General features: G+C 41.9%; 2 protein-coding genes and 1 long non-coding RNA gene across 8 annotated transcripts; 2 read left to right on the forward strand and 1 right to left on the reverse strand.

The window, feature by feature from the left end:
• The first annotated feature begins 41,901 nt into the window (after nt 1-41,901).
• On the forward strand, nt 41,902-175,668 carry masp1 (MBL associated serine protease 1). Of its 3 annotated transcripts, XM_043702533.2 has the most exons (16): nt 41,902-41,991; nt 51,732-51,957; nt 64,012-64,186; nt 70,328-70,459; nt 73,097-73,293; nt 80,588-80,735; nt 115,213-115,331; nt 124,352-124,430; nt 124,878-125,015; nt 125,798-125,872; nt 153,950-154,087; nt 160,940-161,053; nt 165,863-166,057; nt 170,683-170,750; nt 174,139-174,238; nt 175,252-175,668. In XM_043702533.2, the coding sequence occupies exons 1-16, from the start codon at nt 41,972-41,974 to the stop codon at nt 175,443-175,445; spliced, it is 2,118 nt and encodes a 705-aa protein (XP_043558468.2). In that variant the 5' UTR covers nt 41,902-41,971; the 3' UTR covers nt 175,446-175,668. The 3 variants fall into 3 exon arrangements, with proteins under 3 accessions (XP_043558468.2, XP_087849562.1, XP_043558467.2); XM_087993436.1 differs by lacking the exon at nt 165,863-166,057; XM_043702532.2 differs by lacking the exons at nt 153,950-154,087; nt 160,940-161,053; nt 165,863-166,057; ... (1 more) ...; nt 174,139-174,238; nt 175,252-175,668 and adding an exon at nt 131,612-148,119.
• Nucleotides 155,089-189,855, reverse strand: LOC148148289 (uncharacterized). 2 transcript variants are annotated; one of them, XR_015759156.1, is made up of 3 exons: nt 189,813-189,855; nt 169,293-169,480; nt 155,089-156,982 (listed from the first exon to the last, which is right to left on the reverse strand). It is a non-coding gene; the product is annotated as an uncharacterized LOC148148289 (long non-coding RNA). The 2 variants fall into 2 exon arrangements; XR_015759157.1 differs by lacking the exons at nt 155,089-156,982; nt 169,293-169,480 and adding exons at nt 177,196-177,523; nt 184,605-184,722 and having other exon boundaries at nt 189,813-189,854.
• A 45-nt stretch (nt 189,856-189,900) lies between these two features.
• LOC148148290 (myoneurin-like) lies at nt 189,901-243,289 on the forward strand. 3 transcript variants are annotated; one of them, XM_087993438.1, is made up of 8 exons: nt 189,901-189,960; nt 191,878-192,223; nt 197,518-198,386; nt 205,028-205,187; nt 218,198-218,376; nt 219,238-219,321; nt 225,552-225,638; nt 238,626-243,289. In XM_087993438.1, exons 2-8 carry the CDS (start codon nt 191,913-191,915, stop codon nt 238,865-238,867), a joined length of 1,932 nt encoding a protein of 643 aa, XP_087849564.1. In that variant the 5' UTR covers nt 189,901-189,960; nt 191,878-191,912; the 3' UTR covers nt 238,868-243,289. The 3 variants fall into 3 exon arrangements, with proteins under 3 accessions (XP_087849564.1, XP_087849565.1, XP_087849563.1); XM_087993439.1 differs by having other exon boundaries at nt 189,920-189,960; nt 191,924-192,223; XM_087993437.1 differs by lacking the exon at nt 189,901-189,960 and adding an exon at nt 190,371-190,506 and having other exon boundaries at nt 191,924-192,223.
• Nucleotides 243,290-243,793: the final 504 nt, after the last annotated feature.

A 243,793-nucleotide genomic window follows, 5' to 3' on the forward strand; every position in this document is an offset into this window, starting at 1 on the left:
CTCCATCTGCACTGTCCCCATGGTACACTCCCAGCACATGGTCAGATGCAGACATCTTTATTGTCACTCATGGAATGTTAGCACCCCATGGAATGGGGTGGCATGGTGGCTCAATGGTTAGCACTGCTGTCTCACAGTGCCAGAGATCCGGGTTCAATTCCTGCCTTGGGCGACTGGAGTTTGCATATTACCCCCCTAGAGTCTCTGTGGGTTTCCTCTGGGTGCTCTGGTTTCCTCCCAAAGTCCAAAGATGTGCAGGTAAGATGAATTGGCTATGTTAAATTACCCATAGTGTTAGGTGCATTAGGCAGGGGTAAATATAGGGTAGGGGAATGGGTCTGGGAGGGTTGCTGTGGACTTGTTGGGCTGAAGGACCTGTTTCCATGGGAATCTAATCTCTGGCTGGGCCAACATCTATTGCTCTTGATTTGCTGGTGATGAGCTGCCATCTTGAACTGCTGCTGTTATCATTTTAGAGACACCTACAATATGGTTCAAGAAGAAATTCCAGGATTTTTGATTTAGTGACACAGAAGAAACAGCGATATATTACCAAGTCAGGACGTTTTATGGCTTGGAGGAGAACTTGCACATCCCATGACGAATGCTTGCAGAGATGTCCTGAAGCTGAGATTACTAACCAACTTTCTTTGTAATGTCCTTGACATTAACACTGTAATTGACGGAGTGTGGCATCAAGGAACTCTAGCAAAACTGAAGTCAATGGGAATCAGGGGTTAAAAAATCTCCACTGGTTGAAGCCATACTTGGCACAAAGGAAAATGGTTGTGGTTGTTTGAGGTCAGTCATTCTTGCTTCAAATGTGCAATTCAGTTCTTTTGTCCGCGTTTGAACTAAGATTGTAATGAGGTCGTGAGCTGAATGGCCCTAAAACCCAAACTGAGCATCAGTGAGCAGGTAATTCCTTAGCAAGAGCTGTTTCATCATTTTACTAATGATGAGGCTTTTCATGTACAGGACATTCCTGGGCAATTTTCCACATTATCGGGTAGATGCCAACATTGTAGCTGCACTGGAACAGCTTAGCTAAGGGTGTGGCAAGTTCTTTAGCATAAGTCTTCATACCATTACAGTCAATAATTTAGTTTGAATTACCTGCCAAAATTTTATGAGTCATTGTGTCTATTACCACCTGGATCCTTTCACATATTCCATTGCAAAAGGAGTTTTCTTCTCCTGCATTCATACTTACGATGCTCATTTTGCATTCAGATCTCTGAAATCATAATCAGCAAACTCCCCCATTTTCAGTGATAATTTTTCTGGTGGTCCAGGTCTGGTTCGATCCATTTTTCCATTATATCCTCCACATTATTGTCAACTGTAAAAAATTTAGTTGCAAAATCTACGAAATGTAAAAGTAATTTTTTTCTTTTATCTCCATCTTTAAATCCATACTTTCTACCTTATTGAAATTCCTCATCAATGGCAGATTTACTAAAGGCTATGATGATGCCCTTTGATATTTCTTACAACTCTTATATGAATCACATTTCACTTCAAAAAGCTGAAAAGCCTATTGCATTCCTCATCCACTATGCATACATCTTTTATTAAAATCTTTAACTTGTGGTTTGAAAACTGTGGGAGAAATGAATTCCAGATGGAGGGGCACTGGCCTTGTACTTGGGAAGGTGAGATCAGCAAAGCCAATTCCCTGAAAAGGATACTTATATTCATAAAATATTAGAGTTACTAGTACTAAGATCTGGAACATCCATCAGCTGCCTCTGTCATATTCCTCCTTTCCACAAGCCCATCACTTGTTTTGTACATGGATCCCCTTTACTCTAGCACTGAACTCACTTCCTGCACTCATCTCTTGCCTATCTTGCTTTCTGTCCTCTCTCTGAGTTCATCTTATCTAAGAGTCCCAGTTCTTGCTCCCTCAATTCTATTCCAATTAAATACTGACCAATTCCCACTCTTATGTCCCATGTTTACCAACATTTTTGATAGTTTTCTCAGGAGGATTGCACCTGTCTCCACTAAATCTGTCATCACCTCATCTCTCCTCAAAGATCCAGCCCTTTGCTACTATTGTCTCATCATAATCTTCTCTTTCCTCTTCTTCAATGTGTTGTCACTTCCTAAATCCATTCAAAACTTTCCTTGAACTGTATTTTTGAATCCCTGCATCAGTTTTTTTTTAATCTGTATTCCAGAAATGGAATAGCTCTTAAGAAAGTTGCAAATGCAACCACTGTAATTGTGATGGAAGGAAACATTTTCTTTTTACTTCTTACCCTTCTTGCCCTTGACCTTGTCTGCAGTCTTTGACACGGTGTCTACTCTCGCCCAACATCTCTCCATCTCACTTCCCTCCATTAAGTCCCTCCTTAAAACTCATTTCTTCCACCTTTTAGTCATTTGCCTTAGCACTGTCTTATTTTATTTGGTAATGCTGCTCCTGTGAAACACCTTGAGGCGTTTTAATATATTAAAAGTGTTTTATAAATTCCAGATTGTTGATATTGTGGTGAAACTCTGGGCTTTACGTTGTTAATTGTTACACAATATCTAGAGTTGAATTCTTTCCCTTGTTGTTCACACAATGTCAGTGCTGACTGGCATATTCATGTCTCTCTAGAAAGTACAGACATTTATTACAAATGTTTATGTTTAACAAAAAAGGCCACCACAGCACCCTATTGAAATGGCTGGAATGTTGATTATTCAAAAGTTCAACAGAACAGCAAGATTCCTTCCAGAGTTGAGATGGTCTGTGTAATGTCAGATTCCAGAATTGCTTGACAAGTCTGATTAAAGTTAAGACTGGAGATGTTTTAAAACTCTCGAGTGAATGTTGTAGCTAACCAGGTACAGGGTGAAACAAGGAATGTTAAATCGCAACCATTGTCATTGTTTATTTGCTACAAAAAGTTCTCATCCATGACTGTGTTAGCTCCAGAAAGGACAATTTTAATACTCTTCATCCACCTCCTCTTTAGCCTCTATAAACTAGAGGCCATCTGAAACACTGTGGCCTGGAATTAAACTCCCACAAAGTCCCAATCCCTGCAAAGTCTGTGCTTTATGTCATCTGATTAACAATGTCTCAATTTCAACATTCTCATCTTTGTTTTCAAATCACTCCATAGCCTTACCCCTCCCTATTACTTTAATCCCATTAAGTCCCACAATCCTCCAAAATCTCAGTGCTCATCTAATTCTAGTGCAGTTTTAACTCTTGATTTTAATGACTCCATGATTGATAGCAGTCTTTTTTAGTTGCCTGGGCTCGAAGCTCTGGACTAACCTCCCTTGCTCTCTCTCTCTTTCTCCTGCTCTAAGCCACCACTTTCTCCAACCCAGGAGCATGGCTCAACATGAGCTCATTACCCCCTCCTACTCACTGCTAGTGATATCAGAGACCAGACCAGAGACCAGACACCCACTTTAGTGATGCCACCCCAGAGTTTCTCCTGAAGATTCTCTGCATGAGAAAGGAAGTTCTTACCTTTAGGAATCACAAAAATAATTCATCCAACAGACAAAGGCAGCCTGAGAAAAGGTGACTGTGGAGGTCAGTGCCTGGAGGTGTCACAAGACAACTGGCTCCAGTGGTATAAGAAGATGAATGATCTGTGAGTACGTATCAGTGTCTACTCAATGCTTCAGAGCCTATGAGTTAGCAAGTAACATGACAGGTGTCTGATTCAAATGTATTAGATTCTAACAGGGCTGGACAGATTAGATGTTTTCTAATGTCTCAAACCAAGGGACACAATCTCAGGATATGGGATAGATGATTTATGACTGAGATGAGAAAATGTTGCTTTTTATACGGAGGATAAGCCACTGAGTATATTCAAGAAAGAGATAGATAATTTGTTTTAGATTTTAAAGGCATCAAGAGGTATGAGGAGAAAGTGGGACTTGTGGCATTGAAATAATGGATCAATCATGATTATATGGAATGTCAGACCAGGCTCGAAAAGCAGAATAGCTCACTCCTGCTCCTACTTCTTCTGTGTTTCTCTGTTCCCACTGCACAGGACTGACACATATAAGGCTGGGTGTTAGACATCGCCATCAGATATCACGTACAATTAATATCTGTCATTTCATTGCAGCTGCAATGAGGTACCGCTGGCACGACAAGTGATACTACCACACATGTCTCTTACACATCTGCCAGCGTTCACCCATGAAAGATAAAAGGAACTGCAGCACTCAACTGCTCACTCTCCATCAGCTCACAAACCTTTCACCTCAACTAGCAAACAATACTAGGATGAACCCCTGGTTCAATGAAGAGTGCAGGAGGGCATGCCAGGAGCAGCATCAAGCATACCTAAAAATGAGGTGTCAACCTGGTGAAGCTACCCAACAGGACTACTTGCATTCCAAATGGCATAAACAGCAAGTGATAGACAGAGCTAAGTGATCAGCTCTGCAGTCTTTCCACATCCAGTCATGAATGGTGAAGGATAATTAAACAACTTACTAGAGGACAAAGCTCCACAAATATCCCCATCCTCAATAAAGGAGGAGCCCAGCACATCATTGCAAAAGATAAGGCTGAAGCATTCGCAACAATCTTCAGTCAGTAGTGCCAAGTGGATGATCCAAATGGGGCTCCTCCAATGTCCAGTCATCTACCAGTCTCCAGCCAATTCAATTCACTCCATCTGATATCAAGAAACAGCTGGAGGCACTGGATGCTGTAAAGACAATGGGTCCTGATAACATTCCGGTAATAGTACAGAAGACATGTGCTCCGGAACTTGTTGCTCCCCTAGCCAAGTTCTTCCAGTATAGTTACAACACTGGCATCTCTCCAGCAATGCAGAAAATTGCCCAGGAATGTCCTGTTCACAAAAAGCAGGACATATCCAACTCAGCCAATTACCACCCAATCAATCTACTTTCCATCATCAGTAAAGTGATGGAAGGGTCATCAACAGTGCTATTAAGCAGCATTTGCTCAGCAACAACCTGCTCAGTGATGCCCAGTTTGGGTTTCACCAGGATCACTCAGCTCCTGATCTCATTACATCCTTGGTTCAAACATGGGAAAAAGAGCTGAATTCCAGAGGCGAGGTGAGAATGAAAGCCCTTGATTTCAAGGTCACATTTGACCAAGTATGATATCAAGGAGCCCTGGCAAAACTGGAAACAATGGGTATCAGGGGGCAAACACTCCGCTGGTTAGAGTCAAACCTGGCACAAAGGAAGATGGTTGTGGTTGTTGAGAGTCAGTCATCTCAGCTCCAGGACATCTCTGCAGGAGTCCCTCAGGATAGTGTTCTAGGCCCAAACATCTTCAGCTGCTTTATCAACGACCTTCCCTCTGTCATAAGGTCAGAAATGGAGATGTTCGCTGATGATTGCACAGTGTCAGCACCATTCGCGACTCCTCAGACACTGAAGCAATCTGTGCTCAAATGCAACAAGATCTGGACAACATCCAGGCTTGGGCCAACAAGTGGCAAGTAACATTTTTGCTACACAAATACCAAACAATGACCCTCACCAATAAGAGACACTCTAACCACCGCCCCTTGACATTCAACAGTATTACCATTACTGAATTCCCCCACTGTCAACATCCTTGAGGTTACTATTAACCAAAAACTCAACTGGATTCATCACATAAACACAGTGGTTACAAGAGCAGGTCAGAGACTAGGCATACTGTGGCAAATAACTCACCTCCTGACACCCCAAAGTCTATCCACTATCTACAAGGCCCAAGTCAGGAGTATGGTGGAATACGCTCCAACAACACTAAAGGAGCTTGACACCATATAGAACGTAGCAACCCACTTGATTGGCACATCTACAAACATTCAATCCCTCCATCACTGATACGCAGTAGCAGCAGTGTGTACTATCTACAAGATGCACTGCAGGAATTCACCAAAGATCCTTAGACAGCGCCTTTCAAACCCATGACCACGTCCATCCAGAAGGACAAGGGCAGCAGATACTTGGGAACACCACCACCTGCAAGTTCCCCTCCAAGCCACTCACCATCCTGACTTGGAAATATATTCCCATTCCTTCACAGTCGTTGGGTCAAAATCCTGGAATTCCCTCCCTACCAGCATTGTGGGTCAATGCACAGCAAGTGGACTGCAGCAATTCAAGAAAGCAGCTCACCACCGCCTTCTCAAGAGGAAATAGGGATGGGCTATCAATGCTGGCCAGCCAGTGATGCCCAAGTCCCACAAATGAATAAAAAAACAACTTTAGCTCTTTGATTAGAATTCAATCAGAACTTCATCCACCCCCTTATCGCTTTCTTCTTACAAAGAACTCACAAAAAATTACAGCAGATGGTATTGATATTTCTACCTATATCCAGATGTGCAACCAGCAGAAATGTGCACAGATGGGGTTGGGAAGAGTGGGTGCAGGCAGAAGGTGGTTTGACAGGGATGTTGAGGCTGGGGTGTGGGTGGGGGGGTGGAATGTTGACATGGCAAGCTGGGTATGCCTGTGATAATAGTAAGATCTAACATTAGGGCAAGAATGTGCAGCACAACCACTGTGCCAAATAGGACAGACTTTAAACAGATCTGGCAACTCAAGACTTAGTATCCACAATGTGCTGTGGGCCATCAATAGCGGCAGAATCATACTCCAACACAACCTGCAACCTCATGGCCCAACATATCTCTACTCAGCTATTATCATCAACCCAGGGAATCACCTCTGGTTCAATGGAAAGTGCAGGAGGGTGTGAAATGAAATATCAACCTGGTGAAGCTACCAAACAGGACTACCTGCATGCCAAAAAGCAAAAGCAGTGATCTGACTGCAGGAGGGCACTGATATAGGTCATAGGTTCACTAATCATGCAAACGAGTTCTGGCACTAGACATCTTGCACATATCTACTGGTCACTGCAACGCCTATGGGTACCCTCTCTCAGGACTTGACAGTGCTGAAGATCCTGGATCCTTCTTTTCAGGTGCTGCTTACTCATTGCCACTACCACCCCTAAGCATCGTGTCTCTGGTTCTGTTGATGTTGCTCGTTCTTTCTTCTCTTCCCCCTCCTTCTTCTTTTAATCACAGGAATGCACACACTGCTGTGACATAATTTGATTGAATATCTGGCATGGAAGCAAAGATCTGTGAAGGAATGTCAGAAATGAGGTCTATATTTTTGTTTGAGATCTCAACATGATCAATCTATCCTTTGGACAAGGGGCCTGATGTTGATGTGGTGGGTGAAGGCCTACCTGTCATCCATCACGAGGGGTATTGATCTGTGACTGATTTTCCCATTCCTGATGCAGCCATGTAGTCTGGATTTTAATATTGCTTTCCATGTGGCATGTGGCAATGAGTACTGTCTGACTCCAGTTGCCCTGAATTATCCCTGGTCTACAGCTTTGGAATCCACACCCTGCATAACAGTATAAACCCCATGTCTATACCTCACCTTTTCTCACCCCCACAGCATCAACACTGCTGCTAGTGATTCTTAAATGCTTTTCTTGACAAAGGTTACTGACTGACAGGACATGGTTGCGATGTTGCAGTTTCAAGCAAGAAGATCTCTAGTTAGCAGTGAGAGCTTCCCTTAAGTGCTGAGTCCATAACCGAGTACATGTACTTTTCAGTTTTGTTTTGATTCACTCAGTTGGGTGGCATGGTAGCTCAGTGGTAAGCACTGCTGCCTCACAGTGCCAGGGACTTGGGTTTGATTCCAGCCTTGGGTGGCTGCGTGGAGTTTTCACTTTCTCCCTGTGTCTGTGTGGGTTTGCTCCGGGTGCTCCCACAATCTAAAGATGTGCAGGTTAGGTGAATTGGCTGTGCTGAATTGCCCATAGTGTTCAGGGATGTATAGGTTAGGTATATTAGTCAGGGGTAAATGGAGGAGAATAGGTCTGGGTGGATTACTTTTCAGAGGGTCAATGTGGACTTGTTGGGCTGAAGGGCCTGTTTCCACACTGTAGGGGTTCTAAGGGTATGTCTCCATTCTGCAAGATGTGCAAATAGATCTTGGGCCCCTCCCACTTGCATTGCGCATACTCTTAAAAGTCTTCTTTTCAAATCTGATTGAGAGAAAGTTATCTTTTCCTTCAAGTTATTCATCCTCTGCCATTCCCCTCAAGCATACCCCCTCCTGTAAATAGTCTTCTCCTCTCCTGTGGTTTTCTGGTGAACCTTCTTCAATTCCCTGTTTTGACTAACAGCCCTTTCATTATCTTCCTCAATATTCCTACTCATCTCCAGATTCCACTTCCATCCCGATCCCCTTGTCCAGTCTCGCCGTTACACTCTCCCTTACTAAATTTACCCATTAATTCTTTTCGTCAGTACACCTAATTACCCCACTGTGTTTCCTATTCTGCTCTTCCTTGCCTCCTTGCCACATGACTGTAAATCACACATCTGTATCCCAGTTTGCCCACTAAATTCCCCAAAATCCTTCCTATACCCAAGTAACCATGCCATTTGAGATCCATTCTTTTCCAGCCAGTCCTACCTTATCAGTTTCCCTATCCCAGTCGGGTTTGATGATATCCGTCAATGTATCTACCTTATTTGGGTCCAATTGTATTGGGTACACGATTGTATATATCAAAAAGTATTGGATACAATCATCTTTCACCCTTTTCACAATAAACATTGTGTCAGCTTTTAAAATAGATATATGGTTTGTCAGTTGACTAAGGGATGATAGCTTGTTTGGGGTTATCAATGGGCAAGGCATAGCAGGGCTCTATTTAAAGCAATTTCATTCACTATGGCTTGGAGAAAGTAACTTGCCTGTTTAAAATATACAACTAAAACAAGCAAGGCCACATTTAACTGAGCTTTCTCCTGAGCTGATTGACATGGACAGTCTTCACCCCAGGCATTGTGAACATTTGTACAAAGAAACTGTTTGGTCATGAAGGAGCCGAATTACTGAAGCAGTTCAAACTTGGCAGAGATTGCGGGAAGAAGTCTACCTGTCAGGCACACATCTCAGATATATAGTTGAGTATGAGAACACGTGTTGCCCATTAATCAGATTACCCCCATGAATGTAATCCCAACGGGCTAGTGAGTTAATGAGAATTTGTCACAAAGTAATGAATGCAAGAAAATGTGGCTGACCATCAAGTTGGGAAATCTGACTCTTGGAAGATTGTGAGAACATAATAATAAGGCTTTCTCCTGCTGTTGTGAAATTGATTTTCTGCTTCCCATGCAATTAAGTTCCTTTCACCCGACACTTGGCAGACCCAGAAGATTCCATCTAATATCTCCTCCTATGGTTCAATAGCAAAGGTTATTTGGTTTTCAGGGACATATAACTTCATTAAATGTGTTAATAAATTAGTTACATCATACAACTACTGACATATATAATACTTGCCATCAGTCTTTAAATAAATCAGCTCAATATACAGTGAATCATTTGGTCAGCTTTTTAAAATGAATACGTGGTTTTGTAGTTAACTGTGGGATGCTACTTGCTTTGAGTTATTAATGGACAAGATAGTGTGCTACTCTCTTTAAATCCATCTATTTCTTGCACTGTAACTAAGTAGAAAGTAATTTGTGTGTTTGAAATATTTAATGTTGTTGCCTAACTCTTGAGCTACAGTGGACGGTGATTTGAGAAGTTAATGGCATGTGGTGGCACTGAAGGGATGTTAGAGACTGAAAGCTCAGTGAATCCATAAATGGAACAGAGGCTGAGAATATTCAACAATTCAGCTTTCTCCAGACAGTAAGCAAAAGGACAGCTCATCCTGAATCACAGTCTAGGAAGCTACTGGCTTTGATCTGCAATTTGTGTTCACTGGAAGAGCACAGCAATTCAGGCAGCATCCAAGGACAGGCAAAAATCGACGTTTCGGGCAAAAGCCCTTCAATGCTTTATTCCTGATGAAGGGCTTTTGCCCGAAACGTCGATTTTGCCTGTCCTCGGATGCTGCCTGAATTGCTGTGCTCTTCCAGCGCCACTAATCCAGAATCTTGTTTCCAGCATCTGCAGTCATTGCTTTTACCCCCTTACCAATTTGTGTTCACTGTCAAAGCCCAACCTTCTGGACCCCTAAAGGAAGAGAAAGAAATAGAAATGCCCATTTCTACCACTTCAAAACAGCCTATCACATCCCCCAGCCAATGAAGTCTTTTTGAATGTACATTTGCTGCAGTGTAGCAGCCTCTTGTAGTTGAATTGCCTCACGTGACAACCAGACCTTGATCTCTTAGGGTTCCAGCAAATCTTAGCAATTCTGAATTACAGTAAAGTGCCTGATATCTAGTCAATCACAGAGTTCTTCCTTTTATTCATGTCCTGGGTCTCCATTGTTTAAAAGTTGTTTCCATTCAACATCTTCCAGTTGAAAGAATGAAACAATACCAGAACAGGGCTATTCGATCCTCTGCCCCAATGCGACAAATCATTTCTGATGAACGTCAGCAACCTGAACTATAACCCAGTCTCTCTCTCTCTCTCCACAGATGCTACCAGAATTGTAAGAAAGTTTGTAACATTTTCTCTCTAATCCACAGTACTCCTTATTCATTTACTTACAACCTCTTCAACATCTAACTCCCATCCTTACCAGCATCTGTAACCCTGGACTCACTGACCTACTTTGGAAGTCAGTAAGCAACATTGCAATATTAACAGCCTGGTTCTCGTTTTCAAATCCCTTCATGACCCTATTCAGCTGACCTAATGGTGACTGTGTAACGAGTGTTGATTGTCAATTAAACCCATCTGGTTCACTAAGGTTCTTTAGGGAAGCAAAATTCAATTGATACCTGGTCTGGTCCACATGTGACTCTACACCCACAATAATGTGGTTGACTTTTAACTGCTTTGAGCAATTAGGGATGGGAAATATATGTTTGCCCAGCCAACGATGGCCGCATCCCATGAATGAATAAAAATACTCTTTATCTCTAATCTCCTTCAGCCTTAAACCTTTCAGGATAACTAAACACTATGAATTTCAGTAATATTTGAATTAATTGCTCCACAACCACTGGTCAAGCCTTCTGTGACCTTGACCCCAAGGTCTGCAATCCCTCCCTGCAAATACACACACCTGGATCAGTCTACTTTTTATAAGATGTGCCACAAAACTTACATTTGCAGCCAAACTTTTAGTGGCCTCTTATTTCCCTTGATTTTGCTTGATACCACATCGGTGAAATGTTTTAACCACTTTACTGCAATAAATTCAATGGCGGTTACAGAAATGCCAGTTGCAGATGCTAATGTTCAATATATTCAGATAGAAACAGTTGTTTGCTGGGACAGCACTCGACTATTGCCAAAATGGGAGACATGTGCCGAATATTTTCATCTTGTACTGATCAAGACAACTGTAACAATACTAAATTTCAAGCTATCACAACAATTTATATTATAGCAGAAAAGAGAGCTGGTTGGTTGGCAAGTCAGTTCTTACTGGATGAAGCATTGCCAGTAAGCAACAAGGATCCATCAGGTCTCCAACTTTCTAGGAAATTCAAAAATAAAACACAAGGTTTGAACATCTATCTTTTGTTTGCAGAATCACTCCCGGTGCATGCATGCCTATTACTACTAGCAATTGTAAAAGAGCCATTTTATGGAGTATGTAAATTGCTTGTTCAGGATTGTTGAGTAAGTGCTGCCAATCACAGAATAACAGATTACATAGAAAATAGGAGCAGGTGCATCATTTCTCCCTCCAACTCTATTTTGATTTAGTCCCTACCCTCCCCTTCACTGTTTTGATCACACAGCACTGTCCCTTGCTGTGAAGGGCAGTGTTTGTCACTGGCCCCCCGGGTGTTTTCCTATCTTCCTGGTGGTGAAGAAAAAAAAAATAGGAGCAGGTGCATCATTTCTCCCTCCAACTCTATTTTGATTTAGTCCCTACCCTCCCCTTCACTGTTTTGATCACACAGCACTGCCCTTTGATGTGAAGGGCAGTGTTTGTCACTGGCCACTCGGGTGTTTTCCTATCTTCCTGGTGGTGGAAATTGAATAAAGATTCGTGCACTTTGTGTCTTTCACTGTGTCTCACACCTGCGAAAAAAAAAGAAAAAAAAGAAGAAAAAAAAGGAAAAAATATAAACAGGAGTGGGAATTGAATAAAGATTTGTGCACTTTGTGTCTTTCACTGTGTCTCATACGTATACACACACCATGGGTGCTGGGGATAAAATAAGCACTACTGCACTTAGGTGGTAGTGTGGGGGTTAAATTATTAAAAAAAATAAAAATAAAAAAAAAAAACAGGAGTGTCACTGCCCTTTAAAAAGAGAAAAAAAAAAACAGGGGTTGGTGTCACTGGCCACCCGGGTGAAAAAAAAAGAAAAAAAATATAAACAGTAGAAAAAAAAATAAACAGGAGATATTTCTCCAAAAATAAATAGGAGCAGGTGCATCATTTCTCCCTCCAACTCTATTTTGATTTAGTCCCTACCCTCCCCTTCACTGTTTTGATCACACAGCATTGCCCTTTGATGTGAAGGGCAGTGTTTGTCACTGGCCACCCGGGTGTTTTCCTATCTTCCTGGTGGTGGAATTTGAATAAAGATTCGTGCACTTTGTGTCTTTCACTGTGTCTCACACCTGCACACACACACACCATGGGTGCTGGGAAAAAAAAACAGGGACCCAAACTGGCCAAAAAGAAAAAAAAAGCGAAATAAAAATTAAAAAAAAATAGGAGCAGGAGTAGACCATTCAGACTATCAAAGCTACTCTACCATTGAATTTGCTGATCCTTCACCACTGCATCATATTCCTGCTCTGTCACATATTCCTTGACACCTTTAGGTTCTAGAAATCTATCCATCTCTTTCTTAAATATATGCAGTGACAGGTAGAGCCACAGCCACAGGTAGTGAATTCCACAGGTTTACCATCCTCTGAGTGAAGACATTTCTTCTCATCTCAGTCCAAAATGGCCTACCGCAGATCCTGAGACCATGCCTCTTGATCTGAACTGCAACCCCTCCACCCAGGCCAAAGGAAACATCATCCCTGCAATCAGACTGTCAATGCCTTTCAGAATTTTATATATTTCAAAGTGATCCCCTCTCATTATTGTAAACTCCACTGGGTACCAACACGGACCTTATTACGGAGTGAAGGCTATTGATGAAGCAACTGAAGGTGGTTGGGCGGTGGACACTACCATGAAGAACACCTTCAGAAATATCCTGGAGTTGAGTTGACTGACCTGCAACAACCATAAACATCTTCCTTTCTACCAGGTGTGACTGCAACCAGCAGAGAGTTCTCCCCTGATTCCCACTGACTATAGTTTTCTGAAACACCTTGATATTTCATTGATAAATGCTATCCTGATGTTATGGGCAGTCATTCCTACCTCACGTCTGGAGTTCAGTTTTTCTATCCATGTTCGGACCAAAACTGTAATTAAATCAAGAGCTGAGTGGCCCTAATGGAATCCAAATTGAGCATCAGTGAGAAAGTTATTGCTGAGCAGCAGCTTGGTAACATTTTCAATAACTCCTTTGATCACATTGCTGATGAAATTAAGCAGGACAACCTCTGATTTGTAGGCTGTTGAATAGCCGGCCTGAGAGATCATTGGAGGCATAACCATCTATAAAACTTTTAAGAGAGACTTGGACAAATACTGAAAAGAAGACATTTTTTGGCATGACGGTGATAGAGGGAGAGTGGACCTAATTTGTCAGCACTTCGAATAAGGCAATAGGGATATATTATTCTATGAGATTCTCTAAATTATGGCGGGAACAAGTTAGCTGAGGGATGGGCTAAAAGGCCAATCAATTGATTTCTCTGCGACTTTCTGAAAGTTGTGCATTTATAAATTTGTGCGTCAGTCTCAAGGATGATTTATCCTCAGGCACAGTGTATTTGATGTCACATTACAACAAGATGGCCGCATGTCAGTGGTTGCAGAATAAATGAGAGAGAAGCAATTAATCTTCCAGAATCTGTGAAAAGAAAAACAGATATTGCACACTGGAGGCATTTTATTGCTGCAATCATAGCTACAAATAAATCATGTGAACAGCTTCAATAATACCACGGAGCTATTGAAAATATTGCAACTCCTGATTCATAGCATTAATATCAATTTCAAACACCCAATGCTATAGTTATGTATTACTGAACTATATCACAGTCAGACCTTCTCAAGGTGCTCAATTATCATTGAATCATATTCAAGTGTGGTCATCATAATAATGTTACTGAAAAGGACAGCAATGAGTACACAGCATGATCTCAAAAGCAACGAGATCACGATCCATTTAAACTTGGCTGGCTACCTTCCGTTACGAGATCTGGAATAACTCTCCCATTAAGATATACATGAGTTCACCAAAACCAGACAGAGCAGGCAGACATGCTCCTTTTTTCACATCCTGCTTGAAGTAAAGATAATAGAATAAACAGTATTGCACCTTTGAACAAGTTAAAGGAGGAAGTGGTGTCTTAACGTACTCTACTTCTTCAAACAAAAATAGGTGGGAAATTTACAGCATCCCAGGAGCCGATTATTGTTGACTGTCACTGAGGTACAATCCCTGAAAGTGCTGACTCTCACTGAGATACAATTCCTGAAGGTGCAGACTCTCACTGGGAGACAGTTCCTGAGGGTGCTGACTCTCACTGGGGGACAGTTCCTGAGGTGCTGACTCTCACTAGGGAACAGTTCCTGAAGATGCTGACTCTCACTGGGGGACAGTTTCTGAAGGTGCTGACTCTCACAGGGAGATAGTACTTGAAGGTGCAGACTGTCACTGGTGGACAGTTCCTGAAGGTGCAGACTCTCACTGGGGGACAGTTCCTGAAGGTGCTGACTCTCACGAGGGGACAGTTCCTGAAGGTGCTGACTCTCACAGGGAGACAATTCCTGAAGATGCTGACACGCACTGGATTACAGTTCCTGAGGTGCTGACTCTCACTAGGGGGACAGTTGCTGAAGGTGCTGACTCTCACTGGGATATAGTTCCTGAGGTGCTGACTCTCACTAGGGGGACAGTTGCTGAAGGTGCTGACTCTCACTGGGATATAGTTCCTGAAGGTGCTGACTCTCACTGGGATATAGTTCCTGAAGGTGCTGACTCTCACTGCGGACATGTTTGCCTATTTAAAGTAGTAAGAAAGGTTTCTCCTTAAATCAAAGTCACTTTATTTATTTTGTATTTTACCTCTTCATTTACATCTGTTGTCAGCAGAACGGTTTTTATTTGTATGCTAGATATTAGCTACACTATAATTAGAATTGCTCTTTGTAGTTGCACTGCTTGTACCAGTCTAAACATCATTTATTGCTCACTGCCAAGTGGCACCACCACCTTCAGTCCACACCCTTTCAGTAGTTAAACTACATTTTCCCACAATCATTATTTAAATTCCCTTTCCAGACTATTAATTATAATTTTCTTCGTATCAAAGATAAGCCCTTCTTGAAGTCTGAATTATTTCTGTGTGTTTGTAACACAAAGAGCATAACAGGTGTAGAGGTTCAACAGTCCATTTAGCAACTATGTTAGCGAGTAAGTACTGGCTTCAGACCTTATGTTCTGATCAAATTAGTCTTTAGATTGTCCTGACTTACACAAAGAATTAAATTGATGAAATATTTTATGAGTATTTGCATTTTACAACCTTGCCTTTATTTCTTACTTTCTCAAAGCAAAAGACCTCAACATCACTGACTGCCCAAAGCTTGACCACCATCTATAAGGCACAAGTCAGCTGTGTGATGGAATACACTCCACTCACCTGGAAGAGTGCAGCTCCAATAACAATCAATAAGTTTAACACCATTCAGAACAAAACAGCCTATTTGACTGGCACCACGTCTACAAACATCAACTCCCTACTCCACTGATGCTCAGTAGCAGGAGTGTGCACAATCTACAAGATGCACTGCACGTATTTACCTAGGCTCCTTAGACAGCAGCATTTATTGCCTTCTGGAAGGATAAAGGCAGCAGACATATGGAAACACCACCACTCGTAACTTCTTCTCCAAGCCACTCACCATCCTGAATTGGAAATATATTGCCATTACTTCACTGATGCTGGGTGAAAATCCTCAAACTCCCGACTCCATTGTGGGAGTACACACATCCCAGGACTGCAGCAGATCAAGAGGCAGCTCACCACCACCTTCTCCACGGTAGTTATGGATAGGTAATAATTGCTGGTCCAGCCAGCAATATCCACTTCCCATGAATGAATACAAACATAACAACAAATAAAAGATTTCAAAAACTGGGATCATGATAGCCCACAATAAAGAGCTACATGTTTTTGAAATGAGAGATTATGAAATACTTGATTGAGAGCTTCCAGGAAACAGAGTTTAATGATAAGTGGGTCATTTCTGTTTGGGATGATGTAATAGATGTAGTATCACAGGGACTATATCTCATTGTTAATGAAGGATATTACCTGCAGTGGGAGGTGGACAGAGACAGTTCTCTAGAGTGGTGCCTGGGATAGGAAGATTGTCCAATGATGAATAACCCAGTAAAATGATCTAATTTTACTGATATTAAGACTAGATTGAAGTTTTCGCGCTCTGCTTTGCTATTCAGGAATAAAATTCAGGGCCACTTCCTGAAGCTAAATGTGACCCTGAATATGTCTAAAGTGAGAAATGAGAAAAATCTCTGTCCAAGGCTGAGTAGCTGTGGTAAATTGTTCCATCTTCAGAGCTCATTCAGCCATTTGCCAGCTCAAGGTGGGACAATGAAACTGAATAATAGTTCGGCTAAAAAGCTAGCATCACTTAATGGGTCTGACAGCCTCAACAGAGGGAGAAAAATAGTTATCATTTCAGGCAATGATATTTTGTTAGAATCAGAAAAAGTTGGAAATATTGCAGAGACTGGGAAAGACAGGAAAGAACAATGGAGCAATCTGTGAAAGGACTGGGGATGGGAGATTAAATAACAGAAGTGATGATGCTGTGAGGATTGAGGAGACAGCAATAGATAAAAAAAAGGACTAAATGAAATGAATGTAAACAGATGCAGGAGTACAGTGCACATCCTAGTGAACCCAATCATGACTGATTTTTTACAACAACTCAACTTCCCCATCAACTCTATTTAATTCTCCTAGAGTCCAGAAACGATAGCAATCTTAGCCTTGAACAACTCAGCTTTCACAACACTCTCAGCCAAGGAATTTCAGAGATTCTTAACCCTCTGAATAGGAAGGCTTTCCCCTATGTCAGCTAATAGCTCATCCTGAGACAGTAGAGTCACAGGGTTAGATTTCCATTTGGTCTAACTCAGAGATGTTTCAAAATTGTGGGAGAAATTCATATTTGGTGTCTCACCTTTAACTCCAATAGATCCTATTATTCCTGGCAGTGGAATGCTGCAAGGTGTGAATCACACAGGCATGAAATCTGAAATTACTATTTAAAATTTGTGCCAGTTTCACACAGACTTGATTCTGGCTGTTCAAGGGGCTTAAATCCACAATGTGGGAGACATGCATTTATGGAGTACATGAAAGTGCTGGTGAAGAGTTACAAAGTTCTATTTAAAGTGATGGCCTAGTGGTATTATTGCTGGACTATTAAGCCAGAGACCCAGGTAATATGCTGGGGACCCAGGATTGAATTTTGTCACAGCAGGTGGTAAAATAAAAATAAAATATGGAATTAAGAGTTTAAGAATGACCATGAATTCATTGTTGATTGTTGGAAAAACCTATCTGGTTCACTACTGTCCTTTGGGAAGGAAAGTGCTGGGCAACATGTGACTCCAGACCCACAGCAGCGTTGTTGATTCTTAGGTGCCCTCTGATCAACTAGGGATGGGGAATATTTGCTGCCTAGTCAATGACGTCCTCATCACATGAAGAAAGAAGCAGCAAGACCTGGACAATATGCAGGTTTGGGCTGACAAGTGGCAAATAAGATACATGCCACACAAGTGCCAGGCAATGACTATCTCCCACAAAAGATATTCTAACCATTTCCCTTTGACATTCAACAGCACTACTATCACTGAATCCCCACTATCAAAATCTTAAGGCTTACCATTAACCAGAACCGGAACTAGACCAGCCATATAAATACTATAGCTACAAGAGCAGCTCAGAGGCTGGGAATAATGCAGCTAGTAACTTATCTCCTGACTCTCTAGAGCCTGTCTATCATTTAAAAGGCACAAATCATGAGTGTGATGGAATACTCTCCACTTGTCGGGATGAGTGCAGCTCCAACAACATCCAAGAAGCTGGACATTATCCAGGAAAAGGCATACCTCTTGATTGGTACCACATCCACAAACTGTAGACAGCAGCAGCAGTATGTACCATCTACAAGATGCACTGCAGAAATTCATCAAAGCTTTTTAGATAGCACCTTCCAAATCCATGACCATTGCCATCAAGATGGACAAGGGCAGCAAATAGATGGGAGCAACACCACCTGCAAGTTCCACTCTTAGTCACTCACTATCTTGACTTGAAAATATATCAGCATTCCTTCAGAATCGCTGGGTCAAAACCCTGGAACACTCTCCCTCACAGCATAGCGGTTCTACCTACAAAAAAATAATTTGCAGCAGTTCAAGAGTTCAGCACACCACTACTAGAAACTAGGGAAGAGCAATAAATGCTAGTCCAGCAAGTTTCACCTATATCTCAGTGAATAAAAAAAGTATCATCTTAAGATGTTTAAATCTCCAGTCCATTACACATGAAAAAACAAGCCTGAAACTGAGACAATGTTAAAGAATCCTCTGATAGATTGTATTGATTTACAGACCCCATGAAAGAAACTATTACTTTCCATTCCTCCAGTTTTGATAAACTTATTTGATGATATTTCTCAATGTCTACTATTATTGCTAAAGTAATTCTGAATGCTTGGCTATCAAAGCAAAAATTTGAAAATAGCATACAATCAGGGAAAATCTGAGGTTTTGCACTTTGGCAGGAAGAAGAAAGGAGCTAAATATTTTATTAATGAAAGCTGTAGCAAAGAGGGATTTGGTGGCCTTTGTGCATAAATCACAAAATGTTGGCATTTATTTCAAAGTGAATGGAATATAAAAATTGGGATGTCTTTTTAAAGCTAAACAAGGTACTTGTCAGACCAAACCTAGAATACCATGAACTGTTTGGCCTCATTATCTAAGGAAACATACATTATCATGATAGGCGGTTCAGAGCAGGTTAACTAGATAGCTTCTGGACATTGAAGGATTTTATTATGAGCAGAGATTGAGTATGTTGGTTTGTACTCATTGGATCTTAGAAGAATGAGAGTAGACCTTATTGAAACATACACCTGTACCAGAATAGCTATTTGATGGGGTTTTTCGAGATGGGTTATTTCCCCTTGAGGAAGATTCTAAGATATAATCTCAGAGTTAGAAGCTGCCCATTTAAGAAGGAGATGAGGAGGAATGTCTTCTCTCAGAGGGTAGTGAACCTGTGGAATTCTTCACTGCAGGGAGATGTTAAGGCTGTTACAAACATTCAAGACTGGGGTAGACAGATTTTTAATCAGTAAATAAATCAATGTTTTTCTTCAGTATTAAGAATGTTAGAGTGAGAGCTTTATCAGACTGTTATAAGTATTTTTCTCATCTCTACATGGGTCCTGATGTCTGCTCATTGTAGATGTTGCATGAGAAGCTGTGGAATTGCTATGGGTTAATGAGGTTGCATGAGGTATGGATGGGTGGGTGAGTTCACATGTGGGGCATGGGTGAGGTGATGTGAGGGATGAAGGCTATGGAGTTTGCACATTCTCCCCATGATTGCATGGGTTTCCCCCAGGTATTCTGCTTTCCTTCCACAGTGCAAAGATGTGCTTGCTAGTAGATTAGCCATGGAAACTGCAAGGTTGTGGGGATAGGGTTAGGAGGGTCGGGTGGGGTGTTCTTTGAGGGTTGGTTGTGGACTCGATGGGATGATTGGCTTACTTATGCACTGTAGGAATTCTATGATGATCCCTGGTTCTAGATTTGGCCAACAAACTAGAGTTGTAGAGAGGTACAGCATGAAACAGACTCTTTAGCCCAACTTGACCATGGCAACCAGCTATTTCAAGTCTAATCCTATTTGCCAGCAATTAGCCCATATCCCTCTATACTCTTCCTATTCATATGGTCATCCAGATGCCTTTTAAATGTTGTAATTGTACCAGCCTCCACCACTTCTGCTGGCAGCTCATTCCATTACACGCACCACCTTCTGTATGGAAAAGTTTCCCGTTACATCCCTTTTAAAGTTTTCCCCTCTCACCATAAACCTATGTCCTCTAATTTTGTACTCCACCACAAAGACCTTGTCTTTGGGCAAAGACCTTGTCTATTTGTCCTATCCCTGCCCCTCATGGTTTTACAAAACCTCTATAAGGTCACCCCTCAGTCTCCGACACTCCAGGAAAAACAGCCCCAGTCTATTCAGCCTCTCCCTAAACTCAAACCCTCCAACCCTGTGGCAACATTCTTGTGAATCTTCTCTGAATTCTTTCAAGTTGCTCAACATTCTTCCTGTAGAGGGGAGATCAGAATGGCATGCAGAAATCCAAAAGTGGTCAAACCAATGTCCTGTGCAGCCACAACATGACCTCCCAACTCCTATACTCACTGCACTGACTAATAACGGCAAGCATACCAAATACTTTCTTCATTATCCTATCTACCTGCAACTCCACTTTCAAGCAACAATGAACCTACACTCTAAAGTCTCTTTATTTGGCAATACTCCCCAGCACTTTATCATTAAGTGTATAAGTTCTGTCCTGATTTGCCTTTCCAAAATGCAGCACCTCACATTCATTTAAATTAAACAGTACTCTGAGGTGACTTTCCTACACCTCCAATTTTGGTGTTATCTGCAAACTTACCAACAGTACCTCCTATACTCACAAACAAATCAAGATGAAACAATTAGATAAATTTGCACTTATTTGGCTAAGTAATTTTGGAATATTTTCCATTTCAATACCACATGGTTTTTCAAACCAGTTCTTACCAAACTCACCTCATTGACTCCCTAACTTCCAGTATGGTGCCCCTCCTGTCAGATTCTAGCAGGCAGCTCCGGGAACAAACAACTACTGCCAAGACATCCCAAAATTGACAAGGATACCTGGCACTGCTGCCATTTTAAAAGGACATTGTGCACCCAGAAAAATATTGTTGGTCCAAAACGGCTCTCCTGAAGAAGAGTGATACCCGAAAAGTCGACTTCTCCATTTCCTGATGTTGCCTGACTTGCTGTGTTCTCCCAGCCTCCTGCTTGGATTCCAGCATCTGCAGATTTTTTTGTCTCCACCATTCCCTTGGCATTTGCTCAGGTCATGGCAGCAAAGGGAAATTTGGTGCCCTGTATTGCAAGCACGAACCTGGAGATCCTGCTGATTGGGGTGATGCAGAGATAGGATATCCTATTTCTCTAGGACTGGCAGTGGAGATCATGACTCCAGACCACACCAGCCTGATCTGAGATCACCACTTAGCTCAGTGCAATCTCAACTCTCTGGAAGAAGGCACCGTCTTATAGAAAATAAGGAAGGGTGGAGGTATTATAATATTTGTTAAGGGGGAGCATTGTACTGATGGAGAAAGAAGATGTCTCAAAGGATTCAAGTACAGAATCAATTTGGGGCTGAAAATGTGTTGCTGGAAAAGGATTCCTGAAGAAGGCTCATGCCCGAAACGTCGATTCGCCTGCTCCTTGGATGCTGCCTGACCTGCTGCGCTTTTCCAGCAACACATTTTCAGCTCTGATCTCCAGCATCTGCAGTCCTCACTTTCTCTCAGAATCAATTTGGCCAGAGCTAAAGAACGGAAAGGTTACAATTAAATGCCTTAGTGTAGTCTAGAGAAGACCAACTTGCGGGAATTACCTGGAGGAAAAAGGTCTCCAGGAAAAGTACAGAGAAACATCAACAGCATAGAATACTTATGATAGGAAACTTAAATTCTTAAGTATAAATTGGTGAAGTGGAGGTATAGGGCAGTGAAGAGCATGCAGTGAAGAGCATGTGTTCAGGAAAGCATTCAGGAAAATCTCCTACGGCTAGTCTGTCCAACAAGAAATGATGCACCGTTGGACCTGGTTCTCTTGGTAATGAGGTGGGTCCACTAAAACAAGTTTCAAAGGACGAACATCAAGGAGACAGTGATAATTGTATCATAAGGTTCAGGATGATGGTGGAGAATGCCAACTATTAGTCCAGAGTAAAAAAAATGATTTGATGGAAAGCAGATTACAATGGTGCAAGAATGCAGCTGGACAAGATTGATTTGAAAGAGACATTGTTGGGAAACAGAACAATGAGCTTCCTTTAAAGAGCAAATGTTTTGAGTACAGTTAAGGTATATTCCCTCAAATAGGAAAGGTAGGACAAACAAATCCAGAGCTCTCTGGCAAAGAGGATAGGAATTAAAACAAAGAATATAAAGTATGTTAATGGCAAGTTTCAGGTGGATTATATAAGTCGGAATCAAGAGGCATATAGAAGGCAGCACAGTGGCTTAGTGGTTAGCAACTGCTGCCTCATAGTGCCAGGGACCTGGGTTCAGTTCCTGCCTCAGGTGACTGTTTATGTGGAGTTTGCATAGTCTCTGTGTCTGCATGGGTTTTCTCCAGGTGCTCTGGTTTCCAAAGATGTGCATACTAGGTGGATTAGCCGTGGGAAATGTAGGGATGGGGTGGATCTGGGTAGGATGCTCTCTAGAGGGTTGATATGGGCTAAATGGTCTGTGTCAACAGTGTAGGGATTCTTTTACGTCTGTAGACATATAAATAGCAAAAGTGTGATAAAAGGAGTAGGGACAATTAGAGACCAGAACTGGGATTTACACATGAACACACATGGTATGGGCTAAGGTGTTAAATTAATAATTTGCATCTGTCTTTACCAAAGAGGACAATACTGTCCAGGCCATAGTGACTAAAGAGGAAACTCTGTAACTGGAAGGGTTCAAAACTGATAAGGAAGAAATATTGGATAGACTATTGGTATTTGAAGTTGAGAGGGCACTAGCGTCAGATGAGATGCATTCAAAGATTTTGAAGGAAGTGAGAGTAGAAATTGCAGGTGGCACTGGCCACAATCTTTCAGTCTTCCCAGACTCAGAGAGCTGTCAGAAGACTGAAAAATTGCAGACATTACAGCTTTGTTCAAGAAGGTTACAAAGATAAGCCCAGCAATTACAGGTCAGTTTAACTCCAGTGGTCGGGAGGTTTCTAGAGAGAATTATTAGGGATAAAATTAGTACTCACAAGCAAAGAGGTAGGTTCATTAAGAAGAGTCAGCACAGATTTCTAAAGGGGAAATCATATTTACCTAATTGGCTGGTGTTTTTTGAGGACGTAATAGAAAGGTTTGATGAGGATAATACTGTTGGTCTGGTGTATATGATTTATTACAAGGCTTTTGATACAGTACCACACTTGTCTTGTGAGGAGCATTACAAGCCATGGAATAAAAAGATCAGTAGCAATATGGATTCAAAGTTTGTTGAGTGAAAGGACACAGAGTAATGATAAATGGGTACATATTGGTTTATTCTGGCTTTATCCTAAAATACTTTATACATAGTCTACTACAATTTAAGTATATCCAGAATGCCCCATGTACCTTGGAACACCCTGAATATATCATAATGTATGCCAGCTTATCCCAATGGTATATACTCAGTCTATATGGATTATGAGTATATCCCAGTAAACCCCAGATATATCTGTCACATGGTTGTTTAATTTGAGGGTTCTGGATTGCTCAGAATTTATGATATTCTGTCTTCAGGATAATATGGTTATTGTTTAAATTGTAAAGCTGTGTGAAATGATCTTGAAACACCTTGTCATTGAAATGCATCTTGAGAAACCCCATCATCATCAGCTCTCTTCTGCTTATCTGAGGTCATCAGAATATCCATTGGGAATGCGGAGAGAACTGGACTGCGTGATCATGGGTTAATCTCATTCAGCTGCGCCTCACGATAACAAACTTTAAAGCTGCCAATAACAGACACTTCAATTAATTAGGAATTAGCCAAATCAATTATCCTGGTGCTACCTCCTTCAGTTTGCTCTGACTGATTTCACTCAGAACTCTGAACGTGCATTCTATCCCAGTGAGGAAGAAACTTAACTTGTTTCTACTCATAATCCCCACTGCCCCCACAACTCAAAGCAGTGGGGAAGAAGGAAGAGGGAGAGCGATGGAGGGAGACAGAAGTGAAAAGAGAGGGATGGCAGTGGGAGAACAAGAGGCAATTATAGTGGAGAGGCATAATGTATGATGGGAACAGAGGATGAGTGAGAAGGAGAAGATAGAGTGTGAGGGTCAGGATGTTGGTGAGTGGAAAAGGCAAAAGGAAAGATTAGATGAGATGGCAAGGATGACTGAGATAGAGAATGGAAGTCCAGGAGTCTGAACTGGAGCTGAAGGGATTGGTGGTCAGTGTAGTAGGGCAGAACTAGGGACAGTGTAGGGTCCAAAGGGATACCTCAAGCTTGAGGGTAAAATTACATCAAGAAATGGAGCAAACCCAAATCTCATTCTCTATAGTGCAATGTGTTACAAGATGATTTATTTTAAATGTTCAAGACATTAAGGAGGAAAGAGAGGGTTAAATAAAGAATCAATATGACCACTGGTTGGGACAAGGGGCCATGGTCTAAAATTTGGAGCCAGATCTTTCAGGATTTAAATGTGGGAGCACTTCCACTTGCAAATGATGGTAGGAGTTTGGACTCTTCTTCAGAAAACGAGAGTTGGTGCTCGATCAATTGTTCTTTTAAAATCTGAGATTGATATATTTCCATTTCCAAACATATTAATGGACACGGGGCAAAGGTATGTGCATAGAGTTAGCTCACAGTTTGGCCATGACCTCAATGAATGGCAGAACAGACCTGAGGGGTTGGATGGTGTCCTCCAGATGTTATCTAATGATGGAATTGGGTTGGGTATATTCCCAGTGGTGTAATGACTGGATAAAAGAAGAATGGAGACTGGGTGAAAAGCAAGTGACAGACACGAACTTAGGTTGAGAGTGGCATGTGAGAATGGAAACTGAGGGAGATAGGAACAAATGAATCAGAAGCAGGAGTTGATCATTTGCCACCCTAGACCTGTGCCACCATTCAATAAGATCATGATTGATCAGATTGTGCTTTTGATTCCTAATTCCATCCATCCCTTATAACCACTGACTTTCATATTGACCAAGAATCTATCTATCTACCTCTGCTGTAAAAGTATTCTAAGATCCTACTTCCGCCACTCTCTTGGGAAAAGAGAAAAAAGAATGACTACTCTTCTTCATATTAAATGGTGACCCTTATTTTTAAACAGTGTTCCCTGATTATAGTCTCTCCTATGAAGGGAAACATCCTCTCAGTATCCACCCTGTCAAGTCCCCTCAGCATTTTAAATGATTCAATAAGATCACCTCTCATTCTTCTAAACCCCAGTAGATACAGACACAACTTGTCCAACCTTTCCTCTGACCTATCTTTGCTGTCAGACAAATCTAAGAAGAACATTGAGAATCACACCAAGAACTCTTGATCACATTTATCAATGCATTTGAATCAGTAAAGTGTGAGGCTCTGAAATATTGCTGCAAAAAGTGCTAAAGAATCTTTGTCACAATCCTTGTTTGCTTCATGATGATAGAACTGCAACTTACATCTATACCTTTCCTCTGTTCTGAAAATGATCCTTGATCTGAAACTTTAACTCAGCTTCTGTCTCTACAGAGATGTAGAACACAAGAACTAGGAGTAGGAGGGAACATTCACCCCTCAATCCTGCTCCATCATTCTATTAATTCATGTCTGATTATGACCTCCACTTTAACTGTTCCACCATAACCATGGTTGACCAATGTTTTATCTAACCAGGCCTTGGATACATTTAATGACTTAGACTTCACTGCTCTCTGACAAACAAAATTCCAAAAACTATGGACGTTATAAGGTATGAAACTCTCAACATCTCTGTATTAAATGGGAGACACCTTATTTAGGGAGAAAGTGAGGTCTGCAGATGCTGGAGATCAGAGCTGAAAATGTGTTGCTGGAAAAGCGCAGCAGGTCAGGCAGCATCCAGGGAACAGGAGAGCTGAAAATGTGTTGCTGGAAAAGCGCAGCAGGTCAGGCAGCTGAAAATGTGTTGCTGGAAAAGCGCAGCAGGTCAGGCAAGCTGAAAATGTGTTGCTGGAAAAGTGCAGCAGGTCAGGCAAGCTGAAAATGTGTTGCTGGAAAAGCGCAGCAGGTCAGGCAGCTGAAAATGTGTTGCTGGAAAAGCGCAGCTGAAAATGTGTTGCTGGATGCTGCCTGACCTGCTGCGCTTTTCCAGCAACACATTTTCAGCTTCTCCTGTTCCCTGGATGCTGCCTGACCTGCTGCGCTTTTCCAGCAACACATTTTCAACACCTTATTTAGGCCAAGTATTCCCTTTTTCTTGGTTCATTCAAGAAAGAAACCCTCTGTCAGCTTCTACTGTCAAGTCCTCCCAGAATTTTATATGTTTCAATAAAGTTACTTCTCACTCTTCTGAATTCCAGTGAGTATGGACCCAATTTTTCAAGCTGTCCTCATAAGGCAAACCTTTCATCCTGCATATTTTAATTTCTCTCTCTTTACTGGTTTTAACATTTCCTGATCTATCACTAATCTTTGTGGAATTAGACAAATGAAAAAAGGCACAGACAGAGAGTGAGTGTGAGACAGACAGATAGAGACATACAGAGAGAGACAAAGACAGAAGAAACTGACATTAGGTAAAGGCAAACAGACAAAGACACAGAGACAGACAAAGAGAGAGAGAAAGATCCAAATAGACAGAGAGACACAGCATAACAAAGATACCAAGACAGATAGAAATAACAAGAGGCAGAGAGCAAAAGAGATGAAATCCTATAATCCTTTCCACTGAAAACTTAACACAATTGAGACTGATGCTGCTCTGGTTACAGGAAGAAGGGGGGCATTGATAATCTTATCCTCTGTCACCTGCTCTGACTGAGGTACAATGTATTTCACTTTGTTATGATTGGCTGAAATTTGAAACACTAACAGATTAAAAAAAGAGGTGGATCTTTGCCAGTCTTTAATGTTAACAGACTGAAAACAAAACTAACAACAGAGGCATAGCATCTCTTCAGGTGCAGGTTCTGACATATTTACAAAATATCAGCTCATTAAATTTCATTTCCAGGAAATCAAAAACACAAAAATGAGCTCATTAGATGTCAAATCATAGCAGTTGGTGATAAATAACATTTCGGCTGTTGGTGGCCATTTGATCAAACATGTATGGGGATCACTGCTCCTGCCCTTTGTGCTGTCGATCACACATCACTGCACTAGTTCCTCAACAATATGTGGAATGGGTGTGTGTGAGAAACAGACAGAGGTCATATGGTGTCAGGGAAACAAATCTGTTCCTTATCTCAAGAATTTCGGGTAAGGCTGGATTTGACTGATCATTGGTATTTGTCCCTAAGTTTGATGTGAAAGAGTAGAGAGGATGAGGTACCCTGATATCTCTCTGTTCCTCCATAGGTGCTGCCTTCTCTCTATTTAAAGAATCATGAGATTCCTCCCCTTTTGACTGGAAACCCTCACATTGAACCTCATCTATCAGAGTTAGAAAAAACCTTCCTATTATAAACAACAGCTGAAGTAAGTGTTTTGTTCCTAGCATTCTAAAGAAAGAGAGTAACTTCATTTGTTAAGAAGCAAACATCTTTTGAAACTTGCACTGTCATCAATTGCAACAAATGCTTTTCCTTTCAAGATTTGGAGATGCCAGTGTTGGACTGGGGTGGACGAAGTTAAAAATCACACAACACCAGATTGTAGTCCAGCGGGTTTATTTGGAAGCACTAGCTTTCTGAGCGCTGCTCCTTCCTCAGGTGATCCTTCCTCTACCACTTCCCCAGGCAACTTGTTCCGAACATGCACCACCGTCTGCATGAGAAAGTTACCTTTCAGGTCTTTTTAAAATCTTTTCCGTCTTACCTTATAAACACCTATAAAGGTGTCAATCTTCAGGTGACATCTCCCAGCTACACTCTCCCACAGTTCAACACATCACAGCCCTATTACTCATACCAACCATTCATTTACTCCACCTCATGCCCATTCCAACAATATCAGCCTCATGCTCTGCTGGCATGCCCTTCACATACCTACAGTTAGTCAGCTGTGACAGGTGTCACACTGAGGAACATTGCAATGCTACTTCTCAAATTCTGCCTTTTCTCTTGCAGGAGAAGGTGTCACATGTTCACAAAGAAGAGAGTAGAGTCAACGATAACAGAGACTCTTCCAGCTCCTGAACTCCAGTGACAAAGTGCATCATTGGGCCATAATATGTCTAAGATGATGTTTTTCTTCTATCCTATCTCTCTTTCACTCCCAGCTTACCCTCATCCTCTCAGCCAGTGTGACGAGCAATGGTATCACCATGGACTTCATGCTGTCTTTCCCACTCACCTTTCCTGATGAAGGGCTTTTGCCTGAAACGTCGATTTTGCTGCTCCTCGGATGCTGCCTGAACTGCTGTGCTCTTCTAGCACCACTAATCCAAAATCTGGTTTCCAGCATCTGCAGTCATTGTTTTTACCTAGTTTCCTCATATCAATCCTTCCCTTTAAGATTTCTGGCTTTCAAAATACCCAAGGCATGCTGTCCATCCAGACAGAGTGCCACAGAAGCTGCAATCATTGATCATGAGGTCCCATCATTGGATCTGACATGCACCAGCCCCAATACCAGCATGTAATACCTTGTGGTGAGTCACCTGACACAAATAGGCGAAAGCCAGGATGAGCGAAGAAGGCAGTTTGTGCATCGGTTCAGTGAAGGGCAAGGTCAGAGATCGTTCTATCGCAGAAGACTCAGTTGAGGGTCTCAGTGGGGTTGACTGGTTCATACAGAAATCGCATTGGCTGACAATCCCAACGGCCTCCTGTCTTGCAACGAAGCACTGAGGAATCTGATTCCAAGTTGGCAGAGGATATTGTTCAGAGCTGGTACTCTTTGTTCCATCTCATGGTCCTGCTGGAAGCCCAGAGTAACTGTCACTGCTACCTTCTCCAGCTTTGTTCCAAATCCAAACTGAGATGCCATTTCTCAATGTCTGCCTTTCAAACACGTGTGTTATCTTAAAGATTTATTTCTGCTCACCTTTCGAAATCTTTTCTAGAGAAATGAGTTACAGCCTTTCCTGACAGGTGGGACCTCTTGGTTCCAGTAACACCTCATAATTCTTCTAAGCATTTTGTCCAGTGCTTCTGTAAAATGGAGACGGAACAGTTCAAGGTACAATTGCATTGCAATGCTTCAGAATATATCAAATGAGTTTCCTCATAGAAGATCAAAAAATAGATAATATAGTTGGCATGGAGCTATAGGGCCCTCTGCAGGAGGCTTCATAAACTCTTGATGGTAAATAAAAATTCAACAACCTGAGAGCTTCTGTGATCTGCCTGTTTTCACTGCTGTCCAAGGAGACTTTGCTGGTAACATTCAATTATTAACTGTGCATCTAATGGCCACTCTTCAGCTAATTCAGACAAACAATGCAATATCAAGGAACGGCTGAAGGCCTGGATACTGCAAAGATTATGGGCCCTAATAACATTTCAGCAACAGTACTGATAACTTGTGCTCCAGAACTAGCCATGCCCTGAGCCAAATTGTGCTAGTAGTACAGCACCAAAATCTACCTCAAAATGTGGAAAATTGCCAAGGTATATCCTGCACACAAATAATAGGACAAATCTAATTTGTTCATTGCCACCCAATTATTCTATTGTCAATCATCAGCAAAGTGACGGATGCTAGTTTTTAACAGTGTTAATTTGTATTTACATAACACTGACCAGCTTGTCAATTACTAACTTGCCTTCTGCAATGAAACTGAAGCTAAGATGATTGACCTCCAACAATCACATCATCATCTTTAATGCAAGGAATGTCTCCAGCCAATGGAACATTTTCACACTGTGTATAACATGGTTCCAAAACTGACCACTGCAGAACTGTGCTAGTCATCAGCTGCCACCCTGAAAAAGAGCCTATTAACCTTACCCTCTGCCTTCTGCCAGTTAGCAAATCCTCTATCCATGCCATTACATTGCCCCTAACACTATGGACTCTTGTCTAATCTTGCAGTCATCTGTGCAACACATTGTAAAAGACCTTCTGGAAAACCAAATAGATTGCATCCACTTTGTCTAACTTGCTTATTACTTCCTCAAAGTATTTTAACTTGTCAGGCATGAGCTCCCCCTGATGAAGCTGTGCTGACTCAGCCTTATTTTGCTATGCACTTCCAAGTACTGTATCTTTATTAATGGACACTAAAATCTTATCAACGGTTGAGAGCAAGCTAACCAACCTGTAGTTTCCTGTCTTCTGTCTCTCTCCCCTCTTGTGGGGGTGCTCCATTGGCTATTTTCCAACCCTCTGAGACCCTCTCTGACTCCAAACATTCCTTAAAGATCACCAGCAATGCATCTGCATTCTCCTCGGGTATCTCCTTCAGAACTCGGGAGTGTAGTCCATCTGGTCCAGGTGATTTATCCACCTTTAGACCTTTCAGCTTCACCAACACCATCTAGAGTGATGGCCACTATACTCACCTCTGCCCTCTGACTCTCTTCAAAATCTGGTATGTTGCTGTTGTCATCTACTGTGAAAACTTATGCAAACTGATTCAATTCATCGAGTATTTCTTTGTTCCCAATTACTACCTCTCCTCTATCCAATGGTCCAGTGTTTACTCCTACCTCTCTAACCTTTTAGCCATCTAAAAAGACTTCTTGCAATCTTAAAGTCATACAGCACCGAAACAGACCCTTCGGTCCAACCAGTCCATGCCAAACATAATTCCAAACTAAATTAGTCCCACCTACCTGGCCCATATACCTTTCCTACTTACGTACTGATCCAAATGTCTTTTAAATGTTGTAATTGTACCCATATTCACCATTTCCTTAGGAAGTTTATTCCACATGCTTTTATACTGTGAGCTAGCTTACTCTCATATTTCACCTTCTCCCCCATTATTGCTTTTTTAGTTATCCTGTGCTGATTTTTAAAGGCTTCCCAATCCTCTCGCTTCGCAGTAATCTTCACCACATTATATGCTCTTTTTCAGCCATAGTTGCCTCACCGTCCCTTTAGTGTGTTTTTTTTCTCCTGAATTAACCCGATAATCCCTGCCATTGCTGCTCCACTGTCTTCCTTGCTAGGGTCTCCTTCCAATCAACTGTGGTCAGCTCCTCCCTCATGTCTTTGTAGTTACCTTTACTCAAATGTAATACCATTACATCTGACTCCAGCTTCTCCCTCTCAAATTGCAGGGTGAATTCTATCATATTATGGTCATTTCCCCTAGTGGTTCCTTCATCTAAAGCTCCCTGATCAAGTCTGCTTTATTACATATAATCAAATCCAGCCTTGCCTGTTCTTTAGTGGACTGTACCACAAGCTGCTCCAAAAAAACTATCTTGTAGACATTCCACAAATTCCTTTTCTTGAGATCTGCTACCAACTTGATTTTCCCAGTGCACCGATATAGTGAAGTCCACATGATTATTGTAATAGTGCCTTTCTTACATGCCTTTTTTAATGTTGATTTATTTTCTTCCCCACATCCTGATTACTGCGAGGAGGCCTTTACATAACTTCCACCAGAGGACTTTTTCCTTTGCAGTTAGAGTCATAGAGTCATAAAGATATTCAGCATGGAAACAGACCCTTTGGTCCAATTCGTCCATGCCGATCAAATATCCTAACCTAATCTTGTCCCACTTGTCAGCAGCCTTCCAAACCCTTCAGATTCATATACCCATCCAGATGTTATTTAAATGTTGCAATTGCATTAGCTTCCATCACTTCCTCTGGCTGCTCATTCTATACACGTACCACCCTCTGTGTGAAAAAGTTGCCCTTTAGGTCTCTTTCATATCTTTCCCCTCTCACCCTAAACCTATGCCCTCTAGTTCTGGACTCCCCCACCCTAGGGAAAAGACTTTGTCTATTTATCCTATCCACGCCCCTCATGATTTTATAAACCTCTAGAAGGTCACCCCTCTGATGCTCCAGGGAAAACAGCCCCAGCCTTTTCAGGTTCTCCCTTTCCTCAACTCTATCACACAGATTTTACACCTTCTGACTTTATATCACTTCTTGCTAGCAGTTTAATTTAATTTCTTATCAATAAAGCAACCCCAACCCCTCTGCCCATCTGGTTGTCTTTTCAATAGGTCATGTACTCTTGAATATTTAGTTCCCAGCCCTGATCCCTTGTAGCCAGGTCTCTGTGATACTCACAATATCATACCCCCAATTTCAACCTGCACTATAACTCATTTATGTTACTTCATATATTGCATGCATTTAGTACAATACCATCAGTCCTGCATTGACTCCCCCCTTCTGATAGTTGCCCCCTTATCTACTGCATATGAAGTTACATTCTTGATTCTTTTCAAACTCTCTGTCCCATTACTTGTTCTCAAAAGTTTGATAACTTATGCTCAGCCCTCCCCAACTTTAACTTTTTCCATAATTTTCCATGCAACTGACACCCCTCCCATTCCCCTCCCCACCCCCACTCTTCACATTATCCCTTCTCTTACTACTTAGCCTTATCCACAACCTAGTTATGTGAGTCGCCCGAGACTGAAATTAAACCCGGGTCCCTGGTGCTGTGAGGCAGCAATGCTAACCACCCAGCCACTGTGCCACCTCGGTATACCCAATTACTCTTCAATGGTGTCACTCTTCTGTACGAAGTTCCTGATCCTGGGCTTCAATTTATCCTGTCAAAAAAAACTTTACAAACTATGAGCCAAATAAAACAAGCAAAAAGCACCTCTTCCCCGGCACCATCTTCCCACGTTGCCTCCAAATTTCCCGAACTATATATTCACTTGGTCTGTGTCTCACTCTGAATAGGATCTCTCCTGCCTGACTGTGTAAAGCGTACTTCACCCCAAGAAGCATTAGTGTGCAGAACTATAGGGACAATACTTTGTGAACCAATATTAAAAGGGAGTTTTGACTCACTGCAAATTTCCCAAACCAATCTATCATTTGCTGATAATCAAGAATCAACTGACGGGGTGGTAATTGAATGGATGAATTTTTTTTCTGCTATTTGTAGACGGGACATACCTGGGCAATTTTCCATATTGACATGTAAATGCCAGTATTGTAGCTGTAGTGGAACAGCTTAGCTAGGGCACAACAAATCTGGAGCACACATTTTCAGTACAATTGCAGAAATGTAATATTCTAGGCAATATCTAGAGCCTTCAGCAATTTTTTGAAAGCATTCGAAGTGAATCAAATTGGCTTAAGCCTGGTAACTGTGATGTTGAAATGGGTCAGCCTTATCTTTTGCATTGATGTACTGGGCTCCAAATTATTGAGGATTGGGATATTCGTGGAGCCTCCTTGTGCAGGAAGTTGTTTGATAGTCCACCACCGTTTACAACTGGATGCAAAAGCACTGCAGAGCATAGGTGTGATCCATTATTGTGACATTGCTTATATCTATCTATTGCAGATTTATGCATGCTTATACTGTTTGGCATAACGTAGTCCTATATGTAGATTTATCAGGTTGGTACCTCAATTTTAGGTGTGACTGGTGCTGTTCCTGACATGTCCTCCTGCTCTCTCCATTTGAACCAGTGCTGATCCACTGATATGTTGTAATGGTAGAGTGAGAAAATACAAAGCCATGAGCTTACACAGTACAACTGAATACAACTGCTCCTCCTGATGATTCACAGCTCCTCATAAATACTCAATGTTTGAGTTGCTGATTCGTTTTGAATCTATCACATTTAAAACAGTGGTGCAGCCACAGAATGTGATCATCCTGAAAGACAAATCTGTCGTAATAAAATCTGCGCAGTGCTCACCTTTGTTAATACCATCATGCATAAGATGCATGCAGACTGCTGAAAGCAGGGTTAAATAAGATTTTACTTCTTGTTGGTGATGGAGTGCACTTCAGTTCCTGGATGAGTGCAACTGCAAAAACATTCAAGAAGCTTAACACCGTCCAGGACAAAGCAACCTCTTGATTGGGATCCCATCTCATCCACCACCTTAAACATTCTTTGCCTTCACCCATGACACTCTGAGGCAGCAGAGTGTACCATTTACAAAATGCATTGCAGAAATTCACCAAGGCTTTTTCAACAGCATCTTCAAACCCATAACCACTGTCAAGAATGACAAGGGTTACCAAATAAATGAGAACACCACTGCCTGCAAGTTCCTCTCCAAGCTGCACACCCTCTAGACTTGGGAATGTGTACAATTGCTGCCCAGTATCACTGCTATGAAAACCTGGTTATTTCTCTACTAACTGATGGGATATGGCATCTCTCTCACCTTCTTTGTGATATCATGACACATCATTGTGACATCACAATTGATGCAAATTACAGGTTATTTCCCATTTGCTCCAACTGCCCAAAGCAGTGAATTGCATACCTTGTTCCTTATCTTGAAATGATTGATGGGCTTTGGTTCCAAAACTACCCAGCACTAACGCTGTTCTTCAAAAAATGATTTCTACAATCAGATCCCCCAATTATGAGGTAAGAGAATATTTCTCTGGGAGTGATGTTAATGGGAGATTTTGGGACGGGATGTTAGTGAAACAGGAAGTGAATGGGATATGGAATGGGCACAATGGGGGGGGAGGGAAGAGGGGTGGTAGATGAGAATCTAACTCAAAGAGCTTGGTGTAATGAGGACACTTTGATTTCCTGGCTAAAATATTGAGGATAATGGATCTTCTATAGCATTTTAACAACAGGAATGTTATTCATTGCTTTAAGAAGAGACATCTCTCATTCAGGGAGAACATCCCGCATTAGTGAGCTTCCCAACCACATCGTTAACCAATAATACAAGTCGCAACAGCACTGGCCAGGAGCAGAAGCCACAATTCGGATTAAAGGTTATCCACTAACGCCTGACAGTAGGTGTAGTGTAACTACCTGCCTGACCAGGATTGGGTTTCTGATTAATTGCTCATATTTTGGAATTTGGAGCATTGAAATGAGAAATTTCCTTTGGCACTGCATATTTTCCAACAGTTCAAACACTTATGGCAAAACTTTTATACTCTATGCATTGTTTGGATGCGAGCATAAGAGGTACAGTTAGTAAGTTTGCAGATGACACCAAAATTGGAGGTGTAGTGGACAGCGAAGAGGGTTACCTCAGATCACAACAGGATCTTGACCAGATAGGCCAATGGCTGAGAAGTGGCAGATGGTATTTAATTTAGATAAATGCGAGGTGCTGCATTTTGGGAAAGCAAACCTTAGCAGGACTTATACACTTAACGGTAAAGTCCTAGGGAGTGTTGCTGAACAAAGAGACCTTGGAGTGCAGGTTCATAGCTCCTTGAAAGTGGAGTCACAGGTAGATAGGATGGTGAAGAAGGCGTTTGGTATGCTTTCCTTTATCGGTCAGATTACTGAGTACAGGAGTTGGGAGGTCATGTTGCGGCTGTACAGGACATTGGTTAGGTCACTGTTGGAATATTGCATGCAGTTCTGGTGAAACTTGAAAGGGTTCAGAAAAGATTTATAAGGATGTTGCCAGGGTTGGAGGATTTGAGCTATAAGGAGAGGCTGAACAGGCTTGGGCTGTTTTCCCTGGAGCATCGGAGGCTGAGGGGTGACCTTATAGACGTTTACAAAATTATGAGGGGCATGGATAGGGAAAATAGGCAAAGTCTTTTCCCTGGGGTCGGGGAGTCTAGAACTAGAGGGCATAGGTTTAGGATGAGAGGGGAAAAATATAAAAGAGACCTAAAGGGGCAACTTTTTCACATAGTGGGTGGTACGTGTATGGAATGAGCTGCCAGAGGAAGTGGTGGAGGCTGGTACAATTGCAACATTTAAGGGGCGTTTGAATGGGTATATGAATAGGAAGGGTTTGGAGGGATATGGGCCGGGTGCTGGCAGGTGGGACTAGATTGGGTTGGGATATCTAGTCAGCATGGACGGTTGGACCGAAGGGTCTGTTTCCATGCTGTACATCTCTATGACTCTATGACTCTATTGAAAGTTTATGCCAAATTCCACATTCTCTCTCCTCACTAGGTTGATTCCGGGGTTGATTTATGAGGAGAGACTGAATAAGTTGGGATTAGATTCATTGGAATTCAGAAGAATGAGGGGGGAATCTTATAGAAACATAAAAAGTTATGAAAGGAATCAATAAAATAGAAATAGATAGGATGTTTCCACTGGTAGGTGAGACTAGGACAAGAGGGCATAGCCTCAAGATTAGAGGAAGCAGGTTTAGAACTGAGCTGAGAAGGAACTTCTTCACCCAGAGGGTTGTTAATCTATGGGATTCCTTGCCCAGGGAAGTAGTTGGCACAACTTTAGTAATTACTTTTAAAGCTAATGTAGATACCTTTTTGAAAAATAAATAAATTAAGGGATATGGTGAAAATGCGGGTGAGTGGAGCTGAGTCCACCGAAAGATTAGCCACATGTGGCTAATTGAGTGGCGGAACAGGCTCGAAGGGCCAGACAGTCTACTCCTGCTCCTAATTCTTATGTTCTTATGTTCTCCTCCTAGCACCTCACTGTCTCTCACTCCACACACATTTGCATTTTGCTCTTCCTTCTTTTGCCAGCTGAATCTCGCTTTCTCCCTCCCTTAGGACTCCTCTCTATACTTGGCTTTATTTAATTTTATACACACATACATGATACATTAACAGAACAGTTACATCACAGAATGAGACTATTTGGCCCATCATGTCTGCACTAACTTTCTGCAAGAGTAGCTCCATTTACCTGTCTTTTTTCCCCAAAACCTTCCATACTCCTTCTCTTCAGGTAATAATTCAATTCCTTTTGTAAATCCATGACTGAACCTGCCTCCCCCATATTCTTCTCCAGTGCATTCTACATTCAAACTACTCACTGTGCAAAATTACCTTCAATCTGTATTCTTTGGATCTTTATCCTTCCACTAATGGGAACAGTTTTTCCCTGTTTCCTCTATCCAGGCATCTCCTGACTTTGAAGATCTCGATCAGATGTTTTCTCAGCCTTCTCTACTCTAAGAACAGCCCCAGTTTCTCCTGAATGTCATCATCCTTAGTATGAATACCAAATCTCTGCAATCTCTCTTCTACTTTCATATCCTTCCTAATGTATGGGGCCTTGAATTGGAAACAATATGCCAGTTGAAGAATGACAGCTTTTTATTCAGGTTTATCACAATTTCTTCGTTTTTGTATGTTATGAAAGGAATACATGCAGCTGTATGTTGCAAATTAACTATTTGTAATTCATGCATGATGACACCAGATCCCTCTGTATCACAAATCTGTGCAATCACTCACCTTGTAGATAAAATGCTTTTTAACTATTCTGTCAAAATGGCCAATTTCATATTTTCCTACATTATACTGTATTTTCCATGTCTTTGTCCAATCACTTAACCCATCCATATGTATTTTTGTAGCCTCCTTATGTCCTTTTAACAAATTACTTTTCTAGCTATCTTTGCATCATCAGCAAATGTAGATCATATCTTTTGTTATCCAATGACGCCTGGCTCAATCTCTCATGTTGGAGCCCTCCAAACTGCCTTCAAAAGGGATCACTGTAACTTTTCAGCTGTGATCAAATGGCCAAAAGAATGGCATTTTCTTTTATGGATGTGTGTTTTAAAAATTTTTTCACAATTTCAAATACCTCTTTGTTTACCTTCTAAAGAGTGTATGGAATTTTAAGTATTCATCTTAGCATCTACATTTCAAAGATCTGTATTTTCTTCCACAGGTCTTTATGCATTGTCCAGGTTTCTGAGGTGGATAAGTATGTGGACAGATATAGCATCTTATAAATTATTTCCTTCATCTTCACAAAATTACTTCTGACAATTTTTATCCTTCTTCTAAGATCTGCATTACATCTGCCACTAATTGTTATGATAATGATTTTGAACACAAACAGTTCAGCAAATTTCTTAATCTCTCTAGAGGTGAATTGGGTTCCATTATGACTCTTTCAGAAGTCTCTTGCTCAGCAATCAAAACTCATACAGCTATAATAATTGAAATGATTTCTTGGCTTGAACACAACTGTCAGAATGCTCTGATACTGCTTCTTTATAGGTTGCAAAACCATGTCTTTTTATTTTTCTGGAGTTTGGTTCTGGACAAAAAAGAACTGGTTTAAAAGCCAATGATTATTGCAGGATTACTGGATTGCTTCTAAAAGCAATATACCTGACACTGTTTGTATGTGTTCTTTGTACAGCTATTTGTTCAAGTACCGAGGGCAGTCCATTTGCTGATGTGCTGAAGCCAAGGGTACAAGTGTACAAATGAACTTCAGCTGGCAACAAATATGTGATTGTTTTGTGGCCAGTTGATAAGTTACTGATGGTCAGAAGCCTCTGACATACTGGTTAAAATGCTACAGCTTACAGCAACAGATGAGAGAAAGTTATATTGGCTTTCGTCAGGTTTGAGGGTTTTTATTCAGGGAGAAGGACTGATTTTTCTCTCTCAGAGATCCAATTGCTTCTCCCCGTTCATACTCACAAGCTGTTCAGCTACCTGGGAGTCAATTACATCATTGTTGACAGGCAGAAGGCCTTCGTTATTGACAACTGGCTACCATTCCACAGACCAATCATTCACTTGTTGCTTGCTGAATTCCCCTTTTTACATAGCCTTTGGCTCCAGTTGACTTATAGTAACCTTTCCTTCTACTTGATCCAACAATTATATAAACACTATTCTCAAGAATATCAGGTATCCCACTTTTAAAAATTTGTAGCAATCCTTTTCACCAATCCTTGACTTTCAAAACAGTTATTTTTTCCATTTCAGTTTGTATTCAAAAATACAGAAAAATAGACAAATACAGCCATTACAGCTGTCAAAGGGGCCTTGGTAAATTTCTGCAGTACATCTTGATAATGGTACACACGCTGCTGTTACTGAGCGTCGGTGGTAAAGAAAGTGAATGTTTGTGGATATGGTGCCAATTAGTCAGATTGCTTTGTCCTGGATTGGGATGAACATCTGCACTTCTGACCTTATGATAAAGAGATGATCATTAACAAGCTATAGGACACTACTATAAGAAACTCCTGTAGAGATGTCTTACAGTTGAGATGACTGTCATCCAACAAGCACAACCGTCTTCCTTTGGGCCAGGTAATATCCAAGCAGTGCAGAGTTTACCCCGATTCCCACCGACTCCAGTTTTGCGAGGGTTCCTTGATGCCACACTCCAACAAATTTCTCTGTTCAGTTTCATTTGCTTTTTGTATCTTCATAGCAATTATTACAACTGATTGGCTTGTGAGGTCATTATAGGCCAGTTAAAAGTCAATCACATTGCTGTGGATCCACAATCACATGTAGGCCATACCAGGTGAGAATGGCAGATTTCCCTTCCTGATGGGTTTCCTCCTCTAAATGGGTTTTTTCTGACAATCAACTATAGTTTCAAGGTCATCATTAGACATTTAAATCCAGAACATAATGATCATAGGGTCCTTGGGTTTATAAACAGAGGCATAGAGTATAAAAGCAAGGAGGTGATGCTATAGCTCAACAAATTATTGTTCAGACCGCATTTGGTGTGTTGTGTTCACTTCTGGGCACTTCATTTAAGGAAGAATGTTAAAGTCCTCGAGAGAGCGCAAAGAAGATTTTAGAATAACAGGAATGAGTGGTTTTGAATACAAGGAACGGTTAGAGAAATTGGGCTTACTCTACTTGGAGCAGAAAAGATTAAGAGGTGACCTCATTGAGATGTTTAAAATTATGAAGAATTTTGACAGGGTAAAGATGGATATTCTGTTTATACTAGTTGATATCTCAATAACTCAGGATCACAATTTCAAGATTGTCAGCAAGAGAGTTAGGAGTGAGATGTTGAGAAGCTTCTTTATTCAGAGAGTTGTTAGGATTGGGAATGTGTTGGCTGGGAGAATGGTGCAGACAAATCCTTTAGGAGGTTTCAAAAGATAACTGAATATATATTTGAAAGTAATTAATTTGGAGGGTTGCGGTGATAAGCTGGAGAATGGGACTAGCTAGGTAGCTCTTTAAGAACCAGTACTGACATGATGGGTCAAATGGCCTCCTTCTGTATTGTAAAATTTTTTGATTCTGTATTTAGTGAATTTAATTTTCACCAACTGCTATGGTGGTATTTGAACTCAAGTTCCCAGGGCATTACCTGCGTCTCTGGATTAATAACCAAGCTATCACTAGGTGAAGTCATAACTTGTTGAATATTGCTTCTCAAAGACAAAAAGTCTCTGTCTGTTCCTGGAGGAAAATATAGATTTTGTTCCAAAGAGTAGTCATACTAGACATGAAGTATTCACCAAGGCATATGATTGCAACTCTCATTATTGCATGCATCATCATGTCAACTTAAAGATTCACACCTACCTCACCCTTGCAAAATACTGAGCCTTCTTGCCCTCTGCACTTCCTACTCAGTCACTGGGAATACACCTCAACTGTTCCTACACCATCAATAATGGTTCTTGTCTCCACTTCCGTCATACTCAGTCCCTCCCATTGCCTCATTGAAAGGTTAAATTGACTGAAACTCGCAGATTGATGCTTCCACATCACCCTGACTCACCTACCTGTAATTCTTGGACTGGTTACTCTTTACTCATTTGATTGACCTTGAACAACCCTTCTGACTGGAATTGGAATTGACTGACAGTGGTGATGCCCCTGACTGATCATAGTCCCCCTTGACTTCATTAAAGATTGCTCCTCTTGACTTTCGCACATCTTCATTGAATCTATGCTCTTGGTCCAACCAGGAAAGAGGTATTGCTGGATCTGGTGCCGGGAAATGAGGTGGTTTATATGGACCATGTATTTATGTGGGATTACAACATGACTGGTACCTGCCCACTTTTCACTCATGAAGCACATGCAGTGTGTTTGCTACATATGATAGGATGCTTTTGTTCTTTTTTCCCCCCAACATTTCCAGCTCCATAATCCTCTAAGGATCTCTGCGCTCCTCTAACTCTGAGCTCTTGAACATCCCTGACTTCAGTTGACATGCCTTACCTCCATCTTCCTGGCACTAACTTGTGGAAGTATCTTCCTAAACCTCTTCAACTCATTTTGCTCCTTTCAAACCTTTCTATAAATCTAACTCTTTGACAGAACCCTGTCTTAATAACATGTTATGTGACATGTAACTGTGTCTGCTTCAAAACACTTAAAAGGTTTAATTCATTTATGGGGTGTGGGTGTCGTGAGTGGGGTAAGATGGGGCAGTAGGTGATGAAGGTCCAGTGAGGGAGCAGAGGATGTAGACAGGGGAGGGGTGAGGGTCTAGTGAGGAGGGTATTGGGGTGAGTGTGTAGTGAGGGGAGTGAGGGATAAGCATGTAAAGTGAGGGGATGGGGGGGTATGTTGAGAGAGTGAGTGTGTGTAAAGTGAGGAGGGTGAGGGTGTAGTGAGGGCATTGAGGATGTAAAGTGAGGAGTGTGAGGGTATAGTGAAGGTGGTGAGTGTGTAGTAGGGGTGAGTGTGTAGAGGGAATGAGCGTGAGGAGCAGGGGAGTGTGTGTAGTGAGAGATGAGTGTGTAAAGTGAGGGTAGAGTGTGTAGAGAGGTTGAGTGTGTAATGAAGGGTTGAGTGTGTAAAGTAAGGAGAGTGAATTGAGCGTGTGTGTTTCAAGTGAGAGGTTAGTGTGTAGATGGTAGTGAGTGTGTAAAGTGTAAAAGTGAGGGCTGTCTGGACCTGGCCCGGTGACTGCGAGAACGCAGTGCTCTCGTTGCTGGGATGCGCCAGCAGCTGGAGTTTGAGTCGAAGGGGTGGGGATGGGGAGTGGGGGGAGCTGTAGCTCCATCGGAGATTTGGACTTTCTGTTCTCTTTGTGACTGCGGGACCCAGAGCCGGGAACGCGACGTGAATGAGAGCGGCTCCAGGAGCTGGGAAATGCAAACAGGCGGCATGGGGTGAGTAAGGGGGCCAGGCTGCGGGCTGCCTGGCCCGGCCAGGGTCACTCTCTTTGTGCCGGGTGGGGTGGCGGGGAGGGATCGAGAGCGCTCCCTTTGTGTGGCCGCAGCCCGGCTTTACAACTCCCCAAGTGGAAAGTTCAGTCCCGGACTCTCCCCGCCGTCAGGCCGCTGCTTTGACTTTTCCAGCTCCCAGTGTTAAACATACTGAAATCAAAGTGAAACTGTACCAACTCCTGACATTGTTCCAGCCACTGCCCGCAATGGGGCCATTCAGCCAATCGAGTCTGTTCTCGACAGAGATCAATATCAGATTCCTGCTCACATTCACCCAACAACATCTTTCAATCTCAATGTTGACATCTTGCATAAGGAATGCTAGCTTCGCCTGAGAGATTAACGGGCATCTACTGAGAATCGTTAAGTAACAGAGCAGAATATAAAAGTTGGCAGGCTGTGAGCAGGGAACCTGCATGTTCCAACTGCTGACAAATCTGTAGCAATGATGTGGCTGGGGGAGTGGGGGTTGGGTCGTTTTTCCAAATAATATTCCCAAATTTGCTGCAAACACAAGAGTGTGTGACTCTGAAGGTACTTGTAGGACAGGCTTCCATGAAATTTAGTCAGGCTGAGTAAGTGGGCAGGAGCATGGCAGAGGGAATATATTGTGGATACGTCTGGAGTTAGGAAACAAGCACAGAATATTTCTGAAATGATGAAGCAATTTAAAAAAAGTGTTGCTGTCCAAAAGATCCAAGATAGGAAGGTGCTCTTTTTGTACATGTCACCGAATTTTAGCACACAGGTGTGGCAAGTAGTTTGGAAGGTAAACAGCATGTTAACCTTGGTTACACAAGGATTTCACTACATCAGCAAAGACGTCTTACAGCAACTACACATAAAACTGGCTAAACCATTCCTGAAGATTGAGTGCAGTTGTGGTCCCATTCCGTGATCCTGTAGTTCTGAGGAAGGGTCAATTGACGTGAAACATCAATTCTGATTTCTCTGCACAGATGCTGCCAGACCTGCTGAGCTTTTTCAGCAATTTCCGTTTTAGTCCCTAATCCTACAGAGCTGGGCTCCCCAAAGTAGAGGTTATGAACCCCAAGTGGGGTCCTGGGCTGTACTTTTGGGGTTCATGATCTGAGGAAGCATTGGCAGCTGTGGAGCCCTCCAGCTGAGCCATAAGAGTTGCATTCTGTCTTAAACAGACCCCTGCTGACTCAATTCTCATGAGAGGTTGTGACAATTTAAAAGGCTCAAAAATGGAGTCACATTGGGAAACACGGTCAAAGAATACAATTCATCTGTGGAATTCCCTGCCCAGTGATACAGTTGAGACTATCACGTCGAATGTTTTTAAGGCAAAAATATATAGATCTTTGAACAGTAAAGGAATTCAGAGTTATAGTGAACAGGCGGGTTGGTGGAGCTGAGTCAACGAAGAGATCAGCCATGATTTTATTGAATGGTGGAGCAGGCTCAAGGGGCCAGATGGCCTACTCCTGCTCCTGTTTTGTGTGATCTTATGTTCACCAGATTCCTGGCGTTGTGGGACTGTCCTACAAGGAGACCTTTCTGGAGTTTCAAACAATAAAAGGCAATCTCATAGAAACTTGCAAAATTCTTAAAGGGATAGACAGGGTAAATGCGGAAAGAATCATTTCCCCAGGCTGTTGATTATAAGCTAGGGACATAGAATCAGGGATAGGCCCTTTTGGACTGAGATGAGGAAGAATTTCTTTACTGAGAATGTTGACTCTTTGGAATTCTCAATCTCACATTTTTTTAAAAATGTGGAAACAGGCCCTTCAGCCCAACAAGTCCACACTGACCCATTCCCCTACATTTACCCCTGACTAATGCACCTAACCTACACATTTCTGAACACTTTGGGCAATTTAGCAAGGCCAATTCACCTAACCTGCACATTTTTGGATTGTGGCGGGAAACCCACGCAGACATGGCAAGAACGTGCAAACTCCACACAGACAGTCACCTCAGGCTGGAAGCAAACCCAGTCCCTGGTGCTGTGAGGCAGCAATGCTAACCACTGAGCCACCATGCCACCTGTGGAAGCTCAGTCATTAAGAATGTTTCAACAAAACTTGATAGGTTTCTAGCTTTTAATAACGACAAGCGATATGGGGATCGTGTGGGGAAATGCCATTGAAATAGATGATGAGCTATGATTAGAATGGTGGAACAGGCTCAAGGGGCTGAGTGGCCTGTTCCTGTTCCCTACTTATTCTGTTCCATGAATGAACAACAAAATAATTCACTGCCTGGTCTCAGCAGCAACTTGAGAAAGTGGGTCTTGTTTGGATGTATTGGGTGCCTGGCTTCAAAGTAGCTTACACTCTCCCTCACTCATGCACTCACTCACACTATTGTCACACTCACAATCATTCACGCACTCACACACAAAAGCTTTTATGATGCCCTGTTTGAATCAGAAATTAATTCAGTGAGGTTGAAACTGTAATACTGCTCTGAGGGAATACCATGCATATGATGTGGCAGGGCAGTTGCTGAGACCATATTTTGCCTCATGGAGGATTTTAAATCAAGGGGCACCGTTTCAAAATAAATGATTTCCCATTTAAGATGGAGGTTATAAGAAATTTCTTTTCTCAGATGATTGTTCATTTTTAGAATTCAAATTCACAGTGAGCAGTGGAGGCTGAATTACTAAATATATTCAAATCTGATTTTGACAGAATTTTGATTGACCTGGGATTCAAGAGTAATGACAGGAATGTGGAAATTAGGCCATAACTTGATCAACCATGACCTGAGTGAATGTTGCAGCAAGTTGGAGAGGCTGAATGATCTACTCCTCCTATTTCTTCTAATCAAGTGATCATTGCAGAGACTGGCTGCAAACTGGTCATAAAATTGTGTTAAATATTCCATAAAATTATAAGGTATTTAAAAAAGGTCAAGAAAAATTACGTGAACAACATTTATTCAATTTGATTGCAGATATTATTACAAGGAAAAAAGTAGGTTGTTGCCAGGGAAGGCATTCACCAGAGAGTGGATTGTTGCAAGTAAAGCAGAAACCATATTTTTGGCATGTAATGGGAATTGTCAATAGACTTCTTGATAGCAGCAATGAAATTACAGATTGGACTAATTCGTGGACTAGAGCAGTTTGTAACTAAAGCATAGTTATTTTAAGAAGTTTTAATTTCCATATAGATTAAGACACACTGCTCCACAATCAGAAAGTTGGTGAATTTCTTCAGTGTATTGATGCTAGATCTCTGTAGCGACATCTTTTAGAATCTGTAAGAGTACAGGCTATTCTAGATTTAATGAGTACTGAACCAAAGCTAATAATCCTCTGTAAGAGGTCTTTTAACTGACAGTAAGCATAATATGAATAAATTCTGTGTTGGATATGAAAAGGAGAGGTACTCAGTAACTGTGATTACTAATAACATTAATGTTAATTTTAGCGGGATGGGACAGAAACTGAAATAGCAAATTGGTTAAAGCTGTTATCAGGTAAAACTACAGATAAACAATGAAAGGTGTTCAAAATATTAAATTTAATACAGGACCATCCAGCAGTCTCTATGAATGAAAATAGCTTTAGTCAATTGCAAAGTTGAAATGTAAAATACAACTAATAGGATTGGGGATTGGTAGAGAAACAAAGACAAAGACAAAAAAGGCAAACAAATCCCAATAACAGCTTCAGAAAAGCTATTCTAACAGGGGGAGTTAAGAGAAATGTTGTGAAAGTAGAGGACAATGTAGTCAGAGCAATGGACACAATTCTCTGTAGCTAAGACTGGAGGTGCAGACAGCTGTGTTCCCTGTTATACACCAAATGATAACTGTATTTGAATAAAATTGATGTCCATACTTTTATGTGAGAGCTTTATTTTAGTTAGCACACTCCACAAAATTCGCATTCCACTGATTACAAGCTATGTTTATATAACCAATTCAAGCCCAGTTAACGTTTAATTAATATACTGCATCCATCAACGGTTCCCTCATTCCATTACGTTTCAGGCATTCCTTCAACTACATTAGATAAACATTGCCAAGAGCTGAGGTTCAGGACTCCTCTGTGGGCAGAAGTATAACTTGCAGTGGGAGGAGGAATGTCCAGTTGCTAAGGTCCATGTAGGTATCAATGCCAATGACAGAACAAAGAAAGAGGTTCATAGAGTATGAGCAACTAGGGTCTAAATTAAGATGCATAACCTCAAAAAGGTAATAATCTCTGGATTATTACCTAAAGCACAGCAAATGAGCATATAGTAAATAAAGGTTTCTATCATGGGGCACTGGGAAACATCATGGTTTCTGGGACCTGGACTGTGCTGGAACCAGAGTTCCACTGAGTCATTAATAGTGAGGACTTTAAACTAAATAGTGAAGGCTTAATGAGTGGGCAAGCACATGGCAGATAATGTATGAAATATTATCCACTTTGTTATGAAAATCGGATATCCAAAATATTTTTTGAATGAGAGGTTGGAAAATATTGATGTGCAAAAGAACCTAGAAATCACTGTTCACAAAAGAATAGGAAATGATATCACCAACCCAAGGAAACCTAAACACCTAAACAGCAAGTGGTCATAACACCAGTGCTTCACTGGAGGCTCACTGACGATGTTACCTACTATGTTGACAAAATGTCTGAAAACGAACCATCCAGCTCAGCAAGCAAATCTATATCCAGAACCTCAACCTGAACTACACATCTTAAAACCATAAGACCATAAGACATAGGAGCGGAAGTAAGGCCATTCGGCCCATCGAGTCCACTCCGCCATTCAATCATGGCTGATGGGCATTTCAACTCCACTTACCTGCATTCTCCCCATAGCCCTTAATTCCTTGTGACATCAAGAATTTATCAATTGCTCCCTTGAAGACATTTAGCGTCCCAGTCTTCACTGCACTCTGTGGCAATGAATTCCACAGGCCCACCACTCTCTGGCTGAAGAAATGTCTCCGCATTTCTGTTCTGAATTTACCCCCTCTAATTCTAAGGCTGTGTCCACGGGTCCTAGTTTCCTCGCCTAACGGAAACAATTTCCTAGCGTCCACCCTCTCCAAGCCATGTATTATCTTGTAAGTTTCTATTAGATCTCCCCTTAATCTTATAAACTCCATGAATACAATCCCAGGATCCTCAGCCGTTCCTCATCTTCAAAACTCGTGAAATATATTCTGTCAGAAGGTTATGAGTCTTATGAGTCTTTGGAACCCCCTTCCTGAAAAGGTGGTGGAAACAGAATTTTTTTTTAAGAGCATCCCTACAGTGTGGAAACAGGCACTTTGGCCCAACAGGTCCACACCGATCCTCCGAAGTGTATCCCACCCAAAATCATTTCACTATCCTATTACTCTACATTTACCCCTGAATAATGCACCTAACCTACACATCCCTGAATACTATGGGCAATTTAGCATGGCCAATTCACCTGACCTGCACATTTTTGTATAGTGGGAGGAAACCCACACAGATACAGGGAGAATGTGCAAACTCCACACAGTCAGTCCCCAAGACTGGAATCAAACCTGGGTTCCTAGCACTGTGAGGTAGCAGTGCTAACCACTGAGGCACCGTGCCGTTCATTCTTGTATATTTTTCAAGAAAAGTTAGATAGATTTTTGTTCTGCACAAGTGGGTGAAAGGTTAACAGAGGCAGGCAGGAATGTAAACTTTTAGTTATATTCATCTTATTTAATGGCAGATCAGGCTTGAGGGGCTGAATAGCCCATTTCTGATCTTGATTTAAATGCATATGTGTGGTATACAAATATAGTAGATATAACCTTGTGTATTCATATATTTAGTTTCCAGTACACATATGTGCCACACTGCAAACTCAAATTACAACTCAAACTTGGTTGTCTATTTAATTCATTGCACATCCTTGATTATTCAGAAAATGCTATCCAATTACAGAATCAAATCTAATGTCAGATAATGTTTTGAGAGTTTTTCAAGTGCATGCTGGTTGGATTGATGCAAACAGCCAAAGAATATTCCATTCGGTACGAGCTACTAGTCTTTGGGACATAAGGAGAAAGTGAGGACTGCAGATGCTGGGGATCAGAGTTTAAAAATGTGTTGCTGGAAAAGCGCAGCAGGTCAGGCAGCATCAAAGGAGAAGGAGAATGGATGTTTCGGGCATAAGCCCTTCTTCAGGAATGAGGAGGGTGGGCTAAGCAGGCTAAGATAAAAGGTAGGGAGGAGGGACTTGGGGGAGGGGCGTTGGGAATGCGATAGGTGGAAGGAGGTTAAGGTGAGGGTGATAGGCCGGAGAGGGGGTGGGGCCGGAGAGGTCAGGAAGAAGATTGCAGGTCAAGAAGGCGGTGCTGAGTCTGAGGGTTGGGACTGAGAAAAGGTGGGGTGAGGGGAAATGAGGAAACTGGAGAAATCTGCATTCATCCCTTGTGGTTGGAGGGTTCCTAGGCAGAAGATGAGTCGCTCTTCCTCCAGGCATCGTGTTGCCATGGTCTGGCGATGGAGGAGGCCAAGAACCTGTATATCCTTGGCGGAGTGGGAGGGGGAGTTGAAGTGTTCAGCCACGGGGCGGTTGGGTTGGTTGGTGCGGGTGTCCCAGAGGTGTTCTCTGAAACGTTCCGCAAGTAGACGGCCTGTCTCCCCAATATATAGGAGGCCACATCGGGTACAGCAGATGCAGTAAATGATGTGTGGAGGTGCAGGTGAATTTCTGATGGATGTTGAAAGATCCCTTGGGGCCTTGGAGGGAAGTGAGGGGGGGAGGTGTGGGTGCAAGTTTTGCATTTTTTGCGGTTGCAGGGAAAGGTGCCGGGAGTGGAGGTTGGGTTGGTGGGGGGGTGTGGATCTGACAAGGGAATCGTGGAGGGAGTGGTCTTTCCGGAACACTGATAGGGGTGGGGAGGGAAATATATCCTTGGTGGTGGGATCTGTTTGGAGGTGACGGAAATGGCGATTGGAGGGGTGGGGTTCAAGGGCGGAGGAGCGGGAAGTGGAGGAGATGCGGTGGAGAGCATCGTCAACCATGTCTGAGGGGAAATTGCGGTCTCCACCGCATCTCCTCCACTTCCCGCTCCTCCGCCCTTGAACCCCACCCCTCCAATCGCCACCAGGACAGAACCCCACTGGTCCTCACCTACCACCCCATCAACCTCCAGATACATCGGATCATCCTTCGTCATTTCCGCCACCTCCAAACGGACCCCACCACCAAGGATACACTTCCCTCCCCTCCCCTATCAGCGTTCCGGAAAGACCACTCCCTCCACGACTCCCTTGTCAGATCCATACCCCCCACCAACCCAACCTCCACTCCTGGCACCTTCCCTGCAACCGCAAAAAATGCAAAACTTGCGCCCACATCTCCCCCCTCACTTCCCTCCAAGGCCCCAAGGGATCCTTCAACATCCATCAGAAATTCACCTGCACCTCCACACACATCATTTACTGCATCTGCTGCACCCGACATGGCCTCCTATACATTGGGGAGACAGGTCGTCTACTTGCGGAATGTTTCAGAGAACACCTCTGGGACACCCGCACCAACCAACCCAACCGCCCCGTGGCTGAACACTTCAACTCCCCCTCCCACTCCGCCAAGGATATACAGGTTCTTGGCCTCCTCCATCGCCAGACCATGGCAACACGACGCCTGGAGGAAGAGTGACTCATCTTCCGCCTCGGAACCCTCCAACCACAAGGGATGAATGCAGATTTCTCCAGCTTCCTCATATCCCCTCCCCCCACCTTTTCTCAGTCCCAACCCTCAGACTCAGCACTGCCTTCTTGACCTGCAATCTTCTTTCTGATCTCTCTGCCCCCCACCCCCTCTCCGGCCTATCACCCTCACCTTAACCTCCTTCCACCTATCGCATTCCCAACACCCCTCCCCCAAGTCCCTCCTCCCTACCTTTTATCTTAGCCTGCTTGGCACACCCTCCTCATTCCTGAAGGGCTTATGCCCGAAATGTAGATTCTCTTTCTCCTTTGATGCTACCTGACCTGCTGCGCTCTTCCAGAAACACATTTTTAAGTTTGGGACATAAGGCTTCCATATCTGGCAACACAACAGCACTGAAATTTATATACCATCTTACTCATTGGTGTGATAACAGAACATCTTTTTGGTATGATGGCAGCATTCTGTTAACGGCAAACATCACTCACATTGCTACTACTTAGTCCCACAATTGAACAAGCATTAATGTGAGGTGAGATTGGTAATAGGGTGACTAACCTATGCCAAGATCTACTCTGCACTTGGTCTGGACAGTGCAAATTTCTTTAATTTTTTGATTTGATCTGTTGATGCTGTTATATTGCGCTAATAGATGACTACACTATAAACTCACTTAAGCAAAAATTTTTTGGCAACACAATTAGTGACCTCACTAAATATGTAGTAAATCTCTCTGACCCCATACTATCTGAAAGCAATGAGTTTATCCTTGTATGTGATTTCAGTTTGGTGTGCCTTGACCCCACATCAAACAGGAAGAAATATTTGCTGAGCTAGGATCTCTTAGTTCCCAGCAATTCCAACACAAACCAATGTCCACTGAAAACATAAATCCCTGAAGGCACACCTAGCTGATTGAGTGTACACATATAATGAGGTTCCCAAGTGACTGGTCTGATTTTCATGTGCAATCTTGATGTTTGGCAGCATTATGAGGCCTCAAAGTCAACACTGATGTACAAATCAGTCATCCAGACAATGACTGGAATAGTCATCCTTAACCGTGTGCCTACATCTGCAAAATGCATGCCATCTTTAAATACTGCATCCATTGGACCTGGTGCTCAGAATGACCAGACAGCCTTTCTCAAAAGCAAGTTATCAAAACACTTGCTGAACTGTGAAGAGCAATGAGTTACCTGGTGATGTTGTTATGGTAGGGTGCATCCTCACATTCACTGCGTCTGTAAACGTACAGGCTGTCCAACCCTCACAAATGTGATTTACAATTCTGCCCTATCTTATCTATGAAGCATTTCTTCACCTAAAAGTTGGGAGAATTCTTAAATTCTCAAAATCCCACCCCACTGACTTAAAAAATTCAGTTTGACATCGCTGAGTTTCTCTGCCAAGTTTATTAATGGATATGGAGCCAGGTGGAACTAGGTACAGACCATCCATGATCGTATTGAATGATAGAACACATGTGAGGGGCTGAATGGCCTCCTCTAGTTCTCCGAATAGACTCACATCATATAGATGTGAGTCTATGTGGGCGGCACGGTGGCACAGTGGTTAGCACTGCTGCCTCGCAGCGCCAGAGACCCGGGTTCAATTCCCGCCTCAGGCGAATGACTGTGGAGTTTGCACGTTCTCCCAGTGTCTGCGTGGGCTTCCTCCGGGTGCTCCGGTTTCCTCCCACAGTCCAAAGATGTGCAGGGTCAGGTGAATTGGCCATACTAAATTGCCCATAGTGTTAGGTAAGGGGTAAATGTAGGGGTATGGGTGGGTTTCGCTTCGGCGGGTCGGTGTGGACTTATTGGGCCGAAGGGCCTGTTTCCACACTGTAATGTAATCTAATCTAATCAAAAAAAAAGATAGGCTATCAGTCTTCATTTGTTCCTTGTTGATCTGATTTATTTTATAGCACTGTGCAAATGAAGAAGTGTTTGACTCTGGTTAATTCCCGTCCCTCCACTCCCTTGGTTCCTGCCCGCCATTTTCAGTGATTTTAACATCTTGCCTCTAATCAATTCTCATTTTTTCCTTTGGCAGATGCTTCTGGTTGTTTGTGCTGTGCCTCTTCTCCACAGCTGGAGCAAACTTCACTGAACTGACCGGGATGTTTGGGCAGATTCAGTCTCCCAATTACCCAGAAGGTTACCCGAGTGATTTAGACTCAACCTGGAATATCACAGTTCCTACGGGATTCCGAATCAAACTCTATTTCATGCATTTTGATCTGGAGCCTTCCTATCTTTGTGAATACGATTATGTGAAGGTGAGATGGAAACTCACTATTACCAGCCCAGTTGATATTCTGTATATTCCTGATCTCTTTGTCGATAGTTCAGTTAACAATGCAGGGTATATAAATGCCTTTGGACACAGGAAAACTTTAAGCTATCAAATGTTGATTCATAGAAACAATGCAAAGTTCAGAAACAAAAAAAATCATTCTGTCACTTTAACACAAACATGATCACTTAGTTCTTGACACAAACATATGTCCAATGGACAATCCAAAATACTTTTGAAAAGGAAGTGAAGAATAACCAAATAAGGTTAAGGATCAGATTGAAGAGGATATGGGGAACATTGTAATTAGTGGAGTGCTACAGCAATCATCGCTGGGGCCACAATTATTCACGGTCTGTATTAATGCCTTGGCTGATGGAAATGAATATATTATTGCAAAATTTGTAAATGACATAACAGTAGGTGGGAAAGCAAGTGGTGAGGATTACAAAGAGTTTGCAGAGAAATATCGGCAGGTTAACTGAGTGGGCAAAAATGTGGCAGATGAAATACAATGTGGGAAGATGTGAGCTTATGCACATTGGCAGGAAGAATAATAGAGCTGAATATTACTTAAATGGAGAAAAAAAACGACTACAGAAAGCTGTATATAGCTGCAGCACAGAGATATGGGGTCCACTTGCATAAATCACACGAAGCTAACATATCAGTTGAGTAGGTAATAGGGAAGGTATTTGGAATGTTGACCTTTATTTCAAAGGATTGGAGTAAAAAATATAGGGAAGTCTTGCTAAAAGTATACACGAGGAGAAAGTGAGGACTGCGGATGCTGGAGATCAGAGCTGAAAATGTGTTGCTGGAAAAGCACAGCAGGTCAGGCAGCATCCAAGGAACAGGAGAATCGACATTTCGGGCATGAGCCCTTCTTCAGGAATGAGGAAAGTGTGTCCAGCAGGCTAAGATAAAAGGTAGGAGGAGGGACTTGGGGGAGGGGCGTTGGAAATGTGATAGGTGGAAGGAGGTCAAGATGAGAGTGATAGGCCGGAGTGGGGGTGGGGGCAGAGAGGTCAGGAAGAAGATTGCAGGTTAGGAAGGCGGTGCTGAGTTCGAGGGATTTGACTGAGACAAGGTGGGGGGAGTGGAAATGAGGAAACTGGAGAAATCTGAGTTCATCCCTTGAGGTTGGAGGGTTCCTAGGCGGATGATGAGGCGCTCTTCCTCCAGCCGTCGTGTTGCTATGGTCTGGCGATGGAGGAGTCCAAGGACCTCCCCCTCCACCAAGGACATGCAGGTCCTTGGACTCCTCCATTGTCAGACCATAGCAACACGACGGCTGGAGGAAGAGTGCCTCATCTTCCGCCTAGGAACCCTCCAATGCCCCTCCCCCAAGTCCCTCCTCCCTACCTTTTATCTTAGCCTGCTGGACACACTTTCCTCATTCCTGAAGGAGGGCTTATGTCGATTCTCTTGTTCCTTGGATGCTGCCTGACCTGCTGTGCTTTTCCAGCAACACATTTTCAGCTGAGGTTAGAACACATCTAGGAATACTGTGGGCAGCTTTGGTCCCCCTACCCAAGAAAAGACATTGACATTACAGGCAATCCCGATAAGGTTCACTAAATTGATCCCAGCTTTGGATGGAGGAACTCAATTTACTAATGGCCTGCTTCTGTTCCTATGTCTTATGGCCTTATAGTCTTAATTATTTCTGATCTATACCCAAACTGATTCTACATATTGATATTCAGAACCCAAATCATTTGACCACAGTGCTTTATCTGCTCCTTGTTAACAGAGCTACTCTACCTCCTTTTCCTTTTCTTCTGTTCATCCAAAGTATCAAACAGACTTCAATATTTTCAGTCTTGGGCATCTTTCAACCATGTCTCTGATATTGCCAACAACATTACACTCATTTACTTTGTTTGTGCTGTCAATATTTCCTTCTTCCCAAGAATGTTGCATGCATTCAGATAAAGAGCCATTAAGTTCAATGTTTTTAATATTTTTGTCAACTTTGACCATATTTGCTGGTGCACACTGTTTGTTTGTGCTCAGTCCCTTCCTATCACACCCTAACAATCATTACCCTAGTGGTTACCCTGCACTATTGCCTTGACTATTCTCGATACTTGGCGAAAGTGAAGACTGCAGATGCTGGAGATCAGAGTCAAAATTAGAGTAGTGCTGGAAAAGCACAGCAGGTCAGGCAGCATCAGAGGAGCAGGAAAATCGATGTTTCGGGCAAAAGCCCTCCATCAGGAATGAGGAGATATTCTTGATCTTTTCCAGATGACCCTCCCCACCCCATTTAGTTTAAAGCCCTCCCTGCAACATTAGTTATATGTCTTGCAGAACTCTAGTCCTACTATAGTTCAAGTGGACCATCCTAGCAGTTTAGTTCCCACTTTCCTTGGCACTGGTGCCAGTGCCCCCAAGAATCCAACCCATTTCTCCCAAAATGTCTTTGAGTCATTTATTCAACTGTTTGATCTTGTTCCCCTTATGCCAAATTACTCCTGGTTCAGACATAATTTAAAGTTTACTCCCTTTGTGGTTCCATTGTTTAACTTAGCCCCTACTTATAACCCCTCAGCAGAACCACTTTCTTAGTTCTACCTGTGTTGTTGGTACCTACATGAAGTATGATAATTGGATCCTTCTCTTTCCACACTAATTCCTCACTCCAAGGTGTGATCAATAGAACTGGCAATGGACAGTCACCACGGACTTTGGGATTAGAGGAATGAAAGATATTGTTATTGGAACATATTAAACTCTTGAGAGGGCTTGATAGAGCATGTGCTGTGAAGATGTTTCCCTCTTGTGGGGGAGTTCAGAACTACTGGTTGCAGTTTCAGAGTACGGAGGCTTCCCATTTAAAACAGAGAGGAGGAGAAATCTCTTCTGTCAGGGCTGAATTGGTTGGGCCATGTGCAGGTGGGAATATTGGCAGCTGGATCCTTCTTTTATGGCACCATGTCATTGACAGTGAGTCATCCACCTGTACCGAGCCCACCACTGTGTGCCCACCTTCAAGCCCACCCCCAACAATTCCATTCCCAGTAAGACTATCCACAGCAAGCTCCTCCATTTGTCCACCTCAAGATTGGTCACATCCTGTGAGGTCACTCTCAAGAACCCTCCCCAAGAAGCCCATCTCTTATCGTCTCATTCCCAGTAATCGTGCCCCCAGCAAGCTCACTCCCAGTGAGTCTAACCTCCCAAGTAGTACTCCGATTAAGCTCATCGCCAAAGACCCACTCCAGCAAGCCCACTTCCCATTCCCATCCCAAGTAAGCCCATCTCCCAACATTCCCATCATCAGCGCACCCACCTCCCAGAATTTCCATTCCACGCATGTTCTATTCCCAGCATTCCCATTCTGAGCAAGTCCACTTCCCACTGTTCCCATTCTGAATGAGCCCACTCCCAGCATTCCCATCCCAAGTGAGCCCACTTCCCAGTGTTCCTATCCTAAGTGAACCCAGTGATATTTGCCTGAATATATCCTTTGGAGGGCAAGGAGGGCATGCCAAGCACAGCACCAAAAAATGAGGCTTCAAACTGTGAAGTCAACAAACAGTACTATTTGCACATTCTCCACGTGTCTGTGTGGGTTTCCTCTGGCTACTACATTTCCTCCCACAGGACAAAGATGTGCAGGTTAGATGGATTGTCTATGCTACATTGCCCAGGGATGTGCAGACTAGGTGCATTAGCCATGGAAATGCAGGCTTACAGTGGTAGGGTCGTGGGGTAGGTCTGGGTGCAGTGCTTTTTGGAGGGTTGGTCTGGACTCTGGTCTAAATGCCCTGATTCCACACTGTAGGCATTCAATGATCTCCATCACGACAGAAACTAACCTACAGCCATGGCATTTAATGGCATTACTGTCACTTAATCCCCCACCATTAACATCCTGGAGTTTCCTTGACCAGAACTAAACTGGACATGCTATATAACACAGAAGCTATAAGAGCAAGTCAGTGGCTAGGAATCCTGCAGCGAATAACTCACCTTCTGACTCTCATAGCCTAGCCAATATCCTGTATGAAGCAATCCACTTGAAGCCACATCAACAAACATCCAGTCTCTCTACCACTGATGCTCATAAGGTGCACTGCAGAAATCCTCAAGGGTCCTTGGTATCTTCCAAACCCACAGCCTGTTCCATCTATAAGGACAAGTCAATTCCATCTTGACTTGGAATTCCTTCAGAATTGCTGGATCAAAATCCTGGAATTCCATCTCTCATTAGGGGTTTATTCAAGTCAGCCAGTTCAACAAGACTCTGCCTCACAGGCCATTTCAGTGTGACCCTGACTCCTTGGCCAATTCTGCAACACTCTCTGAATTGTCCAGAATGGAGGTTTTTATTGCTTCCTCTCCTCCCTGAGTTGCCTACGATATCAGCTGCAGCAACCAATCCTGGTGCAACACAAAGCTGCTGGTTTTGATTGGTCAGCAGCTCAAAGAGGCATAATTTACTCTCGGAAATTAATGGAAGCCTGGTTTCTTACTAATTAAAGGACTGTTGACTAAACATTTTTATTCTCTCGTGTGACATGAACATTGCTGGCTGGCTAACATTTATTGCTCATATCTAGTTGTCCTTGAGAAGATGGTGTTGAGCTGCCTGTCTAAAATGCTGCAGTCGGTGTACTGTGCCTAGGTCAATGCCTAGTAGTCAGTCTAGTTTCATTTGTTGTTACTTCATCATGGTTGAGCAGCTTGCTAGACTATTTTAGAGGGCATTTGAGAGTTATTCAAATTGCTGGGGTCTAGATGGTTTCATGATCATTAGATTCTTAATTCCAGAAATTTAAAAAAAAATGGAATTCAAATTCTACCATGACAGGATTCAAACCTGGGTTTCTGGGATGGAAGCTAAATTTCTGGATTAATAGGGTGGCATGGTGGCTCAGTGGTTAGCACTGCTGCCTCACAGCACCAGGGTCCCAGGTTCAATTCCAGCCTCAGCCAACTGGCTGTGTGGAGTTTGCACATTCTCCCTGTGTCTGCATGGGTTTCCTCCCACAGTCCAAAGATGTGCAGATCAGGAAAATTGGCCATGTTAAATTGCCCATAGTGTTAGGTGCGTTAGTAAGAGGGAAATGGGTTAGGGTGGGTTACTCTTCGGAGGGTCAGTGTGGACTGGTTGGGCTGAAGGGCCTGTTTCCACTGTAGGGAATCTAATCTAATAGTCCAATAGGCCATGGTGTCCTCTAACCTCATTCACACCCTCTCCCAGAGAATCCCATTTTTCTTACAATCTGGTCACCAAAACACTCCAGCTTTGACCTAATTAATATCTTCTACAGATCCACCACAAAATCCCTGCTCTTGAGTTTAATGTCTCCAACTAATAAAGGCAAATATCCCATAAGTTCTTAATCAATATATCCACCCATAATTTTGGCACCAATATCTGTGGACATGCACACTAAGATCCCTCTAATCCTCTGTATTTCTTTGCGTCATTGTGTGTTTCCTTGCCTTGTAAGTCTACCTAAAATGCATCACTCTCCTTTTTTAAGATTAAATTCCATTTGCTTTGTTCTGCCCGTCTATATCACCCTATTACCTAAAGCTTTCCTCTTCGCTATTTATCACATCAGTTTTTGTAACACCTGCAAACTTATTGATCAAACCTCCTACATTCATGTCGCAATTATTAATGTACACTACAAAGAATAAGGGGCCAGCAATGAGCCTTGCAGTATGTCAGCTTCCAGTCATATACATAATCTCTGTTGTTGATGCATCTGTTTCCTGCAACCAAAGCCAATTTTGGATCCAATCTACCAAATTGACCAGGATTCCAAGGCTTGTCCCATGCAAGACTTTGTCAAAAAGACAAAGTCTTGCTGCAGTACTGTCATCCACACATCTTGTCATTTCCCTTAATTACTCAATCATAATTAAAGACTTGATCTTTCTCTGACAAAGCTGACTATTCTAGAGTAGTCCTTACTTTGGAGATTAATTCCGTCTCTCGGAATGGAGCTGGGGATAGCAATCAGATCAGCCATGATCGTATTGAATGAGGGAGCAGGCTCAAGGGGCTGAATGCCTCCTCCTATTTCTAATTTTTATAATGTAGTATTCAAACACTGCCACAGCAGATACAGCATGTAACCTGTACTACTGATTTATACATCATGTGATTTCCAGCCATTCTTTGATTGCTCTTCTGAAAACGCATGATCAGGATATATTTACTGGAAAGTTCAAAATGCAAATAAATAATTAGCGACGACCAGGGGTTTGATAACAGTAAATGTTACCATCTCCAGATGCTAGTGTTGTTGCTGCCAATGTGTGTAACTGATCCTGTTCCCAAACTTGGACCAATCAGTGACAAGGCTCACATTGTAAAGCAGCTGGAATGGTGGCTGAAACTCATTGGCTGATCTGCCAGCAGCTGTTCCCAATCATGACTTGACCAAATATTTGGAGCCTGAGGGATCCCAGAACAAAACAATTTTAACAAACAGAATCAAGGCCTCATGAGCAAACAATCTGCTCCATTTCTTTGAATTGTTTGATAAAACACTTCTCCTCACCCAGACAGGGGGTGCTGCACTGTTAGAAGTTCAATACTTAAAGAGTATGACACTGTCAAAGGATCAGTACTGAGGGGACACTGTACTGTCAGAGGGTCAGTACAAAGGGAGCACTGGACTGTTGGAGGTTCAATACAAAGCCAGTACTGCATTGTTAGAGGATCAGCACAGAGGGAGAGCAACACTATTGAAGGGTCAGTAGTGAGGGATCACTGTTGACTTTGAGAGTCAGTACTGCGGGACTGTTGCATTGTCAGAGGATCAGTGCTGAAGGAGTGCTACACTGTTGGGAGGTCAATATAGATGAAGTGCTGCACTGTCAGACAATATTTATGAGGGAGTGTTGCACCGTCAGAGGATCAGTACTTAGAGAGCACTACTGTTGGTAGGTGAGTACTGAGGGAGCAGTGGTAGTCGAACACTCTATAGTCTGGGGTAGGCATTTTTGTGATCGTAAGTGAGACTCCAGGATGGTGTGTTGCCTTCCTGATGCCAGGATCAAGAATGTTTCTAAAGGGCACAGGACATTCTGAAAGGAGGGTGTCGAAGAGTGTGCGACTGCAAAAGCACAGCCAGTCAGGCAGCATCCGAGGAGCAGGAGAATCGATGTTTCGAGCATAAGCCCTTCATCATTCTTGATGAAGGGCTTATGCCTGAAATGTTAATTCTCTAGCTCCTCAGATGCTGCCTGACCTGCTGTGCTTTCCTAGCAACACATCCTCGACTCTGATCTCCAGCATCTGCAGTTCTCACTATCTGAAAGGAGCGGGTGAATAGCCAGAAATCGTGGTCCATATTGGAATTACCAACATAAACAGGAAGGACAATGAGGCCCTGCAAAAGGAATTTAGGGAGTTAAACAGCAAAATAAAAAGCAGAATCTCCAAGGATGTAATCTCAGGATTACTTCCCATGCCATTTGCCAGTGAGGCCAGATACGGGGAGATAATATAGCTGAATACATTGCCAAAGAGCTGGTGTGGGAGGGAGAGAATCAGATATCTGGATCATTGGGATCTCTTCCAGATCTGGTAAGACTTGTAGAAAAAAGACAGGTTGCATATAATATTGTACGGAGGTTTGCTAGTGCCACTTGAGAGGATTTAAATAATGGTGGGCGGGGGGGTGGTGGTGATGGGAACCAGAGCAGTAGGTGGAGGAAAGGTGGAGGTTAATAGGATGAACAAGCAGGGCTGGTTTAATGAACAAGGCAGAACTTTAAAAAGTGTATTGAATAAGCCAGGAGGGAGAAATAATAAAACGATGCTGAAGGATAGGATAGAGTGTACAGCCAAAATTAGAGTTTGCCATACAAATGCATGGCATGTAAGGAATAAATTAAATGAACTGTAGGCACAGATTCAAATTGAAAGTGATGATATAGTAGGTATTTCAGAATCATGGCTGCGGAATGGTCAGGGCTGAGTTTACAGGAGAGATAGAGAAAACGGCAGAGGTGATGGAGAGCATTACTGATTAGAAACAGAATCATTCCTATGATGAATGAGTGGAAACATCCAGTGGAGACCTTATGTAGTTATACAAAACCCTAATTAGACACCACTTAAAATACTGAGAGCACATCTCAGGAAGGTTGTTTTGGCCTTGATGGGAGTTCAACACAGGTTTGCAAAGATGATACCTGGACCCCAGAGGTCAAGTCACATGGAGTAATTAGACAAATTAGGCCTTTATTCTCTAGAATTTAAAAAGTTCGGGGTGATCCAATTGAGGTCTTCAGCACATTAACAGGAAAAGACAGGGTGGATACATATGATTTTTCATCTATTAATTACCACCAGTAAATCACTTGTGTTTCTGATTATTAAATTTTTACATGCACAACCAAACCACATCTCTCTATATTTTTAATATCCAGCAGTACATGTACACAACTGAACAGGCATTTTTATTGCCCATCACCAAATTACCATGGTTTTTTTTTCAAATATTAACCATCACCAATAAATCATCCATGGTTCCAATTGAATAATTTATGTTCAAAGCCTGTTAAAGGCAATGTATATCATCAAAAGGGAGGGAGAAATAGGGAGAACGGAAAGGGGGTTAAGCAAAGAGGAGAGAATTCCCTTTTTGAAAGCCATGATTAAATCTGTCTCCACAATACTCTCTGGAAGTGCAATCCAGAACCTAACCGCTATCTGTTCAGATTATTTCTTATCAACCCTGTTCAGAAATTTAATTACATGCGTGCACAAATCAGAAATTGCTGCAAAACCTCAGCAGGTCTGGCGGCATTTGTGGAGAGAAAGCAGAGTTAACATTTCAGATCCAGTGACCCTTCTTCAATCAACTCAATCAACCCGAAACATTAACTCTGTTTTCTCTCCACAGATGCTGCTAGACCTGCTGAGTCTTTCCAGAGGGAGGGACATCACCACTGCACCAGACAAGCCCCAGTCCAACATTCATTAATTCCTCTATGCAAATTCAACAATCTCACTTCCAGCACTAATAGGTTCAATTTATCTAAAGATTTCAGTTTCCATGCATGGCTCAACAGACAAATAGAGTCTAGGGATTCAGCAACTGCAATAAATATTTTCTAATCAGAGATGTTATGATACATGCTTGAAACAGGTGAGACTGGAACTCAGGCCTTGTGACTCATTGATAGGAAACCTGTCACTATACTATCAGCATCCACTTCATCTCTTTCCACATACTTGGCCAAAACCCCAGATTGAATCAGTGACCTTTACATCTTCTTTAAATCAACTGATCCACTTCAACTCCCATCTCTCTCTAAGGGGAGCATACTGAGTGAATTCACCTGCCTTTATTTCTCCCCCTCCCCCACCCAACCCCTCAGAATTTGTTTTCCTCAGAATATAATGCAATTACCACTTGAATAACTCCACTTCTGAGTCCCACTCGGGCAATGTTAAAGCCATGCAGCTGCTCAGAGGGTCCAGGATTTTCAACATACCATTGGCGTACAGACCAATTGACATCTGGTTCCAGAAGTCACTGCTGTGATGGAACCTTGGAGATCCATGTAGCAAAAGGAAGAATTAGAGGCAACATGGCCATTGCATAGTACATTGTAGATGCTCACCAGTTACTACATAAAAATAATTTCCTTTTGTCATTTTTGCTTCTTCCACCCAGATGCTCTTTCTAATCCCATCTTCCTGCACATGGCTCATAGCCCTGTAGCTTACAGCATGCAAGATGCAAATCCAGGTACTTCTTAAAACAGTTTAGGGTCTCTGCAGGCATCACCAACTTCAGCAATGTATTCCAGACTACCCAGCATTCTCTGCATAAAAAGGCTTTCCTCACATCACCTCTAGTTCTTCTGCCACTGAGCTTGAATCTATGACCTTTTGGTTTTGAACTCCTCTAAGAGAAGAAGGTTCCTCCTGTCTACTCTATTACTATGCCTCACAATTTTGCATACCTCCACTATGTCACCCCTCAGCCTTCTCTGTTCCAAGGAAAACAACCCCAACTTCTTCAATTTCTCTTTGTAGCTGCAGTTCTCCAGTCCTGGCAACATTCTAGTAAATCTTCTCTGCACTCTCTCCAGAGCAGTTATATCCTCCAGTAATGTGGTGACCAGAAACGCACACGATACTCCAGTTGTGGCCTCACTAGTGTCTAAAACAATTTCATTATTAGATCCTACTTTTATATGCTATACTGAGCAGTGTGGTGCCAATAGCGTATGTTCAGTTCCCATCATCAGTTTGAGGTTACCATGTAGGACTCTCCTTCTCAACCTCTTCCCTTGCCTGAGGTCTGGTGACCTTCAGGTTAAATCACCACCAGTCACTTCTTTCTAATAAGAGAGCAGCCCCTATGGTCTGGCAAGACTATGGTGACGCAACACAAACATGTTCTATACCTCTGCCAATGAAGAAGAGCATTCCATAGCTTCTTTACAATCTTATTTAACTGTACTGCTACCGTTAGGGACTTACGCATTTGCATGCCAAGATCTCTCACTTCATCTACCCTTCTCAATATATTCCCATTTATTGTGTATTTGCTTTTATTGTTTGATCTCCCAAAATGCATTACCTCACACTTACCAGTGTTGAACTCCATCTGCCACTTTCCTCACCACTCCATCAACCCATCTATATGATTTTGGAGCTTACAGCTATTCTCTACACTATCCACTATGTGGCCAATTTTTGTGCCATCTACAAATTTCCCAGTTATGCCCCTATGTTCCATTCCAAATCATTAATGGATAAAACAAACACCAGGGGTGCAAACACCTAGCCCTGCACAATATCACTTGAAACAGCTTTCCATTTGCAAGGGCAGTAATCGACCATTACACCTTGTTTCTTGTTATTAAGGCAACTTTGGATCCAATTTGACACATTATCCTGTATCTGATGGGCTTTTACGTTTTTGACCAGTCTGCCAAGTGGGACCTCGTCAACTCCCTTGCTACAATCCATGGAGACAACATCCACTGCACTACCCTCATCGATCCTCTTTCTCACTTCCTCAAAGCATTCAAATTTCTAAGGCATGACTTTCCGTTAACAAAGCTATGCTGACTATCCCTGACTGTCCATGCCTAAGTTTCAGTTTACCTGATCTGTCAGGATTGATGTTAACAATTTCTTCCACCAACAAAGTAAGATTAACTGGCCTGTAATAGTTTGGCATTTCTTTTGTGCCCTTTTTACACAGCAAAACCATTTTTTGCATTCTACATTAATTAATTAAAGTTAAATACCACCAACAGCCATGGTGAGTTTGAACCCGTTCCCAGATCATTAGTCTGAATTGCAGGATTACTGACATTACCATTACACCACAATCTCTGCACATGATCTAATTCTGGCTCCATAGCAAGGACAACATGGTATCAGCATTGAACTGAGGCACTGAATGATGATCATGAGATTCTCCCCCTCTATAATCAAAGAGTCCTGAGGTACATCTGATGTCCCCAATGACACTGCTTCAGCACAGGGCTGAGCTGAATTACAGTTGTGCCGTTTGTGACAAACATGGAAAGTTTTCTGATCTCGTGAGATCATGGATCAGCTCAGGAATAAACAGCTAAAATTGAACAAACTGATGAAAAAGGGCCGGAATGTAAATTGCTCTGAAAGTCATCCTGAAGATGTGGTGAAAATCAAACTCAAATTGCCTCAGATTTCTTGAAGTAATCTTTTTCCCAAGGTGCTAAGTTTCTAACAAGACACTGAGTGAGTGTGTGAGTGTGTGAGTGTGTATGTGTTACTGTTTCACAATCACTGATTCATTGTGCTCAGGAAGCCTGTTATATTTTGATGCTTGACACAACGTTTGCCATGGAAACAGGCAGTGCTGAGTCAGAATCTGAGGAGCGAAGCATTTGCACTGAGAGTCATCAAAGAGATTATGTCGTGAAAATTGAAGAGTTGCAGGAGGGTTTGGATTAACAAGATGGCTGTGGAGAATGGAACCTAAGAATGAAAAGTGGGATCTTCCATTCCTCGTCTGTGGTGCTAAAATCTCTCTTTTGATTCTAGGTCATGTCTGATGATTTGCAGGAAACATTTTGTGGCAGAGAGAGTACTGACACTGAACGAATCCCTGGCCAAGAGTTTGTCTTAACAAACAGCAACACCATGACTGTTACGTTCAAGACAGATTTTTCCAACGAGGAGCGATTTACTGGCTTTGAAGCTCATTATTCCGCCGTCGGTGAGTTGATTTTTAGTCAGTTCATCAGATTATGATCCCAAAGCATGAGTATCAAACAGTAGGTGGAATCTTGTGACTTCTCTGTGGCTAGATTAGTGGCAGAGGACATTTAGTCAGGACAGTCACAAGTGGGGATTCTGTCACCTTGCAGTCTTTACTCCCATCAGTTTGGGAATGGGAAGGCACCTGGACAGCAGCACATATTCACCAGGTGAATGCTGGCACTGTGGTTAGCACTGCTGCTTCATTACATCAGTGACCTGGGTTCAATTCCACTCTCTGGTGACTGCTCATGTGGAGTTTGCACATTCTCCTTTTGTTGTGTAGATTTCTCCTGGGTGCTTTGGTTTCCTCCCCAGTCCAATGATGTGCAGGTTAGGTGGATCAACCATCCTAAAATTTCTGTAATGTCAGGAACAGGACTTACATGTATTTGGAAAGGCAAGGACTGGTTAGGGATAATCAACACGGCTTTGTGTGTGGGAAATCATGTCTCACGAACTTGAATGAGTTTTTTGAAGATGTAATGAAGAGGATTGATGAGGGCAGAGCTGTGGACATGATCTATATGGATTTCAGTAATGCTTTCAACAAGGTTCCTCATGGTAAACTGGTTAGCAAGGTTAGATCTCATGGAATACAGGGAGAACTAGCCATTTGGATACAGAACTGGCTAGAAGATAGAAGACAGAGGGTGGTGGTGGAGGGTTGTTTTTCAGACTGGATGCCTGTGACCAGTGGTGTGCCACAAGGATTGGCGCTGGGTCCACTGCTTTTCATCATTTATAAAAATGATTTGGATGTGAATGTAAGAGGTTTGGTTAGTAAGTTTGCAGATGACACCAAAATTGGAGGTGTAGTGGACAGCGAAGAAGGTTACCTCAGAGTACAACAGGATCTTGATCAGATGGGCCAATGGATTGAGGCGTGGCAGGTGGAGTTTAATTTAGATAAATGTGATTTGCTGCATTTTGGAAAGGGAAATCAGGGCAGGATGTATACCTTAATGGGGAGTGTTGCTGAACCAAGAGACCTTGGAGTGCATGTTCATAGTTCCTTGAAAGTGGAATCACAGGTAGTTAGGATAGTGAAGAAAGCATTTGGTATGTTTTCCTTTATTGGTCAGGGCATTGAGTATCGGAGGTGGGAGATCATTTTGCGGCTGTACAGGACACTAGTCAGACCACTTTTGGAATATTGTGTGCAATTCTGGTCTCCCTCCTGTAGGAAGGATGTTGGGCAACCTGAAAGGGTTCAGAAAAGACTTCCAAGGATTGTTGCCAGGGTTGGAGGACTTGAGCTATAGGGAGAGGCTGAATATGCTGAGGCTGGTTTCCCTGGAGCATCCCTGGAATGGTGGTGGCAAGAGTTAAAGTGTAAAAGAAACAATCCTGGTGAAAGCAGTTAAATAGAGCACTTCTCTGACAGGAACTCACAGGGTGGGAATTCACCCCCCCAAACACAAAGTATCAGCAGCTCTCTGCCGCACGCTGCTCAGTTCCTATGCTGATTGGTCTGAAATGCATCTGGCATAGGAAGATTTGAGAGTCAGTGGTATCACCTCAACTAGTCCCCTGACCAGTAGACCAGAAATAAAGAAATATTTACAGGTCAGAAGGACATAATTCAGCCTATTTTGTCCAATCTGACTGAGAAAGAGCACTCATGTCTATCCCTTCTCATCAGGGGAAGCAATTACCTTGTGGTATGATCACTTGACTGTTAATTGAGAGACCCAGTTAATGGTCTGGAGATGCAGGTTCAAATCCACCATGATGGATGGTGGACTTTGAATTCAAATATTTTTTAAAAAGTCTGGAAGTAAGAGTCTAATTGATGACTATGAGACCATCGTTGATTGTTGAAAAAATCCACCTGGTTCACTCATGTCCTTTGGGGAAGGAAACTTCACCTGGTCTGACCTACAGGTGACTCCTGACCCATAGTAATGTGGTTAACTCTTAACTCCTATCTGTGCAATTAGGGATGGTCAATAAATGATGCCCACATCGTATGAATTAATTAAAAATGAACTCTTCCCACTCCTGATCTGTTTCCCTGTCAGTGCCAGCATTTTAGAGGCATGCCCACATATTTATGCAATGGATTAAGGGGTTTCAGTCTGGAACACCCAATAAGGCAGTGAACCCCAGATCCCCACTGACCTCTAGTGAAAATAAGGTAGCACAGTGGTTAGCACTGCTCCCTCACAGTGTCAGAGACCCGCGTTCAAATCCCACCTTGGGCAACTGTCTGTAAGGAGTTTGCGCATCTTCTCCGTGTGGGTGTGCTCCGGTTTCCTCCCACAGTCTAAAGATGTGCAGGTTAGGTGAATTGGCCATGCTAAATTGCCTGTAGTGTTAGGTGTAGGGGAATGGGTCTTGGAGGGTTGCTCTTCAGAGGGTCGGTGTGGACTTGTTGGGCCGAAGGGCCTGTTTCTACACTGTAAGTAATCTTAACTTCTGTTTAATCCTTCTGCCAAAGGATTGTCACTGGTGATTGACCTCTCTGCTCAGGCAAATCCTTCCTCAGCACTGTACCTCAGCTCTCATTATGTTATACATTAGTTACATTTCTCCTCAGGTACTACTGTTATAAAGGAAACAGACCCAATCAATCCTATCCTTCTTCCTGGCTAAAACTCTCCAGTCCTAGTGACACCCCATGATGTGATCATGTTCTTCCTGCAATGTGGTGACCAGACTGTGTAAACTTCTGAAACTTAAGTCAGCTTGCTCTTATACTTTAGCTCTTGGCCACTAAAATCTTCCATATTCATTGTGAGCATTGTAAATACCTGTCTGTTACTTTCGGGGTCTAGTGGTATTGTATAGCATGTATCACACATACAATATACCATATAGATTGTAGATTGTACATGGTGTCAATTCCCTTGCCTTATTTGCTCTTCCTAAGTGCATCACCTCACACTCTTTGGTATGAATTCCACCTAGATTCATAGAGTCATAGGGATGTACAGCATGGAAACAGACCTTTGGGTCCAACCCGTCCACGCTGAACAGATATCCAAAATTAATCTAGTTTTATTTGCCGTTCTATCTCTGTGAACCTTACCTATTCATATACCCATTCAGATGCTTTTTAAATGTTGTAATTGTACCAGCCTCCACCACTTCCTCTGGCAGCTCATTCCATACATGCCCCACTGTTTGTGTGAAAGAGTTGTCCGTTAAGTCCCTTTTAAACTTTCCCCTTTCACCCTAAACCTATGCCCTCTAGTTCTAGACTCCACCATATTTACTCTATCCATGTCCCTTATAATTTTATAAACCTTTATAAAGTCACCCCTCAGCCTCCAATGCTCCAGGGTAAACAGCCCCGATCGCGCAAATCCTCCAACCCTGGCAACATCCTTGTTAATCTTTTCTGAACCATTTCAAATTTCACAACATCCTTCCTATAGCAGGGATACAAGAACTGTACACAATATTCCAAAAGTGGCTTTGCCAATGTTCTGTCCAGCCGCAACATGACCTCCCAACACCTTTACTCAATGCATTGACCAATAAATGCACGCATACCAAATACTTTCTTCATTATCCTGTCTTTTTGTGACCCCACTTTCAAGGAGCTATGAACCTGCACTTCAAGGTCTCTTTGTTCAGCAATACTCCCCAGGACCTTACATTAAGTGTCTAAGTCCTGCCCTGATTTGCCTTTCGAAAATGCAGCACCTCACACCTATCTAAATTAAACTTCATTTTCAAAGTTTGTGTGAAGATTTGTAGCTCGGGTGCTCGTTGTTGTGGTTCTGTTCGCCGAGCTGGGAATTTGTGTTGCAGACGTTTCGTCCCCTGTCTAGGTGACATCCTCAGTGCTTGGGAGCCTCCTGTGAAGCACTTCTGTGATGTTTCCTCCGGCATTTATAGTGATTTGTATCTGTCGCTTCCAGTTGTCAGTTCCAGCTGTCCGCTGCAGTGGCCGGTATTTTGGGTCCAGGTCGATGTGCTTACTGATTGAATCTGTGGATGAGTGCCATGCCTCTAGGAATTCCCTGGCTGTTCTCTGTTTGGCTTGTCCTATAATAGATTCAATCAATAAGCACATCGACCTGGACCCAATATACCGGCCACTGCAGCAGACAGCTGGAACTGACAACCGGAAGTGGCAGACACAAATCACTATAAATGCCGGAGGAAACATCACAGAAGTGCTTCACAGGAGGCTCCCAAGTATTGAGAATGTCACCTAGACAGGGGACAAAACGTCTGCAACACAAATTCCCAGCTTGGCGAACAGAACCACAATAAACTTCATTTACCATTCCTCGGCCTATTGGCCCACATCTGATTAAGAACCCATTGTACTCTCAGGTAACGTTCTTCGCTGTCCATTACACCTCTAATTTTGGTGTCATCTGCAAATTTACTAACTATATCTCTTACATTCACATTCAAATAATTTATGTAAATGATGAAAAGGTCACGTTTCTAACCAGCTGACCAGTCCATTGATGTCTTCCTCCATCTATAGCTACCCCTTTCATTATCAACCAAATGGTCAATCTTTGTGCCATTTGTAATCCTGTTAGTCATTCCCCATATTAAAGTCTAAATTGGTAATGTGTATCATGAACAGCAAAGGGCCCTGCACAACCCCACTAGAAATAGCCTACCAGTTACCAAAACACTCACCAAGCAGAACCCTTTTCTTCCTGTCAGTCTGTGAATATTGGATGTAATTTGTGGGGTGAAAGAATACAGTGTAACACAGATGATAAGGATCAGTCACCAAGACATGGAAGGATATTAACCAGGGGAGGCAGTGCAGCAAGGAACCCTGGGATTGATTAATTCCCAGTAATACAGGCTGGATTATCAGGTGAATATAGGAACTTTCATCAAAAATAATTTTCATTTGTTACTACTTTGGCGCCTAGAAATTTTCAGAACGTCTCTCTCTAAACTCCAGATGTGGTATAACAGAGTGATTGAACACTAGGGATAGGATTGTCACTGAATAACATTGGGGTATACTACAAGTGGGGGTAGGACTGTCACTGTATAACACTGGGATATAGTACAATTGTGGATATGGTTGTCACCATCAAACACCTGAGTTATAGTAATTGGTCTGTCACTGTTTAACACTGAAGACAGTGCTTGCTGGAATGGCTCTGTCATTGTGCCAAGTGTGGGTCCCATGGCAACACCATCAATTTGGGCATACATGCTGTCATTGAAAGTGACCTCAACTGTGCAAGTTACTGAATTCATAAATACAGTGAATACTGATTCACACAATGATGGTGAGTCTAGATCACCATGATTTGTGTTGGAGTGCACTGAGCAAAGCCAAACAGTTAATTGTCAATCAGCATCAATGAGTGCATTCTCAATGGCTATGCTAGTATCAATCACAGTGCACTTGCCAACCAGTCAATATTCTTCTCTCACACTAGGCAAATATTCTTACTCTCTGAATTTTTACAAATTCTAGCAAATTTATCCCGAAGAATGCAAGATGAAAAGCTCCACCAACTGTGTATTTCTTTCAACAAAAGATAAAACTTTTATAGAGAGGGATAAAGAGTGAGTGATAAAGAGAGAGAGAGGGATAAAGAGGAAGAGAGCGAGACAGAATGTGAGGGACAGGGAGAACCTGGTGAATGATTAAGCCCATGGTCATGGGGTTGAGAGGACAAGGACACTGTGAAGAACATGAAATATGCCAAGGATGAGGAATAGTATTTGAATGTATACTTGCTATGCCAAGGAATACAAGTCTATTGACCAAGTGCTAGAATAGTTAGGTGGGTGTTTTTAATCGGTGTGGACTCAATGAGGCAAAGGATCATTTTCTGTGCTGTAGACCTCTGTGACTCTGTGAATCACTCAGCACAGATTGATATAAAAGAAAAAAAGTGAAATGTTTACCTCAAATGTTGATGCTGACAACAGACATAATATATTGGAAAAAAAGAGTTGGAGAAGGTGCCATGAAAAGAAAGCCCAAAGTCACTAAAATGGAGTAGAGAGACTAATGAAGCAATGAGAGATGGGATCAGTGATCCATCACTAATTTCTCCTGTCAGTAGCATTTCTCCAGCCAGTGGTTATTTCACTGGTCACTGGAATATCTGGTGTAGGATGCTGTGATTAATTGCCTTTTCCTTTGTAGATATTGATGAGTGTGTGGAGAAGTTGGATGAAGCATTGGTCTGCGACCATTTCTGTCACAATTACATCGGTGGATTTTACTGCTCTTGCAGATTCAGCTACATCCTTCATTCAGATAACCGGACCTGTAAAGGTAGTGTTACATTCACAATCACGTTGGTTGCAAATTCTGACATTCACACAGCTTACTATTATGACTTACCAGGTTAACACACTGGAAATCAAGCCTTCCCAGAGTGGTCACAGAAGTTACATTTTAAAAAAGTACAAATAGTCTCCCAATTTATATGACTTTGTATGCAAGTTGATAGAAACTACAGGCCAGGCTTAAAGTAGCTTTTACTGCAGAGAACAGAGAGAGCTCCTGAACTGGTAGAAGTTTGATGACTTGTCTCTAACTTGTTCCCAGGCCCAAGCTGTTCAGTTACCTGAGAACCAATCACATTTGAAGGCAGGCAGAAGGCCTTTTGTTATTGATAACTGGTTACTAGTTCACAGACTAATCAGCTCCATGTTGCCAGTTGAACCTTCATTTGTATACACCTTTTGGCTCCAGCTTGTCTGCATGTTCTCCTGCTCCTACTTGAACCAGCAGCTGTGTAAATAGTGCTTACAATGACAGTCAGATTATTTTGTTTCAGTAACCTTTCTGGTTTTAAAACAATTCTTTTCCCATTTAAGTCTGCAATTTAAAAATACAGAAAAATAAAAAGACATAGTATTTACAGGAAATTCTCACTGACTGTGTACACTCAAATTTGCACTGACAGTGTACACTACTCACCAAATAAATTGCCACTCACACTGACCATGTACTTTCACAGTAAGCATGTACCACACACCATCTGTGTATACTTAAACACATTGGCAATATATACTCAAACTTCTTGTGTATATGGGTAACATATTGGCATGGAGAGAAGATTACCTGACAACAGGAAACTATCATCATGAATGGATCTTTTTGTGGCAGGCAAGATGTAACACATGGTGTGCTACAGAGACTGGTGCTGCAACCTCAATGTTTGTAATTAATATCAATGACTTGGATGCAAGGTTGAAGATGTGGTTACAGTTATGCAGACGAAATAAGGAGGCTGCAAAATATATAGATAGGTTAAATGAGTAGGAAAAGATGTGGCAAAGTGGAAAATTGAGTACAATGTGAAAAAATGTGAAATGGCCCATTTTGGTCAGAAGAAAAACGAAAGCATGTTATCTATATGGGGAGAGACTGCAGAGCTCTGAGATGCAAATGGATCTGGGTCTCCTTATGCATTAATCACAAAGGTTAGACTGAAGGTGCAACAAGCAATTAGGAAAGATAATAGAAACACTGAATCACAGAAATATCACAGGATAGGAGGAGGACATTTGGCCCATTATAACTGTACTGAATCTTCAAACAAGCATCATTACCTAGCCCCAATCTCTTGTTTTCTCCCCATATCCTTGCACACCATTTCTGTCCAAATTATCATCCAATGTCCTCTTGAATGCCTCAATTTAATCTACCCCCACATTTCCAGATGGTACATTCCAGACACTACTTGCTGAGTGAAAATGTATTTTTCTCAGATCATATTTTCTCCTTTTACAAACTACACTAAACCTATGCTTATTTGCTCTTGTTCCTTTTAGGGGTGGGAACAGTTTCTCCCAATCTACTCTATCCATCCCACTCATGATTTTGAACATTCTATTTAATCTCCTCTCTCCAAAGAGAACAGTCCCAACTTCTTCTATCTATCCTCAACTGAAGTTTCTCATCCCTGGAAATGATCTTGAATGTTTTTGATTGTGAGGGGAAATGAATACACAAGTAGGGAAGTTGTGTTTTAGTTGTACAGGTCACTGGTGAGACCCCATCTGGAGTACTGGGCAATTCAGAAAGTGAATGAGAGGGTTAGACAGGAATGGTTATGAGGAATGGTTAGACAGGATAGGATTATATCCACTGAAACATGTTAAGTTTAGGAGGAATGTTGATATGGTAGGTGTGGAGAGGCTGTTTTCACTTGTGGGAGAATTGAGAACTAGGATCATTGTTCAAAAATCATTTTTTTTTCTCATAATGGGCCCATGATGCTTTGGAACGCTCCCTGAAAAGGTGGTAGAACCAGAGTCCTTGAATATTTTAAGTCAGAGGTAGATACAGTCCTATTAAGCAATGCATGGCCTAATCTCTGTTCATAATTTGTGTATTTGGCTGTTTGCATACTATAGTCACTGTGTGCACTCACTTTAGATTTTGGTCTGTGTGTGATCACTATTATTGGATCAGAGAATGATAGAGTCCATGGAGCCTATTGTGGCATCATTGGCTCATTTCACTACCATAACTAATTTCTTCTTCAAAGTTATGACTAAATCTGTTTGCACTGCCCACTCAGGCAGCGGGTTCTAGATTACAATACACTATACAATTTTTCTTTCCTAAAGTGCGATGTGCCCAGATTGAATACAATGTGATCAAACCAATGATTGACAATGTGTCATCTTACTTCACATTGCTCGTTGTTTTTAACTTAATATATTGTTCCACAATTTTCTTTAAGTTTTATTTGCCTCATGTCTGACTACATCACCCACTAGCTGTTCCCTTCTGGGGTTTGTCACCACCTTCCTCACCCTTTGCTCCATTTCTCAGTTTCCTGTCACCTTTTAACTTTGAAATTAAGCAAATTGTCGGCTGATCATGAGCAGCAGTTCTTGGTCTGTCCCTGGTTAATGATTTGTTGACTTGCTGTTTGTTTTCATTTCTCACAAGTTGAGTGTCGTGACAATGTGTTCACTGAGAAATCAGGCGTGATCAGCAGTCCAGACTATCCCAATTCGTATCCCAAAAGCTCAGACTGTCTATACCGCATTGAACTGGAGGAAGGATACACCATCTCTTTGGAATTTGCAGACATCTTTGATTTAGAAGATCATCCAGATGTGCCGTGCCCTTATGACTACCTGAAGGTGCGTCATTGTATGGGACATGTTACACGTGAGAAAAATTCAGCAATGACCTCAAATACGGGATTAACAGAGAGGCAGGATATCAATGAAGTTTCTTTGACAGTATGGTGGCCCTTCAGTGCTGACCTTCCAACAGAACAACACTCTCATTACTGGCCCTCCACCAGAGATTAGATTAGATTACTTATAGCATGGAAACAGGCCCTTCAGCCCAACAAGTCCACACCGACCTGGCGAAGCGCAACCCACCCAGACCCATTCCCCTACATTTACCCCTTCACCTAACACTACGGACAATTTAGCATGGCCAATTCACCTAACCTGCACATTTTTGGATTGTGGGAGGAAACCGGAGCACCTGGAGGAAACCCATGCAGACACGGGGAGAATGTGTAAACTCCACACAGAGAGTCGCCTGAGGCAGGAATTAACCCGGTCTCTGGTGCTGTGAGGCAACAGTGCTAACCACTGCGCCACCATACTCTCTCAGTATTGACCCTTTTGACTGTGCGGCATTCCTTCAGTACTGATCTTCCAATAGCAAAGAGCTCTGTCAATGCTATCCCTCCAAAAGAGCAGCACCTTCTCAGTATTGACCCTCCAAAAGTGCAGCACTCTCCTAGTACTGACTCTCCAGCAATACAGCACTCCCTCAGTTCTGACCCTCTGACGGTGCAGCACTCCCTCAATACTGACCCTCTGACATTGCAGCACTCCCTCAATACTGACCCTCTGACAGTACAGCCCTCCCTGAATACTAACTCTCTGACATTGCAGCACTCCCTCAGTACTGACCCTCTGACAGTGCAGCAATTGCTCAGTACTGATCCTCCGACAGTGCAGCAATCGCTCAGTACTGATCCTCCGACAGTGCAGCACTCCCTCAATACTGACCCTCTATCACTGCAGAGCTCCCTCAGTCCTGACCCTCTGTCAGTACAGCACTCCCATAGTAATGACTCTCCAACAGTGCGGCATCCTTTGATAGTAGAGCATCACTGTGAAGCAGACTGGGAAGAATTCAGTATGAAGCAGCGCAAGTGGACAGTGGTGATGTTTGGGTGAATCTTTAAATAGCTCTGAATTAGAAAGTATCTGGAGAAGGTCAGGTGAGTACTTCCACTCTTAGTTTTTCTACTGATTAAACTGCTGCAGTCCATTAGCTTAAACAAACTAAGGCAGGAATTTTGGGCTGTGGTGGGATTGTTTGGAGTGGAAAAGGTGCCTTCTGTAATTATTGTTTAAAGGACGTAAGTAAAGAACTTATTCTGAAGGGAAGTCACAATAGTAGCTTCCATAACTGTAATATACTCCTCCTACACCATACGGGAAGTCATGGATATATCCAGTGTCTCTGGTGACCATGTGTGAAGGAAGTGTGTCCAGATGTAGCAACTGCATTTCGGAGCTGGAGCAGTGGATGGACTTGCGCAGTGATTATCATGGACAACATGTTCAGTGAGGTAGCCATACTGCAGGTAGCAATTGAACAGGCAGAGGAGGGAATAGGTGACCACCAGACAGAATAAAGGAAGGCAGGTAGTGGAACAGACACTTACGTCCACCCGCCCCCCCTTCCCTCCCCCACCACCAATAGGTATATTGTTTGATTACCATTGGGGTAGGCAACATCTCATGGGATAACAGCAGCAGCCAAGACCATGGCACCAGGGGTGGCTCTGATGTGCAGAAAGAGAGGAAGAAGAATAGCAGAGTATAAAGTTGAGAAATTGAATAGTAATGGCTGTTCCTGAAGCCGCAAAAGAGACTCCAGGATTGATCACATTATTGGGATTGTATTATAGACCTCCCAATAGTCAGAGGGAAATTGAAAAACAAACTTGTAAGGAGATCTCAGCTATCTGTAAGAATAATAGGGTATTTATGGTAGGGGATTTTAACTTTCCAAACATCGACTGGGACTGCCATAGTGTTAAAGGTTTAGATGGAGAGGAATTTCTTAAGTGTGTACAAGACAATTTTCTGATTCAGTATGTGGATGTACCTACTAGAGAAGGTGCAAAACTTGACCTACTCTTGGGAAATAAGGCAGGGCAAGTGACTGAGGTGTCAGCGGGGGAGCACTTTGGGGCCAGCGACGATAATTCTATTTGTTTTAAAATAGTGATGGAAAAGGATAGACCAGATCTAAAAATTGAAGTTCTAAATTGGAGAAAGGCCAATTTTGATGGTATTAGGCAAGAACTTTTGAAAGCTGATTGGAGGCAGATGTCCGCAGGTAAATGGACGGCTGGAAAATGGGAAGCCTTCAGAAATGAGATAACAAGAATCCAGAGAAAGTATATTCCTGTCAGGGTGAAAGGGAAGGCTGGTAGGTATAGGGAATGCTGGATGACTAAAGAAATTGAGGGTTTGGTTAAGAAAAAGAAGGAAGCATATGTCAGGTATAGACAGGATAGATCAAGTGAATCCTTAGAAGAGTATAAAGAAAGTAGGAGTATACTTAAGAGGGAAATCAGGAGGGCAAAATGGGGACATGAGATAGCTTTGGCAAATAGAAATAAGGAGAATCCAAAGGGTTTTTACAAATATATTCAGGACAAAAGGGTAACGAGGGAGAGAATAGGGGCCCTCACAGATCAGCAAGGTGGCCTTTGTGTGGAGCCACAAAAAATGGGGGAGATACTAAATGAATATTTTGCAACAGTATTTACTATGGAAAAGGATATGGAAGATATAGACTGTAGGGAAATAGATGATGACATCTTGCAAAATGTCCAGATTACAAAGGAGGAAGTGCTGGATGTCTTGAAATGCATAAAGGTGAATAATTCCGCAGGACCTGATCAGACGTACCCTAGAACTCTGTGGGAAGCTAGAGAAGTGATTGCTGGGCCTCTTGCTGAGATATTTGTATAATCGATAGTCACAAGTGAGGTGCCGGAAGACTGGAGGTTGGCAAATGTGGTGCCACTGTTTAAGAAGGGCGGTAAAGACAAGTCAGGGAACTATAGACCGGTGAGCCTGACCTCAGTGGTGGGCAAGTTGTTGGAGGGAATCCTGAGGGACAGGATGTACATGTATTTGGAAAGGCAAGGACTGATTCGGGATAGTCAACATGGCTTTGTGCGTGGGAAATTATGTCTCACAAACTTGATTGAGTTTTTTGAAGAAGTAACAAAGAAGTTTGATGAGGGCAGAGCAGTAGATGTGATCTATATGGACTTCAGTAAGGTGTTCGACAAGGTTCCCCTTGGGAGACTGATTAGCAAGGTTAGATCTCATGGAATACAGGGAGAACTAGCCATTTGGATACAGAACTGGCTCAAAGGTAAAAGACAGAGGTGGAGGGTTGTTTTTCAGACTGGAGGCCTGTGACCAGTGGAGGGCCACAAGGATTGGTGCTGGGTCCACTACTTTTTGTCATTTACATAAATGATTTGGATGTGAGCATAAGAGGTACAGTTAGTAAGTTTGCAGATGACACCAAAATTGGAGGTGTAGTGGACAGCAAAAAGGGTTACCTCAGATTACAACAAGATCTGGACCAGATGGGCCAATAGGCTGAGAAGTGGCAGATGGAGTTTAATTCAGATAAATGCGAGGTGCTGCATTTTGGGAAAGCAAATCTTAGCAGGACTTATACACTTAATGGTAAGGTCCTAGGGAGTATTGCTGAACAAAAAGACCTTGGAGTGCATGTTCATAGCTCCTTGAAAGTGGAGTCGCAGGTAGATAGGATAGTGAAGAAGGCGTTTGGTATGCTTTCCTTTATTGGTCAGAATATTGAGTACAGAAGGTGGGAGGTCATGTTGCAGTTGTACAGGACATTGGTTAGGCCACTGTTGGAATATTGCGTGCAATTCTGGTCTCCTTCCTATCGGAAAGATGTTGTGAGACTTGAAAGGGTTTAGAAAAGATTTACGAGGATGTTGCCAGAGTTGGAGGATCTGAGCTACAGGGAGAGGCTGAACAGGTTGGGGCTGTTTTCCCTGGAGCATCGGAGGCTGAGAGGTGACCTTACAGAGGTTTAAAAATTATGAGGGGCATGCATAGGATAAATAGACAAAGTCTTTTCCCTGGGGTCGGGGAGTCCAGAACTATAGGGCATAGGTTTAGGATGAGAGGGGAAAGATATAAAAGAGACCTAAGGGGCAACCTTTTCACACAGAGGGTGGTACGTGTATGGAATGAGCTGCCAGAGGATGTGGTGGAGGCTGGTACAATTGCAACATTTAAGAGGCATTTGGATGGGTATATGAATAGGAAGGGTTTGGAGGGATATGGGCCGGGTGCTGGCAGGTGGGACGATTGGGTTGGGATATCTTGTCGGCATGGACGGGTTGGACCGAAGGGTCTGTTTCCATGCTGTACATCTCTATGACTCTCTAAGTTGCCTGTCTGTTGCCAGGGTCAATGAGGACTCAGAGAGGCTGCAAGGCATTCTTAAGGGGGAGGGTAAACAGTGGTCATGGTAAATATCAATACCAATATCATTGTAAAAAAAGAGATGAGATCCTATAAGCAAAATGCAGGGAGTAAGATGTAAATTACTAAATAAGACCTCAAAAGTAGTAATCTTAGGATTGCTTCCAGTGCAACATGATAGTGAGCATAGAAATATGAATATACCAAATGAATACACGGTTGAAGAAATTGTGTAGGGGACCATTCCTGGGCATTGGGACAGGTTATTGGAAAAATGGAACCAATACAAACAGGATGGGTTGCATTTCAGCCAGCCATGTCCACAGTGTGGGGGAGGGGTGGGCAGTGCTGATTGCTATTAGTGGAGAAAGTGAGGTCTGCAGATGCTGGAGATCAAAGTTGAAACTTTATTGCTGGAACAGCACAGCAGGTCAGGCAGCATCCAGGGAACAGGAGATTCGACGTTTCGGGCACAGGCCCTTCTTCAGGAATTAGCAGAGAGTGTTCAGCAGGAGAAGATAAAAGGTAGGGAGGAGGGACTTGGAGGAGGGGCGTTGGAAATGTGATAGGTGGAAAGAGGTCAAGGTGAGGGTGATAGGTCGGAGTAGGATGGAGGCAGAGAGGTCAAGAAGAAGACTGCAGGTCAGGAAGGCGGTGCCGGGCTGAAGGGATTCAGCTGAGACAAGGTGGGGGGAGGGGGGATGAAAAAACTGGTGAAGTCCAAGTTCATCCCCTGTGGTTGGAGGGTTCCCAGTCGGAAGATAAGACGCTCCTCCTCCGACCGTCGCGTTGTTGTGGTTTGGTGGTGGATGAGTCCAATGACCTGCATATCCTCGGTGGAGTGGGAGGGGGAGTTGAAATGCTGTGCTACAGGGTGGTTGGGTTGGTTCGTCCAGGTGGCCCAGAGGTGCTCTCTGAATCGCTCCGCAAGTAGGCGGCATGTCTCCCCAATATAGAGGAGGCCACACCGGCTGCAGCGGATGCAGTAGATGATGTGGGTGGAGGTGCAGGTGAATCTGTGGCGGATATGGAAGTTTCCTTTGGGGCCTTGGAGAGAAGTGAGGGGGGAGGTGTGGGCGCAAGTGTTGCACCTCCTGCGGTTGCAAGGGAAGGTGCCGGGAGTGGAGGTTGGGTCGGTGGGGGTGTGTGGATCTGACAAGGGAGTCGCGGAGGGAGTGGTCTCTACGGAAAGCTGATAGGGGAGGGGAGGGAAATATATCCTTGGTGCTGGGGTCTGTTTGGAGGTGGCGGAAGTGACGGCGGATGATGCGCTGTACATGGAGATTGGTGGGGTGGTAGGTGAGGACCAGTGGGGTTCTGTCCTGGTGGCGGTTGGAGGGGCGGGGCTCAAGGGCGGAGGAGCGGGAAGTGGAGGAGATGCGGTGGAGGGCACCGTCGACCACGTCGGGGGGGAAATTGCGGTCCTTGAAGATTGCTAGTAGTGGCAGGGATGGTTTAAACTGAAATAGCAAAAGGCTGGGGACCAAATCAGTGAGACAGAGAAGGGGGAAACAAGAGTAGAAATGAAAGACAGAAAAGTAGAAACAAAAATGGAATGCAGAAAAGAAAATGGCAACAAACAAATGGGGCCATAGTGCAAAATCAAGCTTAGATAACTAACAAGATTATAAAGACATTGTATCTTAATGTGTTGATCATTTGCCATAAAACTGATTAATTAACAGCACAAATAGATATACATGATTATAGTATAGCTGTAATGGAGACATGGCTATAGAGTGATCAAGAGTGCAAACTGAACATCCAGGTATTCAGTATTGAGGAAGGTCAACAAATGGGCAAAAGTGGTAGCAATGTTAGTAAAGGAGGCAGTCAGTACAATCATGAAGAATGATATTAGCTTGGAATAACATGTTGTGGAATTTGTATGGGTGAAGATAAAAAATACCAAGAGGCAGAAAACATCGTTGGGGGTTGTCTACAGGCCCCCAATCAGTAGCAGCCCTGTAAGAAAAGGCATTAAACAGGAGGTTAGAGATACATGCAATAAGGTTACAATTGTAATCATGAGTGTCTTTAATTTACATATAGATTAATTTCCTGGAGTGAATATTGAACAATGCAAAAAGATTAATTAACAATCTGTCACATGGGGTCCATTGGGGAAGATTAACCATTAAATGATAGAAATTTTCATGAAAATATAGGATGAAGAGGTTGAATCTGAAATTAATGTCCCAAATCTAAATAAAGGGAACTATGAAAATATGAGGCACAAGTTGACAATGATGGATTAGTGAACATTACTAAAAGGGTAGGCAGTGGATAAATTATGGCAAATATTTAAGACATCTATTTACGAATAACAATAATTATCCATTCCTATCTGGCGCAACAAGAAGGGTGGTTCAACATGGCTTATGGAAGAAATTAGAATTCTATTTGTCTCCTCTTTGGACCTAATACTATCCCTAATTTGGATCTAATACTATCCTGAATTTTTCCCAAAATGGAAAAAAGGCTCTAAGCCTGAGGAGAGGGAGCAGTTTAGAATTCAGCAAAAAAGGACACTGAGAAAAAGGATGAGCTATAACCATATTGAATAGTGGAGCAGGCTCAAAAAGCCAAATGGTCTCCTCCAGCTCCTAGTTCCCATGTTCCTGTGGGAGCTTCCTTCATAATGACTGATTAGCTGGATTTTGATGCTCATTTGGCCAAAAACGCAAATTTTATCCATTTGAAAACATTTTGTGAAATTTTAATCAGTTATAGTTAAATTTAATCAGAATGTTCACATGGGATGTCTATGGGACTGTTGATTGACATTTACTTTGTTTGTGTAATTGTTGATTTGTTTTTTTTCCTTGTGAATCCGCGAATAAGGTTCCCAGCTGAGTTCAGATTTCTCAGTTCATTCTCTGTGTTTGGTGTTTATTTGTTGCAGATTAAAGCTGGAACAAAGGAGTTTGGCCCATATTGTGGAGATAAAAGTCCAGGAAAGATCGATACAAACAGCAGCAGTATTCACATTCACTTCCACAGTGATGATTCGGGGGATAACCAAGGCTGGAAGCTCACTTTCACGTCAGTCGGTAAGTTGCCTGAGCTCAGACAGATAAGAGTTTCTCATTGTCACAATTATTCACTTCTCTTTTCCTAACTGCTAGTGTGGGACCAATTAATGGGAAATGCCTGTTGCCAGAGGGTCATCGAACTGAGTGTCCTAGTCTGAGCCAACAGCTTGCTCTCAGTCTTTTGTAGCATCTTATTTAAGCCATCCCATTCTCAGAAAAATCATCGAGTGTAGATAATTTCCCAGGAGTCGGGGATATTTGGCAAATCACTGGGGATTGATCTTTGCTTCCCCGAGGGTGCTCAACATTTCATCAACCATACCAGAAAATGAGCTCAAATATCCATTTGCCAGTGTGTGCAGTCAGTCTCAGCACTGACCCAACTTCACACTTTCACTATCTGCTGTGTGCTTATTTCTGCTTGTGTATGAGGTTGTGTGTATATGTATTTGAGTGCTTACAAAGGTGAATTAGTGTTTATGTGTATGTGTACAAGTATATAAGTGCAAATGTATGCTTATATTAACAAATGTGTGTACCCAAGCATACAAATTTGTGCGCAGTTATATTCATAGAATCATAGATTCATAGAGGCGTACAACATGGAAACAGACCCTTCGTTCCAACCCGTCCATGCCGACCAGATATCCCAACCCAATCTAGTCCCACCTGCCAGCACCCGGCCATATCCCTCCAAACCCTTCCTACTCATATACCCATCCAAATGCCTTTTAAATGTTACAATTGTACCAGCCTCCACCACTTCCTCTGGCAGCTCATTCCATACATGTACTACCCTCTGCATGAATGTGTGTGATTTTTGGATGTAAAGCTAGTACTTGCAATTGCAATATTCTGTGGTTGTTTTGTCCATCCTACTGTTTCTGGGGATTGAGGTGGAGTTAGTTTTGTGGAGTCGGCATTCTAAGATGGACCTGCTGAGAGTTGTGTACATATTGCTACCATGCTGTCTCATAAGGGATTGGTCAGGCCAGCCACACATTCTGCCATTGTACACAAAGGTAACGCAATCTCTGCCATTTCCCAGATACTGGTCGCCATCAGTGATCTGTTTATCCCCAGTGATCTGGTTACCACTGGTGATCAGGTTGCAATCACTGAAAACTGATGAGATCAGTCAAGCTCTTGAGATGCTGCTTGAGATTCACCCAATCTCAACCACCCAAATCTCCAAGTTCCACTTCTGCAGCCTGAACATCACCAGTGAGCCAATCTCGAGCCACACCCTGCCCTCCTGCCCCGCTGGAGCTGCTACAGGTTTCAGGAAGTGGGCAATGGGTTACTTGGGGCAAGCATGGGTCTCTCAGGGGCAGATGTGGCTGACACAGGAGTAGGGGTCAGCAGGTGTTCATATTGATCTTCCATCCTACTTACATCCTCATTTATAAATCCCTCTCCTTCCTTATTTCATTCTTCACTCTCCAGATCTTTATGTTCACCATACTCTGTCATTTTGACTTGTTCACTCCTCATTCCCCTTCCTTCCTTCACAGGCCACATTATGCTTTCTCATCCTGAGAAGCTGCCTCCTCTTTTCAACATCTTACACCTCAACCACATTTTGCACTTCACTCCTTGCTCTTAGTGACATTGTCCAATACTTTTCAAATCTTTCTATGGTTCACAATGGATATTGGGGATTATTACTATCGCTGTGTTTATATAGATGATTATGGTCTTCAGGCCCAGTGATGAAATGGATGTGGTCAATGATAATGAATTTATATTGAAGATTTTGAATATGATTTTGGTATGTGTGTGGTGTTGTCAGTGATAATAATACTGGTGTCAATGTTGATATTAGTGATACCAAAGTTGTTGTCAGTGATGTTGATGTTGGTGTTGGTAATTTAGGAAAACATTCTGGGAAATTTCTTCCTGATCCTGAAGGAAACCGAAGGAGCTCCGGGAGATCACAGTGACCAGGAAATACATCCTCAATTCCCAAAACAAGAACATCTCCAGCCTCCTTTTGAATGACTGCAGGAATCTGCACTAACTGCATGAGCCAATCAACAACAAACAGTGCAGTGAAATACCTTCTAATATCTAACATTCTTCTTTGCTTGTGGAATGTATTCTTGTGTTTTCTGATCCTTCTGAACTGATCTACAGAAGTCCCAGTTCTTTTAAGCCTATCTAAGGACCATTAAAACCAGTATCTAACCCTTTTCAGAATCTTCAGCAGGAATTTGAAAATATTCACTGTGAGAGGGGGAGGGGAACCAAAACTGGACACAGTATTCTGGATGAAGCCCAAAAAGACTTTGTACAGAGACAGCATTGCCCTTTTGTGTTTTGTAATTGGCAGTGCATGAGGACACTGTATTTGCTTTCTCAATAACCTCACTGGTCATGGATTGTCAATGATTTAAGAATTATCATACTCATGTCATGGAGATTGGTTTGCCCAGTTAGCCAGAAAGGTAGACAATGCATCAGAATAATGCTAATAGCAAGAGTTCAATTCAATCCTGGCTGAAGGAGACTTGGGCCTTCCTCATCGACTGCTCAATTCTTGATTTGAAAAGTTGTATAACCAATTGCCAAGCTCCAACAGAATCAGATGCAGAAAAACCCTTGGGAACAATGGCTGATATCCTACGTACTTACATCTTTTTCCACCCATTACTCTCACATACGTACAATCACAATGAACTGCATGGCTGTCAGATGGAGACGAATTCTCTTATATGCCTAGATCTGCCTGGAATCTGTTTTTCTCACTGAAGGTTCTTGTTTGCATGAACCCCATGAACCATGTCTCTGATTCCCTCTCTGAGATAAAAGATTAAAAGTACAGGTCCAAGCATTGATCCCTGTGGAATTCCATTTCAAAGAAACAGGCCAGTCAACCTAACACCTACCTACTGCTTAGTTTCCACATGAGCCTCCTGCTGTCCTTCATTTCATCTCAGCCAATGTAAATCTTTTTATTCCATTCTCTCCTCCCCAAACCAAAATTCTGTACAAGCTTCACATTAATTTTCCATTTTTGAATGTTTTCCTCTTGAAATCTCTAAAATAGGTGGACACACACAAAACTGAAATGTTTGCCTTAACTCAGGGCAGCAGAAATACAAAAAGGTGAAGTAACACTGCAGCCAATATATCGAGCTCTGATCTGGCCACATCTTGAGTGATGAGATTCTGACAATGGTGTTAGGTTTTGGGGGTTCATGATCACAGTTACCAAATAAAAGCAGTCAATCATTTGTAAGCAATTTTCAGAAAGTATATTGAGTTTGTTGAGAAGCAACTATTTTGATATCTTACGTTATTCACTTAGACAAAGAAAGGAAAATATGACCTGTAACAGGTGAAAGATCCGGACCAATCCCAAAACTATTCCGTAGATTGGAGAAGCAAAGTAGGTGGATCCTCATGGTTTTGGAGTGGTGGACTGTACATCTGTGATGTTTCACTGTCTTGGGTGGTAACAGTCTTTGCTCTTCCATGAGATGTAGGAGGAGAAGTAGGCAATTTTGATTAGCCATTTTAGCTGTTCAGTAGGTTCCTAGCTGATTTAATAATCTTCAACTATACTTTCCTCCCTTTTCCCCATAACCTTTGAATCCCATACTGATTAAAAATCTACCTACAAATCAGCCTTGACAGCTCCCTGTAGTAAAGAATTCTACAAATTCCGACTTTCCAAAATAAGTGTGTGACCCCTTATTCTGAGGTTATGCCTTGTGGACCTAGACTCTCCGCATCTACCCTGTCCGCAAATCATCTAAGAATCTTGTATGTTTGATTAAGATTGCTTCTCTTTTTTTTAAACCCTCCAATTCTACAGCTACTTTCAATATGCAGATTCAATCCATCTAGACCAGGGCATCTACCCCTTATAAGTTTGATTAGTTTATCAATTGTTTCTCCCTTTTCTGTCTTAAATGACTTGATATCCTTGATTTTTTAACAGAAGGTAATTTCTCCAGAAATGATTATTAATTGAAATATTTGCCTTTGTCGCTCTATCTTTTTGTCAATGCTTGTTTTCTTGTTTACCTTCCTGACTTCCATCATCATTCCCTCATCATCAGCTTTTTAAATTATTTATTATTTTATCAGAGTTAAATTTAAACTTAAAAAAAAAGCCTATTTGGTAATTCCCATCAATGGGTGTAATTTCCACAGAAATATCTTCATAAATCAGAGTTAATTAATCACTATTCACTACTCATAAATTTTGGTTTCCTCCTTGTGTTCTTGTGATTGTCCTGATGCATACAAAATGGAAAACTTCAACAAGGTATGTATATTTTCAGCAGAACAGAAGGTCGGTGCTAGCAATTGATTACTGTGAGCTTTATTCTTCGTTGGCTTTCTCAATCAATGGAGCAAAAATTGCTGGAATGGAGAAATGTGATTGAAGGTTAATCCCTAATCCCTGAGACTGCAGCATATTTATGGCACAGCTTCCTGTGATTGCAAGTTGAACATGGCGTGTCAACACATGGGGACTGTTGCCGAAGAAAGAGACCTTGGGATGCAGATTCATAGTTTCTTGAAAGTGGAGTTCCAGATAGAGCAGAATTATGAAGAAGTGTTTGGTACCCTTGCCTTTAATGGTCAGTGCATTGAGTCCAGGAGTTGGGATGTCATGTTGCAGCTGTACAGGACATTGGCTAGGCCACTTTTGGAACACTGCATTTAATTTCAAACATTCTGCCATAGGAAAGATGTTGATAAACTTGAAAGGGTTCAGGAAAGATGTACAAGAATATTGCGAGGGTTTTGAGGGTTTGAACTATAGAGGCTGAATAAGCCAAAACTATTTTCTCTGGACTGTTGGAGGCTGAGGGATGATCTTGGAGAGGTTTATAAAATCATGAAGGGCATGGATAGAATGAATAGTCAAGGTCTTTTTTCCCAGGGTAGGGGAGTCCAGAACTTGAGTTCATAGGTTCAAGGTGAGAGGAGAAAGATTTAAAGGGACCTAAGGGGCAACCTTTTCACGCAGAGAGTGGGTGTGTATGGAGTAAGCTGCCAGAGGAAGTGGTGGAGGCAGATACAACTACAGCACTTAAAATACATCTGGATGCCAAAACAATTGTTAAAAGGCATCTGGTAAATGAATAGGAAGGGTTTAGAGGGATATAGGCCAAATGCTGGCAAATGGGACTGGATTAATACAGGATATCTGGTTGGCGTTGGACTGAAGAGTCTGTTTCTGTGCTGTACAACTCTATGACTCTACAGGGACATCATTCCTGTCCATCTCCTGAACCAGTGGAAGAAAAGCAACAAGAAAGATACAGAGAGAATGGCAAGCAGGAAATCATCTAAATGGGGTAAAATTACAATCAGAAAGAAAAAGACAATGAGTACATCAAGATAGAGTATAAAAGATGACAGAAAGGAAATGAAGAAAAACATTAAGAGGACCAAGCTAAGAGAGAACTCTTTGTAAATCAGTCCAGTTTGGAAAGTGCTACATTTGCCTTGAAGAGGTTAATGGAGATTATTCAGGTTAAGTTGGAAGGCGGAACTATATGGATTCTTTGTTAATAAAACACACCTGTTTGAAAAGCTGGAATTGGCATGCATTTTTGGTTCAAATCTCAGATTATCAGAGTTGACCTTTCCTACATTGCTTGAGTCAGCCACCTGAGGGATTAACACTTGGTGCTGAATGGACACAATATTCCTACAGTTGCTTATGAGGCTGTTTACAGCCACTCCCAGTGACGGTATACAATGCGCTGGTGACAAACTGCAACAGGATCCAGGGTGGCTCAAATACTGAGAGGGAAGATTCACATAATGTTGGATATAGATAGGAAGCCCTGGTGAAGAAGGGATGTTCTGTACCCATAAATGAAAAGGAGCCTTCTTTAGCCTTTTGTCCTATTCACCTTCAGCAGCTGGTGCTACTCTGCTTAACCTCATGTTGTCTTCCCATTCCACCAAGACACTCCACAACATGGTGCCCATGATCAAGGACTCCCTTCTTCTGGAAAATCCAATATGCTGGTGTAATACTTCATTTTATGTGTATAGGGGAAAATTGCAGAGACTTTCCAGAATAAACATTGATTGAGTGTTTCTGAAGTTTCCCAGAAAGTCTTCTGATATGTTTCAAAGTTTTTCTGCACAACTGTTGTTGCAGTGATGATAAAATGTTTAGTAACTCATTACATAATACTTGGTTGACTAGTTGATACTTAACTAATCACTGTTAAGATATGGCATTAGGTCCCAAAATGCCTTCTACCTTTTTTTAATGAGTATTGAGCTTAAGTTGAACATGGGGGCAGGAGTAGGCCATTCATCTTGATAATGCTGCTGCATCATTTAACATGAACATGACCTTTAGTGATACTATCACCATACTCTTCACCATCGATAATCAAACATTTATCAACATTTATTTTAAATATACTTGACTAAGCTTCAACAGCCCTCTAGTTGAGAAAATTCCAAAAATTCACCACCCTCTGAGTAAAAATAATTCTCCAAATCTCAATCACAAAAGGCATTGGAAACATTTGATCTGCAACGACCCTTTAAGTATTTTGTAGATCACAATCAGATCACATCTCATTCTATGAAACTATAGAAACTACAGGCTCAGTTTGCCCAATCTTTCTTCAGAGGTTGGTTCTGCCATCCCAGGTATAAGTTTGGAGAACCTCTATGGCAAGAATACCTTGCCTGAGATAAGGAGAGAAAACTCCATACAGTACTTAGGTGTCATCTAAACAAGTTCCTATACAATTGAAGCAAAACTTCATTACGGCTGTACTCAAGTCCTCCTGCGATAAAGATTACCATTCTATTAGACTTCCTAATAATTTGCTGCACCTGCATTTTAGCCTCAGTGACATCTTGTCGTGGATGTCTAGGTCCTTCTGAAATCTATACTTTCTAGCCTCTTACCATTTAAGAAATACTCTGCACTTCTGTTTCTCTTACCAAAGTGGCTAACCTCATATTTAGACATATTATCTGCCATGTACTTTCCCAATCAAATTCTCCTGAAAACATTTTACATCTTCCTCACAAAACTGAGGTAATTGGGAATTATGAGGAAAACTCTCTATTGTTGGATTCATACCTGACACAAAGGACGATGGTTGTGGTTATTGGAGGTTAAACATTTTAGTTCCAGGAATCTCAGTAGGAAATCCTCAGGGTAGGGTGCTAGGCCCAACCATATTCAGCTGCTTCATCAATTATCTTCCCTCCATCGTTTAGGTAGAAGTGGGGATGTTTATCCATCATTGCACAATGTTCAGCACCATCCATGACTCCTCAAATACTAAGGAAGTTCTTGTCCATATACAGTAAACTTTAGACAATATCCAGGCATGTGTTCATAAATGGCAAGTAACATTCACATTCACAAGTGCCAACTAATGTCTGTCTTCAACCAGAGATAATCTAACCATCACCTCTTTGCGTTCAGTGGCAAATACCATTGCTGAATCGCCCACTATCAACATCTGGGAGGTTACCTTTGATGAGAAACTGAACTGGACTGGTAATATAAATATTGTGGTAACAAGAGCAGGTCAGAGGCTTGCAATTAACTTACCTTCTGTCTCCCCAATGCCTGTCCACACTGTCCAAGTCAGGAGTGTGATGGAATTGCCTGCATGAGTGCAGCTTCAACAACTACAGCAGAAACTTAACATTATTCAAGACAAAGCAGCTCTCTTGATTGTCATCACATCTACTCATTCCACTACTGACAGTAGGGAGCAGCACTGTGTGCCATCTACTAACCTTCTTGAACCATCTACTAGGAGGAGGTAATGGTCTAGTGGTATTGTCATTCGACTACTAATGCAGAGACCCAAATAATATTTTGTGGATCTGAGTTTGAATCCTGCCATGGCTAGTGGTGGAATTTGATTTCAATTTTTAAAAAAAATCTGGAATTAAGAATCCAACAGTGACCATGGGCAACACAGTGGCTCAGTGGTTAGCACTGCTGCTGTTAGCACCAGGGACCCAGGTTCAATTCCAGCCTCGGGCAACTGTCTTTGTGAAGTTTGCCCATTCTCTCAGTATCTGCAACAATTTCCTCCCACAGTCCAAAGACATGCAAATTAGGTAGATTAGCCATGGGAAATGCATGGTTACAAGGATAGATTTGGGGGAGGGGGGTTGGGATGCACTTCAGAGGATCGGGGTGGACTCAATGAGCCTAATGGCCTGCTTACACATTGTAGGGATTCTATGAAACTATTGTCAATTATTGGGAAAAATCCATCTGGTTAACTGTTGCCCTTTAAGGAAGGAAACTGCTGTCCTTACTTGGTCTGGTCTACATGTGACTTTAGACCCACAGCAATTAATAATTGTGGATGGCCATTAAATAATGGCCTAGCCAGTGATGCCCACATCTTGTGAATTAAGAAAAGAAGATGCACTGCAGAAATTCACCAAGGTTCCTTCGACAGCACCTCTCAGCCTCATGACCACTAAGATCTAGAAAGACAAGGGCAACAGATACATGGGAACAGCACAATCTGCAAGTTCCCCTCCAAGCCACTCCTATACTGACTTTGAAGTATGTCCATCACTGGTGCTGGGTCAAAAGTCCAGAACTCCCTTCTTAAAAGCAATGTAGATATACCTGCAAAAAAATGGATTGCAGGGGTTCAAGCAAACAGCTCACCATCATTTTCTGCAGGACAGTTAAAGAACAATAAATGCTTATCATGGCTACATTAATAAACAAAATGACTTTTATGTCACAATTGACCTCTGAATGAAATATATTCTAATTTTGGAATGTCAAAACAGTTTATATCCTGAAACCTGTTTCCCTTCAACACCACAAGAATCTAAAAGCAAAACAATTAATGTAAGTATACTGCCATGACATAAAAAAATTAAAACTTACCGGAACAATTCACAACCTGCTTCATTAGAACTTCACAGCTTCTTTGTTCATTTTCAGGGCCCTCAGGTATGTGGTATGTCATGATTACACATCACATCTTTAATAAGGTTCTCATCACTTGAATTACTCACCCGTAATGTAAAATACTTTCATGTAACTACTGTAAAACCATCAGTTTTATGACATATATCAGGGAGGAGACTTATTGCAAGATATTGATTTATTTGGTTTTGACAAATGGACCCAGAATTTGTGGTGAATCCAAACTTGGGACTTATCTCCTCGTCAGTGCATGTTGCTGGATTTTCTATTAACTAACAATATGAATATCACTAATTCACTTTATATCTCCAGCAATTTCTTACATCTTATGTTGTGTTTCTAATGGCCAGATGTTTCTCTGTGCTTCCTTCTTTTATGTGCTGTGCTTTATTTTCTGGATCCAGCTGTGATTCCTTGCTTGTTGGGCTTCTCACACACTGAGTATGGAATGCGTCCTGCACACACTGCAGTCTCCATTCAGAATCATCAATACTCATAGTTGCCATCTGTTTTTGACAAATCAACCAGTTCCTATTTGAACCCAAAATCTGTTTCTCAATCCATAAGATCTTATTTAGTGATTTTTATATGTTGCTGATAATGATATTTTAAATATTAATGTTGAAAATGAAGCCTACAATGTTAATGGTGTTGCTATTAAAATTGATTATGTCAATGGTGGTGTTGATAACATTATGACTTTGATATTGCTTGTATTGATAGTTTAATGAGATAATTTGTGATGATACTAATTTCTCTGGTGAGTTCAATTAAATTGCCTTTTTGATGTGATGATTTGCTCATAGATGTTTTCTATTTTTTCCTTTTACAAATACAGAAAGTAAAATTTAGGAACAAGCAGTTAAAGCCTCAATCTTGCTATGTCAAAAAATTGCATCTACTGGTGTTTTGGGGCTAGCAGTGCCTCTGCACTGCAGGCAGGGTTGGACTATTGTACATTTTTCACATTCCTCACTGACATTAGGAAACAGTAATGACCTTATGAAATATAATCACAGCAGCATTCTTTTTAAAATCACTGCCTCTTGGCAACTACACTAAGGGATAGGGGGTAATTCTGACAGCTATGATTGAAATGAATGCTGGGCTGGAGCCAAATGCCTTACTCTTGTTTCTATATCAAAGTAAGATGGCAATTTGCTGTTTTGAAAATCTGTGTAGAATGCAGCTGAATCTTTTAAAAAGGTTTAACACTTCAGTTTAAGATGGAAAAGATAATAAATTATAGCAGACAATGAGGTAAATAAGAGAGTTAGATTGAATCAACTTGTATTTTAAACTCTGCAATCTAGTGACCTCTTGCTATGCTATAAATTACATGATGGTGTCATAGAATGGGTCAAAGACTGACAATGAGTGGTGAGACATGAATGTCAATGTCGCTGTTGTGATTCTAGCACCAAATTTTCTGTCGGCAGGCTGATTCCAGTGTTACGATTCCTGTCTTTTTTGTTGTCAGTTCAAGCATTGACCTGATAAGTATAACAGATTTGGATAATATTCGTTGCAAATCAACTAGACATTAACATTACATTGACATTGTGATTGTGACCTAAATGTAGATTCACAGCTGAACCAGACATTGCAGTAAGGAGGGGGATTTTGAGGAGGGCAGACTCTCACTGCTCAATTTTTGACAGTTGCAGTCCAGTCCAAGTCACATTGAAGCAAAAGTAATAATAATAGAACTTCGGTGAACACTCTACACTGGAAGAGTGTTAGGATTGTCAGACAGCAATACCAGATGGAAAAGATCTCACCTTGGGGAAAGGATCACAGAAATGTTGTAATTCAGATCTGAGTAAAGTTTTTACACCTTAAGGATGGTGGAAATATGGAAGGTGTTGCCTGAGAGGGTGGTGAAGGCAGGTCCTCCCACAACATTTAAGAAATATCTGGTTGAGCGCATAAGATACCAAGTCATCGTAGGCTATGGATCAAGTGCAGATAAGTGGGATTAGTATAGTTTGGTGGTTAGCATAGACATGGTGGGCTGAAGAACCTTTTTTTATGGTGTATGACTCTATGATACAAGAGCCCCATTCCGATCATCATGGCTATCATCACTCCAGGATTGCTGAGGGAGATTCTCAGTCTGGAATAAGAATAGAAAAAGGTTGCCTCAGTTTAGTGCAGATGAGTCTCATTATGAGATAAAAGAAAATGAAAAACTTCCACTCAGATCAGTGAGAAAAATTCACTCCCTGGGATAAGTGAGATTCCTACATTGGGATCAGTGAGAAACGTTCCCACACTGGGAAAAGTAGGAAAGATTCTTGCCATGGGATAATTGGGAAAGAAGCCCACACTGGGATCAGTGAGATTCCTACACTGGGATGAGTGAGAATGACTCTTGTACTGGGATCATTAAGATTAGCGCATTGGAATCAATGAGATTCTCAGATAGGGATGAATATGAAGAGTGCCTTGGATCAATGTCACTTTTATTTTAATAGTTGAGTAATTTTGTCACTTTGGGGGCAAAGATAGAATGTTCTCAGCCTTGGAGAAGTGTAGAAGACTCTTACTGTGGAATTGATAGAGAATATTCTCACTTTGCAGACGACTAGAAACAGTGTACAACACAGAAAAAGGCCATTCACACAATCTATCTATGACCTCATGTATCTCCTCCCATTCCCCCTCAGTTGAACATGCTATTGTAACCATCTGTTCCCTTTTCCCTCATACGTTTGTCTAGCTTTCCCTTAATTACATCAATACTATGCACTTTAATATAAAGCCATGGGAGGGAATCCATATTCTCACTACTCTTAGCCTAAGTTGCTCTGAATACTGAGTTGCATTTTAAATGTGCCACTCAACAGATTTGTGAAAAAAAGTTATATCTTATGGAATAATGGAACTAGACCAACATGGACATGAAATTGGCCAGATAATAGCAAATAGAGAGGTTAATTTTTTTTAGGCTGGTGGAAGGTTTGTAAAGGAGTTTCTCAAGGGCTCCCTTGTTTTTATTCATATTTATTAGTGTTCTAGATTTCAGTAAGAAAGGGACAATTTCAAATTTTGAGGTTGTGATGTACTTTAGGTGCATTGTGAATTTTAAGGATGACAGTTTGGTACTCCAAAAGGCCAGAGACAGTATGTTCCTGTTAGGGTGAAGGGCAAGGCTGGTAGGTATAGAAATGCTGGGTGACTAGAGAAATTGAGGCTCTAGTCAAGAATAAGAAGGAAGCATATGTCAGGTATGGACAGCAGGGATTGAGTGAATCACTAGAAGAGTATAAAGGCAGTAGAAGTACACTCAAGACAGAAATCAGGAGAGCGAAAGGGAACATGAGTTAGCTTTGGCAAATAGGGTTAAGGAGGTTCAAAGGGATTCTATAAATACATTAAGGACAAATGGTAACTACAGAGAGAATATGGCATCTTAAAGGTCAGCAAGGCTGCCTATATGTGGAACTGCAGGAGATGGGGAAGATACTAAAAGAGTTTTTTGCATCTGTGTTTACTGCCGAGAAGGATATGGAAGGTAAAGATCTTGGGGAAATAAATAGCAAGATCTTAAAAAATGGCCATATTACAGAGGAGGAGGTGCTGGATGGCTCAGAATGCATAAAAATCAATAAATCCCCAGGACCTGATCAGGTGTAGCCCAGAACTCTATGGGCAGCTAATGAAGTGATTACTGGGTCCCTTGCTGAGCTATCTGTATCATTGATAGCCACAGGTGAGGTGCTAGAAGATTGGAGGTTGGCTAATGTGGTGCCGCTTTTTAGGAAAGGTGGAAAAGGAAAGCTAGGGAACGACAGACCAGTGAGCCTGATGTCAGTGGTGGACAAGTTAGAGGGGATCCTGAGGAACAGGATTTATACGTATTTGGAAAGGCAACGACTAATTAGGGATAGCCAACATGGCTTTGTGTGTGGGAAATCATATCCAACTAACTTGATTGAGTTTTTTGAAGAAGGAATGAAGGGGATTGATGAAGGCAGAGCAGTGGACTTGATTCTTATGGTCTTCAGTAAGGCGTTCGACAAGGTTCCACCTGGTAGACTGGTTAGCAAGGTTAGATCATGTGGAATACAGTGAAAAATTACCATTTGGCTCAAAAGTAAGAGACAGAGGGTGGGAGTGGAGGGTTGCTTTTCAGACTGGAGGCCTGTGACCAGCGGTATGCTGGGTTCATTGCTTTTTGTCATTTATATAAATGATTTGGATGTGAACATGGGAGATATGGTTAGTAAGTTTGCAGATGACACAAAATTTGGAGGTGTAGTTGACTTCAAAAAAGATTACTTTAGAATACAATGAGATCTTGATTAGATGGGCCAATGGGCCAATGTGTGACAGATGGAGTTTAATTTAGATAAATGTGAGGTGCTGCATTTTGGAAAGGCAAATCAGGGCAGGATTTAAGAACAAAGAGATTATGCTGAATTCACATAAATTACTAGTTTAACCTCAACGGCATATTGTGTGCAGCCACACTTTAGGAGAGAGATGAAGGCATTTCAGAGAGTACAGACAATTTTATGAGAATGGTTCCAAGGATGAAGAACTTCACTGATGAAGCTAGATTTGAGAAGCTGAGAATGTTCTCCTTGGCAAAGAGAAGGCTGAGAGGATACCTGGTTGAACTATTCAAAATCATGAAGGATCTGTGCAGAGTCGATCAAGAGACACTGTCTTCACTTGTGAAAAGATTGAGAATGAGATGGTACAGATTTAATGTAATTATTAAAAGAAGCAAAAGTGAAATGCATAAAATCTTTTTCATGTAGTGAGGCAGATTCAACGGAAACATTGAATAGGAACAAGCTTGAGCTTGTTATCTGGAAAGGAACAATTCACAGGATTATGGGAAAAGACTAAAAAAAAGCACTCAGTGAAGATGCTCATTCAGACAGCTGAACACAGATACAATGGGCCAAATGGCCTCTTTCTGAATTGTAATAATTTGTGATTTTGAGAATTTCCCACTGGATTTCTCTGTGACTGTAATGTAATGACATCCTCCAGCTATGCTCTTTTCCACAAGCGGAAACATTCTTTCTGAATACACTATCAGAAGCTTTTAATTTTCAAGATCTCCCAATAGGTTATACTTCAGTCTTCTTCTCCAAAGAAAAAGTGAAGGTAAAGTTGCTGTTGTCCTAGAGAGATATAACTAGTGTTGGTTTAACCCGAGGGGTACCACACTTCAGGCGAGGGGAGAGGTTGAGTAGAAGAGTCCCTCATGGTAAGTCATGCTGTTGGCATCACTCTGCATCACAAACCAACCATCCAGTCAAGAGAAAACCGACCCAGCCTTTCAATATTTTCCTGATGAAAATCCCATACATTTCTGATAGCATCCTTGTGTGTCTTTTCTGAACCTTCTCGATTGTTACAACATCCTTTTAATAGTAAGTTGACCAGCACTGCAGTCAGTACTCTAAGTGTGGTCAAACTAAAGTTCAATATAGGTTTAGCATAAATTCCTGACTGTTCTACTCTATTGCTCTAGAAAGAAAGCATCATGCTGTGTTTACTTTCTATGTAGCCTTGCTCATCTGACTGGTATATTTGTGCTCTGAGATTCCCTTGTTCTTCTATCCCACAGATACCTGCACTTTCCAAGTGATAATTAACCTCCATGTACAACTTCACCTTTGTATATATTGAACTTCATTTGACAACTATTAGTCCTTTCTGCAAATTTAACCATTTGTTGTCCAATTCATTGCATGACCACCTCAATATCAACACCAACTGTGCCCCTACCATGGTAAATTGCTGTCATCTGCAAATTTAAAAATTGTTTTTGAATCCAAAGGCCAAATGTTTATTGTAAACTATGAACAGCAGTGTCCAGTCTGATAAACTCTCCTTGATACACCCATTCAGATGCCTTTTAAATATTGCAATTGTATGAGCCTCCACCTCTTGCTCTGCAGCTCATTCCATACACAGACCACCCTCTGCATGAAAAAGTTGCCCATTAGGTCTCTTTTATATCTTTCCCCTCTCACCCTCTAGTTCTGGACTCCCCCATCCCAGGGAAAAGACTTTGTCTATTTACCTGATCCATGCCCCTCATGATTTTATAAACCTCTATAAGGTCACCCCTCAGCCTCCGATGCTCCAGGGAAAGCAGCCCTAGCCTATACAAACTCTCCCTATAACTCAAATCCTCCAACCCTGGCAATATCCATGTAAATCTTTTCTGAACCCTTTCAAGTTTCACAACATCCTTCCAATAGGAAGGAGACCAGAATTGCATGCAATATTCCAACAGTGGCCTAACCAACGTCCTGTACAGCTGCAACATGTCCTCCCAAATTCTCTACTCAATACTCTGATCAATAAAGGACAGCATACGGAACACCTTCTTCACTATCTTATCTACTTGCATCTCCACTTTCAAGGAGCAATGAACCTGCACTCCAAGGTCTCTTTGTTCAGCAACACTCTTGAGGACCTTACCATTAAGTGCATAAGTCCCACTAAGGTTTGTTTTCCCAAAATGCAGCACCTTGCATTTATCTAAATTAAACTCCATTTGCCATTCCTCAGCCCATTGGCTCATCTGATCAAGAACCCGTTGTAATCTGAGGTAACCTTCTTTGCTGTCCACTGCATCTCCAATTTTGGTGTCATATGCAAACTTACTAACTATACCTCTTAAGCTCACATCCAAATCATTTATGTAAATGACGAAAAATAGTGGACCCAGCATCGATCCTTGTAGCACTCCACTGGTCACAGACCTCCAACCTGAAAAACAACCCTCCACCACCATCCTCTGTCTTCTACCTTTGAGCCAGTTCTGCATCCAAATGGCTAATTCTCCCTGTATTCCGTGAGATCTAACCTCGCTTACCATTCTCCCATGGGGAACCTTGTCGAACACCTTACTGAAGTCCATATAGATCACATCTACCGCTCTGCCCTCATCAATCCTGTTTGTTACTTCTTCAAAAAACTCAATCAAGTTTGTGAGACATGATTTCCCAGGGTATATGAATAGGAAGGGTTTGGAGGAATATGGGCCGGGTGCTGGCAGGTGGGACTAGATTGGGTTGGGATATCTGATTGGCATGGACGAGTTGGACCAAAGGATCTGTACATCTCTATGACTCTATGATTCACTTTCTGTTTATTGAGCCAGTGAGTAAACTACTCTGTCACTTGTCCCTATCTCCACGTTCTTTGACCTTATTCATTAATATAGTATGGGGAACCTTTCAAACCTTTTGAAAACCAGAAAAATTGCATTACCATTGAGAGCAGGGAAATACTAAAGGCAAAGACTTTAAAATAAGTCAGAAATTAGGAATTGAGAGCAATACAACAAGAAATATAAACACAGATGAACACAAAACTTCTACAGTTGTGTAAAAAGAATGGAATAACAAAGATAAGCATTGTTTTCCCTGAGACGATCAGACCAGGGAATTAACAAGAGGAAACAATGAAAATAGCTGAGACATTGAACAATATTTTGTATGTTTTATCACAACAGAAAATACTCCAAGAATTACAGAAAACCTAGAGGGAAAAAGAAAGGAGGAAATTAAAGCAATCACAATTACTTGAGAAAATGTACTGGGAAAATGACTGGGACTAAATGCTGACAGGTCACCTGGGCATGCTCCTTATACCTTAAAGAAATTTCTTTTTAATTCACTCGTGGAACATAGACATCACTGCCTGTTCTCATTGGCCTTGAGAAGGTGGTAATGAGCTGCCTTCTTGAACCACTGCAGTCCACATGCTGTAGATTGAATGCCTTAGGGAGGGGATCCAGGATTTTGACCCAGTGGCATTGAAGGAACAGCAGTATATTTGCAAGTTAGGATGGTCAGTGACCTGGAGGGGAATTAACAGTTGTTAATGTTTCCATGTACCTGCTTCCTTTATCCTTCTAGATAGAAGTAATTGTGAGTTTGGAAAGTGGTGTCAAAAGCTCTTTGGTAAATTTCTGCAGTACACCCGGTAGGTAGTACACACTGATGTTACTAAGTATCAGTGGTTTTGGGAGTGGTTAATTTCAGCAACTGGTGAACAAGGGCACTCAGGTCTTGTTGCACCTCCACCTTTCCTACTCTTTCCTAAACTAATTTCCTGTTTTGGCTAATAAAGTGGATAACCTCACATTTATCCACTTAGTCTGTCTTGTAATTGTCCACTCACTGAACTTGTCCAAATGACAATGAAGCATCTCTGCATCTTCCTCCCACCCAGTTTTGTGTGATCTGCTAACTTGGAGAGAATGCATTTCATAGCCTCATCTAAATCATTCATACATATTCTGAATAGCTGGGGTCCTAGCACTGATTCTGGCAACACTCCACTAGTTACTGGCTGCCACTCAGAAATGACTTTTATTCCTACTTTTTGTTTCCTGTATGCCAATCAGTTCTCTATCCATGTCAATACACTACCCCCAATTCCATATGCTTTAACTTTACATGCTAATCCCTTCGGTTGGACCTTATTGAAAGACTTCTGAAAGTCCAAGTAAACTACATCTACTGGATCCCCCTTATGAACTCTACTACCAATAACAGGCAAACCAGTCTGTAATTTCCCATTTTCCCTCTACCTTTTTGAAATAGTGAGGTTCTATTTGCTGCCCTCCAATCCAGAGGAATGTTTCCGAGATCTATAGAATCTTGAAAGATGGCCACCCATGCACTCTCTACTTCTACAGTCACTACCTTAAGACTCTAAGATTTAGATTATTAGGCCCTGAGGCTATAAATCAGTTAATCCAGCATTTGTTGTTGGAAAACGCCAGTTCCCATTATTAAGGAATTAGTAGCAGGACATTTAGAAAATCATAATACAGTCAAGCAGATTCAACATGAATTTGTGAAAGAGAAATTCTGTTTAAAAAGTATATTCAGTCCTACTGAGGATGTAATAAGTTGGTGAATAAAGGGAATTAAGTAGCTGACACACACTTGGATTTCTGAAAGGCATTTGATTACGTTATTAATAATATAAGTGGGTTCCCTAAAGGGTAAGAGCTCATGGGGGTAGTACATTAGCATGGATACCAGATTGGTTAACAACCAGGGAACAAAGACTTTGGATCATTGGGTCATTTGGAACTTGACAAACTGTAATTAATGGCCTCAGGGGTGTCAACTATTTATCGTTTATGTGAATGATTGGATGATGGAACTGACTGCATTTAGCCAAATTTAAGCAGGCAAGTAAACTGTGAGGAGGACACAAAGAGTCTGAAAAGGAATATGGGTACATTAAGTGAAACAAGACAAAAATTAACAGGTGAAATATATTATGGGAAAATATATTGAGGTTGTCCACTCACTTTCCTCCTCCAAGTCAGTAATATATATTGAAAATAACTGTGGCCTCAGCACTGATCTGGCAGCATCCAAGGAACAGGAGAATCGACGTTTCGGGCATAAGCCCTTCTTCATTCCTGAAGAAGGGCTTATGCCCGAAACGTCGATTCTCCTGTTCCTTGGATGCTGCCAGACCTGCTGCGCTTTTCCAGCAACACATTTTCAGCTCTGATCTCCAGCATCTGCAGTCCTCACTTTCTCCTCAGCACTGATCCTCTGGCACACCACTAGTTAGTTTGCAATCCTGAAAATGCCCCTTTATGTTGTGGTTCTGTTCGCCGAGTTGGAAATTTTTGTTGCAAACGTTTCGTACCCTGTCTAGGTGACATCCTTAGTGCTTGGGAGCCTCCTGTGAAGCGCTTCTGTGGTGTTTCCTCCGGCATTTATAGTGGCCTGTCCCTGCCGCTTCCGGTTGTCAGTTTCAGCTTTCCGCTGTAGTGGCCGGTATATTGGGTCCAGGTCAATGTGTTTGTTGATGGAGTTTGTGGATGAGTGCCATGCTTCTAGGAATTCCCTGGCTGTTCTTTGTTTGGCTTGCCCTATAATGGTAGTGTTGTCCCAGTCGAATTCATGTTGCTTGTCGTCTGCGTGTGTGGCTACTAAGGATAGCTGGTCGTGGCGTTTCGTGGCTAGTTGATGTTCATGGATGCGGATCGTTAGCTGTCTTCCTGTTTGTCCTATATAGTGTTTTGTGCAGTCCTTGCATGGGATTTTGTACACTACATTAGTTTTGCTCATGCTGGGTATCGGGTCCTTTGTTCTGGTGAGTTGTTGTCTGAGGGTGGTTGTTGGTTTGTGTGCTGTTATAAGTCCTAGTGGTCGCAGTAGTCTGGCTGTCAGTTCTGAAATGCTCCTGATGTATGGTAGTGTGGCTAGTCCTTTGGGTTGCGGCATGTCCTCAGGAAAGCCACGCACACAGACCAAGTCCTGAACTATGAAAGCAACCACCCCAACACACACAAACGAAGTTGCATCAAGACACTATTCAAAAGGGCCACAACACACTGCAGCACACCAGAACTGCAAAAAGAGGAAGAGGAACACCTGTACAAGGTATTCGCCAAAAACGGATACCCGCGCAATTTCATCAACAGATGCCTAAGAGAAAGACAACGGAACGAGGACATGCCGCAACCCAAAGGACTAGCCACACTACCATACATCAGGAGCATTTCAGAACTGACAGCCAGACTACTGCGACCACTAGGACTTATGACAGCACACAAACCAACAGCCACCCTCAGACAACAACTCACCAGAACGAAGGACTCGATACCCAGCATGAGCAAAACTAATGTAGTGTACAAAATCCCATGCAAGGACTGCACAAAACACTATATAGGACAAACAGGAAGACAGCTAACGATCCGCATCCATGAACATCAACTAGCCACGAAACGCCACGACCAACTATCCTTAGTAGCCACACACGCAGACGACAAGCAACATGAATTCGACTGGGACAACACTACCATTATAGGGCAAGCCAAACAAAGAACAGCCAGGGAATTCCTAGAAGCATGGCACTCATCCACAAACTCCATCAACAAACACATTGACCTGGACCCAATATACCGGCCACTACAGCGGACAGCTGAAACTGACAACCGGAAGCGGCAGGGACAGGCCACTATAAATGCCGGAGGAAACACCACAGAAGCGCTTCACAGGAGGCTCCCAAGCACTGAGGATGTCACCTAGACAGGGTACGAAACGTTTGCAACAAAAATTTCCAGCTCGGCGAACAGAACCACAACAACGAGCACCCGAGCTACAAATCTTCACCCAAACTTTGAATGCCCCTTTATCACAATTTTCTGTCTACTAATGGTTGGCCTATCATCCATCCATGCTGATATATTATACTCTACACTTAAGTAGACGGAAGAAAATTTTCACCCCGAAGCTGCTAAGAGGTGCAGCAGGAACAGCTAAAAAAACAGTAAAAGGAAAGAATGAAAAACTAGATGGGCTCCCAGGCATTGACTAGGTCACTAAAAGTACAAAGGGAAACATATCATTGTTGACCTTGCAAACATCTCCTTGATAACTTTTTTAAAATGTATTCAATTTTGGTGTATGGGCATTACTAACTGGTCAACATTTATTGCCCACCTCTAGTTGCCCTTGAGAAGTGAGCTGCCTTCTTGACATGCTGCAGTTCATGTGCTGGAGGTAAACCCTCAATGCCCTTGAGGGAATTCAGGATGTTGACCCATCCAAGGACTACAGCCAAATTCAAAGAGCTGTCTCACAGACTCGTCAAACAAGACCTTGACATTGTCATTACTCACAGAACCACAATGTACACACAGTGTCTGAAAACACACTATCGCTATCCTAGGTCATGCCCTCTCCTGCTGGCAGAGCAGACCAGCAGAGCTAATGGCACAGTATACATTCAGAAGGAAACTCCTCTGGGAATCTTCTCCATGGACTGTGGAATTCTCATGGCATCAGGTCAAACATTGGCAAGGAAACCTCCTGCTGATTGCCACATACCAAGCTCCCTCGCCCGGTTGATGATTCAGTGCTTTTCCATGTTAAACACCATTTGAAGGAAGCATTGAGGGGTGATAGGAGCACAGGATGCACTCTGGATTGGAACTTAAATGTCTGCCATCAGAAGTAACTCGGCAGCACCACTACTGACCTGGTTGTGTCCTAAAGGAAATAGCTACTAGCCTAGGCCTGTAGGGGGTGATGAAGGAACCACTGAGAGGGAAATACATATTTTTGACATCGTCCATAACAATCTGCCTGCCTCAGATGCATCTGATCATGACATTATCAGTAAGAAAGACAGTCGTTGTGGAGGTGAAGGTGTCAGTGGGGGAGCACTTTGGGGTCAGCGACCATAATTCTATTGGATTTAAAATAGTGATGGAAAAAGATAGACCAGATCTAAAAGTTGAAGTTCTAAATTGGAGAAAGGCCAATTTTGATGGTATTAGGCAAGAACTTTCAAAAGCTAATTGGGGCAGATGTTCACAGGTAAAGGGACGGCTGGAAAATGGGAAGCCTTCAGAAATGAGATAACAAGAATCCAGGGAAAGTATATTCCTGTTAGGGTGAAAGGAAGGGCTGGTAGGTATAGGGGATGCTGGATGACTAAAGAAATTGAGGGTTTGGTTAAGAAAAAGAAGGAAGCATATGTCAGGTATAGTCAGGATAGATCAAGTAAATCCTAAGAAGAGTGAAAAGGCATATATTTAAGAGGGAAATCAGGAGGGCAAAAAGGGGACATGAGATAGCTTTGGCAAATTGTAGTAAGGAGAATCCAAAGTGTTTTTACAAATACATTAAGGACAAAAGGGTAACTGGGGAGAGAATAGGGCCCCTCAAAGATCAGCAAGGTGGACTTTGTGTGGAGCCGCAGAAAATGGGGGGAGATCCTCAACAAGTATTTTGCATCAGTATTTACTGTGGAAAAGGATATGTAAGATATAGACTGTAGGAAATAGATGGTGACACCTTGCAAAATGTCCATATTACAGAGGAGGAAGTGTTGGATGTCTTGAAATGCATAAAGGTGGATAAATCCCCAGGACCTGATCAGGTGTACCCTAGAACTCTGTGGGAAGCTAGAGAAGTGAAGTGATTGCTGGGCCTCTTGCTGAGATATTTGTATCATCGATAGTCACAAGTAAGGTGCTGGAAAACTGGAGGTTGGCTAAGGTGGTGCCACTGTTTAAGAAGGGTGGTAAGGACAAGCCAGGGAACTATAGACCAGTGAGCCTGACCTCGGTGGTGGGCAAGTTGTTGGAAGGAATCCTGAGGGACAGAATGTACATGTATTGGAAAGGCAAGGACTGATTAGCTTAATCAACATGGCTTTGTGCGTGGGAAACCATGTCCCACAAACTTGATTGAGTTTTTTTTGAAGAAGTAACAAAGAGGATTGATGAGGGCAGAGTGGTGAACGTGATCTATATGGACTTCAGTAAGGCATTCGACAAAGTTCCCCATGGGAGACTGGTTAGCAAGGTTAAATCTCATAGAATACAGGGAGAACTAGCCATTTGGATACAGAACTGGCTCAAAGGTAGAACACAGAGGGTGGTGGTGGAGGGTTGTTTTTCAGGATGGAGGCCTGTGACCAGTGGAGTGCCACAAGGATCGATGCTGGGTCCTCTACTTTTTGTTATTTATATAAATGATTTGGATGAGAGCATAAGCGGTATAGTTAGTAAGTTTGCAGATGACACCAAAATTGGAGGTGTAGTGGACGGCGAAGAAGGTTACCTCAGATTGCAACGGGTTCTTGACCAGATGGGCCAATGGGCTGAGAAGTGGCAGATAGAGTTTAATTCAGACAAATGTGAGGTGCTGCATTTTGGGAAAGCAAATCTTAGCAGGACTTCTACACTTCATGGTAAGATCCTAGGGAGTGTTGCTGAACAAAGAGACCTTGGAGTGCAGGTTCATAGCTCATTGAAAGCGGAGTCGCAGGTAGATAGGATAGTGAAGAAGGCGTTTGGTATGCTTTCCTTTATTGGTCAGAGTATTGAGTACAGGAGTTGGGAGATAATGTTGTGGCTGTACAGGACATTGGTTACTGGATTAGAGTGGTGCTGGAAAAGCACAGCAGTTCAGGCAGCATCCGAGGAGCAGGAAAATCGACGTTTCGGGCAAAAGGCCTTCATCAGGAATGTTTTTACCAGGACATTGGTTAGGCCACTGTTGGAATATTGCGTGCTATTCTGGTCTCCATCCTATCAGAAAGATGTTGTGAAACTTGGAAGGGTGCAGAAAAGATTTACAAGGATGTTGCCAGGGTTGGAGGATTTGAGCTATAGGGAGAGGCTGAATAGGCTGGGGCTGCTTTCCCTGGAGCGTCGAAGGCTGAGGGGTGACCTTAAGAGATTATGAGGGTCATGGATAGGGTAAATAGACAAAGTTTTTTCCCTGGGTGGGGGAATCCAGAACTAGAGGGCATAGGTTTAGGGTGAGAGGGGAAAGATATAAGAGAGACCTAATGGGCAACATTTTCACACAGAGGGTGGTACATGTATGGAATAAGATGCCAGAGGAAGTGGTGGAGGCTGGTACAATTGCAACATTTAAAAGGCATTTGGATGGGTGTATGAATAGGAAGGGTTTGGAGGGGTATGGTCTGGGTGCTGGCAGGTGGAACTAGATCAGGTTGGGATATCTGGTCGGCATGGACGGGTTGGACTGAAGGACTTGTTTCCATGCTGTACATCTCTATGACTCTATGACTCTAAGTCCTGTCTTCACATTGAAGATTCCCTCAACCATATCACGTGGCACTATCACTGCACAATAAGACAGGCCTCGAACAGATCTCAACAGGTCTGGAAAAAACAGAGTCTGGTCACTGTTTATCAGAACAAGTCAAATCAAGGGAGAAATTTCATAGTGAATGGTTGGGTCTTAAGGGGTGAAATGGAACAAAGGCATCTTGGAGTTCAGGTTCACCAGTCTCTGAAAGTGGAGTCACAGGTAGACAGGGCAGTGAAGAAGGCTTTTGGCACACTAACCTTCATCAGTCAGGCATTGAGTATAGAAGTTGGGCATATATGTTGCAGTTCTACAGGACATTGGTGAGGCTGCACTTGGAGTACTGTGTCCAGTTTTGTTCACCTAGTTATAGGAAGGATGTTATTAAACTAGAGAGTGCAGAAGAAATTTACAAGAATGTTAGCGAGTTTTGAGAAGATTTGTAGCTCAGGTTAAGGTTTTGGATGTAGGTTTGCTCAGGTGAGCTATAAGGTGTATTTCCAGATGTTTCCTTATTTTACTAGGTAACATCTTCAGTGGACCTCATGTGAAGCAATGCTGAAAGTTCTTGCTTCCTATTTATATGTTTGGGTTTCTTTGGGTTGGTTGCAAGAATTTTGCCTGGACTGAATGGTCTGAGTTATAGGCAGAGTTGAACAAGTTGGGACTCCTTACTTTAGAATGTAGGAGACTGAGGGGGGTCCTTACAGAGGTGTATAAGATCATGAGAGGCATTGATAGGTTGAAAGCACTCAGTCTTTTTCCTGGAGGAAGAACTAATCTTCCGCCTCGGGATCCTCCAACCCAATGGCATCAATGTGGATTTCACCAGTTTGCTCATTTTCGCTCCTCCCACCTTATCCCAGTTTCAACCTTCCAGCTCAACACCACTCTCATGGTCTGTGCTACCTGCCCATCTTCCTTCCCACCTATCCGCTCCACCGTCCCCCTGACCTCTCACTGTTAACCCCACATCCATCCACCTATCGCACTCTCAGATACCTTCCCCCCCCAGCCCCACCCCCCTCCCATTTAACTCTCCACCCCTGAGGGTCCTAGGCTCATTCCTGATGAAGGGCGTTTGCCCGAAACGTCGATTTTCCTGCTCCTCGAATGCTGCCTGACCAGCACCACACTCTCGGCTCTCCAGCATCTGCAGTCCTCACTTTCGCCAAGAGGACTAGAGAGCATCAGCTTCAAGTTAGAGGTGAAAGAATAAAGGGAACCTGACGGACAACATTTTTACACAGAGCGTGGTATGCATATGGAATGAGCTACCAGTAGAAGTGGTTGAGGCGGGTACATTAACAACATTTAAAAGGCATTTGGACTCCTAGTACAGGGAAATGGGGTTAGCATGGGCAGACATTTTTGTCGGCATGGATTAGTTTGGGCCAAAGGGCCTGTCACCATGCTGTAGGATTCTATGACTCTATACCAACTCAAAGCTGGGTGCCCATGAGGCACTGTGAGCCACCAACAGCAGCAGATTAGTGTTTAATTCCAGTCTGTAAGTTAATGCTCCACACAACCATTACAAGGATTAACCCTGGTTCAATGAAGAATGCATGAATGTATGCTAGGAGCAGCACCTGAAATTACTTAAAGGTGCTGGGTCAATCTGGTGAAGCTACAGCACAGGACTCTTTAAGTGCCACACAGTGCCTCATGTGGAAGCACCAAGTGACAGAGTTAGGTGATTCCAAAACCAATGGATCAGATCTAAGCTCTGCAATCCTGCAATATCCAGTTGTGAATGATGGTGCACAATTAAACAACTCACTGGAGGTAAAGGCTGTACAAATATCCACATTCTTATTGATGGGGAACTCCAAAACATGAGTCTGAAAGATAAGCCTGAAGTAATTCTTCAGACTGGAAGTCTGTGATCATGGGTGTTCTGAAACAATCAATGTTGGGTCAATGCTTGTTGTTTGTAATTTATATAAATGATTTGTATGAGAATATAGGAAGCATGGTTCGTAAGTTTGTAGATGATACCAAAACTGGTGGTATCGTAGACAGTGAAGAAAGTCATCTAAGAGTTAAATGGGATCTGAATCAGCTGGGCCAATTGACTGAAGAGTGACAGATGGAGTTTAATTTAGAGAAATGTGAGGTGTTGCATTGTGGTGGGACAAACCAGGGCAAGACTTAAGCAGTTAATGGCAGGACCTTGGGGAGTGTTGTCAAATAGAGGGTTCAGGTACGTTCTTTCTTGAAAGTAGCGTCACAGGTAGACAGAAAGGCATGCTTTTCGTAATTGATCAGATCACTGAGTATTGGGTTTAGGATGTCATGTTGCAGCTGTACTGGACTTTGGTGAGGCCATTTTTGGAGTTCTGGTCACTCTGCTAGAGGAAGGATGTTAATGAGTTGTAAAGGGTGCAGAAAAGATTTACCAGAATGTTACCAGGACTGGAGGGCTTGAGTTATAAGGAGAGGCTGAATAGGCTGAGACGTTTTTTTTCCTGCAGCGTAAGAAGTTGAGATTATGGAGGTTGAGGTTATAGAGGTTAAACTTTATAGAGGTTTATAAAATCATGAGGGCATAGATTTGATGAATAGCCAAGGTCTCTTCCCCAAGGTTTGGGAGTCCAAAACAAGATGGCATAGGATTAAGGTGAAAAGGGAAAGATTTAGATGGGTCCTAAGATGCAACTTTTCAAGCTGAGGGTGATGCATGTATGCAATGAATTGCCAGAGGAAGTGGGAGAAGCCAGTACAGTTACAACATTTAAAAGATATTTGGGCAGGTGCTTGAATAAGAAAGGTGAAAAGGATATGGCCTAAACGCAGGCAAATGGAACTAGTTTAGTTTGGCAAACCTGATCAGCATGGACGAGGTGCTGTATGACTCCATGACTATAGACTAAGTACTAAGTGAGTGATCCATCTCGGCATCCTCTAGTGATTCTCAGAATCACAGAAACCAATATTCAGCCAGTTCGATTCAGTCCATGTGTTTCAAGAAACAGTTTGAGGCACTGGCTACTACAAAGGCTATAGGCCCTGACAACATTCCAGCAAGAAATCTGAAGGCTTGTGTTCCAGAACTTGTCATGTCCCTGGACAAAATTGTTCCGGTACAGCTACAATACTGACAATGCGAAAAAATGAGAGAAGGTGAGGACTGCAGATGCTGGAGATCAGAGTCGAAAGTGTGATGCTGGAAAAGCACAGCAGGTCAGGCAGCATCCGAAGTGCAGGAGAATTAATGTCTTGGGCATAAGCCCTTCATCAGGAAGGGTGGAAACATGTCCGGTATGTGCTGTACACAAAAAGCAGGACAAATCCAACGTTGCCAATTACCACCCAATCAGTCTACTCTCGATCATCAATAAAGTGGTGGAAGAAGTCAACAGCAGTGCTATTAAGCAGTACTTGATAATAATAAATAACTAACTCAGTGACACCCAGTTTGGATTCTTCCAGAGCCACTCAGCTCCTGACCTCATTAGTGTTAGTTCAAACACGAAGAAAAGAGCTGAATTCTAGAGGTCAGATAAGAGTGATAGCCTTTAACAACAAGATCACATTTGACTGAGCATAGTCTCAATTACTCCCAGCAAAACTGAGTTAATGGGAATCATTCAATTATACCTGGCACAAAGCAAAGTGATTGTGATAATTGGAGGTCTGTAATCCCAGTACCAGGACATATTCTCAGGGCATTGTCCTAGGTCCAAACATCTTCAGTTGCTACATCACAAGTTCAAAAGTGGGAATGTTCACTTATGTTTGCACAATTTCAGCACCATTCATGTTCCTCAGATACTGAAGCAGTCCATATCCAAACCCAGCAAGACCTGGACAATGTCCATGCTTGACCTAATAAGTCACAAGTAATATTCAAACCATATAAATATTACACAATGATCATCCCAAACAAGGGAGAAGCTATCAATTGCCCCTTGATTGTCAATGGCATTACCAATGCTGAATTCCCCACTAACAATATTGAGGTGGTTACTATTAACTAGAAACTGAACTGACCTAGTTTTATAAATGCAAAAAAAATGCAAGAACAGATCAGAGGCTATGAATCCCTCAGTGAGTACCTCACCTCCCCACTCCGCACAGCCTGTCCACCATCTACAAAGTGCAAGTCAGGAGTGTGATGGAATAAACCCCAATTACTTCGAAGAGTGCAGCTCCAACTATAGTCAAGTAGCATGAAATCATTCCAGGACAAAATGACCCACTTGATTGGTGCCACATTTATCACCTTTAACATTCATTCCTTCTATCCCAATGTTCAATTGCAGAAATGTGTATTATCTTCAAGATGCACTGCAGAAATTCACAAGGCTTCTGAGACATTACCTTCCAAACCCAAGACTATAGAAGGACAAAGGTAGCAAATATATGGGAACACCATCACCATCACCATCCCCTCCACAACAGTTGCCATCCTGACCTGGAAATATATCACTGATCCTTTAGTGTCATTGAGTCAAATTCCTTGAACTCCCTCCCTAACAGCACTGTGGGTCTACCCGCAACAAATGGACTACAGCAGTTTAAAAAGGCAGCTCATCACAACCTTCTTGAGAGCAACTAGAGGTGGTGAACAAATATTTCCCCAGGAATTTATGCCATAGCCTGTGAATGAATAAAGAGAAAAAATATGCTACTGGGTAGGGTCTGGGACCTTACAGAAGATGACTTTGTGTGAGTGATGAGAGATCTGAAAGTAAAATTAGAGATAACTGAAAGCAAGGGAAAAAAGGAACTTTACAATAACAACATAAAGGAGCAGACCAGGAAGGAGAAAAGTGAAAGGGTGCACTTAACCTTAAAAACAAGTGCTACTTTCATCACAAACATTCTCCAAACTGGTGACCCCAGAGACAGCAGTAGCAGAAAACTTGCTGTATCTATTTTTGTCAAAAAAATTGATAAATTTGAAGAAAGTGAAGAGAATTTTACAACTTTTAGAAGATCTACACAATCATGGTTCAAACGATGATGTCCGTGGGAACATTTATTAAGACTGCAGCCAAAGACTATCATTTAGAAATTGTGCAAAGGGATATATGAAATGTTTTGGACCATGAAATATGAGAAAATGTGCATATTGCCCGTGAAGCAGTGGGAAGCCTCCACCTTGGCGACAGAACCTGCAGGTTCGAAACAGTAGCAGGCTACTTAACCCCTCCTCCTTAAACCCAGATTCAGTAAGATTGTGACTGATCTAATTGCTCCACATTTCTACTTACCTCTGAACTCTCTTTCTTGAAGGATGTTGAAAGCAGAGTCTTTGAATATTTTTAAGGTAAGAATGGATGAGGAAGTGGAACGGGGGGCTGATAAATTTGCCAATGACACGAGGTTGGTAGAGAACTGTTGTAGGTTGCAATGGGACATTGGTAGGGTGCAGAACTGTGCTAATAAGTGGCAGATAGAATTCAACCTGGAAAAGTGTGAAGTCATTAACTTTGGAAGGTCAAACTTGAATGCAGATTACAGGGATAAAGGCAGTATTCTTGGCAGTGTGAAGGAACAGAGGGTTTTAGATTACTTACAGTATGGAAACAGGCCCTTTGGCCCAACAAGTCCACACTGACCTGACGAAGCACAACTCATCCAGACCCATTCCCCTACATTTACCCCTTCACCTAACACTATGGGCAATTTAGCATGGCCAATCCACCTAACCTGCACATTTTTGGATTGTGGGAGGAAACCGGAGCACCCGGAGGAAACCCACGCAGTCACGGGAGAATGTGCAAACTCCACACAGAGGGTCGCCTGAGGCGGGAATTGAACCTGGGTCTCTGGCGCTGTAAATTTGTATCCTTCCTTAAATAGGGTGCCCAATATTGTTGACAGTACTCCAGATGCAATCTCACCAGTGTCATGATTAACTAAAACATAATCTCCCAACTTGTATTCAATTCCTCTCACTAGATCCCTCAGAGTTGCCACCCAAGTTGATAGAGTTGTTAAGAAGGTGTATGGTGTGTTGGCTTTCATTAGCAGGGGGATTGAGTTTAAGAAGCACAAGGTTATGCTGCAGCTCTTTAGAACCCTGACTAGACGACACTTGGAATATTGTGTTCAGTTCTGGTCACCTCATTATCAGAAAGATGTGGAAGCTTTAGAGAGGATGCAGAGGAAGTTTACCAATATGCTGCCTGAACTGGAGGGCATGTCTTATGAAGAAAGGTTGAAGGAGCTAGGGCTTTTCTCATTGGTGCGAAGAAGGATGAGAGGTGCCTTGATAGAGGCATACAAGATGTTGACAGGCATAGATAGAGTGGATAGTCAGAGACTTTTTTCCCAGGGCAGAAATGTCTATCATGAGGGGGCATAATTTTAAGGTATTTGGAGGAAGGTTTAGGGGAGATGTCAGAGGTAGGTTCTTTACACAGTGAGTGATGGGTGTGTGGAATGCACTGCCAGCAGTGGTCGTAGAGTTATATACATTAGGGACATTTAAGCAACTCTTGGTTAGGCACGTGGACGATAGTACAATAAAGGGTATGCAGGTTAGTCTGATTTTAGAGTAGGATAAAAGGCCGGCACAACATCGAGGGCCAAAGGGCCTGTACTGTGCTGTACTGTTCTAAGTTATATGAATAGATAAATTCTCAAGAACCAAGAGGATAAAAAGTTATCAAAGTCTCATGAGAAAATATTTCATCTCTTTCTAAATTAGGTGAGGCATTATCTTTAAACAGTGGTTCCAGTTCTAGATTCATGCAGAAGAGGAAACATCATTTCCACATCTACCCTGTTAAGCTCCCTCAGAATCTTAAATGTTTCAATCAAGTTGCCTCTTATCTTCAAAACTTCAGCAGAGCTAAGCCTAGCCTGTCCAATCTTTCCTCATAAGACAATCTGCCCATTCCTGGTATTAGTCTAAACCATCCAGAACATCTTCCTTAAATAGGGTGCCCAATATTGTTGACAGTACTCCAGATGCAATCTCATCAGTGTCATGATTAACTAAAACATAATCTTCCACCCCGACCTCAAATTCACCTGGACAGTCTCAGATTCCTCCCTCCCCTTCCTCGACCCTTCTATTTCCATCTCAGGCGACTGAATCAACACGGACATCTACTACAAACCGACCGACTCCCACAGCTACCTGGACTACACCTCCTCCCATCCTGCCCCCTGTAAAAACGCCATCCCATTCTCCCAATTCCTTCGACTCCGCCGCATCTGCTCCCAGGAGGACCAGTTCCAAAAACGCACAACACAGATGGCCTCCTTCTTCAAGGACCGCAATTTCCCCCCCGACGTGGTCGACGATGCCCTCCACCGCATCTCTTCCACTTCCCGCTCCTCCGCCCTTGAACCCCGCCCCTCCAACCGCCACCAGGACAGAACCCCACTGGTCCTCACCTACCACCCCACCAATCTCCATGTACAGCGCATCATCCGCCGTCATTTCCGATACCTCCAAACGGACCCCACCACCAAGGATATATTTCCCTCCCCTCCCCTATCAGCATTCCGTAAAGACCACTCCCTCCGTGACTCCCTCGTCAGATCCACACCCCCCACCAACCCAACCTCCACTCCCGGCACCTTCCCCTGCAACCGCAGGAGGTGCAAGACTTGCGCCCACACCTCCCCCCTCACCTCTCTCCAAGGCCCCAAAGGAAACTTCCATATCCGCCACAGATTCACCTGCACCTCCACACATATCATCTATTGCATCCTCTGCACCCGATGTGGCCTCCTCTATATTGGGGAGTCAGGCCGGCTACCTGCGGAGCGTTTCAGAGAACACCTCTGGGACTCCCGGACCAACCAACCCAACCACCCTGTAGCTCAACATTTCAATTCCCCCTCCCACTCCACCAAGGATATGCAGGTCTTTGGACTCCTCCATCGTCAGACCACAACAAAACGACGGTTGGAGGAAGAACGCCTCATCTTCCGGCTAGGAACCCTCCAACCACAAGGGATGAACTCGGATTTCACCAGTTTCCTCATTTCCCCTCCCCCCACCCTGTCTCAGTCAAATCCATCAAATTCAGCACCGCCTTCCTAACATGAGATCTTCTTCCCGACCTCTCCGCCCCCACCCCAGTCTGACCTATCACCCTCACCTTGACCTCTTTCCACCTATCACATTTCCGACGCCCCTCTCCCAAGTCCCTCCTCCCTACCTTTTATCTTAGCCTGCTGGACAAACTTTCCCCATTCCTGAAGAAGGGCTTATGCCCGAAACGTCGATTCTCCTGTTCCCTGGATGCTGCCTGACCTGCTGCGCTTTTCCAGCAACACATTTCCAGCTCTGATCTCCAGCATCTGCAGACCTCACTTTCTCCTAAAACATAATCTCCCAACTTGTATTCAATTCAATAGACAATAGACAATAGACAATAGACAATAGGTGCAGGAGTAGGCCATTCAGCCCTTCGAGCCTGCACCACCATTCAATATAATCATGGCTGATCATTCCTAATCAGTATCCTGTTCCTGCCTTATCTCCATAACCCTTGGTTCCACTATCTTTGAGAGCTCTATCCAACTCCTTCTTAAATGAATCCAGAGAGTGGGCCTCCACTGCCCTCTGGGGCAGAGCATTCCACACAGCCACAACTCTCTGAGTGAAGAAGTTTCTCCTGAGCTCTGTCCTAAATGGTCTACCCCGTATTTTTAAGCTGTGTCCTCTGGTTCGGCACTCACCCATCAGTGGAAATATGTTTCCTACTGCCAGAGTGTCCAATCCTTTCATAATCTTATACGTCTCAATCAGATCCCCTCTCAATCTTCGAAACTCAAGGGTATACAAGCCCAGTCGCTTCAGTCTTTCAGTGTAAGGTAATCCTGCCATTCCAGGAATTGACCTCGTGAACCTACGCTGCATTCCCTCAATAGCCAGAATGTCTTTTCTCAAATTTGGAGACCAGAACTGCACACAGTACTCCAGGTGTGGTCTCACCAGGGCCCTGTACAGCTGCAGAAGCACCTCTTTGCTTCTATACTCAATTCCTCTTGTTATGAAGGCCAGCATGCTATTAGCCTTCTTCACTACCTGCTGTACCTGCATGCTTGCCTTCATTGACTGGTGTACAAGAACACCCAGATCTCTCTGTACTGTCCCTTTACATAAATTGATTCCATTGAGGCAGTAGTCTGCCTTCCTGTTCTTGCTACCAAAGGGGATAACCATACATTTATCCACATTAAACTGCATCTGCCATGCATCTGCCCACTCACCTAACTTGTCCAGGTCACCCTGTAATCTCCTAACATCCTCATCACTTTTCACCCTGCCTCCCAGCTTTGTATCATCAGCAAATTTGCTAATGTTATTGCTGATACCATCTTCCTCTCACTATAAATGATTACATTTGAAATGCTGGCAGATGGGATTAGATTTATTTCCGATTTATGGTCAGCATGGACGATTTGGATTTAAGGGTCTGTTTCCATGCTGTATGTTTCTATTATTCTATCATTATTATTATCTTTCCTAATTATTCGCTGTAACTATATACTGACCTTTCGTGATTCATGCACCAGGACATCCTCTGCATCTCAGAGCTCTGCAATTGCTCAGCATTTAGATAAATTTTAGATAAATACAGATTTAGATAAAAAACATCTTAAAATGAAATACATATTGAGAGGGAGGAAGTGTTAGTGGTTTTAGCGTTTTGGATGTAGGGATAAATCAGGGAACCATAGGCCCATTAGTCTAACACCTCTGGTAAGGAAACTATTGGCAAAAGGTTTTGAGGAACAGAATTATCTTCACTTGAAGAGGCAAAGGACGAATCAAAGTTAGTCAGCATAGCTTTGGAAGGGGAAAAACATGTCTACCAAATATGTTTGAAGAGGTGATCAGCTGTTTAGATGAGGGTAGTGCAACTGCATGGACTTCATGAAAGCTTTAGACAAAGTTACACAGGGAAACTGGTTCAGAAGTTATGCGCCCATAAGATCCAGGGCAGTTTGATAAATTAGATCCAAAATTGGCTTAGTGACAGGATGCAGATGATGATGGTTGAAGGATGCTTTTTGACTGGATGTCTATGTCCAGTGACTTACTGCTGGCTTTGGTGCTGTGTCTCTTGCTGTTTATTGCCTACATTAACGATCTAGACATGAATGTAGGAAGTATGATCAGTAAGTTCACAGATGACATGAAAATTGGTGATGGTGATAAATAAAAAGGAGGAAAGCCTTAGCCTACAGGTTAATATAGATGGACTGGTCAGATGGCTAAACAATGACAAATGGAATTTAATCCTGAAAGTTCTGAAGAGATATGCATTTTGGGAGGACTAAAAAGGGAATGCACATTGAATAGTATAACCCTTGGAAGTTCAGACAATCAGAGAGGTCTTACTGTGCCTATCCATAGATCACTGAAAGCAATAGGACAGCTAGATAAGGTGGTTACGAAGGTATATGGGATACTTGCCTTGAATAGTCAAGAAGCTTGGAAGTTATTATGAAGCTTTATATAACATTAGGTGGGTCGCAATGGAGTAGTGTGCATTTCTGGTTGCCACACTATAGGAAGGACATGATTACACTGGAGAGGATGGAGAAGAGATTCACCAGGAAGTTGAAAAGTTGTTTCCACAGATAGGGGAATGTAGAATGCAGGGACTTAGTCTCAAGATAAGGGGCCGATCATTTAGGACTGAGATGAGGATAACCCTTTCATACAAAAGATTGTGAATCTTTGGATTTCTCCACCACTGAGGCTGGGGATGCTCTGTCATTGCAAATATTTAAAGCTGAGATAGACTTTTGTCTCTTAGGACATTGGGGATATGGGGAGCAGGTGAGAAAGGGGAGTTGAAGACCAAGATCAGCAATGATCATATAGATTTAACGAACAAACACAATGAACTGAATGGTCTACTCCTATTTACATTTCTTATGTTCTTATGTGAAAGACTCTTACTCTGTGACAGTTGAGGATGATTCTCAATATGGCTGGGAAATGAGGAAAATGTCCTTGATTGTACATAAATATCTCTTTGTGTTTTTGTAGGCACTCCATGTCCTATTGTACATCCTCCTGCCAATGGTACAATTGAACCTGTCCAGGAGCAATATTCATTCAAAGATCAGGTCCAGATCAGATGTAACACTGGATTTAAATTTGTCAAGGTACTTTACATAGAAGTTTTGGTTATTTTGAAATCAATTTGGCATCATTATTCTCATCAGTTGGTAGTTTTGTTGTCTTATTCTTGCAGTCTTCAAATTTTAAACTAATCTTAACTTTAAAATCAGCCCTGATGAAATGTGTTTGGTAACACTGAAACTGGCCTGGCTGTCCAGCAGGTTTAGAGGTTTATTCCCTTATTGTCTCCTTCCATCTCACTTTAAAATTGATAGCTAGGGTCAGTGTCGAGTAATACATTTTTGGAGCATTCTGTCACACATGCCCCTCATATGGAAATGAATTGGTGATTAATTTCAAGGGAATCTGTGTCACACATTGTAAGGCAATAACTAACAGACAACAGTGAAACTTTATACCATTTTGAACCCCAGCCTTTCAGAGATTCATCTGACACAACCAACAACTTCCTAAAATCCAAATCTCTGAGAATGAGTGAACAGATTGCATTTTTGCACTTTCTTGTTTCATGTCTTACAACTTCAAGCCATAGAAATGTACAGCACAGAGACTATTCTTCCCATCAAATGTGAAGTCCTTTGTAAAAAAGAGAATCCAATCAGCCTACATCACATTGTTCAGAATACACTTCTGCTGTTTATCTAACTCTCTTTTAAAGTCCATCTTTGAATCTTTATTTTCCAACTCAGGCTATGCATTCCAAATCATAACCAGTCACTACAGAAATTAATATGTTCTCCAGACATTGTGTATGGTTATTTGATAATTCTTTTAAATCTGCGTCTTTGATTCCTGAATCTCTTTCTATTGTCTACAGTTTTTATTTAGTCTGTTTCAAATTGTCATCAGTTTGAATATCACAATCAAATGTCCTCTGGGTCTTCTCTATCCATGGAGGAGAGCACCAATTTCACTTGTTTCTCCTAAAATCAGAAATCCCTCATCCCTGACACTATTTTAAAATATTTTCTGTATTCTTTACAAACGATCAATCATTTGTCTTAAGGAAGACAATGTGCGAGATAGCTAGGAGAGAGCGCCATCTGACAACAACCAGAATCTTGTGTTGTGACATTATGACACTGAGCTCTTGTGAATTTTAAAATGCCTTCTCACTCTGTTGTTGACACAGTCTTGTCCCAGTCAGTTCTAACAGCATCACGACTATGATACTGAAGTGTATAGACACAGAAACTCAGTGAAATCCAAAGGTATACAATGATCTGCAAGATTGATTGGGTACCGAACTTGGCTATCAGAGTTCTCCAGATATCAGTGACTACAGCAATAAAGCTAATGCCAAAGCGAAGACAGAAATACTGTAGTAACATTAATCTTGGAAAGCAAATTTACATGCACAAACGGCTGTAGAATTGGCTGAGAAGCTAGTTAACACTAACAAAAGACATTTCCTTCTCTGCTGCCAAATGAACAAAATGGTCATGATGTGGAGGAGTCCGTGTTGGACTGGGGAGGACAAAGTTAAAAATCACACAACACCAGGTTATAGTCCAACAGATTTATTTGGAAGCACGAGCTTTTGTTGTGCTGCTTCTTCATCAGGTGGTTGTGGAGCAGAATCAGAAGACACAGAATTTATAGCAACAGGATTGCAGTGTCATGGAATGTAATATTAAACAAATTTAGCTTAAGCCTTTCATCTTTTAGAATGATCATGTTAGTTTCAGGTCCTTCATGTGAAAATCCCAGAACTTTTTAAAGTTACATCCCCAAGATAGCATTAACAATAGGTGCCATCCCAGCTCAATGCATTGAAGGTGTGAGGTTAAAGTCTGTCCATGTCCCAATGTTAGGTCAGACTGATTCTGTTTCTAAAGTGGGATTTACAGAAGTTTACATGGGGTTATGCAGTTTTTGAGCAAAATAAAATGTAATTCTGCAAGTACAAATTCACCCCACAATCTTATACATGTGTGCGTGCAGGGGAGACCAAGTGAATGTGCGCATGTGAGTGTGTGTGTGTGTGGGGGAGATGAGTGTCTGTGAGAGAGTATGTGTATGTGTATGTACCATGTTTCGGGCATCATTGCCTGCAGCATATGAGATAGACAACGCTGACCGACATACACTGCAAGACGTGTCAGAGTGTCGACATGGATACTACCATTACACATGGGGACACCACCCACCATGTATGCAGCAGGTACACGTGTGACTCGGCCAGCGCTGTCTATCTCATATGTTGCAGGCAAGGATGCCCTGAGGCATGGTACATTGGCGAGACCGAGCAGAAGCTACAGCAACGGATGAATGGACACCGCACAACAATCACCAGCCAAGTGTGTTCCCTCCTAGTCAGGGAAAACTTCAGCAGTCCAGCACATTCGACCTTGGACCTTCAGGTGACCATCCTCCAAGGTGGACTTCGGGACAGGCAACAACACAAAATGGCCAGAGGCTGATATCCAAGTTCGGTACCCATGGGATGGCCTCAAATGGGAATTTGGGTTCATGTCACACTAAATGTGTCCCCACTGCACTATACACTCTCTCACACAGACACGTACACAGCGCACATGCACACACGTGCACACACACATGCGTACATACACAGACATACCTAAAAACCCACCCACTCACACAGACCCTCTGTCATACTTCTCGCATCCGCTCACATGTACTCCCCCCACATTCACAGCCACACACGCACCCTCTCATACACTTATACCCCATTACACTCACACGCATACACATACACATACTCTCTCACAAACACTCACACACCCACTTGATCTCCCCTGCAGGTACACACATTTAAACTTGTGGGGTGAATTTGTACTTGCAGAACTATATTTTATTTTGCTCAAAAACTGTATAAATCCATGTAAACTTCTGTAAATACCACTTTAGAAATAGAATCAGTCTGACCTAACAATTGGGACACAGACAGGCTTTAACCTCACACCTTCAATGCATTATCAGAGCTGAGGCAGCACCTATTGTTAATGCTATCTTGAGAATGTAACTTTAAAACCTTTCTGGGATTTTCATATGAAGGACCGGAAACTAACATGATCATTCTAAAAGATGAAAGACTTAAGCTAAATTTGTTTAATATTACACTCCGTAACACTGCAATCCTATTGCTATAAATTCTGTCTTCTGATTCTGCTCCACAATCACCTGATGAAGAAGCAGCATATCAAAAGCTAGTGCTTCCAAATAAACCTGTTGGACTATAACCTGGTGTTGTGTGATTTTTAACTGATGAAAATGGTGTAATTTTAGAAGGTCGATAGGCAGAAAAAGGAGCTTTACTCTGTATTAAATCCTGTACTAATCCTATTGTGAGAGTTTGATGGAAGGTTTATTTCAATCTAACCCTGTGCTGTAACTCTCTTGGGAGTGTTTGATGGGATGTGGATCTCCCAGCATCTGAGGGTAGTACAGGCAGAAACCATCCTAACATTTTAGAAGTATTTAGATGTGCACGTGTGATGCCAAAGTAGACAAGGCCATGGGTCAAGTGCTGGTAAAAGAGATTCGAATAACTAGGTGCTTGTTTTTGACCAAGCAGACATGATAGACCTGAGGGCTTTTCTCTACGCTGTACACCTCTTTGACTTTGACTTTGTGTTTGATGGAGACAGATGAATCAAAGGGAGCTTCACTCTGTATCTAATCCCAAGCTGTATCAGTTCTGGGAGTGTTTGATAAGGACAGTGTAGAGGAAACACTACTCTGTATTTTACCCTTGCTGTACCCGTCTTGGGAGCATTGGGGGGGGCAGAGTAGAGGGAACATTGCACTATATGTAAACTGTACAAAGAATGGAGGCAGCACAAAAAAGGTAGGTTGAAAATTAAAGGAATGGCCAACTGTACGTGGGTAATGATAACTACAGGTTGAGAGAAACAAATAGTACACTTCTTTTAATACTAGATGAGATCTGAACGATCATGAAAAATGATCTTGATTCTGGAGGTCGAGATGTAAAGTAAGTTTGAATGGAGCTAAGAAATAGCAAGACAAAGAAGTAATTGGAGGGAGTGGCTATGGGTCCCCTGACAGTAATTACATTGTTTCAGTATATACAATAAGAAATAATGACAGTTTGTGGAAATAATACTGTAATGTTACCAAGTCAAATTATTCAATGAAGACTTGAGGATGGCTTAGGAAAGTGTATTCGAGACAGTTTCTTAAAATAATACATTGTGGAACCAGCCATGGAACAGGCAACTGTAGATCTGGAAAGGTGTAATGAAATATGATTAATTGATGATCTTATAGATTGGGGAAGAGTGATTAATAACATGAGGAATTTCACATTCAGTTTGAGAATGAGAAATTTGGATGTGAAACCAGCGTCTTAAACATAAATAAAATTATGAAGAAAGATATAGTTAAAGTAGACAGGGAGACTTGATTAAAAGGTAAAAGAGCAGATCAGCAGAGACAGATCTTTCAGGAGATATTTCACAATTGCCAGCAAAGATATATTCCATTGAGAAAGTATCAACAAGATGAATGAAACATCCTTGACCAACAAAGACAGCTGACAAGGAGTGTTAAACTAAACAAAAGACAGACATTACCATGCAGATTAGGGGTTCGCCTGAGGGTTGGGAACATTTCATAAACCAAAAAAAAAGGAACAATTAAACATAGAAAGATATAAAATAGGAGCAGAAGTAGAAGATTTGGCCGTTTCAATCTGCTCTTCAATCTGGCTATTAATCCAAATCAGTACCTTGTTCCTGCTTTCTCCCCATACCCCTTGATCCCTTTAACCCCTAAACACTATACATAATTCCCTCTTGAAAAACTCAATGTTTCAAGCACTTTCTCCATTTCTTAGAGGGTGAGACTGGGTAATTAACAATATGAAACACAGTGATGGCAAAGACATGGAACAAAAGTGAGCAATGTTCTGGTATCTCAACTGTTTCCAATTTCTGTAAATGACTTGGGTGAAGGAATGGAAGGAATGGTTGCCAAATTTGCTGATGACGCAAAGAAAGGTAGGAAAGCAAGTTGTGGAAAGAACTTATTAGTATGTTTTTCTAAACTGTTTTCAGTGAGTAGGCAAAGATGCGGCAAATAATATATAATATAGGAAAATGTAATAGTGTCCACTTTGGCAGGAAGAATAAAGTAATTAGGAAAGCTAATAGAATGTAATGATTTTTTGCGAAGAGAATTGAATACAAAATTAGGGAAGTTACGCTTCAGTGAAACAGAACACTGCTGAAATCACATCTGGAGTACTAAGCACAATATTGGTCACTTTATAAGGTGGAGGAGCTTGAGGGTCATTTGGAAATTGGCAGTTACGATGTAGTGGGGATAACTGAGACATGGCTTCAAGTGGACAGGGCCTGGGAAATGAATATTCAAGGCTATACGTGCAATCGTAAGGACAGACTGACTGGCAGAGGGGGTGGGGTGGACCTGTTGGTAAGGAATGATATTCAGTCCCTTGCACGGGGGGACCTAGAGTCAGGGGATGTGGAGTCAGTATGGCTAGAGCTGAGAAATTCTAATGGGAGTTATCTACAGGCCACCTAACAGTAGCCTGGATGTAGTGTGTAAGTTGAATAAGGAGCTGAAATTGGCCTATTACAAAGATATTACTACAGTTGTTATGGGGGATTTCAACATGCAGGTAGACTGGGAGAATCAGGATGGTACTGGACCCCAAGAAAGGGAGTTTGTGGAGTGCCACCGAGATGGATTCTTAGAACAGCTTGTGCTGGAGCCTACCAGGGAGAAAGCAATTCTGGATCTGGTGTTGTGCAACAAACCGGATTTAATCAGGGACCTCGAAGTAAAGGAGCCATTAGGAGGTAGTGACCACAATACAATAAGCTTTAATCTGCAGTTTGAAAGGGAGAGGGTAGAATCGGAAGTGACAATATTTCAGTTGAATAAGGGGAACTATGGAGCTATGAGGGAGGAGCTGGCCAAAGTTCAATGGTGCAATACCCTAGCAGGGATGGCAGTGGAACAACAATGGCAGATATTTCTGGGTATAATGCAGAAGATGCAGGATCAGTTCATTCCAAAAAGGAAGAAAGATCCTAAGGGGAGGCAAGGGTGGCCGTGGCTGACGAGGGAAGTTAAGGACCAAATAAAGACAAAGGGAAAAAGTATAACATAGCAAAGATGAGTGGGCTGTCGGAGGACTGGGAAGCTTTTAAAGAACAATAGAGGATAATTAAAAAGGAAATACATAAAGAAAAAATAAGGTACGAAGGTAAACTGGCCAAAAATATAAAGGAAGATAGTAAAGGCTTTTTTAGGTATGTGTAAAGAAAAAAAATGGTTAAGACTAAAATTGCGCCCTTGAAGACAGAAACGAGTGAATTTATTACAGGAACAAAGAAATGACAGAAGAGTTGAATTGGTACTTTAGATCTGTCTTCACTGGGGAAGACACGAGCAATCTCCCAGATGTAATAGTGGCTGAAGGACCTGAACTGAAAGGAATTTATATTAGGCAGGAAATGATGTTGGAGAGACTGATAGTCCTGAAGGCTGATAAATCCCTGGGACCTGATGGTCTGCATCCCAGTGTACTGAAGGAGGTGGCTCTAGAAATCGTGGATGCGTTGGTGATCATTTTCCAAAGTTTCTATAGATTCAGGATCAGTTCCTACGGATTGGAGGGTGGCTAATGTTGTCCCACTTTTTAAGAAAGGAGGGAGAGAGAAAACAGAGAATTAGAGACTAGTTAGTCTGACCTCAGTGGTGGGAAAAATGCTGGAGTCAATTATAAAGGATGAAATTACGACAATCTGGATAGCAGTAACAGGATAGGTCGGAGTCAGCATGGATTTATGAAGGGGAAATCCTGCTTGACTAATCTTCTGGAATTTTTGAGGATGTAACTCTGAAGATGGACAAGGGAGATCCAGTGGATGTAGTATACCTGGACTTTCAGAAAGCCTTTGATAAAGTCCCACATAGGAGGTTAGTGAGCAAACTGAGGGCACATGGTATTAGGGGCAAAATACTGACATGGATTGAAAATTGGTTGGCTGACAGGAAACAAAGAGTTGTGATAAACGGCTCCCTTTCAGAATGGCAGGCAGTGACCAGTGGTGTGCTGCAGGGATCAGTGCTGAGACCGCGGCTTTTTACAATGTACATCAATGATCTAGATGAAGGTATTAAAAGTAATATTAGCAAACTTGCTGATGACACAAAGCTGGGTAGCAGGGTGAAATGTGAGGAGTATGTTAGGAGAATACAGGGTGTCCTGGACAGGCTAGGTGAGTGGACGGATGCATGGCAGATGCAGTTTAATGTGGATAAATGTGTGGTTATCCACTTTTGTGGCAAGAACAGGAAGGCAGATTACTACCTAAATGGAATCAATTTAGGTAAAGGGGCAGTACAATGAGATCTAGGTGTTCTTGTCCATCAGTCAATGAAAGCAAGCATGCAGGTACAGCAGGCAGTGAAGAAAGCTAATAACAAGAGGAATTGAGTATAGAAGCAAAGAGGTCCTTCTGCAGCTGTACAGGGCCCTGGTGAGATCGCACCTGGAATATTGTGCGCAGTTTTGGTCTCCAAATTTGAGGAAAGACATTCTGGCTATTGAGGGAGTGCAGCGTCGGTTCATGAGGTCAATTCCCAGAATGGCGGGACTATCTTACGCTGAAAGATTGGAGTGATTGGGCTTGTATACGCTTGAGTTTAGAAGCCTGAGAGGGGATCTGATTGAGACGTATAAGATTATGAAAGGATTGGACACTCTGGAGGCAGGAAGCATGTTTCTGTTGATGGGTGAGTCCCGAACCAGAGGACAGAGTTTAAAAATAAGGGGTAGGCCACTTAGAACAGAGTTGAGGAGAAACTACTTCACCCAGAGAGTGGTAGGTGTATGGAATGCTCTGCCCCAGAAGGCTGTGGAGGCCAAGTCTCTGGATACTTGGATAGAAGAGTTGGATAGAACTCTTAAGGATAGTGGAATCAAGGGTTATGGGGATAAGGCAGGAACAGGATACTGATTGAGGATGATCAGCCATGGTCATAATGAATGGTGGTGCTGGCTCGAAGGGCAGAATGGCCTACTCCTGCACCTATTGTCTATTGTCTATTATTGTCTATTGTCTTTTGCCTATTGTCTATTTAAGGAAGAATGTAAAAGCATTGCAGGGAGTTCAGAGAAGGTTGACTAGACTGATACTTGCAATGGGTAGGTTGCCTAATGTGGAAAGGATAGAGATGCAAGTCTTTTATCTGCTGGAGTTTAAAAGAGGAAAAGGTGACTGGATTGAAACATACAAAGTTTTGATAGTCGTAACAAGGTAGATGTGGAGAAAATGATTCTTCTTTATGAGAGAACCTAGAACTGGAGTCACTATTTAGCAATCAAGGTAATCCATTTAAAATGGAAATTAAGTGAAATTTATTTTCTCAAGTGAGTAGGGAATCTTTGAAACTTCCTTCCTGAAAAGTTGTTGGATTTAGAGTCCTTAAATCTTTTTAAAGCAGACGTCGATAGATTTTCTTTAAGCCGGGGGTGAAAGGTTACCAGGTCGGGAGGAATGTGGATTTGAGGATACAATCACGTCAGCCATGATTTTATTGAATGCCGGAGAAGACTCAAGGGGATGAATAGCCTTCTCATATACCTGATTTATATGTATGTAAGTAAAGACTCCTTCTGCTCCCACATGTGGATGTAACAGAATCTAGAATATCACTTCAAACAACAATATGAAAGTTCTTTCCTGTGTCTTGGCTAATATTTATCCATCAATTATCATCATCACAGGAAGAACAGATAAAGTGGTCACTATTTCATTGGCCTTAGTAAGATTTTGCTGAGTGCAAATTGACTGCCAATTCACAAATGTTTTAACAGTAAATATACTGCATAACTACATCATTGGCCATAAAATGCATTTAGATTTCCGGAGATTTTACAACGTGATGTATAAATGCAACTCGATCTTTCTTTTCACAAACAGATGCTGCCTGCCTATTCTCCAGAATATTGAATTAAACAATGTAGTGTTGATAAGTTGTTCCTGATGACATTTTTAACATCGTGTTTGATGGTTTTCAGGGTGGTGACGAGGTGGAAGCTTATCAGATTGAATGCCAGAAATCTGGAACATGGAGTAGCAGTATACCTACATGCAAGGGTAAGATAAAATCATACAGAATTACTGTAAACATCTTGAAACAGAGATGTACAGATATGAAATAGCATCAGTTACCCTTTCATGTTCAACCAGGACATCAATGCACAAGTTCCTCCACAAAATCTGAACCATTTTCAGTTGCTTCATCAATGACCTTACTTCCATCATAAGGTCAAATGAGGATGTTGACTCATGTTTCTACAAAGTTCAGCACTATTCACAATTCCTCAGATGCTGAGGAATTGTGAATAGTGAAGGAGTCCATACCCAAATTTAGTTAAGCCACATTTGGAATATTGCCACACTACCAGAAGGATGTGGAGACTTTGGAGAGGCAGAAATAGTTTACAAGGGTGTTGCCTGATTTGGAAGGTATTAGCTATGAGGAGAGATTGCCATTCTCTAAGTTTTTGTAAGTGTCAAGAATGTAGTCTTCTATATTTTCAGTTATCGATTGTGGGGCACCCCGACCACTAGAGGACGGATTCATTACTTTCCACACCACAGACAATCTAACACTGTTCGGGAGTCACATTGAATATTCATGTCATGCCTTATATTACCGGATGGAGACAGAATTGAACAGTAAGTGGATCAGTTTTCACTCAAATGAATAAAATATTGATCGCTTATTGGAAAAAGTAGGACACATCAACCCACACTGCAGGCAGAGGATTGTATAATTGACAACCTCTCTCAAACCCATAGGCATTCAAACTGAGTTCTCTTTTATACCAGGGAATATTACAAACAGAAACAAATTCTGTCTGTCTGCATCACTGGGTTCTTTACATAACTCATCTTGCTGTGTGGGATTGGACTTGGGGAGGGGGGAGTGGCAGATATTCAAGGATACAGGGAGCAAATGGAAAATGGAATTAGACTGGTTGGGATGTGGGGAATTAGGTGAGAGTGTGTTAGACTGATACTGAAGTGTGAGAAGAGTGATGGAAGAGTGAGATTAGCCTGTAAGTGATATTAAAGAGTCCAGGGAGTGAGTGGAGAATAGAATTAGACTCGGGTTATTAAAGGGTGCGGAAAGTGAAGGAAGAGTAGAATAACATTGCGTAACATTTGAAACCATACACAGATGCAAGGACAATGCGGTTAGATTGGATGGCATTTTATAAGAGGCAGAGAATGTGAGATAGAGTGGGATTAGATTGGGTGGGATAATAAAGGATGCAGGAAGTGAGAGCAGAGTGTAAATAGATTGAGTGGTATAATGACAAAATATGATTGAATAAATTGTCTGGTGTGTTTTAGAGATTTCTTGCCACTTAAATCAGAACAGTATTCCTGCACATCCGGTTTTCACATCATTTTCTATCTTCTCACTGACAAATGGAATCATTGTACTTTACCAGCTACGTACACCTGTATGGAGAATGGGTTTTGGGTCAATGATGAGCTGGGCACAGATCTCCCTACCTGTCAGCCAGGTAAGACTGAAGGCTAAATGTTGATTTGAAGGTTGGTGTGTGTGTGTGTGTGTGTGTGTGTGTGTGTGTGTGTGTGTGTGTGTGTGTGTGTGTGTGTGTGTGTGTGTGTGTGTGTGTGTGTGTGTGTGTGTGTGTGTGTGTGTGTGTGTGTGTGTGTGTCGTGTGTGTATATCACAAGATCATATCAATATCACAGGCAAAAACATTGAATGTTCCCAAGAATGTGTTGGATATACTGTAGTTCTTATAGCTAAAGAGATCAAAGGGTATGTGGAGAAAGCAGAAACGCTGCTGAGTTGGATGGTCAGCCAAGATCATATTGATTGATGGAGCAGGCACAAAAGGCCAAATGGCCTAGACATGCTCCTATTTTCTATATTTCAAAGATTCTAAGAACTGCTTTCTCACTTTTACAGACAGCAGAAATAGACAGATAGGCTGAGCCTCTCACTGTTATAAACAGCAGAGCCAAACATACAGCCCCTTTATTTTAGACCATAAGACCATAAGACATAGGAGTGGAAGTAAGGCTATTCAGCCCATCGAGTCCACTCTGCCATTCAATCATGGCTGATGGGCATTTCAACTCCACTTACCCGCATTCTCCCCGTAGCCCTTAATTCCTTGTGACATCAAGAATTTATCAATTTCTGCCTTGAAGACATTTAGCTTCCCAGCCTCCACTGCACTCTGTGGCAATGAACTCCACAGGCCCACCACTCTCTGGCTGAAGAAATGTCTCCGCATTTCTGTTCTGAATTTACCCCCTCTAATTCTAAGGCTGTGTCCACGGGTCCTAGTCTACTCAACTAACATAAACAATTTCCTAGCATCTACCCTCTCCAAGCCATGTATTATCTTGTAAGTTTCTATTAGATCTCTCCTTAATCTTCTAAATTCCAATGAATATAATCCCAGGATCCTCAGCCTCATATGTTAGACCAACCATTCCAGGGATCACTTTCACTCCAAAACAGAAGGCTTTCATTTTGAAAAGCATGAGGTGTGTTTCCTGTTGGTATGAAAGCAATTTTAAAAAGGTAAATGCCAGACTGTCTTTGATTTAAACCTATGGTATCATTTATTTCTGATTCCAGAGTGGTCTTATATAATTACATGCACGCCACACATACAGACGAATATTACAGTAAAAGCAAAATCATGCAGCGAAATGTTAAAACTAAATATCATAGAATATATCATTAAATATCATTAAAGATCAGAATCCAAATGATGGAGTTGGAATCTGTAGTGTTACTTCAAAGTTGTGGGAAGGTAACAAGTTGAGATAATAGTTGCTGGTAATGTTCTTGGACAGAGGATCAATTAAATTTTCAGCTGAATTCGTAATCCCTCTGAAGCAGGAATTGAGGCTCTAACCTTCAGACAGGTCTTGCTGTTAGCCTGATATCTGCTGCTTTCTTGATGCTGGTGGCATCAAACTGCTTTAAAGGTTCAGAATGTGTGTTTGAAGTCTCCAGAATTCTAAATGAGTTCAATCACATTAGTTGGCCATGAACAGACGTTGGTGGTCATTAGTGAGCTGTTTATTTTAATGAAGGAGTTCCCCTGCTCAAATCTATTGAAATCATGTCAGCAGCTGGTTAGACATTTTCAGCGGCTTTTGTGGGCACAATGACCAGGCTTCTGAGCGACTTTGTTGTGAAGTTTTGCAGCCTTTCTATACAGTAACAGGTGAGAAATTCCACAAACATCATGAGTCTAGCTATGTCTCACTGAAAACCAATGACCGATGCTTCTAGAAATTGATCATTTTGTACGTTGTGTAATTTGTAGCAGCCATTGTTAAAAGACCAGTAAAGTCACCTTTCAAAACAAAAAGAAAGTATAATACTTTAATTTTCTTTTAGACATGACAATCATCCCCTATTCCAGGAGCTTTTATGTGACATCAAATGCCTTTTGGAAATCCAACAGCACTCCATTTCCTGGCACCTAATTATTAATGCCACATTGTTACATATGCAGAAAGAGGCCACTCAGTTCATCACGTCTGTGCTGGTTCTCAGAATGATCATCTCACCCAGTCACATTCTCTCACCTGCTCCTGGCAACAGTGCACTTTCTCCCTTTTCAAATAACCATCTAATTCCCTTTCGTATGTCCCAATTGAACCTGCTTCTGCCAGGTATTAGGCTGTGCATTCCAGACCTGAACTATTCACTGCGTTAGAAAGAGCTTCTTCACCATTGCTTCTTTCACCAATTACTGTAAATCAATGTCATCTGATTCTCAATCCTTTCACCAAGGAGAACAGTCTCTCTTGTCTCCTGTACTATCTGAGTTGTAATTGCACTGGAGAGGACAAAAAGGAAATTCAGATTGGAGGGTTAAAAAAGATGTGAGGAAAAGTGGTTTTACCAGAGGGTGTGGGAATCTGGAACTCACAGCCTGTAAGGGTATTAGAGACAGAAAATGTTATAACACTTAAGAAGTTGAAGTGCCAAGGCATACATGGATATGGGATAGGTACTAGAAAATGAGATGAGAATAGTAAGATGCTTGTTTTTGACTGGTGCAGACTCAATAGGCTGAAGGCATTTTTCTGTGCTATAGTCTGCAATTATTACATAAGCTTTGTTACATCCTTACCACAAATTGGCTGTCTACAGACCTCAAAAGCATCCTGAGACTAACAGTTGCTTGTTCCTGAGCTCTGGCCAAATTGATGCTGTCCTTGGAGTCTCTGAAACATCCTCTTCCTGTAGCACAGCATTGTTCTCCCTAAAATATATTGCCATCCTCCATCAGTTCTTTCCTTCTCTATTTTTTTCTGAACACCTTGCACCCAGGTATATTTAACAGCCAGTCTTGCCCTTCCTTGAGCCAAGTATCACCAGGTCATACTTCCCTTGGGCAATTTGTGCCTATCATATTTCTAATATTTAATGCATTCATATACTTGGACGTGGAAATCTGATTTTGGGCTTCATTCCTTTCTCCCTTACTCTGACTTCATCAATTTACTTACTGTATTCACTGCTGGTGCCCATTGCATCTCGTAAGTGTTGTGTGAACCTGATATTCTGCTCTAATATTCTGTCTTGGTCCCCAAACTTTGCCAGGTTAATTTAAAGCCTTTCCAACCACAATAGCACCTCATATTGCAAAACACTCTCCTATAAGGGGAATTACACTTTCCGCAGCTACCTGATCAAGCCACCTAAGAATCCTGTATATCTCAATAAAGTCATCTCTCATTCTTCAAAGATCCAGTGGGTACAGGTCCAACCTTCTCAACCTCTCATCATAAGACAGTCACCCCAGATCTGGATCAAGCTAGTGAACTCTCTCTACACTGCCTTCAATGTCAGTATATCATTTCTCAGATGAGGGGCCCAAAACCTTTCACAGTATCCAAGGTATATTTTAACTAATGCCTTGTGTAGTTTTAATAAGGTTTCATTCTTTTTTATATTCTATTCCCTTTGAAACAAAGACCAATAATCCATATGACTTCCTATTAACTGCTGTTGACTGCACATGGAACCCCCAAAGTCTCCTATCTGAATTATTCTGCAGTCCTTCTCAATTTAAGTAATATTCAGCTCCTCTGTTCTTCCTGCCAAAGTAATATTTCATACCTCTCCAGGAAACATTCCCTCTTAGCTGCTTGGCTGCATGCACAACAGCTGCTCTGATGCTCCGCACAGGGTGATTGGTATTGACGCCAATCACGGTACTGATTTACAGATATACAAGTCACTGTCATACATGGGCCTCTGAGGTCTAAGAGGCAGTAAGAAAATTAGAGGGAACACTGTCTTGAGTACCATAGTTTATAGTTGGGCAATAAATCCTGAACTAGCCAATAAATAACACCCACATCACCTGAACAAATGAACAATAAAAAAATCTACTGGCTCTCCATTATTTATTCTTCAATTACATCCTCAAAAATTTATATCAGGTTTGTCAAAAATGATTTCCCTTTCATAAATCCATGTTGACCCTGCCCAGTCCTACCATTATTTTCAAAGTATCCTGTTAGCTTCATATTCTACATTCACTTCAACTGATGCTATGTCAACAGGTTTGTAGTTCCTGATTTTCTCTCTTCCTCCTTTCTTAAGTAGGTGGAGTTACATTTACCACAATTTAATCTGCTGTTTATATTCCAAATACTCAGGTAATGCACTAGAAATCAAGTCCTGCTATTCCTGGAGTCATCACAAAAGTTGAAGTTATTTTAAAATAGTCGAAGTTCCCCAATGTACCTGATGTTCAAACCTTGTTTGATGGAAAGCATGGACCAGATTTCTGTACTTTGCGAAAATTTGAATTACTATTTATTACAAGTAATAAGACTATAGTTTAATAGTTTAAAAGTAGTCATTAAAATATTAACCACACCAAAGTAGATTATGGACATATCAAAATAGGTTACAGACAGGGCAAAAAAAAACTAGAAAGGCAATTCTGTAATTTTTGTTACCAGGTTCTGATCCCCAGCACATAGTTTACTTGTCTTTCTCCAAATGCTTCCAATGCACAAAGTGATCAATTCACTCTGACTTCATTTAAAATTTATTACTTACAACAACTGTTGCAGGAAATGTAAACTGGTTTTCTTCACATTTACGGTAAGTTTTAACTGCACAGAACAGAGAGACCACTCGCAAGATGATGACGAACAGAACATTTCTCTCTCTGCAACTTATTCCAAGCTTCAAACTGTTCAGTTACCTGAGAACCAGTCAGTCAGTCAGCAAGAAGGTCTCTGTCATTAATAACTTGGGACTAGTCTATAGAGTACTGAACTTCTTGTTGCCTGCGAAAGCTGTATCTGTACACCCCTGTGCTCAAGTCTGCAACTCAAACTTCAATTATTGCTTGTTCTCTCTGTTGTTTACAGTGCTTGCCATGGATGTCAGGTTACTTGCTTTACAAAGCAGCACCCATCCTCTCATGCATTAGTTTTAAAACAGTTATTTCTTATTTCAGCCCACAGTTTTCTTTAGAAAACACACACAAAGTAAAATGACATGGTCTTTACACAAAGTGTACAAAATTTTGTAAGATGACCATCAATGCATCCATTATCTCCACAGCCACCTCTTTAACACTCTGGGATGTAGATCATCAGGTTCAGAAGATTTATTCTCATTGGTTCCCAGTAACTTATCTTGTATTACTTCTTTGCTAACTATAATATCTTACAGTTCCTATTTTATACTAGTCTCAAGAATCTCCATTATTTCTGGGAAGTTTTTAATATTTTGCTCCATGAGGATAAATATAAATTGTTACTTTAGTTTTTTTTGCCATTTCCTTATTCCCCATCATAAACTCCTGATTCTGGTTGTAATATATTCGAATTTGTTTTTGCTAATTCTTCCTTTTTACATACCTTTACAGTCCATTTTTACATCATTCATTAATTTACTCTCATATTCTACTTTTGCTTTCTTTATCTTTCTCTTGGTCATCGTTCATAACAATCCAAAATGCTCCCTATCGTCAGCTTTAACACTTGTCTTTCTCAATTTTATATGCCTCTTCCTTCGATATAATACAAGCTTTTTTTTGTTAGCCATGGTTAAACACTTTGCTTGCTGAGAATTTATGCATGAAAGCAAGTTATTTTTGTTGCATACCATAAAACACTGGACTGTAATATGCATCTGACAATTTCACAGAAATGAACTTCTATCTCCCCTATTTGCACGATTATTTAACTGCATTTACTGTTGTGTTTTTTTTATTTGTTAATGATAGTCTGTGGAAGGCCAGCTCGATCCCTGCCACCACTCAACAAGCGGATTATTGGAGGGCGGACTGCACTCCCGGGACTCTTCCCCTGGCAGTTATTGATGGTGGTGGAGGACATGAGCCGAGTCCCAAAGGACAAGTGGTTTGGCAGTGGAGCTTTGCTCTCCAGCACCTGGGTATTGACTGCAGCTCATGTATTACGCTCGCAGAGATGGGATACCATCACCTTTGTTCCAAGTGAATATGTCACTATCTACCTGGGGCTGCATGATGTTCGGCAGATGGAAGCTGCTGTGAAGAGAACTGTTGAAAAAATCATTCTTCACAAAGCATTTGATCCCAGAACTTACAATAATGACATTGCTTTAGTGAAGATGAAGGACAAAGTCACTATGAATGTCTTTGTGATGCCATTATGTCTCCCCAGTCTTCAGAAGGTGGAAGAACCACAGCCAAATACTCTGGGATTAGTGGCTGGCTGGGGCATTACCAACCCGAACCTGACCATGGATGACGCCACTGATGGTGACCATGCAACACTGTCAAATATCTTACAGTATGTGAAGCTTCCAGTTACGCTCCAGACTGAGTGTAAAAGCAGCTATGAGTCACGTTCTGACAGCTACAATGTGACAGATAATATGTTCTGCGCTGGTTTTTATGAAGGTGGCAAGGACACATGTTTAGGTGACAGTGGAGGGGCGTTCATTACATATGACTCAGTCACACAGAGCTGGGTTGCTCAAGGACTGGTATCTTGGGGTGGGCCTGAGAAATGTGGCAGTAAACGAGTATATGGAGTTTACACCAAGATTTCCAAGTATGGAAGGTGGCTGGCAGACAAAATGAACAATTCCTCAGACTAATGCAGAATGTACATGAACTGCACCCTCAGAAATATCAAATATTTCTTTTCCAAAGAAGGAGTCTGCTACATTAATGTGGACTGGGTTTGTGTTTTGTGTGATATATATGGACTGCATTTGGGCTCTGTGTAATTTATATCTGCTTTGATATGGCTCTGTGTGAACTATATACACTGGGTCTGGGTTCTGTCTGATTTAAAGGGGCTGGATCTGGGTTCGATATGATAAAAACGGACTGGTTCTGAGTTCTCTGGGATTGATAGGGGCTGGATCTGAGCTAAGAGTGATTCATATGAACTTTGGCTGGGCTCTGAATGAACTTTATGGATTAGATTTGGACTGTGTGATTTACAGGGACTGGATCTAGGCTGTATGTGACATATATAGACTGGGCCTGAGCTTTGTGATTTACAAGGATTTTTGACTGGGCTCTGTGTGATTTTCCAATGGAGTGTGTCTTGGCAATGTGTGAGTTTTATGGACTGGATCCAGTTGCCTTATGATTGAAGTTCACAATATATTGAATGTGACAGGACAAGGTGGTTAAGTGAAGTTATGGTTACTTGTCTTTGTAAGTAGAGGTACTGAACTTACTGAAACTCTGAAAATGCCTAGTTAGACCCACCAATAATATTATGTCCAATTCTGGCATTGGACTTGCAGAAGACAAGATATTTCAGGAAACATGGACCAAATGGCTTTCTCCCGCTGTCCACACCTGTCAGAATTTTATATGTTTCACTGAGATCTTCTCTCATTCTTAATAAATTCCACTGAATATAGGCCCACTGAACCTAATCAAAATTGCCATTCCAGGAATCAGTCTGATGAAACTTTGCAGCACTCCCTCTCTGACAAGACATATTTTCTGAGCTAAGGAGATTGCTGCACAATATACATCAGGTGTGGTTTCATCAAGGCCCTGTTTTGCTGCAGTAACACATCCTTACTCGTGTATTCAAACCATCTTGCAACAAAGGCCAATATAGCACCTGCCTTCCCTGTTTGTTGCAGCTGCATGCTTGCTTTCAGTGACTGATGTAGTATCAACTTTTAATGACGCCAGTTTGAAACTATTACGATTATTAACTTCTTTCGGTAACTATGGTTAGGCCATTTTGCCTATAGTGTTATTTTACCAAAGGAGTATATAACTACTGCAATGCATGCATTGTTCCTTAAATATTAACCATGGTTAAGCCCTTTAATGACATTACTCAACCTATCACAGCCAACTCACTCCTCATGTCTTCATAGTTTCCTTTGTTTAGATTTAGGGCCCTGCTTTTGATCAGAGCACTTCACATTCTACCTTAAGAAGAATTCTCTCATGTTATGGTTATCTTTCCTTCTCACAGCAAGATTTATTTATTAACCCATTCATATTGCACAAAATCAAATCTAGAATAGCCTGAACCTAAATTTGTTTGTCAAGATCTGGTCTAAAAGAAATTTTGTACACAACTCGAGGAATTAATTTGTCACAGTATCATTGACAATGTGGTGTACCCAGTCTATTTTTACATTAAAATCACCCATGATTACTGTTGCATCCATCTCTAACTTCCTGTTTAATGCCATACCACAACTCACCACTACTGTTTGGAGAGCTACAGGCAACTCTACATTTCACCCCTTGTTGCATTTTAGGTCCATTCAGACTGATTTCACATCTGGATTTCTTGTACCAATATCCTTCTGTATTTTTGCACTAACAATACCATCCATCTCCTTTTCCTTTTTGCCTGTCCTTCCTAAAGATTAAATACTCTTGGAAGTTAATTTCTCAGCCTTGGATACCAGGCAGTCGTGTCTTTGTAAAAGTAATTATGCTGTTAATTCATCTGCTTTATTGTGAATGTTTCATTATTCAGACAGTATCTTTAGACTTGTTTTGGTTTCTTTTAACATCTATTGTGTACGATGGTCCTATTTGTTGCTATGGCCCTTATTTCCTTTGCTATCTAGTTTTGCTTTCCAATTACTCTTGTCTCGCTGCTTAGTTTTTTTTTTGCCCACTATGGTTTAAATCCTTCTCCACTGAACTAAGAAATGCCTCTACGTTCAGTTGCAGACATTATAAGAAACTAGGATGGTTCCCCTTTGGAACAGGCGAAATGAAGCTCTTCAAAATGATGATGGATCTTGATGCAGCAAATGGTAACTAAAGGTTATAAACTGAAAATAATTGGAAAAGGAGAGTAAATGTGGAGAAGTTTTTTAACATAGAGGGTTGTTAAAATCTAGAATGAGAAGGATGGTTACATAAGATGACATAGCAACACTCAAAAGATATTTGAGTATGTATTTGAGGAAGACAACAGAGTTTTGCAAAGACACCAGTGGTATCTGGTGATGGTTTAACCTAAAGACCACCACATCCCAGGCAAAGGGAGAGATTGAAAAGGAGGGAACTTTTTGGTAACCTCAGTCAACATGAAAATTGAACATGTACTGTTGGCATCACTCCACATCGCAAACCAGCTGTCCATCCAACTGAGCTAACTGATGCCCTCCCACACCACACCACTGTTGAAGAGCCATGACAGGATTGGCAACCTAAATGATCTGCTTATGTTCTGTGAGATTTGACAATTCTGGTTTGAGTTAAGAGTAGGATGTATTTGAAAATATTTGGACATTGGCTGATAAACATAGAATGTGCAGCAGCAAAGCAACATGAACCTCTAGATACCAAATACCCAAAACATGAACCCAAGTCCTGAAGTCACAAAATAGCGGATGTTGTAGAGGAATGTGGAAAGTGAAGAGGACTGCTTCAAAAAAAGTTAGGAGAGTGAAGAAAGGACATAATACCTCATTAACATTAAGAAAAATCCAAAGTGTTTATAAGAATATTAGGAGCAAGAGAATAAACAGGGGAGAAAAGGGCCCATTAGGGATCATGGTGGCCATCTGCATGTAAACCAAAGACATTACTGAGGCTTTTGATAAATACTTTGAATCTGTATTTACTATAGAGAAGGATAGCATAGATGTAGAAATCAGAGAGTGCCTGTGATATACTTGGATGAATTAGTATTTTGAGAGCAGAGATATTAATTTATTTACCAAGTTTGAAAGTAGATAAATCGCCAGGCCCAGATGAGGTGTATCTCAGGCTGGTTTGGGAGGCAAAGGACATTGCAGGGATTCTGACATTAATCTTTTTAAGTCCTATCTGATCACAGGATGCGTGCTAGCGGATTGCAGAGTAGTTAATGTGGTAGTATTATTCAAGAAGTGTGATAGGAATAAGCTAGAAAACTACAAGTCTGTCAGTTTGATATCTGTGGTAGTGAAACTATTGGAAAAATGTTAAGTATAAAATTAGGGAAATCTTACTCCAAATGCACAGGGAATTTATGAGATCTTACATGGACTTTTGGCCTCTTTACTTAAGCAGGGTTATATTTATACTTAAAGCAGTTCAGAAAAGGTGCCCAAGGCTGATTAAGGCATTACTTGTGAGGAAAACATGGGTTACACCCTGATCCTATTCTAGTAAATCTCCTCTGCAACATCTCTAATTTCCTGAAGTGCCTGAATTTAGTGAAATGCCTAATCAGTGATTTTTAAAAGCTAAGCATAACTTCCTTCTTTTGGACTCTGTGTTAGCTCAGTTGGCTAGATGGATAAAGTGTGGTGGAAAATAAAGGTAAAAAACACAAAATACCAGGTTATAGTACAACAGGTTTATTTGGAAGAACTAGCTTTCAGAGCACTGCTCCTTCACCACGTGGCTGTGGAGCAGGATCATAAGACACAGAATTCATAGCAAAAGATCACAGGGTCATGCAACTGAAACGATACATTGAACAAACCAAGATTGCTGTAAATCTTTCATCTTTTAGAATGGGTTGTAGGTTTCATTAATATGTAAATCCCAGAACTTCTTTTAAGTCATATTCTTGAGAGATAACTTAAGGTTTTATATTGAAAAAATGACATTTCAGCTGTTTACATTGGGGAGACCAAACGTAAACTGAGGGAACAGTTAGCCGGGCATTACAGCCGGGTCCCCAGGGGCCAACCAGATCTCCCAGTCACCGCCCATTTCAATTTCCCTTCGCACTCCCTTTCCGACATGACTATCCTTGGCCACCTCCATTGGCATAACGAACCAAACCACGAATTGGAAGAACAACTCCTTATCTTCCACCGGGGCAGCCTACAGACTGGAGGACTCAACATTAAGTTCTCTAATTTCAAATAACCTCCCTTCCCTACTCCCGACTCGTTTCCCAGTCCCTCCCCTTCCCTTCCACTCCTCCCAGCCATCTACCGGATTCATTCCTCCCATTGACCAACCCTCGACCTGTGTTCACCTATCCCTACTTCACCACCCTGCCCCTGCCATCCCCTTTATCTGCAGCTCCCCCTGCAACCACTCCCAATTCTGAGGAAGGGTTATTCCCAAAACATCAACTTCCACACTCCTGATGCTGACTGGCTTGCTGTGTTCTTCCAGCCTCCTGCTTGTCTACCTTGAATTCCAGCATCTGCAGTTTTTTTTTATCTTGAACTAGGATCATGTTGAATGGCAGAGCAAGCTCAAAAAGCTGAATGGCCTTTGCCATTCCTAGTTTCCATGTGTGTCTCGGGTGATCAAAACCAAGGATCCTGTAAGATATTTTATTAAATCATCTGTCCTGGTACCTACAAAGATCAATCTGTATACCCGAGTTCTCACTTTTCAAGTATACCCTCTCCCCTCCACCGAAAACTAGATCATTTCACTCTCCATTTTTCCTACACAAATATATTGTTTTTCATTTATCCATGTTCAACTTTACCGCTCTTGTGTCTGTTTAAGTAATTGAAATGGCCTGAAGTCTGTCACTGTCCTACCTCTACTACATTTATGATACTTTAGTGAAGTGAAAATTTTGAAGTTATTCTTTGTATCACCTTTGGGTTCTCTTTTATGTTAGATTTTAACTCGTTCTCTTCATCCAAATTTCTCTTGGGGCTACTTTATTATGAGACTGACAATTACCACAAACTGTGTTTTTTATCTCATTTTAATAGAATCCATACAATGTGGAAACAGGCCATTTGGCCCAACAAGTCCACACCAACCCTCCGAAGAGCATCCCACCACCCCTTCCCCGTAACCCTATATCTCCCATGGATAAGCACCTAATCTACACATCCCTGAACACTATGGGCAATTTAGCATGTCCAATTCACCTAACTTGCACATCTTTGGACTATGGGAGCACGTGTCAGAAACCCATGCAGACACGGGGAGAATGTGTAAACTCCACACAGACAGTTGTCCAAGAGTGGAATTGAACCTATGTCCATGGTTCTGTGAGGCAGCAGTGCTAACCACTGAGCCCCCGTGCTGCCCATTTAGCTTCTCAACATCTCAAATACCTCTCAACAACCCTAGCCTGTTGAAGTGATGAAACGGTCCATTAGGGTGTTTCTTCTGGTTGAGAGACAAGAAGTAGGACCTACAAATGTAATGTATCCATATATCTAATCATGAATTCAGGAGAAAACTCTGGGGGGTTTAGTTATAGCCATGCCATAAAATGTCAAGGAGCAATGGTTGGATTCCTACTTGTTGCAGATTGTCATTGGCTGGCATTTGTGTGACATGAATATTACTTACTACCTTTCAGCCCAAGCAGGGATATTGCCTTGCTCTTGCTGCATTTGGTTGTGGTCTGCTTCAGTATCTGAGAAACCATGAATGATGCTGAACATTGTGCAGTCATAAGCAGACATTCCCAATTCTGACCATCTAAAGGAGGGAAGGTCATTGATGAAGCAACAAAAATGGTTGAGCCTAGGACATGACCCGGAGGACATGACCACAGCTCAGCTGACCAACCTCCAACAACCATGGACAGTATGCCTGGTATGACACCAAGCAGTGAACAGTTTCTCCCTTGATTCCCACTGTCTTTAGTTTTGTTAAGGATCTTTATTGCTAAATACAGTCAAATACAAAACATTAAGTCAGGAATGTGAGGGAACCAGATAATCTGAACCCCCAATAAAATTGACTACTTTTCCACAGAGTGACCACTAACTAAAATATTGTTCAACTGACCCAGTGACTGAAATACTGTCTGACAAAATGATTACCAATTGAAATACTTTTCTACAGAGCGACCACTAACTGAAGTACCTTTCAACTAACTCACAGATTAGGATACTGTCCTGCAGAGTGACCATTGACTGAAATACTGTTTCACAGAAGGACTACCAACTGAAATTCTTTTCTACAGAGCGACCACTGACTGAAATACTGTTCAATTGACTCACATATTGAAATACTGTCCTACAGAGTGATCACTGAGCAAATTATCGTTCCACAGAGTGACTACTGACTGAAATACTCTCACAGAATGTCCATTCACTGTAATACTGTCCCAGAGACTGACCACTGACTGGAATACTTTCCAACAGAATGACCACTGACCACTCTCAAGACCTGAAGACCAACATTCCAAGGTTCTAAAGGAGATAGCTGAAATGATATTAGGTGCAGTAGCTGTGAGCTTCTGAAAAAGTCTGCACGATTAGCCAGCGGTAAATGTATCTCAGCAAGACTCGGAAACAGAGACTGATAGCTCAGTTAATGTGAGAACAGAATCAGGAAATTGTTGGAATTTGCTTTTAACAGGGCATGTTGATGATACTCAAGTGATTTGGCAGTCAGTTTATTTTCTCAAAGTTAAATGGTGTTTGATAAATTTATTTCCGACTTTTCTTGTGAATAAATGGGAACCAGTGAATGCTGTGTATTTTAATTCCTGCAAGGCATTTGACAAATTGCCACATAAAATGAGATAAGAGTAACGGCTCATGGAGTTGGGTGACATATTAGCACTGATAGAGGATTTGGTAACAGGAAACTACGAATAGACTTAAAGCATTTCCTTCAAGTTGACAGATTTTAACAAGTGGAGTGCTCAGGTGGCAGCTATTTATAATCCAGATGAATGGCTTACAAAAGGTAATGTATCTAAATTTGCTGGCAACACAGAGCTATGTGGGAATGTAAGCTGTAGGGAGATCACAAAGCTTGCACAGAGGTCATAAGAGTCATACAGCGCGTAACCAGACCGTTTGGTCCAAATTGTTCAAATGTCTTTTAAATGTTGTAACTGTACCTGCATCTACAACCTTCTCTGGCAGTTCATTCAACATATGAAACACCATATGTGAAAAAGTTGCCCCTCAGGTCCATTTTAAATATTTCTCCTCTCACCTTAAAAATATGTCCCATAGTTTTGAACTCCCCCAATCCAGGGAAAACGCCTTTGATCTTCACCTTATCTATGCCCCTCATGATTTTATATACCTCCATAAGGTCACCCCTCAACCTTCAGTGGAAAAAGTCTCAGCCTATCTGGCTTCTCCTTATAACTCAAACCCTCCAGGTTAAGTGAGAAGCAAATTAGCAGATGGTCTTCAATGTGGAAAAGTATACACTTTGATCTTAAAAATAGAAGCTCAATATTTTTGAAAAATGTGAAACTTGTAAGGACAGACTCGCGTAAACTCATATAAGGAATGTGAAAGTCAACATGCAGCTCAATCAAGTAATTAGGTAAAAAATTATTATTAGGGAATTGGAGTAGAGGAATGAAGAAGTCTTAGTACAGGGCTTTGATAAGACCACACCTGGAATACTTATTACAGATTCATTCTCTTGAACTAAGGAAGGATTACCTTGTATTGGAGGAAATACTGCAAAGGTTTACTGTACTAATTCCTGGGTGAAGAAGATTGTATATCCTCTTTATTGGAAGAAAATTGACTGCAAAAATTCTCTAAAGCAGGAACTTCTTCACCTGTGCATGCCAATAATGAAGTGGTTGCAGGACAGTGGGTATCGGGGTCCATTCCTAGCTGACCATTCCAGTGATGGGATGCGAGACTGCCACATCTGAAAATTCCCACAAAAACTATGTGATCAAGGTTCATTGTACAGTATCGGGGTTGAGTAACCAGAATGTGTACAGTATTGTGTTCAGCAATTGTCATTGGAGCATATTATCATGACAATCTATTATCATGATTGTGTACAGTATTGAGGTATTTGTATGTGGGATGATGTATACCTTAAGAATTTTGTAATCAGGATGGTATATACAATATTGGGGATCATAATCAGGATTATGTACTGTATCAAGTTTAGTAATTTGGCTGGTGTATATTATGGGGTTCTGTAATCAGGATTGTGCCCAGTATTGAAGTTCGTTAATCAGAATGGTGTAGAGTCCAGAGGATCTGTAATCAAATTGCTGTACAGTATCAGGATTCAGTTTTGGGATGGGGTAGACTTCTGGGGTTCTGTAATTGGAATTTGTAAATTGCTTGGGTTCCTTAATCAGGATTTGAAAGTTTGAATGTGATTTAAATTGGGGTCCTGTGCTTCTTGCAGGACCCTTCCTGATTCTGCTGATCTGACCCAACTACAGCTGGCGCTAACCGGCAGGAAGGGATCATCCCAAGCTCCCAGGTCAGTTGCTGGTTTGTTCTTTCCGGCTGCCTGTTAATTTCTGGGTGTTTCTTGATTTGGTTTCAGATTTTGGAAAATTCACTTTATAATTTTGTTCGTGTTGCTGATCTTGTTTCTCAAGTTATGGAAATGGGATTGTATACAGGATGGGCAGTGGTAGGGGTGTGTGACGAGGGAGCAGATAGTAGCATGGAGATGGAAGAAGAGAACAGGACAGGCCTGTTAATGAGCAGTGGAGTTGGACGAGGCGGTAGTCATGAAAAAGACTGTGTTGAATGGCAGACCCGCAGATCTGCAGTCATTACACTGGAGATCTTTGAGCAATGAGCCATCGCAAGCCTTGCACCACACTCGCCAAAGCTTATTCACTATTCCTGTGTCTAAGTCTTTTTCTTTGCTTCTTTCATGAGATGTTGGCATCACTGGCAAGGCCAAAATTTCTTGCCCATCCCTAACTGCTTGTGAATTGAGTGGTTCTTTAGTTCATTTTAGAAGGCAATTAAGAGTCAATCACATGGCTCTGGGTTTGGAGTCAGATGTACGCCAGACTGGGTTTGGATGATAGTTGTCAAGATTAGAGTGGTATTGGAAAAGCACAGCAGGTCAGACAGCATCTGAGGAGCAGGAAGGTTGACGTTTCAGGCAAAAGCCCTTCATTCCTGGTGTACAGTACAGGATCTAGGTTCAGTAATCAGGATGATGTATTGTATTGAGGTTCGCTGCTGTTCACTATTTGGATTGGTGCACAGAACTGAGGTTCAAGAATTATTATGGGGTATAGTATCCAGTTCAACAATCAGGATGATGTACAATATCTGAGTTCAGGAATTAGGATGATATACAATGTCAGAGTCCAGGAATTGGGAAGGTGTACGGTATTTTTGGGCTCACAAGTTCAGAAAGTGTAAAGTAACGGGATGAAATACAGTGTCGGGATTCAGTAGTTGGGATTGTGTGCTATATCTGGATTCAGTAATTGGGATGGTGTACAGTATCAGATTTCAGTAATCAGCAATGTGTATAGTATCGGAGTTCAGTAATCAGAGATGTGTACAGTATCGAAGTTCAATAATCGGGAACGAGCACAGTATCGGAGTTCAATAATTGGGAATGTGTACAATATTGGAGTTCAGTAATCGGGAATGTGTACAGTATTGGGGTTCAGTAATTGGGAATGTGTACAATATCGGAGTTCAGTAATCAGGAATGTGTACAGTATCGGAGTTTAGTAATCAGGAATGTGTCCAATGTCAGAGTTCAGTATTCTAGATGATGTACTCTATCTGGTTTCAAGAATCAGGATGGAGTATAGTTTTATGTTCAGTAATCAAGATGGTGTACAGTATCAGTTTTGAGTAATTGGAATGGGGTATAGTGTCAGATGGTGTACTGAGTAGGGGTTCAGATGGTGTACAGCTGTCTAGTATTAGGGTTTAGTAATTGAAAATGGTATACAGTATTGGGGTTCAGTATTTGGGATGGTGAAAATTTATGTTCAGTAATCGGGGTGGTGTGCACTGTCAGGTTTGACAGGTTGAGATGCAATACAGTATCAGGATTCAGTGATAGGGATAGTGAACAGTATCAGTATTCAGTAGGCTAGATGGTGTATAAGGTTCAGTAGTTGGATTGGTGTACTGTATTGGGGTTCAGTAATCAGGAGGGTGTACAGTACCAGATTTCTGGAATTAGGATTGTGTACAGTATCAGAGTTCAGGAATGGGGTTGGTGCACAGTATCAAGATACTGTGGGTTGGTGTACAATATCGTGTTTCAGTGATCAGAATGGTGTATAGTTTTGGATTCAGTATAATTCGCATGGTGTACATTTTTGATTTCATGTATCAAGATGTTGTAAAGTATCTGGGTGCAGGTATATTGCATTGAAGATCAAAACTTGGGTTTGTGTGCAGTATCAAGGTTCAGTTACAGGGGTGATGCCATACTACATAGGGCTTCAGTTATTGGGATGATGTATAATTTTGGTTTCATGTATAATGATGTTTCAACGTATTTGGGTTCAGTAATCAGAAAGGTGTATTGTTCAAGACTTGGGTTGGTGTACAGTATCAGTGTCCAGTAATCACAATGGATACAGTATCAGGATTCAGCAATCGGGATGGTATACTGTTTAGGAGTTCAGTAGTCGGACAGTGTACAGTTTTATGCTTGGTAATTGTGATGGTGTACAGTATGAGGGTACAGTTTTTGGAATGGTGACTGTATCATGGCTCAATAAATGGGGTGGTGTAGAGTATCAGGGTTCAGATATCAGGATTGTGTAGTATCGACATTCAGTAATCGAGATGGTCTACAGTATTGGGTTCAATAAACAGTATTGAGGTTCAGTAATTAGGATGGTGAACTCTTTTAAGTTCAGTAATGAAGGTGGTGAACATTATCAAGTTTGACGAATTGAGATGGTGTACAGTATCAGGTTCAGTAATCAGGATTGTGTATGGTATCGAGATTCAGTAATCAAAATGGTGTACAGTATCAGTTCAGTAATTGAGATGGTATACAGTAACTGGTTCAGTAATCAGGAATCTGTACAGTATTGGGGTTGAGTAATCAGGATTGTGTACAGTATCAAGGTTCAGTAATCAAGATGGTGTACAGTATTGGGTTCTGTAATTGGGAAAGTGAACAGTTTTATGTTCAGTAATTGGGTTTGTGAACAGTATGAAATTTGACGAATTGAGATTGTGTACAGTGTCAGGGTTCAGTAATAGGGATGGTGCATAGTATCAGCATTGACTAATTGGGATGTTGTACAGTTTTGGGTTCGTGTAGGGAAATCATGTATAGTTTTATGTTTAAGCTAGATTGGTGGGGGGTAGTAATCAGAGTTACGGATCAGATGATGGAGTAGGTAGTGAACAGCCAGCTACAGCGTGCATAGAATCTGTGAAGAGGGATAGGCACTTTACAGGGCAAAGGTGCAGTCAATGTGATGGGTTGAAGTGTGTCTATTTTAATGCAAGAAGTAACAGGAGTAATGGCGATAAACTTAGAGCAGGGGTGGGCAATTATTCTTCCAAGGGGCCACATGAGAAACCTGAGTTGTGTTGGAGGGCCGAACCAACAATAAGTTGAACATAATTCTGTTCAGTATTAATTTTCTTCCATTGTAAAAAGTACTAAATTATATAGTTTTGCACTGAAATTTATAATCAAAAGAATAAGAATATTCTGTTACAATAAAGATATGAAATTGTGGAGTAGGTCAAATATAGAAGCAATAAACAGTAAAAGCAATAATTTCAGTATTTCATTTTATTTTTAACATGTTAATTTCATAAACCAATAATGAAAAGTTGTTTCATTATTACAAACAACAAACAACTCTATACAAAAAGCAATAAGTGTTTTTGATGTTTTTCAGTTCATTTTACTTGTTTAATGAGAAAAGTCCTGTCTGTTTTGGGCTTGAACAAGTTGAACGTCTGAGGTGGATGTGCGAAGGACAGCTGAGAGGTGATCATCAGTGATAGAGGATCTGTATTTGGGTTTGTTGAACTTCATCACCGAGAATGTCTGTTCGTATATATAGGTAGATCCAACGAAGACTAGAATCTTCTGAGCATGCCTCCTCATGTGTGGAAAGTTCTCCTCTTTGAGGAAAGAGTAAAAATCAAGCAGTGAGACTGACCTAAAGTACTCTGCCAGAAGTGTGTCAGACTGCAGGTCAATGAGTTCAAGCTGAACATCACTAGGTGCATTCTCCACATTGCATGTAAATGGGAAAAAAATCATGTGCATTTCATTCTCAACCGTTTGAAAGTCTTGAAATCGCCTTGAAAATTCACCATGCAGTGCTTCTAACATAGATGAGTATCTGTGGAGGTGATCAGCTGAGGTGTGGCTTCCTTCAGTGTTGGCAAGTGGGTGAGAATGTTGTCCTCCATTTGGCTTGAGAGAAGCTACAACTTTCTCATAAAAGCCTTCACCAAGTTTTACATTTCATGCACAAAAAGGCTCTTGCACTGCAGTTTCACATTTAGTTAATTCATAAGTGCAGTCACATCAACAGCAAAACCAAGGTCTGTAATCTGGTCTGCATCTGAAAGCTGTGGAATGCCATTCCCTTTCTTCACCTAGAAATCCTGAATCTCTTCTCTCAGGTCCCATACACTTTTCAGCATTTTGCCCAGGCTGAGCCAACTGACAGCTGTGTTCAGTCTCATGTTCAGTCTCATTTTCCTCCAAAAGTGCAACAAACTGCCTGTGATTCAAAGCTCTTGCCCTGATGAAGTTAACTATTTTAGTTACAACATCAACCACATGGTTAATTTTTAACACTGACTTGCACAACACTTCCTGATGTATAATACAATGCAAAAAGACCAATTTCTGTTCAGGGTCAATTTCTGTCACTTTATCCTGCATTGTCTTTAAGAGTCCAACATTTTTTCCCGTTAGAATTGGACAACCATCCGTTGTCACACCCGCCAGCTTGTCCAAACATGCATTTACCTCCGTGAACAAATCATTACCAGTTGTTGTTCCTTTCATCGACTGCATTGCTGCCAGCTCCTCCGTGATTTTAAAGTCCATAGTTATCCCACGTACGAAGATGAGTAGCTGGGCTGTGTCACGTACATCGCAGCTCTCATCCAAAGCCAAGGAAAAAAAGTCAAAGTTGACCGTTCTGTGCTGCAGCTGAAGCTCCAGATTTCTCACGACGTCTCCTGTCCTTCTCGTTACAGTGCGTCGGGAGAGGGGCACAATCTCAAATGCCTCCTTTTTCTCTGGACATATTAGTTCTGCAGAGTCCAACAAGCACTCCTTAATAAACTCTCCATCAGAAAACGATTTAATGTTTCTGGCGATTTTGTGGGATATGACATAACTTGTCTTGGCGTGAGCTGACATTTTGAGGGCTAGCCAGCAAGCATCACTTTTAGCTGTTCACGCACGCACATACACGCGCATGTGAGTCCATACATCAATAAAAAAAGCATCCTTTTCAAAACAAAAGCAACACAGTTGTATTGCGCGCATGGCGTAAATACATTTTCATTTAGGGTTCTAATTTAAGATTGACCTCATGTGGGCCGGACAGGAACAACCAAAGGGCCAGACATGGCCCGCGGGCTGTAAAATGCCCAGATTCGACTTAGAGCATGGATCAGTACTTGGAACTATGATGTTGTCACTATTACAGAGATTTGGATATCACAGGGGCAGGAATGGTTGTTAGATGTTTCAAAAGGAAGTGGGCGGGAGATTAAAGAAGTGAAGGAGTGGCATTGCTCATCAGGGATAGTATCACAACTGCAGAAAGGGTGATCGTCGAGGAGGGTTTGTCTACAGAGTCAGTATGGGTGGAAGTCAGAAACAAGTAAGGAGCTGTCACTTTATTGAGAGTTTTCTACAGATCGTCCCAAAAGCAACAGAGACACAGAAGAGCAGATTGGGAGGCAGATTTTGGAAAGGTGCAGAAGTAACAGGGTTGTTGTCATGGGTGACTCTTTAAATTCCCTAAAATTGATTGGAACCTCCTTAGTTCAAATAGTTTGGATGGAGCAGTTTTTGTCAGGGGTATCCAGGAAGGGTTCCTGACTCAATATGTAGATAGGCTGACTAGTGGGGAGGCCATATTAGAAGTGATGCTTGGCAACAAACCATGCCAAGTGTCAGATCTCTCAGTTGGACAGCATTTTGATGATAGTGATCACAAATCCCTGACCTTTACTATACTCATGGAGAGGGATTGGAACAGACATTATGGACAAGTATTCAATTGGCGGAGGGGGAATTACAATGCTATTAGGTAGGATCTGGGGTGCCTAAATTGGAACAGATGTTCTCAGGCAAATGCACGACAGGAATGTGGAGGTTGTTTAGGAAGCACTTTCTGATAGTGCTGGACAGGTTTGACCCACTAAGGCAAGGAAAGAATGTAGGTTGAAAGAACTGTGGGTGACAAGGGATGTGGAATATCTACTCAAGAAGAAGAAGGAAGCTTATTTAAGGTTGAGGAGGCAAGGATCAGAAAGGGCTCTACAGGGTTACAAGGTTGTCAGGAACTGAAGAAAGGACATGGGAGAGCAAGAAGGGAGCATGAGAAAGCTTTAGCAGGTCAGATTAAGGAAAATCCTAAGGCATTCTACACTTACATGAGGAACAAGAGTTCAAAGTTTGTAAGAAGATTTGTAGCTCGGGTGCTCATTGTTGTGGTTCTGTTCGCTGAGCTGGGAATTTGTGTTGCAGACGTTTCGTCCCCTGTCTAGGTCAGAAATGCTCTTGATGGGACAACCAACTCCCATTCCTAGACGTGATGGTACAGAGAACACCAAACGGAGAATTCACCACGAAGGTATACAGGAAAGCCACACACACAGACCAAGTCCTGAACTACGAAAGCAACCACCCCAACACACACAAAAGAAGTTGCATCAAGACACTATTCAAAAGGCCACAACACACTGCAGTACACCAGAACTGCAAAAAGAGGAAGGAGAACACTTATACAATGTATTTGCCAAAAACGGATACCCGCGCAATTTTATCAACAGATGCCTAAGGGAAAGACAACGGAATGAGGACATGCCGCAACCCAAAGGACTAGCCACACTACCATACATCAAGAGCATTTCCGAACTGACAGCCAGACTACTGCGACCACTAGGACTCATAACAGCACACAAACCAACAGCCACTCTCAGACAACAACTCACCAGAATGAAGGACCCAATACCCAGCATGAGCAAAACCAATGTACTGTACAAAATCCCATGCAAGGACCGCACAAAACACTACATAGGACAAACAGGAAAACAGCTAACGATTCGCATCCATGAACAACTAGCCACGAAACGACACGACCAGCTACACTTAGTAGCCACACATGCAGATTACAAGCAACATGAATTCGACTGGGACAACACTACTATTATAGGTCAAGCCAAACAGAGAACAGCCTGTTTCTAGAGGCATGGCAATCATCCACAGATTCAATCAATAAGCACATCGATCTGGACCCAATATACCGGCCACTGCAACGGACAGCTGGAACTGACAACCGGAAGCGGCAGATTCAAACCACTATAAATGCCGGAGGAAAGATCACAGAAGTGCTTCACAGGAGGCTCCCAAGCACTGAGGTTGTCACCGAGACAGGGGACAAAACGTCTGCAACACAAATTCCCAGCTCGGCGAACAGAACCACAATGAGGAACAAGAGGATGGCCAGAGTGAGGAATAGTGGGGGTTCTTGCAGGTGTAGTCGGCGGAAGTAGGGGAGGTCCTTAATGAATACTTTGCTTCAGTATTCACTACTGAGAGGGACCTTGATGTTTCTAAGGAAAGTGTGAAACATACTGATATGCTTGGACATGTTGATGTTAAGAAGGAGGATGTGCTGAAAATTTTGAAAATTGTAAGGATAGGTAGGTCCCTGGACCATATGGGAAATACCCTAGGTTACTACAGGAAGTGAGGGAAGAGATTGCTGCGCCTTTAGCGATGATCTTTGTGCCCTCACTGTCCAATAGAGTAGAGCCAGATGATTGGTGGGTGGAAAATGTTATTCCCTTGTTCAAGAAAGGGAACAGCAATAATCCTGGGAATTACAGACAAGTCAGTCTCACGTCTGTGGTGTGTAAAGTATTGGAGAGGATTCTGAGAGACAGGGTTTACGATAACTTGGAAAACCATAGTTTGATTAGACATAGTCAGCCTCATGAGGCAAGTCATGCCTCATAAACCTTATTGAATTTTTTTGAGGATGTGACAAAACACATTGATGAAGGTAGAGCAGTGGTTGTAGTATACTTGGATTTTAACAAGGCATTTGATAAGGTTCCCCATGGTAGGCCCATTCGGAAAGTAAGAAGGCATGGGATACAGGGAAATCTGGCTATCTGGATACAGAATTGGCTGGCCCATAGAAGACAGAGGGTGGTGGTAGATGAAAAGTTTTCAGTCTGGAGTTTTGTGACCAGTGGTGCTCCGCAGGGATCGGTTTTGTGACCTCTGCTGTTTGTGATTTTTATAAATGACTTGGATGAGGAAGTGGAAGGGTGGGTTAGTACGTTTGCCGATGACATAAAGGTTTGTGGAGTGGTAGGTAGTGTGGAAGGCTGTTGTAGCTTGCAATGGGACATTGACAGGATGCAGAACTGGGTTGATAAGTGGCAGATGGAGTTCAACCTGGAAAAGTATGAAGTGATTCAGTTTGGAAGGTCAAATTTAAATGCAGAATACAGGGTTAAAGGTAGGATTCTGGGCAGTGTGGAGGAACAGAGGGATCTTGGGATCCATGTCCTCAGACACCTCAAAGTTGTCACTCAAGGGATATGGTTGTCAAGAAGACATATGGTGTGTTGACTTTCATTAGCAGGGAGATTGAGATTAAAAGATGCTAGATTATGCTGCAGCTCTATGGAACCCTGGTTAGACCACACTTGGAAACATTGTGTTCAGTTCTAGTTGCCTCATTATAGGAAGGATGTGGAAGCATTAGAGAGGGTGCAGAGGAGATTTCCCAGGATGCTGCCTGGACTGGAGGACATGTCTTATGAAGAAATGTTGAGGGAGCTAGGGCTTTTCTCATTAGAGCGAAGAAGGATGAGAGGTGACTTGACAGAGGTGTACAAGATGTTGAGAGGCACAGATAGAGTGGATAGTCAGAGACTTTTCCCGAGGGTGATTTTAAGGTGATTGGAGGAAGGTTTGGGGAGATGTCAGAGGTAGGTTCTTTACATAGAGAGTGGTGGGTGCATGGAATGCACTGCCAGCGGTGGTGGTAGAGTCATAGACATTAAGGACATTTAAGCGACTCTTGGATAGACATATGGAAGATAGTACAATGAAGGGTACATAGATTAGTCTTACCTTAGAGTAGGATAAAAGATCGGCACAACATTGAAGGCTGAAGGGCTTGTACTGTTCTAAGTTTTATGTCAGTAATCAAGACAGTGTTCAGAATCAGGGTTCAGGAACTGGAATGATGTGCAGAATCAGGATAGTATATTGTATCAGGAATCAGGATAGTGTAGAATATTGGGGGTTCAGTAATCGAGATAATGCACAATATCAGGATTCAGGAATCAGGTTGGTGTGCAGAATCGGATTTCAGTAACCGATAGGTTGTACAATATTGGAGTTCAGTAATTGGGATAGTGTACAGTATTGGGATGCAGTAATTGGGATGGAGTACCAAGATTCAATAATCAGGATGATGTACGGAATCAAGATTCAATAATGAGAATGATGTACATAATCTGAATTTAGTAATTCAAATAGTGCATTGTTTTCGGTTTACTAATTGGGATGGTGTATTTCTTTATGCTCAGCAGCTGGAAGGTATACAGTATTGTCTTCAATAACTGGAATGGCGTACAGTATCAGAGTTCAGTAGTCAGATGGTTACTGTTTTACGTTTGGAAATTGAGATGGTGTCTATTATTTGGACTCAGTGATTGGAATGTTATACTGTATCAGGGCTCCATAATTGGGATGGTGTACAGTATCAGAGTTCAGTAATCAGGATGGTGTAGAGTATCAGGGTTCAATCATTGGAATGATAAACAATTTTATGTTCAGTAATTGGAAAGGTGTGCAGTATTGGGTTTGACAAATTAGGATTGGGTTCAGTATCTGGGTTCAGAAATCAGGTTTGGTGTACATTATCAGCATTGAATCATTGGGATGCTGTACAATTTTGGGTTCATTTATGGGAATGGTATACAGTTTTATGTTCAGTAATTGGGATAGTGTACAGTATCAGGTTGAGAAATTGGAATGGATAGAGGTTCTGAAATTAGGATGGTACTTTTTATCAGGGTACAGGAGATGGGATAGTCGATTCGATCTGGGTTTAGGAATCAGGATGGTGCATCTTGCTACCTACCTTTAAGCAATGGAGTTCATTTGCACCAAACCTTTTGTCACAATCCCACAATTTTCCAAAACTCAACTTGTAAAGACTGTTTTTTCATTCTTGGTCTGTGAGTTGTGTTTGTAGAAATTTACAATTGACCAAAGTATTATCACTTTCAGCCTTGAGGTGTCCAGGCTACTTCAAATCACCTCAAAAAGGTCAAGCAATGCAAAAATGTGAACAACAGGTTAACCAAATCGTGTCATGCTGTAATTGTGCAACGGCTGCGTGAATGGTATTTCCCACCAACCAGAAGTCTTTTAAGAAAAGGTCTTCTGCCTAGCACACAACCAGCCAACCAGCCTGGAACTTCTGATTCTTGTGTTTATCCTATTGAGGGCAAGACAAACAGCTTCAATAATATGTCTCTGGTTAAGAAATATTCAAGTTCTATACAACTAAGGCTGTGTTTTCAAAGTGTTAGATGGGGCTTGAATGGTGAAATGTTTATGTAATTGGGTATTTCCAATTCAGAACAAATCCCATATCAAATCTCAACACAATTTCTACAAACAATACAAAAACTAATTATATTTCCACCTCTAAACACTCATTAGTTAAAGGTCAGATGTACTGATAAGTTGTGTTTTGAACCATATTTAATCCTGAACTTCAGCGTAAATCAGAACAATTGGTCAGAACATCCATGCCGGATTTATTTCATAATGTATCCATGATATACTGGAAAATTCTGTAACCCAGTTGAAACACTTGTGGCAATTGTAGACTCAAAGTAATAAATCTTCTGTTTTGGTTGATATGCATTTGCCTCTCTGGTTAATTTGCCAAATTAACTCTTGAAACCTGGAATGGGAAACAAGTCAAACCACACACCAACCTGTAGATCTGCAATCAATGTCTAGTCAAACACCACACACCTATATCCTTTGCAGGTTTTGAAGGATAGAAACTTATGTGTCCAACATTTGCTAGCAGTCCTCAACAACTTCAACCCATTCTCTGTAATTGTCTGTGAAACCCTCCACCTCCAACTTCATAAAGAACATTTATAAAGCCCACTCCTTCAGCTTCTTACTGCTCTGACTCTCACGTGCTTTGTTTGCACCCCTAGTTTATCTTCACCCTTTACTGAAACATCTTGTGACATGTTTATACATTAGCGGCACAAGATTCATGTCTTTATCATTCCTGAGTCCGAGCTACACCAGGTCATGAGATTACGGATTGTGTTACAGTACGGTTCTGCTATCGTTGATTGCCTACAGCACCTCATGGATGCCCAGTCTTGGGTTGCTAGATCCGTTCAAAGTCTATCCTATTTAGCATACTTGCCACCTTCAGTGATTTCTCCAAGTGTTGTTCAACATGGAGCTGTACTGAGTCATCAGCCAAGGTTGGTTTGGCACATGGTAATCAGCAGGAGATTTTGTTGCCAATGTTTGACACAATGCCATGAGACTTCATGGGTCCAGAGTCAATATTGAGGACTCTCGAGCCAACTGCTTCCTGCCTCTGTCACACTGTTCTACACATTTCAGACTTAACAGTCAGGCTTTTTAGTGGATGATGTGGTGAGTCTGAAGCAATCAAAGAGCTGTAGAGTTCAGGAGATCAGAACATGTGAAATGTAGCTGTTGTTAAATTTATCCATGCAGAGGATAAATAAATCCATGCAGTTGGGGCCAGCATTTATTGCCCATCCATAGATCCGTAGGTGGTTGTGCCTCTTTGAATTGCTGCTGCCATTTACTTTATGTACATCCACAAGGCAGTGAGGAAGGATGTTTCAAGATTTTGACCAAATGACACCGAAGAAACAGTGACAAATTTCCAAGTCAGCATGATGCATGGTTTGGAGGAGAATTTGCATGCGGTGGTAGTCCCATGTATCTACTGTCCTTGCCTTTAAAGATGGTACAATTTGTGGGTTTGAAGAGCACTGAGTGATTGTTGTAAGCGACAGGTGTGAGTGACTGGTGTGAGTGACCAGTGCGAGTGATGTATGAGAATGCCTTACTGATAGTTAAGAAAGGCTGCAAGCCAGTGTCTGACTCGACTGAAAAACAATGAAATGATACATGATAATGGAAATAGTTTGGTGCAAATGATGAAATTCATGCCAAGTCACTCAGTCCTACATTGACCTGACAAGGCCTATTTATTGATTCGCACTCTCCTTTAACAGCCAATTTCTCTGATATTATGTCTCTGTGAACTATTAATAAGAAAAATGAAGATTTATCCAGAGCTTCATTACTTGAGCTCGAACACAGGACGGTGCAACAATAGGAACAGGCCCTTTCTCCCAACGCGTCCATGCCAATTGTGATGCCATTCTAAACTAATCTCATCTATCTGTACATGGTCGGTATCACTCTATTCCCTGCCTGTTCATATGTCTGTCTAAATTGTCAGAATCCTCCAGAGAATTTCACATCCAGAGAGTTAATTTTTGAACATCAGGTAATTTACCAACAACTGGTGTCAGAGGAAACAAGGACATATCACCTTAGTCAGGCAGCTCATCAACCAAGTTGTTATTGACAATGGATAAATGATATCTCAATTTTGTGAGCTGCAGAAGGATATGTGATGGTGAGAATTCTTAAGGGGACAGGTGATCAGTATGTATGAAGATTTCTACGCTGAAGGTATTGCCCATTTTCCACTGCATGATGAATAAACAATTATGTGTTGGAATCCACCATTCAGATGAGTTCAATCTTCATCTTTGATGTGGAACTCCTGTAACACTGAGCTACTTAATATTGCTATTTATTGATGCTGAACCTAATAGCCTCCTTCTACGCTTTAATAATTGTGTTTCTGTGAACATTTTCTCTCCTCAGTAATATCCTTACACACAATTGCATGATGTGTCTACTTAATATCTGCTCTGAAACAGGATTTGACTGGGACAATGTTTAAGCTGTAGGTCTGTAATTCAGTGCATGCAATGGCATCTCACATTTTTCACCTCCAACTGCATGTGCATGCCAGAGCATAAGGGGCCTCACATCAGTTTGGTGTAGCTAATAATCTTGTGATTAATCTTGTCTTGTTTGTTCCTCAGTCTTAACACATTATTTTCTGCTTGTTTCTCATTTCAAATGAAACTTTTCTTTTGTAAAACATTCCAGTGTGTGGGAAGCCGAGAATAAAACCATCATCAATACAACCTAAAATAGCACAGGGCAGAGCTGTATCAAAAGGAGCCTTACCATGGATCACAATGTTGTCGAAGAATGGCATTCCTTTCTGTGGTGGGTCATTAATTGGTGAGTGAAACAAACTTTGTTGCATTATTTTGAGCATTCTCTCTGCAGGACCAAACTGATCAGACACAAATCAATGGATATAGATTGCTCTTCAGTAACTGACTCCTGATGTGTAGGTTGTTATTCATACAAACATATAAACTGGGATCAGGAGTATGCTATTCAGCCCCTCATGTTGGCTCTCCATTCAATAAGATCATGGCTGATCTGAGTTTGGCTTCAACTCCTTTTTCCGGCCTACCCCAAAACCCCGTGAACTCCCTTGTTAGTCAAGAATTTATCAATCTCTGCCTTAAAAAATATTCAATAACCTCATCTCCACTGCTCCCTGGGGAAGAGAATTCTGAAGACTCACAAGTTTCTAAGAGCAAAAAAAGTTCTCCTCTATGTTAAATGGGAGACACCTTATTTTTAAATTGTGTCTCCAAGTTCTAGTCTCTCCCACAAGGGGAAACATTCTTTCAGCCTCCACTCTGTATTGGCCTCTCAGCATCCTTTACGTCTCAATAAGACCACCTCCCCCCCACCCCCTGCAATGCCAGGAATCAGGCAGGAGAATCTTCTCTGAACTGCATCTAAGACATTTATATCTTTCCTTGAATAAGGAGACCAAAACTGCACATTCTTTGTGGTGGCCTCTGCCTCACAGCGCCAGAGACCTGGATTCAATTCCTGCCTCAGGCGACTCTCTGTGTGGAGTTTGCACGTTCTCCCCTTGTCTGCGTGGGTTTCCTCCAGGTGCTCCGGTTTCCTCCCACAGTCCAAAAATGTGCAGTTAGGTGAATTGGCAAAGTCAAATTGCCCGTAGTGTTAGGTGAAGGGGTAAATGTAGGGGAATGGGTCTGGGTGGGTTGCGCTTCGGTGGGTCGGTGTGGACTTGTTGGGCCGAATGGCCTGTTTCCACACTGTAAGTAATCTAAATGTAAGTAATCTATATGGTTCATCAACACTGTATACAACTGCAGTACACATTGAATTGAATTGAATTGAATTGAATTTATTGTCATGTGTACCGAGGCACAGTGAAAAGATTTGTCTTGCGAGCAGTACAGGCAGATGACATAGTTAAGTAGCATAGATAGTAAATAATAGGTAAACAGCGGCAAAAACAAAAACACAGGTACAGGCGAATGTTAAGAGTTTGTGAGTTCATTCAGTATTCTAACAACAGCAGGACAGAAACTGTTGCAAAAGCGGCTGGTGCGTGTATTCAGGCTTCTGTACCTTCTTCCCGATGGTAAAGGTTGTAGAAAAACATTGCCAGAGTGGGATGCTGGCAGCCTTTCCTTGATAGATGGCCTGGTACATGGATTCTATAGATGGGACGTTGGCCTTTGTGATTATCCGCACTGAGTTCACCACCCTCTCTAACTGTCTCCGATCTTGAATGGTACAGTTGCCATACCATCCAGTGATACCTCCAGACAGAATGCTCTCGATGGCGCACCTGTAAAAGTTGGCAAGGGTATTCGCCATCATGCCAAATTTCCTCAGATGCCTGAGGAAGAAGAGGTGTTGTTGGGCCTTTGTAACCAGTGTGTCCACATGAAGAGTCCAAGAAAGCTTGTTGTGGATGACCACTCCCAGGAGCTTGACACACTCCACTCGTTCCACCTCTGTGCTGTTAATGTGTAGGGGGGCATGAGTAACATTCTGCTGAAAATCAATAATGAGTTCCTTGGTTCTCCTGGTATTGAGAGCTAGGTTGTTCTCAGTGCATTATTTTTCCAGGTCTTCCACCTCCCGTCTGTAGTCTGTTTCATTGCCATCTGAGATTTGACTGACTATGGTGGTGTCATCAGCGAACTTGCAAATGGCATTAGTCTGGTATTTGGCGACAGTGAGTATAGAAGGAGGCTGAATATGCACCCCTGGGTGGCTCCAGTGTTGAGTGTTAGTGAGGAAGAAATATTGTCCCCAATCTTCATGATTGTGGCCTTTGGGTCAGCAAGCTGAGGATCCAGTTGCAGAAAGTGGGGCTTAGTCCAAGATCACTAAGTTTAGTAATCAGTCTCAAGGGGATAATAGTGTTGAAGGCTGAACTGTAGTAGATGAGTAGGATTCTTACGTAGCTGTTCGTGGTGTCAAAATGTTCTTGGAGGAGTGATGGCAAGTGTTATCACATCTGACATGAATCTGTTGGTCCGACAGGCAAATTGGAGTGGGTGAAGAGTAGTGGGGAGGCTGGAGTTGATTAATGCCATTACCAACCTTCCAAAGCACTTCATGGCCACTAAAATTAGGGCCACTGGGCGGTAGTCATTGAGACATGCTGCCTGAGCCTTCTTAGGCATAGGGATGATGTTGGCCCTCTTGAAACAGGCAGGGACAGTGGCCTACTGCAGGGAGAGGTTGAAGATGTCCAAGAAGACCTCTGCCAGTTGATCTGTGCATGCTCTGAGTGCACGGCCTAGTATTCCGTCTGGTCCCAATGCTTCCCTTGGATTCACACAAAGGAAAACTGATCTGACTTCTGACTCAGTGACTGTTCGATAGGTTCGTGAGAACTTGTCGGAATAGGTGCTACTTCTCCGCCGAAATTCTGCTCAAAGTGAACATAGAAGGCGTTGAGACAATTTTGGAGGGTTATGTCATCGTTTGCTTTCTTGCACTGTCTCTTTTTAGAACCTGTGATGTCATTCAGTCCTTGCAATAGTCGGTCTGGATCTCTAGTTTGGATCAGTATTGGTCCTTGGCTGTCTTAATGGCTCTGCGAAGGTCATACTTGGATTCCTTATACCTGAGTGGATCTCCTGATCTGAAGGCCTCATGCCTGGTTTTTAGCAGGTTCTATATGTCCTGATTCATCCAGGGTTTCCCGTTGAGGAATTGGGGAATACCCAAATTGACATCCTCGGTGTGCAGTCTTCCACATCCCTGCTTTTATATTCCAGTCTTCTTGAAATAAAGGGCAACATTATATTTGCTTTCCAAATTAGTTTTGTTTTCAATGCTTAGCAACTTCTTATGATTCATGTACCAGGAAACCAGATCCCTGTGCAATACAACATTCTGATATTACTCACCATTTAAGTAGTGCGCTGCTGTCATATTCTTCCTGCCAAATGAACACATTCACACATTGCTTCATCATACTGTATTTGGCAAAGTTTTGCCAATTGACTTAACCTGTCGACATTCCTTTGCAGATTATTTGGCTGATATTTTCTTGATATTGGAAAGTGACTCCATTACAATGAAAATGTTGGAAGATGTCAGGAATCCCAAGTACCATCCTTGGGCTCAGCACTTCTTATTTCTGTGGAGTGGGATTGGGGAAGGGCTGGGATTTATTTTGGCTGGTTCATGGATGCAGATGACCACATACGTGTCTAATTGCCTTCACTGAAATGCAAGTTTGGAGTGCCTGGTGTCTAAAAACCGGAGTGTGGAGGTTAGACCAGATAAGAATAATGTTCTCATTGCATTTATTTTGGATGCCCTGGGTAATCTCTTTGGAGAGTTGAATATTGTCCCCAGCTAAACACCTTGGATGAGGGAGTGTCAGGGATCTTTTGGGGGGAGAGATCAGGTAACCTTTGAGACAATTGTGTGAGAGTGACTGGTGTGTAAAGAGGGCGCAAGACCTTTGGAAGAGTCCAACTTGTGAAAACCTGTGAAAAACTGTCTAGAAAGGAGAACCCTGAGACAGGCAGTCAGTAGCACCCAGAGGAGCATGGGTGTGTGGACAACCCTGATTCAGGCAGTCGGCAGCACTTAGAGAAACACGTGTTTGTGGAGAACTCTTAGACAGGCAGTTGATAGCAACTAGAGGAGCAAGTGAGTGGAGGACTGAGCCAAGCAGTCAACAGCACCTAGAGAAGAAGGTGAAAGGAGGACACCACTATCGCAGTCAGCAGTACCTTGAGGAGAAGATGAGAGGTCATAAATGATCATGGCACCATGGTACAGAGAATCAATCAAATTGGGGTACAGAAAGGAATGTGCTGGTGTAGGAGAATGTACAGTGAGAGGAATTGACACCATTCTCTGCAGCAAAGAGCATGTGTCCAGGCAGCTGTGATGCCCAACACTACCCAAAAGGTGTATTCACATTACATTATTGAACCATAGTAGCATTTCTTAAATCTTTAACTTGTTCCAACATTTTATATTCAGGACACTGTATCTGCAATTACATTTTTTCTTCCAGTTATATAAATAATCTTAACATTAAACAATTGTAACAAAAGACTCCATACGAATCATCTCATATTCCAAATTTTAAATTTCTCAATGAAGGTTGGTGGATTATGTTTAGTATGTGTTAGGCTTTCCTTGTTTTAGTGCCTAACATCATCTTCAAAGTGTTGAACAGCCAACAATATTTCCAAAGTGTCTTTTCTATGGTAGGCTACTACTTTTGTTAAATGTACTGAATCTCTGTAACCGCCACAACTTGTTTTATGGACTCAACTGTTACAATATGTTTTATCGGTCTTGAGTATCCTGTGCACATCATCTCTAGCTAATGTAGTACATCCAGGTGGATTTCTACAGATTACCTCATACTTTCTCAGCAATCTTACAAGATCCTCCCATGCTGTCTTTTCTTTAAATATAAGTGCACAAAACTGTTTCTATATAGCTAATGGAATTGTAGGAGGTTCACTTTGAGCATCATCTATCTCTCTTTCTATATCACTCTTATTGTCTCTGTTACCTCCACAATTCTTAAAGCCTGACACATTTGCTCCCCCTTAACTTCTTCCCTTTTCAACAAGCTTATGATTCTTTTTCCTACAATCAGGAGTATTCATCACCTAAGTCACATTACTAACCATTCTATACTACTTTATATGAGCTACTAAACTTCATTTTAAGAAGTTCATTTTGTAATGGCTAGAACACTAATACTTCATCTCCTGGATTTGGGGACTCTCTGGAAGCAAATCTTGTGAATATTCATGACAGTATGCCATAATCATGGTTTTAAAATGGTTTTGTTCCAGATCCTCAACTTCTGCGGTTCTTTGTTTTATTATCATGGTTTTGACAGTCTGATGGTATCTCACCAAACTCCCCTGTGATTGCAGATGATACACAGATGATTACAATTGGTTTAAACCCAAAGTACTAATGATTTCCTGATAAGCTTGAGATACAAAGCTGGTATCCTGATCAAACCATATCTCAACTGATATCCATAACTAGTAAATAAACCTATTAACTTTTCAACTACTACCCTACACTAAAGAAATATCATCTGGGAATTGAGTTGTCTTACTCATAATTGTAAGGATACAATGATGTCCTGCTTTTATTTTTGGTAATGGTCTGCACAATCCATTAATACTCAACTAAATGGTTCTTCAAAAACCAGTACAGGTATCAAAGTGGGTTAACTACATGGTGGTTCCTCCTGGTATGTATAATAATTTTACTGAACAGCAGTACCTCTTATGAAGTCTTGGCCATGCATGTTTATTGATGTCGGTATTTTCTATATTCCTATGCGTCCTGCTATTGGTACTTCATATCTACCCCCAATTTCTCCTTACGCTATCTGGGTGATATCACTATATGATGAATAACCATCCAATGGAGCTCCTTCAGCCTCAGCCTCAGTGAAAAGTGTCTGTCAAGGTTTGGTCACCCATCAACCAAGGCTGACCTCCCAAATCGGTCAGGAGGGTTGGGCATTATCAATCCTGAACAATGACAAGATGTTCTACTACACCGAACATTAGAAAGAGTAGCACTCCCTTAGACAGGATTCTAAGGACTAGTACCCCCTGTAGTTTGATTATTGGAGCTGCTGTTACTGTGATAGTTGTTTAGAGTGGAACTGATGTAAAATGGCAATATAATGACAAATGTGAGCTTGCATTTCTAATGATGTGTGATCTTTACCATCTATGTGTCCTCAGAAGTTTTTCTTTTCCATTTCCCTGCTATTACGTGGAATATGAAGAGCTATTTGGGCTGTCAGTGATTGAACTGGTACACAGGTGGGTTTTAAATATGGTATTGACAACAGAAATAGTGGAGTGTCGTAGAAGTGACAAATACTTCTGCTACTGGTGAGTGCATGATAATGTCATGAGCACTGCACCAGAGGAATGCGGTGCATTCATACTAAAGTGAACAGCAGATCATTTTGTGAGAAAACCTGCTACAGCCCACAGAGAGAAACCCTCTATGATACTCCCCAAAATTGACAGCCTTTTTTTTGGTCAACATGATGTGGAGGAGCTGGTGTTGGACTGGGGTGGACAAAGTAAAAAGTCACACACAACAGGTTATGGTCCAACAGGTTTATTTGGAAGCACGAGCTTTTGGATACAGACAGACTCTAACCTCATACCTTTAATGCATTGTCTGAGCTGAGATGTCACCTTTTTTTAATAAAACATTAAGTTATCTCGAGAATGTGACTTAAAGAAGTTCTGTGATTTACATATTAAGAAACCAAAACCTGCAATCCATTCTAAAAGATGAAAGACTTAACAGCAATCTAGGTTTGTTCAATGTATCACTTCAGTTGCATGACACTGTAATCTTTTTGCTATAAATTCTATGTCTTATGGTCCTGCTCCACAGTTACCTGATGAAGGAGCAGCGGTCCAAAAGCTAGTGCTTCCAAATAAACCTGTTTGTTGGTTTATGGTGTTGTGTGATTTTTTACTTTTTTTGGTAAAAGTCAGTCGATATTCTTATTCTTCTTTATAAGGATAGGGAATTAGAAGCAGCGTGATGGTATCAGTGTGATGGAATGAGTTTTGCTGAGCATTTTGTTGCTATATGGCACTGTGTGCATGGGAAGGAGTTTGATATTTTTCACAATAACAAAAATGTAAGTAATTCATTGTAATTATTGCATCTAATACTCTATTTTTGCTTGTTCTGTAGGGCAGATGTGGATCATAACTGCAGCCCATTGTCTTCATCCTCCATATGACCCTGACAATCCAAATCTAAGCAACTTTCAACATATTAACATCACGTCATTTAAAGTTATCTTAGGTTAGTATTTATACATTATAAGGCCTGCTCATATCTGGACATGACAAGATGACTCAGACAGGCACCAGTGAGTGTCATGGGCTACTGCCTGGTGTTATCCACAGTAAAGTGAGGGAAGAGGTATCTTTAAAACTCCTACTCAGTTGGTGCAGATTATTCTGAACTTTGGGTCTGTATTCAGTTTTGAAGAGTGAAAGGATTCCTAATTGCAACATATAAGATTCTTAGGAGGCGTGACAGGGTAGATGCGGAATAATTTGCCCCCCTGTTGGGACAGTCTTGGACCAGAAAGCATAATGTTAATGTAAATGATCACCCATTTAAGACAGAGAATAGGGAGGCGTTTTTTCTATAAAGTGGGCAGTGAATCTGTGGAATTCTTTACCACAGAGGGCTGGGACATTAAGGGCACCTCAAGCAACCTACTTGGGCTACAAGGTTGACAAGACCCAGGTACACCTGTTGGAAGATAAAGTTAGAGCGATCAAAGGTGCCCCAGCTCCCATGCCTATACCAGAGCTTCGGTCTTTTCTTGGGCTGATGAATTAGTAAAGAAAGTTTATACATAACCTGGCCTCCATACTTCTGCATCAACTCCTAAAAAAGGGTCAGTTTTGAAAATGGTATGTAACCAACTTTCAGGGAAGTGAAGAAACAGCTATCATCTTCGAAGGTGTTGGTACTTTATGATCCCAAGATTATGATCTATTATTGACTTGCGATGCCTCCCCATATGGCATTGGGGTAGTATTAGCTCATAGATGGCCCAGTGGAGAGGAATGCCCAATAACATATGCATCCAAGGCATTAGCTAATGCAAAGCGTAAATATGCCAAGATAGAGAAAGAAACTTTGGCGGTCATATTTAGAGTCAGAAAGTTCCACCATTATCTTTATGGACATAAATTTATAATAATAATGGACCACAAACCCCCACTCGGTCTACTTAAAGAGGACAAGGCAGTGCTGACCATAGCTTTAGCTAAATTCAGCACTGGGCTTATAATTACTCTCCATTCAGTCATTATCTGAACACTCCCAGCAAGATCTCACAAAGCAAGCAGTTATGTGATTTCTCGTAAGAATTGTTAAAGAAAATCTTCAAATCCCACAGGTCCTGGTATTTCCACAAAATTTAAAGTTGAGTTTTTCCACAATCTTTCAAATCTGAAATCCCCTGAGGTATAATAAATTTGAAGCATCTTCATGGAATCTGGACATATCTAAGAATTTTGTCTTGCTTTGTATGCAGTACATGCCTGGACGTTTTCCTCACGTTGATGGGTAGATGAGTGTTGTAGCTATATTGGGGCAGCTTGGCTAGAAACACAGCACGTTCTGGACACAGTCTTCAGTACTATTGCTGTAATGGTGTCACAGCCCATCACCTTGGCAAATTCCAGTGCCTTCAGCAATCTCCTGATACCACATGAAATGTATCAAATTAGCCAAAAATTGGCACCTGTGATGCCTGAGATCTCTGGAGAGTCTGAGATTGATCAACCATTTGCCACTTCCAATTTAAGAATGGTAAAGATTTGGAAATTTTCAGGGCTGGTAACCCAGAGGCTGGACTAATGCTTCAACGATAAAATCTCCAATCTGTCGTTGGATACTGATGGAATTTACACAAAACTCAATAGTATTGTGAAGTATTTGAGGAGGTAGCATTACATTTCGAAAGCACATAGACGAGTAGGTAGAATGATGGACTCCTGGTGAAGGGATTCAATAGAGAGAAGTGTGTATTATGTGACTTCTTGTGTTAAGAGAAACAAAGACAGAGAATATAAAGTAACTCTAAAGAAGGTACAGGAATAGAGAGATCTGGGGTGCAAAGAGGTAAAGCTGCCGTTGTCCCAGAGGACTGTAAGGCTGCTCTCTCATCAAACAGAAATGACGAGTGATGATTTAACCTGAGGGTCACAACACTACTGGCAAGGGGCAAGGTTGAACCTTCGTGGTAACCTCAGCCAACACAGGAGTTGAACCGTCACTGTTGGTGTTCCTTTGCATTGCAAATCAGCTGTCCAACCAACTGAGCTAACTGATCCTCAGTGACCCCCACTGTGACAGCTGTGTAATTAGGAAAATGTTTCTGAAACCTTTATGTAAAAAAGATTAATCTGACTGTACCTGGACAAAATGCAAATAATATTGTTTCTACAATTCTATGTAACTGTAGATTATACAGAGTTAAGAGACATATACAGACATGTGAAAGAATTCCCATTTAACAGCACACAAAATTCATTGGCAACTCGTTATGAGAATGTAAATTTGGTATTGACTGGAATAAAAGCTAAAAAACACAGGAAATGAGCTGTCTCTGAATGCCATTGTTTTATATACAGCATGATTAGTTTTGATGTAGATCAACCAATATAACAGCCAGTGAAAAGAATGAATCACAAACACACTAGATAGGGAGACCCCATCTTGAACACAGAAATGAAAAGCTTTCTCCAGGCAAAGTGAGGAAGAGAGAGAGTCACAACCATCTCAAAACTGTTAGTAGCTTACTGTAAAATAACTGCAAATAAAAGTGCCACGTTAATAGAATGAGAAGCCAAGAGTCTTCTCTCTCCCAAAATCTATTAGAAAACACTAAACACATAACTGCAGAAGCCATCAAAACTGTAGGGACCTAACATCAAGTGGTAACTTCTTTGCTACATCAACGAGGAACTCAAGCAATTGGGCCTAATGATCTACTGAGACTTCCTTATAAACATTCTTTTGCCTTATTGGTTATTCTTTTAATCTCAATGTCTGTAATTTCTTGTTAACAACGATATCTCTTTATTCTTAAGGAACCTTCAATAATAACTTGAGTATCAAACTTTTAACCGGTTTAAACAAACGCTTGACTGCTGATCTGCTTTGATTCGAATCGTACAATTGAAAGGGAGGCTTAATAAACAATGTTAATCAAGGTCACTGACCACAAGGGGTATCTATGGTATCTGCAACCTTGGATAGGTCATTGAAAATGATAGGACAGGTAGCAAGAGTGATTAATAAAGCATGCAACATCCTAGGTTTTATGAAAATGGGTGTAAAATACAAAAGCAAAGGCAAGGTAATTACACATATATCAGTCCTTCTGGTGCTGTTTCCGGTATGCCATCCTGCATTCTCTATTGATCTCAGAGTTGAAACCCTTACTTGATCGTAATAGTAGATTGGTAAAAATGCCGGGTGTTAATATTACACTCTGCAGTAGAATACGATTTTACTGCTCCTGATGGCCAACAGCAACTTATGATTTTGCTCAGTCTTGAGTTACTAGATCTATACAATGTCTGTACATTTACCATACTGGTATCCTCAACATGAAGACGGAACTTTGTGCGGTGGTCACTCTTGCCGATACTGTCATGGACAGTAGACTGGTGGGAATGAGATCCTGTATGTTTTTTGCCTCCTGTAAGTTCTCTCAGAATTTGCCATAGACCAGTCTAGCAGCTATGTCCTTTAGGACCTGACCAGCTTGGTCAGATGTGGTGCTGCCCAGTCACTCTTGGTGATAGACATTGAAGTCCCCACCCACAGTGCATTCTGCAACTGTGCTACATTCAGTACTTCCTGAAGTGTTGTTCCACATGAAGGAGCACTGGTTCATCAGCTGATGAAGGCTGTTTATGATAATCAGGAGAAAAGTTCCTTGCCCATGTTTGACCTGATGTAATGAGCCTTCATTGGATCTGGTGTCAATTTTGAGGATTGCCAGAGCACCTCCCAACAACTGAGCCACTGTGCCACAGTCACTACTGCATCTATACTGTTGGTAGAACTGGACATATTCAAGAATGGTGAAGGTAGTGTCTGGAACAATGTCTACAAGGTACAATTTTATGATTCTTTGAGAGAGCTCTCCCAATTTTGTCACAACCCTCCAGATAGTGGTAAAGAGAACTTTGCAGGCTCAGAAGGGGTGGGAAAAACACTTGTCATTTCCATTGCCTAGGTTGATGCCAGGTGATCCATCCTATTCCCTTCCTTTCTTTAGACTTTATCGTGGTTTGATTCAACTGACTTATTTGCTCGGCCATTTCAGAGGGTGGTTAACAGTGTTGTGGGTCTGGAAACACTTGAAGGTCAGCCAAGTAAGGACAGCGGATTTCCTTTCATAAAGAACATTAATGAACCAGATCTTGAAATAATTTATTTTGAAATTATGATTTACATATAAACTGTAATTTTCTTTTAGAGCAAGGATGGACTTTTACACATTAATTGTGTTTAATTGGGAATTAACTAGGCATTTACTTGTGGTCCAATAACTGGCAATCAAACAAAAAAAAGTAGTTGCTGGGCTAGGTGTATTCCTGTGCTATGTAACAGATGCTTACAAAATTGTGTAAAGATTAACTCAAGATCTATCCTTCACCATCAGACTTTCTCAAAGATTAAACAGAATTCAGTTTAGTGAATAGTAAGTTTTAAGAAAAAGAGTTATTCAATACCATTCAAAGTGTTTATATTAATGCCTCTACAACTAAAAATTCCAGTTTAGCTTAATTTTTGGAGCCTCCACAAAGGCCCATTCCTGAGCATAATAAGTGGAAATTTACCTTGGTCAGCATTCACATTGGAAATGTTGTCAGGTTTCTGGCTGGGGTTTCCTTGTAGCACACATGATTCCAAAATCAATTTGTGCTTGATGTTCTGTGATCAATTTGCTGATTTTGCTGAGATTGGGAGAATTGTAGTAGAAAAAACCAGCACAATCAAGTGGAAATTTCAGAACGTGATTTACTTCAGATTGTGCTTATTTTCTCTGACCTCCCGGCCTCTCTGTTTCAGGGAGGCAGAAAACGTTGAGAAAAGAAGAAACAGAACAAGTGTTTCGTGCTAAAAGAATTATCTCTCACCCTTGTTACAATGGCTCAACCTTTGAATTTGACATTGCATTGTTGGAACTCCCACATAAAGTGCAAATAACAGACTATGTGATGCCAATCTGTCTACCAGAGAAGTCCTTCTCAACTTTACATACAGGTACATTGGGAATATCTTATAAATAAACCTGAGGCCATTGCAGTTGTGTTCAATCCTCTCTTGGCACAATTGTCACTAATGTCCAACAGCTGGGATAGTGATAGGGAGGGAACTCACCCTAGCCAGCATGGGAGGTCCCCTGTCCTGTTCCATTTAGCTCAGCAGGATCAGGGGACAATGAATGAGCTTCTGAAGGTCAAATTTTGGACCACGTGTAGTTTGCACAGCCAGCCAACTGTGTCCTTCTTTTGGGTGACAGTCGCTGATGGCCATGACCCTCAGGAGGCTGACTGTCTGGAAGGGCATTGTTGAAGGCAAGCAGAAACGGGAAGCTCAGTCGGCTGAGAAGAAGGCCCACAGAAAAAGAGGCAAGCAAGTTGTACACCCTCTCAACCCACTGTCTTCCTCTGCACTAAATATGGCAGAGACTGCCATGCTGTATAGGGGCTCCTGAACAACACCAGGTCTTGCTTAAGCCAGGGTTGACTACAATGGCACAAACCATCATCTTAGGAAACACATTGCTGGCTCTCTGCCGATATTATCTTCAAGGAGTTGATAAAAATAAAAAATTGATATTAGGTTTTCAGTAAGACTGTGCAGACCTAGAAGATAAGGTTTATTTAAACATAGGGTTAATGGGATATGGAATTTGGGGAGGGAGACTTTGTTAAGCATGTTCAAGAAATGGTTAATTCTGTTGATGCAACAAAAACGGAAATTGCTGGAAAAACTCAGCAGATCTGGCAGTATTCTGTGAAAAGAAAATTGAGTTAATGTTCCGGTCCAGTGACCTTTCTTCAGAACGGGTATTCTGTGAACATGTTTAATTTAGATTTATTTAGAGTTGTGGCGCAAGTGATTAATCCACAGGATTGTAACTATCCTGCCCTGGATCTATGACAGCTGTTCCTTCACAGCTGCTGAGTCAAAATCTGGAACACTGTCCCAATAGCACTGTGACTGTACCTTCACCACATGGGTTGAAGCAGTTGAAGAAGGCAGCTATTAGCAATTAGAGATGGGTGACAAATTATAAGTCAGTGACACCAGCATCCTGTGAATTAATTAATAAAAGGAAAATGAGTGTGATACTAATGTGACCCATCTATTTGAAAGTTTGGATTTATTTGCTATTTTGGTCCTAACTGTTGATTACCATAGTCTGAACCTGCCTCAGGCTGTTTTATTCAATGACAAGCAGATGTAACACTGAATAGATACATGATTTGGAGATGCCGGTGTTGGACTGGGATGGACAAAGTTAAAAATCACACAACACCAGGTTGCAGTCCAACAGGTTTAATTGGAAGCACACCTGATTTAAAACCACCTGATGAAGGAGCAGCTCTCCAAAAGCTAGTGCTTCCAATTAAACCTGTTGGACTATAACCTGGTGTTGCATGATTTTTAACTGAATAGATACAGGCTTTTTTGAACAGGTTACGTGTAACCATGTTATGACCCCCACAAAGATTCTAACATTTTAAACAAATACACAGATTTCCTAGTGACCCATAGGAATTACTGAAGGATAACATCTCATGTTATAAAACTTTTATTCTAACAAACTAAATCAATATAAGACAAACACTAAATGGATACCTAATGCACATAGTAAAGAAAAGATGCTTTTGCATTGTTATATAACAATCGACATGTACCACAACTGCCACAAGTGTCCAGCACATGTTGAGTGAACTAGTGATTAACATAGCTAATGTATCCCCCTTTTAATTTGCAATGATTAAGTTGAAGCAAATCAGCAGTCAATCATTTGTTTAACAGGTTAAAAGTTTGTACATTAAAAGTCATTTCTGAAGGTACCTTAACGATAAAGAGATAAAGTGAGAACGAGAAATTACTGCTGGCAAGATTGGAAAAGTAGCAAGAAGACAAAAGAGTAGTTAGAAGAAAAAACTCTGAATAAGTCTGCATGGTATTGCCCTGGGGCTTGTGGCTTATGTTCCCCATCACTGAAGCAAAAGGATCAACATTCAGCAGCTGTGATGGTTTCTGTAGTTGGTTAGTTGATATTTCCTTGTAAGTGTGTATCTATAGGACAGCAGAATGCAGGACAGAAGAAAATTCCTGGCTTCTGCTCTGTAAGCATGGTACTTTCAGCTGCTCAGTTACTTTACAGAAGACCAAAAAGCGTGTCTGTGTCTGTGTCTGTGTCTGTGTCTGTGTCTGTGTCTGTGTCTGCCAAGGGAGGTGTATTCTTCCTAATGGTACAATATGCAAAAATGTTCTTTGTTTAAGTAGCTTGTGTTTTAAATTGTTCTTAATGGCCACTTTAACTAGGTGGTCCATGCAATAAACTAAGTCATGTTCCATGTAAAGCACTGGCATTCTGGCCACAACTCAGCAGCCACCAATGGTTTTGTTCGATTGAACTTACATTCTCACAATGAGTCAAGGAATTCCATTAACTCCTGAACAATATTGTGCCTTTCTATAGTGATACAGTCAGGTGCCTTACTGCAGCCAAGTGTCCTTGCCCAGACCAGTTAAATTATCCTTTTCTTAACAAATAGTGGCAGCCTTTAATGTGGGGATTAAATGTACATCCTGGTTTAATGATGACACAGAAGTAGGCAGATGCATCAGTTGTGGGAGATGCTTCAATGGGATTTGGAGAGACTAAACCAGAGAATATAAATATGGAATACAAGGTGGAAAAATGTGAAGTTTTCTACTTCAATAAGAAAAAAAACAGAAATATGGAATATTTCTTAAATAGTGAGAAGCTGAGAAGTGTTGAACTTTAAAGGTACTTAATAAGTTGATGAGTCACAGAAAGTTAACATGCGGCAAACAAACACCTGATGAAGGAGTGGCGCTCCGAAAGCTAGTGTGCTTCCAATTAAACCTGTTGGACTATGACCTGGTGTCGTGTGATTTTTAACTGAGGTAAACAAGCAATTAAGAAGGCAAATGCCACAATAGTCTTTCTTGCAAGAAGATTTGATAAAGGAGTATTTTCTTTACTGAATTTATGTAGAATAAAAATAAAAAATCATCAGGTCTGGAAGCATTTGTGGAGACAGAATAAGAGTTAATTTCAAGTCCATTAGTACTCCACTCATGATATTGCTTCCTGATTATTGGCTAAAATTAAAATGTACAGTGGAAGCAGAGTCGTTGTATATTTTCAAGGGAGAGGCGAATAGATTCTCAGTAGGAAATGGGTAAAAGATTATCAGGGGAGGGGAGAATTCTGATTTTAACTTACAATCAGTTCAGCCATGATCATATCAAATGATGCAACAGGCTCGAATGGCTGAGCGTTGAAACTGTGATGCTGGAAAAGCACAGTAGGTCAGGCAGCATCTGAGGAGCAGGAGAGTCGATGTTTCGGGTGGCCTACTCTTGCTCCTTGTTTGTATGGTCAGATGTATCTCCTTCTTAATCAGGCATTTACTGTTGGGAGACAGCATTAGTACAAGATGGAGTGAACAACATATCATGCAGCATTAATGAGCACTAGCACCTCTTAGAGGTGCTAATCAGTTCCTTAAAGATTGTCTGGGCAGCCATTCTATGCATAAGCTTCCGTTATTTCTCTAGATTTAATCTTGCACTAAATGTAGGCTAAACTATCATAAGAGCTTATGCCCCCAAAATTGTTATAAGAGGCCTTTTTTTGTATTCAATCATGAGATGGAAGCATCATTGGCTGGATCAGGGTTCACTGCCAATCCTTCATTGCCCTAGAGAAGGTGGTGTCTTCTTGAACAGTTGCACTCAATTTGGCGAAATTACCCAATAACTCTGTTAGGAGGGAGTTATAGGATTTTGATCCAGCAACACTAAAAGAATGGTGATGTACTTCCAAGACTTTACAATGGTGGGGCTCCCGTATACCTTCAGCTCTTGTCCTTCTGGATGGTAGTGGCTGTGGGTTTGGACGCTGCTGTCTAAGGAGCCTTGGTGAATTTTTGCAATGCTCTTGTAGATAGTATATACTGTTGCTGCAACCATCAGTGTGAAGGGAATGAACGTTGAAGGTGGTGAATGAAGAGTCAATCAAGTAGTCTGCTTTGATGTTGATGGTTCTGTGTTTTTTGATTGTTAGTGGAATAATTCAGTCCAGCTATATGGGAGATATTATCTGATCAACCTACCACAGAGATATTATAACACATTCTGGAGCAAGTGGTATTGAAACAGATTTTCCTGGCTGAGAGGCAGGGACACTACCATGGAGCCAAAGATGCCCCCAGATATGTGTGAGTAGATTTTGGCTGCAGAGCCTGAAGGCAGTTTTCTAGTTGTCTCCCCAGGTTATTGGAGCCATTACCGACAATTCCAAACATCTCAACAGGATACTCCAAACATCATGCATTGAGAAACCAGCTGGTCTATCATCCCATGATTTGTATATTCCAGCAAATGTGACTTTCTGGGAATTACATGCCACTCAAAACTGCGGCGAACATTCTGCACAGCATCCAGAGACCGTAGAGCACCTACTGCAGCTCTACTGTTGCATTTATTAAAATGGTCTCAACTCTCGTTCAGGATTAATGTTGAAACTGCCCCAGTTTGTACTGTCGAACAGGAAATGTCCTTGAAGTTGCTGTGTTCTGAATACTAACATTTTCCATTGTTTTGTTTCAAAGGTGATATGGTGATAGTCAGTGGATGGGGAAAACAGTTCCTGCATTCAATTCCCGAAACTCTGATGGAGGTAAGTTTTCTATTGACAAGTTACTGAACAGCATTCTAACTTAGTGCAGCTGTCACTGTCTGACCCTTGCTATGTGAGCCTCATTATCTGACCCTCACTGTGTGACCCTTACTATCTGATGCTCTCTGTGTGACCCTCACCTGCAAATTCCTGCCCAAGTCACTCACTATCCTGAGCTGGAAATGTATTCATGCCTTCCTTCAGTATCACTGGGTCAAAGTCCTGCAACTCCCTCCCTAATGGTGTTATGGGTCCAACATCATTAAATGGACTTTAACGGTTCAGGAAAACTGCTCAACATCACCTTCTCAAGGGCGGCTAGCACAAAGTGCTAACTTACAACTCACTATAAATGAAATTCCACCCAATTGTAAAACGTTCCCATACACACAAAGAGGCAAGACATAAATATTATGGCTGTGAAAGGAACACAACTAATAGTCAATGAAACACAGTTCTAGCACAGACCAAATTGCAGGCTTCAATAAGATCTTTCCTGTCAGTTTCCACTTGTTTTTAACTCTTTTATAAGGTCATGAGGTCACACAGACGAATTAATGACTTCACATTCAACATGTGGGGTTCCCCCCTTTTGGTATCTCTGAAAGTTTTATTTCCCTTTTTAGATGAAAGAGGCAATTTGTCGAGGTAAAGAGAGAGTAGCTAGCTGCTCAGGAATTCGTCTTACTTCTCCACTTACAGAAAGGAGAAACAGATGATTTCTCCTTCATAGGCTGGATATTGCTGTTGTGTTGTCCAAACACAAAGCAGTAGTCTCTTGTCCAAGAGGACAAGCAGCATCAGAGGAAAAGGGGAGTCAAGTTTCATGTCGCACTGATGAAAGGTTCCAACCTGAAACATCGACATTCTTTCTCCTCTGATTCTGCTTGACCTGCTGTGCTTTTTCCAGCTTCACTCTTTATCCACTTGACTCTCTAGCATTTGCAGTTCTCACTATCCCCAAGCCTCTTGTCCAAGAACCATTCAAGAAGCTATTACTATGCTGAGTACTCCTGACCACACACAACTGGTCCTGTTAAAAAGCCAGTCAAAATTCTGTCACAGGGCAAAACTGCCCCGGACACTCACTCACAGAACTAAAGAATCCAACAAATATCCCCAGTGCTTGAATAAGGCCACCTTGTAAATGCAACATAGAATAACTTCCAGTAAACAAAGCTATGTCTTCTTCCAGTTTCTCAGTTTAAAGCAGTATTTTCCCACTTTTAAATCCACAGTGCAAAGAATAGTCTTTTTTCCATAAATTCTCTATAATCTCTATTCAAAATAGTAATTTTTATACCTAAACTTATGAACATACAATTCTGCTTTCCTTACATTCTCACCAGCTGGAGAAACCAACTGGCTTGACTTGATTTCTGTGAATTTCCAGACTATCATAATAATTTTGGAACATTTCTGCATCATCAATATTTAGCAGATGTTTCTGGATTGAGCCAGACATATGGGGTGAATCTACCACATTGTTTTAATTAGGCTTCCTGCGAGCCAAAAACCTCTGTGAAGTAAATTGAGATTACCAACATGCCGCATCATTTAACACTGCAGCTGAAATCCTGATTATTTTCATTCCTTGTATATCACAATTGGCATCCATTGCATCCATTCCCAGATACTGCAACCTAACAGTAAAAAGCTCAATATGCTCTTTATTGGAAGGAGTCATTTTTGAAGGTGATGGATGTGGGCGCCACGAATTGTCATAACTCTGAAGTGGCGCATTAGAAATCAAGTCCCACTATTCCTGGAATCTTCACAAAAGCAAAAGTTTCTTAAAGAAATATGCAAAATCCCCAAACTACTTGATTTGCAGACCTAGACTGATGGAAAGCATTGGCCAGATTTCTGTACTTAATAAAATTGCTATTTATTACAGGTCATTATGTTTATTACAGTAAATAATTAAAGTAAATTAAGCAAAGTCTACAAATTAAAACTAAATCTCTTATAAACTCCTCCCTATGCATGTGCAGCTACGCAAACAGAAACAGGGAACAAAAAGGGAGCAGAGAGAACACTGAGAAAAAGGTTCAATAGTCTTTGTTCATAAAGGATGGACTGGATTTTGCTAATGTGAAAGTTTCTTCTCAAACTTCCTTTTTCTAAATGCTTCTGTTGGTTTGTAAGAGGCACAGGGTGGCTGGTTCATTGTGAAATATCTCTGCCATATCCCATTCAGAGTCACACAACTTGTGGCATGTGCTGACTAAGAAGTAAGAGCCAAACTAGGCCATTCAGCCCATTGAGTCTGCTCGGCAATTAAATGAGATCATGACTGATCTGATAATTCTCAACTTCTCTGAATTTCCCCAGAATCCTTGATTCCCTTACTGATTAAAAATCTGTGTATCTTAGCCTTGAAGATACTTAATAACTCAGCATTCGCAGTAAAGAATTCCACAAATTCACTAACCTCTGAGAGAGAAAATTCTTTCCTTAGCTCTGCTTTAAATGTGTGAGCCTTTATTCTGAGATTATGCTATCTGATCCTAGATTCTGCAACAACCTGTCAAATCCCTGAAGAGTCTTCTTTGCTAAAATTGTTTGCCTCTTATTCTTCTACGTTCCGACAAGTACAGACCCAATCTACTCAACCTCTCCTCATAAGACAGTCCCTCCATACATGGTATCAGCCTCGTGTACCTTCTCTGTACTCCCATGCCAGTGTATCTTTCCTTAGATAAAGGGTCCAAAATTGTTCACAATATTCTAGCTGTGATCTGATTAGTGTTTTGCATAGTTTTAGCAAATCCCCTCTACTTTTACAATCCAATCTCTTGAAATAAGACCAACATTCAAGTTCCCTTCCATTGTAACTGCTGAACTTGTATGCTAACTTTTTGTGATTCTGTACCCTTCCTCTATTTAAATAAAATTCAGCTTTTCTATTATTCCTGCCAAAGTGCATAACCTCACAATTTCCCACATGACATTCCATCTGCCAGGCTTTCGCCCACTAACTTAAGCTCTCTAGATCCCTCTGCAGACTCTTTATGTGATCCTCACCAGTTGTGACCTATTTTTGTGTAATCTACAAACTTGGTAATGGTTCATTAACTTTCTTCATCCAAGTCACTAATGATTATAAATAATTGTGACCTCCAGCACTAATCTGCTAAAGGAAATATATCCTAATTTTCTTCTGGTTTAAAGTGGTTTACTGCAGAGAACTGTGAGATAGACAGTATATTGTGGCTGGTGCAGATCTACTGATACCTCTTCTGGTCTCACTATCTTCTCTCTGTATGCAGACCTTTTTCATTACTAATCAGTTCCTAGTCCATAAACCAATCAGCTTAATTTGTAAACACCCCATCAGTTCTAATTAATTGATTAACTCAAACTATCCTTGTTTTCTTTTGTTTAGATTGAGATTCCTATTGTGGACCATGACAAATGCAAGCATGTTTACTCTCAGCTTGGGAGACAAGTAACAGATGATATGATCTGTGCAGGTCTGAAGCAAGGTAAGCACTATTCCTTGCATCCATTCAGATGACGTTAGATGCCACAACTATTCATTACTAGGCGGATGGATTTGTTTGAGGGCATCACTTAGCAATGAGCACTTGTGTGAGTGACTTATATTTGTGTGTGTGTGTGTGTTGTATAGCAGGGTGCCTGTCTCACAGCAGCATTTGTGTGTGTTTACATCACCTAGCAGTGAGTGTGTGTATATCCATTCATTCACACTATATTTAGCAAAGCAGTGCCACATTATCATCAAGTAGAATTCGTGCACTATGCCTTTTAGCCCACAGCACCAATAACAATTCTAATTAGCTATGCCAGCCCCACCTTCCAATTCAGTTTAGGCACCTCACACCACCTCAGTCATCCAATCCTCAGAGCCCCTTTGTGATGGAGAATTGGGGAATGACCCTGAATAAGTGTCCCAACAAACCCTTAAGGTATATCTTCCAAACTATAAACCCTGATCTTTCACTCCTATTTCTGTTAGAAGAATTTCATTTTACTTGTCATCATCTTCTTAAATTACTTATTTAATTACATGTAATATTTGCTAAAACTGAGAAACCATGCCTATGCTTGAGGATAAGGAATATTTCATGATACAGTTATCCCATGCAATCAGCAAATCATAGGAGTAGGCTTCCAAATCATGAACAATTTAGAAGTTGTTCCTATTTGAGATAGGGGTGAGAATCAGAAGACACAAATTTAAAGTAATCGGCAAAAGAACCAAACACTACAGAAGAAGAAACTATTTTATGCAGTGAGTGACTTGTATCTAAAAATATACCCTGTCTTAGAGTGTGATAGTTGCAGAGTTGGGTGTGTTCTTTTTAAGAGAATTGGATAAACACCTGAAGATAAGACAATAACAAAGTGTAGGGAGAATGAAACCAAATAAATCACCCTTCTCAAGAGCCCTTACAGAGACAAATGGCCTCTTTCTTTGCTGTAACTATCTAATGATTACCGGTGTGAATTTAATTGCCTTTGCTGATAATTCCAGGTGGAAGTGATGCTTGCCAAGGAGATTCTGGGGGCCCAATGGTGGCGCTCGATAATAAGAAAAATCGCTGGTTCCTGGTCGGGACAGTCTCGTGGGGAGATGGCTGTGGAGAGGACAACAGATATGGGGTTTATTCTGATGTCAGGAAAAGCCTGGAGTGGATCCACAATGTGACAAAAGTCAAGATCTTTTGATAAATTTTAGGGACCAAGAGCTTCAAAAATATCAAGTTGTTTTCAATAATTTTTACTGCAACTTTGAATGAGTATTCTGTACAACAATTTACTGTAAATATTTCATTCATTTGGGTAAGTTATATAACTATAACATCAAAACACATTTCTGTCTAAGACATGAGGATAATCAGAAACATTCATCATGGTATGAATCTGCTCTTTTAATAAAGGAAGTATTTTAGCTTTACCATATGTTCTGACTTTTACTTATGATCCCCACCATCCAGCCATCATCAAATTCACCAGCCTCCATAATCCTCTCTATGCCAACATTGAGGGCTCCCATCAACAGATCTAGGATTAAGGAGCACATCAACCAGACAGCAACAAGAACAGGAAATGGTTACGTTGCTCTTCAGTTTTTCATTTCACCAATCACATGGTGATCATGACATTACTGGATAATTATAAAAACATATCTTATACACTAGTTTCCTTTAGGGAAGGAAATCTGCCGTTCCTTACCTAGTCCGACCTACATGTGACTCTAAATCCACAGCAATGTAGTTGACTCTGATCTGCATTTTGAAATGCCCTGCCAACTCATGCAGTTGCATTGGACTGCTACAGAAAAGCCAAGGAACATTCAAAACAAATACAACACCTGGCATTAATCAAGGCACCAAAACAACAAATGCATACAATGCTGAAACAACTCTGCAAGATCTCTCCTTGTAAGAACTACAGCCCAGTTAGCTTATATCTGTCATATGGAAATGTTAGAAGTTTTTATTAAAGATGTTATGGCAGAGGACTTCAAAACATTCAAGCTAATCAGGCAGAGTTGATGTGCTTTTCTGAAAGGGAAATTATGTTTAATTTATTAGTGTTCTTTGAATAAGTAAACGTACTGTGGATAAAGAGGAACTGGTGCATTTCCTGTCCTTAGATTTCCAGAAGGCATCTGTATGGAGCCACATCAAAGGTTATTGTGAAATAAAAGCTATGGTGTAGGAGGTATGTTGGTGTGGATAGAAGATTGACCGACAAACAGGAACCAGACAGGCATAAAAGGGTCCTTTCTCATTGGCACTGTGTTTGATACTAGGACTTTAACAGTTTACATTTTTCTTTAAGTGACTTGGATGAAGAGACAGAAAATGAGGTTGCTAAATTTGCTATATCACAAAGAGAGGTAGGAAAGAAAGTTATGGAGAAGAAACAAGGAGGAAAAAAAGAATATAAGTATGTTACAAACATAGAGAAGGCTGAAGACAATAAGCAGGTCTGTCAGCATCTGTGGAAAGTGAAGCAGAGTTGATGTTTGCAGCCTCTATGATTCTTCAGCGATCCTAAGTGTGATTTGTTAACTGGACCATTGATTGTCAAGACAGTTAAGAAATTACTTGGGCACAAAGTTGCTTTATTCCTGGGAAATAATTTAGCAGGACTAAAAATTAAAGCTTCACCTACAGTCACAGAAAGTCCATATGAAGCAGTTGCAAGAGATGGAGCAGTTGCAAGAACAGACTCTAGGTATTTTTTTCATTGGATGCAGTGATCGGAGGAATGGCGAACCAATGTCTATCACCAGATGTTATAGTTATATCACTAGTGATTGGTAGCATAGTTGAAACTCTACTTAAGAACAAGCCTGGTTTAAAAGAACTATTTGGCATGTCTTTGTTACTTGAAGCTGAGGAAGTAGGTTCAAAGTTAAGTAAATTAGCACAGACAGCCCATACAAGCTGAGGTAGATGCAATTCCAGAGAGCTAATATTTTAGAAATGGAGTTCAGATGAAGATATTGAGCCACCATCACAGGCCAGCTGGATGGTTCCTCATTAAATACCACCCAGATATTGTAAGTACATGTTGCAAGTAGCACATGAAATTCCTATGCTAGGCCACAAAGAAATATGAAAAACACAAGCATCAATAAACAGGTATTTTACATAAGACTTCACAAGGATGCAGTGCCGTTCTGTAAAAGGTGTCACACATGTCAGGTGGTAAGAAAACCACAACATGCAATTAAGCCAGAACCTTTTGAAGAACCATTCAGTCATGTGTCAGTGGACTGTGTAGCATCATTCCTGGAAGCAAAAGCAGAGAACATCAGTGTATCTTTATAATTATGGATAAGACAACCCAATTTCCTTTTAGGATGGTGGGTAGAAAGGTTAACTCATTTTTTGTTTCGTATTTGTGGATTATTAATTGAGATAAAGTCTGATCAGAGTTTTAATATTATGTCTAAAGGTTTACAAGAGATTATGAGAAATTTGGTGTCAAACAATTGAGGAAACAGCATACCATCTGTAAACATGGGGAACATGGAAAAATACCATCAGGCACTCAAAAGTATATTTATGCCCAAAAAGGCATATTGTTATGAATATCCACATGACTGGGACAGGGGTCAGATTTCTTATGATTTGCTTCCAGAGATTTCCCTAAATGCGGTTTAGTCCATTTGAATTACTTTAGAGCCATGAGATTAGAAGTCCGTTAAAATTGATTAGATAGATATTCTTGAAACAAAAGATGAACCTTCAATGTTAGACCCCTTTCCACGCAGTGAACCTCCGCAGTTACTGCCTTTGCTGTTGAATTCATGTATCGCTGGACATTGGAGTGTGTCTAGGAAAATTAACAAACAGTGAAATTCACAACTGATTTTGGAGGAACCTGCTTCAGAGAGGTCACAGCACAGAAACAGATATATGAATTTTAAGTGTGGCGTTGCTGTAAGTCTGCAGTAATGAGTAGAAAGGGTTCTTTCTTTATTATAAATTTAATGAGATATGTCTCTTGATTAAACTTAAAATATAATCCATAAGTATTAAGTTAGTCTGGCGCACTATTTTGTTGAAGAATAAGATGGAGCTATTTTCTGGGTCTGCAGATTGGAAGAAGGAAAAATAGAGTGATATGCTCTTCTTGTCGAATGTGGGAGTTTCGGGACAGTTTACATGTTACTGAGGATTATATCTGCAATAAATACCGTTGGTTGCAGATTGAATGGATTGGTTCGAGTGACAGTTAGAGGCAATGAGGAAATTACAAGAGCAAGGGGTGTGATGGATGGCAGATATAGGAAGGGAGAAAAGTCGCAGATACAGTCACATAGATGGGTTAACTCCAGGAAAGGTAAGAGAGGTAGGCAGGTAGTGCAGGAGTCTTCTGTGGCCATCCCCATTTCAAGCAAGTATGCTGTTTTGGAAAATGCAGCGGGTGATGGATTCTCAGGGAAATGTAGCACAAACAGACAAGTTTCTGGTATCGAGGATGGCTCTAATGCAATGAGGGGTATGTTGGGTTACAAGAGATCGATTGTGTTAGGGGATTCTCTACTCCGAGGTACAGACAGGTGTTTCTATGGCCAGCATGAAAAATCAGAATGGTGTGTTGATTCTGGTGCCAGAATCAAGGATGTCTCAGAGAAGTGCAGAATGTTCTCAAGGGGGAGAGGGCCCAGCAGGAAGTCATTATACCCATTGGAACCGACACAGGAAGGGAAAAGGATGAGATTCTGAAGGGAGAATATACAGAGGCAGGAATTTAAAAAGTAAGCCCTCAAGAGTATTAATATCTGGATTACACCTGATGCTACGAGCTAGTGAGGGTAGGAATAGGAGGATAGAGCAGATGAATGCATGGCTGAGGAGCAGGTGTACAGGTGAAGGAATCACATTTTTGGATCATTGGAAGAACGGATTGCACCTGAATTGGAAGGGGACAAATATACTGGCAGGGAGATTTGCTTGAGCTGCTTGGGAGATTTGAACTACTGAGGTGGGGAGTGGGACCCAGGGAGAGAGTGAGGAAAGAGATCAAACTGAGACTGGTACAGTTGGGAAAAGAAGCGAGTCAAACAGAAAGGGCAGGCAGGGACAAAGCACAGAACAAGGTAGGATTGATAAATTAAACTGCATTTAATTCAATACAAGAGGCCAAACAGGGAAGGCAGATGAACTCAGGGCATGGCAAGGAACATGGACCTGGGATATCATAGCAATTACAGAAACGTGGCTCAGGCATGGGCAGGACTGGCAGCTTAATGTTCCAGTATACAAATGCTACAGGAAGGACAGAAAGGGAGGCAAAAGAGGAGGGTAAGTGGGTGTTTTTGATAAGGTATAACATTACAGCTGTACTGAGGGAGGATATTCCTGGAAATATAGTCAGGGAAGTTATTTGGGTGGAACTGAGAAATAAGAAATGGATGATCACCTTGCTGGGATTATATTATAGACCCACTAATAGTCAGAGGGAAATTGTGAAACAAACTTGTAAAGAGATCTCAGCTATCTGTAAGAATAATAGGGTGGTTATGGTAGAGGATCTTAACTTTCAAAACATAGACTGGGACTGCCATGGTGCTAAGTGTTTAGAAGGAGAGGAATTTGTTAATAGTGTACAAGAAAATTTTCTGATTCAGTATGTGGATGTACCTACTAGAGAAGGTGCAAAACTTGACCTACTCTTGTGAAATAAGGCAGGGCAGGTGACTGAGGTATCAGTGGGGGAGCACTTTGGGGCCAGCGACCATAATTCTATTAGATTTAAAATAGTGATGGAAAAGGATAGACCAGATCTAAAAGTTGAAGCTCTACATTGGAGAAAGGTTAATTTTTATAGTTAAAAATCACACAATACCAGGTTATTTAAGAAAGGACAAGCCAGGGTACTGTAGACCAGTGACGTCAGTGATGGGCAAGTTGTTGGAGGGAATCCTGAGGGACAGAATGTACATGTATTTGGGAAAGCAAGGACTGATTAGGGATAGTCAACATGGCTTTGTGCATGGAAAATCATGCCCCACAAACGTGATTGAGTTTTTTGAAGAAGTAACAAAGAGGAGTGATGAGGCAGAGCAATAGACATGATCTATATGGACTTCAGTTGGGCATTCAACAAGGTTCCCCATGGGAGACTGATTAGCAAGGTTAGATCTCATGGAATTCAGGGAGAACTAGCCATTTGGATACAGAACTGGGTCGAAGGTAGAAGACAGAAGTTGGTGGTGGAGGGTTGTTTTCAAGACTTGTGGCCTGTGACCAGTGATGTGCCACAAGGATCGGTGCTGAGTCCACTACTTTTCGTCATTTATATAAATGATTTGGATGTGAGCATAAGAGGTATAGTTAGTAAGTTTGCAGATGATACCAAAATTAGAGGTGTAGTGGACAGCGAAGAAAGTTACCTGATATTACAAAGGGATCTTGATCAGATGGGACAATGGACTGAGGAGTGGCAGATGGAACTTAATTTAGATAAATGCGAGGTGCTGCATTTTGGGAAAGCAAATCTTAGCAGGACTTACACACTTAATGGTAAGGTCCTCGGGAGTGTTGCTGAACAAAGAGACTTTGCAGTGCAGGTTCATAGATCCTTGAAAGTAAAGTCATAGGTACATAGGATAGTGAAGAAGGCAGTTGATATGCTTTCCTTTTATTGGTCAGAGTATTGAGTACAGGAGTTGGAAGGACATGTCGCGGCTGTACAGGACATTGGTTAGGCCATTTTTCGAATATTGCATGCAATTAAGGTCTCCTTCATATTGGAATGATGTTGTAAAACTTGAAAGGTTCAGAAAAGATTTACAAGGGTGTTGCCAGGAATGGAGGATTTAAGCTATAGGGAGAGGCTGAACAGTCTGGGGCTGTTTTCCCTGGAGCGTCGGAGGCTGAGAGGTGACCTTACACATGTTTATAAAGTCATGAGGGGCATGGACAGGATAAGTAGACAAAGTCTTTTCCCTTGGGTGGGAGAGTCCAGAAACAGAGAGCATAGGCTTAGGGTGAGAGGGGAAAGTTGTAAAAGAGACCTCAGGGGCAACTTTTTCATGCAGAGGGTGGTTTGACTCGCTTCTCTGAGCTGCCAGAGGAAGTGATGGAGGCTGGTACAATTGCAACATTTAAGAGGCATTTGGATGGGTATATGAAGAGGAAGGGTGCTGGCAGCTGGGACTAGATTGGGTTGGGATATCTGGTCGGCATCAACGGGTTGGACCAAAGGGTCTGTTTCCATGCTGTACATCTCTATGAATCTCTGTCTCTGGAATGACTCACGTGCATGTAAGCTAGCAGAACAGCTTCTGAAAGTTTCACAGATGAAAATGAAAGAATGAGCAGATAAACATTCAGCAACTAGATAATTTCAAGTTGACACAAAGTATTGGTTTTGTTGCCTTTGCAAAGTGAACTCTGAAAGTGAAATTAAGTGGTCCATCCAAAGTAGTTAGGACGGCTAGTAAAGTGATTTATCTGATAAATACTCCTGATCATAGGAAGAATTAATATCACGTAAGGTATCATCATAAGGGACAGGATAAAAAGAAATGTATGTCAGGTGATAAGAGTAGTGGAAGATAATGAGAGTGAGGTTGAAGAAGAGGTAGACAATTCTCAAGGTGAACTACAATTCCACTAGCTAACACAGAAATGCCAGGACCATCAAATACTCTGTTTCATATTAAAAGAAAGGAAAAAGGAAGGATCTTCTAAAACTACTTGGAAAGTATAAAGTAATCTGTAGAGAAACACCTGATCAAACTATATTAGGAAGGCCTAAAGTGGACATAGGAGAATCAGGACTGTTAAGCAACATCCCTATCCGTTAAGCCCAGACGTTTGCGGATGGCACCAAAATCAGTGCTTTGGTTGACAGTAGAGAAGATTATCTAAGATTACAAATGGATCTTGAGTAAATTGGGCCAATGGGCTGAGGAGCAGCAGATGGAGTTTAATTTGGATAAATGTGAGGTATTACATTTTGTTAAAACAAACGAGGGCAGAACTTATACAGTTAATGATAGAGCTCTGGGCAGCATTGTTGGACAGACACCTAGGGGTTCAGGTATATAATTCTCTGAAATTTGTGTCACAAGTACACAGGATGGTTAAGACAGTATTTAGCATACTTGCCTTATTTGCTCAGACCACTGAGTATGGAAGTTGGAATGTCATGTTGAGGTTGTACAGGAGTTTGGTGAGGCCACTTTTGGGATACTGTGTACTGGTCACCCTACTATAGGAAGGATATTATTAAATTGGAGAGGATTTGGAAAAGAATTACCAGGATGTTGCCAGGACTGGAGGGTTTGAGTTATAAGGAGAGTCTAAATAGGCTAGGACTTTTTTGACTGGAGCATAGGAGGTCGAGGGGTGACCTTATAGAGGTTTATAAAAGCATAGTGGCATTGATAAAGTGAATAGCAAAGGTCTTTTCTCTAGGGTGGGGGAGTTCAAAACTAGGGGACATATGTTTAAGGTGAGAAGATAAAGATTTAAAAGAGCAATCTTTTCACACAGAGGGTGGTACATATGTGGAATGAACTGTCAAAAGAAGTGGTAGATGCAGGTACTGTTACAACATTTAAAAAACATTTGATACAAATAGGAAAGGTTTAGAGGGATATGAGCCAAATGCAGGTAAATGAGACTAGTTTAATTTGGTTGGCATGTTTCCGTGCTGTATGACTCTATGATTATATGACTGTAAGCTCATGTGGAAACAGTTTCAATATGTGCTGAAGAAGCACTTGATTGAACCTAGCCAAAATTGCTGGAGATTACCTGTTGAGTTATTTCCTAAACTGGAGGGAATATGTTGATTCTGTATGGTTTATAGAAATGTAAATTCAATCATGAAGACAAATTTGAATCCTAATCCATAGTTCGAGGAGTAGTAGGGCCTTATTCATCTGTTGAAGGGGTTGTGAATCCATGTATTTTCTTATTTCTATGTATTTTTAATTGTAGACTGACAAGGCAATCATCAACCATGATCAGTTGAATGGTACAGCAGGCTCAAAGAGCTGAATGGCTTATTCCTGATCTATTTTCTACGTTTCTCTGAAAAGGGAAAATAATTACTTTAAAGCTTTAGAGGCTGAAGGATCATTATGTTTTTGAAAGCAAGTAAGTGAAACTCATTGTAGGTACTGTTTGCAGTGCTGATGGTTCAAGCAGTGCTGGTAGAAGATGCAGACCAGCTGAAGTGAAGGATATCCACAAACAGAGATTCAGCTGGCAACAAGTAGCTGATGGCTCTTAAGCAATATTTGGAGAAGCCATCAGATCCCTAAATGCTCAGAAGCTGTTTTCTCTGCAGGAAAATGCCACTGTAACCCTAATGAAACAGTATACTTTCCCTTCAGCAATTGCTGTAAACTGTGACTTTTAAGAAAGGATAAATAAATGTGTTGTTGCTTGTAAATCACATATTCTGTGATAAACTACATTTTTGAAATGGTGTTTCATCTTATACAAGTGGAGGCATGTAAAGAGGATATATTTTTATTTTTGTACAGTACGGAAACAGACCCTTCGGTCCAACTCGTCCATGCCAAACAGATATCCCAACCCAATCTAGTCCCACCTGCCAGCACCAGGCACATATTCCTTCAAACCTTTCCAACTCATATACCAATCCAGGTGCCTTTTAAACGTTGCAATCATACTAGTCTTCACCACTTCCTCTGGCAGCTCATTCCATACACGTACCACCCTCTGCATGAAAAGATTGCCCCTTAGGTCTCTTTTATATCTTTCCCCACTTACCCTAAGCCTATGCCCTCTAGTTCTGGACTCCCCCACACCAGGAAAGAGGCTTTGTCCATTCATCCTATCCATGCCCCTCATGATTTTATAAACCTCTATGAGATCACTCCTCTGCTCAAGGGAAAACAGTCCGAGCCTATTCAACCTCTCCCTATAGCTCAAATCCTCCAATCCTGGCAACATTCTTGTAAATCTTTTCTGAACCCTTTCAAGTTTCACAACGTCCCTATGTGCTTAACTGAAAAACGGGGACTATTAGGACTGTGGAAGTAATTATTTGGTGCTTTAAAAGCAGGTTACTGGCACCCGTTGTAAGTGTTGTTTACATTGCTGTTTGTTCAAACAGTGGCGACAGGATACTGCATACAAAATCTCACTGGTGGTGTGTACAACATGATGTTCAGCCAGTAACAATGAGCAGATTGGTTTACGGAATAGGAACAAATTGTCGATGACAAGGCATTCTTCCTGTCAATAACTATGTTCTTGGCTCCCAAATAGCTGAACACTTTTGGGTGTGAACAAGATAGCCAGAAGCCTTTGGACCTTTGGAAGACAGGTGCTTTCTTTCTTTCGCCACTTAAGTAAATAAGTTTGTTTCTCTTACCAGTTGTTATGAGCTGCTGCTTTTAGCCAAAAGATCAGATATATGTTGTGAATTAGTTAATCCGTTCAAACACCAAGCAAGTGAAATTATCTGAAGAGAGATCGCAGTGCAGCACATCCTGGCAAACAAAAGGGATCATCTTAGTGAGCCCTGTGGATGTGGACCATTGAAAAGCCTCCTCAGTTTTTCTCTCCACTCAAAGCACCAGTTTTTTTTTGTACTTGTCTGTATGCATGTGCAGGAGGAGTTTTACAATGGGGTTAGAGTTTAACTAGGATAGTTATATGTTGATGTTGTATAATTGTTGAGCCGTAGCTAGAGTCTATTTATTAGTCTTGAAATCATTTTTGTTAAGCACAGAAACCTGAGTCCAAAAGACAAAGTTTACATACTTTAATAAAATCTTTAATTTCAGTGACAACCTCTTAACAGGGCTTGATTTCCAGTCTTCTACTGGAATGAAATGTGACATCATTCCTTCCTAAACACTGAATATCCTTGGATGTTCAGTTTCCAGTCCTGGTTATAATGCAACCATGTGTCTCTATTGGCAATAATATTATAACCTTTAGGTCACCTATGTAATTGTGAATGCTGCATGCATTCAGGTGTGTCCTTAATTTTGTGTCTTTACACATCATTATTTGAGGCATATTCAATGCACAGGAGAAAGTGAGGACTGAAAATGCTAAAGAGTCATAGTCAAAAGGTGAGATGCTGAAAGAGCACAGCAGGTCAGGCAGCATCCAAGGAGCAGGAGAGTTGACAGTTCAGGCAAGTCCTTCATCAGGAATTCGTTGCTTTATGCATCATGTGTTCATTTCTCCCTCACAACGTTTCTCCTTCCTGTTACCAGATTAATTCCCTTCCAATTTGAGTTACCCCCAGGTTCATATGCCCTGACAATCTCGTCCAAGCTAATCCAAGCACAACAGCAATCACAAATCCCACTGCGAGCCTCATAGAATCAGTCTCAATCCTGCTAAGATGTGTTCCAACCAGCTTGTACACATCCCTCCTGCCTCAGAACCAGTCCAAATGTCTCCAAAATCTGATGTCCTCCCTCTTACACCAGTTCTCTAGCCACATGTTCGAATTGATTGATTCTCCTGTTCTTATGCCGACTAGCACATGGCACTGGTAGCAATCCTGAAATTGTTTTCAAGATCTGCTTTTCAATTTCCTCTCTGACATCCTTGACTATGTCACCACAGAGGGAACATAGCATCCTGGAATCATGTTTCATGCTGCAGAAACACCTATCTGATCCCATGGCTATTTGATCCCCGTCATTTTTGTATCCCCATTCTTCTTTCTTCCCCACTGTACAGCTGAGATGCCCTTGAAGGGGCCATGGACTTGTCACTGACTATACTCCCCTGAGGAACCATCACCTTCACTCATTTACAAAATGGAAAACAGATTGACAAGTATGATAGGCTGGGGTTTACTATGTCTGCTTCGTTGTTACCCATTCCCTCTCTGCCTGTATACTTCTAACTTGCGGTATGACCACCTCCGTAGAAATATCATCTGCCTCAAAGATGCGCAACAGTGACTTCAGCTATTGTTAAAGTTCTAAAAGCTGGAGCTCAAGCATTTGCAGCTTGTGACACTTCTTGCAAATGTGTTTGTCTGGGAGACACAGACATCCATGACTTCACATGTAACACTTCTCCCCATTGACATGCTATCACTCTGAAAACTATTTTTCTCCCTTAGAATAAATATAAGCTAACTATAAAAACATACTCATAACAGCACTTCATGTACCTTCCCTTTGTTTTCTTTCAGTTTTACTTTATTAATTTTTAGGTTTTGACTTGAATTAATTTTATCCCCTTTTTTTCAAATTTTTTTTCCCTGAAATCCAAGCAGCCATTACTTTCCTTTATAAATGCTCCTTTCTTTTAGTTTTAATGTTTTTGGATTCAATCCTGACAATAACTCCTCACCAACCAACAACTTCATAGATTTCCTGACAAGTCACTCTTGGAATTTTCCACTCAGCCTCGACTGCACTGTGTTCAGAATGAAGCCTCTCCTTGTCCTCCATACTGTTAATCTTTCTACCTCCTCTCTTGGCATTGTGCTCAGAATACACCATATCCTTTTGCTTTGCAAACGTACGTCACCCCTTTTAATTAGTTTAAAGTCCTCTCTAAGTCCTAGTTGTTCAATTCTTTGGGACACTGATCCCAGCACAGATTACATGAAGCCCTTCCAAATGGAAAACCTCCTGACTACCCTAGTAGTGATGCCAATGCCCCATGTGCTGAAAGAATTCCTCCTACACCAATCATTAAGCCACATATTTACCCCCTTGATTTTATTTCCTCTATGCTCAGTTTGGCCATGGCAAAGGACAGTAATCCTAATGTTATTGCTTTTGAGATTCTACTTTTAGTTTACCTTCCAACTGTTCAAAATCCTCTAATAACACTCCCTTTACAGTCCTATCAATCTTGTTAATACCAACGTGAACAGAAACAGGATCCTCCCTTCCTTCTCTGCAGAGAAATCCATTTGTTTCCTCCATTCCTGAAGGCTGTGTGCATTTGAGTATTTCGTAGTCATTTTGTGGAATAAACACAATATTCACAATTGGTGTCTCTGTTTGATAACCAATGATTGTATCTATATTTGTTTTGATGATAACACAATAATTGTTTATTAATAATTCACAATTGTTCTCAAACATTAGATCTCCTTGACTCACCTGTCAGAAATCAACATTCCTTTAAAACTAAGTTTTTCTAGTATTTCCTTTATCCTTGAGATCTCATGTAACTGTTACAATAGCTATTTACCTTTTGCAAACAGAAACAATTACTAATAAACAAGACAAAAGGAAGGTGACAATAAAGACCACCGAGGCCATAAATTAGCATATCATTATTTGGCACCATATAGCTCATTATGAGTGCTGTGTTTAGGAAAATAAGAATGTTCCCCAAAAGTGTGAAAACTACTCTTCAAATGAAGGTGGGCAAGGGACAACGCTTCTTCTAATACCATGAGTGGTTGTTCCCTGCCCATTGGCTAAAAGGATTAAAAAAAAGTGATTGACAAAGTGTAGATTGCCAGTCCTGTAAATAGTCTTGCAATAGGCTCAAAAGTAGAAGAAAGTGCATCACAGGTGGCAGTGCTCAGCAGACAGCTTTCTTCTTCAAATAGAAAATGGAAGAGGAGAGGAGGACTAAGACCTAAGAAAGAATACCCTACCACTTTGGCTTCAGAAGATGATACTGCCTTTATAATTTTAAATGACATTGACACACACCAAGCCTCTTTGACCAGTGGTATCAATGTCATGGATTGTATACCTATTGTCTAATCAACGACTCTATCATATCTGGAATTTTGCTTAAGAAACCGAATAAACTATCTGAAAATTCCTTAGGAATGATCAACTGCTTATATTAAACAACTACATTAAACACAAAACCTCCAAACTTTAAGACAACTTATTTCCCCAACACCAGATCATCCAGTAATGCTGTCTTTTTCCGAAGTGGTTTGAAAATATTTAGGTCAAGTTTTCCCAAATATATCCGAGAAATTCCTTCACGTTTTAACCATTTTCCTCTTACATGACTCATCCAAATATAAACTATGCTGAAGTTCCCTCCACAGCTTTTATCTGAGTTTTCCTTACAGATTTGCTCCTCTCCTTCACTATTTGGGGAACCATAGTGAATGCCCAATTGAGTGTGTGGTGTTGGAAAAGCACAGCAGGTTAGGCAGCATCCGAGGAGCAGGAGAATGACATTTTTCATCAGTAATGACAGACTTATGCCCAAAACGTCGATTCTCCTGCTCCTCAGATTTGCCTGACCTGCTGTGCTTTTCCAGCACCACACTCTCGATTCCGATCTCCAGCATCTGCAGTCCTCACTTTCTCCCTGTACACCCAACTGCCAGATCAAACCCTTCTATTTTTCAACTCCAAGCAAATTGTTTCTGACTTTCCCTCTCTTTCAAACACTATGTTATACTTGATCAGTACTGCTACTCCATCTCCCTTTTTTCTCCTTCCCTATCTTTTTTGAATACATTACATTCTTGAATATTATCACTAAGGAAAAGAGAGGTGAGTTTTCAGAAGTGAAATTAGCTAAAACTTCATCACATGATGGATTGTAGAAATTTGAAATGTTGTTCTCCAGATTGAAGCATCTTCCTCCTGTCCATATGTTTCCATATACCTGTATTTTGCTAACAAGAATATTTGAAAAAAATTCCGTTGTTGGGCAGATGTAAGTTTGGCTTGGGTCAGGGGGTTGTTCAGAGACACAGATAATATTTGAGGAGGAATGGGGTGATTGTGGGGAGGGTTTCAGGGTGGGGAGTTGTTGGAGATACGGATAGTTTTTGAGGAGCGATGGGGGAGGGTTTGAGTGTGGGGAGTTGTTTGGAGATACGGATAGTGTTTGAGGAGGGATGGGGAGGATTTGAGGGTGGGGGGTTGTTTGGATATACGGATAGTATTTGAGAAGGGATGGGGGTGATGGGGAGGGTTTGAGAGTGGGGAGTTGTTTGGAGATAGGGATAGTGTTTGAGGAAGGATGGGGTGATTGGGGGAGGGTTTAAGGGTGGGGGTTGTTTGGAGATAGGAATAGTGTTTGAGGAGGGATGGGGAGGGTTTGAGGGTGGGGGTTGTTTGGAGATAGGAATAGTGTTTGAGGGTGGGGGTTGTTTGAAGATACAGATAGTGTATGAGGAGGGATGGGGGCGACTGGGGGAGGGTTTGAGGGTGGGGGTTGTTTGAAGATACAGATAGTATATGAGGAGGGATGGGGGCGATTGGGGGAGGGTTTGAGGGTGGAGGGTTGTTTGAAGATACAGATAGTGTATGAGGAGGGATGGGGTGATTGGGGGAGGGTTTGAGGGTGGGGGGTTGTTTGAAGATACAGATAGTGTATGAGGAGGGATGGGGTGATTGGGGGAGGGTTTGAGGGTGGGGGGTTGTTTGAAGATACAGATAGTGTATGAGGAGGGATGGGGGTGATTGGGGGAGGGTTTGAGGGTGGAGGGTTGTTTGAAGATACAGATAGTGTATGAGGAGGGATGGGGGTGATTGGGGGAGGGTTGAGGGTGGGGGCTGTTTGGATAGATGGTAAATGTGAGGGGTAAGCGGGTTATTTCAAAGAACTCTAACTCAAATAAACCAGTTAATGTCTACGGGCAAGTGACACAATGACTCACTTAATTCGGTTTAGCAGCTGGTTATTCTGGTTAAATCGGTCATCGGATAACGAGCCGTGGGAGAACATCCGGGTTATGACCCAATGGCACGTGACCGGATGTGGCGACACCGGGATGGCGGTCGAGGGATTGGGAGAGAAAATTAACAGTAAAAAATAAATAATAATTTATCAGAGATGGTGGGGGAAGAGAGGAGCAAGGTGGAGAGAGAGAGAGGGAGAGATGGACAGACAGACAGACAGATGGGAGGCGAGAAAGATGAGATTGCGGAGCATTGGAAAGTCGTGATAAAATTTGACTGAGTCAGCGCAGGGGCTTCGTCAATCGGGAGGTCATTCCTGACAAATCAGTTAGAATTTTCTCAGGAGGTAAAGAGCAAGTAAGGCTAGGGAAAGCCGGTGGGCGTGATCTATTTGGATTTCTAGAAGGTCTTTGATAAGGTACCTTACAGGAGACTGCTAAATAAGAGCCCACAGTGTTCGGGGCATGATACTGTCGTCAATAGAGGATTGATTAACTGGTAGATGACAGAGAGTAGGGGATAAAGGGATCTTTCTCGGGATGACAGTCGGTGCCTGATAGGTTTCGACTGGGGTCTATGTTGGGGCCATAACTGTTTGTGTTACACACTAAAGGTCTGGAAGAAAGAACTGAGGACATTATTGCTACATTTGTAGATGTCACAAAGATACAGGTATTTCTGGTATAATGCATGTTTTGTCAATGTGATTTGGCTGTAATACAATTGATGAATAATGGATGCTGTTTGGATACCACAAACTTCTACTGCACAGCTATGGCAATTTTCTATATATTTTCACAAGAATGCTACCATCACATTATACCAGAAATATTTGGAGGGATAGGTAGTGTTGAGGAAGCAGGAAGCTGCACAGGAGTTGGGCATACCAGGCAAAGAAGTGACAGATGGAATTCCTGTGTGAAAGTGTGACGTTAGACACTTTGATAGGAAAAATAGCAGTGTAGACTATTTTCTACATGTGAAAGGGCTTTGGAAATCTGAAGTATAATGGGATTTGGGAGTTCAAGAGGTTAACATGTGAGTTGAGTTAGGAAGGCAAATGTAATGTTAGCATTCATTGCAAGAGGGCTAGAATACAAGACCAATTGTGTTTTGCTGAGGCTGTAAAATGCTCTGATCAGACCATATTTGGAATATTGTGAGCAGTTTTGGCCCTGTATCTAAGGAAGGATGTGCTGGCCTTGGTGGAGGTTTACAAGAATGAACCTGGGATGAAGAGCTTGTCATTTAGGAGTGTTAAGGACTCTAGGTCTGTAGTCAATGGAGTTTAGAAAGATGAGGGAAGATCTAATTGAAACGTCCAGAATACTGAGAGGACTGGATACAGTGGACATGGAGAAGATGTTTCCACTAGTAGGAGAGACTAGGACCCAAAGGCACAGCCTCTGAGTGAAAGGATAACTATTTTGAACTAAGATGAGGAATTTCTTCAGCCGGAGGGTGCTGAATTTGTGGAACACATTGCTCCAGAAATTGGTGGAGCGAGGTCATCAAGTGTATGTAGGACAGAAATTGATATTTGGTTAGTAAAAGGATCAAGGGTTACAGGGAGAAGGCAGATTGAGAAACATATCACTCATGATCGACTGATGGAGCAGCCGTGGCCAAATGGCCTAATTCTGCTCCTATATCTTATGTTGAAAAGTGTGGTGCTGGAAAAGTGCAGCAGGCTAGGCAGCATCCGAGGAGCAGGAGAATCGACATTTCGGGCATAAGCTCTTCTTCCTCGGATGCTGCCTGGCCTGCTGCACTTTTCCAGCACCACACTTTTCAACTCTACTCCAGCATCTGCAGTCCTCATTTTCTCCTATATCTTACGGAGAGAGAGAGACAGGGCATGGGAGAGGAAAGAGAGACAGCAATGGGGAAGGACAGAGAATGGCTCGGTGGGGGGGGGGGGGGAGAGGAAAAAAACAAGGGAGAAATGGGGTAGTTGAGGGGAGAGAGTTGGGTAAAGTGGGAGGGATTGCTAATTGAATTGTCTGTTGGATCTCACTGAGTTTGATTACTGATGTTTTACAGTGACCTTGGATTTCCTTTACTAATGTGTTATCGCAATGATTTGCAGCTCAGAGCTGATCAACACCATTGGCCACAGAATGCAGCAGGTTCATCACTGCAAGCAACTCCTTGACCAGCTCCAACAGCAGCGCCTTGATGGCTTTTTGTGTGATTGTACTGTTGTCATTGGCCAGTTGCAGTTCCGAGCCCACCGAAATGTTTTAGCTGCGTTCAGCAACTATTTCCGATCTGTTTATGGGCTCAGTCTAGATAATAATGTTGTGTTCCTCGATCACAACCACGTCAGCTCTGATGGGTTTCAAAAGATCCTGGATTTTATATACACTGGAAACATGAATATCGATGGGTGAGAACTTGTCTTTCTGTTAAATTGTTAGTTGCAGGCAGATTTACTCAGTTCCGACTAAAGTGATGAAATGCAAGGTTCTACCTGCTGCTCCAGCACTGCATTCTTCAGTAGCCAATTGGAGACTAGCTTTTCTGCCCCTTTGCAGATCCCTTTCACGCCACCACCACAAACAGTTTCCCATCACAGGACTCATTTTGCCTCCCTCCAACCCATTCCTTCATCCACGCTGACACATTTCACTTTGTTTCAGTCCCAGGAGTCTAATAGAAAGGGGATCTCATTTCCACGTTTTGTTCACCTGCTTCTGTTAGAAAGCAATCTAAAGGTCAGGTACATGATAAAATTTGATATTGGTCTCTAATTGACATCCAAACAGATCTTTAAAAGATCAGGGCATGTGCAAACCTCGTGAAGAATGTACGGGTTACGATTTCCCACTGTGGCTGTGTGGTGATTATTCCTGGAGTTCTGGAGGAATTATTGAAATGTTGAACTGAAGGTTTTAATTTGGTTCAGTTGGTTATGGTGTTGAATGAGCCAGGACATTCCAGATTTAATTGTTGGTCTGCTGTTTCAACTAATGGCTCCCTGAAAGACATTTAGTCTTCATACCCACATGAAGCCAACATGAGTGTTCATGTCAGTTTAGAAACGGGAGTTTATTTCTCTGCCTGAGCCTGGGACTCGTGTTTGGTGTGATATGACTGATCTGTGACCTGACTCCATGTATCTGTCTTTATTGCATCCTTAATATCTTGCGTGAAGAAAATTTTAAATGAGATTGACAAGCTTAACAATTGATCTAAGCATCAGTTGCTCTTAGTGTAAAAGCACTCAACTGTCACTGCTGTGTCGCCTCTCGTCCGGCCAATTGCTGAATCAGATCAGTAATTTGTCCTTAATTCCATTAACTTCAGCTTTAGCTAACAGACTGTGTTTTGAAGATATCTTTTAGAAGTCCATGTAAGTAATTTTCTTAGACATTTCCCTATCTGATATGTTAGCCAGCCTTTTATAAACATTTAGTCATATTCTCAGGTAATGCCTACTGTTTATGTTGCTGTACTGACCATACTTCATAGGAGCATAAGTAGATCATTTTGTCCATTGAGACTGCTCCAGCATTCATGAGACTGGCTAATCTGACTATCCTCAACTCTACTTCCCTGCCTTACTCTCGTAACCCCATGTCTGCGTGGGTTTCCTCCGAGTGCTGTGGTTTTTTTCAACAATCCAAAGATGTGCAGTTTGATGGATTGGCTATGGAAAATGCAGGGATAGGGTAGGGTGGCAGGGGGTTGCTCTTTGGTGGATTGGTGTGGACCTCATGGACTGAATGGCCTGCTTTCATACTATCGGGACTCTATGCTAACCTTTGATTCCCTTAAAGGTTAGAAGTTTGTGCATCCCAGTCTTGAATATACATAAAGACTCAGCCTTTACAGTAAAGAATTTCACAGTTTCACCATGTTCTAAGAGAAAAAAAAATCTTTGTCTTAAGTGGATGAACCTAAGCTTACATGCTCTGGTCCAAGGCGCTCTCACAAGGGAAAAAGTGAGGACTGCAGATGCTGGAGATCAGAGCTGAAAATGTGTTGCTGGAAAAGCGCAGCAGATCAGGCAGCATCCAAGGAGCAGGAGAATCGACGTTTCGGGCATGAGCCCTTCTTCAGGATTCCTGAAGAAGGGCTCATGCCCGAAACGTCGATTCTTCTGCTCCTTGGATGCTGCCTGACCTGCGCTTTTCCAGCAACACATTTTCAGCTCTCACAAGGGAAAACAACCTTACATCTAGTCTGTCAAACCCCCTAACAATGTTATATGTTTCAACAAGGTCTGTGCTCATTTATCAAATGAATTCCAAATGGGACATATCCAATTTGCTCATCCTGTCAAAGGAAAATATCACTGTAGTCAGGATCAAGCTAGTGAACCTTTGACTGCCTTCACTGCCAGTATATCTTGCCTTAGATAAGGGGACCAGAACTATTCTCCTTATTCCTGCTGTGGTCTGACTCTTGCCTTATACAGTTTCAGCAAAACCTCTCTTCCCCACTTTTATATTCCAATCCCTTTGAAGAACCAGCCAACATATTATTGGTCTTCCCTTATTACCAGCTAAACTTGGTTGTTAGCTTTTTGTGTTTCAGTCACCCAAAATCACTTTTTTAAAAAATTTTTTTTCCATACGTTTACAAGAGAAAACTGAAAAAAAGACCCAAGTATAAACATTGATATATAGTTAAATCTTAAATAAATGATAACCAAAATCTATCAAACAAGAAAACAGAAATACCAAGAGGAGAAAAAAAAGACAAAACTCAACTAACCACTCATCTAACTTACAACTAACCAGAGTGTATCATTAAAATTCTTACATTATTCAAGAGAGAAAAAAAAAATCCAACGGATAACACATAAGTTGAGCAGTGATATACATGCTCGGAATGTGTTAACATCACATCACAACAAAACCCGTATTTGTCCAAAACATCCTGAGCGTGGAGCATATAAAATTCACAAAAAATAAAAGCTCTTTAGTACATTAAGATCAATATAATTTTTAAAAAAATTTAAGTAGTAAAAAAAGGTATAAAATGTATTTAAATAAAGATCTTCCCCCTTATTCCCAGGGGGCATCACTTCCTTTCCAAAAAACCCATCATAACCTCTCCCAACCAGTGCTCCACCCTTGACCCAGGCACCCCACGATAGGATAAAGAAAATTCAAGTATACTACTGAACTAGAACTAAAAGTGAGTACCCTATCCCCCACCCACACCAACACCTGGATATATTTGGTAATGTTAATACCATATATGAACATATATGACTATAAAATTACAGTTTCAACAAATAATAATTAAATATATTAACACAAAATAACAGGGGAAAACAACCCTGCTCCCAAGGACAAAGATAAAATAAAATAAGGTAGCCACCTTCCCCCCCCCCCCCCCCCATCTACATTAACTAGACCCCCTGGCCTATATATATACTTAAAAAGAAGGAAAAAGGGATGGGGGAAAGGAATTGCTAAGTAAAGGATGAATAAATAAGTCCTTCTTCCCACCCCCCGGAGATAATATTAAACAGTAAGATAATGAAAGGGAAAAAAAAAAGGGGGTTAGACCATGTTGGGGGCAGGGCAAAACAACATCAATTAACTCTTATAGTTTGTCTAAGAGAGTCCAAAAGTTCCTTGGCCTTCTCCGGTGATCTGAAGTTAAACACTGACCCTTCATGGCTAAAGCGTAGTATAGCTGGGTAGAGCAAGGAGTATTGAATGTTTAAATCCCTTAAACACTTGTTGCTTCATCAAATGCCTTCCTCTTTCGGACCCGGTAGGCCCATTCTACACCTACCTGGCCTGATCCAGCCTTCAGATTCAATAACTGCGGAAGCCACTGTTCTAGGAAACTTGTAAGCTGGCCTTCTTCTTCCCGTTCGGGAAGACCCAGCAAACAAATATTTTTTCGACGACCTTGATTCTTGAGGTCGTCAATGTGGTTCTCAAAGGTCCGGATTTGCTGCTCAAGAATCCGGACCCGATCCACGGCTGATTCTGCAATGGCATCGGAGGTCGCGGTCTTTAGCTCTGCCCCTCCGACTCGGCATTCAACTTCTTCAGTGTCTCAGCCGTGCTTTTGTAGCGCGGCCGAGAGTGAATTCCACCGACTTCGGGACTCTTCTATGAAAGCATCAATCTTCGCGTCAAGTTTAGAGATTAATTCCACAAGGCTCGCCACCAAAGGTAAGTGCCCCGGGGCTGCTGCGGACGCCTCTGCTGCAGCTGGGGAGGGTGGGGGGGGGGGGGCAGGCTGCTGCCTGCTGAGAACTGCAGGCTCCTTTCCCCCACGTCATTTTTACAGGAGACTGAACTGTATAAATTTAGTACTAAACCACAAATTACATTAAATAAAAACTATTTTTAGTTGATTTGGTGAGTGTGGTGGGAGAGGGTGGCCCACTTTGCCTAGGTCTTGGGAGGAGCACTATAGACTCAGACTTGCTGAGTCACCGCCATCTTGGATCTCTCCAAAATCACTCGTTGCAGTTTTCAGCAGTCTTTTCCCATTTAATTATATGCAGCTTTTTTTCTTGTCAAAGTGCCCTATAACCTCACATTTTCCCATGTTGTGTTCCATCTGCCAAGTTTTTGCCCACTCAGAGCTTGCCTATGTCCTCTTTACTCCTTGTGTTACCCTTACATTTTGCCTTACTTCATTTTGTGCCATCTGCAAACTTAGTACATTACTTCTCTCATCCTACTCATTAATATTAATGGCACTGGTTCTGTAGTCAGCTGAGCATTTCAAGATGTTATTTGGTTTCTTAGTTATGGACTTTGGACTAAGCTTAATTATAGACTTCAGCAATTTCGCAGCAACAGATGTTAGGCTGATGAAATATACTTTCCTGATTTCCCTTTATCACCTTTTAAGCAGAGTGAAATGGACAATTTTCCAACCTAAAGTTGTTTCGAAATTGCGAGGACTTTTGAAGTTTATAGAATGTTTGCAATGTTCTTACTATTTTTGTTAAAAACCAAAAGTTGCAAACCATCTAGTCCTGAAATTCGTCATTCTTTAGTGTGGTTATTTTCTTTATTACTGCTATTTTGGTGAATCCTTATTCTTTAATTCAACACTAGTTCCCTTAGAACATCAAGCAAGCTGATCTTTTCCTCTGCTGGAAGTACTGATGCGCCATATATTTATATTGATGATTAGTCATCAAAAGGCAGTCACATTGCTGCTGACCACCACTTTATCCTAATACTGCATAAGCCTAAACAGTTGTGTTGAACTTGGTATGCATTAAGCATGTTCTATGGAATCCATCAGTTTGCCAGAAAGTACCCAGTATCCCATATGCCACATTCAAATATTTGAATGTGCACCCAGTGACCAGGTGTGATTGCTGGAAACTTTCCATAGGATTTAGTTTTAGCAGGGTTACTGCTGGATAAAATTTGTATTTATGCTCAGGCCATCATTTTGAAAGGCAGTTTAGATGTTTTTGCCTTGTTATTGCAAATTGAAACACTTCTAACAAAACCAGTGTGTTATCAGTTCTCAGTGATCTTTGATATTTCTGGTTTCCATCTTTTGCGTTTTGTCAAACCAGTTGTTTGACAGGCTAAAAGCTGCTTGACAACAGCAGCGACTGAGTTGTATGTTCCAGCTTATAGATTTTCCCGAATAGACAATGGCAGGCCCCCTGAAATTGGGTGCATGAGATACTCATTGCAACTTTTGCTGTCTTAACCTGATTTGTTGTGTCCACAGATGTAATGTCGCTGCAATAGAGGCTGCTGCTGGTTACCTGCAGATGGAAGATGTGGTGAAAATATGTAAAGTAAAAATGGAATCACCTGTGATCAATTTGAACACTGTCTCTAAAGCAGCATCTGGCATACCGGGGAACATAGAGCCAAGCAGCTGCTTCACTACTACAGGGACAGAGAAGGACATTGTTCAGGAAGGATCTGGAACAAAGGTCAGCTGTGAAGAAAAGTTGCTAAATACTCCAGATTTCAGCCTTCATCTCAAATCGGAAGAACTGCAGATGCAGCCAGCAAATGCAAACACTGTGTCTGGAACCAGAGGCCAGAAACCAAAGGCTGACCACAACTCTGTGCTGCCAGTGAGAGGTATAAGTCCCAACAACATGCTCAAGTGTACTAAGATGAAACGAAAGAGTGGTTGTACTGTGAGAAGGGTGGAGAGGAGAATACGCAGTGAAAGTACAGTACAGTTAGACACAGCCGGCTCTGCCCTCCAGCCTAACAAAGACTCTCAATCAGCTTTGTTTAATAACTACAAAAATTCTTTAGCAGAGAATAAGATTATTCAGAAAACAAACAGGAAACAGAGACGGAGATGCTCTCAGCGGCAAGAATCCGTAGGAGAAAGGTGCAAATCAAAGCTGATAACTGGAGGAAGTGGTGTAAGGCTGGTGGAGCCAGGGAATACTGACATGAAGCAGCTGAAGATGAAGCCAATTTGCAACATTTGTGGCAAAGTATTCTCTGAGGCTAGCAGTCTGCGCCGACACATGAGAATTCACAAAGGACTAAAACCTTATGTCTGCCAGCTTTGTGCAAAGGCTTTCACGCAGTGTAACCAGCTCAAGACCCACATCAGGACCCACACAGGTATCTGCAAAGACAGCGACTAAATGAGACGAGTACTAATTGTATTGTCTATGTTATCACTGGGATTTTGGTAAAAGTGTAATGGTGGATGATGAAAGATGTTATAATGTCTAGATTTTGCACATGGGAACAGCTACCTGAACAGGGATAAATATATCTGTCACTATAACACTGGGGTACAATAAAAGTGGGGACAGGTCTGTCACTGTATCATCGGTACAATATGGTTTGGGACAGATCTGTCACTACGTAGTACTGGGGTACAGTATGAGTGGGGGCAGTGCTGTCATAATGCTGGAATACAGTACTAATGTGGACAGGTCTGTCAGTGTGTAACACTGCAGTTCAGTATCAGTGGGGACAGGTCCGTCACTGTGTCACACTGGGGTACAGTACTAATCCAGTATGCCTTGAATGCAGAATGATGTCGAAAAGACAAAATTATGTGCACTCTGTCTGAATGCACATAGCATTTGTGTAAAGCTAAATTATCTAAAGGCACAAATAGAGCTAAATTGTTATGACATAATTGCCATTACAGAAACATGACTGAATGGTGATCAGAACTGGTAACTGAATATTCCACCATTTAGGATGGACAGACAAGAAAGGAAAGAAGGTAGAGCTGCACTGATGGTAAAAGATGGGATCAGTGCATTAGTAAGAGAGGATCTCCACTTAGAAGAACAATGCATACAATTTTTTCAGTAAAGCTAAAAAACAATAACAGGCAGCAGACATTGGTTGGAGTTATTTATTGGCTTCCAAACATAATGTTAATCTGGGGTATGATATAAACCAGGAAATGAGAGAGAAGCTTGTAGCATGACCAACACAGTTGTTAAGGGTGACTTCAATCTGCATATAGATTGGGTGAATCAGTTGAGCACTACACCTGTAAAGGACGAGGTTATGGACTGACTTAGGAATAGTTTTCTAAAGCAGCATGTTGAGCCAACTGGAGAACCCACTATTTTAGATATAGTATTGTGTAATGAGGAACAACTACTGTGCTGGAGAAATTAATGGAGCTGGAAGTTGATAAATCTCCAGGACCTGATGGTCTACATCCCAGAGTGTTGAAGGAGGTGGCCATAGATAATGTTGTTACATTGGTAATTACCTACAAAATTCTGTAGGTACCAAGATAATTGCTGTTGATTGGAAGTGAACAAATTTCAGCACACTATTTGAGAAGGGAGTGATAGAGAAAATGTGGAACTACAGATCTCTTATCCATTCACCAGTAGCAGGAAAAATGTTACAATCTTTTACAAAGGATGTGCTAAGTGGACGTGGGCAACAATTATCTGATTGACTTGCAGTATCCCAGACGTGAACATCACAATTCCAGTGGCAGGACAGGCGCAGCAAATGTGACAGCGTGGTGGTATGCCTTTGTGAGGGACTTGCCCTGGCAGTCCTCAACATGGAGTCAGGACACCATGAAGTGTGACGGTATCAGGTGAAACCTGTTCAAGGGAATCTGCTTCTGGGTACCACATGCCCTGCCTGCCAAAAAAAAACTTAATGAACGAGTACTCCTCTATATCAAATGTCACTTGCAGGAAGCACTGAAGGTGTGGAAGATTTTCTGGGTGGGAAATTTCAGTGCCCACTACCAAGAGTACTTGGGCAGCAGCCCTACTGATCCAGCTGATTGGATCTTAATGGATATTGCTACTAGACTGGGTCTGCAGCAGATAGTGAAGGAAAGAAAAGAGGAAGAAACATACTCTACCCCCTATTCATGGATCTGCCTGATGCAGATGCATTTGTCCATGACACTTTTGGTAAGAGTAATCACTGCACGGTCATTATGAAGTTGAAGTCCTTCCTTCACACTGAGAATATTTTGCATTGTGTTGTGTGGCAGTATCACTGTATTAAGTAGGACAGATTTTGAACTGATCTAGCAACTCCAGTACTGACCACCCAGAAGGTGCTGTGAGCGACAGCGGCTCCAGAACTCTAATATAATCTGCACCCTCCTGATGCAGCTATCCCCTGCTCTGCTATTACCATTTAATCCAGGGTATCCACCCTGGTTCAGTGAGAGTATGCCAGGAACAGCACCAGGCATACTTAAAAATGAGCTGTCTACCTGGTGAAGCACAAAATAAGACTACCTGCAAGCCAAACAGCATAATTTGCAATTGGTACATAGAGCTAGGGAATTCCACAATCAGTGGATCAAATCTAATCTCTGCGGTCCTGTCACATCCAGTCATGAATAGTGCTGGGCAGTTGACTCACTGAAGAGGAAATCCACAATGTTAGGGGAGCCCAATACATCAATGCAACAGATAAACTGAAGCATTTACAAGAATCTTCAGCCAGAAAAGCAAAGTGAATGAACCATCTCAACCTTCTCCAGAGTCCCCAGCATTAGGTGCCAGTCTTCAATCAACCTCTGTTGGTTAGAGTCATGTCTGACACAAAAGAACATGTCCATGGCTGTTTGAAATAATCACCTCAGCTCCAGGACATCTGTACAGGAGTTCTCGGGGCAGTGTGCTAGGTCCAACTGTTTCATGTATGACTCTCTGTCTGTGTGTCTCTCTCTTCTCCCTCCTCCCACACCCCAACATAAGGTCACTACTGGGAATGCTTGCTGATTAGTGCACAAATGTTCAGCATCATTTGTGACTTCTCAGATACTGAAGCAGTCCATCTCCAACTGCAGTAAAACCTAGATTATATACAGGCCAGGACTGACAGTGACAACTAACATTCATTTATTCTACACCAATGCCAGACAATGATAATCTCCAACCTGCATGGGTGCTGGGAAAAATAAGCACTACGGCAGTTAGATGGTAGTGTGGGGGCTTTAAAGAAAAAAAAAAAGAGAAATCTGACCGTCGTTGTCCTTTGACATTCAGTGGTGTTACCACAACTGAATCTACCACATCAACATCCTTGGGTGGTTGCCACTGACCAAAAACTGAACTAGACCAATCATGTAAAAGCAGGGCTACACAAGCGGGTCACAGGTAGGAATCTTCCAGTGAATAACCCACCTCCTGACTTCCCCAAAGCCTGACCACCATCTATAAGGCACAAGTCAGGAGCGTGATTGAATATTCCCCACTGAGTTCCAGAAACACTCTAGAAGCTTCACAACATCCACTACAAATCAGCCCACTTGATTGGCACCATATCTACAACCATTCACTTGTTCCATCGTTGACACTCTGGAGCAGAAGTATGCTCCATCTATCAGGTGCACTGCAGAAATTCAACAAAGATCCTTAGATATCCGCTTCTACAACCATGTCCACTATTATGTAGAAGGTCAAGGGCAGCAGATACATGGGAACACCACCCATTCCCCTTCAAGCCAATAACCATCCTGACTTGGGAACGTATTGCTGTTCCTTCTGTATTACCGGGTCAAAGTCGTGGCACTCCGTCCCTAGCAGCATTGTAGGTGTACCTACATCAAATGGACTACAGCAGTTTAAAAGGGCAGCTCACCACCACCTTTTCAGGGTTCAGCCAGCAGTGCCAACATCCCATGACTGCTTTTTTAAAAAAAGGACAAAGGAATTTTTCAGGGTAAGTCACCAAGATTCCTCTGACAACACTTTTTAAAAATCATGATCTCTACAATCTAGTAGTGTTGACAAATGATGAATATGACTTTTATTAGCTTGAGGTGTCTGTCCTGAGAAATGTATGAAGACATTACAGAGGCTACAGAAAAGATTTGAAAATAGTTCTGGGACACAGACCTTCAATTACAAGGATACATTTGAGAAATTGGAACTGTTCTCTTTTGAGAAGGGAAGGCTGAGTGGAAATTTGATCAACGTATTCAAAGTTCTGCATGTCTGGATGAGGTAGATAGGGAGTAACTGTTCCCATTGGTACTATGCTGGAGATTGAGGAGATACAGATTTAAGGCAACTGGCTAAAGAGGTAATGGTAACATGGGAAAATTCTTCTTACACAGTATGTAGTTTCAAATCTGGAATGCACTGTCAAAGAGTGTGTTGGAGAAAGGTTCATTTGAGGCACTTAAGCAGAATTTGAATTACTGTTTGGAAAAGGAAGAGTGCGCAAAAGAAATCAAGGAATGTTTCTTGATAAATCACTACTTCAGAGAGCCACCGCAGACAGCAAAGCTGAATGGCCTCCTGCTGAGCTGTAACCATTTTGTGAAGCTCTGATTCCTTTGCAAACCTTTAATTCCTTAAGTGTGATTACAAGAACTGGATCCACTTCCAGTGTTTTACCCTATACAAAGCCTTATAAAGGTTCAGCGTAACTTTATAGATTCACTGAATTCTCGGAGAAAACCTTTTAGGAAATTAAGCCTTTCTACAACCTCTAGCCCCAATTTCTTTAATTTGGGATACAAGATATCTAGACCAAGTACTTATCTGCTGTAAGCATGACTGATCTTACCACTAAGTTGTCCCTATTTGCCTGTTAGTTTGCACCCTATCTTACATGTATCATTGCTGTTCATATTGTTATTTCATCATGTTATTTTCTCAGTGCACTCTTAAGCAAACGCAGTACTCATTTAAGTATTCTAGCATTGCCATATACCTTGAAGCATATGTTATCCTCCTTGTCCCAAAGATAATCCACTCGATGTCTTACCACCCACTTGCTATTCCTGCATTCACTTTTATATTGGCTACTGTTCCATTCTCATATTCTGTTCTTTGCCAGTCTTTCAATAAAAAGGAAAGTATTTGGCCTCCTCCTCCTCGCTTGAAAATTCAGCACCATGCATCAGGCATTTTTTATTTGTTGTTTCTTCATATTCTCTATCTCCCTCATCGTATGAGCAGTCCTAGTTTTGGATTCCCTGCCTTTCACTCTTGTCAGTTATACTTTGCCTATAACTGAAACATCTTTAAATGTCGTTTATTGTTAACTATATTATTTCCTATCAGTCTCTGGTTTGTCCGTCTTTCAGTGAATTCCATTGTTATCCTCATGAAGAAATTAATTACAATAAGATTGAAATGGCGTGGATCAAGAGCACAGTATTTTCATAAAAATAATTTTTTGATCATAAATCAAATATATAAAGCTGAAAGGCAAATCTGAAGGTTGTTGTTGGAAGCAGAAGAAAATTCCAGTGATCCATAACTGTCTGAGTGGAGGAATCCCTCCTTACCTCTGACTTAAATGGCTTACCCTTCATCTTGAGGTTATGTTTCCAGCTTTTGATTTACCACTAGGGAAATGTCTTCTCTGTATCCACCCTGAAAGAATGTTGTAAGTTTCATGAGGTCATCCCATATTCTTCAGAACACAAGGAAATGCAAGTGCAATTTCCTCATTCTCTCCTCAGAAGACATGCCTGCCATTCTTAGGGATCAATCTGGTGTACCACCTCTATAGCATGTTCTTGTTTCAATAAGAGGACAGGAGCTACACAGAGTACTCCCACCAAAGCTTTATACAACTGCAGTAAGACATTCTTACTGCTGCACTCAAAGTCTCTTGTGATGATACCAACGTACTATTTGCCTTCCTAATTGTTATGGCACATCTCCAACACCAGTGGGATTTGTTGAAACCCCCTTGTAGATATTTTTAATCAGCATGTTCAGATATGTTATGACACAGGTAGAACGTATGGGACTTGAACCCAGACCTTTTTGTCCAGAAAGTAGGAACACTACCACTGCCATTCTCATTTATATAGATCATGAACAGCTGTGCCCTAGCATTGACCTTTGTGGTATCTCACTAGTAACCTGAGAATGATCCATTTACTCCTCTCTTTTCTGACTACTAAACAATTCTCAATTCATAGTATATTTGCCACAATCCATGTGATCTAATTGAGTGGGACCTTATCAAATACAATTAGGTCACATGGGTTGTGGGAAATATACTTCTGAAGCCTTCTGAAAATCCAAATGCACCACATCTATTTGTTCAGTTGCTAATGTTACAAGTATTCTCAAAACACTCCTAAGTTTATCAAGCATATTTTCCCCTTAAATTGAGAAGAGGCAACTTAAATCCATGTTGACTCTTCTCAATTTTAGTATTTGTTCCTTAATGCCCAGTTACCACATCCTTCATAACAGACTCTTAACATTTTCCCTACTACTGGAGTCATGCTCACATATCTGTAGTTCTCCATTCTTCTTCCTCCCTTCTTAAACAAAGGGGTTACATTTGCTGCTTTCCACTCTGCAGGAGCCTTTCCAGAATTTAAAGAATTTTAAAAGATAGCCACAAATGTATCTACTATCTATCAGTCCATCTCCTTTAATCTATTAAACATCAGCCAACACCATCTGATACTGGTCTGTTCCTCACCATTTATCCTCTAGTCCTGCCCATTAAAATTTTATGGCCCTCCCCTCTGAAATCTCTACTGAGTTGCCTCAGCTGTACATCCTACGTCCTGGTTTTCAAAACCTTCAGTTTAAACTTTGCTTTCATTTCCCCAAGTTTAGCCACTGTATTTTCCCATGCTCTGTATGTTCACTGCATCCTTTCATCAAAAATGCTCCAGCATTTTCCTGCAACTAAAATGCAACCAAAATCTATTGGACAAAGGAAAATCCTCACTTTCTAATTTCAGTTAGACATTCTAAGTTACAGTTGCACTTCCAGTCTTTTCCTGCAAGCTGATGTACTGCTGTAACCTGTTGCAGGTGAGAAGCCCTATCAGTGTGACATGTGCGATAAAAGCTTTGCCCAGAAATGCCAGCTAGTCTTCCACAATCGCATGCACCATGGTGAGGAGAAGCCATATGCTTGTGACGTCTGCAGCCTTCAGTTTGCTACTTCCAGTAACCTGAAAATTCATGCCAGGTAACGTACAAACCACACATTATGTCAAGTCCATTCTTGAGCATATTCCATCACTGTCATCCATGGAGTCAGATTTGCTATTTTACAACCAGAAAGCTGTTTCTGTTCATCTGAAAAACTTTCTTTCCTTTATTAAAAGTATATCTGAGGTTTTTATTTGTTTCATTCATTGATTCATGGTATGTAGATATCACTGGCTAGACCACAATTTTGTGTCCATCCCTTTTTTTTAATTTAAAAATGGGATGTGGTTACCACTGGCTAGACCAGAATTTGTTGTCCATCACTAATTTTAAAAAAATCATTCATAGTATGTGGGTAACACTGGTTAGGCCTGCATTTATTGCCCAGTTCTAAATACCCTGATGAGATTTATAGTGAGTTTCCTTCATGAATCACTGCAGTCCATGTTGTGTAGATCTAGCAACAAAAGAACATCAAATATAATTTCATATAAGGGTGGTGTGTGGTTTGAAGGATATTTGGAGGTGCTGGTGTTCGCATGCATCTGCTGTCCTTGTCTTTCTTGGAAGGTATTGTTGAAGGAGTTTTAGTGAGATACTGTAATGTATCATACAGCTGGCGTTCACCACTTTGCATCAGTGCTGAAGAGACTGAATGTTGTAGGTGATTGGTCGGGTGCCATTCAAGACTTGGTGGATTGCTGCAGATATCAACCCTGTTTCTACTTAGTATTGTTACTGATTCGGACTATATCATCTAGACTTGCATCTTCTCTCTCAGTGCAAAACAAATCCACTTATTCAATTGCAATTTGTAGCTGACTGGCAATGATCTCTTACCAACCTTTTATATACAAGCTATTTCCCATACTTAGATCATGTTAAGGACCGAGAGAGAAATTTCCAAACGTTCATCTTCTTAAAGTGGTGTTGGGTATTTTTGATTATTAAACTTTGAATCCACAAAAGCAACAGTGAATTGAGAAAAGAAGATCTGTCCTCTTTGAAATAGGTCTCTTATTCCCACACCATGATATTCCCATGTGGTTGTTGACACCTGCAGCTCACCAACCTTATTTATCTCATTTTGTGGATTCACATAGGTATGCTGTAAACCTAATTTAGACCCTAATATATTTCACCTTCCTCTGACACCACCTAACAGTCATTATTTCTTACTCTAATTCTCTTTGTCTCCCATAATCTCTTGTGCATATCGGTTCCCAACCCCTGCCGAGTTAGTTTAAATCCTTCCAAAAGTAAGAGGAAACATCCCCATGAGGACAGAAGTTATACTTCTGTTTAAATGTAGCCTGTTCACGTGTATAAGCTAGTCCCAAGTCCTAAAGAATTCTACTTTGCATCATTTCTCCAGCCACCCATTCAATTTTGCAAGGTTTGTAGCTCAGGTTGAGGTTTAGAGTGTAGGTTTGCTCGCTGAGCTGTAGGTTTGATATCCAGACGTTTCATTACCTGGCTAGGTAACATCATCTACAAACTACAAACCTGCGTATACAGAAAACTGACCAAATACTTAACTACACCAGCAACCATCCCAACACACACAAACGAAGCTGTACCAGAACACTATTCCAACGAGCCACCTCACACTACAGCAGAGACGAACTTCGGAAAACAGAGAAGAACCACCTATACAACGTATCCAAGAAGAATAGATACTCAAAAAATACAGTCAGCAGATTTCTCAAGAACAAACCACGACAAGACAGCCAGAAACCCTAACCAACTTACCATACATCAAAGAATTTCAAAAATGACAGCCAGACTACTAAGACCCCTTGGAATCCTAGTAGCACACAAACCCACCAACACACTCAAACAAAACCTAACAAACTTAAAAGACCCAGTACAACCCATGGACAAAACCAACGTCGTCTACAAAATTCCATGCAAGGACTGCTACAAACACTACATAGGACAAACAGGGAGAACGTTAGCCACCAGGATACAAGAACACCAGCTAGCCACAAAAAGACACGACTGTCTGTCCCTCGTAGCCCTACACACAGAGGGGAAAAAAAAACACCATTTCGACTGGAACAACACATCTATCCTGGGACAGGCTAAGCAAAGACATGCCAGAGAATTCCTAGAGGCCTGGCACTCCAACCACAATGCCATAAACAAACACATAGATCTAGATACCATCTATCAACCCCTCAGAAAACGAATAGGAAATGCCATCACCACAAACCCAAGAACCCCATCCAGGACAAACATATAAATAGAAAGCAGGAGACAACAGCTTCGCTTCACTTGGAGGTCGCCACTGATGATATTACCTAGCCAGGTAAAGAACGTCTGGATATCAAACCTACAGCTCAGCGAGCAAACCTACACCCTAATCCCATTCATTTGCTTTATCCTCCTAATGTTCTTCAGGGAAGGAAACTGCCATCCTTTCCTGGTCTGGCCTAAATGTGACTGCAGACCCACAGCAATGTGGTTGACTCTCAACTGCCCTCTGGGCAATTCGGAATGGGCAATAAATGCTTGCTTGGCCAGTGGCGCCTTCGTCCCATGAATGAATAATAAATATATGTATGTGTCAGTACTTTAGTCCTAAAATCTGCCCTTATAAAATTACTTTTACATGAGAGTTGCTCAAATCCATTTTTGCTCCTTCCAAAGAAGCTTTGAGAAGGTTGTGCTGAACTGCCTTGAGCCAATTTATTAGAATTCTTTTTGTGTAGTACACCCACAGCGCTGTTTGAGAAGAAATTCCAGAATATTAACACAGTGATAGAGAAATGACCACAGTTTGTTTTTGTGATGTTGTTTGAGGAATAAAGGTTGACCAGGGCACTGGAAGGATCTTCTCTGATCCTTTTCAGAATGATTTTTAAATTAATTCTTGGGTGTGGGTGTCATTGGACAATCTACCATTTATTGTGTATCTCTAGTTGCTCTGGAGAAGATGGTGATGGTGAGCTGTCTTCTTGAACCACTGTGTGCCCACACTTTTGGCAAGAGAGTTCTAGGGTTTTGACCCAACGACATTGCAAGAATGGCAATCTGCTACCCTTTTCCTTCTAGATGGAAGTGTTTGTTGGTTTGAAACGTATGGTTGGAGGAGCCTTTTTTTAAATTGTGGGCTTTGGGTGTCACTGGCTGGCCAGCATTGATAGGCCATCCCTATTTCCCCTTGAGAATGTGGTGGTGAGCTGCCTTCTTGAATTGCTGGAGTCTAGTTGTTGTGGTTGACCCACAATGCCGGTAAGGAGGCAATTCCAGGATTTGACCCAACAACTGTGAAGGAACGGTGGTATATTTCCAAGTCAGGGTGGTGAGTGGCTTGGAGGGGAACTTGCAGGTGATGGTGTTCCCAAGTATCTGCTGCCCTTGTCCTTCTAGATGGAAGTGGTTGTGGGTTTGGAAGGGGCTGTCTAAGGATCTTTGGTAAATTTCTGCAGTGCATCTTGTAGATTGTACATACTACTGCTACTGAGCCCCGATGATGGAGGGAATGAATGTTTGTAGTTGTGGTACCAATCAAGTGGGGTTGCTTTGTCCTGAATTGTGTCAAGCTTCTTGAGTGTTGTTGGAGCTGCACCCATCCAGGCAAGTGGGGAGTATTCCATCACACTCAGACTTGTGCCTTTTAAAAGGTGGATAGACTGGGGTGTCAGGAGGTGAGTTACTCACCGCAGAATCCCTAGTCTCTGACCTGCTCTTGTAGCCACAGTGTTTATTTGGTGAGTCCAGTTGAGTTTTTGGTCAATGGTAACCCCAAGGATGTTGACAGTGGGGGATTCAGTGATGGTAATATCGTTGAATGTCAAGAGATGGTGGTTAGAGTGTCCCTTATTAGTGATGGTCATTGTCTGGCGTTTATGTGGCGTGAATGTTGCTTGCCACTTGTCGGCCCAAATCTGGATATTTTCCAGATCTTGTTGCATTTGAGCACGGAATGCTTCAGTTTCTGAGGAGTTGCAAATGGTGTTGAACACTGTGTAATCATTGGTGGACATCCCCACTTCTGACCTGATGACAGAGGGAAGGTCGATGAAGCAGCTGAAGATTTTTGGGTGTTGATGAGTAACTAGAGTGTTTTGTAGTGGTGCACACTGCTGCAATTGAGTATTGGTGATGGAGTGAGTGAATATTTGTGGATGTGGTGCCAATCAAACAAGTCACTTTGCCTTAAGCAGCATTTTATGTACTTAGCGACGAAGATATAGCATTACTTCCTTGCAAGCCTAACCACAAGTGAACAACTCTCAAATCAATAGCAAAACAGGAACCAATCTGCAGACTGTAACTCTGCAACTTTCAGCACTAGACCCTTTCTAAATCTCAGTTTGTTTGTCAAGGAACTAAAGTCATTAAACAGTTCTTTATTTTTGTTTTGGTTGTCTTTCTGCCAAAGTCTAACAGTCCCCATCAAATCAAGCATGCAATCTTCCAACACACTTCTGACTGTGCCTTGTAAATGATGGACAGGCTTTGGGGAGTCAGGAGGTGAGTTACTCATCGGATTCCTCGCCTCTGATCTCTTGTAGCTCCAGTATTTGTATTGTTGGTACAGTTCAGTGTTTGAATTGTTTAATTTCTATAATGCCATGGCATCTTTTACATCCACTTTAACAGGCTCCTGGAGCCTCAGTTTAATGTCTCACCTGAGATACCACCTCCTGTGCACTGCAGTGTACTGCCGTGCATCCTCTGTACAAGAGCATTAGTCTTCTCCTGGATCTAGGGGAGTCTAGCACCAGGGGAGACCGGATCAGGATACAGATTAGACCATTTAGTACTGAGGTGAGGAGCAATTTCAAAGGGTAGTGAACCCATAGAAGCCTCTATAACAGAAGGCTGTGGTGATCAAATGTTTAGGTTTTAAAGGTGTCAAGGGAATGGGGAGAAAGTGGGAATATGGCTTTGAGATGGAAGATCAATCATGATTATGTTCAATAACAGAACAGGGCTAAAGAACTGAATGGCCTTCAGTGTTTAATTTCTATGATGGTCTATTCAAGTTCCTGTGAGAGAGATGTAGTCTCACCAATACCCTCTATAACTGAAGCATAATATGTTAAACTCTTCTTGTAACAAAGGGTTGCACCCATTACTCCTCTTTGGTTGTCTGCTGTTTCTACATACTAACTTTCCAAGCACCATAACACCTATAACTCTTACTACCCCAGAATTCTGCAGTCATTTTTGTTTAAGTAAAACTGCAATTTGTTCTTTCTGCCAAAGAGCAACTTCACGTTTTCCCAAATATACTCCAAACAGGTTATCTACTAAGCTGTGGTGCAGAATTAGGATGAGGTGCACAGCTCTGCAATATCATTTGACCCTGTTTATCAAGAGCCCAAGGTATAATGGGGTGACTCTCTCTCGGTTCTTCCAGTTAAAGAATTCCACAGATTCACTCGAGGGGTGGGGAGGGGGAGAGAGAGAGAGAGAGAGAGAAGTAATTACTTGTCATCCTCACCACTTGCCTTCCTACCCATTTGTTGACACAATCACATTGCTGACAGCTACAAAACAATAGAAGGTTTGGGTAGCAGGTCAGTTAAACATTGATTTACTATTGAGTTAACAATTTAGCTTTCAGAGGTTGAATATTGATTCCTGGAGATTTCTGTGATTCTCAAGAAATATTTTCTGCAAGTGGTTTGGTTTTCCTCAAGGGTTATGTTGTTACTTAGCGATGAAGAGATAGCATTATTTCCTTGCAAGCCTAACCACAAGTGAACAACTCTCAAGTCAATAGCAAAACAGGAACCAATCTGCAGACTGTAACTCTGCAACTTTCAGCACGAGACCCTTTCTAAATCTCAGTTTGTTTGTCAAGGAACTAAAGTCATTAAACAGTTCTTTATTTTTGTTTTGGTTGTCTTTCTGCCAAAGTCTGACAGTCCCCGTAAGACACTGTAGTAGAATCTGCTTTGCCATTAAATGATGTTATAACTCATCTGATAATCCTCACCTCTACTTTCCTGCTCTTTCCCCATAAACCTTTATTCCCTTACTGATTAAAAATCTATTTCAGTCTTCAATATTTTAAAATATAATTAGAAATCATGCAGACTCTACATCCATCTGCATTAAAGAATTCTACAGATTCACAGCCCTCTCAGAGAAGAAATTACTTGTCATCTTCACCATTTGCCTTCCCATGTACATTTGTGTCATCTGCAAACTTGGATATAGAACGTTAATCTTTCTTCATCCAAGTCATTAATGTACATTGTAAATGGTTGTGGCCCTAGCAATGATCCATGTCACACTCCACTACTTGTTGCTATCATGAAAAAGCCCTCCTTATTCCAACTCTGTCTCCTATTAGTTTGTCAATCCTCTATCCATGCAAATATGCTACCTTCAACACCTAGGGCACTTATTTAGCAGCCTAACATGTACTTTTAACAAATGCTTTAGAAATTCCAAATATATTACATCCACTGCTTCCCTTTTATCTATCCAGTTTGATACCTTAAAGACTTGTAGGAAAAGTCATGCTTAACAAATTTATTACATGAAGCTAGACTGATACTGCTTAATCCTATTTTGTATTTTTAATGCTCTACTTTTACATCCTTTATAATAGACTCTAGCATTTTCCTAATCTAAGATAGAGTCATAGAGATGTACAGCACGGAAACAGACCCTTCGGTCCAACCTGTCCACGCCAACCAGATATCCCAACCCAATCTAGTCCCACCTGCCAGCACCCGGCCCATATCCCTCCAAACCCTTCCTATTCATATACCCATCCAAATGCCTCTTAAATGTTGCAATTGTACCAGCCTCCACCACATCCTCTGGTAGCTCATTCCATACACATACCACCCTCTGCGTGAAAAAGTTGCCCTTTAGGTCTTTTTTATATCTTTTCCCCTCTCACCCTAAACCTATACCCTCTAGTTCTGGACTCCCCCACCCCAGGGAAAAGACTTTGTCTATTTATCCAATCCATGCCCCTCATAATTCTGTAAACCTCTATAAGGTCACTCCTCAGCCTCCGACGCTCCAGGGAAAACAGTCCCAGCCTGTTCAGCCTCTCCCTATAGCTCAATTAGCCTACATTTTTTGTCTACTTCTATTTTAAATAATGGTGTCACATTGGCAGTTTTCCAATTCTCTGAGAATCTAATGATTCTTAAAAGATTGCTATCAGTGGATCCACTATCACTGTCTTCTAGCTACTTCTTTGGTTCCCCATTTTCATTCTCTATGGGGTCTGTGTTAACTTTGATGTCTTTCTCTTTATATTTAAAATAAGCTCTTGCTGTCTGTCTTGATATTACTTGCAAGTTTATCTTTACCTCAAAGTTTATCCTTTTTTTTGATCAGCTTCTGTTGGTTTCTAAAACTGTCCCAATTCTCTGGCTTATCACTAATCTTTGCCACAGTGTATGTTTTTTTCCTTCAATTTGATGCTAATCTAAACTTCCCTGGTTAACCATGGTTGACTTACCCAGTCCTCAAATCTCTCTTTATCACTGCAATACATCTTTCTTGTGAGTCATGAACCATTTTCATAAACATCTGCATTGTTCCTCAGGTGTCTTTGCTGCTTAACTCCTTTTCCTGTCCACTCCAGCTAGCTCTTCCCTTGTTCCTAGCAACCCAAGTTCCTCCCTTTCAAGCTAAATGCTAAATTCTGCCAAATTATGGTCACTGTTCCTGAGGGGATCTTTTTCTGACATCATTTATTAAAACTGCCTCATTACATATTATAAGATCCAAAATAGCCTAATTTGTGATTGGATCCATAACACATTATTCCAGGAAACTGACCCAAACACACTCAGTTTTCTTTCTCGTGGCTAACTCTGCCAACCTGATTATTTAAATCTGCAGGATGATTAAGGTCATCCATGATCAACAATATACTGTCATCTTTTTAAATGCCATGATTATCTCCAGATATATTCTCTGTCTCACCATATATCTACTTACAGGAGTACCTAATAGATAATTCCTACCAGTGGCATCTTCCAGTTTTTATTTCTTGTCTCCAGCCATATAGATTCTATAATTTACAATCCAAAATCATTTCTTACTACCATACTTATTTCATCCTATATTAGCAATGGTACCCACCACATTTTCCTTCCTGCCTGTCTTTTCCAGAAGGTAAATACCTCAATATTGGATTCCCAGCTTTGATAGCTTTGTGACCATATCTCTATATTGAGTATAAAATCATATTCAGTAACCAGTAATTGCAATAAATTCATTCATTTTGTTCTCAATACTGTGTTTATCCAAGTAAAGAGCTGTTAATTTTGCCTCTTCACCACTTTTCCCTCTTTGACACTATTTAATGCTGTCAATCCATGTTTGTACACTGTCTCTTCCTGTTGCATTCTGGCTGTCCTAGAAAGCTGCCATATCCTCTTGCTTTGCAAGTCTACATTATCATCCCCAGTTAGTTCAAAGCGCTCTCTACAGCCCTAGTTATTCAATTCAACGGGACACTGGTCCCAGTATTGTTCAAGTTAAGCCCATCCCACTAGAACAGCTCCCTTCACAGTGTGAAAAGAGGCCATTTGGTCCATCGCATCTGTATTGATCTTCTGAAGAATATCCCACCCTAACCCCTATCCTATCCCCAAACCCCTGCATTTACCATGGCTAATCCATCTAGCCTGTGCATCTTGGACACTATGAACAATTTAGTACAGCCAATTCATCTAACCTGCCCATCTTTGGACTATGGACACATGTAGCAGAAACCCAATCAGACATGGGGAGAATGTATAAGTTCAACACAGACAGCCACCTGAGGCTAGAATCAAACCCAGGTCTCTGGTACTATGAGACAGCAGTACTAACCACTGAGCCAGTGCTTCTACCCTACTAGTACAAATAACCCACAAACTGAAATCCGTTCTGCACACTCCAATCTTTGAGCCATATAATGTTTTGACTTTGTTTACCGTATGCCAGTTTGCCCATATCTGGTGGTATTTGTGAGGTTATTACCATTGAAGTTCTGATGTGTAATTTCGCTCCTAATTATTCAAAACCTTTCTGCAGAACAACCTTTCTAGTTTTATCAATGTTGGTATCATTTCTAAGTCATAATTTTGAGGTCCAGTAAGGAAATGTTTGCATAGGCCCTACCAAAATTTGAGGTAAAGGTTGTGGAGATGTTGTTTATGTCATGTGTGAAAATGACTAAACGAATGAATTAGACCACATTGCAAGGGAAATCCATGGGATGAATCAGGGTTTGTGAGGACGTGTCCAAAAACAAAAAGCCAAAGATGACATTGTAGCTTTAACTACAACTAAGAGACCAGAGTACAGAAGAAGTACATAGACTAAACGAGACATATGGAATTTTCTATCTAAAGGGAAGATAACTATCTAAAGGGAAGATTTCTTCAAAGGAATCGTTGAAGTTCATAACTATACTAAGGAACACAAGGGCTGCTCAAACTCTTCATGTTGGAAAATAATTTAGTTTTTCCTCCAGAGCGTTCATTGAAAGGCATGGTGTTGGTAAATGGGATAGATGGAGAGTATTTCCAGTGACAGAGTTGATTTACCCCTGGGGAGTGATTTAGCAGGACTAAATGTTATAGATTCAACTATGTTCACAGCAAGTCCAATTGAGGCTAAAGAGATGGAATAGTTACAAGAAGAGGTTTGAATATTTTTCCATCAGGTATAATGATCAAAGCATTGACTGAGCAAAATCAGTCACCAGTGGTCAAGATAATAGCATACATATGCAGATATTGAAGGGATACTAGCACATGCCAGTAACACTCAGGACAAATGAAATTTCTGCTTTAATTGCAACAGATGGGTTATATCAATGTTTAGTGATGCCATTTGAATGCCACAGCTTCATTCCAGAGGCTATGAATAAATTTATAGTTTATTTCACTAACAATGTAGTTGATTTAGATTATGTCATAGTATATAGGGGAGGTAATGGCCTAGTGGAATTCGATAGACTATTAATCCAGAAACTGTGCTAATGTTCTGGGTACCCAAGTTCAAATCATGCCACGACAGATGGTGGAATTTGAATTCAATAAAAGTAAAACCTGGAATTAAGAATCCACTGGTGACCATGAAACCTTTGTTGGAAAAAATACATCAGGCTCACAGGGAAGGAAATCCTCACTGGCTATGGCCTGCATGTGACTCCAGACCCACAGCAATATGTTGACTCTCAACTACCCTCTGAAATGGTCTAGTAAGCTACTCAATTGTGTCAAATGCTACAAAATCTCAACAAAGACATGAAACCAGATGGATTAAATTGACCAAATCAAGTTGACTCCGCAGAATCCTCCATAGAAACATCTGGGGGCAAATATCAAAACTGTGAAAGCTGTCTCTGAAACTAGTCAAGCAACAGTCTGACATAGTCATCTTTATGGAATCACACCTGACAGACAACATCCCAGACACCACCATCACCATGTCTGGAAATGTCCCACCAGCAGGACAGACCCACCAGAGGTGGTGGCACAGTGGTGTATAGTCGGGAGGGAGTTGCCCTCAACATTTGATTTCATGAAGTCTCGTGGTTTCCGGTTAAACATGGGCAAGGAAATTCCACATACCATCCTCCCTTGCTGATGAATCAATACTCTATGTTGAACAACACTTGGAGGAAATAATGAGGGTGGCAAGGCTGCAAAATGTACTCTATTCAGTATTTCAAAATTCTACTGTTAGGAGTGGCTCAGCAGCACTGATTGATCTGGTTGGGTCTTAAAAGGACAGAGCTGCTAAACTGGTTTGTGGCAAATGGTGAGGGAACCAACAAGAGGGAAAACTAGACTTATCTCATTCCTTACCAATCTGCTGGCTGCAAATGCATCTGACCATGACAGTATTGGTAAGAGTGACAACTGCACAGTTCTTGTGGAGATGAATTCCCACCTTTACATTTAGAGTACCCACTGTTTGTGATGTGTGGCACTATCACTGTACTAAATGCATAGACTTCAAATAGATCTAGCAACTCAAGACAAGGCATTCGTACTGTGGGCCATCATCAGCAGCAAAAGTTGTACTCCAGCACAATATGCAACCTCATGCCCTGGCTTATCCCCACTCAACCCAAGGGATCAGTACTGGTTCAATGGCAAAAGCAGAAAGGCATTATTGGAGCAGTTCCAGGCATAACTAAAAATGAGCTGTCAACCTAGAGAAGCTACCAAACAAGACTACTTAGATGCTAAACATCATAAGCAGCAAATGATAGACAGAGCTAAGTGATCCCATAACCAATAGATCAGATCTAAGCTCTGCAATCAGTTGGAATCATATGTGCCACATAGGAATATAGTTGTGATTGTTGGAGGTCAGACAGCTCAGCTTCAGGACATCTCTGCAGGACCTCTTCAGGGTAGTGTCCTAGGGCTATCCATCTTCACCTGCTTCATCAATTACCTTCCCTGTAACATAAGGTCAGAACTGGGCATGTTTGCCAATGATTGTGCAATGTTCAGCATCATTCATAACTCCTCAAACACTGAAACAGTCCATGGTGAACCATAACAAATTCTGGACAATGTCCAGGCTTGAGCTAACAAGCGACAAGTAACATTCACGCCACACAAATGCCAGGCTATGACCATCACCAATAAGACCATCTCCATTGCCCCTTTGACATTCAATGGTGTTACCATCACTGAATCACCTCCTATCAACATCCTGGGTATTACCGTTGATCAGAAACTCAACTGGAATTGCCACATAAACACAGTGGCTACAGGGGACAGGTCAGAGGCTAGCAATATTACAGCAAGTGACTCACCTGTCTCCCCAAAGCCTATCTACTGTTTACAAGGCACAGGTCTTGTAGGGCAATCTAGGGCAGCAAAATCAATATCTTTCAAAACCAAGACCACTTCCATCTGAAAGGACAAGGGCCTTTGGAATGAGAGACTCTTCAGATGGAATTGTTCATTTAAACCATTTAATATAAAGATTCTTTACATTTCTGTACTGGAAGAGTTATTTTAATTGCAGTCCCATTGTTTCAGATGTGAGTTAAAGGTTTAATAAACGCTAAGATATAGTGTAAGGGGAAAAGAAGGATGATTGAATGTAGACCTTAATTCACTTTTTGCGTATCATGTAGCTTGTGATGAAACACATTTCTAAAATAGTATGGCCATTCCTTTAGTATCTTTGGGTCAGAATCTTAGAATTTCCTTCCTAATGGCATTGTGAGTTCACCTGTAGAACATTGAATGGCTGCAGTCTAAAAGGCAGTTCCTCACCACCTTCATAATGGCAATCCAATCAGTGATGTTTGCACTGTGAAAAGGGTTGTTTTTAAAAACCAATGATTGTGGGAAGGATTGCTGCATTTTTTTAAAAAGCAGGCTCCCAACATTGATTATAGATACTGTTTACACTGCTGCTTGTTCAAGTGGTGGGGGAGGTGTTTAATGCAGAGCCAGGAGGATTATATAAAGTGAGATTCAGCTGGCAACAAGTAATTGGTCTGTGGTGTGGTGATCAGTTTCAGTGGATAAGGCTGTCTGCCTTATACCAACTATGTGATCAGCTTCCAGGTACCTAATCAGTGTTTGGGTGTGAATGATATTGTTAGAAGCCTTTGGACCTCCAGACTAGATGGTAGTGCTTTCTCTCTGTCTCTCTCCAGCCACTAATAGATCCAATTGGGAATTGAATTGAGAAACGTTTACCCAGAGAATAGTGAAAATGCAGAACCAATGCACATAAGAAATGATTGAGGCAATTAGTGTTGATGCATGTGAAGGGATATGTTGTTAGGGTTAAATAGAGTTTTAAAGAGATTTGTGCTGGTCATAAGAACTGCAATGGGCCATTTGTTTTAAATGACCTTTTTCATGTTCGAAGTTGAATATCTCCTGGAAATTGTGATTGAATCTGCTTCCACCAATGTTTATAGCAGTACCTTCTGGACCATTATCATTTCTTGCATTAAAAGAAAATTCTTCTAATCTCTTAATTGGATGAATTACTATTTATCTTCAGTCTGCATCCTCTCATTACCAGATTCCAGTGTGCCATTTTCAAAGTGTTTCTCTGGCCTTGTTTCTACAGGAAGCACAGTGGGGAGAAACCATATGTGTGTGACCGGTGTGGCCAGCGCTTTGCTCAGGCCAGCACTCTTACGTACCATGTGCGACGTCACACAGGAGAGAAACCTTACATCTGCGATACGTGTGGAAAGGCATTTGCTGTTTCGAGTTCACTCATCACACATGCACGGAAACATACTGGTATGATCTGCTCAGTGCAGGGCTCTATATTAATATGTAACTTCATGGTTTAGAAGAGGAAGAGATGACTTGATTGAAACATAAAACCATGAAGAGACTTGACTGGGAGGATGTCAACAGGGTATTTCTTTTTATGGGAGAATTGGGGATCATTGATTAAAAATCAGGGGTTATTGATTTAAAACAAAGATAAGTCAAAATGTTTCTTGAGATCCATAATGATATCAAACCTTGAGCGCAGTTTCAACGGCACTCCAGAAGCTTGACATCATTAAGCAACAGCTAGGTTGATTGGTACTACATTAGCACCCAAATGACCTTTGACCTTCAAGGCCAAAACATTGTATGATTTCAAGAAGCTATTGAAGCTGCACTCATCCAACCAAGAGGGGAGTGTGCTGTCACATTCATAATTCATACCGTAAAGATAGTTGAAAACACGGGGGATTACCTGTTGCATTATTCCCAGCCTCTGACTGTTTTTTAGTCACAGTGATTTTATGACCTGATTGCATCTAGAGTAAGGTGTGTTTCAATGAGTATGTTCTGAGCTTCCTTGGTCCAAACTGGGTCTGATCAGCTGTCAAAGCCAAGCATGTTTTGCTGCTTGTGTACTCCAGCACTGACCTTCTGCCTTGGCACTAAGAGTATTACCAACTGAACCATGCTAGCACAATATAAAATGGTATGTGGCTGGTGCAGCTGGAGAGCGTATGTCATGGCAGGTGATTTATTGTGAGGGAGAACAAGGACCAAGGCCCCTCTTATCACCCATAATTAGTCACTGACAATGATAATTTTAAACTGTTTCAGGTTGTTGAAAGTATGTTACACAACCATGTTCCACTCTGTCTGTTGTAGGTGAGAAGCCATATAGCTGCCGGACATGTAATAAAAGTTTCATCTCTTCAGGAGAGCTGAATAAACATAGCCGATCACACACTGGTAAGTAGCGGCATTCTGAGGTGGTCAGGAACCTCTGTTGGTCCTCAATCAGCAGAACTTTAAAATTCTAGTGCAGATTGTTAACTTATAGCTTTCCCAGTGGACCAATTAATAAAGAGTACTAGCAATTTAACCCCCTTACCCTCAGTTTGGTTTGGTACAGAGGATAGTTTTGGTGGGGAAGCATGTGAGGGTAAAGTAAGTGAAAGAGGCAATGGGGAAATCAATGGAGTAAGTGAATGAGTGAAAATGAATGTGCTGGGAACAAGGAAGATTGCAGCCTTCATGGGAATTCTGAGCAACTCAGCTGCTTGACGATGGATCAGGGAAGGTATTGCCACTTGCTGTACAAGCAGAACATGAGGAACTGCTGAATGAGTGACTGTGGCCATGCAATAACCATTGCACACATGTTAAACTCCTGCCCTCAGAGATTCTGTCCTGTTTATATCACTGTCATTCATATCATCCACTGAAGCCCTGAATAGATTGTTAACCTTGACATCAAGCTACAAGTGCTTCCCCAGCTATACAAATAAAGAAAGGGCACTAAAATTAGAAAATATGGATTAACCAACTATGAGCTATAATGAAAACAGTGTCAAACATAATAGCAGTTTTGGAAATCTTGAACAGCTCTCCTAAATGCATATTAGCTAGTATAGCAAGTCCAACATGAGAGAGTTTAGTCTAAGTGGAGGAAGTTCAGGAATGGAAATGACATGATGGGCAAGGTTTTCTATGGTGGAGATAATAGGTCAGTAAGTTTAAATAGTCATGGAAAAGGACAAAGCTAGACCAAAAGTTTTCAATTGGAGAAAGGCTAATTTTTACTTAGCTGCCGGGTATTTCATGAAAGTGGATTGAAAACAGCTAATTGTAAGTAAGTCAAGGTCAAAGCAATGGAGGCATTCGAGAAACAGGGAGGGAGGGTTCCACTTAAAAACATAGAGAGGAATCTCTGTAGTGTTACCTGAGCCACATGCAAATTGGCTTAATGGAAATCAGATTAAAGAGATGAATGAAATACTGGGGCAGGTACCTATGTGGTAATGGAGGAGACTTGTGAAATATTAGATGTCATAAATGCACTGAGGAATTTTCAAGTAATATAACATCTTTGAAAGTAGATATTGTCAGGCAGGCCCAAGTAAAATGTATCTCAGGTTGCTTAAAGTTGTAAGGAAGAAATAGATTAGATTAGATTAGATTACTTACAGTGTGGAAACAGGCCCTTCGGCCCAACAACTCCACACCGCCCCGCCGAAGCGCAACCCACCCATTCCCCTACATTTACCCCTTACCTAACACTATGGGCAATTTAGCTTGGCCAATTCACCTGGCCTGCACATCTTTGGACTGTGGGAGGAAACCGGAGCACCCGGAGGAAACCCACACAGACACGGGGAGAACATGCAAACTCCACACAGTCAGTCGCCTGAGGCGGGAATTGAACCCGGGTCTCTGGCGCTGTGAGGCAGCAGTGCTAACCACTGTGCCACCGTGCCGCCCACTAGCAGAGGCTCTGACCATCATTCTACAATTGTCTACAAGGTAGCAAAGAGTACAATGGGGGGATGGGGATGAAGGTGATAAGTCAGAGAGGAGGGTGGAGTGGTTAGGTGGAAAGGAAGATAGGCAGGTAGGAGAGGTCAGGAGGGCTGTGCTGAGCTGGAAGGCTGGAGCTGGGGTGAAGTGGGGGAAGGGGAAATGAGGAAACTGGTGAAATCCACATTGATGCCATGGGGTTGAAGTGTTCCGAGGCGGAAGATGAGGCGTTCTTCCTCCAGGCGTCGGGTGGTGAGGGAACGGCGGTGGAGGAGGCCCAGGACCTGCATGTCCTCGGCAGAGTGGGAGGGGGAGTTGAAATGTTGAGCCACGGGGCGGTGTGGTTGATTGGTGCAGGTGTCCTGGAGATATTCCTAAAGCGCTCTGCGAGGAGATGTCCAGTCTCCTCAATGTAGAGGAGATCGCAGCGGGAGCAATGGATACAATAAATGACTTTGGTGGATGTGCAGGTGAAACTTTGATGGATGTAGAAGGCTCCTTTGGGGCCTTGGATGGAGGTGAGGGATGAGGTGTGAGCGCAGGTTTTGCGATTTCTGCAGTGGCAGGGGAGGGTGGGTTGTTGGGGGGCGTGGACCTGACCAGGTAGTCATGGAGGGAACGGTCTTTGCGGAAAGCGGAAATGGGTGGGGAGGGAAATATATCCCTGGTGTTGGGGTCCGTTTGGAGGTGGCAGAAATGTCGTCAGATGATTTGGTTTATGCGAAGGTTGGTAGGGTGGAAGATGAGCACGAGGGAGGTTCTGTCCTTGTTACGATTGGAGGGGTGGTTTGAGGGCGGAGGCGCGGGATGTGGATGAGATGCATTGGAGGGCATCTTTAACCACATGGGAGGTCTCTAAAGGAGGCCATCTCGTGTCTTCTGTGGTGGAACTGGTCTTCCTGGGAGCAGATGCGGTGAAGGCGGAGGAATTGGGAATACCGGATGGCATTTTTGCAGGAGGTAGGGTGGGAAGAGGTATAATCCAGGTTGCTGTGGGAGTCGGTGGGTTTGTAAAAAATGTCAGTGTCAAGTCGATCGTCATTAATGGAGATGGAGAGGTCCAGGAAGGGAAGGGAGGTTTCAGAGATGGTCCAGGTGAATTTAAGGTCGGAGTGGCAGCCATTCCAGACCTGAACACTTACTGCTTCTTTTGCCATTTACATTAAATTGGTATTCTTTATTTCTGAACACTCCTAGCAGTGGGAACAGTTTCTCCTTATCTCGTCTTGTCCAGACCCTAAATGACTTTGAATGCTTCAATAAAATCTTCTTTCAGCCTTCTGTCCAATCAGTCCACATAACTGAAGTTCCTCATCTTCAGAACCATTTTTGTGAATCTTTTCTGTCCTTTTCTAATGCTTTCACATCTGTCCTCAAATATGATGCCCAGAACTGGACACCAGTGGAGGCCAAACCAATTTTTAATGCAGGTTTGTCATAACTTCCTTGCCTTGGTACACAATTCCCTATTTATAAATCACAGGATACTATATGCTTTACTAACCATTCACATAGCCTGCACTGCCACCTTAATTATTTTCTCACATGTCCCCAGGTCTCTCTGCTTCTGCACCCGTGTTAAAATTGTGCCCTATATTTTGTTCTGTGCAATTTTCTGACCAAACTGAATCACTTGACATTTCTGTTCAATTTCCTGCCTACCCATTCCACTCTATCATTTTAGATTTCTACACCATCCTGGTAATTCACAGCACTTTCAATTTTATGTCATCTAAAAATTCTGAAATTGTGTCTTGTACACCAAAGTCTAGATCATTAATATATTCCAACAAGAGTAGGGCTGGAAATTCTTGTATAACACTCCTCCAGTTCAAAATGTTCTGTTTCTAATTATGCTGCCAGGATCATAGCCATTGCAAGGTTTGTGAAGGTTTGTAGCTCAGGTTGAGGTTTAGGGTGTAGGTTTGCTTGCTGAGCTGTAGGTTTGATATCCAGACGTTTCATTACCTGGCTAGGTAACATCATCAGTGGCGACCTCCAAGTGAAGCGAAGCTGTTGTCTCCTGCTTTCTATTTATATCTTTCTCCTGGATGGGGTTCCTGGGGTTTGTGGTGATGTCATTTCCTGTTTGTTTACTGAGGGGTTGATAGACCCCTCTGAATCCTAGTAGCACACAAACCCACCAACACTCTCAAACAAAAACTAACAACCTTAAAATACCCAGTACAACCCATGGACAAAACCAACGTCATCTACAAAATTCTATGCAAGGACTGCCATAAACACTACGTAGGACAAACAGGAAGAAAGTTAGCCACCAGGATACACGAACACCAGTTAGCCACAAAAGATACAACCCTCTCTCCCTTGTAGCCCTACACATGGATGAAAAAAAACACCATTTCGACTGGATCAACACATCTATTCTGGGACAGGCTAAGCAAAGACATGCCAGAGAATTCCTAGAGGCCTGGCACTCCAAAAACAACGCCATAAACAAACACATAGATCTAGATGCCATCTATCAACCCCTCAGAAAATGAACAGGAAATGACATCACCACAAACCCCAGGAACCCCATCCAGGAGAAAGATACAAATAGAAAGCAGGAGACAACAGTTTCGCTTCACTTGGAGGTTGCCACTGATGATGTTACCTAGCCAGGTAATGAAACATCTGGATATCAAACCTACAACTCAGTGAGCAAACCTACACCCTAAATCATAGCCATTGCAATTGGTCCTTTTAGACCATGACCTTAACTTTACTATCACGTCTGTTCTGCGTCAACCTATCAAACACCATTTGGAAGTCTGTGTACACCACATTAACAGCATCATGCTCATTAACTCTTTCTATTATCCCCTCAAACAAAAACTTTAGTTAAACATGATGTACCCATAACAAATCAGGTTCTGGTTTTCCTTAATTAATCCACATTTGCCCAAGTGACTACTAACTTTCTCCGAAAATTCTTAATGCCATCACCATTGCCTGCACCAGCTAATGTGCAACCTAGACTTGTACAAGTTCAACCTTCCTCAAAAACAGATCCAGTTATCCAGGAATCTAAAGCCTCCTATGTCAAGTGATGCATTACATCCATTCAATCAGCCTATTCCTATATTTATTATCCCCTGCTGCCCTCATGATGGACGGAAGGTCATCGTGAAGCAGCTGAAGATGCTAGAACTCAATCCTAAAGAAGTCTTGCAGTGAAGTAATGTCCTGGGACTGAGATGATTGACTCCACCAACCACAACCTCCATTCTTTGTGCTAGGTATGACTCCAGCCAGTGGAGAATTTTCTCCATAATTTCCATTGACTCTACTTATGTTGGTGGTTCCTGATGTAGAGGTAATCACGCTTACCTCATCTCTGGAGTTCAGCTTTTTTTTGTTCATTTTTAAACCAAGGCTGTAATGAGGTCAGGAGTTTAGTGGTCTTGGCGTAACTGAGACTGAGCATCATTGAGCAAGTTATACCTTTGCTAGCGCTGCTTGATAATGCTCTCGAAACCCCTTTCCATCATTTTGCTGATGATCAAGAGTGGAGTGTGTGGTGCTGGAAAAGTGCACCATGTCAGCAGCATCTGAGGAGCAGGAGAATTTACATTTCAGGAATAAGGCTTGTAGGCCCGGGGGTTGAGAGATAATAGGAGGAGGTGGGGCTGGGAGGAAGGCAGCTGGGAATGTGATAGGTAGATGGGGGAGGGGAAGGTTATGGGTCAGAGAGGAGCCTCCAGTTCAACACTACCCTCTTGCCCTGTCCATCTTCCTTCCCACTTATCCACTCCACCCTACTCGCAGACCTATCACTCCCCCCCCACCCCCTCCGCCACCTTCATCTAACTATTATATTCCTAGCTACCTTCTCCCCCACCCCAGCCCCACCCTACTCCCATTTATATCTGTCCCCTTGGCCCACAAGCCTCATTCCTGATGAAGGGCTTATGCCCAAAACGTCGATTCTCCTGCTCCTCAGATGCTGCCTGACTTGCTGTGCTTTTCCAGCACTGCACTCTCAACTCTGATCTCCAGCATCTGTTTTGTTTTGTAATTGAAAATACCTGGAAATTTTCCACATTGCTAGGTAGATGCCAGTGTTGTAACTGCACTGGAACAGCTTGACCAGTGTCTCAGCAAGTTCTAGAGTACAAATCTTCAGTCCTATTGGCAAAATGTTGTCGGAATCCATAGCCATTACATTATCCACTGCCTTCAGCCACTTACTAATTTTACATTGAGTGAATAGAATTGGCAGAAGACTATGTCTGTGATGTTATGAACTGAGGAAGGGGTGAGATAGATCATTCACTTGCCATTTCTGCCCAAAGATGGGTGCAGATATTTAGCTTTGTCTTTTGCACTGATGGGTTATGGGGAGCAAGCTGGGCAGTTGGACTAGGATTCGTGCAGGGCTGTGTGGACACAGTAGAGGCCATGGCTTCACGTTTAGCTTTGAAAAAGGGCTTACAGTGAGTATGTGGTGAGTGAGATTAGTTTAGGGATTGATATAAGGCAATGGGAGAGAGCGGGGCATTGGCATTAGTTTGGGTTTGATACAGGGCTATGGATACAGAGCAGAGCAGCAGGATTGATTTTTGGAAGTGTGGCCTAATGCTGATCCTAACTGAAATTTCCATTAAGAATCAGAAGAATTTTCTGCATGATAATTTGAACTATTTACATAAATATTTATTTTAAAATATTCCTTTCAGGTGAAAAACCTTTTGTCTGTGAATTATGTGGAAATTCATACTCTGATGTGAAGAATTTAAAGAAACATAGTAGTAAAGCTCATGATGGTGAGTATTTTCATCAAATTGTAAATACTGGCAGTGCATTAACACGTTATTCAGCCCATCTAACACCAAGATTTTCGACATAATACATTGCCTTCTGAAAGTTCCTATGAAATCTGATACTGCCAACTTTTCAGATGTTAAAAACCTATTTGAGGAATTGATACAGGGCCACAGGGAGGAAGGTGGACAGAGGAATGCGGATTGTGACAGGGTCAGAGAGTTTAATTTTGATACTGATACAGGGCTATGGGGAGAGCACAGAACAGTGGGATTGAGAGCAGTTTATGGAAGAAAGCAAAGCAATGGGATAAATTTGAAAAGAAATTGCCCATTTCCTTTCTAGTTTGTTTACCGATTATTTAGGACTATGTTGCAACCAATTTAAGCAGGATAAAAATGATTTCCTTCTTTGTCTCACTCCTTTACTCGTCACAAGGTTTGAATTTAAAAAGGAAAGTGACATGGCCCATGAGATGTCAGAAATGAGTCACATTTATTTCATAATAAATAATTAGTTTATTACAAACAAAACTTAGGTAAAGATAATTCAGAAAACATTTGAACTGTGCAAATGTGTACAACTACCCTTCTTGAAAAATGCTATAGACACATACATAAAACCAACACACAATACAGAACACCATGGGAACGGGTTCTTTGGCCCACCATTTCTGTGCCAACCATTATGTAATTTAAAACTAATTCTCTCTACCTGTTCATGCCGTATCCCCTCTATTCCCTGCCTTCTTACGTCTGTCTAAATCCCTGTTCTATGTGCTATGGTATCGATCTCTACTTGTCCCTGCTAAAATGTTCCAGGCTCCTTCCACCCTCAGGGTAAAACTCTGGCCTTGTACATCTGTTTTATATTTCTCCTCAATCTCACTTTAAATCTATGCCCTCTAGTATTTGACATTTCCCCCCTGGGGACACGACTCCACCTATCTGTGCCTCTCAATTTTATATACTTCTGACAAGTCGCCCTTCAGCCTCCAATGATCGAGCAAAAACAATCCAAGTTTGTCCAAACTCTCCTTATACCTAATATGCTCCAATCAAAGCAACATCCTGATAAATCTGATCCATCCTTTCCAAACCCTCTACATCTTTCCTACAGTGTGGTGACCAGAATTTTGCATAATACTCCAAATGTGGTCAAACTGAAGTTTTATACAGCTACAACATGACTTGCCAACTTTATCAGTTGAGGCACTGAGTATTAAAGGAAAACATACGTATGCTACCTTTACCACCTTATCCACTTGTGTTGCCACTTTCAGAGAGCCATGGACTTGCATCCCAAGATCTCTCTGTTTGTCAGTAAATGGAACGCCTATCTGCACAGCTTTCTGCCTCCTGTCTGCTCCTCAGTTAGTCCCACAGCGGCTGCAACCAATCCATGTGGTTGGAGAGGAGCTGCAGATGGACATACTTCCTGCAGACATTGTTTACAGGGACGTTCAACTTCTCACTGATCTCCCACATCTCACAGGAGGAGCATTCCACTCCATTAACTGCTGCTACTATTTCTCTAGTATCTATTAGATTAAAAGGAAAGGCAATGCTGCTCGCCCTCCTCAGCAAAAGCCAATGCTCATCTAAACCTGTGCTTTAACCTCAATAGCAGCACTCCAAAGTTGCCATTCCCTCCAAGAGCTTGCCTCCCTTTGACATGCTGCTGGTAGGAACAAAAAGATTCTCAGAATCTCCCAGTCACTTTTCACTCCTCTGGTAACTATGGCCATCTGTAAGTAACTGTGACTATTTATAGGCAGGCTTATCTTAAAATTGTGAAATAACAGTCAAATTCAGAAAATAAAAGTGGACCATAGCTGAAGTCATTATTCACACAAGCCTTGGCATTGGACAAGAGAACAAAGAACAATACAGTACAGGAACAGAACCTTCGACCCTCCAAGCCTGAGCCACTACATTTTGCCCTTCCAGGCTAAAACTCTTACAGGAACAGTAATCCTGTATCCCACTATTCCCTTCCTATTCATGTTTTCACTTTTCTTAAATGCTGCTTTGTGTCTGCTTCCACCATCTCCTCTGGCAAGGCGTACCAGGCGCTCACCACCCTTTGAGTGAAAAGCATGCCTCGTGCATGTTTTATAAATTCTCAAGGATCGGGTTCGCAGGAGAGTAGTCTGACACAGACCAGGAGAAAAGAACTGAGAGACGAGTTTGCTAGAATATAAGTATTTTATTCCCCGCAGTGTCGCCTCAACCAGGTCTCGTACTTACAACGGGTCTGGTTTATACTCACTCTACATGTTACCGGAACTGGGAGCCGTCAGTTCTCGTAGAGCGGTTGCCAACAACCCACGCTCGGCGGTTAAACGTAACCCGGAGCAGACTCTACCGAACTGGGGACTTTCCCAGCTTATATACTCTTTCGAGATCTAAACATTCATGCGAACAACAGGGCAAGACTCTTTACGAGTTTCAGCTGGAACCAATTAAGCTTGCAACATCCTGGTTGACAGTGTCTGTTCCTTATCAAGGCTGGTAGCATAAACACCATAAGCAACACCTTCCATTCCGGTAACATATTCATGATAAGATTCACACATGTATTGGGACATAATTTTAACCCTTTCACCACATTCCACTGATTGGCCCAATACATGTGTTACATCATGCCCATATATATTTTTTCCAACAAGCGTCTACGTACACGCCAAATATACAAGCAAGTCAGGATATTACAGCATGTTAAGATCACCAGGACTCCTACCAGGATCGATAAGGGTGGGAATAGGAACTTCCCCGCAGTGGAGGACATACCACTCAACATATCCCACCAATGATGAGCTGACTCTACTTCCACTACATGGGCAGCGTGTACTACCTCCTGTCCATGTATAAAGGTAGACACTGTAACCTTGGTGACATTGGTTTGATGCTTTCGTAATATCTGCTTAAGCTCCTCGGATCGGTCCAATGCTCGCTTAAACCGATCCAGGGAAATGTTCCAAGGATTCATCAGCACTTTCCACTGCACCTTGGTAAAGTGGTGAGCACTGCTATAATTGGTTAACAGATAGGTCTGATTCTGCCATTGCCACTGATAGACATTTGAGAGGCATCCCGAGAACGGTACTGTGGGAAGCGTAGGATGTGGGTTATTGGTAGCCACACAGAGCGTGTGTGACCCAATCTGCCACATCATGTCCCTTGAAGCTTCAACAGTCCACTCGCACAGGGCCGTTCCCTTAGTTAAGCAAGGGTCCCGATATCTGTCCATCAGTAGGCAAGTTTTTCCCTGATCAGTCTGTTCACAAGCGGACAGATCATAGGTAATATTGGTATCTGGGCTAAACCACTGCCCCCTTGTCTTCAGAAAATAATATCCAGAAGATGTAATCACTGGTAATACATAAATATCGACAGACCGTAACAGTGTGGGTTACATTCATGGTAACAAAGTATCCTCTACACATAGTTGCGTTACACCATGTTCTTTCTGGATGGGTTATCATCCACAATTTCTCAGATACATTCCATATACCCCTCCACGCTTGTACATTGGGGGATGTTACCACACGCAAAAATCGTTCTTTCTGTATTTGTGCGTGCAACATTTGAATATGACAGGCAGTCCAATTTAACTGAGCTGTAATGTTCTCAAACAGTTCCTGGGTGGCACCCCAGACATCTAGTTCCCATTGCAGGGATTGTATCAATATTTTAGCTGTTTCTCCTTGAGTCATCATTACGGATGGCATCCATCTTCCAATAGTGTGTAGTCCTTGTGAGGTGGCTTGTCCCGTGTTAGATAATTTAGTACGGGTTACCTCAGAGTCAATAGCATTTGAGATACCCATGACAGTTCCTGCACCTCCCAGTAGAGTGTCATACCATGCACGCCGCCTCCTCTTATGTTGGCATTCTGGGATAGCCGGCAGCCGCACCTGCCAGTGAACATCAGTGTGCAGTACTGCCTGGGCCATCTGCTGACAAGTTGACATAATGGGAGCCAACTGTGTGCGGTGCGCGTCAGAGACGTTAGGGCGCACCAAGGTCAGCCATAACATTCGAGTCCGGTTTTGAATAACTGTTCCATTGCTGATCCAGATGTCCTCATCTCCAGTCGTGATGTTCCATCGTGTCCCGTTTGAGCTTTCACATTCACGAGCGGTTATATTCCAATGACACATATTCACCGTTGCATTCAACATCAATGTACAGTTAGGGGTTATCAAAGTTACATTTCTCCCCTTATAACATCGTACACAAGTATACATTTGACAATCACTCGTGAGATCTAAAATTGTACACCATTGATTTGCCGCGCATTTAAAATCATCTTGCTGTCGTTCCTCACTACTAATTTTCCAACCTACATTTTGTTTCGATAAGGGTACCAACGACTGAGCTGGCACACTCCTCCAGACTGATTCCCCAGGATACATAATGGTGACCAGACTGTCTTTTCCTTGGGCTATGATCTCTGCCGGTTTGGGGGGACCAGTTGTCTGGCGTACCCATACCTTGGCACCCTTAGTGTCAGTAGACCCAAATCCCCCCGTCCCACGCTCAGTAACCTTAACGGGAGCTCCCGTCTCTTCCACCGTTGTAAGGTTACATGGTTTAATAACTAATTGTGCTATTCTGTCTCCCTTCTGTATCACATAAGGTTCAGATGTGATGTTGACCAGGACTACTCCCAATTCTCCTTGGTAGTCCGCGTCAATTACTCCTGCCATTACATCAATCCCCTTTAGTGACAATCCCGATCGCGGGAGGATATGCCCATAGGTTCCAGGGGGACAAATCAATCCTAATCCGGTCTTAATCACCGTAGGTTTTTGTTGGACCAAAGTCTGTGTAGTTAACGCTCGTAAGTCCAGTCCAGCCGAAGCCGGTGTGGCCCTTACGGGAATATTAGCTTCCTTAGCAAATTTCCACATTTTAATAGGCTGTGCCTTTGGGGTATCACACACCCGTATCATCCGATTCAAGGGCGTCACCCCATTTCCTAATGGGCGGTTATTAATTTGCTTTACTACCCGAATCAATTGTTTCTTCCAACCTGTTAAATTATTACATCCTCCTGCCTTTCGCAGGGAGGATTTTAGAAGCCCGTTCATTCGTTCAATAAGTCCCGCAGCTTGCGGATGGTAGGGCACGTGATAAATCCACTCCACATGGTTATCATGACACCACTGCTTCACCATCCCTCCTGTGAAATGGGAGCCATTGTCACTCTGGACCTGTATGGACAATCCATAAAATTGTTCGATCAAATCTAAACACCGTAATGTAGCCTGTTGGTTGTTATGTCGACAGGGATGGGCTACCAAAACCCCAGACATAGTGTCCACAGCTGTACATATATGGTTACATCCTTGTGAGGAAGGTAATGGGCCCACAAAGTCCATTTGCCAGCTCTGTCCCGGTCCCTCTCCTCGGTGTATATGTCCCATCATATGTTGGGGCACTCCCTGCCGTTGATGCTGACACTGCTCGCATTGATTTACTGCAGTCTTGACATCATCTACCATAAGATCTATTCCCCGATCTCGAGCCCACTGCAAGGTTCCTTGCACTCCCCAGTGTCCGGCCTTAAGGTGTGCCCATCTAGCCAAGTCCACTGAGGTGCCCCTTTGTACACTCATGGCTCGGACAATGCCGTCTACATATCGGTTATGTAAAGCTTCCGCATCATTTCGGGATGTATGAGCGTCTACATGGGTAATATATATATCTAGATGTCGAGCCTTCTCCCATATATCTTCCCATAATTGTTTACCCCATACCTCCCTATTCTGAATCATCCACTGATTGGCCTGCCAAGTTGGCATCCATTGGGTCATGCCATTAACTACTGACCAGGAGTCAGAAAACAAATAAACTCCCATGACCCCCGCTTGCATGACCACCATATGTACTGCTTTTAATTCTGCCCACTGACTACTTTTTCCCTCCCCTAATTCTTCTAGGGTAGTGCCTTGTTTTGGGTTAAAGGCAGCAGCCTTCCATCTACGCTGTCCCGCTTTCCATTGGGCTGACCCATCTATGAACCAAGCCGTGGCTTGTTCATCCGGGGTCAGTTCATCATATCGTTTTCCCATCTTAACGGGTGATTCCTTGTATTCAATCACCTCAAACCGTTTTTCCCCTTCCTCAGGGGCCTCCGCCACTTGCTCATGTAGGACTGACACTCCTTTCTGTCCAGTCCGCACTCTCTCCGACACATATCATTTCCATTTAATGATGCTGCTCTCTTGGGCAGTTCCTATTCGGTGGGTAGTGGGGTCACTAAGTACCCACGGAAGAATAGGGATAGCTGTTCTCATGATCACTTCATGTCCAATAGTTAGAGCTTCAGTTTCCACCAAGCTCCAGTAACATGATAACAATTGTTTCTCAAAGGGGGTGTATCGTTCCTCTGCCGGGGGCAATTTCCGGGACCAAAATCCCAATTCCGCAGGAGGCTGAGCCCGCGGTAATTCATGCATAATTGCCTCCCCCTGTTCATTCCGTATGGGATTCCCTTCCCCATCAAACATTACTTCCCGCTGCACCGGGAGGCGTCTCTGGACTTGTTTTCTCCTAACTACTGGTTTAGCCTGGAGTACGGGTGGGTCATCTTCATACTGATCATCTGAATCTCCCCAAATATTTCCGTCCCAATGGTCGATATCCCATCGATCCCCATTATTTAACTGGGCTACAAACGCCCGTACTTGTACTGGGTCCGGGGTTCGAGGGACCTTCCTTTTCTCTTTCCGTTTCTTAGCAGACAGATACATAATAGTTCGTCCTGCTAGTTCAGTTAATGCTGTCAATTCAGCCTTTAACTTCATAATTTCCTGCCTCAACATAGAGGCATCTCCCGAACTGAATCCCTGCTCATGTTTCAGGAGGGCTAATTCTGCTTCAGCTTTTTGGCGCTTGTCTGACTGTTGTCTACAAGCCGCCGCACATGCCCACATCCTCGCTGTACCCCAGGCAAGGGGTTCTTCGGCAGGACTGAGATCTTCTCAAGGGTGGACAGCAGCGACACTGGGGTTCCTACGCCCTCGGCTTCCCAGTTTTCCGGTCGCCCCCCACCATTTGCCCACATCCTCCGCTGTACCCCAGGCAAGGGGTTCTTCGGCAGGACTGGGATCCTCTCAAGGGTAGACAGCAGCGACACTGGGGTTCCTACGCCTTCGGCTTCCCAGTTTTCCGGTCGCCCCCCACCATTTGCCCACATCCTCCGCTGTACCCCAGGCAAGGGGTTCTTCGGCAGGACTGGGATCCTCTCAAGGGTGGACAGCAGCGACACTGGGGTTCCTACGCCCTCGGCTTCCCAGTTTTCCGGTCGCCCCCCACCATTCCTCAAACAAACTGCCACGTCATGCCACGGTCCCTGCCATCCCGGGACGGTTGGGACCTCCACAGTTTGTTCTTCTGGTTTCTTAGTCCTTTTCCCAAACATTGTTCTGTATCAAAATCTCTCCCCAATTGCGATTGATCCTGCCGACTACGCCAAAATGTTTTATAAATTCTCAAGGATCGGGTTCGCAGGAGAGTAGTCTGACACAGACCAGGAGAAAAGAACTGAGAGACGAGTTTGCTAGAATATAAGTATTTTATTCCCCGCAGTGTCGCCTCAACCAGGTCTCGTACTTACAACGGGTCTGGTTTATACTCACTCTACATGTTACCGGAACTGGGAGCCGTCAGTTCTCGTAGAGCGGTTGCCAACAACCCACGCTCGGCGGTTAAACATAACCCGGAGCAGACTCTACCGAACTGGGGACTTTCCCAGCTTATATACTCTTTCGAGATCTAAACATTCATGCGAACAACAGGGCAAGACTCTTTACGAGTTTCAGCTGGAACCAATTAAGCTTGCAACATCCTGGTTGACAGTGTCTGTTCCTTATCAAGGCTGGTAGCATAAACACCATAAGCAACACCTTCCATTCCGGTAACATATTCATGATAAGATTCACACATGTATTGGGACATAATTTTAACCCTTTCACCACAGTGCATGTGTTTGAAATTTCTCCCTTGCATTTTGAATCTGTGTCTCCTAGTAATTGACCTCTCCACTCTGAGAAAAAAGCCTCTACTCTCCACTCTATCCATGCCATTTTCAAAATCGCCTGTCAATTTCCTATGTTCCAGTGAAAACAAACCCAGTCTAGCGAACCCTGCTTCATAGCTAAAATCTCTATATTAGGCAACATACTGGTAACCTTTTCTTTACCCCATCCAAAGCATCCACATCCTTCTGGTGGTGTTGTGATCAGAACTGTATGCAATATTCCAAGTGTGGTCTAACTAAAGTTCTATAAAGCTGCAGCATTACTTGTCTATTCTTATATTCAATGCTCCTTCCAATGAAGGCAAGCATGTCATAGGCCCTTTTTCACTATCTCATCTACCTGCACTGCCACCTTCAGTGATCTGTGGACCTTCATACCCAGATCCGTCTGCATATTGATACTTCTAAGAGTTCTGCCATTCACTGTATAATTTCCATCTGAACTTGACCTTCCAAAATGCATCACCCAACATTTGTTTGGATTAAATTCCATCTGCCATTTTTCTGCCCACGCCTCCAACTGATCAATATCCTACAGTATCCTCTGACGATCCTCCTCCACCAATCTTTGTATTGTCTGCCAACTTACTAATTAACATAGAACATAGAACATTACAGCGCAGTACAGGCCCTTCGGCCCTCGATGCTGCACGCCCTGTCATACTAATCTGAAGCCCATCCCACCTACACTATTCCATGTACATCCATATGTCTGTCCAATGACGACTTAAATGCACTTAAACTTGGCGAATCTACTACCGTTGCAGGCAAAGCATTCCATACCCTTACTACTCTGAGTAAAGAAACTACCTCTGACATCTGTCTTATACCGATCTTCCCTCACTTTAAAGTTGTGTTCCCTCGTGTCTACCGTCCCCATACTTGGAAAAAGGCTCTCCCTGTCCACCCTATCTAACTCTGATTATCTTGTATGTTTCTATTAGGTCACCTCTCAACCTCCTTCTCTCTAACGAGAACAGCCTCAAGGCCCTCAGCCTTTCCTCGTAAGACATTCCTTCCATACCAGGCAACATCCTAGTAAATCTCCTCTGCACCCTTTCCAAAGCTTCCACATCCTTCTTATAATGCGGTGACCAGAACTATACACAATACTCCAAGTGTGGCCGTACCAGAGCTTTGTACAGCTGCATCATAACCTCCTGGTTCCAGAACTCAATCCCTCTATTAATAAAGGCCAAAACACTGTATGCCTTCTTGACAACCCTGTCAATCTAGGTGGCAACTTTCAGGGATCTGTGTATATGGACACCGAGATCTCTCTGCTCATCTGCACTCCCAAGAATCTTACCATTAGCCGAATACTTTGCATTCCGATTACTCTGTCCAAAGTGTATCACCTCACACTTGTCCACATTAAACTCCATTTGCCACCTCTCAGCCCAGCTCTGCATCCTATCTATGTCTCTCTGCAACCTACTACATCCTTCGTCACTATCCACAACTCCACCAACCTTAGTGTCGTCCGCAAATTTACTAACCCACCCTTCTAAGCCCTCATCCAGGTCATTTATAAAAATGACGAACAGCAGTGGACCCAACACTGACCCTTGCGGTATACCGCTAGTAATTGGACACCAAGATGAACATGTTCCATCAACTACAACCCTCTGTTTTCTTTCAGCAAGCCAATTACTGATCCAAACTGCTAGTTCTCCACAGTTCCATTCCTCTGCTTTTTGTATAATAGCCTACTGTGGGGAACCTTATCGAACGCCTTGCTGAAATCCATATACACCACATCAACCGGTTAACTCTCATCTACCTGTTTGGTCACTTCGTCAAAAAACTCAATAAGATTCGTTAGGCATGACCTACCCTTCACAAAACCGTGCAGACTATCCCTGATAAGATTATTCTTTTCTAGATGGTTATAAATCCTATCTCTTATAACCTTTTCCAACACTTTACCAACAACTGAAGTGAGACTCACTGGTCTGTAATTACCAGGGTTGTCTCTACTACCCTTTTTGAACAAGGGAACCACATTTGCTATCCTCCAGTCCTCAGGCAGTATTCCTGTAGACAATGATGATCTGAAGAAAAATGCCAAAGGGCTCGGCAATCTCTTCCCTTGCTTCCCAGAGGATCCTAGGATAGATCCCATCCGGCCCAGGGGACTTGTCTATTTTCACACTCTGCAGTATTTCTAATACCTCTTCCTTGTGAACCTCAGTCTCTTCTAGTCTAGATGCAAGTATCTCTGTATCTTCCTCGCCAACATTTTCATTTTCTATAGTGAACACTGTTGAAAAATATTTATTTAGTGCTTCCCCTATCTCCTCTGACTCCACACACAACTTCCCACTATTATCCTTGATTGGCCATAATTTAACTCTCATCGTTCTTTTATTCCTGACATACCTATGGAAAACCTTAGGGTTAACCCTGATCCTATCCGCCAACAACTTCTCTTGTCGTCTCCTGGCTCTTCTGAGCTCTCTTTTTAGATCTTTCCTGACTTCCTTGTAACCATCAAGCGCCCTAACTGAGTTTTCACATTTTGTCCTAACATAAGCCGCCTCCTTCTTGACCAGGGATTCCACTTGCTTAGTAAACCATGGCTCACGCGTAATATATCTTCCTCCCTGCCTGACAGGTACATACGTATCTAGGACACAAAGGAGTTTTTCCTTGAATAAGCTCCACATTTTTAATGTGCTCAACCCCTGCAGTTTCCTTCCCCATTCTACGCTTCCTAAATCTTTCCTAATTGCATCGTAATTTCTCTTCCCCCAGCTGTAACTCTTGCTCAGTGGAATACACCTTTCCATCACTAAAGTAAACCAGCTACTTTTTCCTACAAACCCTTTATGTAGATCACGAACAGCAGAGGTCCCAGCACTGATCCCTATGGAACTCAACTAGTCATTGCCCTCCATTCTGAAGAGTATCCTTCCACCGCTCCCCTCTGTCTCTTATGACTAAGCCAGTTCTGTATCCACCTTGCCAGCTCATTCCTGATACCATGTGGCTTCATGTTTTGTACCAATCTGCCATGAGGGATGTCTTTTTGTACCAGTTACAGTTGGTAAATTCCCCATTAAGACCTCTTCATTTTCCAGCAATGTAAACTTCCCTTTCAGAACCCTCTACTTGGGGGAATGCAATATTCCAATGGTTTTTCAGTTGTCAAACTTTGAGATAGGTTTCAGGGAGGAGAGACAGCAAAGCCTGTTCCATTCAAATTTACTAGCTTTATTACAAATCTCTAACTGGATCATGTGACACAGTTCGCCAAAAATATTATAGACTTGGTGACTCCAGTCGAGCAGCTGGTGTTCTTGATAAACGCAACATTTCTTTCCCACTGCAGCCAATTTGTTTTGTTTTCCAAAGTGTCCTGTCCGAAATGCCCAAGATTTGGATGTATGTCCAATCAATAATATTTAAAGTCAGCATCTCAAATATGAAGAGCCATTGGCATCAGAATTGTCCTGAATCACAGTAAACACAGAGCCCTTACTCTACCATTAGTATTAATCCATCAGTCTAGGAGACTAACTGTTCAATAAAGTATGCAAAGGGGGTATACGAGCAACAGAACCAGGCATACCTAAAAATGAGTTGGCAAAGGTACAAAATTATATTTCGTACCTTTGCAGCTTTATAGAACTTTAGTTAGACCACACTTGGAATATTGCGTACTACCAGAAGGATCTGGATGCTTTGGAGAGGGTACAGAAAAGGTTGCCTTGTGTGGAGGATTTTAGCTATGTACTATATTTGCATAGTAAACAGTAGAAGCAGCATGCATAGACAGAACTAAGCGATCCCACAATCAATTAATCCAGTTTAAGCTCTGCAGACCTGCATCCAGTCATAAATGGTGGTGGCTAATTAAACAACTACAGGAGGAGGCTTCACAAATATCCCCATTGTTAATCATGGGGGATCCCAGAAACTCTGCAAAACACAAGGCTGAAACATTCGTAGCCATCTTGAGCCAGGAATGGAGGAATCCATCTTGGCCTCCTCCTGAGGTCCCAGTTATCACACATGTCATGATATGATGTGATATGGCTGAATGCACTAGATAACTGCCAAAAGCTATGTGTTCCTGACAACACACCAGCAATACTACTGAAGGCTTAAGCCCAGAATTGACATGCCTTTAGTCAAACTATCCCAGTACAACTATAACATTGGCATCTACCTGGCAATGTAAAAAAATTGTCTAGTTATGCTCAGCTCAGGAAAAACAGGACAAGTCTGACACGGCCCATTACTGACCTATCGGTATACTTTCAAAACAGTTCTTTTGCGCAGCACTTGCACAACAATAAGATACTCACAGTTTAGACTCTGACAGAGTTGCCCAGCTCTTGACCTCATTACAGCTTTGTCCAAACATGGACAAAAGAGCTATATTTCGCAGGTGAGTAGCAAGTGCATCCCTTCACGTCAAGGGCATGTTTGAGTATGTGTGGCACCAAGACCCTTAGGAGAAAGTGAGGACTGCAGATACTGGAGATCAGAGCTGAAAAATGTGTTGCTGGAAAAGTGCAGCAGGTCAGGCAGCATCAAAGGAGCAGAGAATCGACATTTCGGGCATAAGCCCTTCTTCAGGACCAAGAGCCTTACCAAAACTAGAGTTGATGGGCACAGGAGGGAATTTTCTTTGCTGGTTAGAGTTGTATCTAATGTAATGGCAGACAGACGGCGGAGGTCAGTACCAAAGGAGTACGATCATGGAGTCTTTACCAAGAAGTTGCTGAACTGTTAAGTCTCATCTTTTTCTGTAATAATGTTAAAGGGATTTTAGCCCTAAGTCTGCCTGAGTGTTGTCCATCATGGTGAGGCCTGTCTTTATTGAAGAACATTATCCTCACATACTCTTGACATTTGGTGCTTTAAATGAGAAGTGGGGATATCACCATACTTTATGAGCTTATTCTATGTAATGATTTCCTTTCCAGCTGTAAAGAGGACCAATAGTAATGACCACGAGACAGACTTTGTTGACCGTGAATCACAGGATTCCATGGAGCTGAAACCCTCTGATCTACCCATCCCACTTGCTGTTGCCATGGGTGCGGATCAGCAACAAATGATGTTGACTGTGGGCGAGGGCTCGTCTTTATCCAGTGAACAGTTGTTACGGCCATCGGTGTCCTCTTACTCTGAAACCCAACTCATCTTCCTGCAACAATTATACTGAGAGGATCACAGCACATTGATAGGAGGGGACCTCAGGTCACTGAGGGTCAGAGGGGAGCTCAGGTCACCAAAGGTTCACCGAGAGTTAGAGGGGTACTTGGCTCACCAAGTGTTAAGGAAGAGTGAGGGATTCTCAACTAACCAAGGTGTGAGAGAAGGATCTCCATGGAGTTAAAAGGGAATACTGAGCTCACTGAGAGGAGGGAATCTCAGCTCACTGACGGAGAGAGGGAGGGGTGCTCAGCTCACTGACAGAGAGAGGTGAGCCAGGCTGTGTTTGGGAACACAATTGTTTGCCTTTGGACTGAGATGTGAGCGAGAAGCATGAAGTATCTAAGCTCCTCACTCCCCAGGGTTTGCTGCTGCATTACTGCTGTCCACAGATATTGACAATGTAGATCCATGTGTTTATTTCCACGTTTTTAGAATATTAGTCATAGCAAAGCCTGTGCTGTTCACACGCTGGAATCATGGTAACAATCATGTTATTTTGTTCCTGGGATGAATATTTCTGTCTACTGGCCAGACAGAATGTTTGTGTCTGATCATGATTTACTTGCCTCAGGTCTTGGGCATGTTGCCATTATTGATGAGCTGTACAGCTATATCTCAAGGTATCTGTTTACTGTGAGTCTGTTATCTGGTGCTGTATTTATAGTCAATATTCCCCATTGGTATGGTTACATGAAGGTAGAGCACCCTTTTTTTAAATCCATCTCTCACTAATATTAATTCATCAGCTCAGCCAGCCCACTGCACACTAACTATGGGTCTATGTTTGCTCCTTGTTAAATTCTCTGTATCAGAGATTTCCTTAATTATTTGAATCAGTTTTCCAACGGTCTCACCCTTACCCTTTTGTGGAATAGAAGGAGCATTACCCAACCTGTATTCTGCCTTGATAGTTTGGTGGGGACAGTGTACAAAATTCTTTACTCTAAATAACCCCATGCCGTACCTCTCCTGTGAATGTTTGGAGACAATAATTACAGTGTGGAAACAGGCCCTTCGGCCCAACAAGTCCACACCGACCCTCTGAAGAACAACCCATCCAAATCCATTCCCCTACATTTACCCCTTCATCTAACATTATGGGCAATTTTGCATGTCCAATTCACCTACCCTGCACATTTTTTGGACTGTGGGAGGAAACCGAAGCACCCGGAGGAAATCCATGCAGATACGGGGAGAACGTGCAAACTCCACACAGACAGTTGCGTGAGGCGGGAATTGAACCCGGGTTTCTGGCGCTGTGAGGCAGCAGTGCTAACCACTGTGCCACCGTGTCGCCCAATCTTGACTTTGTTTACAAGAGTAGAGGGAGCTTAACTTTCAGTATAAAAGAATAGGGGGTAATTTACTTTGTGACCCCTGTTCTATACCTACCCTGAGAGTGTATGATGGGGACAGTGTACAGGAAGCTTTAGATGTTTTCTAATTCATATGTTATTACACACCTCTGGAGCAGGTGGGACTTGAACCTAGGCCTTCTGGCTCAGAAGAAGGAACAATATAAGGAGCTTTACTCTGTATTTAACCCTATGCTATCCTTGTCCTGGGAGTGTTTGGAGGATAATGTAGAGGAAGTTTTACTCTATATCTAACACTAACTCTACTTGGGAATGTTTTATGGAGAGAGTAGAAGGAAATTTACTCTGTAACTTATTGGGAGGGCAAAGGTTTTAACAGGCTTGAAATTTGATGTCCTATGCCCAGAAGAGGTTAGTCCCAGGCTGTTGTGGGAGGCAAGGGAGGAGACTTCTTAGACCTTGATATTAATTTTCAAATCCTTTCTGGCTGCAGAAGAGGTGCTAGAGGACTGGGAGGACAGCTAATATGCTAACATTATTCATGAAGTTAAAAATCGCACAATACCAGGTTATAGTCCAACAGGTTTAAACGGAAGCACTAGCTTTCAGAGCTCCGCTCCTTCATCAGGTGGTTGTGGAGGACACAATTGTAAGACACACAATTTATAGCAAAAGTTTACAGTGTGATGTAACTGAAATTATACATTGAAAAATGCCTTTATTGTTTGTTGAGGCTTTCATCTGTTCGAATACCATGATAGGTGTGACACACACACACACACAAAGACCCACATGCACACATATACATATACGTTTGTGGGGTGAATTTGTACTTGCAGAGTTACATTGTACTTTGCTCAAAAACTGCCTGAACTCATGTAAAACTCTGTTATCTCACTTTTTAGATTAGAATCAGTCTAAACATTATGGCACAGACAGAGAACACAGGGGGCTAACACCTTCATCATATTGTCTGGCGAACATCAATTGTTACAGTTAACCTGAGAATGCAACTTTTTTTTTACACATGAAAGAAGTGAAACTATCATGGTATTCGAACACATGAAAGACTCAACAAACAATCAAGGTATTTTTCAATGTATAATTTCAGTTACATCACACTGTAAACTTTTGCTATAAATTCTGTGTCTTACAATTTTGTCCTCCTGATGAGTGGTGCTCTGAAAGCTAGTGCTTCCAATTAAACCTGTTGGACTATAACTTGGTGTTGTGTGATTTTTAACTTTGTACACCCCAGTCCAACACCGGCATCTCCAAACTATTCATGAAGGGTATACTTATAAACCAGGGAATTAAAGACCAGTGATAGGGAAGGTTACAAAATCATTTGAGGGACAGAATTAATCTTGGCTTGGAAAAGCAATGATTAATCAAGGTAGTGAGCATGGCTTTGTCAAGGGGAGGTGATGTCAGACAAGTTTGATTGACCTTTTTGAGGAGATAACTAGATGTGTAGATCAGGGTAGTGCAGTTGTTGTAGTCTACATAGTCTTCAGGAATGCATTCGTCAAGATGTTGCATGGGAGACTTGTAGAGAAGGTAAGAACCCTAGGATCCAAGGGAATGTAGCAATTGAATCTATAATTTTTTTTTGTTCATGCGATAAGGGCATTGCTGGCCAGGCCCGCAATTATTGCTCCGGGGGCAGCATCAACCACATTTCTGTGGGTCTGGAGTCACATGTAGGCCTGATAGGATAGCAGTTTCCTTCCCTAAAGGACATAAATGATGGGTTTTCCAACAATAGACAATGGATTCATGGTCATCATGAGAGTCTTAATTCCAGATTTTTGTTTCTTAATTGCATTTTATTTCTAAATTTCACCATCTGCCATGATGAGGTTTGGACTTGGGTCCCCATGATATTACCGAGGTATTGCCTGGATTAACCTCTTGATTAATAATCTAATGAAAATACCAGGAGGCCATCGCCACCATCACTAAATGACTTAGTGGCAGGAGGCAGTGGACCAGTAGCAATGGGATTTAGTCCAGAGAAGTGTGAGGTGATGTGTCTTGGGAGCAGGACCCTAAGAAGTACAGAGGATGAGGGGGTCCTTAGTATGTATGACCACAATTCTTGAAGGCAACAGACCCGGTCCATATGGTGATTAGAAAGTATATGGAATACTTGCCTTTATTAGTTGAGGCCTTGAATACAAAAGCAGAGAGGTTATGATGGAGCTGTGTATAATACTGGGCTACAATTGGAATAGTGTGTGCAGTTCTAGTCACCATGCTGTGGAAAGGATGTGACTGACCTAGAGTGGGTACAGAGGTGATTCATCAAGATGCTGCTTGGCTGAAGCAATTCAGCTTTGAAAAGAGATGATATCGACTGGTGTTATTTTCCTCCAGAGGTGGAAATGAGGACTACAGATGCTGGAGATCAGAGTCGAGAGTGTGGCGCTGGAAAAGCACAGCAGGTCAGGCAACATCCAAGGAGCAGGAGAGTCGACGTTTCGGGCAAAAGCCCTTCATCAAGAATTATTATTATTTTCCTACAGAGCAGAGAAAGCTGAAGAAATATATGTTTGAGGTGTATAAAATTGAGGGATGTAGGTAGGATACATGGCAAGAAATGTTTCCTTGTACAAGATGAGTCAGTAAGAGGGGGCCAGAGTTAAAATTAGGATAGCAGGCTTAGAGGGGATTTAAAATATTTAATGAGCTCTCGAAATGCGAGAGCACACAAGACTGCAGTTCAAGTGCAAGACAAAAAAACTACCGTAGATAGGTGCTTGATGATAGGGAGGTATAACTTATCACATCCATGCTTATTTTCATTCGGTACAGACTACAGTCCCTTGCCGTCGCTGACCTTGAGGGGGGAGTCAGTGTAAGGGGGAATAATGTAGAGTGATCTTTACTTTCAGTTTAAAATAGATGCAAGCCAGTATGCCACATTTCCTCGTCTCATGGTTCTCAGGAGCACTGATCTTATTGGCCCTGATCCTGTCTGCAGTGGTTCTCAGTATTATTTTTTTCAAATTGCTGTTAATCTGCAGTTTTGGATGAGTGAGATTTGCTTTTACCACTTTATATGTGAGTCTTCTGAAATCTGAGCTGCAAAATAAACTGTTTCGCTCCTTTGGTGTTATGTTTTTTCATCAGTTTAACCCCTTCAGCTGCTTCTTCAATGACCTCCCTCCATCATAAGGTCAGAAGTGGGGATATTTGCAGATGATTGCATAATGTTCAGAACTTTGCAACTGCAGCAGTCCATGTTCAAATACAACAAGATCTGAACAATATCCAGGTTTGGGTGGGCAAGTACCATTCACGCCATATGAATGTTATGCAATGATCATTACCAATAAACAACAATCTAATTACTGCCAAGTTACCATCACTGAATCCACCACTTCCAGCATCCTTGGGGGGTTATCATTGACCAGAAACTCAACTGGACTCACCATATAAACACAGGAGCTACAAGAGCAGGTCAGAGACAAGGCATAGTGTGGTGAATAATTCACTGCTGAAAAATGTGTTGCTGGAAAAACGCAGCAGGTCAGGCAGCATCCAAGGAGCAGGAGAATCGATGTTTTGGGCATAAGCCCTTCTTCAGGAATCCTGAAGAAAAAGGAATATTG

Source organism: Chiloscyllium plagiosum, unplaced genomic scaffold (genome assembly GCF_037043375.1).
Source record: "Chiloscyllium plagiosum isolate Xiang-an unplaced genomic scaffold, Cpla_swu_hap1 HiC_scaffold_13, whole genome shotgun sequence".
In the NCBI taxonomy this organism is placed as follows: Eukaryota; Metazoa; Chordata; class Chondrichthyes; order Orectolobiformes; family Hemiscylliidae; genus Chiloscyllium; species Chiloscyllium plagiosum.

Bases quoted from the DNA above. Each gene is read 5' to 3' on its own strand.
- masp1 (XM_043702532.2), top strand. From the start codon at position 41,972: ATGCAAACAGGCGGCATGGG. The intron at 41,992-51,731 runs GTGAGTAAGGGG...TTCCTTTGGCAG, and splicing joins ATGCAAACAGGCGGCATGGG to ATGCTTCTGGTTGTTTGTGC. The intron at 51,958-64,011 runs GTGAGATGGAAA...TTTTGATTCTAG, and splicing joins GTGAATACGATTATGTGAAG to GTCATGTCTGATGATTTGCA.
- LOC148148290 (XM_087993437.1), top strand. The intron at 219,322-225,551 runs GTAAGTAGCGGC...TATTCCTTTCAG, and splicing joins ACATAGCCGATCACACACTG to GTGAAAAACCTTTTGTCTGT. The intron at 225,639-238,625 runs GTGAGTATTTTC...TTTCCTTTCCAG, and splicing joins TAGTAGTAAAGCTCATGATG to CTGTAAAGAGGACCAATAGT.